Source organism: Vulpes vulpes, chromosome 5 (assembly GCF_048418805.1).
Source record: "Vulpes vulpes isolate BD-2025 chromosome 5, VulVul3, whole genome shotgun sequence".
NCBI lineage: Eukaryota > Metazoa > Chordata > Mammalia > Carnivora > Canidae > Vulpes > Vulpes vulpes.
Window position 1 is genome coordinate 21,288,596 of NC_132784.1, and position 288,358 is coordinate 21,576,953.

The window sequence follows — 288,358 nt, forward strand, 5'->3', positions numbered from 1 at the left end:
AGAAACAGGCTATTGTACCAGGTAAGATTTCTGACTACACACATTGGTATGATAATCTACAAAGTAAGTGGCCTTAAATATAAGAAAAGATAGTTATTCTGGTCTATTGAACAAGAGGAAAAGATGATAGAATCAGAGCAGATGATGATAGGTTTCTGTGTTTAGTGGTAAGAAACTGAAGGGCGTCCTGGTTCTGTTATGTCTGAAGAAGTCAGCATGAAAGAAAAATACAAGCAAAGTATCACCAACTTTTCCCTGAGGCCCAGCAGTGATGATTGAGAGGATTTTTTTTTTAATTATTTAAAAAGTTTCCATTTGTTTACTTAAGGTTATTTTTCTTGTCATGTTGATCCTTATAGCCTGCTACTTAGTTTATTTTTGCATGTTTCCTTTCATAATTTCTTTTTTCTTCCACTTAGTCTCAGGCTTACTCCCCTATAAAAAAGACCTTAGTCTTTTGAGGACGTGTTCTTTTCCCTGAATAACCAAAGTAAGCTTTGTTTAATGGATATCAGAGAGCTGTTAGCATCTGCAGGAAAATTATAACTCTATGTCATCACTATAATTTCAGAGCTTCTTCCTTGCTTTGGATAGTATATTGTCAAAATATTAAAGAGGCTTGGGGCCCCTGGGTGGCTCTGGTTGAGCATCTGTCTTCGGCTCAGGGCGTGATCCTAGGGTTCTGGGATTGAGTCCCACATCAGGCTCCCCACTGGGAGCCTGCTTCTCCCTCTGCCTGTCTCTGCCTCTCTCTGTGTGTCTCTCAGGAATTTAAAAAAAAAAAAAAAAAAGACAACTAAAATGTTAAAGAGGTTTAAAAGCAAATGGGGATACAAAACAGTCTCCTGTGTGTAACTTTCTATCTGAAGAGCCTGAGGATGTGCTCTGGACCTAGAGAAAGGATTTGATATGCCTGGTGATAGTGTCTAGAGAAAGCTGCATAGACATTGAAGAATATTTGGTCTAAGCCTGATGATTAGAATTTGAGTCTACTGACCACCAGTGTTTCCTGCTATCAGCCCACATAGATGTTACTAAGCAATTGGGAGTTAGTATCACTGCGATTGAATCCTCTATTGCTTACCAGCTTTGTGTTCTTGGACAAATTACTTAAACTCTGAGTTCATTGCCTCATGTCTTAAAATATTGATATCTTTATTACCATATGGGAATGTAGTGAAGATTGAATGACAGAGTGGTTATGAATGCAACTGCCATACCTGACATACATACAAGCACAAACCTGGCTACAGGAGGAAGTCATTCTCATCACTCACTACCACCATCAACTGATCCATCAGCAGTTAAACCAAACACCAGCTCTACTAAATTTAAGGAAACTTGCTCTTTAGGGAATCAAGTTTTCTTCTTTTCAATGACACAATTAGCAATCAGCTTAAAATTCTGATGTGGGAAGTATGAAAATAAAATGGAGAAAGATGAGGATAACATGGAAGGTTAGGGAAAGGGAGAGAAGTTCCAGTTAGAGACAGAAAGAAGAGCAGGAAAGCAATTATAGAACAAAGATGCTGAGGCCTTAACTCAGGTTTATGGCTGTGAGCGTGAATATAGAGGCAGACCCAATATTTCCAAACTGTGTTCACGTGGCGAGCTTGTGAATGCGGATTCATCATGAAACTAATAAAGCTTCAGCTTCAGAGCTCCCTCACTCGCACAGATGAACTCCTTCCAGGGTTCTGGGAGAAAATCTGGTAATGTGATTGCATATTCATGTGTTTTCATAGAAACTGCAAAATGTTTTAATGGAATTAAGATAGTTGCCTTTCACTTCAACTTTCTTTGTCACTCTTCCCCTTGTATTGAGAGGGTTTTGGAGTGACCACAGCCTTTTGAGGCTCCTACCAAGGAAAGATGAGTTGAATACATTTAGTTTGAGCTTTGTGAGATGTATGGATGTGGGACACAAACGTTCATGTATAGTTAACTTACTGCTAGCTGTTCTGGTAGGAATGGCTTCCAGGGATAATCCCTACTGCCCATTGTGCCACCTGCCTAAAACCTATGGAAAAAAAAAAGTACAGGACCATAATTTGTATCATGATATAAACATGTCCTATTGCACCTGGCATTGAAGTAATGAATAATGAAGGAGGAACAATGTTTGAAAAGTATGGAGCCAAATGGCTTGTGGAAAAGTCTACTTTCAAATGTGTAAATTTTCAAGAGGTGAATTTAGTTCTCATTAATACCTAGAAAAAAACAGAAGTCATGTTAATATACTCACTAATGCATCATATATAATTATCAATGCATGATCATCTTTTCTTTCTTGATGGAATTTGTGTGAAATTTATCCGAATGTTTGTATTTCAGCACAAAACCTGCAGCAGTATTGAAGATGCAATACAACTCGGTGCAAAGTCATGTTTTATGCATCCCGACATAATGCATCTCATTACCAATAACAAGTTGTGAAGCTGACGTTTTTTAAAAAACTATCAGTACTATAACAAATCTCATCAGCCATGTTTCAGGCTGAATTATGTTTCTGTTACCTCTTTAAAGACAATAAATCACAAAATTGTCAATATGAAAAAATGTTCGAAGTTTACGCAAACTGTAAGAAAAAAGTATATGTCAGGTAATTAGTAAAAATATGGTGTTTATATTGATTTTGTGATGTCTATATAAGCTTTGAAAAGTTTGTAGTTTATTGTAATTTTGTTTCTCATTCAAAATAGATACTCACTTTTCTAATAAATTTTGTAGTAATGTTTTAGTTCTTTTTTCTCTTAAGGAGGCACCTCCCTGAATTGTATAAACCTCAAACCTCATAAAACTTGACACTGCCTGGACAGTGAGATAATGCAGTATAGAACAGTTTTTCCAGAAAAGGATATTAGTTCACTCCTAATGCTGCTAAGAGCTTCTAGTTAATCACTAAACTTGAATGAATCATACCACAGACAGGCTACTCTCAGAAATTGACTTCTTTTCTTTTAGTACCTAGCTACGGTCTCTTAATTATCCATAATGGATCAGCTGCATCCTAGAGCAGATGCTGGCCAAAGCCTTTGGGCATCCTTGCGCTTAATGACTTTCTCTTTCAAATTAGCAGGAGACCTCTCAAAGTCTTGTTTCCCTCCAGCAAAATGGGGCAGCCAGGACACAGGATCTAGAGATACCAAAAGAAAAGTTTGTGATGCTCTTTGTTATTGCACTAAGTAAAGAATTTCTTAATTTCTTCTTTTTTTTAATTTTGTTTTTAAATAAAGGATAAACCTAGGACATCCTCTTTTTGTCTTACAAATCAAACTGGGCTTGAATTGCTTCTGAGATAAAACCAGGTGCTGTTTGTTGCAGTGATTAGAAATGAAATATTAATATTGTGGATATTAAATTTGACTTTTATCTTTATCAAGGCTGAAACCATTGGTCTTTTTAATAAGATCTATGCCCTCGTTTCTCAACTATCAAAACAAGAATGTTGAACCAACTTCCTGAACTAGAAACTATGGGAATGAAAAGACAGCAGAGCAAACATGAAGCTGCAGCATTTTGCTAATCTGTAAATTAAACGATCCTTACATGGTCTGTCTTCCTTCTGCCTAGATCAGACACCTGCTTGTTTGCGTTTTCCAATCAGGCAGTGTTTCATTCCTTCTCTTCTTCTCCAAAATGTTTATTTTCAGATTTGTAGAACGGGCTTTATATAATGGCTATATTTTTATTCCTTTTGTAGCTCTTGGAATAAAATGTATCTCTATATTTCATCTACATTTAAGTTAAGTGATTTCCTGTCTTCTTGGTCAATGTTGTGTCTTAAAAGTTATTGAGTTTTGTGAAAAAAGATACTGAGAACCTCTTTCCAAAATTGTCTCAGACTGAGTGACCTACTTAAAGTCTTAAGACCTATAAATTTTAGCAGATCCTTTCCTACTCCTTTTACCTCCCATTTCTTTGTTCTCTCTTCCTCTCCTTGGCCCCTTCCCTTTGATTTCATTATCATTCAAGGAAGGCTGGAGAGAGTGAGAAGTTATTTGCTGGTTCTCATTGCTCTCTCCTGGGTCCTGTGGAGGACTCGGTGCACCTTGACAAGATGACTACTGATGACCTCAGGCAAGAGAACAGTTTCTTCCTGAAGACCCTTGGATCTGAGACTGGATTGCAACCATTGGTGAAATCAGAGAACATCACATAAGGAAAGGACACTTCATGAGCCACGGACAGAAGTAAGTGTGCATTTAGGGAAGTGTTTCTCAGAATTATGAAATGAAGTTTTATCTTTCTGCTTCTAGGAGAGCTGCCACCCCAGTCCTGCTCACCATGTCATTTTGAGAAAATATTTACTCAGGGTACTAAAAAAAACTTTAAAAACTTTGGATAAGATCATATGTCTCACCAGCCCCCTGAACTCAAGGTCCAACCTGCGTTTTTATTTATGTTTAATTCACATCCCTTACTTAATCCCCAGTGTTCTTAATAATTTGTCTCTTAACATCTTCCTGTCCTTATTCCAACCACAAGGTAAACATCTTCAGAGATCCATGTGGCAACAAAAATGTTGTGTATATCTTGACTCTTTGATTACAGTATAGTCATTGACTTTTAGTACCTCTTATGTGACTATCTGACATCAAAGCTTAATTTGTCCGGGTATGTACCCATTACTATTTACAGCTTCCATTTCCCCTAGATAGAGAGGATCACTAGCTATTTTAGCTATTAATCGTTTTTGTACTACACTTTTTATAGATAAACTTAATCACAGAAAAAAAAAATTAAAGCATGCACAAAAATTAAGAAAAGAGCAAGAGAAAACATGACAATCATTAATGTCCATATATTTTTGAGATTCTAGTTAGTCAAGGCAAAAAGAGTTGATGAATTAACATTATCCGATAAGAGGAAATGTACCAACTCCTCAGATGACATCTTTATAAATGTTGACTTCTTAATGCAATTGATATTACAACATACCAATAATACAGCATCTCCCATGTTCAAGACTCTCATATACATTCGATATCTATAAAATGGCAATAGCAATAGTATTAGAAATCACCATTTTTATAAATCGGACTATTTAAATATTGCCAGTTTCATACAGCATAATCCCATGTCTAATTAGCTTGTTAAGATGAGTAATATAGTGAAAAATTGTTCCCATCCCTATCTCTATCCAAATCCATTGCCCCTTTTAATGGTAATTGCATCTTCATCCAGAATATCTTTAAATCAATATAAGCAAAAAACAAAAGCCAACATATTCTTTATTTTTCCTTTTTTTTTTTTGCAAAAAAAGTTGACTGTACTTGCTGTTATATGCTTTGCTTTTTTCAAAAAAAAACTTAACACCACAATTTATGTATCAGTTTCTTGTCTTCCTCACCTCTCCTTTGTAAAAAAAATAATAATAAATATTCCATTGTAAGAATATTATATGGATTATTTTATCATCCCCAGTTAATGGATTTTTCAGGTTGGTGTTATTTTTAAGATGATTATTGATATCAGGGAAATCCTTTGCCATTGTAAACAGTGTTGTAGTAGGTAACACTGACATTACATCCTCCTATGTGTGCAGATGTGGGATTAAGATACATTCTCAGAAATGGAGTTGCTGGGTCCAATGGTAAGAGTATTTGCACCTTGGATAATTACCATTACATTGCTTCTGCAGGGGCAGTTTATGTTCCCACCAAGCAATGAATGAAAAAGCCATTTCCACGAAGCTTAGCCAACATGTTATGTCTTAAAGTGGTTGGAATTTTTGCATATATGACAGGAGGAAAATAGTATTTTAGCCTTGGGGTTTAATTTGTATTTCTATTTCTATGAATAAAACTCAGTGGTTTTTTTTTGTTTGTTTGTTTTTTCATTTAAGGAACTCTCCCTGTGGTGCACCTCCCACCCCAGTCTAAAAAGAGGCTATTCATCTCCTTTCTCCCTTTACTGTTATGTTATGGGTCTTATTCATATAATTTTTTAGAAGCTCTTTATATATTAAGAAAATTGGCACTATACTTCTAATGTGAACTATAAATACTCTTCCAGTCAATTATTTATATTTTGACTTTGCTTATAGTTTTGTTTTTTACTGAGTAGAAGTTTTTATTTTTACAGAGGTGAGTGTATCTGTTTATCTTTTCTTTAATAACTTCTAGATTTTGAGTCATAGAAAGGTTCCAAGTTTGTAAAGAAATTTGCTCAAGAAGACTTGAAGACTCGAAGACTTTTTAGATAATTATTTGATTCGTGTGGAATTTATCATTTTATAAGATGAAAGTTTTGAACCAACATTATTTTTTAGATGGCTATCTAGCTCTTCCAACATCATTTATTGAAAAAGTCCATCTTGTCCCCTGTCATTTCAGATGCACTTTTATGTAGGTCTATCTCTGGATATTTTTTTTTGTTCCATATTTATTTTGTTTCCTTTTCTATTCTTGCAGTATATCATATTGGTTTCATTATGCAAAATTTATTATCTGTTTTAACATATAATAGATTTAGTCTCTTTTCAGTGTTGTTCTTTTTCAGAATTTTCCATGTTATTTTTCCACATAAGCTTTATTATTTTTTAAGATTTTATTTATTTATTCATAAGAGACACGGCGGGGGGGCAGAGACACAGGCAGAGGGAGGAGTAGGCTCCATGTAGGGAGCCCAACGTGGGACTCAATCCCAGGTCCCCAGGATCACGCTCTGGTCTGAAGGCAGTGCTAAACCACTGAGCCACCCGGGCTGCCCCCACATAAGCTTTAGAATAACTTTTTTTTTTTTTTTAGTTTTTAAAAGTGTCCTTTGATATTTTTGTGATTACACTACATTTTGAAGTTAATTTAGGGAGAGAACCAACATCTTGTTATTTTTCATCTAGAAGGTATACCTTTTGCTTTGTTTTGTTTTCTTGGTTGCAATTAGAAATGGGATTTTTTTTCCTCCTATTACATTTTGTAACATGTTTCCGTTATATATGAAATCTATTGATTTGTGAATACTAATTTTCTACTCTACTACCTTATTGAATTCTGTTGCTTCTAGTAGTTTTCAAGTTAATTTTATTTTCCAAGTATACAATCATATCATCTGCAAATAGTGACAGTTTTATGTCCTCTTTCCCACTTTATATAAGCAACATATGAATATATTATTCATTGTATAAAAAACCAAGCAACACAAATATTTTGAATCACAAACAAGAATCCTTCTTAACTTCTCCAACCAACCATTTTTCTCAAATGCAACTCACTGTTTTCACAGGTCTGTATGTAAAACTATGCAGTTTCGTTTTTCTATTTTCATATTTATAATGTAACTTTATGTACTATTGTTTTACATAGTTGTCTTTAAGAATAATTTTTTAAAACAATCACAGATGTAAAAGCTTGCAGGTACAGAACAAAGACTTGCTTTCCTCAATCATTTGAGAAATTATTGACCTGATACTCTATAATCCTGAATATTTAGTGCAAATTTCCTATATACAAGGATGTTATCCAAGAGAATCATCAAAATCAGATAATCAACATTAAAACCATCTAGTCTGAGACTCCATTCACATTTTATCAGTTGTCTCAGTAACGTTCTTTATGGCAGAGGAATCCAGCTCAGCCTCACTTGTTACATTTAGTTATAATGTCTTTAGTCTCCTACAGTTTTTCCTCAACTTTCATGATTTTGACTCATGAAGATTACTGGCCAGTTATTTTGTAGAATGTCCTTCAATATGGGTTAGCTTGATTTTTTTCTCCTGATTAAATTCACATTACACCCAGGAACACACTAGCAGGAGTATCACAGAAGTAAATCTGTGTCCTTCTCATTGTGTCTTATCTGGTCTTAAATGACTCTCGTTGGTCTCATTACTGATTATATTCACTTTGACATTTAATTAAGGTGCTGCCTGCCAGGCTTTTCCACTGTGATGTCACTCTTTTATACTTTTGTAATTAGGTAAGCATGTTGTGAAGAGTTACTTTGAAACCAAGTTAAGTATCCCACTTTTCATCAAATTTTTTACTTTTTTTCTTATGTATTACTTATATCCATATGAACATGGATGCTTTTCTATTTTATTCAGTGGGTTATAAGACATTACTATCATTTCTTTTGATGGTCAAATTGTCCCTGACCTGGCCAGTGAGAGCTTCATCAGGGTGACTTCTGTGGTTTTTTGGCCATGTCTCCTGATATTATTTAAGCACTTTCTTCCTAATACAGTGAGATATTTCAGACTCCTGTTTCTGCCTCAGCCCTAGAATCAGCCATTTCTTCAAGGAACTCCAGTTCCTTTTAGTGGAGAATGGTTTTTAGAAGTCAGAATCTAGGCATTTGGTTTGCTTATTGTGACTAGACTGTTTCTGTTCCCAAATCATTTTAATGAGCAGAGCTAGAGAATATATGTTTATGTACGTGCATATATATACGCATGTACATTTATATACCTATGTATTTTTCTATACTTATTCTATATCCATCTGTATTTTGAAAACCACAGGTTTACATCGATACTTCCAAATCCAATACCAAACCACAGGATGCATTTTAGTGCTCTCCCTTTCATAGTGATAGACCCCTTCTTTACCAGTGATTAAAGTGTCTTACATTATCCTTAACAGGTTTATTTATTTTATCAGTTTTCCTGAGTGTGTGCGGCCAATCTCCTATCTGTACTACCACATCACTTCCCAAATTCACATGGGCATCCTTGTCACCTTGTTCAGACTCTGGCCTTCCACTCTGGGACACTGCAGCTTCTCCTTTCTATTCTATGGTGTTCTATCTTGTTCTAATCCATATTATGACTGGAGAAATTAAGTCGTTCAAGAAGGAGTAGGGGAATAGGAAGTAGAGCTAAATATCTTTTAAAAATTGTTTTATTGTAAACCCAAACATCAATTTTGAAATCGAAACATTTCTTTATTTTAATTTGCTTTATATAATATTATTTAATGCATGTATTGGAAATCTTTCAGTGTGACTATGCATAGAACTACCTCATCCGTTTTAAGTTGCCTTGATTAATTCTGTAATATGGTTATACTATAGTTTGTCAATAGAATTCTAGGATAATGAACTATACATTTGGTTTCTTGAATTTTTAAATTTATAAACAATGGATATCTTGTAAATATTGCTTCTTTGTATATATTTCCATGTGAAAATACGAAGTGCAATTTCTAAACTGAAGGATATTAATATTTTATTTTAGTCAACATTTTTGCTAAATTTCTTGAACTGCTTATGTTTTTCTTACTGATTCAAAAGAAATTCTGTATCTTAAGATTATTAAGACTGTTTCATATGCTGCAACTCTTTGTATTTTGGTCTGCCATTTGTTTTTTCATTATTTTATGGTGCTATAATATATTATATATGTCATTATATATATGGTTTTTGTATATATAATATATATAAAGAGGATTAATCTATCCATCTGGTTCTGTAGCGCTTGTTTTTTAAATTTTCTTTGGAAATTTTTTCTAGTTTTTTTTTTTTCAGATAGCTTTTCTTTTCTCCTATTTTTAACTGGGATATAACTTACATAAAACAAAATGCATAGATCTCAAGTGTACAGTATAATAAGTTTTTCTTATTGTCAACCTACCCCAATCATATTGAATATTTCCATTACCCCAGAAAATTTCCTCATGCCCCTTTGCAGCCAATCCTCTTCCTCCAGAGGCAACACCACTATCTGATTTCTATCACCATAGACTAATTTTGCCTGTTTTTGAATTTCATATTAATGAACTTATACAGTATGTACTCTTTTATATCTGGCTTCCTTCACTCAACATAATGCTGTAGAAATTTATTAATATGTTGTATGTATCAGTAGTTAATTTTTTTAAATTTCTGAGCTATAGTCTTTTATATGTTTATATAACAATTTATTAATTCTCTTGTCGATGCACACTTGAATTGTTTCCATTTAAGAACTATCATGAATTACACTGCTATGAACATTGATGTACAGGTTTTGTTTTGTAAGTTTGAAATATTTTCATTTCTTTTGGACATTTCATTTCTACTTCTGAGTGGAATTAATGGATTATAGGTTGTGTGTAGGTTTAACTTTATATAAGACACCAACCCACAGTTTTCCAAAATGGTTGTACCTTTTTACATTCCCACAGCAAATTATAGGAGTTATGGTTATTCCACATTCTTGTCTACATTTTTAGTTATTGCCACTCCATTGTGTGTGAAGTGATGTCATTGTGACTTAATTGTTAAATTAATGACATTGAACACTAACTGTTGTTGGTCATCCATATATCTTCTTTTGTGAAGTGTTCATGTTCAAGAGTTTTACCCACTTTAAGATTTTTATTATTTATTTTATTTTTAATACAATTTAATGTATTATTTATTTGTCATTAATTTTATTATTAATTTTTATTTCTTTGTGTATTCCGATACAAATCCTTTGCCAAATATATGTATTTTTTCCATCCTAGGTTATGGTTTATTTCTTCATTTTTTTAATGGGGACTCTTGAGCAAAAAAGTTTACATTTTGGTGAAATACCATTTTCTATCTTTTAAAATGGTTGGTGCTTTTTGTTTCCTGTCAAAAATTTTTTTTCCTGCCCCAAGTTCATGGAAACATTTTTTTTTTCTGTTTTCTTCTAAAACATTTGGAATTTAGCTTATACATACAGATTTACGATTCATTTTGAACTGATTTTGTGAATGGCATGAGGTAATTATCAAAGTCCTTTTTTTAAAAATTTCAACTGAATATCTTGTTGTTCAAGTGTTATTGTGTTGAAAATACTTTCATTACCTCATTGAATTCACTTGATATCTCTTGTTGCTGTTGTTAAAGTGACATTTACATGACATAAAATTAACCATTTTAAGTATATAATTCAGGGGCATTTAGTACATTCACAATGTTGTGCAACCATAGCTTCCATCTGGTTCCAAAACCTTTTTTCATCACTCCAAAAGGACACCCATACCCATGAAGCAGTTGCTCCCTATTCCCTGAATACTTTTCTTAAAAATCAGTCGTTGACAAACTGACCAATATGTTCAGGTCTTGATTCTGTTCTGTTGAAGTATATATCTATCTGTATGCCAATACCTTGATTTCTTTTTCTTGTATTGTTATTATAGCTTTATTTTATTTTATTTTTTTATTATAGCTTTATACCAAGGCTTGCAATCATGTTGTGAAAGTTTTCCAGCTTTGTTCTGTTTCAAGATTGTCATGACTATTCTAAATCCTTTGTTTCAGTATGAATCTTATAATTAGTTGTCATTTTCCATTGAATAAAGCCTGGTCATATTTTGAGTGAGATTTCGCTGAATCTATAAATAAATTTGAGGAGCACTTACAAATATCTTAACAATATTGACCCTTCAAATTCCATGCATGTTTATATATTTATTCACTTTTTAAGGCTTCTTTAATTTTTCTCAACAGTGTTTTCTATTTTCAGTGGTTCCCTGTTATCTTTATTCCTAGTTATTTGATGTTTTTGATGCTAAGATAATGATATTTTAAAAAACAATTTAGAATTGTTTGTTGTATTTAGAAATGCAAATGATTTTTGATTTTTGTAATTTGACCTTAAATCCTGTGACCTTGCCAAATATACTAATTCAAATGGGTTTCTATAGCTCCGTAGAGTTTTCCTTTTCTTTCTTTTTTTTAAGATTATTTATTTATTTATTTATTTATTTATTTATTTATTTATTTATTCATGAGAGACACAAAGAGAGGCAGAGACACAGACAGAGGGAGAAGTAGGCACCCTGTGGGGAACCTGATGCAGGACTTGATCCCAGAACCCTGAGGTCACGACCTGAGCCAAAGCTAGACACTCAACCACTGAGCCACCCAGGTGCCTCTCTGTAGGATTTTCTATCTGTATACTCATATCATCTGCAAATAACTGTTTTTCTTCTTCCTTTTTCAATCATAATACAGTTGTTACACTTCTCTTGCTCAAATTCCTGGCAGAGACCTCCAATACAATGTAGAATAGCAGTGGTGGGAGTTACATCCTTGCCTTCATCTTGATCTAATAGGAAAAGTATTCAATATTTACCATTAAGTTTGATATTAGGAGACTTTTCATAAATACAGTTTATCAGATTGAGGAAATTCATGTGTGTTCCTGGTTTTCAGAATTTTTAATTATTATTATTATTATTATTATTATTCATTGGTGATTAATTTTTGCCAAATACATTTTTTTAGGTAATAATCCTCATTTTCTCTTTATTCTCTTCATATAGTGAATTATATTTTTTTTAAAGATTTTTTATTTATTTATTACAGGCACACACACACACACACACACACACAGATTGAGAGAGAGAGAGAGAGAGAGAGAGAGAGAGAGAGGCAGGCAGAGGGAGAAGCAGACTCCATGCAGGGAGCCTGATGTGGGACTCAATCCCGGGTCTCCAGGATCATGCCCTGGGCTGAAGGTGGCACTAAACCACTAAGCCACCAGGGCTGCCCCAATTATTGTTTTTCAAAAGTTAAAACTAAATTTTATTCCTGAGGTAAACCCTGCTTGCTATTTTCTCTTTATTATTGTTAGATTTGATTTTCAAATATTAAAGATATTTATATATGCTTAACAGGAATATTGGTTTGTAATTTTCTCATCTTATAATATCTTTGTTATATTTTGAAATTAGGTTATGCTGGCCTCAAAAAAAACAGATTGTTTTTTTGTATACAATCTGATATACAGATTGTATACAGATACTGATATACAGATTGTATACAGATTGTATACAGATTGTATACAGAGAGTTTGTATATCATTATTTTCTTCCTTAAATCTTTGATAAAGTCATTTAGGCTTAGAATTTTCTTTGTGGGATTATTTTTAATTATATACAACTTGAAAAAAAATATAAAGCTATATAATTTGTTTTATTTCTTTAGTACATTTTGTAAGTTCTGTTTTTTAAGGTATTTGTCCATTTCACCTAATTTATTCAATTTATTGGTATTATGTTGTTTATAATATCCTTTTAAAAATCTCTTTAATGTCTGTAAGCTCATCTACCCTTTGATAATTGGTAGTTTGTGTTTTATCTCATTTCATCTCAATCCAATTTTGCTCAGTGTTTATCCATTTTATTAACCTTTTCTAAGAATGAACTTCTGGTTTTATTGACCTTTTTATTGTTTGTTTTCTATTTCATTGATTTTTATTTGATCCATATGATTTTCTTTCCTCTCCTTACTTTAGGTTTGATTTCCTCTACTTTTTTCATGACTTCTTAAGGTGGAAGTTTACACAATTTATTTTATGGCAGTTTACACAATTTATTTTATGTTTATGTCATTTTCAGATATAAGGATTTAAATAACACTACAAATTTCTCTCTAAGCACTGTTTTAGTTGCCTCATATGATTTGTTTCTATCAATGTTTCTATCAATGAACTTGAAATATTTTCTAATTTCCTTTATGATTTATTGTTTGAATCATGGATTATTTAGCAATGAGTTGTTTCATTACCAAGTACTTAGGAGTTTTCTAGACATTTTATTGTTAATAATTTCCAACTTAGTTCCATTGTCACGGATGAACGTATTCTGTGTAATTTCACTTGGATTCTCTCCAGACTTGTTTTATGCCATAGCATGTGGTCTGTCTTATTGAGTATTCCATGTGTACTTTGCAGTCATTGAATGTAGTGTTCTATGCTGGATGTAGCATTCAATAAAAAATAAGATGTCAATTCTTGTGAAGGGAAAGTTTTCCATAGACAATTTACTAGTAGACTTATTCAGCTATGTGTGAATCAGACAGCATCCAATCTTAGTAGATAGGAAGGAGCTCTGAAGAGCTGCACAAGACAAGAGATTTCAGATGTACAGTTATTTAAACACCCATCAAAGCTGGATTTGAAATGCTGCCTTTTACATGTCAGTAACTATTCTTGACTGTCATATTACTTCTTGGGATCAAGTTCACAATTACCTAATATGAGAACAGACATAAGCAACTAGTTCTACCAATTACTGCCTGGAGGAAATATTTTTTGCGTAAATGTAATTCATGAACACAATTATAGTTTCTTTTTGTCTCTCTATAGCATCCTAGGCTATTTTTATACATATTCTATAAATTCTACTTTATATATATTCTAAATATAAAACAACTGCATATATTTAGGGTGATAGCTGTCAGGGACCATGTGCTCTGAAAGAAATCATGACTTGTACTAAATAAATATTCAACCTATATCAAGTAATTTAAATTGTCTTAAATTGTCTTGACTTGCTGACATTTTTTTTTCTAACTCCTGCAAATAATACTATTTGGGGTGCTAGAATCTTCCTGTAGTTTAGCTGTTAAGTTGTGACATGTTCCCATGGAAGACTGACTGTCTCATGAGAGAGGTAGAATGAGTATTGGTGTTAGTTGGTCAGGGAAGGATGTGAGGCATATAACAGTGGCTGACAAATATTTACTCTGGCTTCTTCTTCCTCCTCCTCCTCCTTCTTTTTCTCCTTCTAATTTTTCCTATTCTGCCTTGGCTAGAATTAATTTTTCCCTCTTAGAATGCTTAGAGCTTCTTTCTTAGGATGTTGATCACATACTGATTTGCACTATATTCAGAGACTTGGTCCACTCGTTCTATGAAAATGTTTCTCCTGAATGTAGTCACACACATACAACAATGGAATTCTTTATCCATTCATCCATTGACAGGCATTTGGGTTGTTTCCATATCTTGGATATTATGAGTAATGCTGCAATGTACATGGGAGTACAGATATCTCTCTGAGATATTGATTTTGTTTCCTTTGCATATGTACCTAGATGTGGGATTGTTGGATCATATGACAATTATAATTCTTATTAGAATTATACATACTTTCAGGAACCTAAAACATTGATCTTGTGGAAACAGAGAATATAATGTGATTGACAGGACTTGGGCGACAGGGCTTAATAGGGAGATGTTAGTCAAACAGTACACACTTTCAGTTAAAAGATAAAATTCTGAAGTTCTAACATACAGAATGGTGATCATAGTTAATAATCCTATATTGAATACTTGCAATTTGTTAAGAGATCTTAAGATGTCTTTCAACACCTCCTCTACACACACACACAGTAACTATGTGAAATGATGGATATGCTAATTAACTAGATTGTGGTAATCATTTCACAATGTATATGTATACTAAAATTACCATCTTGTACACCTGGAAAAATTACATTATACAATCTAAATACATACAATTTTTATTTGTCAATCATACCTCAATAAATCTGGAAGAAAAAAATTAAAGACTGCAATATTAATGCAAGTTTTATCATTAGCATCTCTAAGCCTGACAGAACCAAAATTCAGATTTAATTTGCAATTAATTGAGGGTCTTGTTTTTATAGAAGAAAAGGTTATAAGCCATATGTCATAGTAGGGATTTGTGCAGAGATTAGTATTTTTGGAAAAATGATTTTTTATTCATTCAACCACAGATAGCTGGATACATTAAACAGATTTATATCAACTCTGGGCACCATTTGAATATAGGTAGAAATGGTTTAGCTCCAGAGTTCCAAATATACTCCCTTAAATAAAACCATCTCTCATGGCAGAAAAAGTCATGTATGATCTTGGTATGAATATGAATTAGTAATGTTGGAAGACAACTTGCCAATTTCCATCAAAATGGTAAAATAAGTATACTCTGCAAACTAGCAATTCAAATCCTATTAATCAATTCTTCAAAATCAATGTACATGCCAGTTTGTATGTATAAGGCTATTCAACGAAGCATTTTTGGAATAGCAGAAAATATAAGTGTTGTAAATTCCAGTTGATAGAGGAACCGTTAAAATGCTAGTCATTTAAAATAATATGGTAGATCTAATGATATAGATGTAAAAATATCTCAAGACATATTTACAATGTTTAAAAAAGGTAAATCACAAACTACACATATTTCTTGACTTAATTGATGTGAAAGGAAACCATATATGTGTCTATGTACACTAAGCTACACCTTGTCATTACCTGGGAAGGAGAAAAGGGTCCTGGTGGAAGTTAAATAATTACCTTAGGTTTTTGCTACATACAGTTTTATATTTCTTGAATATTTTAACATGAAGTGTTGTCTTTCATGAAATTATTTTCAGTTAAAAAATTAAAACATAGAGAAAAAAGAGAGTAATGATTAATGTTGTCTTGCCCTATTAAATTAAAGTCATGCACTATAGTGGACGAGGACATGAACTTTAGAGTCAGAATAATCTGTGATCTGAATCTGATTCTGATACTTACCAGCTGTGACTTTATGTAAGTTATAACTTCTTTGGATCTTTGTTTTGTTTTTAAATGAGATAGTAGGGCAGCCCTGGTGGCTCAGTGGTTTAGCACCGCCTTCAGCCCAGGGCGTGATCCTGGAGACCTGGGATCGAATACCACATTAGGCTCCCTGCATGGAGCCTGCTTCTCCCTCTGCCTGTGTCTCTGCCTCTCTCTCTCTCTCTCTCTCTGTGTCTCTCATGAATAAATAAATAAAATCTTTAAATAAATAAATAATAAATAAATGAGATAGTGTGTTTATAGCAGAAACCACAATGTTTGGTGCATAGTAATTCTTTGATAAATAGTAGCCTCCTCCCCCCCTTTTCCTCCTTTTTATTATTATTATTAATATCATTGTATTATTGGTAGTATCATTTCAGTTAAGGTACATTCATGGATGATTTAAAGTCAGTATGTAGGTGTGTACATGCACATATGTGGTGTAGATGTCCCTAGTTTATGAATGTGATTATCGTGGCCACTTTTGTCTGACAGGTCCCTATGATAGTGAGCCAGTGAGCCAGTGAACTAAGCTGAGTGGTGTCCCAGGACACTGATGACTGCAGTATTTCCCTTATACTGGAGTAAGAGTTTCTTTGGCTCTGAGCCTTCTATGTTTTAGCACACATATATCAGGTTCCTGAGACACCAAATCTCTGAAAGAATAGTTGACTGTGAAAATTTAGAGTTTGAGTCACTGCCCGCTTTGGAGATAGACACCAATTTGGGGTTTGAGGAAGAGTTGGATTTGAAGAATATTTAGATAAAAGAAAAGGTGAATAAATTCATTTGTCCAATCTTCCTTCCTTGATAGCATAAATATCCTAGATTTTGCCTACCAAAATATCTGCCTGGTGGTGCCCAGCATTCATTTTCTTGTTTCTCTTTCTGTTCCAATTTGTTGTACAGGGGGAAGATATATGAATTAGCACTGAATCCACCTAGTTCACATAGTGATAGATAAACATTTTGTTTTATAAAATAATTCAAATATTTTATACATATGCACATGCATATACATGTGTATTTAAATACAGAATATATTTTTATAATCAAAAGAAAAGGGACCACACATGAGTTGCACAACGAAAGTTACAAGTCAATAAAATATGAGAAAATTAGTTAGAAGTTAGAAACAAAAATGACTTCAAGGAGAAGAAGATAATATATGCAAATAATACTGAAGCTAATGTTTAAGAGGAGTATTCTCTGGGGGCACATGGCTGGCTCAGTCGGTAGACATGTGACTTGATCTCAGGGTTATAAGTTTGAGACGTATGTTGGGTGTAAAGATTAATTAAAAATAAAATCTTAAAAAAAGTAGATTGTCCTCTGGCTATTAGAGATTAAAACAGAATCCTGTTTGAAGAGATCTGAATGAATCTTACAAGATACAATTCTTTTCAGGTTTCTATGTAAACATCTCAATATTGAAATATTTGAAATAAAATTAAATAAATGTTAAATGGCTCTAGATATTGCCTTAAATAATGGCCAAAACTGTAATATAGAAGTGATGACAATTTTAATAATGAGATTAAATATAATTTTTTCTGTGACAATGATAAACTTTCCTATGTAAATGAACTATGTTTGAACATGATGTGTAAAATTCATGGTTCCTTCTGAATCTAGGCATTGTTTTAAGCATTTTGTTGAAGATATCAGTTGCTCTTGCCTCAGCAGAGCAGTTTCTTAATATTAAAATTCATAGAAGCTACCTAAGAACAATAATCACTCAAGGAATTTGGTATAATTTGGCAATCCTGTCAATAAAACACAAATTATGTGAAAGGCTTGATAACAACAACATAATTAGTACGTTTTCTGAAATTAAGGCAAGAAAAATAAATTCTTTGGGATAAATATATGATAATTTATGGATTACATATATCTCTATTTTATTACTCATCCTAGCTTCACCAATCCTCCAACAGAACACTCAGGTGGATCATCTTTGACATTTTGCTAATTTTCAGTTAAATCAAAAGCATAGCTTTCCATTTTCTCTTAAAATTTTGTGTAATGATGGTGTATTTGTCAAAACAAGAGAACAAAACATATTTTATTTAACAATTTGTTAAATAATAGACATATGTGATGCAAGTCTCTGTATTCTTATCTGGAGCCCTACAAATGTCAGGGGCGAGCTGATGTATTGTGATTACATTAATGACCTCTCTACATGTGCAATAAATGAGTAACCCTAAGAGCCAGAGGTCTTAGCACTGAGGATCAGATCTGCTGGGAGTAAACAGTGAGGGAGGAGAGCCCAGACTATGGCACTGCTTATTTTTCTGTACAAGTATAGTGGTGTTTCAAACCTGACTCATGATATTTTTTCTAAATACCCTCTCCTCTATATTCACTTAGTGCTTCTTCCTATTTGTTCTTCATGGGCTAATGTTGTGGGTTGAATTTTTCTCTTGAAAAGGTATGTTGAGGTCCCAACACCTCATACTTGTGAGTCTGACCTTATTTGGCAATAAGGTGATTGCAGATATAATTCAGGTAAGAGGAAGAAGTTATTTTGAGTTAGGGTAGGCCTTAAATCCGATGACTGGTGTCCTTATAAGAAGACCATGCAAGAAGCCAAGGAATACCAAGAACCACGAGAAGCTGGAAGAGGCGAGGAAAGGTTCTTCCCAACAGGCTTCAGAGGCAGCCTGGCCGTGATGACACCTTGATTTCAGACTTCAAATTGATTTCAAATTCCTGTTGTTTTAAGATATCAGGTTTGCTATAAATAATAGTGAAAGGGAATAGAGGGGAAGGGAGAAGAAATGGGTAAGAAATATCAGAAAGAGAGACAGAACATGGAAGACTCCTAACTCTAGGAAACGAACTAGGGGTGGTGGAAGGGGAGGAGGGCGGGTGGTGGGGGTGACTGGGTGGCGGGCACTGAGGGGGGCACTTGACGGGATGAGCCACTGGGTGTTATTTTGTATGTTGGCAAATTGAACACCAATAAAAAATAAATTTATTATTAAAAAAAAAGATATCAGGTTTGCTATTGCTTTGCTACAGCTGCCTTACAAAACTGATACAAGTATCATGGTGTTTTCAAGCCTGTAGGTTGAACTCATGAGAGTCTTCCTTTGAGAAATACCCTGTCCTCTTTGTTCATTTGGACATTTCTTATTTATCCTTCATGTACCAGTCACTGCTTCCAACTTTGTTGGACTTTGTAGACAGCCCAGGGCAGGTTTGGCTTTATGCTGAAGTAGAATGTGGCCAAGTAGAGGAGGATGCTACTGCTTCTTCTAACCTTGCATCATATTATTGTTTCCTCTGCAATTGGGAAGAACCATGCACAGTCTTACGGCAGCAGCCAGTCTTCCTAATATGTTCTCAGTACCAAACTGTCTAACAAATCACACTGGCATGGCTTTGGTTGATTCTTTCCAACTCCACCTTTTGGAAAGAGTCAACCTTGGCCAGTAGCTGCTCATGCTCTAGGAAGGACAGCTATCTTAGCACTTATTCATCTGGGCAAGAGAACCGCCTTTTGCTCTGAGGACAATTCCACCAGATGCAATGGCTCAGCTTCTGTGTCTGAGCCCCTGTGCCTGAAGTCTTCAGTGCCACCTACCTGGCATTTAAGTCAGGAGCAGCATTTGCCAAAGGACTCTGGTGTTAGCAGCTGCTTGCTTGGGTAAAACTAGGTGTAATCAACCACTTATGCTCCCAGATTAAGAGTTGATTAGGCCAATTGTATCCAGATCATTTTTCCCTTATGAACAATGGCAGCTGCAGAGCACGTTTTCAAGAAACCTAGTCCAAAATATGAAAAAAAAATACTGTTTTTTTTCCCTTAGAAACAAAATAGATTGTACTTAGCTCCTGATTTTTATTTTATCTCTCCCTGGGTTTTAACAGCAAGCCTAATATAGCTGTATTAGAAAAGAAGCATTTTCATCTGGAGGGAAGGAGTTTGCCCTCTCCACAAATCAACATTCTCTTCTCTGCAAAACATGGAGCTTGAATATGCAAATGATCTTCTAGTAGGAATTATCATTAGTCATTCTTTCACAAAGAAATAATTGAAGAACATTGTAGTATGTGACAGACAGCATTAAGATTCATCAAATTTCAATTCTTGGGATCTGTCAGCTTGTCAAAAAGCAGATGTCTGATTTTGTGGCCCTGCTGGTGAAACATTGGACTCTCTCTTAGTGCACAATAGTCACCTCCTATAATTTGCTTTGAAATGAACAAGATCTGGCATGGTACAGCTTCTATCTAATAGGCAATATTACAAACAAGATTAAAAGAAATGGCTATAAAGTTGTTGTCTTTGCAAATTGAATTTGGCAAGATACTACCACAGGCAACTAATAAGCTTACTAGATATATTATCTGGACTGATCACCAAACTCAGGAATGGTATAGTTTTCTTCACAGGCCTTAGTAAATGTATGGGGGAGTTTGTCATTCAAACGTTAACAGTTACAAAGAATCTAGGATGGATTCCAGCAAGAGAAACTAGTTCAATTTTAGATACAAAGGAGGGAAAAAGAGACCATTATTCAGCATAACTTTTATTGTTAATTGGATCTTTGAGATGAAGTTGGGGAAATCTGTAAATTTGAAAAAGTTTTACTATTAATGTTGATAGGAGGTACCATTTACTGAGTGGTTAGTATACAACAGTTATTGTATTTAGTGCTTTTCATCTAATCTTCATAGTGGTAAGAGGAGGTAAGCAACACTCTCATTCTCATTTCCTAATGAGTAATATGAAGGTTTTAAGCATTAACTTGCCCAAGATCAACAGCTAGAAAAGGGCAGGGTCAGAATTCAATCTATGCCCATCTGACTTCAGAGACTACACTTTTAGCACTAGATTAAACATCTCTGAGCCAGAGAAGAGCATTCTATTGTTGAGAACTTCTATTTATGAAGCCAACTGAGTCACCTGATTGCTTTAGGCCGATCTCAGGGAAGCACAGCTGAGGAAGAGGCACAATGTTCAATGGGTCTTAGGATACAAGTAACTTCTTTCTAGTTTTTGCTCTCTCTGAACAAATAGACATTTTGTACCTATGGAAGAACTTCAACTTCTCAAATGGGAATTTTTAGGAGTGTGGTATTGTGATTTATAAGAAGAAATAAATATTTGGTCTTTGTCCCCATTTCTGACATGGAGCTCCTAAAGCCCTTGGAATTTCCTAAGTGAGAAGAGTGATAAAAATGTCTTCATATTCATAATGAGAGCATCACACTTAGAGAGAACATGGCACCTCCATGCTCCTTCCACATACCTTACCCTATCCATCTATTCCATCTGGCTGTACGTGAGTTATATCCTTTTATAATAAGTAATCTAGTAAGTAAAATGTTTCTGAATTCCGTGAGGCACTGTAGCAAATCAATCAAACCCAAAGAAGGGGTCCAATCTATAGTCAGTCAGTCAGATACAGGTGATAACCTGGACTTGTGATTAACATCTGAAGTAGAAATCAGTCTTGTGGGACTGAGCCCTGAACCTGTGGGATCTTCTGCTATCTCTAGTTAGATGGTGTCAGAATTGTGCTACAGGAAACCCAACTGGTGTCAGAGAATTGTTTGGTGTGGGAAAAAAATCCATGCATTAGATTTGGTATCAGATTGTAGTGTATTGATTAAAGTAACTTTAATTCAAAGCTTTCTGTGGTAGATCATTTTAAATGACCCTCGGCCCCAAATATTTCTAACTGTTTTCTTGCCATTTTCTGACCTCCAAACATTGTATTTTCCAATCTCCTTTGAGCTAGGTGAGGCCATATGACCTACTTTGAGCCCATGAGAAATAAGTGCAAGTCTGTTGGGAGTACATTCTGAGAAAGTTCGTGCTCTCCTGATAAAGGGAGAATAAGAGACTATTAATGCTTGAACCAAGCCTACCCTAGACTTGTACTATGAGAAAAATAAACCCAACTCCTAAAGTTACTGTGAGTTGAATTGGTTCTTTTGTTCAGTTACACTCATAACAGCTATAGCTCCCGATATTTAACCATATTAAAGTTTTTTCTTATTTAATTAGATCAGTAGTCACATATAGCAAATAACATGATATTGTATCCATTTTGAAGAAAAGGACAACACTATATATAGTGATAAAGCTCCTGGTGTAAGAGTTGGAGCTGCAAGCCAGACCCTCCAATATGTGCCTAGTGCCCCTTAAACACCCAGTGAAGAAGCTGTGAATGCCATCGGGTCTTTCCTGATTTTTGCATTAGAAGTATCGAGGGCTTCAACTCCATTGTAGACTGATTTAAAATGGAGAAGAGGAAATATTTTATTAGAAACAGTCCTCAGAAAGATGAAAGGAGTCCTTTATGGAATAGAGTGAAGTAGATTGCAAATATAATGAATATGAGAGAGATTTCTTCAGAAAGAAGCAGAGGGATGGAGGAAAATGAATACACATTTCCATCATGGTAGTTCATAAGCTGAGGATTTGCACAGAATAGGACAAGAGATTTATCTAAGTATTTTAACCTGTTTCCTTTATTGAAACCTAAGTAAAGAGTTTTGATGAATGAATCAGTTAACAGGTGGAGAGAGAAAAGAAATAAAAGTAAAAGAGAAAGAGGGATAAGAACATGAGCTATCTCTAAGCTGAAGCAACTATGTAAGCTCCTCAGCTGAACAAACCATGCAACAGCTTGCCTAACACACATATCCACCTTCTCTTCCTTCTATCTGGTAATCTATACTGAGTCTTCAGAAATGATCCTGTTTCAATCTTCCCACTGGCATTTAGAGAATGTTGAATGGTATTCTACATTAATGATTGTAGGCAGTTTTCTTGATGATGTAGATGGAGGCTTCCCTTGGTGAAGACATCAACTTCACATAACCTGATACTCTGATGGACTCTGGCCCAATGCATTGAAGGTCCTATTTAAAAAGCAAATTGTTTGAGAGGCATAAGCCATTGTCACTCAATCATATACCAATTCAGAATGCATCATAGATGTATAAGTCAAAAGATGGATAAATGAAGAGTTTGGGTGTGAATGCAGTGACACAGCTCTGGAGACTGAGTACCTGATTATCAGACTTGATTGGTGTGCCATAAAAGGAAGGGCTAAAGATATTAAGATGAGGTGAACTACCTGGGCCAAAGACAAGACAGTTAGAGAAACTTTGTCCAGCCTTATCCCAAGTGAATATGTTCAAAAATTTCATAATAGTTGTAACCCCTGAGAGTCTCATCTATACCATGGTTATAATTACCATCTATAGGTCAATGACTCAAATTTAAGTCTCTTGTCTGTACTTGTCTGCCTTTTATTTGGCAATATTCCTTGGTTTTTGATGCATAACTTCAAAAGCTCACATATCTTCACATCATCTGAGCAAGGCAGTGCTCAGATGGGTCAGGCTGACCCACGCTTCAGGTTGTTCAGGTCAGCTCCATGTGTCTTCATTCTGGGGCATAGGCTGGAAGGCCAGTAGCTACCTAAAACATACTCTTGTCTCAGAAAATCAAAAGAGCACAAGAGGACAAATCAAACATGAAAACATGTTTTAAAGTCTCCTTTTACATCTCATCCACTAATACTATACTGATCAAAGAATGTTACATGGCCAGAGCCAAGATCAATGCGGGGAAAATGCTCCTCCCACTGGTGAGGATAACTGTAAAATTACATGGCAAAGGGTGTGGGTGTAAAATTCTATTACAGGAGAATGAAGAATTGGGAATAAAAATTTAACCTGCCACAGAGCTCTAGCCCCATCTATTCAACTGCCTACCAGAGACAAATGCATTTAGATAGCACTAAGGCACTTTAAATTCAATATGAACAAATTGAACCTATAACTGATCTCCTCCTTACTCCATTCACGCACATGCAACCCATTGCTTTTCCAGTGTTTTCTGTGTTGGTGAATGGCACCACTATCCATCCACCCCACTGTGTAAGCTTAACTCCAGAAGTCATCCTTAGCATCCCTCTCTCTATCACCCCTCCCTAACTCATCAATCACCAAGTCCAATTGATTTATCTCCTAAATATCTCTTGAGTCCATCAAATTTTCTCTGTTTCTAATACTATCCTTTGCTGGAGCTACCATCATCTTTTGCCTGAGCTATTTCTGTGCATCCTAACTGGTCTCTTCACATCTACATTCTATTATATCTTTACTATATAGACAGAATGACCATTTAAAATATGTGTATCATCTTCATCTTTTGCTTAAAGGCCTTTAGTTTCTTCCCATTGTCTTTATGATAGCTACAGAAGGCCTTAACATGGCCCACCAGGACTGCATGATCCAATCTGTTCCTGACTCTGCTGTCCTTTCCTTTTTTATTTTTATTAAAGATTTTATTTATTTATTTATTTATTTATTTATTTATTTATTCATGAGAGACACAGAGTGAGAGGCAGAGACACAGGCAGAGGGAGAAGCAGGCTCCATGCAGGGAGCCCGACGTGGGACTTGATCCCGGGTCTCCAAGATCACACCCCAGGCTGCAGGCGGGCTAAACCGCTGCACCACCGGGGTTGCCCTCTGCTGTCCTTTCTATGACACTTTCATCTCTCACCCCTGTACACAGGTACTGCCACCCTTACTTCCACTCCTTAACAGCTCTTAGCTCTTTTGATTTAGATCCTTTGCTAACACTGTCTGTTCTCTTGCCTAAGGACCCTCTTCATCACATACTTTGTCTGGCTAACTTTGATTCAGCCTTCATATCTCAGCTGAAATGTCACCTACTCAGAAAAGCTTCCACTGACCATTAATATTACAATAGAGTTCTCATTATATACTCTCTAGGTACAACATACTTTCCTTTTTTGGCCATCCTCACAATTTTTATTATTGTGTGATTCCCCAGAAAGGAAACACATGTTAGAGGAAAATTAAGGGAACTGGTTATAAAGATGCTGGACTTGTGGGAAGCAACTGTTGATGAAAACCACTACCATCCCTGGGACTGGAGGAATGATGGGGACAGAATATTTTCAGAGCCCAAAAGTTGCGGATGCTTGATTAGGTGCTGGAATCTTGAGGGAGAAGACACACAGTGGGACTTAGAGCCATAGCCAGGGCTGTCCAAAAGAGACAGAGGGAGAAGAAATATCTCCTGGCTTTTCCCTTCATACAATCCTCCAATCCTGACTGTGTTTTCTGTTGGCTGGACGTCTCAAGAAGTTAGAAGGCAAAGGAAATGCAACAGATCAGGGGAAGAGCAGAAAATAACTTTGAGACTAAACAAACATAGGCCAACTACTGGCAAGCTATATATGTTTATGCAATTATTTGTATACTACTTTTCTCCCATCTAGACTGGGCTTCATGAGCAAGAACTGTGTTAATTTTACTGACCATTGATTCCTCAGTGTTTTTCATTCCTCAGTTAAGGACTAACAGCAGTCCTTATTATTTATTGAATGAATGAATGAGTGACATCCAAGAGTACCTAAGAATGGAAAAGAATGATCTGCCATATTTTGGTAGGCATTATCTTGAAAATGGGCATGCTTTCTTCTAGCTCTTCCATTACCCCAATCTTCTTCCCTTTCTAGAAGTTTCCAATGAAGTCTTACTACTCTGGTTTGGTGGTATGTTTTTGGGAGAATTGACAAAAAAAAAGAGCCTTTGATGCTAATTGTCCATGTTTACACACACACACACACACACACACACATAAACACAGGCGAATGCCTATGTACACAGTTTCTTTCCCTTCCCTCAGCCACAAGAACAGGCTCCTGAGGAAGGAGTTTTGTGGTTTGCAGAATCTATTCCTGGTCACAACAGAATCTGTGAAAAACTGGGCAGATGTCAGTCTCCTGTTTTCCAAGGAGAATATTAAATAATGGTGTCCAGTCTCTCTGAATTTGAGCAACATGTAAAATCTGATAACAGAATCAAACTGCTTACATTCATAACTATCTCACAAACTGATTGAAGTAGATTATTTGCAAACATGTTTTTGGCCCTATTTCCAGAACTTGTCATGAAAGTATTTTGAACTGTTTCGGGGGAACGTTGGTATTTTGGGTAAGCTGTCTTGGAAATTATAGCTTCTAGGAGAGGTTATTGTAACCATAGCCATGGATGGCAGATGTTAGTGGCAAAATCTGGAGGAAAGTGAGATACATTTCCAGGTGTCCTTTCTAACTAATTCTACCTGTTGTGCAAAATTGCATCTGAACCTCCCTATGTTGGCATTGGTAGTAGTAGTAGTAGTAGTGTGAGGCAGGCAAAGATCAGGCTCCCTGGGCTCATGAATGCCCCTTTTGTTCTATGTTCTTTCCATGATACCCTTCATGACCACCGTGGGAGAGAGGTGTTTCACAAACGTTCCAGTTGCTGTCTCACTTTTTTTAGCATCCTCACAGGTAGGCAGGGTTACATGATTGATTCTGGCTAACGGGCTGTGGTTGGGAATGATGTGTGTCACATCCAGGCCAAGGCTAGATAAACTGGCACAGTGCCTGATTTGGATTCATGTTGAGATACCCAGCTTGGGTCACCGAGTCACACATGGAGGAAAGTGGCTCTACAGTGTTATATGGACACACAGTAGACTTTTTGTGAGCAAGAAAGAAACCTCTATTTAATTAAACTACTGAGATTATGGGATTATTTCTTACCGCAACATAAACTAGCCTATCCTGACCAATAATGTGTAGATATAATAAAAGCAGAAAGCCTTCTAAAACCTTACTTTGTTTGTATTGTTTGGCCTCCTCCTCCATCTTTTCTCTTTCCTTCGAGAGTGTAAGGAGTACACTGGGGAGAAAAATATAAGTCTAAAAATTGAGCTAATTTGGAATTTGGTTGTGAGTCTTTATTCCAAATATGTTAATCTAGGTCTAATAATAAAAGAAGAAATTCCTGGTGAGAGTGGACAGGCCAAATTCTTTCAAAACCACTGAGCTTTCATTATAGGACATCTCCCAAGGAACATTCCTGGGTAGAACCTTTAGGCATCATGTTACCTGAGTGGGAGTGTTGGAAGAAGTCTTCTTGTACCTCAAGTGATCATCTACCCTTCCTCAAGAACACATATTTGTTAGACTAAGACCTGGGCTCTCATTAGCATTTAATGGTTAATGGGCACTTTGAGGGACACCAAAGATGCAAAGGTAAGAGACTCTATGATGCCTAAAGGTTTTCACAGGGTAATACTTTTGGGCTTGTAGCAAGACATTAGAAGAGTGGCCAGCCATGAATAAATTAGGCCAGGATTAGATTCTCAGAACCTACCAGACTGTTTCATGATCTTGTTTATTTCTTATATAGACTTATCACCATCTAAAATTATTTTTTTATTAGTTTACCTGCTTTCTCCATTAGGATGTAGTCCCACAAAAGTTAGGGAGTTGTCTGTGTTTATCACTGCATTTCCAGAGCCTAAAAGAATGCCTGGCACAGAGTAGATGCTTATTTGTTAAATGAATGAATAAGAGAGAAGTGTGCTCTGCCCAGGAACATGGACAGAGTATCTGGAAACTCAAGGCTGGATGGGGGGTAGCCCCGGTGGTGCAGCGGTTTAGTGCCGCCTGCAGCCCAGGGCGTGATCCTGGAGACCCTGGATCGAGTCCCACGTCAGGCTCTCTGCATGGAGCCTGCTTCTCCCTCTGCCTGTGTCTCTGCCTCTCTCTCTTTGTCTCTATGAGTAAATAAATAAAATTAAAAAAAAAACAAAAACAAAAAAAGAGGCTGGATGGGAATTGAGTTCTGCATGGAGTAGCATGAGAATTAGGGGAGTCTGGAGGCCTGGCTAATTGGGAAGGTGGGAACATTGTTCTCAGAGAAAACTTGTGGAAGTAGAAAAGGAAAGCCTACCCTTACAGTGCCTTAGAGTGAGTCCTAGAAGTCTGACAGTGGTTAAATGACTGAGAAATCCGTGGAATCTCTTGATTAGCCCTTTCTAGCAGGTCACTTTTCCTGATTGAGAGCACACAAAACCTGTGGATATAGTGCATAACAGGGGGAAAACTCAGTCTTCAAATGTAGCCCCAAAAAAGCATTTCCTGAGGCTTTGCAATATTTCTAAATATTTCAGAAGCTGTATGGTATTTTGGGTGTTCTGTCCACAGGACCTATAAGAATTAATAATAAGTGCGCCATTTTGATAAATGCCTGTTGCCTATATTTGTTATGAAAAGTGATGGAGAAAATAAATACAAATGAATTACATTTTTGCAAAATAAAATAACCCCTAAAGTAAATACTAAGTCTGAGCTGCCACTGCTTAGGCACCATTTAAGATCCTTACAGTGAGGCTTCCCCCTGGGGCTTTGGGTGCTTTCTTGGCCCCCCAGGTATACTGCAGCACACCCTGACTTCACACAGGTGCAGCCTGAAGCTCTCAGCTCCAGTGGGGAGGCACCCTGGTTACAGTCGGGAGGTGTTTGGACTACTCAGGCTGGTAAAACTGTACGTGTAGGGGAGCAAACCTGGGAGGCAAGCCTTTGGCCACTGAGAAACGAAAGTGGAGAAGCAATACATGCTTCTCCCTTTCTCTACCAGACAGCAGGCCACCCAGAGTCTCAGTCATTTACAAGGCTTCATAAAAGAGTCTTCATTAAGATCCAGTGTGTGGCAGCCAGCTTGGTGACCCCTGCCTGCCTCTCTCCCTTCCCTTATTCCTGCCACCTGGGAATAGTATTCTCTGATAAATATTAGCACACACATTTTGCCTCAGGCTCTGCCCCCTGGAATGCAGGATAAAACACTGTCTAAATATTTTCCCCCAGGAATTATCATAAACATCAAAAGCAAAATATGACTTGAAGTTTAAATATTTATTGTGTGCACTTTTTTTTTCACATTTATACCAAATAACATAAAGAAAGGCCAAATGCTCTCAAGAATCCTAGGGAAATTCAGTTAAAATAAAGTCCAAACTCCTGTCAGCACAAGTGTTCCCATGAAATGTGGTAAGTAGAGCATATGAAGAAAAAATTAATACTTCATTAGCAAGCTCTTTATAATTTCAAGAATTTTTCAGATTACTCTCTTTATACCTTTGTACTAATACTACTTTTAGATAAGAGAAAATAGAAAGTAAGAGGTTTAATTGACATGTTCAAAGACAAACAGTAAGAAGGTACTCAAACAGGGTGTAAATGATCTAAGTTTTCTCATTTTCAACCAAGGTTTCTCCCCCTTATAGTTTCCTGTTTGCTTCTCTGGACCTAAGTGTTAAAAAGTACAAAGAAAGATTCACATGAGTACCTGGAGGCAAAAAGCAAGCACACTGGCTGACATGGGTAGAAAAATTCTAATAATTTTTCACTTAGTAACTTTAATGTAAATAAACCTCAAATTTCAAGTATGATCCTGCTACCTGAAAGCTGACTTAAGTGTTCCATTTGAGCTGTTTCTATTCAGGATAACGTTTGCCCTATGACGTAACATTAATAGCTTGGCCTGAAATTTTTATGGGGATAACAAAAAATTCCAGGTACCTTATGCCAAATTATCGCATGCAAAATCTGAGAACCAAGAAAAAGAAAAACATTGATTTAGAATATAAAGGGAAAGAAAAACCAGTAAAGACATCTACAGTATTTCAAAATCAGGAGTCATGAGTTCAGAATTGTATTTCACCATTTAAAGTGTTGTTCAAAAGGTAGCATCTTCAGGGATATTCTTTGTGGGGATATTTGGTTGGCGTTCACACTGAAAGGAAGAGAGTGATTTAGGTTTCACAGGCTAGAAATTGGAGAATGTGCCAGAGAGTACCCTTGGGGGACATAGTATCTGAGTCCTCAGACATCCTTGGATAGAAAGGACAAGTTGGAGACATGGAGGAATTTTGTTAACTGCTTTCCTTGTAGAAAATAGAAGGGTCCCAGGGGCCATCCTTGAGGGGAGAGAGGTTCTCCTCAGCAAAGAAGGCAGGGCTTCCCCTAGCTCAGTGAACCTTTGCAAGAATTAGGAAAAAAGCACAATCCCTCCCAGGGGGCTCTGCTGCTGTTAGCCTCACGTGATGGCTCTTCTGCTGGTTGCAGCTCTCCTCTGATGGAGCCCACTATTGAAATCCCCACTGGCCTTGGGAGGACCCACCCATTGTCTTGTAAACCCTCCCAGCACGGACACACTGTGATTGGACTTCTGAATACACTTCGCTCTAAACTAGGGGAGAACAGAAGTACTACACAGACTAGAACTTAACAAGGGCAACGAGAAGGACTAAGCTGAGCTTCCAGAGAATTGGTCTGACTGAAATATCCTTTGAATGGGTCCTTGTCACTTAGGTGCTGACTTGCAGCCCTGTGCAGAGACCACTGAATATGTACCCCCCACCCTCAGAATGCACCCAAACCCCAACTTTCCTTGGGGGATTTTGGCCTAGTCATCCTCTTTCCCAATTTCAAAGTATTTGCAATCCAAGGGAGAGAGAGAGGGAGAAAGGACTTCCCTCACCTTGTTTTTGCCCTGAGACTAGCTTCTTGGAAGGATACTTGGCAGTCAGATAACTTACTCCTCTTAAGAGAAGGCGGATCACTTCCTGACTCTCAGGATGGGGTCTGGCCCACAATTCCTTTCCCAGTCTGGTTCACTGAGCCATGCAGCACACCTGTGGAGACCACCCATCCCATCCCAGGAGCAAGGTGCCAAGGGCAGCCTCCATCAGCACCAGTTTTCTCCAGTGAGAAGAGAAAGCAAGTCTGTGTTCATTTCCTCAAGCAGCCCGGTCTTGGTGCTCATTTCTTATAAATAATTGTTTAGTTGCGAATTCACATGCCTCTCTCAGGAAAGCCACATTTTTCAAGCATAGGACAATCTACTCCTGTTTTAGTCTGAGGAATTTAATGATTCAGGGATATACTTTGCTAAAACACCCAATTTACATTGCTATGCAGTTTACTTAGTATTTCAGTCTTAAATATTTATATTTGCTACACATAGGCTTCCCTGAGGGCAGTGTTTTGGTGCTCACCTTACATTTGCAGGACTGAAAAGGAAGGGTTCTTTCCAGAATAAAAAGGTAGGCCACAAAGATAAATTATGGTTTCTGGAGCAGAACACCAGGAACAGCAAAAAAACCGCATTATGACAGTTTCCAACTTTAAAACACTGTATCCTCAGTTCCTTCTGGAATAACTCACATTTATCCAATGAGAGCATTGGGGAAAGCCTTCATCAAGGGTGTCTCAGAGGAATCGCTCCCTTTCCTTCCTGTCAGACCCTCAGTCTTGCTTGATGTTTGGTGAGTATTTTTGGCATACACCCTGGTCCATATTTCATACATTTATGGACCCACATATTTACTTGTTATATTCTAGATGTGGAGAATTTTCTGTCTAATTCTGACACAAAGTGCAGAATATATGTCAACTCTGTATACCTCCCTCCTTATTTCGATTCCTCTTAGCTACAGTAAAGATCCATTTAATTGTGAGGCATAAAGAGGTTTATTCCTCTCTAACACATACGCTGCAGTGTTTGATCTAGCTCCTGTTACTGAGTGACTTTTGACAGGAAGAGGATAACTTTCAAATTAAGCATCACCTGAAAAATATCTCCCATGCTACCAAAAAAATCCATCAAGTTACTCTGATTTGTAGCAATTGGAATTAGCTACTTAACCATTTTAAATTAATCTATACCTGGGATACAATCTCTTACTTCATGACATCAGTGAAAACCCTACATGACCACGCTCCTATATTTCTAGTCCTTACTTCTTTTTTGGTTTCCAACTATTTTTTCCAAAATGTATTTGGGTGATGCATAGATGTCTCAAAAACTAATGGTCCAAAATCATGTTCACCATCTTCCCTGACAAATCGGCTTCTTCTGACTCAGTTATATATATATATATTTTTTTTTTTCTGACTTACTTATATTAAAGATAATTTAAACCACTCACTTATCTGCCAAGGGCCCTCACTCATCTGAGACTCCTCCCACTCACTACTCATGTCTACTACTTGTTATCTGCTCCTGATGCCTTTCCCTGTTCTCCATCTCCCTTGTCTCCACCATACTTCCTTAGGACTACTGCAACCCAGTGATGATTTACCACAGAGGGTAAGTGCACGGCTCAGATCCGGTCTACCACATTCTGTCTGGACTTGGTCAAATTTAAAATAAAAAATAAAAATAAATTTAAAAAATGAAGTAAAATCTTCAGTAAGCCTCAGTTTACTAATCTATAAACAAGGGATAATATTAGTATGAGGATTAAATGAGATAATGAGAAAGTGTTTATAACAGGACATGACATGTAGTAAGTATGAGCCTAAATGCTCCATTAAGCCAAAGACCTTGCCTATCTTATCAGCCCCTCCATTCTGGTGCCATCACAACAGAATGTATAATAGCCAATGAATGTTCAGTGTCATGGGATGAATAAGAGCTCATTGTTACAATCTCCTCTCTGCAAGACTTCTATAGTATGGCAAATTATTATGTTTAAAAATGTTCCTTCCCATTGCTCTGTTGTGGTGGAGGTAGGGGGAGGGAGGAGGGAGAGCAAATCTATCTTTCCCTGCTCTGGTATCAGATGTGGCTGTGTGAGTTGCTTTGGTTAATAAAATGGGAATGGGAATGTCCTGTGATGTATCCAAGCAGAGGCTGTAAGGACCTGCCTGCAGTTTTCTTTCTTTTTAGTTACCATTGTGTGTGTGTGTGTGTGTGTGTGTGTGTGTGGCGAGAACACTTAAGATTTATTCCTTTAACAAAAGTTTATAATGCAGTATTATTAGCTGTAGTCAGATCCCCAGAACTTGTTCATCTTATAACTGAAAATTTATAATCTTAACCAACATCTCTTCTATCTCCTAGCTCCTGCCAACAATTGTTCTACTCTCTGTTGCTATGAGTCCCACTTTTTTAGATTTCACATATAAGGGGGGAGGGGTCATACAGTATTTGTCTTTCTCTGGCCTTATTTTACTTGGCATCATGCCCTCCAGGTTTGTCCATGTTGCAAATCACAAGTGGTTTTCTAACTTGTCTCTCCCTTTGTTGAAAGACCTGAATGTTCCAGGTAAAAAGAAGGTACACTATTAGTGGGTCCTAGAGTGAAGCCAAGTGGAATTGAGCTGGAATCGAACTGTATTAGACAGGTAGACAGAATGAGTGACAAAGAAGTACTCCCTATTGTAAGCCCCTAAAATTATAAGATTGTTTGTAATCCTTCTGTATCCTGGCTGAGGATCATTCAGAAACACACACTCATGAATACGTTGTTCTCCATTAGCTACAGAATAAAAGCATAATGTCCTTAGCATGACATACACAGACCTTCAAATTTGGTCCAATGATCAGCTCCTCAATTTACTTCTCCTGCTGGTCTGTACTGAGACATTCTCTGTTTAATCCACACAGAAATTTTTAACATTTGAACATCACTTTGAACACCTGTTTCTACCTCTCTGAGATCCTATTTGTCCTTAGCACCTGACTCAAGGAGAAACAAATATCTTCTGACTCCAGTGAGTTTAAGGTAGGATTGACAGCCAACTATTAAATGGTTTACAGAATCACTGGAAGGACTAAGAGAACCAACTAGCAGAACTTCCAAGGAAGAAGGTCACACCACAGAACCTGCTGACAAGGGAACTGCTGCTTCTACCACAATCACAAAACTGCCTTTCTTGTGTGGAGGCAGCCACTCCAGCTGCCTGCCATGGAACTGCACCACTTCTGTTACAGCTGACACCAGCAAAACTGGGCTTGTTGCTACACTCAGTTCCATACTCAAGCCTCTCATCATCACATGTGGTTAGCAAAGTCCAAGTCATACCCATAATCACCAGCTGCAAGGTCATCTGAGAAATGTTTTTAACCTCCAGGCCTGCAATCCAGAAAGACATCCTAGAAAGAAGTTGGAATAAATGCTGATAGGATCATTCCGCTATGATGGGATTAGTGTTCTTATAAGAAGAGGAAGAGACCAGAGTTCTCTCTCTCTCTCTCTCTTTTTCTCTCTCTTTCTCCCCTCTGAGGATACAATGAGAAGGTGGCCACCTGCAAGTGAGGAGAGCTCTTACCAAGAGCTGAATCAGCTGACACCTTGATCTTGGACTTCACAACCTCCAGAACTGTGAGAAGTAAATGTCTGTTGTTTAAGTGCATCCATCCTGCCCCAACCAAGGTATTTTGTTACAGTAGTTCCAGCTGACTAAGACAGCCCTCAATAAAGAACCTTCATGCATCTTGTTTCCTGAAAATCCCTTGAGATCTGTAGAACATGGATCATTATTCCCATCTCCGAGTTGGGCAAGTCACATGGAGAAGCCAGGACCAAAACTCAGGTTTGCTAGATGCCAGTCCAGCACCCCTCCCAATATGTCTAGGAATCTAAATTTTTCTAAGTGCTCAGCCCTAAGACTTTGAAAGTCTAGGGTGACAACTGCAGATGCTGCTGTTTCGCTGCATAAGGCAGCATTATCAGCCGTGCAGGAGAGCTCCCTGAGGAAAAGCCCGCCATCCGACAGGGTGGGAGAGTCAGCTGCCGGGGAAAATAATTAATCCTCAGTCCTCTGATTCCTATTAGGATAGTGTCTCTCTCATTTGTTATCTTTAAATGAAGTGAAGTGGGTGCTATCAGAAAAGTGGTACTTTCCTCCTTGGCTTGTTGGGAAGTTGGGGGGAAGCAAAAATATTTTCTGCATTTTGATTTTTACTGGAAATTTTCACCGGAAGAGATAAGTCTTTGTGGGTCATTCATATGCTTAGAAAATTCTATTTGCTGTTATACAAATCTAACCAGAAAAGAGAATTATTGATTTTCTTAAGAAATAATGAAAAGCCATTAATGCATTTATGTCTATGTGCATTTAGGGTTTCAGAGTGAGAACGTTATTATAATGTTTTCAATGACATTTCTAGAAAACGAGTCACTCCCAGGCCAAAGAAGAACTAAATTTTAAAATTCAGGAGTCTAAAATATTAATTTCATAGCTGCTAAATCTAGAAATTATTGAATCCTACAATGTTTGAGCCAGAGGAAATATCAGAAATGATCAGTTTAGTGGAATTAAACCAAATTTAAAGCAAAGAAACTCTTTGTTCAAATAAGATTTTATGGAGAACTCCTAACCAGATAAGACAAACACTGTTCTGAATGGTCAAGTCTGATGCATGTGGCTACTTTCTCATAATGCTCCCACCCACCTTACATCTCTAAGGAAACCCAGGCTTCCAAATATCCAGTTCCTAAGGCACAGAGATTGTTCAGCTCAAGGTCTTAGAGATAGTTCCAGTACTGGAACTTGAACCTATGCTTTCTGATTTTTGTTCTTTCCCCCGAAAAACTTCTGGGACAATATATTCTTTGGTGACTTCTGCAGATCACCCTTTGTGCCATTTCCAAGCACTCACACTCACTACTCATTGCAACTTGAGGGTTATCCCTTTTTGCTAGTAGATCTGCTGGGATTCCTCTGTTCATGTGGGTCTTATCTTCTAGGCCCAGCCATTGTGATAGGGACTCAGGATGCATTGAGGATAAGATATTGTTCCTGCCCTTAGAGGGTGGGGTGGAGGGTACAGTGGGTTGTTGAAAGGGGACACCCAGAGACTGCCAGAGGGATGAAAAGATAAAGGCATGGTTGTTATTTTTTTAAATTTAATTAAATTTAATGTATTTATTCATGAGAGACAGAGAGAGAGAGAGAGAGAGAGAGAGAGAGGCAGAGACACAGGCAGAGGGAGAAGCAGGCTCCATGCAGCGATCCTGATGTGGGACTCGATACTGAGACTCCAGGATCATGTCCTGGGCCAAAGGCAGGCACTAAACCACAGCCACCCAGGGATCCCAAGGCATGGTCTTTAGAGCAAATTCTGATTAATCTTGGACAAATCCTGGGACATGCTTTTTGTGCTTGGCTCACTGTCTTTCTTCTAGGGTTTGGATATTTAAAGAAATGGAGCCAGGATAAAACACCCTTTCTCTACCCAAGCACTACTACAAATCCTTCAAGGCAATGAACAGTGGCATTTATTTGCATAAAATTAAGTTAACTGATAGAATTTTCTCAAACTAAAATTTATCTCCCAAAGTATTTCTTAACCTTTGGTGTCTACTACTTCTTGTCTGTCACTGAGAGTTAACAGATGGCAAAATTAATGAACAAATAGTAAAGGAATATTTATGCAAAACCTAGAAGCAACTGATTCTGATCAGGTTAGCAGCTTTGTTTCTTTGCAACCCATGGGATCATGGCTTTATGCTACATCCATCCGCCCAGTATAGGCTGGCCTATGTTTGGTGAGGATCATTGTTAATAATTCATGAGATAAAAAGAATATCAATTTTTAAAAAGATTTTATTTATTTATTCATGAAAGACACAGAGAAAAAGGCAGAGACATGGGCAGAGGGAGAAGCAGGCTCCATGCAGGGAGCCTGATGTGGGACTCCATCCCAGGTATCCAGGATCATGCCCTGGGGCTGAAGATGGCGTTAAACCACTGAGCCAGGACACCTGAGCGGCTCAGCGGTTTAGCGCCTGCCTTTGGCCCAGGGCATGATCCTGGGGTCCTGGAATCGAGTCCCACATCAGGCTCCCTGCATGGAGCCTGCTTCTCCCTCTGCCCGTGTCTCTGCCTCTCTCTCTCTCTCTCTCTGTGTGTCTCTCATGAATAAATAAATAAAATCTTTAAAAAAAAATAGACCACTGAGCCATCTGGGCTGCCCAAAATATCAATTTTTATCCTTATATATGCTTAGGCTATCTCTGCATCATTCATTGCCCAGAAGCTGGTAATAGTGGTAGTGTCCAAAAAGATAAAAGTGTTGGAATAAGAGGTGGGAGGGACACTTCATTGCATATACTTGTTTATATGTTGAAATTTTTACCATGTGTGTCTTTTCAGTTTTCGAAGAGATTAAAATTGAAATACATGTGCTTTAAATATATTGATGCTGGGATCTCACTTCATAGATTCTGAGTATGATCTGGGTATTGGAGTTTTTAAAAGCTCCTCAGGTAATTAGAACATGCAGCCAAGATCAAGAACCTCTGCTCTCAGCTATTATCAGAAACTCATTTACTATCAAATACTGATAATTGTAAATTATTTAAGGCAGGCTTTCCTAGCTTTTTTGAGCAAGGAAAGATTCCTTGAATGTCAAAAACTTTAACAGCCTCTCACACCACAGTTGCCATATTTTTGGTGTGTGTTGATTGCAAAAAGATCAAATTTCCAAAGTTACTAACAATTTCAATAAAATCAACATATATTTGAAAAATAGTGGTACGTACATAAATATAGGTGAGAAACAATGTCAGTGCCATTTACAGGTAATTCTACATTTTTACAGGTAATTCTACATTTCTACATTCTCTTAGATGAGACGACTCGCGTATCTATAGGTATAAAGACTCCTTGCAAAATTCCTGGTTCTTTAGAATTCCACAGTCTACAAAGTAGGAATCACTAAATTAGGAACTGCTTTTGCTGGACAAGACTGTAGGGAGACATTTTTACCTCTTGGGTAGTAAACAGCAAACAGCCGGTGTTTCCATAGTGTTTACTTGAGATCTGCTTGTATTTTGTTATTGCTTTATTTAGATTTTTGCTCTTGTTCCCATATTCTCTAGCATATAAGCTCTGCCTTGCAATCCTACTTACAAGCTCTGCCTAAATATGTACCAGTCTTTACTCTCTTGGAAGTTTGCTGGGGCCTTTTGCCTTGCTTGGAGAGACAGCAGAGCACAAATCCTCCTACGCCTCCTCCACAAGGATGATGCCCCTGCTCAACCTCACTTTTCATGAAAACCCCTCTTTATACACTTCATTAACACTGTGAGGTGACTAGCACTTTACCTATTTGAAGCCAGTCTGACTTTTCTCTTTGAAGGTCTCCTGGTTTCCTTGTATTAGATGTCAACAGAAAGGCACTGTGAGGATTTTTCAGGGCTATTGGCTGTGTTAAGGAGCCCAGGAAACCTTTGGACCTCCTCTGTAAAATGACAGTATGAATATGAGAGCTTCATCAGAAGCTCATTAAAAGTAGAAAAATTGCCAATCCTGAATGCTCCATGCTATGTTACCCCCAATTTTGCTGTTATGAATTACATTTACTCTTTTTCACTTCCAATCAACCATCAAGTTTCATTCAACCAAAATTAACATATGCTAATTTAAGAACTATTCGATATATTGGATTTTCTTGGATATATTACCACACCATGGTACTTGGCACAATTTTTACTAAGCTTTACACATTTTCTTGTCAGTTCTGAAAACTATGGATTTTTGTCCCCTCCCTTGTGTATATCTGACTACCTTAAAGTTAAAAGCCATTAAAGAAACAGAAAAACATTTCACCCCTTGAATGTGGAATATATACATAGTTCAACTTGTACTCACTTTGCAACCAAGCAAGATTCCAGCCATCAATCAACCTGTAGTAACTTTTATTTAATTGTATTTTAAAGGCATATGAGGTTACAGTAGTAGCTGAAAAAAACACCTAAGAAGCCACATCAAAGTTAACTAATAGTGCCAAAAGGTTCACCAGAATTTGCTTCTAAGTCCCTAAGTAGGATGCCTTGTTCTTTTATAGATTTTCCTCTTTGGCTGTTTCTCAGCCATCTGTGTGAAATTGTTTTATAATGAAGTTTTTCTTTCTTTCTTTCTTTCTTTCTTTCTTTCTTTCTTTCTTTCTTTCATTTATTTATTTTTGCATAATCATAAAAGTAATACATGTTTATTATGGAGCATTTTGAAGAAAAATATGCATTTAAAAAAAATCCTTAAAGTTCCCATTATAGCTTACTCTTCCGAGATAAGCATTAATATTTGGTTGCATTTCCTTTTTTCCTTTTTCTTTGTAAATGTGTATATGTGTTTACATATACATACACACAAACGTATCAACAAAATAGGACCAAAAAGTATTCATATACATTTTTGTGTTCTGCTTTTTTCTCTTAAAATCTGTTATTAGCATTTGTTTCCCCATTCCCCATGTCCTTTGTTCTCTGTTCTCACATTTATTCCCCCAATTCCCAATCTCATTTCCTACCAGCCCCCCTACTCATAATTTTCTCAGTCCTCACCTTGCTGCCCCCCCAATTGATCCTCAATGCTGCAGCCAAAGGCATTTTTCTCCAGTATGATACTAATCACTTTACTCCCCTATTTTAAAACATTTGACACGTTGCCTCTTAGCTCACATGGTAAATCCAAGTTCCCTTTAGTGTCCTACATGACCTTCACCTCTCTACTCAAGCTTCTCTTTCAGTCATAGCCAGTTGCTTTCTCCCTCTATATATTCTCTGCTATTGCAGCGTTTCTAAAAGTGTGACCCACAGGCCACCTGCTTTAGTGTTCCAGAGGAACACTAAATGTGGAGTCTAAGGTTATACACCAGGTGCCCTGAATCAGAAGTTCTCGATGTCCCTTATTTTCAATAAGGTCTCTAAGTGATTTTTGAATACCCTACAACATGGAAACTTCTTTGCTAAGACCTAAAAAAAAAAAAAATTAAAATTGATTGTTCAAAGGAATTTCTCATCCATTCCATATCTCATTTGATCCTCATTGCATTGCTCTGAGGTCGGTTTTATCACTATTCTATTCATTCCACAGAAGAGAAAGCATACAGATGAATCACAGACATTAAGAGATTTGTCCAATCTACACAACCAGTAAGATCTGGAGATAATATAACTTTCAAGAATGCTATCTCTAAAACCAAATCTTATGAGGTTTCCACTGTACATTACCAGCTTCCCACTTTGACCTGTAAAGAGAGAAACTTATTTCTATGTGCCTTTAGTAAAGGCATTCATCCTTCAAGACTGTGGTAGACATTGCAGGTGCTATCACCATAGCCCTGAACACTCAGGTGCACTGAACACTCCAGTGCACACAGTTGGGTTGGCCTTCTCCTGCGAGTACCTAATATTCTTTGGTTAACATCTTTGTCTTGACCTGAGCAAGAGACAGACTTGAAATGCTAGGGAGTCCGAGCCCCCGGGGGCCAATGGCAGATGGGAGCTAGAGATAAATACTCTAGGCTTGTCACCTCAGGTGGGGTGAGGGGAATTTGAGATGTGATCTACAGAGAGCCCCAGAGGTGTTTAAGTGGCACACCACCTCACAAAGCTTCCTTTTTTCCCCCTCCCTTCCTTCTCCTGTCTCACATTCTCATTCAGCCCTGGTACTTTCTGGGGATCACCTGCCAAGTAAACTACTTAAACTCACATCTTGTCTCAAGGTCTGCTTCAGGAACCCAACTTAAAACAGAGACCCAGCTTACATACGGCTTTTGAATTTCAAGTGACAGAAACACAAATCACACAGTGATAACAACAACAGAAACTAATGCACATAGCTGAAAAGTCCAGGTAGAGAGCTTGCTTCTGATACAGTCAGCTGCACACATGCAAAGGATGTTACCCTTTCTGTGGTTCTCTTTCTGGCTCGTCACCTTCTCCCTGCCGTCACTTCTCTCTGTTTTGTTTTTCTTCATATGGTTTTATTCTCACAAAGTAATGCTGTGCTGAATCAAGCTAGAACCATTTATCCATATTTTCATATTTTTTAATGTCTAAAATCTTTTTTTGAGAATTAGATTTTTATTTTTTGTTTATTTAGTTTTCATTTCATAATTATAAATTTAACTCTGCAATCCAGCTAGACTTGGAAGGGAGTAAGGAAAATATGGAACCCATGGAACTGTCAGAGCACAAAGATTATAGGATATTTTGAGCAGATGGGAGTGAAAGGGTGCTATAGAAGGAATGGTCTGGTAGTTAAGATAAAACACAAGTCAAATTTATTAGATTTGTCCACAGTCAGCAATGGTGATCTTCTTGCTACTCTTGCCATTGCTGGACCCAAAGCACTCTATGGCTTCCATAATATTCATGCCATCTTTCACCTTGCCAAAGACCACATGTTTGCCACCCCACCACTCAATCTTGGCAACGCAGATGAAAAACTGGGAACTCTGTGATGGGTTTGGCATTTGCTATGGACAAGATGAAAGGACCTGTGTGCTTCAGGATGAAATTCCCATCATCAAATTTCTCCCCATAGACGAAATTACCACCAGCACCATTATGGTGTATGACATCATCATCCTGGCACATAAATTCTGGAATAATCCTGGGAAAGTAGCAACCTTTGAAACCAAATCCTTTCTTCCCAGTGCTCAGAGAACAAGAGTTTTCTGGTGTCTTTGGAATTTTGTCTGCAACCAGCTGGAACGAGATACTGCTCAAGGACTCACTCTATGGAGATATCAAAGAATATGGTGGGGTCGACCATGGCTGAGAGTCACAAGCAGCTCTGGGACAATGATGTCTACAAGGCCAAGGATTAAATTTTTAAATATTATTGTGAGCTTGCTTCCATTAAAGTTAAATTATAACAAATTATTTTTAGAGTAAATAAAATATTTATACTTAAAATAATATTGTGAGTTTTAATACACATGCTTTTCAGTTTTTTCAATATTTTTTTGACTACTTTAATATTCTGGGAAAAAAACTAGCCATTAAAAAAATATAAAAGCATACATATAGGGGACACATTCTTCCTTTTACCTCAAGCTCCAATAGGGCTCAATGTGACATTGTCTTCATTTAAAATTTTGATGTTTTACTTGTTTGGAGGTTCTTCAAAAACTTAAAAATAGAACTATGATCCAGTTAATTGCACACTGGATTTTTTTCAAAAAAACACAAAAATACCATTTAAAGGGATACATGTACCCTTAGGTTTATTGCAGCATTATTACAACAGTCAAATTATGGAAGCGGCCCAAGTATCCATCGATAGATGAATGGATAAAGAAGATGTCTAAAAAAGAATGAAATCTTGCCATTTGCAACAACATGGATTAAGACAGTATAATGCTAAGTGAAATAAATCAGTCAGAGAAAGACAAATACCATATGACTTCACTCATATATGGAATTTAAGAAACAAAACAAATGAGCAAATGGAAAAAAAAGAGACAGAAAGAAACAAACCAAGAAACAGACTCTTAATTATAGAGAACCAACTGGTGGTTACTATAAGGGAGGTGGGTGGGGGAATGAGTGAAACAGGTGAAGGGGATTATGAGTACACTTACCATGACGAGCACTGAGTAATGTATAAAATTGTTGAATCATATATTGTACACCTGAAACTAATAAGACACTATATGCTATTTGGGAATTAAAATAAAAGGAATAAAATAAAATAAAATAAAATAAAATAAAATAAAATAAAATAAAATAAAATAAAATAAAATAAAATAAAATAAAATATAAAGTAAATAAAAGTAGATGCTCCCTGCTATGACTGCTTCTACAGAAACAGCTACATCTCTCTGATGGCATGATCTGTGCAATGGTTGATCCTGCTGCTAGTTTGGCCACATGGCTAGCAGCTCAGTCCTCTGCTGACTGGGACTGTTATACCCTACCTGTAAGACTCTTGTTTTTTGTCTCCTCCATACCCTTCAGGTACCCCAAACTTAGGTATATTAGGGAACTGGGGTGGCTGGGGTCTTTCCTAATCAGGATGGTAGCTGAAGCTGTTCTCACTGAGCTGGTTATTCCAGCAAAAGATTTCAACCTAGGACTCCCTCCTTTTGAGATGTGAATTCTCTACACGAGGGCCAGAATTGCTCCAATGGTCCCATTCCCTCAAGACTTCATCTTCTTCCTGCCTTTTGAACTCAATATCTAGCCCAGGGCTTCTCAGAAAACTCTGCCCTGGTTCCATTAACAGGGTTGACAACTGATACCTTGCATTAAGCTGATCTCCCCAGTGGAAGTAAGCATCTCTTATCCATGGGATGGCTTCCTACACATCCAGGGCCACCAGGCAGCCCAGTGCCCTAGGCCACTCTCCTGAGCACAGGGAGAAAACAGTCCATTACCTAGGGCTCTGCATGATAAGTCCTGCTAACCATCTTCTTTCTCAAAGGCAACTGCATTTCCTAGAATCTACCATCTTTTGAGAACTCTGTTTAGTTTTCTTGGACATATGGTGAGTGAGAATTTTTTTTTTAAATTAACTGTATTTTTATATCCTAGTAGCCAACAGTCAAATTACATTTAAGAAAATAATGCCATTTACAATAACATGGAAAAATATGAAATCCTTAGGGATTACTCTGACAAAAGCTGAGTGAAAGACCAATACCCTAAAAACTAAACATTACTGAGTCAAAGGAAAGAAGACCTAAATACATGGAGATGAGTAGTGCACTTATGGATTGGAAGACTCATTTGAGGAGTCTGTTCCCATATCTACAGATTCAACACAGTCCTTTTCAAAACTCCAACAAGTTTGTTTGCAGAAATTCAAAAGCTGATTCTAAAATTCATATTGAAATGCAAATGACCTTGAGTGGCCAAAAGACCTTTGAAAAAGAGAACGAAGTTAGAGAAGTCAAACCTCTTGACTATGAGTTATTATAGAGCTGCAGTAGTGGGGGCAGTGTGTGGTGTTGGCTTCCTGATAGGCAAATTGATCAACTGAACAAAATGGAGAGTAAAGAAATAGACCTATATACATACGATCAATTGATTGTTAATAAAAATGCAAAGACAATTCAGTGAAAAAAAGATACTCTAACAAATAGTGCTGGGACAATTAGATACCCATATGCAAAACAAACAAACAAAACAAAACAAAACATAACAAAAACCAAACTGAATTTTCATGCATCCCTCACACTATATAAAAAATTAACTTAAAATGGATCAAAGGCAAAATGTAAAATCTAAAACTACAAAATTTATAGAAGAAAACATAGGAGATAATCCCTGTGGTTTTGAGTTAAAGATTTCTTAGATATACCACTAAAAGCATGATCTGTAAAGTGAAAAATACATTAGTCTTCATAAAAATTTAAAACATCCAGTCTTTGGAAGATACTATTAAGAAAATGAAAAGTCACACTACTGTGGGAGAAAATATTTGCATTTGAAAAGCATATATCTGATAAAGGACTTGTATTTATATACATATATGAATTATTATATATAATAAATATAATATATATAAATATAATAACATGGATATCCTCAACATAATTATGCAAATTAAAAGTAATCAGATTTAAAAAAGGTAATAGTATTGATTCCAATTATATAAATTTCTAGAAATGAATACTAACCCATATATTGAAAGCAGAGCTGTGGTTAACTGGGGTTTGGGAGAGGGAAGGGATGGAGGTTAGGAGGAAGGGGCCAAAGTGGCTTTGGGGGTGATGCGTATGTTCACGTCAAAAGTTATCATACAGTGCACTTTGTGCAGTTTAGGGGCGCCTGGGTGGTTCAGTCAGTTAAGCATCTGACATGATCCCAGGATCCTGGGATGGAGCCCCGAGCCCTGGGTCAGGCTCCCCACTCAGCAGGCAGTCTGTTTGTCCCTCTCCATCTGCTCTTCCCTACCAATCGTGTTCTCTCTGCCTCTCTTTCAAATAAAGAAATAAAATCTTAAAAAAAATAAGCATGTGTAATTTGTGTCAGGTTTTCAACAAAACCATTTAAAACAAAACACACACAGCACCCATCTTAGGATATCATAAAGCCAACCCCTCTGCCTTTCCAAGGTTTTGATATATCATACATACGATTAGCATCCCAATTTGTCCAGTTAGTTTATTCCCCTTCTGTTTCCAGCAGAACTCAAAGTAAGTGTGCTATACTTGAACGTGTGGCCCAGGAAGTCTCAGAGGGGTGGCTGACTCAAAATTAGGTACACGGTTGTTTCTCACTTAAATCTTAAGAAAAGCCACAGTCTCCTCCCTTATATGCCAGCACTACCCCTCCTCCTTCTCTCAGAAGTAGCCAATCTTATAGTCAGAGTGCTTTTCACTTTTTCTTCATTTTGTTTCAAGAATCTGTTCAATTCCTTGGTTCCTCCCGAGAGAAGTCTAAAGCAGCGCCCAAGTATGATCCCCAAATATTCACTGATCCACATAGATAAGTACAAAACTCGAAGAGTATAGGAACAATTATTGCAATTTCAAAGAGTAATTGTATTTCTTTTAGGCCTACGAATTAAAAATTGGGACTTTACTTTATATGCCTTTTTATTGTTTTTTCTATTCTTTTTTAAGTTATAAATTAGTGAAGAATATATAACTTTCCATTTGCAAAATAACTGAACAAAATATAGGCATAGAAAAATACAGCTACAAAATAAAAAGAGCGTCCTTTTAAAAACCATATTGACCTCTGCACTCTGTACAGGAAAAACATTTTTATTAACACAAAAGGTCTAGAGTGCTGGGTCTGGCATCAGACTATCGGGGTTTAATTTCTTACTTGCTAACTGACCTTGGGAAATTACCTACTATGTGCCCCCTTTTTTTTCTTAAGATTTTATTTATTTATCATGAGAGGCACAGAGGGAGAGGCAGGGACATAGGCAGAGGGAGAAGCGCAGGACCTGATCCCAGGATCTGGGGATCATGACCTAAGCCAAAGGCAGACACTAAACCACTGAGCCACCCAGGTGCCCCTACTCTGTGCCTTTTTATTAAATGTTAAATAGTAATAACATAGTCATCATCATCATCAAACCTGCTTTATACTTTCTATGAGTATATGAAAATTGCTTTGAAAAAGGCTTGGCGCATAGCAGGTGCTCAATAAAGGTGTTACCTGTTAATATATTTTTTTAAACCATTAGTCACATCAAGAGGCCAATAAAATATCCAAATCCCTTACATCAAAATGTTCTAATTATTTATGAGTATTAATTAGAAAATGACCTTTTCAGAGGCAAGGAATGTTTGATATCAATCAGCAACCCTCGTATCTAGGCTGGAGGCTGACGTGTAATTGGCAGGCAATAAAGATGCCCGGAGCGCTCTTCTCCAGGACGTAGGCATGCCTTGCTCTTCTTGCCATCTGACCTCAACCTTTTTTTTTTTTAATTTTTTAAGATTTACTTATTTATTTTAGAAGGAGAGAGAGGAGGCAGGGGGAGGGGCAGAGGGAGAGAAGCAGATTTCCCACTGAGCGAGGAGCCTGATGTGGGGCTTGATCCCAGGGCCCCGAGATCATGACCTGAGCTGAAATCAAGAGTCAGACGCTTAACCAACTAAGCCACCCAGGTACCCCTCCAACTCAACTTTCAATCCTTGCCTCAGAGCTTCCCTTCAGAGACCACCTAGTGAAAAGAGCCCATCATGCCCTATTGCTCTCTAACCCATTTCCTGGTTTCTTTCCTCCCATCTCTCAGCACTATCCCAAATTATCTTTTGCCCTATTGGTTTTCTTACCGTTTTTCTTCTTCCCACTAGAATATAAGGTTCATAGACTCAGGAAATTTGTTTGTGTTTTTATTTGGTATTTCATCGCACCAGTGCCCAGAACAGCATTGGGAACACATTATTTTCTGTTCATTTTTTAAAAATTGTATTTTAGGGGATCCCTGGGTGGCGCAGCGGTTTGGCGCCTGCCTTTGACCCAGGGCGCGATCCTGGAGACCCGGGATCGAATCCCACGTCGGGCTCCCGGTGCATGGAGCCTGTTTCTCCCTCTGCCTGTGTCTCTGCCTCTCTCTCTCTCTCTCTCTGTGACTATCATAAATAAATAAAAATTTTAAAAAAAAATTGTATTTTAAGGACATATCAATTCACAACCACTTGAAAATTAGAAAAACAAAACAAAGTATAAGACGCAAAACTGGACCTTTACCACAGATAGTTTGAGGGTCACTGATCTAAACAGGCTTATTTGTCATTTCCACACATACACAAACTGAGTCCCAGGATCGTTCAGTGCCTTGCCTAAAGGCTAACAAGTGGCCGTATCATAGGACTGGCATAAAACCCAGATTCCTGGATCTGAGCCTTGTGTTCTTCACCCCCCTCCTGCTGTGGCATCCCTTGCCTTTAGCAGGATAATGCGTCCTTGAGCTTCTTAGATCCTTCAAGTGTGTGAGTTGTCAGCTTTGGCTCACAGGTGACCAACAGCATGCCCTTACTCTGCATAGGGCCCCCAGACTGCTGCAACAGATGACACCCCAGAAGTTGTGCTGAAACAGCGGGGTTCTATCCCTGACTGGCGAGCAAGGCTCGGAGTTTCATTAGTACTGGATTCGCCTTGCTAAGTAAACATGCTTATTTGGTTTTAATATATTAGGCTTTGCTATTCAGAACTATATTAAACTGTCAATCATCTCCCCCATATTTCATATTGTTTCCTCTGGGCAGGGGCATGTGTGATGTTACACATGTCTCGCCAATAAAACAGCCCTCTGGATTGAAATCTGTTCAGGACTTATAGCAAGATGTCAAATTAATTGTACCGAAATAATGAGTTAGCACCAAATGCTAATTAAATATTGATGAAAGTCATACTTTCAATTATCTTCATTATGGCCCCATGTTTTATGTAGGCATTAAATGCTTGCAGTACAGCTACGTCTGGTAATTAGCTCTGCACTATTAAAAAAAAAAAAGCCCAAGTTATTGCCCTCCATATTAAAAGCACTTAGAAACCACTTGGAAAATGGTAACTCTGAAAAGAGGCAGTACTTTTTTTTTCTGAAAACGAAATGCTATGAATCCTGTACTTCCTGTTCATAGTAATGGATGCTCTTTTTTTTTTTTTTTTTCCAACTAGGTGGGTTAAAAGTCAGAGAGTCCCTCAAAGTCCCCACTGAGCTCTGCTGAGTCATGACTTTTTCCACTCTGGTTAACCTCCAGCAGCCTCTCCTTTTAAGCACCCACCCTGCCTTTTACCTGTTTCCTGCCTGCAGGTGCAACGGCTGCCTCTGGCAAATATGACCATTGCTCCCATTTATTGAATTGTGCTTCCAGTGATTCTCGGAGCACAGTCCTTGCACTGCTAGCACTGGAATCACTGGCTTACTATTTAACATATAGACTCCCTTGTCCCCCACAGGTGACCCAACGGAGGAGGAGGAGGCCAGGGGCGTGGATGATACAGTTTGACAACTGATACCTCACAGCATTTTGCATCGTGGCTGTAAAGTAGAATAGACCTGGGGTCTTTTAATAGTGACTTCACTGATCTAAGGGCCACAGGAAATATGTGTATATGTGAACATATGCGCACACACAAGCACCTCGTACGTGATTCTAATGTGTGGTTAGGGGGGAACCAGTCGAATGGGTGTTTAAACAATATTATACTCTGCATCCTTTCTGCTGGGAAAGTTCTTCCCATTTCTATGCTTGAGGATTTCTCTTTCCATTCATTGTTAGTGAGGTGCTTTTTTTTTTTGAAATGCTAACATACTATGTGCTGGTTTGTCATCTGCCTGTTTTTAGATCCATTCCTTCTAATATAAAACACCCTCGGGTGGGGGATTCCAGTGCCGCTGGGACATCTTATCACTGAGCCGTGCAAGCAAACCTTGGGCACATTGGGAAATCCTGACTCCACCATCTATTGGCTGTGTGACTCTCCATAAGTTATTTAATTTCTCTGACCCTCAGTTCCCTCATCTGGGAAAGGGAAGTAGTAAAATCCATTTCCTCGGTTGACATGAACACCAAATGAAATGCTGTACAAGCACATGAGCCAAGTGGTTGATCTCCAGCAAAGGTGTAAACACAAGGAGGCTTCTATCTGAACCACTTAGCACATGTGAAAGGGCCTGGGAGATTCACAGCAAATACTCCATAAATGTCATTTAAAAAAATTATTGGATTCTACAGCTGTTCTTTTTTTTTTTTTAAGATTTTATTTATTTATTCATGAGAGAGAGACAGAAAGAGAGAGAGGCACAGATATAGGAAGAGGGAGAAGCAGGCTCCATGCAGGGAGCCTGATGTGGGACTCGATTCCGTGACTACAAGATCACACTCTGGGCCGAAGGCAGGTGCTAAACCGCTGAGCCATCCAGGGATCCCCTCTACAGCTGTTCTATATTCATTCACGGAGTTGGGGTAGAAACAGATAAAATAAAATAAAAAGGAGCAGTAGAGAGAGCTGGTCCTATTGATGAAGGCTTCTGCTTCTGGCATAGGCTAAAACATTCTGCCCTGGAGAGCACGGCTTTTGTCACTCCCCAGCTCACAGTCCTCCAGCAGCTTCCATGTGAAAGCCAGAGTCCAGCTGTGGTCTCAACTCCTACCAGGCTTCCCTTGTTCATTGATTTCAAGCCACACAGGTCTTTATGCTGGCCCTAGAACCAACCAAAGGCCTCCCAGGGTCTTTATGATTTTCAGTCCCTTCTGCTGGGACCCCTCTTTGCCATCATTGCATTTATGGCTGGCTTCCTCATTGCACTCAGGTCTATGTTTAACTGTCACCTTCCCAGAGAGACTTCTTTGGCAACTCTACAAAAAGCAGTCCCCAGATCTCCTCATCACCCTGCCTTATTTATCTTCCTAGTATTTGCCTAGAATACCGTCTGCTTACTTTATCATCAGTCTACCCTTCTAGGAAGTAAACCCCATAACAAGGGTTCGCTCATGTGTCTAGAAGCCTGCTTGACAGGTATGGAATGAATTAGTGACTGAAGGCAGGAGGTGAGAAGGGAAAGAGCACTTGCTCTGGTGGGCCATGCACCAGGCTTATAATCACTCTTTAGGTTAGTCCTGTTCTCACCATTGCACACATGGGCTCATAAGTGCTGCCACTTGCGAAGTCACAATGTCCCAAATCACAATTACAATCTTTCCCCTTAGCCTGTCTTGCTCCCAATGGATCTTATCTTAGTGAATGGCGGCAGCATCTTTTAAGCTGCTCAAATTAGAAAGCCAGGAGTCTAAAAACAAAACAAAACAAATAAAAAAAAAAACCCAAACCAGGAGTCTTTCTGGGGACACTCCTCTCCCTCACTGCCTATGCCAAATCCATCAGGAGACATAGTGACTTTGCCTCCTAAATATCTCTCAAGTCCATCTGCTTCTCTCCATCTTTATTAACTCTAGTCCAAGAAATCATTACTCTTTACTTCGATACTGTGGTTCTTACTACCTAGTTGACCCTCTTTTCCATGCTTGCTCTCTAACAACCCATCCTCTTCACAGAGACCTGAACAATCGTTACAACATTCAGAACTGATTATGCCCTGCTATCTTTCCCTAGTTTAAATGTTTCAATGATTTCCCATCGTTCTTAGCACCATATTGAGATCCTAAATTTGGCCTACAGTTTTGGTACCATCTTGCCCTTGCTTTCCTTCCATGGGTTTCCACTCTGCTCATCGTGTACTGGCCACTCTGGCCTTGGGCCATGTTTCTAAATAATCTTAGGGGCCTTCCTGGGTCATCCTGCATACTCTCATCACCCTCCGCCTTGTCGCCTGATTTTGTTTGTTTAATCCTTCATCCTTTAGGTTTCAGCCCAATTATATTTCAGAAATGTTTCCTGATCCCACAGGCTATGGACCAATGTCAACCTTCGCAGAACAAGTAGCTTCTTCATCAGGGAATTTGCAGTTGTAACCAAGAGATTGTGAACTCATGCCTGTCTTTCCTACTAGGTTATAAACTCCTAGAGGCATTCTATACATTTATCTTGTGGATATTTTTCCATCACTTAGTATACAGTTGCACATGGAATAGATAAATATTGTTCAATTAATGAGTATGACCTCAGTTTGAGTGGCGGACTTGATGGGGTTAGAACTTGGTTTGAACCTAAGGCTGCCCAACTCTTAACTGCACTAATGTTCTTTCAACCAAGGGGCCGGGGACTAGAGGAGGACTAGAGGTTCTGATGGCCCGGAAATTCTCATTTACTCATTCATTCTCCAGAGAGGAGAACTGGGACGCACTTACTGTGGGGGCCCTGGGGCTACCGTGTTCTTCTCTGTCCCCATCAGACTCCCAAATGGTTTAGAGTCTCACTCTTAGAGTTTCCCTTTGCTTTTTCACTTTAACTTTTAAAGCCATGACAGGATTTCACCTTTCAGGAGGCACGCTGCCTCATTTGGAGCTGTTCAGATAAGGGAAGCGAGAGCTTAATTGATGGAGAGTGACGAGGTAGGCGCTGCTGCATATCTGAAAATGGGGTGTGTGAGCAGAAATTGGATTTGTGGGGATAGTAGCAGTTGAAACAAGGCCATGCTGCTGAAGAGCTGCTAAAATTCCCTCATTTACTCATTCATTCATTCACTCATTCACTCCTTCAGGTAGTGAGAGAGCTCCTATTACTCTCCCCTCCTGCACCACACACACACACACACACACACACACACACACACACTGAATTCCTTTCAAGCTGTAACAAAATACAGTTGCCTCCCCCAAAGATGCCACACAATTTCCAGCTACTCACCTTTGAATATACCATCCTGATCTAGCATGAGATATACAACAATGACAAAAAGAGAAAAAAGCGGCTGGTACTGTCTTCATGGATCCTATAGTGTAGTGTGAGAGAGCCAATAAACAAATAAAAATGAAATACATAACAGTGAAATACATAACAGTGTTAGGTGATGATAGGCACTTTGAGGAAAATTAGTGTAATGTAAGAAGATAATAGACAGGGAAATAGGGCTAGGTTAGTTTGGATGAGTAGTCAGAGAAGGCCTCTTGGAGGAGGTGACATTTAAGCAAAGATCTTTTTTTTTTTTTAAAGATTTTATTTATTGATTCATTAGAATACACAGAGAGGAGAGAGAGAGAGGCAGAGACACAGGCAGAGGGAGAAGCAGCCTCCATGCAAGGAGCCTGATGTGGGACTCAATCCTGGGTCCCCAGGATCACGCCCTGGGCCAAAGGCAGACGCTCAACCATTGAGCCATCCAGGCATCCCTTAAGGGAGATCTAATGAAATAGGCCACATGAACACAAAAAGAAGTTTTCAAGCAGAGGAAGTAAGTGACGCAGGAAAAAGTTTGGTTCATGCTTTAGTTAGGGGAGACTAAATGTTTTAACAGATGTTGGAGGAGGTTACTGAATGTATATGAACAGTGGATAACCTTGGAACTGGACCCCAACAGTCAGAGACTCCTCACTCCCTTCCCTACCCTTGAAATGTGAATTCCGCTTGCCCCTTCTGGTCCTGGAAACTGTCCCAAGGATCCCGCCTCAAAGCAGTGATGTGGTCCTGAGACTATCTGGATGGTATACACAACGGAACCCAGTTAAGACCTCTATGTAAACTTCTAAGATTTGACAAGTGGATGAAGAGATCTACTTGTCATGTGGCCACCCAAGACAAGCCTCATAAATAAGTTCCCTTGTTAATTAAACCTGCCACCTATGAATCTGGAGTGGCCTGCCTCTCTCTGACCTACACGTGGGCTGGTTTAAGTTATATCTGGGATGCTCTTGGAGAGATTGGGAACCAAACCAATACAACCTGTGCCCATTATGGAAACTCAGTGGTTTAACACAAAAGATGCTTATTCTCCTTAAAAAAATATTATTTATTTATTTGACACAGAGAGAGAGAGCACAAGCAGGGAGAGCTGCAGGCAGAGAGAGAGAGAGAGAAGCAGACTCCCCACTGAGCAGGGAGCCTGAAACAGAGCTTGATCCCAGGACCCATGGATCATGACCTCAGCTGAAGGCAGCCACTTAACCAACTGAGCCACCCAGAAGCCCCCAAAGGATGCTTATATCTTGCTCATGGCAGAGGCCAGTGTTGATTTAGTGGATGTGCTTCCCCATATTGTTCCATGGACCCAGGACCCTTTCCCTGGTGGCTTTACCACTCTCTAGCATCCTGAGTCTTCTGTATCCCATTGGCAGATGAGGGAAACATGTTGTGGGGGGTTTTAACTGACCAGATTTGAAAATGGCACGTATCACTCATTTTGTTATTTTGTCAGCAAGAACCCAGTCACATGCCACTTCTACTGGCACAGGAGGCTGGGAAATGCAACCTAGCTGTGTGCTTGGGAAGAAGAGGGTCCATGTTTGGGAAGCAGCTAGCCCATCTCTTGCCAGCACACATAAAGAGCATAGACGAGCCAGACTGTTGCTGAGAGAAGATGAAATTTGAGAGGTGGGGATGTAGTAGGGCAGGTAAGGCCTTTAGGTCATAAAATGGACTTTGTATTATTTTCTGAGTATATTGGCATGCTACCGGAGGATTTTAAACAAGCGAGTGATATGCTTGGATTTCAATTTTCAAAAGAACTTGAAAGCTCTTCAGAGTCTACAAAGTAGGGACAAGGGAGGCTATGATGATGATTCACGGGAGACGTGATGATAGCTGGGACTAAGGCATGCCTGTGGTGAAGTGCTGAAGAGTGGTCTGATGGAACATAGTTTTGAAGGAAAAGCAAACAGGAGTTACTGTTAAATTGGATGCAGAGCCTGACAGAAAGTGGAATCAATGAAGTTTGCTAAATTTTTTGTCTGAGAAACTAGGTAAATGGTCTTGCCCTTTACTGAGACGGTGGAGACTGGAGAAGGAGGAGGGGACAGAAATGGAAACTTCTCTTCTAGACATTGTGTGTGTAACACCTATTGAATAGCCAAGTGAAGATATCAAGTGGGCAACTGCAGGTGAGAAGCTCACAGGGGGAGGATAGGAAGGATAGGGGCTGGAGGTACAAAATTTGGAGTTGGGCACCTGGGTGGCTCAGTGGTTGAGCGTTTGCCTTCAGCTCAGGTTGTGATCCTGGGGATCCTGGGTTTGAGTCCGGCGTTGGGCTCGGGGAGCCTGCTTCTCCCTCTGCCTGTGTCTCTGCCTCTCTTTCTGTGTTTCTCATGAATAAATAAATAAAATCTTTAAGAAAAAAATATTTGGGGTTATTAGCATGTCAGTGAATGAAACCGAGAGATTTCAGGAGGTCACTAAAGTCAGTAAAGAATTTTGAGGACCACGTTCAGGAGCATTTCAATATCTAAAGCTCGAATCATAGACTCTGGACTCAGGAATAAAAAAGCTCTAAGAAGTTATTAGGTCAAACCTACTCGCCCTCTGTGGGTCCTCCTCTGTTGTCCACTTTCTTCACCTGCAGAACCACTAAGTTCTTCCACCTATGAAGAACAGTGAGGCCAAGGCCTCACTGTCACAACTGCCACACGGGTGCATGAGAGCTGGCGGTCAGGAGCCAGTGTCGCTCAGTGAACACCCTGCAGCCATGGGGCACAGTGCCCACCTTCACTTCTCTGCCTTTGTCTACCTCTTGGCCCCAAGGCCACACAGCTTGAACTCAGAGGTGCAGGGGCTCATCAGCTTCTGGCTCTCACCAAAGCCCTGATGACTTTTCAATACTTTCATTAAATAACAAACACTAATGAAAACAGTCCTGTCTCTTCTTGCCTTTATATTTTGTCATAGAGACTCAAGCGTAGTTTTTTGGCTGAATGGGGAGTGATGTCCTTCTGTTCCTGGTTTTCTTTTCTTTCTTTCTTTCTTTCTTTCTTTCTTTCTTTCTTTCTTTCTTTCTTTCTTTCTTTCTTTTCTTTCTTTCTTTCTTTTTCTTTTTCTTTCTCTCTCTTTCTCTTTCTTTCTTTCTTTTCTTTCTTTCTTTCTTTCTTTATTTCTTTCTTCTTTCTTCTATCTTTATTCTTTCTTTTTAAAGATTTTATTTATTTATTCACAAGAGACATAGAGAGAGGCAGAGACATAAGCAGAAGGAGAAGCAGGTTCCTCACAGGGAGCCCGATGTTCGACTCAGTCCCAGGACCCCGGGATCACGCCCTAAGCCAAAGGCAGACACTCAACCACTGAGCCACCCAGGCATCCCTGCTTCTGGTTTTTAACTTCCCCCTCAGGTTTTCCCATCCACTCTCCACTCTTGTAACATTCAAATTCTCCTGTCTTTTCTGAATAACAAAATATATGCCAAGTATATTGATGAATGTGAACAGATCCTGGAAGAAAGATGTTGGAGGGATACCTAGTCTAGAGCTTGGCCAATCCCCAGTCAGGTTCCCCATTCCTTGACTTGATGATCTCTTCTGCTTTTAATAATCAAAGGATAGGTGAACAACAGCCCTTAAAGAATGGGCCGGGTAGCTTCTTATAACTGGCGGGGCATGTGGAACTCTCAAGAGAAACACTCTTCTCCACAGCTGAGCCAGCCATACGTGACTCACACTAGAACCAGGCTGAATGGAACAACAAAGGCGTGGGGATGGACAGACCACCCTGGGGTCATACTACGATGGTGGTCAGTTTCCAAATCTTTTTCACTTAAAACATAGCTCTGCGTGTGTCCTACATTTCAGTTAGGTGGTGAGGTTACAGAGTTGAGTATTTATAGTACCACTATTCATAAATCATCCTTTTCCTAAATAATAATTCACTGCCTAGTTTAAGAGATTTAAAAAAATGAACAAATGATTGCAAAGCATTGTACTTGGTGAGGTGCCAGGCGTGTGATAGAAATGTAGAACAAATAGGAGCTGGCAGAGATGAGTGAGAAAACACTTTCAGGACGAGGTCAGGAGCATTAGCCCGTATTCAATAGAAATAACTAGAACACACACAATATAATAGAATATAAATGGTATACAATAGAAATAAAGTCATTGAGGTGAGAGAGAACTTGACACCCGGAGGCAGGGGGGTTAATTAGCAAGAATGTTAAGAAACAGCACAACACAGTCATACACTGAGGGTCTGTTGTATAGTAAAAATTGCTACACTCTTCCTGGAGGTAATTCATATTTCAACAGTCTTCACCTGTGACCCATCAATCCTGCCATTATGAATTTATCCTAGGAAAATAATCAGAGAGGTAGAAAAATATGCACAAAAATGTTTACCTCATTATTATTATTTTAATAGCTGTTTATAGTAGAGGAATAAAGTGAAATGTTGGGTGTTTCTTTCTCTGTTTCTTTCTGCTCCAGGCTCAGACTCTGGTGTGTCTTCATCCTTTTATGGCTTCAGCTCTTATTTAATGTCTTTTTCTGTAGTAGTTCTAACTCACTGGGTCTGTGTAACAGTTTCCTTTCCTTCCCCTTCAGGCCTAGGAATAGTAGGGATTTCCCACAGAGGCTTTCCCTGGGTGCCTCAATATCCCTTGGTACTCCCTTTATTCTTGCAACAGCTCTAAAAATAGTCCTTTTTGTTAAATTTTCTTCAAAATACTTCTTTAGTGTATCTTGTGTTTCCTGCTAGAATATTGACTATCACCTAAGCTTTTAGAGAATAATTTTGAAAGGTGGACTTTTAATAATTCTATGATTATGGCCCTAAATGGATGGACCCAAAAGGTAGTCTTCTCTTATTCTCAATTGACTACCACACAAGTAAGTGAGCATACCAGGAGTCAGGAGCTTTGCTAAGTGATAGGGAAGAACAATGAACGAGAACAACAAAGAAAAGATCAGTGGTCCAAGCAAGCTGGCAGTCTAGTCAAAAGGACACTGTTTTGCTTAATCAAATAATTTATCTGTTCTTTATCATTGCATCCACATTGTACCCTGGCCAGACATCGTGTAACTAAGGCTGCATCTCAAGAGAATATCTATCAACGAGCACATGGCCTCTAGACAAGGCTATACTGCCATAGACTATGTTATATTCATGAGCACCTCATAATTAAATATAATGCTTAATGATTTGTAATTTTATGGACCTGTCCTTGCACTAAGGTGCTAATATTCAGCATGGGACCTTCTATGTTGATACTCAGACAGGATCTACATAGGAGTCAGTAGGGAAGGTTTGGGGATGAAAGAGTTAAAATTTTTCAGTTGGGGTATGCCAGGATATATTTTGAAATGTCTTCTCCTTCACTTGTTTCTTTCTTTCTTTTTTTAATTTTTATTTATTTATGATAGTCACAGAGAGAGAGAGAGAGAGAGAGAGAGAGAGAGAGGCAGAGACATAGGCAGAGGGAGAAGCAGGCTCCATGCACCGGGAGCCCGACGTGGGATTCGATCCCGGGTCTCCAGGATTGCGCCCTGGGCTGAAGGCAGGCGCTAAACCACTGTGCCACCCAGGGATCCCCACTTGTTTCTTATACACATTATTGGTGAGTGAGTTAATTGCATTTTGCCTGTTTTCTTCCCATGTCTCACTGCAGTGAACAGAAAAGTGACCATTCTTTCTTTTTTTTTTTTTTTTTTTTTAAGATTTACTTATTTATTTAAGAGAGAGAGAGAGAGATCATGCAGGGGGAGGAATAGAGGACAGGGAGAGAGAGAAAATCTCAAATAGGCTCCATGCTTAGCACGGAGCCTGGCACGGGGGCTCTATTTCACAACCCTGAGATCACGACCTGAGTCAAAATCAAGAGCAGACATCCAATCAGTTGAGCCACCTAGGTGCTCCAAGGTGACTATTCTTTTATTTGCAGCTGATGGGATTTTATTATATGGAGTTAGAAAAGACTTGAAACAACTCCTTGATTTTTGCCAGAAAGAAAGGCTATAGTTTCTTTTTTAAATTGTTTTTAATTTTGTTTTTTAAAGATTTTATTTATTTATTCATAAGAGACACACAGAGAGAGAGGCAGAGACACAGGCAGAGGGAGAAGCAGGCTCCATGCAGGGAGCCCTACATGGGACTCGATCCCTGGTCCCCAGGATCACACCCTGGGCTGAAGGCAGTGCTAAAATACTGAGCCACACGGGTTACCCTATAGTTATATTTCTTAACTAAAGTTGTTCCTTGTGGTAAATGTCCTCCACGAGTAAGAAGGCCTTATTGCAATATATTGAAATATAATAGAGCCACACTGGAACTTTAGGGTCAAAACACATGGAACTTTGGGGCCAAAGCAAATGGAACTATGGGTGTTTAGAATGGGGGAAATATATGAAAATCTGGGGGTTTTGTGTTGATAGTAAACCTGACATGACTCTGTGTACATGATTACTAAGAAAACTGGTGTGACATTAACTGAAGGAGAACATCGAAGAATAGGGAGGTAGTTCTTTTGCTGGACTCGTTACTGGTCCATCCCAACTTGACTGCTGCAGGGAAACTTTTAAAGGAGAAGCACAAATAAATTGTACTGCATTTGGGAAACAGCCTGGGAATGGCTGAGGGGGCCTGAGAGCACATAACATAGGGAACATGCATTTGGCTGCTCCTTCCTTCAGGTCGCTCCTCCGCAGAGTTTCTCCTTGCCTGCCGTGGGAGGTGTTCAGACGTTGTCCACTGTGTGGCAAGTTTTACCTTGGAATGTTTTGGTCGGCTTGTTAAAAGAAGCTAGACCTTATTTCCCCAAGAGTTGATCAGTAGACTTGGTGTATGCCAGGGGATTGTGCTGGTCTTCTGGGGAAGGGGCCTGGTGTGTTGATTTTAGGTGGACCTGCCCTAGTGGAGATGCACCTTCAGGGTGCTGGGGGTCTGGGGCTTGGTGTAAGCAGCTCCAGCCTCCAGGGTTTGGGGGGGGGGCGCTGTGTTGCTCACTGAAGAGGGTCAGTAGGGAATGTGTGAGGGACAATCAGAAAAGACAAATTAAAGAGAGCAAATAAGAGAGAAGTCTGAGCATCACAAAGGTGGTCATGTCAAAGGGTCTGCAGATTTTTAGTGTGGGAAGCAAGTACCATGACCACTGGGTGAGTGCTAAAGATAGGCAGAGAGGTGGGAATAAAAGGATGGTTTGTTGAAAAATAGTTTTATTTATTTTCCTTGGCATACATTTTGAAAATAGTTCATTTTGTAGACTCTATCAGAAAATAGTGCTGCTGAAAGGTGGGCAATTGGTGCCTTATTAAGTTTGTTGGGGGAGGGTCAGCTGTCTGGTTTCCTCTGCCTTAGAATGATTTTCAGGTTCAAACTATTGTAACCATGCTTGTGGAATAAAATGTTGAGGATCCCAAAGCTCACCATTTTATGTGCTGTAAAGAATTAAAAATAATCGTTGTAAGCTACTCTTCACCTGCCTTTGATGAACTTGTCCCAACAGGATCTTCTTTCATATCATCAGTTTAGATGACTGCACAAAATCCTATTGCATAGATGTGCCTCATTTTTCTTAACCAGTCTTCTGTCTGAAAATCTCAGTTGTTTTAGTGTTTCATATTAGTAATGGTGTTCCAGTGAATATCCTTTTTGCTCAATCTTTGCTCTCATCTTTGACTTGCTCCTAAGCAGTCCGCTAGCAGGGTCAAAGAATAAGCAAGACCATAAAGGCTTTGAAGATATTGCCGAATTGCCTTCAAGAAAGGCAGGGGATGCATAATTTTCTTTCTTGTATACTTTTGACTTGAATATCAAAATATTTTTTTAAATTTCCAATATGTTATGTGAAAAATACCTTAGTTGTATTATTTTGATTAATGATGAGAAAGACAACTGTTTTCATATATCTATTAGCCATTTTTCTTCCTAACCTTCCACCTGCCATCTCCCTTGAACTAAGTTTTTTCTCCTTCTTCCATCCATCCCCCTCCCTCCCCTCTTTCTTTCCCTCCTATAGTTTCCTGGTCCCTGTTGGCAAGATTACATCATGAGGATTCCATAATAGCCCAAGAGACCTTACCTCCAGATTTGTATTACATGAGAAAAATAAAATCTCTGTGTCCTTAAGACATCATAATTTGGGTTTTCTATTAGGTGCAGCTGATAATCTTCTCTTTCCATATTTAATTGTGAAGACCATAATTTGGTTATTGATCTAGAAGAGGTCTTTAAACTTAAAGGGTATGAATGCCTATTTAATAAGTATTATCAATCGATGATACTGTAATAGAGCTGTAATGGGACAGATAGTACCTATGCTTGTGGTGAACATAGCATGATGTATAAACTTGTCAAATCACTCTGGTGTACACCTGAAACTATGTATCGTTGTGTATCAACTATACTCCAATTAAAGAAGAAAATATTGTCAAATATTTTCCAGTTTCTAATTTATTTTTATCTTTTTTGTGTAGTCTGTTTCAATATTTAAAAATTGAATTATCAATTTTATTAGTCTTTTGTTCATGGTTTCTGCCTTGGTGTCATATTTGGGAAGACCTTTAGTACATGATCAGTTACTTACATTTTCATTTGACGCTTTGCTTCATTTTCTGCATGAAAAACTATGATGGGGGAAGCCCGGGTGGCTCAGCAGTTTAGCACTGCCTTCAGCCCAGGCCATGATCCTGGAGCCCTAGGATCGAGTCCCATGTCGGGCTCCCTGCATGGAGCCTGCTTCTTCCTCTGCCTCTGTCCCTGCCTCTCTCTCTGTCTCTCTCTCTCTCTCTCTCTCTGTGTGTGTGTGTCTCAATAAATAAATAAAATTAAAAAAAAAAAAAAGAAAAACTAGGATGGCATATACATATTTTCCCCTCCTACGCTCATGGCAAACTTTGCTCACTGAATGTCACTCTTCTTTATTAGCCATTTTATTAGTCATTAGACCTATTTAGACCTCTTCTAACAAACAATAAAGTTTCATGAAGCATAAAACTCAGTTGTTATTATTGATTTATAACAGTTCATATATATATATTTTAAGTCCATTCCTATAAGCCACCTTAAACAATTTCTTGGATAAGAGGGAGCATCAATAAATTAAGAGATATAACTACTTGTATATTAGCAATATTGGTCAGGCACCACTAAGAGCAGATGACTGCTGTTAATATTTCATAGACCAGAAAAAATTGAGAAGAAATATTTTTTTTTAATTGGGTAGCTTCCAGTTTAACAAGAAAGCCAGAGCAATTCAAATGATGATATCCCTCAAATGATAAAATCACTCTTCCATCTAAGGGAATCAAAAGCATTTATTTAGACAGATACATTTTCTTTTGGCCTCTTGCTTCTACTATATAAACTAGTGTCTGGGTATTCTAAGTGTTTGTGGAGGACTCCAAACATCTGGGGTATTCAGAACCATGCCAAGCTCATGGGAGGATGTAAAGGGGAGATGAGCATCTCTGTATCATAGTTCAGAAATAGGAAGCAGTGATTCATGAATTAGAAACAATAAGTGCAAATCTTTAGGGAGTAGAAAGTTCTTTAGCAGGATTTGAGAAACTAAACGCAAAAGGAACATGGTCAGTGGACCCTAGAAGTAAATTATCAGGAGCACCGTGTATATGAGTCCTGGAGATTTTTCTTTATCCTTAATTTTGGCTCATTCCCTTTATTCTTCCTCTTATAACCCACCAGCCTCCTATTTAACATTCAATTACTGATGTCTACTATGATTTTCCTTCTTGCTTTTCTTTAGAATCGCTAACAAAGGGCAATGCAGTTGTAGACATGAAATTTAAAGGAAATAATTTTTTAAAATATGCATTCTATAGTTATTTTCAAGGTTTAATTTATATTATTGGGTCCTGAGAAGAAATGCCTGGACAACCTCTAAAACCTCCTCTCTAGCTAGTATCTGCCAGTGCTGCTCACTGAAGATGAGTGGCTGGCTGCTCTGATGTTATCGATGGTGATACCACAGCATAAAGTAGGAAGAAATAAATGGGACTGGGCTTCATTGGTTTAACCTCTAGAAGAATCATGGAGCTAAGAAGAGAGGTTGTGGGAGGGGATCAATAGTTGACAAATGAAAAGAGTCTCGGTCAGTTGGAAAGGACATTTATTTTCCCATGACGTAGTAGAATAAATCACTAGTAGAATCTCACATCTTGGGATTGTCTTTTGCAAAATAATGCTCTCCGTTTTTCTTTACCTAAAATCTTTGAGTACTGTAGAATAAAGGTTTTTTTCTATGTTGCATAATTGGGAAAATAGAAATACACCACCTAAATTGATGCTGGAAGGAAAGCAAATCTATCATCATCATTATTGCCCTAATCAGGTATTTATGTAACATACGAAGTATGTGGAACGATGCTAGGTATCATGTAATCTGCTTAATACAGTGTGATTCCTGTTCCCATCAAGTTGTTTTCCCCCAAGAAAGTAGCTTATAGCCTAGTAGTAACATGTGGTCTCTCTGGTCTTTTTTTTATCGAGAGATTTATCTGAAATCATTATGTTTCTCTCATTTATTCTTTATGTAAGTCAAATTTATCTTTCACATTAAGAGAACTCTTGATTGCATATAATATAAATCTATTTGAGCTATGTCTTGATTTATTCTACACTTGCCATTCCCACTCTCTACCAATTCACTGGCCATATTTTGGCTAGTGATTAGTGTCTGCCGTTGTGTTGCTTTATGTTCCGGGATTCTGAGCCCTGGGGACTCACTCATTCTCTTGGACTGTCTTGTTAATCGACTCCTGGTTGGGTTTGGCAATGGGAGGTGCTGTAGGATATGAATGAGGGCAAGAAGAGAGAGAGATCTGGATGTTCACTTCTTCCCTCTGCACTTCTTTGAGTGGTGGCTGCATTTTTTTGACCACAGCTCCCACCAGCTACATAGCACTTTCTTTACTACTCCAGCATACTCTTTCTTTCCTTACTTCTTTAGCATAATAATGGTAATGGCTTCTAGCTGTTGTACATCTATTGGTGCATCACAGTATTTGTCAGCTTTTAATGTGTTGTACATCTGTTGGTGCATCACAGTATTTGTCAGCTTTTAATGTGACAAAAAGCAACTGCAAAATTTTAGCAGCTTAAAATGATAGACCTTTGCTTTTTTCCAACATGAGGGTTCTGGATTAGCAGTGGCTCAGATCCTGGGTGTCTTCTGATTCTAGATCCCTGGCTGAAAGGATATGATGTTTTCATGATACAGGCAGAAAACTCAAGGGAGAACCCAACCCAAACCCCACAATTACATTTAAAGCTTCTGCTTGGATAGGGCAAAGGTCAAGTCTACTCCCATTCAAGTGGCTAAAGCACCATAACTTAACCAAGCCTAAAGTCAAACAATAGGCTTTTCCCACAGGATTCTCCAACTGAGTGATCTCTGTTTTCTGCAGGGACTCGAATAATACAGTTATCTCTAGGGGGGAAAAAACGACATTTATTACAATGATATATAGAGTAGTCTTACTGAACCCAAAGGCAGAGATTGCAGTCTGCCCTGGAAATAAACCAGAATGAGAGACTTAAGTAGTCTCAGGACTTGCCTTTTCTATTCTCCGTTCCTTTCTGTTTGCTTCTCTCTTTCTCTTTCTGTAGGATAGCTTCATTTGTTTCTTTACCTGTATGTTGGAAAACATCATGGGCAACAGTCTTTAAGTGTAATATTCCATGATGAACTGTCTCTTGATCCTGTCCTAATTCAAATCCCTAGAGAAATCTTCAGACTGGCCCAACACGCAAGAGATGCTTATTCCCAGTGCTACTGAAACAATCCAACAGGCAAAGTCATATTGTATGAAATAGCTGCTGGAATCTAGCAATGTCACTAGGTTGATTATATGAAAATAAAATCATTAAAAGAGGGAGCTGGCAAGATTACCCACTAGGTGCCCACTATGTCTGGACATCATTTTACTTATAAATTTTCCTTTTGTGATGATTATTTTGTTAAATAGAATTTGTTAATTAAGTACAATTGGTTTACTTTTGTTTAGTGCAATATCTATTCTCTGCTTAAAAATAAATCTGAGCTTTAGATTATGAATATTATGAAAAGAACTGTTTTTTGTTTTTAAAATCTTCTATTTTCTTTATGCAAGACACCATGTCTACATTTTAAATTTTTCTCTTAAAAAAAAAAAAGAATACACCTTAAGTAGCCACCTCTCCGAAGGCACTTGAGAAGTCCAACTACTGGTCTACCTGTGTATACAGCTTTGAGCTCCATTAATAAGAATGATTTCAGTGGTTTACCAGGTAACTTTAGAGATTGATTTTGAATAAAAAATAATGAAATCTAATTATTTACACTGACTTTGGTATATCCACAATGCATAAAAGTATTGATAGCAAAAAATAATAAAAGTCTTGTGCTTTAAGGTTCTTGTCATTCATTATTGTTTACAATATATGTGATATTTACATTCACCTCAACACCACTATGAGTCAAGTATGTAACTTCATTTTGCAGATAAAAAAAAATGAAGCTCAGAGAGGTTGAGTAATTGGTTCAAGTTCACACAGCTATGTGCAAATTTGCTGGTGGCAAATTCAGGTTATAAATCCAGGTTACATCAACTCTAACCTCTGTGTTCATTTGTAAAGCATCTAGGATGGTACTGGGCCCATAGTAGGACTCAATGGACAGTAGCTCTCTTTATCTATAAAGACTCTTTTACTCCTATACTTCTGTGATTTGCATGGTCCTTTCAGAAAGTGAGTGGAGTGGGAATGGGATAATGATAGGCTCCACTTACCATGTGAGATGTCACAGGGGCTCTGATAGTGAATTGGCTTCCTAGATTCTACTGTGAGTGGGATCCTCTTAAGATTTGTAATATATTTTTTGATACAGCAAGTTCTGCAAAACTATTTTATGTTTCACAGACTAGAATCATTCTACACTCTATTTGTCATAGGATAGATGACAAAACGAGAGAAAGCAGAGGGCATCTCATTACACACATAGTCTCAAGGTATCCCATTTTTGAGTTCACACCTAGCCATACACTAATTTCTACATACTTTCTTCAGGAAATGTTCTTAGTGACTTTTTATTCCAGTCAAGTGTTATATTTATACATGAGATATACTGCTCTATTTATTAATTACCATGCTGTACATAATTACAACTACATAAAAGCTATGCACATATATACACATATATCTATATATATGGATAAAGACAAGACAGAAAATACAAGAATAAATAGATTTATCAGTGATGGAATTATGAATAGTATTTTTAATTTTTAGAGTTTGGGTATCTGAAAGTGATAAATTAAATTAAAAAAGGAAACAACAAATAAATGCATCATAATGCTTCAGCTAACCAGAATACACACCAAAGGGAGCATGATGGATAACTGAAGAAAATATTTGTAATCATTTAAAGCACTCCAAAATATATTAATATATCTCTGCCAGGAGACATGAGAAGTATAAACTATGATTTTCCTCTTGAGATAGGAAAGGCTTGGCTATAGAAAAGGGGTGGGAAAGAGATCTTGCATTGGATGCTGTGTTGGTAAATTGGGAATTATGAATCTATGTAAGTGGATTACTAGCAAAAAATAAAATAAAAAACAGATACACGTCTTTCCCATCTTAGTAGCTGAAGTGGAATTAGCATGACTCTTAAATTGTGTTTTCATTCTCTTTTAAGAATTCCCATCACTCTTTTATATAGGTCATTCTTAAAACCAATTTTTTAAGTAAATAACTTCCTATGTTATCTTTGAATGCAACTTACCATGTATATACCATTTAAAAGGCAATGGCTTTATCTGGGCATTGTGGGACTTTCAAATTAAGTACAAAATGTAATCTCTGGCTTTCCCAGACAGATTTTCTTTCTAGGACACATGAAGAAGTATAAATAATAAGAGAAGCTAAAAACGTGTGTACAGAATTATTACTGATGCCTAGCATAGACTGGAAGACACAATTTAAACAGATGGAGATCAGAGTGGGCTCAAGTTCACAGAGAAGATTTTATGCAATGTTTGTATTTGTCAGGTCAGGCTGAGGTGCAGCAACAAATCCATCCGAATAATTCAGTGACTTCAAGAGGGATATATTGATTTGTTTGTTTGTTTGTTTGTTTGTTTCTTCCTTTAAAGATTTTATTTATTTGAGAGAGAGAGAGCACAAGAAAGGGAGATGGGGAGAGAGAGACAGAGAGAGAGAGAGAGAGAGAGAGAGAGGGAGAGAAAAGGCTATTTCTTGCTGAGGGAGCCCAATGGGGGGCTTGATCTCAGGACTCTGGGATCAGGACCTGAGCTGAAGGCAGACACTCAACTGAGTGAGTCATCCAGGCACCCCTATATTGGTTTCTTTCTTACATAGCAGTCCAGGGTAAGCTTTTGTTAGCTGGGTGGCTCCCCTCCATGGTTGGAAAGGCACTAAGACTGGCAGTTGCTTTTCCTCCTTCACGGTATTGTATCTCAGGACACTCAGGTCAAGTCTCTGAGACAGGCAAAGGGAAGGGAGCACAGAGATGCTGGAGTGCACTTTTATTTGAGTCTACTCCTGCCTTCCTCTCATATTCCATTAACTGTAGCTCCCTGCAAGAGAGGCAGGGACATGCAATCTAGTTGGCCAGGCACATACTTGACCTTCTATTGCAGTAGGAGGAGAAAGGTCCATTTTGGCAGGCAGCTGACAGTCTCTAGTACAAATGTGGGGAACATCCGTGATTGGGAAAAATAAAAAGAATGAATGGCTTTACCCAGGCAGGAAGAACAATAACAACCATGCTGTTAAACCTCATCAGGCCTCCATTTCTTTATCTAAGAAACAAGACTTACTCCATGTGAGTTTTAAATTGTTTCTAGCTTTTATGTTTGTAGGTTCTGGGAGCTAGCATTCAATGGGTATTGTGTTCAGCTGGAGCAATGTGTTCATGTTGGAAATGGTGCACAATAATTCTTACGTTATATGGGTAGAGTGGGTCTTGATTAATCCTTGTGATTGCACTGGAATTTTTTTAAAAATCAAGTGACAAATATTGGTCAAGTAACCACTCCATACCAGACACTTTGAGCCAGGTGCTGTGCACGACAATTGACTCATTCTTATTGAGAATAGATTATATACTATTTAGGAAAGAGCTGAGCTAGACAAAGAAGAGGAAGGATTATAAATGAAATAGAAGAGGTTACATGCCCAGGATTCCAGACCTCACAGTTGGGGTAGGAGATGAAGACAAATATGAAATGACTCTTCTATAAGATTTTTGTGAAGAAAAATATCTCTTATAAGAGTTTGTTTCCCTAGATTTGTCTCTAACTATTGGACATATTATATTTTCATTCACTGAGTGCTTACTTCAGCAGCACATATACATTTCCATTCATTGAAAGTTTTGATTAATTAAGCTGGGGTTAACTAGTTTTACTGCAAGTAAAAATGTATGATTCCATTCTCTATTTTATAGACCAATTAATTTAAGTTTCTTTATAAGATAAAATTAGACTTTCAGGCAAATAAAGTATTCCATACAATTTACCTAGTTCTATGAAAATATTTTTTCAGGTGTTATAATCTCTGGAAAATTCTGCCAAATGTGGTGTTTTACTGCTGTTAATTCTTAGCCAGTCATACCTCTAATATATCCCAGGGCTCTCATCTTTGTATATAATTGCTCTGTCCTGACTTTCTTTTTCTTTTCTTTTTTTTTCTGACTTTATTTTTCTATAGTGGTTAGTTTTTAAAAATTTTATGTTCATAAGGAAATTATAACCCTGAAGGTTTTGGAGAGAGAGAGCTTTGCCAGTCCTGTTCATGTTCAGTTTGCCTTCTGGATCATGACTTGTTATACACTTACTGCACTTATTTTTGTTTTGTCTTGAATCTCTGTTTCAATTTACTTTTCTTATGTAACACAAAACCTGGGATTAGGAGTCAGGATATCTGCATTTCAATTGGGTTTGCCACTTACTCCTGGGCATATTATGTTCTTTATTGTGATGGTGCTTCAGTCTACTTGTCTGTTAAATGAGGGAGTTGAACCAGAAGATAGGTAGGTTGCACTCTCTTTGAAACATTACTCTTTTTTTTTTAAGATTTTGTTTATTCATGAGACACACACACACAGACACACACACACACAGAGAGAGAGAGAGAGGCAGAGACACAGGCAGAGGGAGAAGTGGGTTCCATGCCCAAAACATTACTCTTCTATATCTTAATATTAGGTTGATCACTTTTTATTTGGTTATCAATCTATTACTTTAAGTTTTGTTGTTAAAACGGTCCTTTATATTTTTTTGGAAGGTATTTTCAGAAGCTTATTTGAACCAGCATAACCTGGGATGATTATTAAGATGTAGATTCCTATAGTCAATGATACTGTAACAGCATTGCATGGTGACAGATGGTAGCTACACTTATGGTGAGCACAACATAATGTAGAGTGAAGTTGAATCACTATGTTGTACATCTGAAACTAATGTAACATTGTGTGTCAACTCTACTTAAATAAAAAAAAAATAAAGGTTTAAAAAAAAAGATGTAGATACCCTATAAAAAAGTGTATAATCCCTAGAGCACAGTCACTAAATCAGACTTTCTACGGAAATACTCCTTAGTCGTTAAATGTGTGTACAAGTCACATGGGGATCTTGTTATAAAGGAAAACTCCTAATTTGGTATGTCTGGGGCTAGGAACCGAGATTCTGTGTTTCTAATAAGTTTAGAGGTAACACTGCTGATATGCTCACACCCTCTGAATAGCAGGGCTCTGGAAGCCAGGACTGCAGCTCCAACAGCAGGACCATGTCTTGAATGAAGACAGAATTAACCAGATTGTGGAGTGTTTAAAATGTAGCAATCATGCCTGAAATGTAGCATGTAGCATCTGAGTCATATAAAATAAGGAAGAAAGGTGTTGCAGAATAAAGATTAAGACTGTAATGCAATATGTATCAGTACTCTTATGGGTGGCCATATCAGAGAACTACACTCTTTGTTGCTGTTATTCTAATCATGAGAATGCATTGAAATTCCAAGTACCAAGCAGTAAGAAGAAAATTGTTCCCTTTTTACTGATTGCTGCTTTGCTGCATGCTGTCCACGGGCTCTTCCTCTCATTTCTTTTCCACAGATCTTAGAGACTCTGTGGCTGGTGTGATCACATTGTTCTTAGTCATGGAAATATATGGTCTCTTTCCTGAGTCAGTGTGATGAGTAAAAAGATTGTTTCTGCTGAGGGTGAAAAGGTCTTCAAACTAGTTTGCTTTCTAGTAAGCAGCAAGCCTGGATAGATGCCTGACAACTTCCTGAAGATTAAATTTCTGCTGAAATTTTTTTTAACTTAAAGAATTTTTTATTGAAGTATAATTGATATACAACATTTTAGTAGTTTCAGGTGTACAATCATTAAATTTTCATTTTTAAAAGGGTCTATAACTTTTGAAGAATTTATAATTGAGTGTAAAGTTAGCTTACATGAATGTCCTTTCCCTCAACTGCAATATTCAAAGGCAAAAATGGTTTTGTAGAAATGTATGCATTTGCATGTTTAAATGGAATCTGATTGATATTGTGCCAAGTACCATTACTGACAATTATGTAGTCTTTGAGATGAAATTATGACTTAAAAATGTATGTGGCATATGTTCTACTCCAATTAAAAAATATGCCTAGAGAAACTTTCTTTCTTTTTTTTTAAATTCCACAAACCCTGCTAAAATCTAAGAATTGTGTAAACCGATCTCCATTTTTACTCTTTGCATGGATATGTTTATATCACTCAACATTTGAACATCAGAGAGTTTTTAACATATATTTCATGTTGTAATAATAATTAATATCAACCATAATGGAAGCTCACACTTGTAGTGTTCTTACCAGGTGCCATGCTATGTGCCAAATACTATATATGAATTATTCTTTTACTCTACATTAAAATCTTCATAGCCAAGGTGCTTTGTTTAATACGTACATAAGGAAAAACTTGATGCCCACTTGGTGTTACACACACACACAAATCCTTGTGAGAACGAAACCAAGAAGAGTCTTAAAAAAAAAAAAAAAACACCCTGAAGTCATGTGACAGATTTAGCAAATTCTTTTTATTTACATAGAAATGTGTACACATACTTTCTCTGTACACAGAAAATTCTAAGTATATATACATATATGGTTCCCACATATTTTACAATAATAGTATTTTAATCTTGTTTCTAGATGAAAATAAAAAGATGCCTCAAAATATGTCACACCAACCACAAAATTACAAAAGCATCCGATGAACTCAGAGCAAAAATTTCAAGCCTGTACTACCACACACTAATCCTAGTACAATTTTTACAAAAGACAAAATCAAACACTGTACAGAGATCACCAGTAAAAGGAAAGGAATGGAGATGCAAAATAGAGAAAGAGCTGTTGGCTTTTTAAACTATGTAGTAAGAACATTTTTGTTGGTTGGACTTGTCTTCTTTTAATTTAAGGTTTTACTCCCACTGATACTTTACAGATAAGGGGGCAAAAGTGAACACCTGTTGTAAAACCAGTAAGCATTCCATAAGTCTGACAAGTTCTAGGAACCTTATTACTGGCCAGCCAGACCCTCTTTCTGTACTGACTCAGAGATCATGCAGCTCTACGATGCAAGAGGACTGTCCACAGGCCCTCAGAGAAGATGGCAAGGACTCGGACTGTGAAGCCACATTAATTTGGAAGTGATTTCAAAAGCCTGGTGATGAGTCAGGTATCTTGGTTGTTAGCATTTAATAATAACCAGTCATGTTTAAATATGCTCTTTATTTCCACGGAGGATTTGATCCCTCATTCAAATAATTAAATACACGCAAAGAGGACTTAATCTGGGAGGCTAGAAATGATGAATCCATAATCCTGAAATTTTGTCAGTCCACTTCCAATTTTGTTCCCTATTCTTGCCTAGGGAACAATCACTTTCTCTCAATTCTGGAGTTGTTCTAGGCGTGTATATAAAATCACACTATCGAATAGAATGGGGTTATAGGTTATAGGGTGAATACAGATTTTATAGTATTTTTGGCAATGTCACACCAATGAATTTGGCAAAAGAATCTAAAAACATCATGATCTTCATTATTGTGGGACTGACTTAAAATACATCCAGATTAGCTTTCCCAAAGTACCAATATGACTACTCAGATGAGAATCCTAAAGATACTGATCAACACAGGGCTAAGTTAAATCACATCCCACCCTAGCTCAGACAATAATGTTTTTAGTTCCACTGTGGCACTGTAACTGCACACATGAGTTTTGAAACAAAATTTACCCCTTCATCTCTCATATCAGTAACAGCACAGATGTGGAGGTAGGGGGGAAGACAGCAATAAAAAAAAGAATCTGATGTCAGAAATGTGATTCATCTATCAAATACAATCTTTTCAGTTACTTTACTGAATCTGCTATTTTTAAGGTAACCTTCCAAAACATATTTCAAAGGCAGGCTCATTTCAAGAGCAATGTTTATCACATGCATAATTCGGTTCTTTCTCGTTACATGTTGCTACCACAGATGCTTCTTTTAGAGAAACAACAATATTTCTAGGACTTAGCCATCCTACGTGAAAGTGATGGCTTCATACACAGTTTGACTTTTTAGATTAAGGTATGACCAAAACAAACACATTTCACATTTAAAGATGTTTCTTTTTCTTTTTCTTTTTTCTTTTTTTTTTTTCTTTTTAATTTGAAAACCTAATGGGGAACTAAGGTTCACTGCCAGAAACAGAAGGGATCCTTTACCATGAAGAGCTGAGCTTGGTTCTTGGCCATTCTAATTAAATATATATTCAACCTTCATTTATATCACTGTGGACAGATTCAGCCAGAAGATAAGTATGGAGTCTCACTATGGTAATTGTAGTCAGGACAGACTTTCTGCACAAGTTTATAATCAACACTGTAAAAGGCAATGTAAATGCAAATGACCTTGAAGGGTTTGGAGCACAACCAAGACACATGGCTCTGAGTCTGCTCCTGGTAGCAGATCTTGGATGGGTCAAAATTGCACAGGGCAGTCTTCTTCGCCCGATCTGTTTTCTCGTACTCAATGCGACAATTGAAAGATTTCGATTCCTTGGTCTCCAAGGTAGACTGTGGGGAAACTTCAAATTCCACCACTTTGGAGGGGGGTACCAAACTCACTGAAACATTGCCTAGGCCTGTGGAATTATGTCGGAAATAAACACTGAAGGTTCCATTTCCATGATCAACAATTTTCCCCGTGATGAGGAGGTTAAGTTTAACAGTTTTAATGTTGGAATGGAAGTCACCCCATCCAAACATCTTCTTGAATTTTCCCGTCTTTACTATTGGCCTCCGTTTAGTTCTTGCCAATGGCTCCTGAACCTCCGTGACATTGGCCAGCCAATCCCAAAAGTTTTCCATGCTGTCCCCATAAGCCAGGTGTCCAGACTTTGGGACTGGAGACTGTTTAACAAACAGGCGCAGAGGATTGATGATCCTTGAGTGCACCACATTTCCGACCAAAGTCCCCGGGCCATCTTTGTCTTCCCAGTCCAGCCCCTCTGTGGCATGCACCACCTTCTTACTGTCACAGAATAGCTGTTCGAAAAGAAGAAAGAGAAATACACCTCAGGTTAGGCTTTGAGCACGCAAACTAAAGCCAAAGCACAGGGGAAGTGCTTGCAGTATTATTTCGATTCTTGATAAATAGCATTTCGACGACACACCTGGGCTCAACAGTGTAACAGGATGAGCATCTATTCAAGCAATGTGAAGTTGTGAGTACAAAATTCAAATTAGGAAGAAAGTATTTCATTTTAATGGGCTGATGTGGTTTTAGTCCTTGCTTCCTAATCTTTATGATATTATCTTTCCAGATTGGAGGAAGCAATATATTTTGGTATCTCCTTTGATAAAAACATTCAATTTGTGAGGTCTTCTCTTTCAGGTGAAGACAACTCTGGAATGCTGAAGGTTTCTACCAAGAAGCTAGAAACCATCTGAATATAAGATATTGATTAATCTCTTAAGTGTAATATTGGAAATATTAAGAGTATTATTATACTCAAAGGCTTAGGTCAAATAATGTCATAGCTTTTGATATAGCCCCATCTCAAACTCTGTAACAAAAAAGGAGTGTGAATAGTAATAGAAAGTTCTACAAAAGCTTCAGTTGAAAAAAGACAATTTCAAATTTTGTGGTGTTTACAGCAACAGAAACAAACTGAAAATGTCTATTTTGAATTAATAACAGACTATAGATTATCCAAAAACTTTTATTACAACTGAATTATATACCATGAAAGAATTGCTAAGAAAGAATGCAAATGTTTTATGGATTTCACAAAATGCGGTTCAGAACCCACCCACTGAAACACAGTACTACATCTGCATCTGATTTTTCTTTTTATTCTTTTTGTAGTGTCAGACTCCCCTTAATTTCTAAAAATCATTTAGTTAAGTCAACATTGATTTTGAGGAACAGAATCATAATATATGAAACTGTTGCCTGGAGTGAATATTTATGGATGAGTTATAAAGTCCGGAAAATAGAGGTTTCTAGTGGAAACACAGATAGCCTCTTATCTCTAATGGCACAAACCACTCTGGTAATGATTCTCCAGAAAACTGTCAGCATGATGAAAAGGATGAGAGAGAAGTGAAGCTGTATTTATGAACTGTTTCCCCAACCCTTTCAAACTTGGCAAAGCACCTGGTAAAACTAGTCTCAGTATTATTACAAAAATTATTGCTTTCAATCCAATTTTGAGGAAAAAAAAAAGAAGACACAGCTTGGATCATAAATATTGCACTCGACCATATGGTAGAGTTTAATAACATGAGGTTATCTTCTATATATTCATAAAAGTTTAGAAGTTTAAGTTCTAATAGAGCTTCGTGAAAAGTATTTTCACCTACACCTCATCCCCAAGATCACTTTAGAGTTGGAAACTAAGGACTTCAATGGATGTGTGGGTTTTTTCTTTCTGTGTATGTTGGGCAGGGGGTTCATAATATATATTTGCCTTTGATTAATTTCCTGAAGGCTTTTCTTCCTCATGTCTAGTATTTTTAAAAATTCTTTTCCCTTAAATTACTGAGGTTTGGCAGAAGGACAAAGTGACACGAAGCACATTCTTACTGTTTTGAGAACCTAAATCCGTGCCACCTTCTTAGGGGCTTAGGTATCCTGAGTTGATATTTCTTTCCTCTGTTGGTGTTGAAAGGTGAATATATTCCCCAAGAAAAGAAGAATTCTTACTCTAGATTCCTGGCTCAAGATATTCTGAGTATTTTTGACACTGCAACTAGCTTTCTGATTTTGAACACTCTTAATTATCATGTGCACAAATCTCATTTAAATCCATTGGTACTAGCCCATGGAGTTCAGTGCTGGTTTCCATTATGACTTGAGTTTCCTGAGAACTGACTGATGCAGCCTGGTCCAACTGACACCGCCAGCCTCTTGCCTAGCGAGATGACCAAGGACACATGGGCAGATAAGAACCCCTTACTGATCAAGGTCCAATTTCTCTTTTTTTGTGGTTGTGATTCTTGTTGTCCAGGGTCTACTATCTATTTTTCAGCCATTTCCAGTATTGCAAGAGATGTGCCTTTCGTGGTCCATGCTGACAGACACACCTTCTACTTGCTGAGAAGCTCGTCTGCAAGAACTTTACCTCCTGATCGCTACTCCCCTACTTGGTACAACTTACAAACTTCTTTCCTCACTCTTGCCTTCCTTCCTCTCTCTGATAGGGTAAATCCCTTCTGATATTTTGCCCTTCTAAATTTTTTTTAAAAAAATCTCAGTTCTTACCCTTATAGATCATGCTGCCGATCAATGCTTTTTTAGAACTAAGACCCATTTTCCATTCAGAAATACTTTTTTGCTCAGAAGTATGAGAACATTCTTTGTTCCCAGCAGCAACATGATCTTCCTTCTTCCCCCCTTAAAAATGTCTGCTTTACATTATACATTTTCCTGAATTTTTTCCACCTGGATCATTTTTCCTCATTTAGTGCCTGACCTGATTTTCTCCTTACTTTTCCATTATTGAAAACCTATAAACAGTGAACCCATCATTCAATGACAAGTAAGTTTGCAAGTTAACTGATATTGGCCTTTTACTCATCATAGACCCCATTATGAGAGATGTCAAGAAATCCTCTTATCTCTAGGACTTCTGCTGTGCTGGTTCTGAGATTACTCAATGATAATAACAAAAACAGGAATAATACTACTAAATGATCATTTACTGAGTGTTAAAAGAAAAGATTTTCTTTGTAGTCATTTCTGCCATGAATAATTTGATCCAAACATACGTGACTAACCCTAAGAAATGAGACTATTAAAACAAAACAAAACAAAACCTAAATTTATGAAGCAGATAACTTAGATGTAACTAATTGCTTTTAGAAAGGCTCTTCCACTCTTCAGAAAATATTTTCCACATGAGAATTTAAGATATAATTTGATTTCTAAAAAATATATTCTAATACAATACAGGTTCAAACTGTTCAAGGAGCTTTTGATAATAAAGTAGGCTCATATAAAAAATAAGAAAATTTAACTAATAGCACAGATCTATAATTGCCGTCTGTTCTCAGGAAAATACTAACAATATTTAGATAATAGACATTTTTAGATAAAAAGTAGATATATATATATTTTAATTTTTTTGCTTTGCTCTAGATCATGTATTTTTAACTTGCTTTGACAATATTAAACTAGTTAAGAAAAGCTGTGTATAACTTCATTTGTTTATTATTTTATTTTTTTTAAGATTTTATTTATTTATTTGAGAGAGACAGGCTATGAGTGGGGGGAGGGGCAGAGGAACAAGCCAACTCCCCGCTAAGCAAGAAGCCCTGATGCGGGGCTCAATCCCAGGACCCTGTGATCCTGACTTGAACCCAACCCAGGCACTTAACTGACTGAGCCACCCAGGTGCCCCTGTTTATTACTGTAAAATAAATACATGACCATTATCACAAATACTGATTTCCAAATCTAAACGCAAATCTCAAAAGGTTATCAGATAATGAAATATGGGCAGAAGTGTAATTATATGTATTGCTAATTGTCCTAGAAAGCTGACAATTGTGCTTCCTTTCCCAACTCACTCTCTCTTTGGTATAACTTGTTTGGCCTTCTCCCTGGAATACTTTCTTCTTCTTCTTTTTTTTTTTTTTAAGATTTTATTTATTTATTTGAGAGAGAGAGAAAGCAAGCACAAGCAGGGGGAGTGGCAGGAATAGGGAGGAGGAGAAGCAGGCTCCCTGCTTAGTAGGGAACCTAATGTGGGGCTTGATGTGGGGCATGACCTGAGCTGAAGGCAGATGCTTAACCCACTGAGGCACCCAGGTGGCCTTCCTGAATACTTTCTTATGAACGCATCACTGCTGAGAGGGTACCCTCTCCTAGACCAGGTCTACAGAGATGGTTGTGCAATCTAAGTCCCTAAGCCTCATGCTTAATCTCAAAGATCTAATCAGGGATGCCTAGGGGTTGGATGATCTATAGCCCTGCCCCACACTCATTTATATACTCCCAGTATGGAAGCAGCATGGTGGAAAAAGCCAAGGGATCCGGGGCCGGATGACCTTCTACCTCTCACTTGAGTGTTTAATGTGAAACCATTTTCTCATCTATATCTTCTTTGCTGACTGATTCCAAGGACCAAATAAAAGAATGGATGGAAATTACTGAACCCAATCTCTGGCAAAAGGCATTCAAAGACTGATGGCTCTTACATGGTCCAATGGATAGTACCATGTTTCCTATTCAAGAACTGTCTTCAAAGGGTTGTATGAACTCTCAGGCCTCCAGGAAACTGATTAATGGTTAATCAAGCAACTTGTTCAATGCCATAAGATAAATTAATGACTGAGTAGAGAACACCCTTCTCAACCCCAGAACATCAATCAATCATTTCCTCATATTTCCAGTCTCACTGGCATCTGAGTCATAGCCAGATCACAGGCACAGGTGAGCTCTCTTTGCCAACAAAATGTGTTTGTGGCTCTTTGATTCTGACCTACTAAATGAGTCAGCAAAAAGACCTGAAAGTACAAAATGTCTGGCAGGCGCCCTCGTTCCTGAACAGACAATTTCCATGATACAACATGCTGAGAGACTGTAGGTGGTTCTGAACCTGTTGGCAAACCACTCTGTCCAAGACAACGTTGTTAGATGTTATCTACAAAACACATGGCTGTATCCCCCTGGTTACTTTTGTACTTGCTGGAGCTCTCTATTGGTTTCTGCTGTCTTTTGTCCCATCGTATTACAATAATAATGCAAAAACATTTCACCGCAAGCACAAAATGGAGTTTAAAAACGGCAGAAAAAAGAGGAATTGCTGTGCTTTATCTGTTTGAACATCCCCTGATTTCCACACATTTATCAAAGTTTAAGTAATTTATGTCTTGGCAGGGTGTATCAATTTCACAAAGCACACACATTAGCAAGATACAATGATATCATATTAGCTTTTTCTGCATCTTACGGAGGAGCTCAAAAAGATTAATAAAAGCTCAAACCTTCATCAATTAAATGAAGCAGGTGGAAGGAAGGGAGTAGAGGAAGAAGACTGTATTTCATTCCAGTTCTTTGTTTTTAGAGGGAAAAAAGCTGACAGGTTCAAATCATTCATCATAACAAGCTGGAGTTGAATTTCGCTGATAATTAAATGCATTTTTTTCCCAAGAGGCAAAGAAGCTGCAATGAATTTTATAGTAGCAGATGTGAGAACTGTCACGAATTATGGAAATAATTTATAAACGAAAAAGCATCTTCCTCTGCAAATACTATATCAGAAGATCCTTTTAAAAACTACATCTGTCATATATTTTTCAATAAACATTTTATTTTAGAGTAATTTTAGTTACAGAAAAATTGTGCAATAGAGAGAGTTACTATACACCCTACTCCCCATTTCCTATACTGTTAACATCTTAGAGCACAGTTGTCACAACTAATGAGCCAATACTGACACACAATTATGAACTGAAGTCCTTACTTTACTCAGGTTTCCTTTGTTTTTCCTTAATGTTTTTTTAATCTACCAGAGGATCCCATCTAAAATCCCACACTGTGATCACCATGAATCCTTAGGCTTGTCTTGGCTGTGACAGTTTCTCAGTCTTTCCTTTTTTTTGTTTTTGTTTTTATTTTTAAGACTTATTTATTTGATCGAGAAAGAAAGCAGGAGTGGGAGATGGTGGAGGGAGGGAAAGACTCTCAGGCAGACTCCAGGCTGAGCACGTAGCCTGACACAGGGCTCGATCCCATGACCCTGAGATCAGGACCTGAACTGAAACCAAGAGTATGACGCTTAACTGAGCCACCTGGGAGTCCCAGTCTTTCCTAGTTTCTGATGACATCGAATGTTTTGAAGAGTACTGGTTGGGCATTTCATAGAACGTCCTTCAATTTGAGTTTGTCTGATTTTTGTTTCATGATTATAGTGGGGTTACAGGTCTGGGAAGGAAGACCACGGTGGTGCGTGCCATTTTCATCACTTCATCTCAAGCGCACGTTAGCAACACACTTCAAGACTGTTGATGTTACTCTTTGTATTCTGGCGCAGGGAGAGAAGATCCTCTTTTTAAAGGTTTCCTTTCGGAATTTTCACAAGGCTAGTTCATTTTTGTTATCATAAACTTAATTTAACTTACATTTAATTCGGCTGCACTTGGTTTAGGATTAACTTTTTTTTAAGTTCTCAAGCCTTTCAATTTATAGCTATTGCATTACTGAGTTATCTAAAATAACTGCTGAGTTGTTTAGGAAGTCATACATTACTCATAAAGTATTTCAGAATACTGCACACTATAAATTTGTCTGTTCTCATTATTATTTTTTTATTTAACATCAATTTTTTAAAAATTGGGTCAATTTCCATCACCGGCAGCTCATCAGAAGAGCTTATTCTATCAATATCTTACATAGAATTAGATGCTGACTGTATTAGAGTCAAATGTCCCTTTTCTCAATTTTGGAGTCAGTCCACCATACTTGATTCTACATACCCACTGAGTCAGTATCAACTTGTGGATGGGGTTTTCTTTGCACCTGTTTAGCAAGGGGGAAGGGAGAGCTAATGAAAGAAAGGCCATTCTATAGTCATAGTACTCTGGGTGCTACAGGATCATGAATGCTACTTGCTCTCCCCTGGGCTCGGGGGACAGTGAGACCTTTTCCATAATTATGGGATAAGCCTTTTCTAGATGTCCATCATTGTGACAGCTTTGCTTTTTCTCTGAAGCTGCATGCTATAGGGTTGGGGAGCGAAGAAGAGGGGGGTTTTCTTCATAGACAGTGAATAACAGAAAGGAATTGACGGGCATTTTAGCTTTGAACTTCTGGGGTTCAAATTCCATTCAATATATGCCATGTCATTATCAGTCCAGGGAGCTCTATCTTATAGCAATTTTAACAGATGGAGTTTTTTTTTTGAAGAAATGCCAATGGAGGAGATACCTCGACCAGCCTTGCTGTCCCAGCCCAGTGTTTAACAATTATATCTGACACGTTTATTGAGCACCCACTGACTCTTCACTTTCGTGACAACAGTGGAGTACGAAAGGCTTGAATTTCTTAAGTAATTGAAGCTCAGCACTTTAAGCTCACTGCCTCTATATATAGTTCCCCTGACTTAGCAAGACCAGACTGGATGGCATTAACACACTTTGTTTAAGAAAGTAGGAAGCCTGAACAGCTTGGAAATATTTCCCCCCAAATTATTTTGCTTTTGCAGGAGTAAATTTATTGCTTCACTGACTTTTGCCTATACCTGCAATCAGATGAATGTGACTGTACTCCCACATTGCACTTGCAAATGGCTGGACTGGGAGAAAAAATGGGGAGTCCCAAACAAGTGCATGCATTGTAGAAAAGAATCTGTTGGCACAGTCTCCAGGGGCTGAATTTACCCAAACAGAAAAACTTGCAAGAGCGATGGAATGAATGAAAGAAGCAGGCAAAATGAACTCAATCAGAATAGGTTAAAAACTGCAGCACAGAAGAACGAGACATGGAAATAGTAGTGCTTTGATTTGCTGGAAGGAGTTGGGATCAGAACACTGGGATGGTAATCTGGCACTGCCACTGTGGTCCCATCATCCTGGGAGTCACAACCATTTTCTCAATGGTAAAACAGGGGCGGGGCGGGGGCAAGGGGAGGAAAAGGTTAGAGTTCACTTGAGAGAGAAAAAGGAGGTCACGAGGTAGAAAGTGACTCAGAGTGAGGCAGCTCTGCGGGAGGGACACGTGTAATGAGGTGAGTTCTGTAGGCCAGAGGATTGAGGTGACACAGAATCTTTAGTCACTGACTCAACACCTATTTATTGAATGCCTTCCAGGTTTAGCATTTTTGCTCTAGGGATTGGGAGCACATTTCTCACGGGGCAGATAGAATTCTTGCCTTTGTGGGATTTGTAGGAGAGAAAGGAAAAGAAGCATTAATCACACATAAATATCTCACTTATTTGTAGTTGTCATAAAGGATTGGAAATTTATATCTGTATCTACATCTGTACCGATATCTATATCTGCACACATCAGCACAACAGGATGTAGAGAGTGCTAGTCCTAAAGAGGGGGAGCAACAGTGCAGGATGTGAATAGAACGGAGTAATTAATACCTTTATTCTAATGAGAGAAATGAAATCCAAGATTCACTAGTTGACGGTTGATAATGAGTGAATCAGTGACAAGGAAAGGAATCGATCTTGGTATTTATACTCCTTTTTTCCTGTTCCAAATTGTGTATCGATTTGTTTATAATTACTAATGAGAGTGTGATAACATTATAAGACAATAGTTATATTTCTTCTCGTGAAAGGTTAATTTTTTTTCTTTTTTCTCCCCGCAGAACTTTACCGAAGTATAATTGATAAACAAAATTGTAATAGATTTAAAGTGCCCCACGTGATAATTTGATACATGTTTACGGTGTAAAAGGATCCCTAGCATCCAGTTAATTAACACATCCATCACCTCACAGTTACCTTTTCTGGGGGGAGGCGGGTGAGAACCCTTAAGAAAGGGTTCCTGGCAAATTTCAATTATAGAACATGGTACTATCAATTACAGTCATCAGGCTGTACATTAGACCCAGAGAACTTATTCATCTTATAACTGAAAGTCCACGACTGCTTCTATTAACCATAAGTGGACTCTGACGTTGGTCAGGGCTGAATTCCTGATCAGGAGGTCTGGTGCTCGTAGGTGGCAACCCTAGCAGGCCTGGTCTTTCCCCCTTAAGACCTGTGAAGGTTTATAGTACAGTTGACCCTGGAACAACATGGGTTAGAACTCTGCGGGTCCATTTATATGCAGATATTTTTCCATAAATAGCATACAGTACTGTAAATGAATATCCTCTTCCTTATGATTTCCTTAATAATATTTTCTTTTCTCTAGCTTGCTTTATTGTAAGAATACAGTATACAACACATATAATGTACAAAATATGTGTTAATAAACTATTTATGTTATGGTAAGTCTTCCAGTCAATAGGTTATTAGTAGTTCAGTTTGAGAGGAGTTAAAAGTTATATGTGGATTTTTGACTGCATGGGGGTCAGCACCCTTAAGTCCCCGTATTAGTCAAGGGTCAACTGTATATATTGTTGGGTTCTGGGAGAGCCAGACCTTTGCCATGATTATGTTACAACCCTTTTCTATCATACTATATGATTATATGAATATATGATATATATTAATGCTGATTGATAATGAACTAAGTATGCTCTAGATAAATAACAACATTTTGAAATAATGTAGGTTTGTCTTTATGTTTCTATGTGTGTGAAAAGATGCTAATAGGCAACAAATTTGACTGATATCTATGGTTTTTCACAAGAACTAGTGAATGTTTTAAATAAAAGGTAAAATAAAACAAACTAATTTTTTTCATAACCATAACACTGAAAAGACATCTATACCTCAAGAGGATGTTTTCAGTTTTATGTGTTTAAACTGAATATAAAGTATGTACATCCTATACTGCTTTACCATGAAACAACATAATGTATGTAACACACATTGTACAGATTGAATAGATCACCTACCATTAACAAGGAAGGCCACACCCTTAACTGTTTTTTACTACTGCATTAAAAATATGTAGTCCTCTGTCCACTAAAAAAAAAAAATATACATATGACTTTCCAGTACCAGACAGAATGAACTGAATGCTCCAGACATGTGGATTTGTACCAAGCTGGAAGGGCTGGCTTCTTAATAATAGGAGTGGCATGTGCTACAAGAGATAAAGTGATACTGATCTGGACAGATCTTTTTTTTTTTTCAATTTTTAAATTTTTTTTATTTTTTAAAGATTTTATTTATTTATTCATGAGTGACACAGAAAGAGAGGCAGAGACACAGGCAGAGGGAGAAGCAGGCTCCTCTCAAGGAGCTCGATGTGGGACTCGATCCTGAGACTCCAGGATCACGCCCTGAGTCAAAGGCAGATGCTCAACCGCTGAGCCACCCAGGCATCCCAGACAGATCTTTTTTAAAGGCAGCTAGTTTGCCCCCCTTGGATATGCTGGAAGCATTCATTAATGTTTGTTGAGAATGACCATCACTGCTAAGTGCCAATTTGGAAGAATAACTGGTGTGTTTAATAGATCTGTTTGTAAGTTGCTCATGATGGAATCCATGTAGCTAGCCAGTAATTATTTTACTGGGGGTATGAGTTTAAGCCAAGAACCCCCAAAGTGACCACTGTTATGTGATCTAGAGGTGGCCTGCAGATCCCATTAGAGCTGAAGAATTACAGAGCCAATAATGAAGGAGGTCTAAAGCCTCATTTTTGTTGCCTATATATATAGCTTATATAATTGGATTGCTTAACAATTCTGTCCTGTAGCCTGTAGTTAAAACTAAAATGACAACCTACTCGGCAGAAAAAAACAAAAAAAGAAATCCCTGTCATGATCAAACTCAGCATCCCATTAAATTTTTTGCTTGTAAAGGAATCTTGGAAAGCATTTTCTGAGTAGACATTTTACAGATTATCATTGTTGCCGACAAAACAGGATGGACAACACACAATGCTATATTGATGATTAGTAGTACGGCTCACCCTAAAGTCATATTTCTGGGGCTCCATTACTGAACTGTCACAGCAGATTAGAAGAAGAATGACATAAAGGGAATGAAGGATGGTAAAATCAAACACATATCAATATATTAATTGTGCCTATTAATATTTTGTGGCATAATGTGGCATTGTTTCAAAATTCATTTTGCAAGTTGAAAAACAAATGATCGCTTAGCAGAAAAAAGCTACACAGTGGACATCCTTCCTTTCTGCTGAGAGTAGCAAATTCATTTTACCTTCCAGATATCTTTTAATAGCTACCCTTTACATTTTTCTAAATTGATACAGGAACTAACAGGAAACATAAATGTGAAGACAGAAATCTTAGCAGTGAGAGCCAAAAAGCTAGATTGCAATGCTTGGCAGTAGTTTTATTGCTAAGGTTAAATATGGCAATTCCTATTTTATCCTGATGACAGTAATCTGGAAAAGCAATGACACAACTATGCAAAAAAAAAAAAAATCACACACAGACACTCTGATACACAGAAATATCATAAGTATAAATACACGTGTGCATGCACATACCATAATTTCTGTAAACATTTAGGGGAAATGGTGTGGAAGAAAATTTGGATTTCATTTTGTATTAGCAAGCTGAATAATAGGGGCTCTTAAGCATGAACAGGCTAGAAACAAATGTTGAGGACGCCTTGTGGTAGGGGACTGCTAAGTGTTATGAGATGACCATGTTTCCAGAATGAAACGGGGTCAGATTGCAGTCTCATTTACTGCACGTTTTGCAAAGTCAAACAAGGTAAGGTTTTTTGTTTTGTTTTTGTTTTCTTTTAATAATCGAAGAGAATAAAAAATAGTCCTTTTGTAGTTAGAGACTGTAAGTGGTAAGTGGTACGGTCTGTTTTCACCCTTGTGTCCTTATAAACCCCACCCAAGATTTTAATGAGAGAGAAGAGCTTCACGTGATAGGAACAAATAAATACTTCTCATATAATGCCTGGGAGGAACAACACACATCTGTGTCTTGACCTCTAAAAGTTGGCATTTGAAAAGGGAAGTTACAACAGAGGGAAAAACAGTTGAATGAGTGGAAATGCCAGTTATTGTTATTTCTATGTCAGTTTAGGCAGAGTTTCAACATGGGGTGGGGGTTGCAGACAGAGACAGGAGATGGTGGTTAGGAGGAGGGCACATTTTCCATCAAATCCATTTGGCATTTCAATCTTCAGGTACCATTAGTCTGGCAATTAGCGTATACTGCCTGTGATGGTTAGTTTTTTAAAGGTCTTATTTATTTATTTATTTTTAAAGTAATCTCTATACCCAACGTGGGGCTCAAACTTAATGACCTCAAGAGTAAGAGTCACATACTCTACCAACTGAGATAGCCAGGTGCCCTGTGATGATTAGTTTTAAGTGTCAACTCAGCTAGGTGATGGTGCTCAGTTATTCCAACACTATTCTAGGTGTTGCTGTGAAGCTTTATTGTAGATGTGGTTAACATTCATAATCAGTTGACTCTCCCTTTTTCAGCTCAGAATGTCAGTGTTTATTGGTTAACTTCTTTCCACAGACATGGCATTTATTCATTTAAAATAAATCTTCAAGTGGTTTTAGATACATAGTATGATATTTCACTTAAATGCAAACATTCACAGTCTATTGGGGATTTTTACATGAGCCTACATAAATGTAGGCTATTTATATGACAATTTCCATATGATAAAAGTCCTATTCAATAAAAAACACAAATGCAAATATTTGTGCAAGTGAAACTCATAATACTGTTCAAATTATTTTTTGCAATAATTATTCCTAACATTTATACTGAGAATTACAGTCTTCATAAATAACTTCATTTGATTCTTACATCTATTTCATGAGGTGTGTAGGGCAAGAAATAGCCTTAGAGACTTTAAGAGGGCTTGTCCAAGGTCCAAGTATTGAAAGGCAGCAATAAATCTGGAAATCAGGTCTTTTTTATCAAGTCACTGATTTTTTTCCACACTGATATTCTAATGGATTTGACACCAAAAAGCAACTTGATTAATAGAATACAAATAATAGGATGTAATATAACATATTTACCTTACAAATAAAAAATTTCTTTTCATTACAAAATGTTTATTCTAGAAAATGAAACTAAGAAAACCAAAGAAATTTAAAGTCAGAAAACTATGAATATTTTAATGTTCATTTATATTTTCTTTCTGTTTAATATAAATAATACATCTTTTGTATATTATTTTTAGTTATTTTTAAGAAAATATATTGTATTCAGGGGCATCTGGGTGGCTCAGCAGTAAAGTGTCTGCCTTTGGCTCCAGGCATGATCCCCGGTAGAGGATCGAGTCTTGCACTGAGCTCCTTGCAGGAAGCCTGCTTCTCCCTCTGCCTGTGTCTCTGCCTCTCTCTCTCTCTGTGTCTCTCATGAATAAATAAATAAATAAAATCTTAAAAAAAAAAAAAGAAAATATATTCAGTTGCATAACAGTTTAAATGCTTTAGAAGAAAAAAAAATCTTACTAAGAATGAAATCTAAATTCAAATCCAGGTCAATTTTCTCTAGACTCCTCCCTAAATCTTTGACACTTTGCTGTTCCATCATTTGTCATCCAAGTCCATATCAGAATCATTTGGATCATTTGGGGCAAGAGCAAACACGCTGTCCTCTGAGCTGGCTCCACCCTTGAAGCCCAAGGAGGTCTTGGGGGCTCTGGTCTCTGCATCCATGACTCTGCCCTCTTGAGTCATTCTTCATCTTGTCCTTTCCCTGTACTGTACCTTTCAGTCCAAGCCGGTGACATTTCTGGTGGTATAAATTTCTTAAAACCTCATCAGTCTCCTGTGTCATTCACTGGGGTCCAAGCCATTAACAAGAGTGCCCGCCACATATCTTTTTTGGATAATTCTATCTCTATTCCTGGTTTCTACTGAGATAGTTGATTGGATCCATGAGTTTTACACTCAACTGTCTTTAGCAAAAGTTGTCCAGCCACACCTTTGGTGTTTTCTCCACAGCAGATCGGTTTGACTCTAGGTAAAGGAGATTACTTTTCTTGTTGTGGGTGGGCATTATCCAATCAGTTGAAATCTCTTAAAGACAAAGTTGTGTTTGACTGAGGAAGAAGCAATTCTGCATCAAAACTGAAGCATTAACTCTTGCATGAAAGTTTCTGGGGCCTGTCCTATGGATGTTGGACTTGCCAGCCCCCATAATCTCAAGAAGCCATCCCTTGAAATTTGGCTTTTTAGGTTTCCACTTATCTACCCATCTATCCATCCATCTATCTTTTTTTTTTTTTTTTTTATCATCTGTATATCCTATTGATTCTGTATCTCTGGAGAACTCCAATACTGCCTTTTAATTTTAATAATTATGTTCATGTGTGAGTATCTTATTTTGATGACTCATTTATGCCTTCCATTTTCTTACATTCTCCATAGGACCTAATAAGGGAGATGCTTGATTGTGATTTCATCACAGGTTCAGATTTAGGGTCAAATGTCTCCATGTTCTTCCAAGAGTAAACTGTGGAAGTTCAAATTGCTTCACTTGTCATGTTGTTTTATTATTATCATTATTATTTATTTTTCACTTGACTCTTCTTTTTGTAAACTCCTTGAAGGCAGCTACTATATCTTGTTCGCCTTCATGTCTCCAGTGCTTATCACCGTGTTTGATTCACAGTAAGTGCCCAATAAAAACTGCGTACATAAATCTGACTGGCAGTGTGTAACATCCTGAACCTTTCACAACTTTTTATTTCCTAGGCTTTACTCTTAGGCCACTTTGGAAAATGTTCTAGATCCTAAATAAAATGGAGTCAATAAAGTAGTCAAGTAGAAAAAAATAGTGGAGATGTGGAAAGAGGAGTCGCATGTTTGTAGAATGGACCCAAATAAGCAGTAATGATAATCCAATAGAGGGATAATGAAAACTAAATAGAAAAAAAATCCAAGATAATATCTGAAAGAGTTGGCAGTAATGATTGAAAAACTTAATTTACAGAGTGTTATAAAGAAAGACTAAATTCCATTACTCTCAAGGGGTATTCATTCCTGTGACTTCCTCTTCCATCTGGAATCTGAGATCAACTCGCTGGTCTTTACTGTTAGCCCCAATTTTACCTGGAGTTCAAGATCTATGGATCTAGCTTTCTAGCAGATGAGTTCACTTTAATGGAAGACAGAAGAAAGACAGGCAGGGACAAGGGGCTCTGTCCTAAGAGGAAAAGTATCCTTAAAAAGAAAAAGACCACATCCTGTTGTTTTAGGCTTTACTCAGCACCCCAGAGTTAAGTCTTCTATTGGGACGACTTCAGACTTGTACGTGACAGAATGGGAGGGAATGGCCTTGGGCATCCTAACCCAGGCCTGGGGCCAGCTCAACAGCCAGTGGGATATTTAAACAAAGAGCTTGATCTGGTGGCCTGTGCTGGCCAGCGTGCCCTCGGGCAGTGGCAGCCACCTCCCTCTTGATCCTCAAGGCTAGGAAACACTACCCTGCAAGGAGCCCTCTGCCCTTTCCCATGTGAACATTCCCTGATAGGTAGGACCTGATTGGGTAACAGGTGCATGGAGGATTAATCAGATTAAAACAGCCCACCCCACAGAGCCCATAAAAACTCCTGGATTTAAACCCCAAATTGGCAACACTCTCAGGTCCCCTCCCTCTTCGGGAGCTTTGCACTCTGAATAAACTTTGCTTCATTCAATAAACCTCGCTTTGCTACCCATCACCCTTCGTCTGGTCTACCTCTTCATTCTTCCAAGAGGTGTGACCAAAAACTGCAGGCCCTGAAGGAAAAGAGATCCTGCAACTACTTGAACCATGGAAAGCACATAACACTGGTTTCCCATTTTGTAAAACATGACCTGATTCCTCTGTGACAGTGTAAGTAGAAGTTAAATATGAAGATAGAAGGGTTTTTTTTTTTTGTTTTGTTTTTTTAGGGGCGGGGGGCTGGAGAGCTCTTCGTTACAACTCAAATGATAGCAACATTGCTTCATGTAGTCTCTGCTGGGCTGAGGTAGTGTGCCCATGGCCCCATGGGGTTTTGTGACGTCCTGGCCACTGGCACAGCTACGTATACACCTAGGGAGCTGTCTTTCAGTCATCTGATACCAGCTAAGATCTGTCATGGCTTCTTCCTCAGTGTCTGTAATCATTTGCAAATAAGATCAAGTCAAAGTCTTTTCTGTCTTTCTGGCAAACTCTTGAGTAGCCTTCCCTCCGTTCTCTGCCCCCCTTCTTCCAACACGTGGTTCAGAAGTCCTGGGAAAGGTCGAACAGGACTGTCCTGGGATTAGGAACTGGTTCAGGCCCACAGGCAGTGGCCTTGGCTCTTGCAAACATTTCCTGTCAAGCCACACCCATCAGGCATCTGGCCCAGTGCATTTTCTAAGATCTACTGTGATCTGATCATGAGACTTTAAAAAGCTCCCTGTTACCTAGAGCGGTGTTTTCACAATTACAAAGCAATAGAATCTCCCCCCCCCCCCCCCCCGCAATGTAAGCTTTCGTAGAATTTTAGTATATATAAGAGACATCAATGCCATTTATTAATGCACGATTTTATGTGAGTTCAAATGTGTAACAATTACTATAAGCTTCATGAATGAGAACAGTAAGGATCTTAAAACAAATATACAACTTGAATCAGAGGTAGTAGATGCTTGTTGCAGTTATATCAGCTTCAAAATAGTTCATAGCAACATCCCCATCATGGAGTGTCTTTGATAATCTAGTGGACTAGGTCATTCCCTACCCATTGGTGGGCCCATTATACTCCTATAACAGCACCTGAGTTGGGGTCCCTTCACTAGGCTGAATTATTTTAAGATACATTTTCTTATTCTTACAGTTTCAAAGCCCAGCATTTATTTTATGTCCAAATAAAGTGCACATGTTTAGTAAGTATACAATTATACGCTGCTGAAAAAGTATAACCCTTCCCATAAAATGCCAACATAATTTCAATATTAAATGACACGGTTAAATTTGCCCAGGAGATTTTACATATTGTAAAATCATTCCTGGGCTGTATCCAAATAACCATTTAACATTTTTAAATTATTGGGGATCAAAATCAAAAAGTGTAACTGTCTGTGGTTTTGTAGGAAACCTGGAGAGAAAAGCCATACTTGAAATAGGAACAAAATGATATGCTACAATTTCTGATGGGATCCTGGCCACTCTGTGCCTTGGAGAGTCAAGCATAATTCCAGCCTTTGGGATTCAGAAGGCAAGGATTGTTGGACTTAGTTCAGGAATATGGTCAGATTTAGGAAGGGATCTGAAAAAGGGATGTTGTGGCTTACTCTGTTTAAACAGGGAAAGGGAGACTACATGAAGAATGTCCTCCAGTGACAAGGGGAGAATTAGTGCAGCATCCACTGACTTGCTAAGGAGAGAGGATACTTTTCTAGGAGTGCTCATGTCAAAGTAAAGGACCAGGGAAAAAGATATTAGATATGTTACAGTGTTGTCAAGAGATCTGATTTTTTCAGACTAAAAGTGCTCTGGACCTGAACCACATAGATAATATTCCATTTCTCACTGTACTGCTCTTGGCTTTTGCAGACATCTTTAGCAATCAACTAAGTAAGCCAGAATATTTAATAACCAGTGGACACCTTCCCAATGTGTTACTGGGAAGGAGGAACAATCAGTGATTCACTAGGTCTTTATGTACACATAAGTATTAAGACCTAATCAACCTCTTAATTAAACTTGGTTCACGTCGGCGCTTATTGAGTAACTATAACGTAAAGACCGCTCGGTGAACATTCCCTCATTAAGAACGTGCAGTGAAATGGATGGGTAGCTAGAAGTGGTGGCAGAGGGAGGAAATGGTTAGAAAGCAAATATCCAGAGACTGAGAAACCTGAAATGTACACTTACCCTCAACAGTGCCCATCCCTTCTGTGATAACTGGATCATTTACACTTATTTCCTTTCTGATTCCCTTCTTGCAAGCATATTCATTCTCCTTTTGCGGCCTTATCTTTCCTACCTAATATGTCTCCCTCCACCAGTTATTCAACCTGGATCCTTGTGTTATGCTTGAAGCCCTCCCCCATTTTCACTATCTCACATCTAATTCATCCATAATTCTTGTATTCTGTTCCCAAATCTATTCTATTTTATTTTTAGAGAGAGTGCATGCTCGCATGTGGTGCGGGGAGGGGCAGAGGCCAGAGAGAGAGAGAGAGAGAGAGAAAGAGAATCTCACGGAGACATCCTGCTAAGCATGGAGTCTGACTTGAGGCTCGATTTCAAGACCCTGAGATTATGACCTGAGCCAAAATTAAGAGTCGACGCTTAACTGATGGAGCTACCCAAGTGCCCCCCCCAAATCTATTTTAAATCTGTCTCCCTCTCTTCACCTCTACTGTCTCCAACAAGCTGGTGTCTCTCCTGGACACCTTCAGGAGAATCCCTTGTGTCTAATCTTGACCATTTACTCACTCTCTACATGGTGACCTTTGTCCTGCGTCCAACCTTGACCTTTTACTTACTCTCTGCATGGTGACCATTACATGACCAAGAGATGTCCCTTCACTGCTCAAACTCCTCAGCATGTTCCACTGCATTAAGAATAAAATTCAGCCTCCCCAAATGGTGAGGAAGGTCCTCTGGCTATGGCTCCTTCTGCCTTCCCAAAGTGCACCCCACTTTCTCCTGGGCAGACACCTTCTGTGACCGACCTTCTGTCTATTCCTCTTGAAAACCAACAGAGAACTTGCCTCATGGTTCTTATCTTAAGGCACATTTATATGCTGCCTCATTTTTCCTTCTCTCGCTAGACTGCAAATTTACTTTGTGTCCCTATAACATCCATTCCACACACATTTTAGGAGCACCGTGCATTGCAGGCCCTGGGTTGGGCAACAAGATGCAGTAGTGAGTAGACAGTCACGGATCCCACTATCTGGAATGTGATGTCTAGTGGGGAAAATGAACAGGAAATGACATTTACAAAACAGATGCAAACTCTGGGGGACTGCAGAGAAGAAAACCAACAGAAGATGCACCAGAGAATGGGATAGGTCACTTTACAGGGAGTGGCCTTTAAGCTCACGTGGCCAGAATTATAGGGACAGTACAGAAGGAGTGCTGTGGGCAGAGGGGCAGCTCGTGAAAGGCCTCATGACCAGCTAAAACTTGGTGAATTTCAGGAATTATATGAAGGCAGTTTAGTGGCAGGAGAAAGGGGACAAGGTGGTTTTGAAGGAGCGGGCAAGGGTCAGGTCATCTGGGAACAAGTCAAGCATCTTACTTGGAAGTGTTTAATATTTGTTGGGTTTTCATGAGTTGACTAAACACCAACTGCAAAATTCTATAGGTTAAGAGATTGAGGCCCTTAAAATTAAGAAAATCTGGAACTCAGGTCTCCTCATGCCCTGTTGAGAACCTGGCCTAGTATCAGTATAGACTGTAAAATATAAATGAAGACCCAGAAGTAGTGTGGAGATGTGATGATTCAGCATCTGCAGATGACAATGCCAGCTTCTATCATGCAAAGACTGAATGCGATTGACATGCATTAATCCACAGTTTTTTTTATCAGAATGTGTGACAGCTACTGATAGTTTTCCTGAATCTATCCTCATTCTAAAAGCAAATACTACTCTTTGCCTGGATGTTCTCTCTTCCCCAAACTGCTTTTGACTCTTTTTTGCCTGTGTTTTCTCTACCAGGGAAACTTTCCCTCACTGTTAGGACCAAGTTATAACTTCCTAATATATGCACTCTTAGAACCTTAGCAGGCAGGTACCAAGTCAAAACATTTAGAGGCTCTGAAATTACAGGGTGAGGGAAAGGAGCCTGGTTGAGTCTAAACTTCCAGCCATCCCTTCCAAGGCCCCATGCCTGTGAGTAAAGCCATCCTGAACGCTTCAGAGCAGTTCAAGTGCCATGGAGTACCTCTAAGTGATCCCAGTAAATGCCACTCAAAGCAAGAGAATCAATCAACTAAGCCCTGTTCAAATCTTGGATCCGCTATATCGTGAGATATAATAATATGGCTGTTGCCTTAAGATTTCAAAATTCTGAGGATAGTTTTTAATGCAGTCAATAATTGAATCATGGAGGGTGTGTAAGAGTCTGTGAGGTTAGATTGGAGCAGGAGCCACAAGGTGCAAGTGCTAGAAAGATAATCTAAACTTTGTCCTATAGATGAGGTTGTCATGCATGGAGTGACCCCTAGCATTAGCCTGATGATTCAGTCCCTAATCAGTCTGATTTATGGATCCCACACAAAACCCAAAGGCCTTCCTAAATTCTGCCTCCAGGATTTTACAGTCCTTGTTGAGATGGTTCTTGAAAAGTCCAGACTCAACCCCAGTCTCCCATGAACAGGACCACTTGAGTCCATACTGCTGGGATGACTTCCACAAAACATCTTTGTACCACCAAGGAACCCATGCTAGCTCCTCACCAGCCAGTGCAGAGCTTTGGCCAATTTATATATTTCAGTGATATTCAAGAAATGTGTGATGTTTCTTGCTAAGTAACCATCTCTTCTGTTTTCTTTTGCTTAAGAATTCTTAGCTATCTTGGGTCTTAATCAGGTACCTTTTTGTCCTGAAGAGGATTCTTAAAGGTTAATTCTGAATGGATACATAAATAGAAGAAAATGATGAAGTATGTACTATTAAGCCAGGCCAACAGAAAGTAGGTGAAATTCAGGATTGTTGGTTTTTATTTGTTTAGTATACTCACAAGAGACATCATTTTTATACAGGGCTTATTTGATCTTCAACGTATCTCATTTCTCATCTTGATATGACCTAATTCTAAAAAGTGAGTGCTTCAGAATATTTGGAGATTTGCAATATTTATAAAGGAATCACATCAATAGCAGACAATAGCAGAGAAGAAAACAATTAGAAGAGGTCTGATTTCTTAAGTCAGTTGTCAGAATCTCAAGAAAGCTTTTTGCAAAGACGTTAGTTTCTTCCCCTCCTTATGCAGTGCATATAAGTTGTATTTCCATTTCACACATATTCTTTTTAAAAGTCGTTTCAAGCAAGGAATTAATGATTAATAACATTTAACAACCTGCTTGTCTCTTTTCCATAGTATCTCCTTTTTACTGTCTTTGCTTGATTTGCTTTCATGGTTTGCCCTGTGAAGGTACTTATGCTTCTCATGCTTTGTTTCTCAACATAGCTCAAGCACCATCTGATCTAGCCACCATGGTCAAATGAAAAGGTGGCTAAAAAAATAGAAATCACCTACTTCTTCACCAACTATGCACCTTTAGGAGAGAACTGACTGTTAAAAAAGTGTGGGTGTTTCTCTATTACTGGCTTTTGGCCAGGTTAAAAATGTAAGGTAATGGCCCAATGCCTGGGAGCACGCTGGGTCAGGTATGATAAAGATCAATTCAGATGCTCCAATGTCATCCAAATCAGAAGAACTTGAGATTACTCTCTGAGATAACTGGTGAAGATCAGGAAAAGGATATTCAAAACTCACAAGTTGTATCACTTAGCTTTATTATATACACCTCTGAAGTAACTTCTATGAATTGGTAATGAGTAGTTTCCATAGAATTTACAAATTCTTGATTGTGGCCAATTCTTGATTTCTTTCTTTCTTTTTCTTTTTTTTTTTCATCAAGTGTGTGACTATCTCTAAACAGTGAGCTATGAGGTTTTCGTACATCTGAAGGTCTGTCCAATAGAAGCCGGGTGAGATTTACTGTGGTTTTACTCTAGGTCAAAGTACAAAGTATGGAGATAAGAGGTAGGCGTAGGCTGACCATGGTTTGGTTAAAGAAAGAGATTCCTGCACTGAGGGGGGCACTTGACAGGATGAGCACTAGGTGTTATTCTGTATGTTGGCAAATCGAACACCAATAAAAAATAAATTTATTATTAAAAATAGATAAATTAAAAAATTAAAAAATTAAAAAAAAAAGAAAGAAGGAGATTCCTAGCCATGAGGACTGCCCATCAACAGAACAGCCTGCTCCTATAAGAGTGTTATGGGTTGGATTGTGTCCCCTCAAAAAGATATGTTGAAGTCCTAACCTCCAGCATTTGTGAATGGGATCTTACTGGAAACAGGGTCTTTGCAGACATAATCAAGTTAAGATGAGGTCATTACGGTGGGCCCTAATCCAACACGACTAGAGTCTTTATGAGAAGAGAGGAAAAAGCACACAGGTAAAACACCTTGTGAAGACAGAAACACACAGACACAATCTCTCAAAACAGAGGCACAATTGGAGTAATGCTGCCACCAGCTAAGGAACACCTGAAGCTACCAGAGCTGAAAGAGGCAATGAAGCATCCTTCCACAGAGGCTTCTAAGGGAGCTCGCTCTTGCCAACACCTTGATTTCAGACTTGTAGTGTTACAGAGTGCTACAAAACAAATTTCTATTGTTTTAAGCTACCCAGTTTGTAGTATTTTTTTATGGCAGCCCTAGAAAACCAATACAGACAGTTAATTTCTCTGTCCTTATCACTCCAGATATTAAAGCAGAGTATCTGAGGTTGTAAAGGGAAATTCAAAAATTAAGCATTAACTTAGACAACTTTTACATTTTTTGCAGTCTCAAATTACCTTCATTTTTAATCCACTTTTCTATGATCTGTGAATGATACTGGAGGCTTTGAGATTATAGACCTACTGTTATCATTATTATTTAAAATTGTTGCAGAAGTTCTGACCAATTCAATAAGGCATAAAAATGATAATTGGAAAAACTCCTGGCAATGAAATGACTACATTACCACTACCTGCTGAAAAAAATAAGTTGCATAAATAGAGAATCCAAGAAAATCAAATGAAAAGAATTCAAAAAGGATACTAGTCCAAGAAAGTGGCTAAATAAAAAATCAAGAGCAAAAATAGTTTCCTATATTTTAATGTTAGAAATGTTAGAATGTAATTTGTAAAAGATGCTGTTCACAGTAGCAACATAAAGTTTAACATAGGTAGAAATGGCTTTGAGAAGAAATGTCTAGGACTTCTATGGGTAAATTTATAGAACTCTGCAAAGAGAAATGAGGGAGGTCCGCACTGATTGGACACATAGCACGTGCTTGACTGAGAAGAATGGATTGTGTGAAGGTATCACTTCTGCCAAATAAATATATCCATTTTATGTAATTAGATCTAAAAATCCTAACAAGATTTTTTGGAAAGCATTAAAAAATGATTTTAAGTCCATTCTGAAGTAAATATTAAACACCTCTGATATCAAAAACTGGATTGTTGAAGTTAAAATACAAACACAGACCGATAAAACTATTTTGAATAAATACAGTACAAAAGAGATTCATATATAATCATATAAAGAGATTTTTAGATAAAATTAAGAAAAGAGGTAAAATCTCAATGGAAACACAAAGGATAAAAACATAAATTTCACCAGAAAAGTATACAAATAGCCAATGAATATTAGGATAAACAGATAAATATCCACTTAAAAATAATGACATAATATTTTCCAAAAATTAAGTTGGCATGGAGTTTTTTAAAGTGACACAATCAATGTTGAAGGTTGGGAACATGTCTGGAAAAATAATTAAGATATAATCTTTCTAGAGAGAAATTTAGGCACATTAACCAATAGCCTTAAAAACTGTGATACCCTAGAGCCCAATATTTAATTTTTAGGAACTTACTGTAAGGCAAAATGATGTCCGAAGCAATGGGACAAAATAGCCCTGAAATAAACATATATTAAATATATATACATGATTGACTTGCAATAAAAGTGCCAAAGTAATTAAATGGGAAAAGAGTAGTCTTTTCAACAGTGCTGAAATATCTGGATCTCCACATGGAAAAAATGAATCTCTTACACCCAAACAAAATAATTGGATAAATCCAATAATTATTGGATTGAATGGATCTTAGACCTAAATGTGAAAGTTAAAATTATAAGACTTCTAGGGACACCTGGGTGGCTCAGCAGCTGAGCATCTGCCTTTGGCTCAGGGCATTATCCCAGAGTCCCAGGATCCAGTTCCGCAGCAGGCTCCTTGCATGGAGCCTGCTTCTCCTCCCTCTGCCTGTGGCTCTACCTCTCTCTCCATGTCTCTCATAAATAAATAAATAAAATATTTAAAAAAGAAATTAAAAATCAAGAAAATAAGACTATAAGACTTCTAACAACAACAACAAAAAAAGGAAATAATTTTCAAGAACTTGGCACAAGCAAAGGTTTCTTAGGATATAAAAAACAAAACGTATAAAAGAAAAAAATATTAAATTGTATGTCACCAAAATTCAAGTCTGCTCTTTGAAAGATATTGTTAAGAAAGTGAAAGATAAGCCACAGACTGGGAAAACGTATTCTTAATGCATTTATCTTACAAAGGGTTTGTATTTGAATATAATAAAGAACTCATTCAACTCAATAATAAGACAAACAGTTCAATTTTTAAAAATGGGAAATGGTTGAGCAAAAGAAGATATATTTCACTACAGAGATACAAATGGCCAGTATGCTCATTACAAAATGCTCCACCTCATTTAGTATTAGGGAAATTACAATGAAATCCACAAGAGATAGCACTACATACCCACTAAAATGGCCAAAATGAAAAAAAAAAACTGACAGTATCTGATGGTAGCATTAGTATCAGATGTGGATTAACTAGAACTCTTGTCCATGGCTGGTGGGAAAGCAAAATGTAAAATGCAACTCTGGAAGGCAATCTGACAGTTTCATATAAAGTCAAAGACATACCTATACCAAGACTCAGCAATTTTACTCCTAGGTATTTATTCAAGAGAAATGAATATACAGGCATTTCTTGCCTATATCATAGGTTCAGTTCCAAATCACCACAATAAAGTAAATATGGCAATAAAGCAAGTTAAATAATTTTTTTTTGGTTTTCTAGTGCATATAAAAGTTATGTTTTAAAGAAAAGTTATGTTTGTACTCTACTGTAATCTATTAAGTGTGCAATGCAAAAGCAATATGTCCAGAAAAGGTATATACCTTAATTTAAAAATATTTGATTGGCAAAAAATGCTAACCATCATCTGAACTTCCAGCAAATTGTAATCTTTTTGCTGGTGGAGGGAGGGTAGTGCCTTTGCCTTGATGTTGACAGCTGCTGAATGATCATAGTGGCGGTTGCTGAAGGTTGGGTTGGCTGTGTCCATTTCTTAAAATAAGACAACAGTGAAATTTGCAGTATTGATTGACTATTCCTTTCATGAACAATTTCTCTGTGGCATGCAAGCTGTTTGATAGCATTTTACCCAGTAGAGCTTTTTTCAATATTGGCGTCAATGCTCTCAAACCCTGTCATTGCTTTAGCAACCAAGTTTATGTCATATTCTAAATCCTTTGTTGTCATTTTAGCAATTGTCACAGCTTCTTTAAAAGGAGTAGGTTCCATCTCAAGAAACCATTTTCTCTGCACATCCATAAGAAGCAACTCCTTACCTGTTAAAGTTTTCTCATGAGATGGCAGCAATTCAAACATCATAATAATGAAAAAGTTTGAAATTTGCAAGAATTATCAAAATGTGACACAGAGACATGAAGTGAGCAAATACTGTTGGAAAAATGGTGCTGAGAGACTTGCTTAACATAGGGTTGCCACAAACCTTCAATTTGTAAAAAATGCAATTATCTGTAAAGCGCAATAAAGTGAAGTGCAGTAAGATGTGGTATGCCTGTATATATCCAGACAAAGACTTTTACACCAATATTTATAGCAGCTTTATTCATAGAGGCAAATCAGACATTGCCGCTGATCAAGGGGTTGGTGGTGGTGCTGACTAAAGGGACTTGCGAGGTTTTCAAAGTGATGGAAGAGTTCTATACCTTGATTGTGGTGGTAGTTACACACGTGTACATATCTGTCAAAACTCTTGGAACTGGTTTTTTAAATCAATTATGTGTAAATCATACCTCTTAGAAGTTGATTAAAAAGTTAAAAGAAATGATGCACACAATTTATGTACAAGCATATTATTATAGCATTATTCATAATGGCAATAATACACAGCGTATACATTTAATGGAAGCATTAAAATATAACTTATATGAGGATCCATTAAAATCATTTAAGTAAATAACATTTAGTAACATGAAAAATGATATACTGCTAAGTGGGAAAAAGTGATACTTTTTTTGAAAAAAAGAAAAGTTTATATATACATTACAAATTATTGTCAGGACCAAAGAAGACGTTCAGATAGATGGCCAACAGACACATAAAAAGACACCTCAACATCATTAATCATCAGGGAAATGCAAATCAAAACCACCATCAGATATTACCTCACACCTGTCAGAATGGCTAGTATCAGAAAGTCAAGATAGGACAAATGCTAGCATGGATGTAGAGAAAAGGGAACTTTTATGGACCATTGGTGGGCATGTAAATTGATGGAGCCACTGTGGAAAACAGTACGGCAATTCCTCAAAAAATTAAAAATAGAAATACTATATGAGGGGATCCCTGGGTAGCTCAGTGGTTTGGCGCCTGCCTTTGGTCCAGGGTGCGATCCTGGAGTCCTGGGATCGAGTCCCGCCTCGGGCTCCCAGCATGGAGCCTGCTTCTCCCTCCTCCTGTGTCTCTGTCTCTCTCTATCATAAATAAATAAATAAAAATAAACTAAAAAAAAAAGAAATACTATATGATCCAGTAATTGCACTGCTGTGTATTTACCCAAAGAAAACAAAAATATGAATTCGAAAAGCCATAATGTGCTCCTCTATTCACTGCAGCATTATTTCCAATAGCCAAGGTATGAAGGCAACCTAAATACCCACTGATAGATGAATAGATAAAGAATATGTGGTATATATGTACAATGGAATATTACTTAGCCATTAAAAAAGAACGAAATCTTACCATGCACCACAACATCGATGGACCTAGATGGTATCATGCTAAGTGACATAAGTCACATAGAGAAAGACAAATACCAAATGACTTCACTTATATATGGGATCCAAAAACAAAACAAAAGAACAGGTAATAAAACAGAAATAGATTCATAAATACAAAGAACAAACTGGACGGGGTGGAGGGATGGGTAAAGTAGGTGAGGGGGATTAAGAGGCACAAATGTCTAGCTATAAAATAAGTCGTGAGGATGAAATGTACAGCATAGGGGATACAGTCAATATCTAATAACTTTGTATGGTGACAGATGGTAATGCCACTAGTGGTAAGCACTGAGTAATGTAGGGGATTGTCAATTCACTATATTATACACCTGTAACTAATATTCTATGTCAACTATACTTTAATTTAAAAAAATTGGCAAGAGTGGAAAAAATATATTGGGACATGTACCGTGAAACGAATTGGTCGTCTCAGGATACTGAATTTCTTGGTGTTTCTTCTTTTTTTTCAATTTCTACATGAAATTTGTATCACTTTTCTAATTTGAAAACTTAAAAATGCAGGTATTGAAGAAAAATAAAATAAAAATTATAAACTGACCAAGGAATTCTCTTAAGAGTAAGTATAAATGGATAATATTAACATTCAATAAAATATTCAACCTTATTACTAACCAAACAAGTACAAATTAAACAACAGATGCTTTTGTGACTAACAAATTAGCAAATATAAAATGTATGAAAACAAACTATGTTTTCAGAATAAAAATATCTACTGCTGGAAAGGATATTTTTCCGACTTTGTTATGGCAATATAAATTAGTACAGCACTTCTGGAAAGCAATTTATATGAGCAAAAAGCCTCAAAATTCCTCATTCCTTTGATGTAATAACTGCACTTCTGAAGTACTAGCCTTAGGAAATTTTTTCAAAATACCAACTGTGATGTATGCACAGTGACGTTCACGACTGTTATTTATGCTATGATAAACTACGCACAAGCAAAATCTCTAAAAATTAATAAAAAATTGTTACGTGATTTTGACACATTTACTTAAAAGCTTATTAACTGATATTTAAAATGATGTGGATTTTAATATCATGGGGGAATGCTTACTTCTATAACGTCAGGTTATAATAGCTACATAATTGTACGTGAGGTCTTATTTCAACTACATTGTATATTAAAAATAAATGGAAAGAAGTTAGAATAAATAACCTAAAATATTTATAGTTTACAATTAGAAACATCACAGATAATTTTCTGCCTATTTTAAATGCGTTTGTATTATTTTGAAAACAGTCAACAATAAGCAGGGATAAATATAATAACTGTTCCCAAGTAAAATTCTGGAGTTAAAATATGCTCAGACCAAGGTTAGCACATTCAGGCAATTTGCCATCAAAGATAGAATCCTTCAGTCTTCTAGTGTCTAGTGAAACGGAAAAGGGTAATAAATTTTGGGAATCAAACTACTTCAGTGCCTGGACAGAAATCCATAAGGCATTAAACAAATTTAGATTTGTATCTCTGATGCCTAGCATAATATCTAGGACAAGATGGTTAAGTGTGAGTTACAATGAACAGAAATGAAAAAAATATTGAAGATATATATGAATGTGTATGCACATAAGTACACACACACACACACACACACACACGATATAAAGCAATCTCCTAATGAATCAACAGTAGGTAAAAGGTTTCATCCGTATGTGTAGAGAAAATTGGAATGAACACAAACCCCTCCTGCAGTTGTCAATGAAGTGCAAGTTTAATCGTTTGTGGGCAAAAGGATTAAGTGTCTACTGGAAGGCAAGCACTGCCCCGGAGCCCTGGGAGGAAGGTGTTTTTCGTCATCCAATCAGCTGGCTCACCAGGGAGCTGCTGAAAATAGAGGAAGTCAAGGAACAATACCACCCGGGTTTCCAGTGCACACCCTGTGAATAGATCTTTAGGAAGAATCATCCTTAAAGGCAGAGAGGGCAAAAATTCCCCTTTTTGCTTTGTGTTTTATCTAATTTAGAAGGGCCTTCCTATCACGGCAGCATCCAGTCTCTGGGATAAGAGCTGGCCTAGAAACATGGCAATGAGAACAGACAAACTGGGTTCCAGATTTAAGTAGGTCAAGGGAGCTTAGCCCAAGGTGGGGCGAGAGTGAGGGCAGACCTTGCCATGCCCAGCTCCTGAGAGGACAGATGACAGATGATAGATGTCAGCACAAGGGGACACTTCTCTGCAGGGAGTTAGACGGAGTCAGACCTTTGGGTGAGCAAGTGTCTTACCCGATTCCAGATCCCAGCCAGCCTCCTGCTGAGATGCAGAGCACGGGCTGCAGAAATGTGTTCATGCTTATTTTCTTGTTAATAGCAACCTTTAATCCAAAATTCTACAGGAGGCCGAAGTATATTCAAATACAAACTGGGGCTTTGGTGGTGGATCTCGTCGGTGCACACTCTAGACAATAAAGCCACAAGGCTCCATGCGTGTGTGGCCAGGGCAGTTGAGGATATTACTGAATCCCATTTTCCCTATTTCCTGGATAAGCCACGTAGGCAAATGGTAATAGCCTCATTGTGCAGATGAGATGATCTCTCATCTCATCTGGGCACAGAGAGTTTAAGCAACTCATCCAAGTTCTTTAAGCAAGTGAGCCCTGGAAAACAGAACTCTGCTCCTCTTATTGCCCCTACACGGATGCACTCAACAGTCCACTTTAATCAAATGCTCAAACCATTTTTAACATGATCCATGTATGGACTTTTCTTTTAATTGACTAGGTGGTATAATACACGAGCCCTTAGTAAAAGACATATTTAGCACTATAAACATTTAAACCTTAACAATTCAACGATCTGTTCACTTGCCTCTGGTTTCTAATATTTCTATTTTGTTGAAACAGTTTATAGTATTGCTAACAATCACTGCTGGGTACCAAGCTACATAAATATTTAATGATGTCATTAATTTCTGAAAGGGAAAATGAGAACCTTGACATTAGGCTTAAATGAAGAAGGAATTTATTTCCCGATATTTTGCACTGATATTTAATTTGAGGTTCTTGGATTGAAGCCTCAGATCTATGATTGATTAGAATTGGACGCTGCTCTTTAGGTATTTCTGTTCACCTTTAAATATGGGCTTTCCCCCTCCTTGCACAGCACATAAAAACTAGAACGTTCAACACTCTCAGACCAGCACCTGCTGACCATCCGTCTGTTGGACTTCTTAGTTAATGTCCTCCCTCCTGCTCGTTTCTTGAAAGCCTGGGAGATTTCACTTTACATTTGCTAAGACTGGTTCATTAAAATACTAATTTTAAACTGTAATTATCTGTTGGTTCATATCTGCGATTGAACCGCAGTGGTGCTATCTACTAACTGCAGGAGAATTTCACATCTGTTCTCATCCCCTGGAGCCTCGAGCAAGAGTTACCTTGGCACTCAAAAAAGGAGGCAGTTTTAAAGAGATGTAGAGAACTGCGTCTTAAGAAAAGCAACAAAGGCAGGCAGGAAGAATTGTAAATATGGTAAATAGACTCAATTGTACAACTATTCATGATCATACCTTCTGGGGGAGAAAAAAAAGCAATCAAATAGGAAGCATAGCAGGTAATAGTCCTGTTGTCAAGTTGGGAAGATTTTAACTGTGCATCAGCTGATCTAACTCCTGGAGGATTTGCAATCTGCCGACCAAAGTGGGTGGGAAGTGTGGGTTATTCCTCATTTTTGGATAAAGGTCAATGATATCTTTACCCTCGAATCCATCACCCAGCCTAGGAAATGCCCACTGGCTGGCAGTACTGAGTGCAATTCTCAGACTTAAGGTATCAAATAGGTGAGAGAGCGGCAAAAAAAGGCAAACTAAGGAAAACAGAACAGGTTTAAGAAAAGGGACTAGGAATAAAAAGATGGGTAGTATAGAGGATGACTACAAGGGGAAGAAAAAACACATCCCGGGGAGTTGCTACAGTATTTTCTGAGCACCCCCTACTCACAACTCACTGGAGGAGTCAGACCAATAAGACGGAACATTTCCTGAATGTTCATTGTGTGCTTGATTAGGGTCTTTGGATTAGATGAGAATTATCTGCATGGTACAGATGAGAAAACTGAGTCTCGGAGAGATGAGAATCTGGGTTTAAGCCTTGGTTGTCCAACGTCAAACTCTATGTGTTTTCCATTACGTGCTGTGGATTTCCAGTTTTCAGAGAGAAAAAAGATAAGATACAAATTCTTCCTTAAAGCCCTCATGGCCTATAGTATATATCTTTTTTTTTTTTTAAGATTTATTTATTTATTTTAGAGACAGTGAGAGCACACATATGTACATGTGCATGGAGGGGAAGGACACAGGGAGAGAGAGAGAATCTCAAGCAGACTCCATGCTGAGCACGGAGCCCAACGAGGGGCTCAATCCCAGGACCCCCTATAGGTCATGACCTGAGCTGAAATCAAGAGCTGGATGTTCATCCGGCTAAGCTACCCAGGCCCCTCTCTAGTAGACAGGGAAAAGCAATGTCATCCATATACTACAGAGACTCACCTCACCCAGCTGAGGGCTCTCGCCTGCTTATAGCACCTGTCTTTCAGCATTTAGGGACATTGACTCGGTAACATTTAACATCCGTGTAAATGCCCCCACACAGGCATGCACAGAGCTAGCTTTGGTAGGGAGCAGGTCCTGCCGGTTGCCCATCACAGGAGAGGAGAGGTCTGTTACTCTGGTTCAGGGCAAAGCTAGTATGCAGAAATACTGAGCGAATTCTCTGCAACACAAAGGTTACTTTATGATTTTTCAGAGGCAGTTTCTTTATCTTTTAATATATTCCAGTCTCAGGTCCTGACTTGAGTAAAGTCATAAATTTGGCCTGGCATCATATCGTCTCGTGGCTCCTACCCACAGTATCTACTTCCAGAAGAATTACAGATGATTCCAAAATTTTCTTGAGTTTCCTTCCTACTCCATCCCCACCCACCCCCAAATAACCTGAATAAATTAACTCAAGGAGAGAAAACTCATGATGGAAGCACAGTAACGATGGGGCCAGAGGGACAGGCTACTCTCACAGAGAATATTCAAGGCTTCGAGTACAGTGTAAAATGCTGTTGCCTTTGTCCACATATGAGGAGTAAGTTGCCGGGTGCCAAGAACAAGAAACGTGAAAGATCTTTGCACAAACCACTGGGAGCTTTAACAATGGCCAACTAAAGGTGGGATGGAGAAGCCTCAGAGGGCAAAAGAACCTCTCTCCTGTGAGTATGGAAGGTTAAGCAAATGAAACCTAAATCAGGCTTAATGGGTGCTAAATCAAGGGATGTTCTATTGACAAACTAATTTGGAAATCATTGAAGAAAAATTATGCCTCGGCTCTTATTTATATCTGCTGGAAAGAACGGGCCATGTTTTCTCCCCTGTGTTAAATAACAAGCATTTAACCTAGGAACTAAAAGTCCATTTTTCTTTTATATCTCCAGGACCCAGGGACTAGGCTGTTAATAATTTAGCTAATTGAGTAAAACTTAATGCTTCGAATCTTGAAGCAGGGAAATAAAAATTCAAGATTTCCTGTAGATATGGGATGCATAATATTTAATGCTTCAGAGATCATTAGTAAAAGAAAATATTACAGCCATACACACCCTCTGAGAGTCTAACTAATGAATGTCTCCCAGCTGCTGTTGAAAAATCAGCAGCAGCATCGGTACCAATTTCAAGACAAAGCACAGCTGACAGATGTTTGAAGGGATAAATCAGGCTGTACAAGGATTAAAATAATAAGTCCCCAGTGCCTTTTAAAGGCAGAGGTGCCACAGCAAACTATTCCCAGCCACTTGAGTACAACCGAAAGACAGATCCTGGGAGTCATTGTCTAGCAGCCTGGTAGGTGTGTGAGCAGGATTATTACTAAAACCTAGTATAGGTTTTAACCACACCAGGTTTTAAGAAAGAACAGCTTTTACTGTTACCTCTATTGTAAGGAAGTCTCAAGGATTTTACCCGTTACAATGTTTGGGACCTGACGTGGCAAATGTGAGCAGGGCCGGTATCACAAAACACAAATGACAGCGATCCTTCATATATGTTGTAATGGTGCTTAGCATGGCGATGCAGCTGTTGTAAAAAGGGTGGCAAACAACCTCCTAACCGAGGAACATGCACTCACTGGGGATCTATTATGTGTCTATTCCTGCTTATCATTTAACAAGGTGGCTTAGGGAGACTTTTGAAATAATACAAATGGTTAGGCTTCATTCCAAACTTATTAGAACCCTTGGGAGCTATGGGCCTCTCCTACAACACCACCCTGGATATGGCTTCATTGCAAAACATACTAAATTGTGTTGCTAGCGACATTCCCCTCGCTCATGCCCCCATGAACTCACTGTGTAAAACCTGATCCGAGTCACCTTATGTCCCTTAGAGCCTTAAATGATGCGTGTGATACAGTGTACTGAATAAAAGGCTAGCATTTTCCTATGTGTCATCATGTGATGGCTAATTTTATGGTCAACTTGACTGAGCCACAAGGAGCTTAGATATATGGTCAAACATTCTGGGCATTTCTGTAAGAGTGTTTTTGGATAAGATTAGCACTTAAGTTAGTAGACTGAGTAAAGCAGATTTCTCTCCCCAATGTGAGTGGGCCTCACCCAATCCACTGAAGGGCAGGTTAAAGCAAAAAAGACTGACCCTTTCATGAGTAAGAGAGAATTCTTTCTGCCTGATACCCTTTGAACTGGAACACTGGGTTTTTTCCTGCCTTCAGACTCTCACTGGAATGTTGGCTCTTGCTGGGTCTCTGGGGTGCTGGCCTTTGGACTGGAACTACACCATTGGCTCTCCTGGGCCTCCAGCTTGCCGACTCACCCTGCAGACACCGAGGCTTGCCAGCATCCATAACCATGTGAGCCAATTCCTTATAATAAACAGTCGTGACTAAAAAATGTCTTTGGGCTATTGAAGTGTAAAACACAAGTCAATACATAAGAGGTTACATGGGAAGCAATGACTGGCAGACAAGGCAGGCTCTCTAAATCTGTGGTTCCTTGCTCCACCTTTGGTGAGAATCAGCTCTTAAAGTATGATCCACAATCTGTTACCAGTCCAAGATAAATACTTCTGTGTTTAGAAACTTTTAGAGCAATTTAACATTGTCACAACATTCAATCATATGGTGCAGCCACATGTGATGGGAAGATATTTTTCCAGTCCATACAGATGAGCTTTAAAGGGATTCTAACTTGGAAATTTATAGGTACCCAGGGGCCATAAGGTGGAATAAAACTCCATTACAGAATGGAGTGAAGATATACTGGGGCTCAAACGATATCCCTCAAAATGTGACCTGTCCAGAGTTAAAGACTGCCATCTGCAGCTACTGTGTCTTGTCTCCTGATACCAAATAAAGGGATGTCTATGCTTTTAGATTTCTATACTCTGACTTCTGCAACTCTGTCAAGTGGATCTTATTCAACAGAGTAGGACCCATCATATTTTTCAAAGAAAGCATTACTAAACAGTATCAAACTTATGTATTTCTTTTCAGATTTGTAAGTCATTTTAAATTCATATAACAAATTCACTTAACATACCTTCATCTAGTGGAGATGTAAAATGATCCTATTCCAGGAAATAATTATTGTTAATACTATTAATGAGATTTGTGTTTCTTTGTTTCTTTTGCTTTGTTTTTTGGTATGGAATTCTCATACTGGAGGAGAATATGTATATGCATGGACTCGTACACATGTATGTACACAAATATGTATGTATGTTCTTAGTTGTATTTCTGGTATCTTGACACAAAAATCATTCTTTTGAAGAGAAGTTGTTTTTTTAAAATTAAGACAAAACAATGACATTTGGGACTGCCCTTCTTTTGGCAATGTTTTGCCAGAGGAATGTCTTCGGCCTAATTCTTTTTAGTAGATTGGCCTGAGTTACTGATATTCTGGTATCGCCATTAGGGTTTGAGAAATTATCATCATCTACTTGGATTTCCCATACTAGCCTGAATTTGTTCTATACCATCACTGCCATGTTGGTCATCCCGCCTATTTTGAACATGTCCAGGGACAGGCATCTCCCAGAGGGCCTGTGTCATCTTTAAATTCTCTACTAAAATTCATGCTGGTATGAGCTGAAATTTGTCTGCCTAATTAATTGGTGTGTTCTCTCTCTCTCTCTCTCTCTCTCTCTCGAGCCTAGAGAAGAGGTTCAGTGAATCTTCCTTGAAATAGATACTCCAATAGCTGAAGATATTTGTGAATCACCCCCTTTTTAGACTAAATGCTTCCACTTGGTCAATCATAAGCCATCCTTTGATTCCCATCTCCATCCTGGTGCCTTCCCTCTGATTATGATCCTGTTTCACAGTATGCTGACTGCTCACCCGTAGTAGGCTCTCTTCTGGTACCCACCTACTTTTCTTGAGTTGTATGTGAGACAGCTATTTGTCTCCATCTTGTTTATGCCAGTTAAAGTGGTCATTTTAATCATGTACTTTAATAAAATATTATATAAGCTGGTGAAATATGAGTGAGAAAAGAAAATTTCTTATGTAAAAATTAAGTTGAATGCTTGGAGAAACTTTTTTGCAGATGGGTCTCTTAAAACATTGCTGTTAAAATAAATGAGAGCAAGAGAACTATAAAAGGGAAAAATGCAGAAATTGTAGAATGATTTGGATTGATTAAAAGATGTCTTTTAAAAACATGCTCCATTAAAAGAAAGCAGCAGCTAGAAATTTTAGATAATCCATTAAGGATGGGGTTTATTTAAATGAGAAAGTGAGAACTCCAGTCAGGGGACCCATATTTAAAGGGATGATATTGCAAATATTGTTATAACCAACGAGAACCTACACCAAGCACATGAGAATGGGAGTCAGCCACCAACCACAGGTACGGCCCTAGCGGTGTGCACTGGCTGAAGGTAAGCTCCACCCTCAAAGGAAAAGGTTTGACCTTACACCAAAAAAAAAAATCTATGAAAGAATGAACATTCACAATTTAAGTTAAAAAGTTTAGTGTACGTTTGACATTTTTATGAATCGCTCCCAAAGAGCTTCTACTACACCATGAGCCGGAGATGGGATCTGAAAAACGGTTGTCTGATCCCAAAGAGCATTTGCCTGACATCTGTGTATATTGCCTGCAAATGCTTTATGCTATCGCTGTTCTCTTACTAAATACCATAGTCTATTAATATAGTCTAGGATTGCATAAGCATTCTGGAAAGCTCATGCACATTTAAAAAGCGTTCACCATATTGATGACTCATAACTTTAGTTATTTCAGCTAAAACTTTTCCATCCATACTTGCCATCCATATATCCTTATTCCTCTGGTGGTGGTTCTTTCTATATCCAAGTACCAAACTTCAAAATGATCCCTTTTAACTTTCTTCTTTGTGGATTGGACTCATCATTCTAGTCCGCTGAGATCCTTTTGAATCCTGTCAGCCAACACATCCCCCCTCTCTCTCTGAGCCTCATGTCATCAGCTAATTTAATAAGTAAGACTTGTGTCTGCCCTTTTAAAATCTGACCTTGTCAGAAGGCTCCCTGGGCAGTCAAGCTGATTACTATAGATACTTCCTCCATTTCTTCCTCACTGGAATAATTTGTGATTACAGTCACAACTCTGGCTGTCCCAGGATGCCAGGGCTGTCTTCCGGCAGAGCCTCATGTGTGGCACTGTGCTTGTCTCGTCCGCAAGTGCATTTAGTCTAAACACCCGGCATATAGTACGTGTGTTTAAATCAGAGAATTTAACTCTTTTTTTTCTGGCACAGGATGACAAGGAGGGCCTATTTGGAAAAAAAACAAAAAACAAAAAGAAAAACAAAAACAGCTGCTACCTTCCCCAGCTGTCATACACACAAACCACTTTGCGACGATCACCAAAGCCATGAACCTAAACTCGAGAGAAGAATGAGCATAGGCTAATTAAGATGTTTTAACAAGTATCTGAACAGGCAATCGAGCCAGCGCTATTTCTTACACTATGACTTGAATATTGTAGAAGACTCTATTGATTGCTTAAATCTAAAAATAATTTCATTAATGGAGGCAGATGTAATATGATTTAATATGCAAATTAGTGCTGCACTCACTGAAAAATACTAAATCACCCCATTTAGCAATTCGACTGAAATTAACTAATAAAATTCGAGACAACTGTTTTCCTTCACAGTCTTACTGAAAACTCTTGAAAGACAATCACTGTCTTTGAGTTCTGAATATCCTACACAGCGGTCTAGAAATAGGCCCAAACTAATGTGAGGTACAGTGCTCATTACTCTTTGAATGTTGTTCTAAATTAAGGAGACAAGTTGTAGAAAAGTTAACTGCTGTGAACTGGAAAACCTCCAATTAAGTGGTTGGATTCCAACCTCTCCTTGACTTAAAGGCTGGAGGACATTTTTCAAGGCACAAGGAAATCGAGACTGAAAACAAGGGCTGGTTTAGATAACAAAAAGCCCTGACTCACTCTCTCCATGTTGACAAAATATATCCAATGCCCACAAACCTAGGCTGTGTCCACGCACCCACAAACCAATTTGAAACAAAAACAAGTGAGTATTTAAATTTAGACCAATTATGACAGCAAAAGCTGTGTTCTCTGGCATTCTACCAAACAAAAGCTGCAGAAACCAGCACTTCCAATATTCCCCTGGTCCCCATGTGTATTCTAGTAGCAGGGACTGGCAGTGGAGCTAATTGCAATCAACGATGAAGCTATTTAGACCCCACAGGACTGACTCTGGGAGCCACTGGGGGGAAGCTGGAATGTGGGCTGGTGGTTCCCATTGGGGGTTACGTGGGGCAGAAGGTGTCTCCCATACTGTCAGGCAATAGGGTTAACTGTGGGGCCCGGTGAGGAGGGGTGCTCAGGAACCGGCAGGCTCAAGCTGCATTTTCTCTCTCACTCTTCAGTCTACAAGCAGCCTTTGCAACTTCTCTTTAAAAAAAAAAAAATTGTCTTTAAATTGTGGTAAAATATACATAACATAAAATTCACCATTTTAAAGATTTTTAAGTGTACATAGTTTAGTTGCATTAAGTATGTTCATGTTGTTGGGCATGCATCTGTCACCAGTACATCCAAAACTTCTTCTCACGCCAAAGAGAAACGCTGCAATCATCAAGCAATAAATCTATTCATCCCAACGCCCCGGTAACCTACTTTCTGGCTCAAAGAATTTGCCTCTTTTAGATATTTTTTTTTTTTTTTCTAAGTGGACTCATGTTTGTCCTTTTGGCCCTGGCTTCTTTTACTTAGCATAATGTTTTCAAGATTCACCCATGTGGTAGCATACACTGGAACTTTACTCATTTTTTATGGCCGAACAACATTCAGTCGTACCTACGTACCATGTGTTGTTTACCCATTCATCTGTCAGTGGACACTTGGGTTATTTCTACCCTTGGCTACCACGAACACATTTTTCAATGAACATTGGCATACAAGTATCTGTTTGAGTTCCTGTTTTCAATTCTTTTCAATTTTCTTGTTTTCCAATATCTAGAAGTGGAATGCTGGGTCACGTGGCAATCCTATGTTTAGCTGTCTGAGGAACCGCCAAACTGTTTTCCACCGAGTATGCACCATTTCACATTCTCACTGGCGATGTGTGAGAGTTCCAATGTGCTGCTTATCTTGAGACCCAAGCAGACCTGGTTAGTTCACCCGCTGCAGGTTACTCTGAAGTTACCTGGCATCCTTACTCCACCTCGGATCCTGTAAGATACATTTTACTCTAAGTTATTATAGTTTACCAGCCCCAGATGCACCCCTCACCCCCTTGGGGGTGAGGCTTTACTGGACCTCCCTTGGACCACTCGGTGCTTCTGGCTGCTACCGCCCTGCTCCTTGGTTCCGAGCATCTTGCCGCGCTCTTCCCAGAGCCTGCTCCTCACTAAAATGAGGTGAGATGCTCCTTTTGTCTCTGATACTGCACCATGCTGTCTTATGAACTGGCGTAATTCTATGTGAAAATCTTAGCCTGAGAAAGGAGGCTAATTAACAAGCACTTCGAGAGGAGTTTCCTTTATGTTTCTTCCAGCACCTGGACTTTCCTTTCAGTCATCCATGTGCTTCCATCATACTTCAGGCCGCAGTCACCTCATGACGACATCTTCCAAATGCGTCCAAACTTGTCACTTGGCCTCTAAACTGCACCTCAGTCGGATACACATGACCTGAGCTCACGGAATTGGTGCGTTGTGTGTACGTCTGTGTGCTGCAGAATGTCATCACATGAGTTAATTCAGTTGAATCCATCTTGTTGAGTACAATCATAGCATATCTCTTACGACACCAATTCTTTTACCCAGACTCTTCAATTGTTCCTTATTCCTACTCAGTATGCTTCAAACCCCGGATTTGGTCCCCCACAGCAGTCCAACCCACCCTTTCCCACACCAGCTCCCACTCTTTCCTAGTAGCTCTTGTCTGCAGAGACTGTGCATATCCCTCTGCATCTGACTCATGAGTTGGCCTTTGGGTTCCCGTTCACCAAAGCCCTCTGCTTAATGAACCTCTACACTTGTTCAAGGGTAGAGTTTCCATGGTAGTTCCAGTTAGAAGAATGTTTATCCTTTGCTGGTCTCATGTAGTTCGTGCATTTGGTTTATGTTTTAGCTTGATCTGAAAAGCATCCAGAGAGCTTGGGGCAACACCACAAGAGGGCAGATGGCAGCCTGCCAAATGGTCTCAATCAGGTCACCTTGGGGTATTCACCAATGTCAGGTTCTAATCCTTAGTGTGGAAGGGGAGGAACCTGACTTTGAATTGTGCTTACCGGGCAGAACTGTTTCTTAGGAATGGATGCACGTTGCCTAAGCTCTTGAAACTGGTGTGTGCGTGTATGTGCGTTGCAGAAGGCTACTACGGTATAACCTACATGGATAGAAGCCCGTATGTTACATGAGTAGAAGATTCTCTCCCTGACAGACAGACTTAAACCAGAAGCCAGTTTATAATCAGAATATTAAGTGAGTATAGAATCAAAACACGGTGCTAACTCATTGAGGGGATTCATTCGTCTGTCGCAGGGTCTGACCTGTTCATCTTTGGCTGGTGAGCGAGCACTGGATTTTGGAGTTCTTTCCTCTCTGGGCTGACCACCTTCTCTTGATTCAGTTTTACTCTCAAAAGCCTAAATACAACTCGCCACAATATTACCCTCCCTGTCCTCCTCCCACCCTCCACCTTCCATCCTTGAGACATTCAGAGGCATCTGTGAATCTAGTTTTACTTTTCCCCAAATCTGCAGCAGCATACTATCTTTGGTTTATCCTCAAATCATGTTCAGCCTTGTGAATGCGGCTAAGTGTATCTTCCTAGTTGAACTCTGAGAAAGCCAAGGTCATAATCCCCTTTATGTTCTTAGCTACTACTTTACCGTACTGCCGTGCACCGATTACTATGTGCCACTGAGCCGAAAGTCCACTGCACTATAAGTACTTGGGCTCAGCCTGATTTCCATGTGTGAATGGAAAACTCTTTGAAGATTGGGCCAATGTGTCATATATCTTTCTACACCCTCCACAGCCTACCACACAGCAGGTATCCAGCCAGTACTACGGAGTAAAGGAACAACCAGAGATCATAAGAGTAAACACTCTGTGATGAATTCCTTCCAATTCTTCCTTCTCTCAGCTATGTCTACCATTACTAATTGCTTTGAGATAGTTTTAAATGTTGGTTGTTCACAAAATGCTCTGAATAAAAAAAGAAATTAAATAAATTATCTAATGCTTTCAAGCCTTACACAGTTGACTGTGGAGAAACAACGGTTGCTAATTCCAAAGGGGTTTTCTGCTGGGAGAAAACTGGATTGGGAGGCCACTCAGGATTTGCCTACATCCTACAAAGGTGGCTCTTCCTTGGAGCTGCTGCTGACCTTCACTGCTCCCCTTTTGTTTGTTTTTAAGATTTGACTTATTTATTTGAGACAGAAACTGAGAATGCAAGCAGGGTGGGGAGCGGAGGGAGAGGGATAAGCAGACTCTGTGATGCAGGGTTTGATCCCATGACCCTGAGATCATGACCTGAGCCTCTGGAATCGAGAGTGGGACACCCAAACGACTGAGGCCCCCAGGGGCCCTGACTGCTGCCCTTCTGATTGGGGTCTGACCTGCCTCAATTCAAGTAGGAAGCCTCAGAAAGTCATAGCAGAGCATGCTGAATTTTCTTGGCTCTGTGGCTGACCCATGTCTGAAGAGGAATGCTTATCCACTGGGAGTAACAGATTTCTTCTCCTTCTGCCATCTTTAGAAGCCTCCAAATGAAGAGAGACAGAATAAAAATGGAACGAACTCTGGTCACAGCTTTGCTGCCTAGTGCTGGGTGATCCGGTGTGCTTAGTGTTCATCTCCTGATTTCAGTGAGGGAAACGGAATGAATAGGAAATGAGAACATGAGAAATATAAAACCCTTTCTAAAGACTGGATTAACTCTGCTTAAAGTCAATTGTAGAAACCTTTTTTTAAAATAGCAAAATCAGGAGCAGCTGGGTGGCTCAGTGGTTGAGGGTCTACCTTTGGCTCAGGTTGTGATTCCAGGGTTCCGGGATCGAGTCCCACATTAGGCTCCCTGCAGGGAGCCTGCTTCTCCCTCTGTCTGTGTCTCTGCTTCTCTCTGTGTCTCTCATGAATAAATAAATACAATATTTTAAAAAAAAGCAAAATCAGTGCAAGCAAAATTTCCATTTGCCCAGGATCCCAAGAGAAATGGCATCATGACATGTGTTCTGTGATGAGGCTGTGGGCCTGGACAATAGGACTGGGACTGGACGGTGGGCACAAGGGATCCTCCCCAGCCTTTTGTTTTGCACAGACTCACAATGTACCCACCAGGGGAATCCAATGTGTTTCTTATCAAAGCTTTCTGTTTTCAGTGTGAATTACCAAACAATCCTCCAGATACTGATTTTTATCTCCTCACAAGATAAATTTTAGTTCCTACTGGCACATTCCTAGTCAGTACACCACTCTCAAATTATGTAAAAACAAAACAGAACAAAACAAAAAAGCTACAGTCGGCAGAACAAAATAGGCCAAAAAAAATCAGCGAGAAGAGCTTCTTTCTTTTTTTGTGTTGTTATAAAAGTATAGAAGCTTAAATACATGTCCTAACGCATTAGGTCACTCATTTGGACTATAATTACTGGTTATTTCTAGCCTCAAAATTCACACTGGAATAAATTAAATTTATTTTCTATCCCTGCTGCCCTCTCTTGCTCAGTGTGTATGTATGTATGTGATGGGATGGGGGCATATTAAATAAAAGAGCCAATAAAGGAGCAAATAAAATCTCACCATGAGAATCATTACTAGTAGGCTAGTTTTGTATTATTGGATCCCTATTTTAAAAGATTCATTCATTCATTTTTTTTCTTTCATTCAACAAATAATAAATATTAAGTGCCTGTCATGTATCCCACTCCATGCTGGATATACTCTCATCAAGCTGAAATTCATATCCTGAATTTCTTTGAATTCCTAGAAATAGAGCAACCCTTCTAATATGAATATAAGACTTCTTTATTTCCCAGCACCTCAGGAAGAAACTCGGAATCTTTTTGAAGATGATGTGCTAGAGAACGCTGGACTCTTCTAAACGCAGAGGCAGGAAGCAGGCTGTGTTTGCATCCCCACAAATTAGAAATGACACACTTTGCTGTTAATGGCCTGATTAAACAATAACAGGTGAGGTACTGAAGAACTAGGTCCACCTCTGAGATAGTGGTGTTAAGTCATTTGGATTACTTTACTTCCACCATGTGCAAAATAGCACAAGAACAAAAGTCTAGCACCTGAAAGAAATTAGACCATGTACTAGAACAACCTGACTTCACACCACATCATAACATCTAAAGGCATATGCGTATACAATACAGATAGATACAAAGGCAGATGCTGATATTTTTTTCCTTTCAAACTGTTGATGTCCATTAGCATGACCTCTATGGTTTTTTTAACCAGAGAAACACAGAAAACCAGAGGAAGAATTACATATGTGCCGTAAAGTTACCTGCAAAGTTAGTTAAAAGGCTTATTAGCACATTTTTGTCACACTTTTTAATGGAAATCCATAAAACTCTGTGGCCAAACAAATTAATTTGGGAATTAATTAGAGATGTTAGAAAAAAATGTTAAACTGATAGAAAAGAGATCAGAAAGTTATTTTCACTATATTAATATGATAATCAGCTGATTACAATTTATCCTAATCACCAAAACAGTCTTCCTTGCTGTGCCCATTTACTTTTGATACAATCATGCTTGGCTCCCCAGAGCACTGCTGAAAATATTTCATAAAGATAACTGCTTCCAGCAATATGGTGGAACATAATTGTTGGGAGGGGCCCTCCTGCTGTAGAAAGGACTCCAGTTGGGGAATGCTTCCCGGTGGTCTCAAAACCCCAAACCACAAGCTGTTCAGGAGTGGGAGGGGCAAGGAGGGACAGGGTTGCCCTGAGGTTTTATGCATAAATTAGATCGTGAGTCTTGGGCCAATACCATAGACAAATTGAGCCTGAGAATCCTGCTTTGAACTCTGACTCTCAGATGGACTACATGGTCCCAGGTTGGTGCAGGCCCTTAGTTCACAGCAGAAGCAGATACAGGTACTCTCCTTGGGAAAGCATCCTCACAGGATCCCAACAGAGGAAGAACAAACAAAAAGCTTAAAATCAAAGAGCAACAAGCACAAGAAAAGGCAAGCTCCAGGAATGAGAGTCAGAGCAAACTAAAAGGAAAGAGGTGACCCTCAAGGATTGCAGAGGCCGGATTCAGATATAGAATGCAAAAGAGTTATGTGTGAACAATTTAAAGAAATGATATAGGAATTTTTTTTTTTTTTTAAAGAAGGAATTACCAGGAATGACCTGGTAGACCTGTTAAGGAATCAAACAGAAACTCTAAAAATGGCAAGCATTTTTGGGAAGAAAAAGGCAAAAGTGCCATTTTGGATGGCTAAGAAGCTAAAGAAAGAAAGAGATAGCTGAAGAAAACATCAGCATAGAGAAAAGATGGAAATATAAAAGAAATGTTTAAAAATATGAAGTGAATGAAAAGTTCTAGTCTATGTCTAGTTAGAATCTCAAAAAAGGGAGAACAGAAAAAATGGAAAAGAAGAAATATTTGCCCAGGTAAAGCCTGAGAATTTCCCAGACCAGATGAAAGACACTAATTTACAGATAGTAATCCAAACAAATGAGTAAAACAATTCCATGAATAGACATATCATAGTGGAATCACCAAACACCAATGACAAAGAAGTGGAATTTGAAGGAAAATATAGGTTATTCATCAGTGATGGAGATAAGGCTGTTCAATCAAGTCTAGGTACACTCATCCAAAAATGCTGAAAAGAATACTACATCGTAGGTCCACCAAAGGCACTTTGTTTTTAACTAGAATCTCTGTATATTGATTAGAGTTAACTATAAGCTAATAGTTCTCTCGGCACAAAAATACTTTTCTAGTAAGTAGATTTAGAATCTGATTTTTCACTCTAAACTCAATTTCAAAAAAGCAGAGGTCATTTTATACTAAACACAAGCAACTATCCCATTCAGTTGTTTAGAGCAGGGTTTCTCAATCCTGGATACAACCAGAATTATCTGAAGAGCTTTTATGAGGTAAAATATATTGCACAATTTTGTGTGTGTGTGCACAGCTGGATGACTTGTAACAAAGCGACACACTCCTGGTGCAGGCTGGCTTACCAAATGCTTTCTGAATGGGAGGGCAAAATTCACCTGTGACACTGTTCAGGCATTCTGACAGGGCAGGCTTCCTAGTAGGGCCTGCCGGCTAGGAGCAGGCAGGAGGCTGGGAATCCCACTATAGTCAAGGAAGAATGGCTGTATTCTGATGGTTAAAGGGCTTTCCTGTTTTTTACTGATTGGCAGAGCTGCTTCCTTTATATTTCACCTGGCTCTCTGAAGTAGACAGACATGTAGGGTTACCTAAACCTCCATTTCTTTTCTCAGGTCTAGTACATGTACTAAGACCCTTCCCCAATCCCATCAATCACTTGTTCATTCGAGAATAGGGCTTCAGTCTATGGGCAGGCCATCCTGAGCACACCCAATCTCATCTGATCTTGGAAGCTAAGCAGGGTCGAGTCTGGTTAGTACTGGATGAGATGTCTTCAATATTAAAGGCAAAACTTCCTATGCCAGCTCTGAAGTAGCTTCTGTATATTGTGGTAGGGTGAGAGCTAGGAAGGCAGCTGAGCTGGCTGTTTTAAATTTAGTTCTTAACTTAAAAATCTTGGTGTTTGCCTGATGAACTACTCTTGCCTTTGTCCTAATTAACTTTGTACTTGGGAGTTTCCTTGAAAACTACCTTGAGAATTACTTTCTTCTCTTGTGTTTCTAGCTATAGGTTTTCATATCCTGCTTTCTTTCTCCAAAATTTCCTTAAATTTTCTAGTCCATAGCTAATTCCATCTTTATTTTGCTTTGCTTTATTTTCATATCATTGTTGCATTGTCTTCATATGCATATATCTGTTTCATTATTTCTGTGAGGCTATGGGGAATGGGAAATGGGTATTTAGTCCTTTCTAGGCACTGATTCATGATATCTTGAATAGCCCCTGATGATCAAGATGATTACCTGACATATCTATAGTCCCTGCTTATAGAATACAGTGAGAGAAGTGTTAGATAGTGGAAGAAATACTGGACCAAATCTCATCAGGTGATGGTTCTGTTCCCCACACCAGGATAAATTTGCTACGTACCTATTTTTAAATCACTTTACCTTTCTGGAGCTGTTTCCTCACGTTTGTTAAATTTTTTTAATTTTTAAAAAAGGCTTATTTATTTATTTGAGAGGGAGGGAGAGCATGGTAGGGGAGAGGGGTAGAAGGAGAGGGCAACAGGCTCTTAAGCAGACTCCTTGCTGAGTGCAGAGCCTGATGCAGGGCTCAATCTCATGACCTTGAGATCACTCCCTGAGCTGAAACCAAGAGTCGGATGCTTAACCAACTGTGCCACACAAGCACCCGTTTCCTCATATTTAAAACTGAAAGGTAAGTTGTTGATACTTACCAAAATTAAAAATACAGATTTAATACAGATTTAATAATACAGATTCTGTATTTAATTTAATACAGATTTTGTCCTTAGGGGATGATTTTGCAGATATAACTGCACATGTACGAAATGTCAAATAGATAAGATTATTCATTACAGCTTTAAAATAGAGGAAAGAATTCCTTGCTCTAATATTTGGAATAACTCAAGTGCTTCAAGTCAATAGGGAAATAATTAAGTAACTATGGTACATCCACACAATGGAATACAATGAAGCTCTAAAAAAAAAAAAAAGAGGGATTGATACATTGATAAGGAAAAATCGGCAGGAGATATTATTAGATGAAAGAAGACAAAGTGAAGAAGTATGTACAGAATCTTATACCCACCCTATTAGCTGGCATAGATAATCCTATGTCTATATGCCAAATGAGAATTAACTGAAGAGCTCTTACACATGGCATCTCAGGACAACCTGTACGATCTGCAAATATGAGCAGACAGCAGAAGATCAGCAGAAATGTGAGGAAACAAAATAGACCCAAAATGTCCCTAAAAATTCTAAGTATTATCCTTAGTAGTGAGGCTACTGTATCTGTGAAACAAAATTCTAAGTATTATCCTTAGTAGTGAGGCTACTGTATCTGTGAAACAAGAAAGAATTTTTAGAAATTAAAATACAACAGCTGAAATTTTAAAATCAATGGGCCACCATATTCTAATGGAGGTAAAAACCATATTTTTGATTTGGAAGCTCAAGCAAAGAAATTTTCAACAACCTAAAACAACAAACAAAAAAAGACACAAGAAATAAAATTAAAATTTTGAAGATATGAGGAATGGGTCCAACAAGCTCAATAGTTGACTAAAAGGAGTTCCAAGAGAAGACAGAAAAGAGGAGAGATAGTGAAAGATTATAATGAAATAAAAATATTCCAGACTGCAGAAGCATAAGATCCCTCATATGGAAAGTCTCACTAAGATGAGGTAGACAGAAAAAAGATCTATGCTTAAACATGCTCTGTTGAAATCTCTGGAAAGAAAATTTTAAGAATTTCTAGAGAGAGAGAGAGAGAGAGAGAGAGAGAGAGAGAAAGGAAAACTCCCCAAAAGCATTACTTAGTAAGGTGCTCCAGAAGATCAAACAAAAGAGAAATAATTTAAAAAGAGTACGTCATGAGCCACAAGGGTAGCAGCTGACATGACTTAGGCTCAAAAAAAAAAAAAAAAAAAAAAAAAAAAAAGCTAAGAGAAACTAGTGGACTTTCAGATTTGGGGCACTGTCCTATGAGTAGCTGGTGATTAGTGTCTTAATACTATATTTCTTTCTCTCTAAATCCAACAGTATTACTTGTTATGTAGTAAATATTGATAGGAGAATAATCTCATTAACGCCTCTTAAATCTGAGTTAAACGCTTTGCATTGACAGACTAAACAAATAATACATAATCATGGTCATAGAACAGCAGATGTAGGGAAGTGGGGGAGGCGGGAGATGGAGCAGCAACTCACAAGATGGTAGTTTCTGTATCAGGAAGGCAATAGCTACATCCTAAAGTCAAAGCACAACAAACAAACAAACAATAAAAAACAAAAAAAAAAAAAAAAAGAGGAAAATGTCATTTAAGCTGTAATGGTAACTCCAGAACTACAACACAGATCCATTTTTTGTTTATTCCTGGGGAAGAATGTTGGAAACAGAGTCAGAGGAAACTTGACTTTTCATTTTTGTTCCTTCTGTATGATTTCACTTCATTTTAATATTTACTTATTTACTTTAGAGAGAGAGCGAGAGAGCACACAAGCAGGGGGAGGGGCTGAGGGAGAGGGAAAGAATGGCAGGCAGACTCCCTGCTGAGTGCAGAGCCTGATGCAGGGCTTGATCACCACCCTGAGATCATGACCTGAGCCAAAATCAAGAGTTGGCTCCTTAACAGACTGAGCCAACTAGGTGCCTCTGTATAATTTGACATCCAACAATATATTAAAGACATTCTTATCGATAAAGGACAACTTAAATAAATTGAAGTTAGAATGATATAATGGAATACTGTGTGTAGCCTTTGGAAAAATTGAGCTATATCAATATATATTTTTGTATAAGATCGTCCACATGATACATTTAATATGCATAATAATTTGCAAAATAAAATAATATCCTCATTAAAGTAAAAAAACAAACAAACCAAACTGTCCCTCTGCATATGTATATATAAATGCACATAAAAATATCAGGGAGGCGAAATATAAACCAAGGGTACTGTAAACAGGAAGGAGTCTTTTAGTATTTACTTTTATAATCTAAATTGTTTTAATGTTAGGAACATGTAATATATACTATGCAATATGTGAACATCACTTTTATTTTATTTTTTTTAAAGATTTTTATTTATTTATTCACGAGAGACACACACACACACACAGAGAGAGAGAGAGAGGCAGAGACACAGGCAGAGGGAGAATCAGGCTTCACTCAGGGAGCCCGACGTGGGACTCTATCCCGCGTCTCCAGGATCATGCCCTGGGCTGAAGGTGGCGCTAAACCGCTGAGCCACCCGGGCTGCCCTGAACATCATTTTTTAAATAAATTCTAGTTCTTTTAAATTACAAAGGTAATATGTGTTGTAACAAGTCAAAAATGTAAATTTATAAATAAATGTATAGTGCTATCCTTCCTTTCTTCAGTTAAAACTTTGAATGTTTAAGTATATTATTAAAATTCAAACTTTTTTTGATTTTGATAACCAAATAATGCCAATTATTTATTAAACAAACTCTCTATTTCTCCTGGAATGGAAATGCTCTCATTATCATATAGTAACTTCCCACATTTACTTACATATGTTTCTCGATTTGATTCTATTCCACTGCTCTATTTGCTCTTTCTTGTGTAAATAGCATTTTTTTTTATTACATTAGCTTTAAAGTAAATTCCAATATCTGGTACTACGTGAACCCCCTCATTATTCTCTCTCCCTCTTACATTCTTGAGGATTCTTGCATTTATTTTTCCATATGAACTTTTAAATCATCTAGTCCCATACAAAAAAGAAACCTATTGAATTTTGGGGGGATTACATGAAACAGGCATTATCACTGTTATAAAAAAATATTTAAATTAAAAAAAAGCAGTATGTTTAAATCAACAGAGGCCATTTGAAAACATAATGCAAAGCAGGTCTGCTGCTCATTGTATGAAGAGCACCAGCAATAAGTATTAGAGAACCCCATCTTCGTACATAAAACAAAATCCTCAGTTACAGAAAGAAGTATGCCTATGGACTTCCTCAGAGGCAGACGGGAGCGAACATGAGTGTTCATGGGTGGCTGTGTTCATAGACCTGTGCTCATCACAAACCGAATGAACAAACTTCTATGAAGTGTGAGCATTTGTTCGCTTAGAATGGGTGGTGAGGGACAAGGCCACACAGTCCAGATGAGGGCTGACTGCCCCAAAGCTGTTGGTGTTCAGACGTAATTCCTAGTCATGGTCTTTCTCGCAGATAATTAATCCTATTTATGCAACTGCAAAATTGATGACCCAGGCTACTGAGGCACTGTAGCTACAAGGAGAACGAGAAGGCTGTGCCAGGAAGGGACCTGCAGTCTTAGCAGGAGATGCGATCACAGGAGCAGACACGTGGCACCCAGCACAGCGGAAAGATGACACACACTGGTGTCATGGCAAGAAAGTGTGGCTCGGATCCCTGCCCTCCCATTGTTTAGTCATGGGGTCTTGGGCTCTCTCAGCTGTACTTCCTTTATCTGTAACACATGGGCTAAATGCAATGTATGCATTTATATATATCTATATATACACAAATATATATAGTTGGACACTGCCTGACATGTAGCGGGCTCTCAATAGACACCGGTGTTAATGACTGGCAGACAGAAATCAGGCAGAGAAAGCAGTGTTGGAGTGTCTAGTGTAGAAAAGTGTTTGATTGTGACATTGCATAATGTATGCAGGGCCCTATAAATACTTTTGTTGTAAAATTAAAAGTTGCCAGAGGGGGCAAGCCTGGGCAGAGGTCTGTGAGGGGCACAGGATTTCAATCAGAAAGGACCTCATATGCTAGTATGTTAGGTCAAGGCATCATGATTGTAGGTTATAGCAGGGTTTTTTTCTTTTTCAAAATGGGTTAAGTAATAAGATTCGGGTCTTATAAAGACCCTCCTGGCAACAGTACAGAGGATGTGCTGGAGGGATTTGGAAGTAGGGCTTTTTGGCATTGTTGCAGGCAGAAGGATCATTTTATTTCAAAAGAAGCATTTAGACCTGTTCCTTTTTCTTTTCTTTCTTTCTTTTTTTAAGTTGCAATGGGAGAGATATGACATGTAGAGGAAAAAAGACCCTATAAAAAGAGTATGCCGAACAGCTAGAGAGGTGACACAGGCTCTGGGAACTAAGGAATCCTGTGTTATGCTCAGTCTTGTTCTTTTACCCTTCTTTCCTCTCCTGAAAACCTAAGGCTGACAAAGGCTTCAACTTTCCTAGGCTGAGTAACTGGATAACGCTGTACATTTGCAGGATTTAGATGCAGCCGGTAGATACAAAAGCGTGGTGCACTTTGAGCATCCCGTCTCTAGTGAATGTGCAGACCCACAAGAGCAATGGATGGAGCACGGCTATTTTTGCTTCAAAGTCCGCTGCTACCAAAAAAAAAAAAAAAAAAAAAGTCCGCTGCTTGATGTAGCAAAGAGTACACAGGCCGCTGAGACTGCCAGGCTGGAGGACCACATACACTATGGGTAAGTTCATCTCTCTCAAATGTAATCTCATTTGTTGGCATCTTTCATGAAATTTATATACTAGTGGATGCAGATGGACATCAATAAAATAAATGTGTACCAAAGCTGATGGGTGTAGTAAAGAAGAACGAAGCAGCACAAGGGGAAAGAGAGTAACAGAGAACTGCCTTCTGTGTAAGGTGGTCAACGAAGGCATCCTTCGATCAGGGCCCCCCCTGAGCACATGCATGGAGGAAGTGAAGAAGTGAGTTTTGAAGGTATTTGGGAGAAAGGGACTTCTGGGCCTAGAAAACAACAGGTGCAAAGGCCCTGGTGTGGAAGCGAGCTGGGCACAGGGGCAGGGACCTGAGGAGGCGTGTTTGATCCGAATAGAAAGCCGTGAAGGTGGGAGCAAGCAGATGGGATGTGTGGGCCTCGTGGAGGCTCAGCCACACAGCACAGAGAGGCGTCCAGCCAGCACCCTCAGAGGGGTCTGAGATATAGAAGACCCCTGGAGCAGAGGCAGAGGCATCATCTGACTTGCATGAGCATCACGAGGCTGCTGTGCTGAGGACTCCAGGCATGTGGGGAGAGAGACCATTCCGACCATGAGAGTTGTGATGAGCCGCACAACAAAGAGGAGACCAGGACGTGGAAGGGTGGTAGAGTGGTTGTATTCTGGATTTTTTAGAAGGTGGTCCTGCCAGGATTTGCTGCTGGATGGTCAAGGTGTGATCTTTGGCTCAAGGAGTTTTGGCTGGTCTTAGGAGAATAAAACAAAGTAAAAAAAAAAAAAAAACCCTAAAATTTGATAGTTGCTCAAAAACTCAAGTTCACTCCCATCTTCTTTTGAGGCTCTCTAGCCTCTCCAGCTGTTTATCTGCTGAACATTGTCAAGAGTGGCACAAGGGGGAGAGGGGAGGGATGAAGGATAGTGAGAAACCCCATGTCAATCAGATCTCTGTTTGGCTTTTCACCAGAAGTTCTCTCCTCATCAGTGGATGCCCAAATTAAAAATGACACAGAGAAAGAATAAAATAAAGGGGGGGGGGCAGAGTGCCAAATGTTGCTTCTTCAGCTATTACCTACTGTCTCCTGTGTCCTTGACTGCTTGTTTTCTGAGTGAAGAAAAATGAGGAGGTTAAACACCGCATTATTTAATATCTATCACCGGGGCAAGCAGAGACAAGAACTGCTTGAGACGAGATATTTTCTTTCTCAGAACAACACTGAGGAAATTCATTGCAGGCTTTCACATTAAAGCACAGCCAAGCCAAGCAAACAGTGTTTCTCGAGGCTCAAAGCCTTAATCCAAGTAGCTTTAATGAAGCCCTGGAAAGCAACAATTGACAGTGGTGGTGGATTTTGTTCCAGAAGGAATCAACGAGAAAAAGAAACTCATTGAACATTATAAATACTGGAAAATGGATGGAAAGGCCACGGCTAAGAACTTGGCAGAGTTCCTGGTATTCGAAAAGAAATCAAACTATTTGGCTGAAACCTGTCCCTAAAATCGAGTTTTCAGTGATTAAACTGTAAGGCCTCTCTTCTCCGAGTGAGGCTTTCATGTGAAGCCACGTGTTAGGGGCACAGCCTTGGTATTCCTTAGTACCCTAGCTGGAGCTCCTTGGAAAACACTGAACCTGGCCCTTTCATAAGGCCCTTTCGTAAGTTTTACATCAAAAGAAAAAAAAAAAAAAAAAAAAGGAAAGCTGCATTTCCTGGGCATCTGCCTTCTGTGAGGTCCTTGGCATCCAGCTCCGCTCTCACAGCGCTGCTCTAGGCTGACGATCACTACCCCCATTTTTCAGAGATGGTACTTGAGACTCGCCCCAAGCCTCGCAGCTGTCACACCACGAAGCTGCAGTGTGGCTGAGCCAACACGTGGCCCAAAGCCTCTCCTCTCTGGCCTCAGATGTCCTCCCTCCCACCGGCTAGTATTGACATTCCCGGAGCCCCTGGATTCTTTCACCACTCATTACTCCTAAACCAACATTTCATGGTTTGCTAATATTTTTATCAGGCACGACTTCAGGTACATAAGGCATTTTATCAACTTCAGGGCATCACACTTAGCACGGCCACTTTCCTTTATGGCTTCAGGTTCCAGTGCATGACAAGGCTACGGCAAGTCGTGCATTCGTGTGGGACCTAACTTCACCAAACCACTGCTGTCCCATGGGATGAGTGTGTGTGTGTGTACTTATGGCAAAGTGTATGGCTCGGTGGTGCAGAGCTCAGCAGATCATTGCTCACTGTTGGATACCTGTCCTTTCCACCCTGATTGTTTCTCCCCTTTTGTATTTATTATTTCTACCTTCAAGAAAAGCACAGCCTCACCAGAGAAAAAACCAGAAGAAAACCAGAGGAAAAAAAACAGAGAAAAAAACCACTGAGTGGTTCATAATGTATGACTGCTTCAATGCTAAAGGGATTTGATGAAATGACAAAACTCTGCTACTGATAATTGTGTGTGTGTGTTTCTTGTCCAAATTAATCCGTTGGTGGCTCAAGAAGATGAATATTATAACTTATTAATTAAACAAACAGCAATGGAGTACTTATTAGGCAGCAGGCATTATGCTACATGCTCTCTGAGAACCAGGCGCTGATCACAATAGGATTACACAGAGTTGAGAATCAGTCTGTGAATGGAAGAAGCTACACCAAGGACAGGTTGCCATGCCTGTTCTCCCTACTCCTAAGCCCTCCCTGCTGGTGTTCCACATTGTAGAGGCTTCACTATTTTTTGTGCTAACAAGTGGTAACAGTGAAAGAGGAACTAAGACACAGTGTGGTTAAAATACAATTGCTATTTGCTTTGCAAATGTAGGCTGAAAGATAAACATGGATTATGTCTATTCCATAACAAAAGAGTTGAGAGGACAGTTAATTATTGAATATTTTATCCGACTGATTTAAACCTCTGCAAGTTTTTAAATGTGCAGGTATTTGAGGCAAGGCATTACAAATATTTACTAAGTGGCTGCTTTTTAAATTTTTCATCTGATGCTGTGTTAAACAGATTCTGCATCCCCAAATAGATGAGACTAACTCAGGTATCTACCCATCCTCTGTACTTAGATTTTACTGTATTTTGCTAGTGTTCCCATCCAAGGTAGATATGAGGTCTGTGGGAGAGGATGGAGAAAGGAGATAAACCCAAAAAGCTAGGATTTCTCAACTGAGGGTCCGAGTCAGTAAATGCATGTTGAATTGAAGGCAAATATAATTATTAATAGATGTTAAATTGTGACTCTTTGTTTAGGTAAATTTCATGAAAGCAAGCTTTTTTTTTTATAGATAATTTTCATTCAAGATTGAGGCAAAAGGATATTCTAGGCTTATGTTACATAATATTTGGCATTGTAGAGACACTGCTTTCCGTTCTTAAATTTATCCCACATTTGTCCCACCAAGCGATGTATATAGTCGCTCTTTGTATTTCAAAATAGTCTTTTGACAATGATTTGTATTTTCTAGCTTCAATGATCAGTGGCTTTCTCTGACAGTCTCTGTGCTTTTTTTTTTATTTTCTTGCATTAAAAAACCCATTTACGGTGTGTAAAGAATTTTCAAACACACAGGTATTGTTCCACTATGCCTGCTTCTGGTATTTACTGCCATTCATATTATCTACATTTACATTCTTTCATGCATGTATGAGCTTGTCTCATCTATGCCACAATTTCCTGACTATATCTTGATATTGTAACTATTTGCATATTGACTTTTTCTCTTCAGCACCATTCATAACATCTCCCAAGGTATGGCCAACTGAGAGTTTAATTAACATAATGTTGATATATTTCCCCCTAGATTATTAACCTAGATACAGAAATTGTGTTGCTGAAATGGACTATTATTGTTACTGCTATACATTCTTTAGGATTTCTGGAGATTAAAAATATTCAATCCATACTGAAGTTAAGTTGCTTTATTTGCATCAATTTGAAAAAATAAAAAAGAAACACACACACAAAATATTTCCAACACAGAATGAAAGACCAAATTTACTAGTTGTGTACAGAACACATATTTTCATGTTATTTGACCTATATGAATTTCTGCCAATTGCATTGTTTCTAATTTTTGTGTACCTGCCAAGGCTTCTGGAAGACAGAGACAGATGTTACTATATAAGGCAAACTGAGTGAAAATGTAAAATAGAGCTCTATAGTCAGACTGCCTGGGTTCTAAACCTCCCGTATTTGTTGGGTACGTGATCTTGCATGAGTTTCTTAATATCTCTGTTATGGACTGTACTGTGTTCTTCAAAAAACTCCTATGTGAAGCCCTAACCTTCGATGTGATTATATTTGGAGACAGGGTTTTTAAAGAGACAATTAAGACTAAGTGAAGTCATAAGAATGAAGCTCTACTATGAGAAGACTGCTGTCCTTACAAGAGGAAGAGATTCCAGAGCTCTCTCTACCCTCAGCCTCTGAGGAGAGACCATGTGAGGACAGAGAGAGAAGATGGCCATCTGCAAGGCAGGAAGAGAAGTCTCCACAGAAACCAATCTTTTGATCTAAGACTTCCAGCCTCTAGAGCTGTGAGAAATTAATTTCTGTGGTTTAAACCACCCTGTTTGTGGTATTTCCTTATAGTGGCGCTAACAGACTAACATAATCTATAAAAACAGAATTTTTAATTCTCTGGATACAAAAATAGTATATAACCTGATAAGAAGTATTTGGATGAAAAAGAAAGTCATACTACCTGACACATAGAAAGATCTCAATAAATATTAGCTATTATTATATATTTTTTTTATTTTTAAAAGATTTTATTTATTTATTAGAGACAAACACAGAGAGAGAGAGAGAAAGAGAGGGGAGGCAGAGACACAGGCAGAGGGAGAAGCAGGCTCCATGCAGGGAACCCGATGTGGGACTCGATCCTGGGTCTCCAGGATCACACCCTGGGCTGAAAGCAGTGCTAAACCGCTAAGCCACCAGGGCTGCCCCCTATTATTATTTTTTAATAAGCAGGTGCTTAATCAGGTCAAACAGAAGTCTTTTAACCAAAATACATTTTTCCTTAACACAAAAATAATGCTTATAAACATAAAGTATGAATAAAAAATCCTATATTAAAATACTGTTCTAACAACAATGTAGACAGAGTTATTCTCTCATAAAAAATGTTTGCTATTATCTAGACATCAAGCTATGCATAGTGAACAAAGCTAAAATTACAGATTAAAATGGAAAAAAAATCAGTAAAAAATCCGATGTGGCTTTTTAAAACATTTTAATCACTTATGTTTTCATTTTTCAGTCTAAGTGTTGGGAATCATGTAGACCCAAAGTTTTGATAAAGGGTTTAAGCCGTTTCCTGGTAGTTATTATTAAGGTATCCTATGACTCTAATTAGTTTTCTAGGGTTAAATAGATCAGAACTTTACTTATAATTATTTTTTATATTTGCTTTCATGCATATTGGCCCAAATATTATACTAAATTACCTTCTTTCCAAAGAGAGCCATAGACTCTGTCTGGGTCCAATCTTCTTCCGATGTTCAGAAATCTCCTTATGTTTTGCTAAATATTTCATAACAGAACAGGTGGTACCTATTGTTCTTAAGAAGAAAACAGGTCGTTTCCTTTTTTTAAAAAATGAGATTGATACTGAATTCTGTTTAGAGTTCTATTCTTTTATCGATGTATAGAGAGTTCTAATAATTTCAATTATTTTCTTAGACAAATTAGATTTACCTGCTTCTTAAGAAGGTGGTATTCCTTCTTTTATAAAGTGAGGCTGATTTTTTAAAATATTTTATTTATTTATTTATTTATTTATTTATTTATTTATTTGAAAGAGACAGAGAGAACATGAGCAAAGAGAAGGGCAGAGGGAGAGAGAGAAGCAGATTGCCTGCTGAGCAAGGAGCCTGGATGTGGGGCTCTATACCGGGACCCTGAGATTATGACCTGAGCTGAAGGCAGACGTTTAACTGACTGAGCCATTCAGGTACCCTGACTGATATTTTTGAACAGGTCTAATCTTTGGTTATTATTTTTTAATTAAAAGCACAGATTTTAGTATATACTTGCATACTTGGAGGCCCCTTTCAACTGGGGTTTGGGGTGGGCAGACTGCTTGGAAGCTGAGGTGACATGTGTCTTGGGTAGTTCCAACTAATTTCTTTCTACTCTACTTTTGTTAAAAGAGAGACATGTGAATAAAATTAGGGGAAATTTTTCACTTCTGGATTATTGTTTCAGGGGATATTTGCTAAATTTCATTTGAAGAAAATTCAAAAGATGCATTAGGTGTCCAAAACAAAGCCTTTGATTCACATTCATCTTCCTATCTGATCTATCTTGTTTTTCCCATCCCAGTAAATAGTGTCCTTAGTTTCTCAAGCTGGAAATCTGGTAGTGAGCCTTCAGTTCCCAACAAACTCACATTTAGTTCTTCTTCAAGTCTTGCCAGTTTTACCTTCAAACCTTATTTTGTACCTATCTGTCCCTCTCTATTTTCACCACCAGTACCTTCCTCCAAGCCAACAACTTTGTTCCCCTGGACCCCTACTTTCACATAGTAATCAGTCACTTTGCTTCCAGTTGTCCTCTTCCTCACAGCTGTGTTAGTGCTTTTTAAAAATATAAATCAAAACATCATTCTCTGGATTAACCTTCTAAAATCCTGCTGCACTTAGAACACCATCTGAAATCTTTGCTGGGACAAAAAAAATCCTCCAATACTTGATCCCTGCCTACCTCCTGACATTTGCTTCTTCCGACGTGATGCCTTGCCCACCATGTTCAAGCCACACTGGCCTTTAGGTCCTCCAACTGCCGAACTCCTTCCAACACATTGCAGTTTAAAACACTGCCGCCTATCTTTCAACATTCCCGTCATGAAGAAGTGAGTGGCTCAGTGGTTGAGTGTCTGCCTTTTGGATCAAGGCAAGATCCTGGGGTCCTGAGATCGAGTCTGCATCAGGCTCCCTCGGGGGAGCCTGTGTCTCTGCATCTCTGTCTCCCATGAATAAATAAAATCCCTCTACCTGTGTCTCTGCATCTCTCTCTGTGAGATCTCCCATGAATAAATCTCTGCATCTCATCCTGTGTCTCTCATGAATAAATAAAACCAATTTTCTTTAAAGAAGTAATGCTATGCAATGTAACAGTTTGCTCCCTCTGCCTGTGTCTCTGCATCTCTCTCTGTGTCTCTCATGAATAAATAAAATCAAAAATTTTTTTAAAGAAGTAATGCTATGCAATGTATCAGTTTGCTAAGACTAGCATAAACAAATACCATAGACTGGGTGGCTTAACCAACAGAAATTTATTTCCTTGCAGTTCTGGAGGCAGGAAGTCTAAGATCAAGGTGCTGGCAGGGTTGGTTTCCTCTGAGGCCTCTCTCCTTGGCTTGTAGACAGACATCGTCTCACTGTGTCCTCACATGGTCGTCCCTTGCTCTGTGTTGTCTGTGTACCAATTCCCCCTCATAAGGATACCATTCACAGTGTAAGGGTCCACTCATATGATCTCATTTTACCTTAATTACCTCTTTAAAAGCTTTATCTCCAAATACAGTCTCTGAATTCTGCTTAGCGTTAGTGGAGCACAGGACTTCAGTATAAGAATTTGGAGGGACATACATCAGCCCGTAACACTCCAGCGGCCAGGATGTCAAAGGTTAGGCATCATCTGTTGTTCACTCTGAGGTCCTATGCAACTGTGTAAGAAATATGACTATCCCAGGGCACCATACTGTGTGGAAGTCCCTAAGCCACTAGACAAGCCAGATGTAGATGCTTGGGTTCGTGGCCCCACCTCTGCCGAGTGTTGGAGTTGTGCTAGCACAAGAGCCAGAGGTGGGAGCGAAGTCCTGATAACTCCTGCTGGTTGCAGCCCCTAGCCATCCAAGTCACCCAGAAATTTTAGTCTTCCCAGATGAGGTCCCATATTTTGTGAAGCAAGGACAAGCTATCCTGGCTCCAGCCTACCCAAATTCCTGATCCCCAGGACCTGTGAACACAGTAAAAATTGGTTGTCTTAAAAAAAAAAAAAAAAATTGGTTGTCTTATGCCATTAAATTTGAGGCGGTTTGTTACACAATAGATAATGGTGACATCATAACCGGGGCTTCACGTATGTTCTTTTCTCTCCCTGGAATGCTCTTCCCTCTGTTCTTGGTCATCATCCTCTGTCTCACCTTAAACATCACCTCCTTAGCGAGTCTCTTCCGACAGCCAGTGTAAAGTGTTTCCCCTTTCGTTTGTCTTAGAGTTCCTATTCTCCTTCAGAGCATCCATAAACACTTAAATGGCATTTAATCATTTATTTTTATTATTCCGTTTCCGCCTCCTTCATGATGCTACTCACTTTTTAAGAGAAAGGACCACTTTCCACTTGTTTGCCTGGATCAGCTATGTTCTATGTGCTCATAATCAGAGGCTGTGGAATACTTTGTTGAATAGACAGATGACTCTCAGTTCAGCATTACTCTGTTCTTGTTGGGAAAAAAAATAATTGAAAGTAAACTGATGGGCTTTAGGAAGAGGCTTAGTTAAATTTAAGCAGTGTTCTTTGATTGAGTACCAGTTCTTGCAAGCTCTAATCTAGGAGCTGACGATGCAATGACAACCACGGAAACCCAAATGCCAAATAAATCCACCAGTGGATAGCACTGCGGCAACTCACAAATAGTCTGCTCTTTGACACAGTCTCCCGGAACTTTGGCAACTTAACATGGGAGTTAAAGTGATGAGAGTACTGGCTAAAAAATGCCCATGACAGTCTGCCCTTGGTAGGAGGGTGAGAGAGTGGCACCATTAAACCATCACAAGGAGGAGGCAGTAGCACAGTCTTGACAAGCCCTGCTTCACAATTCCTAAAACTCACTTCTTCTTGTAGTAGTACCTCTTTCTTTATTGTTTTTGCCCAAAAGTTTTGCAGTTGTTTCTAGTTATGCCTCTCAGTTCTCATGATTTATATATTGCCTCAACCTATGATCTGTGTGTATGCACCTCTGCCAAAATCTGAAAATGATGTCTGCGTAGGCTGTTGTGAGTAGGCAGGTGTGGATGGATATGTAGATAAAGAGGAAACAGAAATAAGAAAAATGTGACTAATGTGGCAAAGAAGGTTAAGGAACTAGCTGATTGTTCTCAGACATCTTGGTTTACATCCAAAGAATGTCAAATTAGAAATAAGAAATCATGGACTACATTGCTTCCCAAGTTTGCTGATCTCACACATGCTGTGTTAGAAGGGGGGCTCTGTGATTAGGGGTACAATCATCCCGGCCAATCGAAAATGTTTTTAGAACTCTGTAGAGCAATTTGGCCCATGAAAAGTCCTAGAGAAGAGGAGGAGGTTGGAAAGCTCCCTAGGTGACCTGTCATACATGTGGCTGGAGGAGAGTATGATGTATATAACTGGACCTTTTAAAAGGCATCCGCTTGCTTAGGTAAAGGAGAAAAAGTTGAAAAATTAACTCTATTAAACTGTAAGGGCAGGAACTCCTTTTAGGAGAAGGTCTCCTCTAAAGTTCTGTCGATGACAGACCTGAGGATATGGACTTTTTTCTAATGCGGGGAGATCCGCAGGTATGCTGGCCCAGCTCTTGGAGACCTACACCTCAAAGCTTCACTACACAGGCCCTGCCTTTCCCGTCTTGTCACATTGCCTTCATGAGCCTGTGCTGTGATCCCTTTGACCTGTCTTTCTGAGTCCAGGGTCTTCTAAATGTTCCTTCTGCTGGTATTCTGGTTTTAGTTTGTGCCCTCGATCTTTTATTTGAGTCCTAATAACTGGCTCTTCAAAATTCTGAATAATGTGGCCCTTCCTAGTTCCATTGCTTATTCTTTTTATTCCACTTTTAGAGGTTTGCTCACTGTCAGTCATTATACACATCATGGCATATTTGACATAAAGCCAAAACATCCATATTAAATGGAAAAAACCCAAAGCAAATCACAAATATTTGGTATCGTGCAAAACAGACTTTCAAGCAATTGACTACATTTTCTCCTTTTCAAAATGCAGCTTCTGTGTTCTTAAATCATCTCTTGTCCTGTTTAAAATGCACAAATCCTTCAAATACCTTGCATGACTTGTTTCTTTTCTTTTTTTTTTTTTAAGAATTTGAGAAAAGTGAATTTATTGAAGTAAGCTGTGTTGTATGTTCTAAAAATTGTTTCACATTCCCTGTATCAACATGGCCTATAATGAAATGAAGTTGAAATTCCCTTAAAGATGATTTTTTCTACTGAAAAATTTCTATGAGAATGTTTAGTATGAGAGGTCCAGTGATAAGTGTATTTAAAGAAATCAAGCAAACAGAAGGCCATTTTGTTAACTGAGGGTAGCTTAGAAAGAAAGAATGGAAACTTATAAAGATTTAGAGAGTATATCTGGCTTAAAACAAGGGTTGAAGGCATATTTAGATACCAAGAGGGAAACCATTTATCAAGTCTGTAGGTGACTCCAAGCTAGAAGAGATTATTAATATGTTAGATTACGGAATCAAGAATCAAAAAGATCTTGAAAGGCAAAAAAAAAAAAAAAAAAAAAAAAAGAATATGAAATTAATGGAGAGAAATGTGAAATCTTACACTTAAACTTGGAAAATATTTCTGTGGAAACTGTTATTTCATGTGAAAAAAAAAATATCTGTATGGTTAGTTGTCCTCTAGCCACACTTACACAGGGGATATAACTTCTAAGAAAACTCTCCCAACTTTTGGCTACATTATAGAAGCAGATCATATGGAGTGATTGAAGGAGGTTACTGTACCCATGGGTCTCAGATCACACCTTGGTATTCATACTTGGTTCCAAAAGGGACATTAAGTAATGAGCTGTCTCCAGAAGAGGGTGACCAGGATCTGGAAGTTTCCAGAACACAGAGTCAGGGGTAGTAGAGGGATTTGCAGTTATATATCAGGAAGCAAGAAGATTTTAGACAATCAGAATGCTGTTTGTAAATATTAAAAGAAATGTCAAAAAAAGAAGGAGACATTTTGGGTAGTTTTAATGGGTAGGTCTAGAAGAATGCACGGAAGTTACTGAGAAGCAAAACTCAGTTTGGAGATATTCGATTTAATAAAAGCTTAACTACCTATTATGTTCTGAGTGTTGGGAATACAAAGATCAATAGGACTTAATCTCTGTTCTCAGCTTTATATTTTAGAAGGGGGGCAGTGGTCTGAGCACCCAATTTCAATGTGTGTGGGGCTGTTTTCTCCCCACCAATAAGCAATGCTCTGGTACCAGCTGGGTGTCTTACAATTTAACTTGAATCTGACAGTATTGTGGAATTCTATAAAACTTCTGGGCATGAGAGACTCCATTTTGAGAAAAGCTCCATTTTTTTCTAAAATAAATGGCTAATGAACTTGTGAACTGGGCAAAAAGACCTTGGACTGGGCCAGAAGCAGTATTTTACAAACAATTGTTTATAAAATCAACAGGACAATGGACTTTTTGTCCTAAGACTGTGGGTTGTGGACTTTTTAAAGACATAATAGCTAAATTAATTAATGTACACCAGGAGTAGTTCCATTTGTTAACACCAATAGGATAGTTGATCAATGTGTAACCAAAAGCAGCTTTGCCTGTTAGTACCAGTTGATAATGTTTTTTCCTCTTTTATTCAAGTCATTAATCATTCCCCTTCCTTTTTCTTTTACATAAAACCCCTTGCTTTTACCCTGTAGGCAGGACACTTTTCTGGTAAAAAGTGCTCCCTGAATTACAATTCGAAGACCCCAAATAAATGCCTTTGTTCTTTTTCAGTTTTGCCTCCTTTATGGGTTGACACTATCTATCCAGAGATAGCATCACCTCCCACACGTTAAAGGGTCAGTCCAATAAGATGGCCCCCTCTCCCCAGTGCCAGGTGCAAGTCCAGGGCATGGTCTCTGCTTCTGACCAACTGCAGATTGGTGGTTCCAATGACGTTTTTTGAGATCAATTGATTTGCTAGAATGGCTCACAGAACTCAGAGAAACATTTTACTTACTAGATCACTGGTTTATTATAAAAGAATATAACGCAGGAATGGTCAGAATGAAGAGTTACACAGGGAAAGGTATGATGAAGAGGTATAGAGCTTCCATGCCCTCTCCAAGCGTGCCACTCTCCACAAATCTCTATATGCTCACCCAACCTGGAAGTTCTCTGAATCTCTTCCTTTTGGGTTTTTATGGAGGCTTCATTACATAGGCATGATTCACTAAATCATTGGCCACTGGTGACTGATTCAACCTCTAGTTCCTCTCTACTCTCTAGAGGTCAGGGGCATGGGACTGAAATTTCTAACCCTCTAATCACAGGGCTGGTTCCCCTGGCAACAAGCCCCCATTCTGAGCTGTTAAACAAAAGCCACCTCATTACCATAAACCCAGTTGTGGTGCAAAGGGGCTTGTTATGAGCAGTGAGACACCCATTATTCCTGTATGGCTCTGAAGTGATTTTTGGAACTGAGGACAAGAGATAAAATAAAATAACAAAAGATGCTCCCACTGCTTTTATTGTTCAAGAACCTCTAAGAGTTTGGGGTGCTGTGAGTCAAGAACCAAAAGATATGTATGAGATACATATTTTGGTTATCTGAATGACCAAATTACATACTCCTTATAACTCACAATATCACCAGGAGGCAATGAGATAAACAAAGTAACTATTCAATGTCAATAGTGGCAGAGAGGAAGAAATGTCCAAGTTAGGGAAAGCTTTATGGACACGATTGTGTTCTTAAAGTGAAGTGTGCTTGTAAAAAAGATAGAATATGGAATAGAGGGAGGGAATGCCAGTTAGAAATGTGGCAGTAAAAAGCCAGAGGGTTGGGACGCCCAGGTGGCTCAACAGTTGAGCGTCTGCCTTGGGCTCAGGGCGTGACCCTGGAGTCCCAGATTGAGTCCCACATCGGGCTCCCTGCAGGGGAGGCAGGGAGCCTCTGTCTCCGCCTCTCTCTGCCTCTGTCTCCGCCTCTCTCTGTGTGTCTCTCATGAATAAATAAATAAAATCTTTTAAAAAAATAAAATAAAAGCCAGAGGGAAATGCCAGAAGTGGTGGGAGATTTGGACATGGAAGAATGAAGAGGCCCTAGTGCTGATGGGGGTGGGTAGGGGAGGTGAAGGAGAAGTGCACCCAGGATGATTCTGGGGATTTGTATTTGGATGCTGGGATGGCTGACGGTACCATGAATAGAGGCAATATGGTGAGCAGGGGATGTTCAGGGACAAGAAGAGAAAACAGGGAATTCGATGTTGGATAAACGGAGCTTGTGGTGGCTCAGAGGCATCTTGATAAAAATGTAGAATCAAGAGATGAAAATCGGAAAAGTGGTCAAGGTCAGAGGTGTAGATCTAGGAATCCTCAGTTTATAAGTGGTAATCAGTCTTGATAGAGGGTGGTATTATCTGGAATTTGATGGAGAAGATTTTACTAAGTGAAAAGGACAAGAACAAAATCTTGAAGAAGTCAGTAGTTTGAGGTCAGGTGGAAAGGAGTTTGTGGCAGGCAAGAAGCTGTGCTTATACATAAATATGGTGCTATTCTGAAAAATCCATGGTATTAGATGCCTGAACTTGGAGATGTTGGTTTTTATTGACCTAAAAGGTCATAAATCTCCTATGTACGATGCACACCAAAAAAGCTGATGGTTGAGAATGATTTTTGTAGGAGGTTTTAGAGTTAGGATCCCATGGTGGTATCCTTGTTTCTTACTTTCCCATGCCACCAATCCCCACAGTTTACTACGAATTTCAGAGCCAATCTGTCTCTGGAATGTCTCAGCCTTCCTGGGACTTGTCTCTCAAGTTAAGAGCAATGTGTTGGAATTAGTGAGAACTGGATGCCCCTCTAGCCCTTGAAATTGCTGGTATCCTAATTAGTATCTAAAATACACAACTTTCAGGCAACTAATAAGGAGAGTGCTTCTCTGAATCATTATGTAGCGTGTCAACCTCTGAAGACATTTCCAGTCTAATTTGTAGTTAATAATCCAATGATTGACACAAGGAGCTATTCTACTATCTGGTTAAAGTGAACATCTTCATTCTCATCTGTAGACACAGTCCAGTGTAGTAGAAAGAAAACAAAGTTTGGAGTATGTTTTGGATTCCAAACCCACTTTATCACTTTCTAAAACTTATTTTCTTGGGCAGCCCGGGTGGCTCAGTGGTTTAGCACCACCTTCAGGCCAGGGCTTGATCCTGGGGTCCTGGGATCAAGTCTCACATCAGGCTCCCTGCATGGGGCCTGCTTCTCCCTCTGCCTGTGTCTTGCCTCTCTCTCTCTCTCTCTCTCATGAATAAACAAATAAAATCTTAAAAAAAAACTTATTTTCTGCCTCTCTCTCATGAATACATAAAATCTTAAAAAAATTATGTTCTTTATCTCTAAAATGGTAATAATATGGGGCTTATGGGGTTGTTCTTATAATTAAATAAAATGAAGAAAAAACATGTGGAATAGTGCATGACACTTAATGGACTCACCCCCAAATGGTAATCACTATTCCTAATTTTATTTTGGAAAACATATTTTTCTCTTCCTTCATTGTGTGCAAAAATCTTTATCTAATCTTTAGAGATATACCTATTACCTCAGTCTACAAGGATAAAAGACTTTAAAGAAAAAAAAAACACTGTGGTTATTCAAAGGATTTTCATGGCACTGATAAATGGGTCTTTTGTTCAATATAGATTTCCTCGATCACTTCAGTGCTCATTATAGAAGCACCTCTGTTCTATTCTCTTTTACAGTTTTGTTCCTACAACAAAAGAAATCAAAGTACCCAAGTTCGATGCAATGCAGTGCAATCCTAATCTAACTTCACTGAAACAAAGAGTCAGAACCGAGGGAACTGTCTGAATTTGCTCCCCTTGCTCTGCCTGGTTAGTGCTGCTTGTGGGAAATGTGTTATCACACATGCCACATGTGCTGCAGCATCAAAGGGCCAGAATCAGGTGAACTGGGAATTTTGTCTCTCATCAGCTTCTTTGGGGATGGAACACACCTATAATACCATCCTCAAAGATCTTAGCGGCCTGCAACCTACACTACCAGGACAAGGAAGCCAGAAAGTCCTCAAAGACATCTAGGCTTCAAAAATTAACAAAATCTTGGGAAACATGGTCTAAGTTTTTAAGAGGAAAAATTTCTCAAAACAATAAAGTTTACAGTGGATATAGGATGGTGAATAAGTTAGCAATTATTGCTTCCATGGGCAATGTTTTATTGCCCAAGGAGCAGAAACTACAAAGCACTGTGTAGGCATACCTCATTTTATTGCATTTTGCAGATATTGTCTTTTTTTTTTTTTTAACAAATTGAATATCTGTGGCACCTTGCACCAAACAAATCTATTGATGCCATTTTTCCGACAGCATTTGCTCATGTTGTATCTGTGTCATATTTTGGTAGTTCTTGTAATACCTCAAACTTTTTCATTATTATTGTATTTGTTATGGTGATCTGTGATCAGTGATCTTGGATGTTACCATAGTAATTGGTTATGGGGCATCATCAACCATGCCCACATAAGACAGGAAACTTAATCTAGAAATTTTATGTGTGTTTTGACTGTTCTACAAACCAGTCATTCCCCTTTCTCTCTCTTTCCTTTTGGGCCTCTCTACTCCCTGAGCCATAATAATATTGAAATTAGGCCAGTCAATAACCATACAATGGCCTTTAAGTGTTCAAGTGAAAGGAAGAGTCACAGGCTTCTCATTTTAAATCAAAAGCTAGAAATGATGAAGCTCAGTGAGGAAGGCATGGTTGAAAACCCAAGACAGGCTGAAAGTGAGACCTCTTGTGCAAAACAGTCAAACTGCAAAAGAGAAGTTCTTGAAGGAAATTAAAAGTGTTATTCCAGTTAACACAAAAATGATAATAAAGGGAAACAACCTTATTACTGAAATGGAGGTTTCCTTGGTTTGGATAGAAGATCAAACCAACCACAATATTCCCTTAAAAAAAGCTTAATCCACAGCAAGGTCCTAACTCTCCTCATTTCTATGAAGGCTAAGAGAGGTAAAGAAGCTGCAGAAGACTAGTTTGAAGCTAGCAGAGTTTGGATCATCAAGTTTAAGGAAAGAAACCATTTCCATAATATAAAAGGAGAAGGTGAAACAGAAAGTGCTGATGTAGAAGCTGCAGTACCTTATCCAGAAGATCTAGCTAAGATAATGAATGAAGGCGGCTACACTAAACAACAGATTTTCAATTTAGTCATAACAGCTTTCTTTTTTTTTAAATATTTTCTTTATTTATTCGTGGGAGACACAGAGAGAGGCAGAGACACAGGTTGAGAGAGAAGCAGGCTCCATGCGGGGACCCCAACGCGGAACTCGATCCCAGTACTTCAGGATCATACCCTCAGCCAAAGGCAGATGCTCAACCACTGAGCCACCCAGGTGTCCCAGTCATAACAGCTTTCTATTGAAAGATAGACTTTCATAGCCAAAAAGGAGAAGTCAATGCTTGGCTTGTAAGCTTCAAAGAATAGGCTGACTCTCTTATTAGGGGTGAATGCAGCTGGGTGACTTTAAGTCAATGCTCTTGACTTTGACTTTTAGTCAAAACCAATGCTTACGTACCATTCTAAAAACTCCAGGACCTTTATAAATTATGTCAAATCTACTCTGCTTGTAGTCTATAAATGGAACAACAAAGCCTGGATAACAGCACATTTGTTTACAACATGGCTTACTGAATATTGTAAGCCCATTGTTGAGAGACCTACCACTCAGGAAAAAATACTCCTTTCAAAATATTACTGCTCAGTGACAATGCACCTGGTGACTCAAGCACTCTGAAGGAGATGGACAATGAGGTTAAGATTGTTTTCATGTCTGTTAACATGACATCCATTCTGGAACCCACTGATTAGGGAGTAATTTTGACTTTCAATTCTTATTATTTAAAAAATATATTTTGCAGAGCTATGGCTGCCATAGGTAATGATTCCTCTGATGGATCTGGACAAAGTTAACTGAAAACCTTCTGAAAAGGATTCACCTTCCCTTATGCCATGAAGAACATTCATGTTTCTGGGGAAGAGGTAAAAATATCAGCATCCAAGGGTTTGGAAAACGTTCATTCCAACCCTCCTGGATGACTTTGAGGGGTTCAAGACTTCAGTGGAAGAAGTGACTGCAGATGGGGTGGAAACAGCAAGAGAACTAAAATTAGAAGTAGAGCCTAAAGATGTGACTGAGTTGCTGCGATCTCATGAGAAAAACTTTCACGGATGAGGGATTGCTTCTTATGGATATGCAAAGAAAGTGGTTTCTTGAGATGGAATCTATTCCTGGTAAAGATGCTGTGAAGGTTGTTGAAATGACAACAAAGGATTTAGAATATTACATAAACTGAGTTGATAAAACAGTGCCAGGGTTTCAGAAGATTGACTCCAATTTTAAAAGAAGTTCTATTGTGGGTGAAATGCTATCAAACAGTGTCACATGCTACAGAGAAATTGTTCATGAAAGGAAGAGTCAATCAATGTGGCAAACTTCTCTGTTGTCTTATTTTAAGAAATTGCCACAACCATTCCAACTTTCAGCAACCACCTCCCTGATCAGTGAGCAGCCATCAACATCTTGCTGAAAGTTCAGATGATGGTTGGGATTTTTTACCAATAAAGTATTGTTTAGTTAAGGTGTGTACATTTTTTTAAACATAACGCGAGTGCACAATCAACAGACCACAGGATAGTGTAAACATAACTTTTTTTTTTTTTTAAGATTTTAGAGTCATTTCTACCCCAATGTGGGGCCTGAACTCAACAAGAGTTGCAAGCTCCACTGACTGAGCCAGCCAGGTGCTCCTACACATAGATACTGGAAAACTAACAAACCATTTGACTCACTTTAATATGATACTTGCTTTACTGCAGTGGTCTGGAACCAAATCGGATTTCCCAGGTATGTCTATGTCAATGATAAAAACAAAATAGCAACAATAATAAGCATAACCACAACCACCGTCATAATAATGCGCTTCCATTTATGAAAAAAGTAATCATCGAATGCCATCTTAGGTTCCAGATTTGATTGCCATACTGGGAGGCACTGGAGAGAGGAGGAGGGCCACCACCCCTGGGTAAATGAAATTAGTAGACATAAACAAACATTCACAATATCTGCCACCAAAATTTTACACACACACACACACACACACACACACACACACATTCAGAAGAAGGAGAAATAAATATTGACTCTGATGATCAGAAAAGGCTTCATATGGTAAACAGCAATGAAATGTGGTGAGGAGCTACTGTGGAAACAGAATATGGAAAGAGCTCAGGTATGCAAGACACAAAGGAGGAGGAAGGGAGTGGCTGAGGGAGTAAAGGGCACAAAGTCCCAAATGCCTGCCACCCTCAGTGGGGTCACATTAGGGAAGGCCAGAGGTATATGGTGGGAGCAGGTTACAGAGGGACATGAAAACCAAGGTTGAAGAATTGTGATTTTCCCTCTGCAGTTTAGCTGATGAAAAGCCATCTGCTCTCAAGTAGGGAAATGACATATGATCAAAGATGCAGTGCAAGATTAACCTAGCAGTAGTGAATCTGCCTCAGGAATGAGGCAGGAACTGTACATATGCATAAAGAAACAAAAAATATTATAAATAAAATATTATATGTGTGTATATATATATATATAATGGCACTGTATGGAATAAATTAGAATGGGAAGACTGAAAAAAAAAAAACACAAGCAGGGAGAACGGATAGGAAGCAGATGGGAAGATGTAGCTCTTGACCCTAGAATTATTTGGATATGTACACTTTGAGTTGCTTTTTTTTAAAATTTTTATTTATTTATGATAGTCACAGAGAGAGAGAGAGAGAGAGAGGCAGAGACACAGGCAGAGGGAGAAGCAGGCTCCATGCACCGGGAGCCCGACGTGGGACTCGATCCCGGGTCTCTAGGATCACGCCCTGCGCCAAAGGCAGGTGCCAAACCGCTGCGCCACCCAGGGATCCCCTTTTTGTTGCTTTTGTAACAGCTGTAGCAATCTTTCCCTAACACATCCATATCTATTCACTAAAATCCTCTTTTGCTGAATGGGACAAATTTGCACACTGGTATTCTCAATCCACAGAAAGGGGCCATGCGAACTGGCCCATACTGGGCTCAAATTCATGCTCAGTTCTTCACCTTAGGGCCCTGACGGCACGAAAGACCTGACCAGCTGGAGATCACGACTGCAATCCGCAGTAGAAAAGGGAGGGACAAGTCAGGAGTAGGCTTCAGTAACTAGGTCCTGGTTAGCTTAAGGAAGAGAGCGTCTTAGAACCGCAGACGTCTTTGACAAAAATCTGTCCTCTGGAAAAGAGTTAAGAGCATGAGGTAAGATATTATTTTTCAACTTTCTGGCGACAGGTACTCTGGTGCTCTGTTTTCTCTCTTAATCAACATGCCACATAAGTATCCGATTGTTTTTGAACTTTGCTTGTTTGCTTGCACACCTTTTCAGAAGATTATCAAAGTGCGATGAGGGGTTCTAGTCATCCTGAAATGAATCAGCTAATTAAATTAATTTTATCTCGGATATATTGCTTTAGTCCAATTAAGTTACTAAGCCAATCACATCAGAATAAATCAACCATACTGTTACATAATTCTTTTTAATAAACAGAGTTATAATTATATGAAGGCAATTCTGAGGATACCATATGCTACAAAGCAGGGAACCTAATTTATTTCCTTGATTCGGAGAGACAAACTCACTCATGTGTAATAACTTTTATCATCCAAAATTTTAATTCTTATTGCATTATAAAGTTTAGAGTCTCTTGCTTGCTTTATAGATCACAGTAAGAATTAGTTCACAATGGGGCTTATGGGGGAAAGAGATGCTTTGCCACAGATCTGAAATGATGAGCATGAAGCCATGCTGTAAATTCGCTAAAGCAGTGTCAGGAACAAGTGCTGGTGCCTCCTGTCCTTTCGAACAGCCAATATAAGGAGAGATGTGAGTGGGGGTTGGGTGGGGGAAAAAATACGTCTTGAAATAGATCCTTAGAGTGAAGAGCCACGTTGGGACAATCCCCTTGCTTCCCACTTCCCCCTCCACATTTTCCTGGCAAGTAATAAGCGTCATATCAACTCCTGGTGAAAAAGACTTATTTTAAAATATAACAAAACAGAAATCCACTTAACAGATCTGAGAACAGGAATGAAAACACCTTTGTTTGACAACTTGGCCTGATTCTCCGTGAAGGCTGTTGACGGTTCAGCTTTGTTGTGGATGGGAACGAGTGAAGCTTGCACGGGGAATCGGTCCATGGTAGCATGATGTTCAGAGACGGTTACTGTCCCCAGCCAAGATAAAGTTGGCAGAGCTGCAGACACCATCGGCCCAAGGGATGGATGGCCTGCACAGCCGTGCACACATTCATTCATGCAGCTACTCAGACAGGCATGAGCACTGGAGAGCTCAGAAATAATGAAATGCTAGGTCAGGGTCCCTGAGAGCTACCTTTGCTTACCTTCTCTTTGAAGTGGTTTTTGAGAATGCTAGAAAAATGAGAAACCGTCCCCCCACTTTTTGGGTTCACAATTTTCACTATCGAAGTTCTGAAATTGTATGATCCAAATCCCAGTGGCTTCTGGAAGATATCGAATAACCTAATTTCTCAATTGAGGATGGCACCTCTTGTCATTTAACTAATTCTGCTATGTGCAGAAGTTGTACCACTCAGAATTTACTTGGAGTCCTGAAATGAAAGAACCTAGACACAAATATCTTAATTTAACAAGAAAAAATCTAGGCTAAAGCAATGAAAGTAGCAAAAATTGATGTGAAAGCAAGGTATTTAGTGTATTATGTACTTTCTGTAGTGGTTACATCTAATTCCATTCTGGATTGCTACTAGAAATGTTTGGATATCAAGTATATTTACTTCCGTTTCCTTCCAGCTCTTATATAATTACCTAGATGCAGAACAGAGAGAAGCAGAGGATCCCCAAAGCAGAAGAAAGTCCTGTATTGCACTCGATTTGAGCATTAAAGGGTAGAATGTTACCATGGTAAAATGCACTATTGCTAATTCATGGTTACACGTTCCACAGAAGCTAGCATATTGCTCTCTATTTATGAGCCTGAAAAGTCAATCCCATGCCATCATTAGCCCCTAATTCCAGCCAACTGTCAGCATTCCAAATGAAAGAGAGCAACACAAAATTTGGCTCGAATCGAACCGGTTCATTACTAAGGTATTAATCCCAGGAATAATGAGTCTTGGGCTCAGAATTCAGATTGTTTTATTTATCCTCCACAATTTCAGAGCTGGGTGTCTCACAGCCTCGCAGATGTGAGATGCCTCTGAGCTAACATTTGAATCCATCTTCAAGTACTCCTCTGGGAAGGGGGACTGGAGCCCTGAAGAAGTGAATTTTTTCTGGAACTTACATAGATTAAAATACTGAGGAATGCTAGGATAAAATGAGTGCTTTCTAATAGAGCACAGTGAAAAAAAAAAACAGTGGATGATGATAATGAAGAGATGAATTTGGACCTTATGGAAAAGTATCAATACATTTCTGACAGGGATTTTCTCGCTAATATTTTTGCTGAATATTCATTTCAAAAAAATAACAAAACTCTGGTATGGTATTATAGTAGCAGTGTACAGTGACAGATGGTAACTACGCTTGTGGTGAGCTGTACATAGCATAACCTATAGAGTTGTCAAATTACTATGTTGTATACCTGAAATTAGTGTAACATTAAATTTTTAAAAATCTCTGGTATTATTATAGAGTCATAGAAAATGAGATTAAAGGTTTCTTCCTAAGACTCCCAAAACATCATAAGTGTCTGCTTGACAACAGTGGATGCCACCATGGATGAATGTAACAGGAGTGTGTGTAAGACACCAGAAGGACACACCAACGAGCAATGCAAATCCCTCACTTGGCTGAAACGGTATCCACTCCCAGCAAGCAGGCACCCCCAACCATGGTTGGGCCTAGAGCGAGTCAGTTTTATTCTATGAACCCAACCATGGTTGGGCCTAGAGCAAGTCGGTTTTATTCTATGAACTCAAAGGAACTCAAATAGTGACTTAATTTAAATCTCAATTCAAGTACTGCAGTATCCACAAAGTGGTTTTGAAGCTCAGGTTCCAGAGGTATCCAGAAGGTATACAGACTAACTTGGGACAGAAGGGACTACATATCAATAGAGAACAGAGATATGGCAGTAATTAAAAGTGACAAATATTGTTTGACCTTGACTATGGCAGACATTAACAGCAATAATACTTTTATCATGCATTCTCACTTCTAAATCAATGTGTTTTGGTCCATGAGATCATTTCTTATTTGCAAGACTATTTCTCTGGTAAGTGGTAATTCACATTTCAAAGAACTGGACAAAAGAAAGCGCTTTCAAACAGATTTCAAGAGAGTTATCATAATGTCAAAGTAGTTCTTTTGGTTGCTTGTGACTAAGGCAGTTAGTCTGCACCCAGTGCAGAGAGAACTGGATTTACACGTACCATGAGGTATCTCTTTGAGGTCATGGTCATCCGGGTAGGATCCACTTCTAGTTGAAAAAGACAAACTAATGTTCATCGACTGATGAACAAATAAGCAAATTGTGGTACATCTACATAATGGAATATTATTCAGTCATCCAAAGGGATGAAGTGCTGATACTTGCTCTAACATGGATGAACCTTGAAAACACTATGCTAAGTGAAAAAAGCCAGTCATAAATGACCAGATGTTATGTGATTCCATTTGTTGAAAATGGCCAGAATGGGCACTCCCTAAGGAAGTAACTTGGGTCGTCTAGGGCTAAAGGGAGTGGGGGATAGATAGTGATGGCTAATGGGTGTAGGATATCTTTTGGGGTAATGAAAATGTTCTACAACTAGATAATGATGGTTGCACAACTCTGTGAAAATACTAAAGACCACAAAACCATACATTTTTGAAGGTGAAGGTTATGGTCTGTGAATTATAACTTAATGAAACTATTATAAAAATGACTACAGCTAGGGGTGCCTGGGTGGCTCAGTTGGTTGGGCAATTGGCTCTTGATTTCCAGCTTAGGCCATGATCTCACAGTTGTGGGATCAAGCCCCACAGCAGGCCGCAAGCTCAGCGGGGCGTCTGCTGGAGTTTCTCCCTCTGCCTCTGCCCCTCCCCCTGCTGGTGCTCTATAAACAAACAAACAAACAAACAAACAAACAAATAAATCTTTCTAAAGAAATGACTGAAGTTCTCCTGTTGTTTTGATTTATTTTTTAAATAATACCTTTAACTATCTTACTCTTTATGACCATTACTAATAGAGGAGTGGCTTGGCCATTAAAAAAAAAACAACAACAACAACAAAAAAAAAAACTATGTTTTCAGTAGGCATGATGTTTTGGATTTGCTATGACTATCATAATACACTGTTTTAAGAATTTTGTCTCTGTATATAAAACATATGACAGCATTTTCCCCCCCTAACTAGTATAGACAAATAACCTGTGAATTGATGACTGGCTTAATAATGGACATGTTTTCTGTCAAAAGAAAAAAAAAATGAAAAAAATTAAAAGAAAAAAGAAAGGCTGTCTCAGAGGGAGGGAGGAGAGTAATCTATTGTTATCTTTGGCACTGGTCCTAATATTTCACATTGATCTTTAGAGGTCTGTAGAAACAGGTAGCTCTACCGGTGTCCACGACCACCTCTCAGACTAAGCTTCGCTCCGATTAGCTCAATGTTTTGGCATTGGGTATGTGCCCATCTGATCCTCCCTGCAGTTACTGAGGCCTTCAGTATGCTCCTCCCTACCATCATCTTCCCTAAACCTCCCTCCTTCTGGTGTCCAGACCTCCTTCATCTTTGTAAGCCTCCCATCTGTTATGGACCAGTTTGACCATGCTTCCTAGTTACTCTCTCTTGGGCACAATTCTGGTCCTTTCAGTCTGGCATTTCCCACTGTGTGAAGGGAAGAGTTCTTCCTGGCTCTAGCCCTACCCACCGTGTGAGGACCAACAAGCCAGGCTCATTCTTCCCAGGCTGGGTGGGAATCTCTGAACGCAGACTGCTGCTTCCAGAGACTTCCTGCCATCTCCATGTCCCTATACACTGGACAATTAAGTGGTCAGCTGTTCCTCAAGAGTCCAGGACTGTCAGCCATGCAACCTCTAGGGTGCAAATGCAGAAATGTGCATCCCGCTGTCACTTTTCCATGTGTGGTTGGCAAAGCTATGGAAACAGCTGATCAATGCTATGATGCCTCTCCTTTCCCCAGTTTTCACTTACTGTCTTCCTCTATCCTGACTTAGACTTGATTTTACCTCCACACTGCTAGCTCTTATTCCTCTCTTATACCTCCTTTCTCCTTTTATTGTTTCTAGGTGATGTTAACAGCCTCCCTCTGACATGATTTTTGGGGTTAGGTGATTTGGTTTGGAATCTGGTGCCATGGATTTCTTTGTGGCTTTGATATTTACCAGGGCAAGTTACCTCATGAATTCATTCATCCGGTGTTGCAGGGATGCTGGTGAGTGCCTGCTACCATGCTAGGTTCTAGTGACACTGCAGTGTGTCAGGAGGAAGAGGAATGATGAACAATTACTTTTGTTTAACCTCACCAGCCTGTTTCCTCCTCTGTGACACAGGAACAAGATGGTTCTATCAATCTCAGAGGACTACTGTGAAGACTGCCAGAAAGTTCTTACTTAGCTTACTGTCTCAGAGTGAGCGCTCATTAAAAGTTAGCTCAGTGTCATCATTTATACTGTTTACAGGTCTGTACTGCATGAGTATCCAGTTGCCCAAGGGGGCCGCTCCCAGCACTACCTTCTCATCATGGTCCAATCGCTAGACAAGAATAATAGAACAAACAACAAAAAGGTGGGCAGATGTTATGGTGCCAGCTAGGGAGATTTATTACTAAAACGGATAGAGATAAGCTGGAAATGGAAAATGCCTGCATTTGAGATGTACACACACACATGCATGCACACACACACGATAATATACTGTGGAAAATGTATTTATTAGGAGAGGAAGAAGAAATTGCCATATCTAATAATGGAAATGAAACTTCTACTTACTATTCGCTTAGCTTTTAGAAATCAAAGATGGCATGTTATTGCAACCCTAAGAATAAGGGGAGTCAATATCCAAAACAGAGTACCTGGAAAATGGCAGGTTTTTTTTTTTTTTTCAAGAAAAGTATGCATCTTGGTCAGCACGTTTAAGGACTCCTCTGTGATTGTGCAATAAAATGGAATAAAAGAAACGGTTTTGGGCAGCCCCAGTGGCCCACTGGTTTAGTGCCACCTTCGGCCCAGGGTTTGATCCTGGAGCTCCGGGATCGAGTCCCACATCGGGCTCCCTGCATGGAGCCTGCTTCTCCCTCTGCCTGTGTCTCTGCCTCTCTCTGTCTCTCATGAATAAATAAAAAAAATTGTTTTAAAAGTAAAGTTTTGCATTCTTGCTTCTATTTCTTTTACCAAAAGGCTGAAATATATGTCTTAGTTTACTCAGCCCTGAATTTTCAGATTTGATTTAGTAAAGTTATTATTAATGACAATACCTTACATGTTCCTTTCTTTTTATCAAATTACTTTCATATACTTTGTCTTATCAATATGTTTTTGAATTTTGTAATGATGGATCCTGAACATATATTCAAAGAATAAATGTTTTCTATTAAGAAAACAGAAAATTTAAGACAAATTCAAGAATTAGACGTTTCCCTACACCTTACCTTTCATCTGCCTCTTTACCTCAAGTGAATTCTTAGCTTAACAAGTAAAACAGCAAAAATATTCAAAGTTTTGAGGACAGTTGTTTAAACTACAAAGGGAAAAAAGTGACAATTTTAGGTCACAAATAGTTAAGAGTACAGTTTATAATGTTAGGATGAAATAATAAATTTCACCGACATGAACTATTTCTCTTATGAAAACACCACATTTAAGTTTTGTTCTTCATAAGGATGAAACATTCCTCTCCCAACGTAATTTAAGACCAGTGTAATTTAAGACCTAGTATTTTAAATCAAACCAATAGCAGGGATCGTGTCGCTTCTATAAAGGACTTATTTTGTTTTTCATTTCAAAAGATGTGGCTCAGAGGTTGAGCGGTTGAGCATCTGCCTTCGGCTCAGGTCGTGTCCCAGGATCCTGAGTCCTACATCAGGCTCCCTGCAGGGAGCCTGCTTCTCCCTCTGCCTAGGTCTCTGCTCTCTTTGTGTCTCTCATGAATAAATAAATAAAATCTTTTAAAAAATATGCTTACACACCAGGTTGAAGCCAAAAACCTAGGGGACAGGTGTCCATTCCCTTTGAATCTCAGGGATGATAGGAGAATAGTAGGCATTTCATTGGTTAGGAGGAATGGTTAGGAGGCATTTCAGTTCAAACATTTTTTTCCTTTTGGTCTTAAACAGAAAACATACAAGTGATACGCACACAATGACATTCAGGGTGATGTGAGGTTCCTACAGGATGAAAATAATAATGCAATCTTTTGTTGCATCCAAAATGCAGGTCTTATTTTATTCTTCTCTATGGTGATGACTAAAATGATGTTTCTTTTTATAGTTCACCATTTACTATGTTCAAAAGAAACATTTTGTGAATGTGATGAAAGTCATCCATGTATTCTGTTTTTAGTATCTCCCATGGAATAAAAACTTAAAAAACCCCAAACTTGGAGTGCATGCAATGATTTGATTCTGAACACTAATATACAGTCCAAATTCATCCAATGACATTAGCAAATGAAGAATTAAATAATTTGATTTGGGCATGAAAATAAAAGAAGCTGGTGAAATAAGAAAAAAATCGATTTAGAACATATTCTAGATATCACCAACATCAGCGATCTAGCCCAGGGGCAGAGCTGTAATTGGGTAGCAGCAGAGTGGAGACGCATCCACCTGTCCATTCATTCATTCACCAAACATTTATTGAGGACTGCTACAAGGACAGGAACTATGTTTACGGTCTGGTGACACAAAGGTGAGTAAGAACCAGTCTTTACCCATGAAGGTCTTTCAGACAAGTGAATGAATAGAGAGTGTCCCAAAAATCTATCGGGCAATCTTATGACTTCACAAATTAAATAAAAAGGAAAAAGATGTATGCATGGCCCCAGCAACTTCAAGACAACCAAAATTAAAAATCTAAATGTTACAAGCTATAGAAAAATCAGAAGTGTTGAGGCCTTCATTCCAAGTTACAGACAATCGTGCTTTCTACTGCCATTGGCTATTTTATGGCTTTTCACAGGGTGTGGTATAGGACAGATCTTTTGGCTGAAGGACCTGGCAAGATTGACTCAATGAGAACATTCTGTGACAAAATGCACCCCCTGAGCATGAGCGTACAGTTTTAGGTTCTTTAACAGCATACAGAAGAAACTAACCAAGAGTTAGTGGACTGTACTGAGTTAAATTACACAAAGAATTGATTTTATTCAATATTTTCTAACAAATGCTTTGTTACTTTAAAAAGTATAAAATAAACCCCCATGGGAAACACTTGGCCTAGGGTTTAGAACTGCAATAAGTTTGGGAATATATTTACTTGGCGAATGGTGTGTGACATAACCTTAAAGTAATGACATAAAGCTCTTTAGTTCCCGGAAATACGCTTCAAAATCCGCGGCCCTAAGCCTCTTGCTAGATAAGGCAAGAGGACCTCATTAAATACTTCTTTCTGCTAACACTTAAAACCCTTCTATTGGCCACTTGCAGATTATTTTCCTCATTTTACCCTTTAGTTCAGAGATAACTCCTTGAACGTAAGTGAAAAAGTATAATTAAAATGACCATACATTTTGGTTTTTACAATGGTAGGCCTATCAATTTAGTGGACTCCTTCAATGCTGCATTTCAGTATTATTCCTAGCTTTTAAAAAATTTATTTTTAATAAGCAGCAAATTTACGTCTCTTGGTCCAATATTTTTTTTAGAAGAAGCAAGCCTGTTCCCATTATAATCTTCTTCATCTTATGGAAAAATATTCCAAGAAAAATGTAAGTCTATTTATATCTTTCAAGGACATAGTCTCCTGTTTTATTAAACTTCTCTTTCAAAAGCATTGTAATAACACTACCATCATGGGAAGCACAAGAGGCTTCCTGCTGAACCAGACAATGTTAAAGGGTGCAATGCCAGAATGAGCCTAAGCATCCTTCATTTAACATCTATATTTTGCTATTTCAATGTTGTTGTAACTCAACTTATTAATGCCTAAAATGGGCAAAATAGGCATCACTGCATCTTCTATTCCCTCTTCCTGGGAACAGATTCTCTTTCTTCAGGTATTCCCATGTCTGGCTTCTTTATTTCTCTCTGCCCTCAGCTCTAATGCTAAGTCAGGGAGGTCTTTTCTTACTATCCTCTATAAAATTTTGTCGCCTGCTCAATCCTACATGTGGCCCCACTACCACCCTGCCAAACCACCCCTGTTTTTTTTTTTTTCTTGCATAGCATCTTTTACTGTCTGACCATCTCCTAATAGCTTATTTACTTTCTTTCTTCTGTCTCTCTCACTAGAACATCTGCTCATGAGAGCAGGTGTCTGTTGTCAAATAAACCAGGATATCTTGGGACATAGAAGGTAGTCGGAAAGAAGTATTTGTGCAAGAAATCAATGAGTAGTACAGATCACATATTAGAGAATGTAGCATGCTCTCTCTGAGACCCAGCTACTCACAGAAACCCGGATGAGAAAGATAGTATTTAGAGAAGATAATTTTAGGAACAGGCTATGTATATACCACTCTTACTCGTCTAACATATTCTCAAAGTGAATTAGAATTTGGAAACTTCCGACAATATACATTGACTACATTACAATATGATCTCAAATAACTGTATGCATTGAATTGCCTTTTATTGTTATGACTTCAATCTTTTAGCCATTTTTTATGAGAAACAACTGTATAAATTTTGTTTTCATAATGGCTGTGAAATTATTATGAACAATTCTTTTATTTTACCCCCTCAAAATACCCTAAATAATAAATTCTTTCAGAATCTGAAACAAGGGAAAGTTTTGCTTCTCTAAGAATCTGATATGTTCCCTCCTCAAAGGAGACATATAATTTAATCACATTTCCTTGTTTTTCTTGGCCACCAGATAAAATAGTGGCAGCTTTCATGATGAATTTTAACAACTCTATTAACTTTTATGGTTAAAGTATTTGTTTATCCCCTCACAACTCTGTTTAGATTTTTCTTAAATTGATTTTACTATATTCTTCTTTCTAGGGTAACTTCAATTCTTATTTGAAAGGTTGTGAGGAATATTGAATTTAAATTGTAGTGCTAAATATTAAATTTAATACTCAGCACTAAATACTTGATACTGAATTGAGTGACAGACATCATTGAGATTATGGGGAGATAACTTTAGGAATATCTGAGATACCTAAATTACTTTGAGTTTGGTCTCAAAGATACATTAATGAAATGGGGGCCTGAAGGGATTAAAAAATAAATTTTGAGAATAGAGCAATAAAGAATGATTTAATTCTAGCTAACAACATGGCTTTAAAAGCTTCCTGTATCTAACAGTGTGAAAAGGAAATGTAAAGCTACAAAAGCCCACATATGATTTCTTTTCCACCCAAATCTTATTTGTTAGAGATAGAATTCTGACAAGCCCCTCATTTTCTCTCAGCATCAGCCTCCTTATTCATAGATCTGAAGAAAAACACTGTCCCCGAGGAGTTGTGGTGGGGCTGAATGAAATAACACAAGTCAGGCACCTAGTGGAATTCCTCATCCTGAATTAATGGCAGAGCTTTCAGAAGGCCCCTAATCTGATGAAATTAGGACTGACCTGCGGCCCATTTAAAAGAGATGTATACATTACACTTTAAAGATTTTTTAAGTAAACTTTTTATTTTATAAGTTTTTAATTTACAGGAAATTAGGAATATAGTAGAGCATTCCCATTTACCCTGTACCTAATTTCCCCTATTATTAACATCTTCCAATCGGTATGATATATTCATTGTAAGTAATTAACAAATATTAGTACATTATTATTAACTAAAGCCCATACTTTGTTCAGATTTCCTTAGTCTTTCCCTAATGTCCTTTGCCTACTCTAAGATTTCATCCAGGATATGTGGTATTTTTTAGTCATCATGTCTTAGGCTCCTCTTCACTGTGAGTTCTCAGGCTTTGTTTTTGATGGCCTTAGTTTTGAGGAGCACTGGGCAGGTATTTTGTGGAATGTCCCTCTATTCAGATTTGTCGGGTGTTTTTCTCAGGATTAGACTTTTTAGGAGGAAGACGATACAGCTAAAGTGCCATATTCATCCCATGGTATCAAGAAAATATACTATCAACGTGACATCCATGTTGGTTTTATCTGGCTGAGGTAGTGTTTGTCAGCTTTCTCCACAAATTAGTTTTGCCCCTTTCCATACAGTACTTCTTAGAAGGAAGTCACTATGCACAGACCAACCTCAGGAGTGGAGCTACACTTCATCCCCCCTTGAGGGTAGAGTATCTATATAAATCATTTGGAACCCTTCTGCATGGGAGATTTGTTTATTCAGTAATTTGTGTCAATAAAGACTCACTTATTTTAAACCTTGGGTTATAATCCAATATTAATTTACCTTGCTATTCACATTATCCAGCTTTGACCACTGGAGGCTCTTTCCTTTGGCTCTTGTGTCCTTTTGACATATGTCATTGTTGAGGATTTTTTTTTTTTTTTTTGGGCACTTTGTTATTCTCGGGCACTACGAGATGTTCCAGATGTGAACTGCATATTTCCTGCCGTAGTTCTAGAACTTGTTTTTCTATGGAGCCCTGGTTCCTTTTACTGAAAAATGCTATGAGAAACTAAGATGTGGTTGATATGTGTACTCATTGCTACTGAGGTGTTGTTGCTGCTGGGTCCTCTCAGCTGGCAGAGCAAGGAAATACATGTGTGTGTACTAACTTGTGTATAAACACACATCTATAAATATTTCTAAGAGCAACCATCTATATTTATACTAAACATGAGCTCATACTGATGACTCCAATTCTAATCCATTACCACATGGATCATTCTAGCCTCCTCCTCTTTCTTATTTGTAGATTCCAGCTCCAAAGTAAGAAATCTAGCTCCTACATGCGCCATACACTTAGGTAAGTGATTCCGGTGTACATGTATAGTGATGTAAGGACAACTGACTTGGACCTCCAGGGGAAACAATTTTATCAACTAGGGTACAGTGCCTTTAGCTTTACAGACCCCATTTCATCTGTCGTTACTTAGGTCAGTAACTCCCCCTAATCCCTATCCTCTTCAGTGAGGCCATTTCATTCATTTGTAATGCAATTAGATTGTTTTATGATATTCTGCATTCCATCCCAGAATCCCTGACCTCCTAATTTTTTTTTTTTTTTAATGCATGAAGATCCACTATTTGTGCCGCAAATTGTATGTACTTTAACAAATGCCTGGTGTCAAATATCTACCATTATGGTATCATATAGAATAGCTTCAGTGCCCTAAAATGTCTATGCTTTGCCATCTGTAGCTCCTCTACCCCCAACCCCTTGCCAATCACTAATCTGTTTACAGTCTCTATAGTTTTGCCTTTTCCAGACTGTCACGCAGCCATAAAGTGTGTGGCCATTTAGCTGGGCTTCTTTCACTTAGCAATATGCATTTAAGATTCATCCATATTTTTTCTAGCTTGACCACACATGTTTTCTATTACTGAATAATATCCTATTATACATATGTACCATTATCTGTTTATCTGCTCACCTATTTAAGGACATCTTGTGTGCTTCCAGTTTTTGGTGATTATGAATAAAGATGCCCTAAACATTTGCATGCAGGGGTTTGTGTATAAAAAGTTTTTTAATTCTATTGTGTAAATATGTAGAAGCTCAGTTGCTGAATCCTATGATAAAACTATGTGTAGCTTTGCAAGGAACTGCCAAAACGTTTTCCCAAAGTGTCTATACCATTTTGCATTCTCATTAGCAAAGACTGAATTCCTGTTGCTCCGCATCCTTGCCAGCCATTGGTATTGGAAGTTATTTGTAGTTTAGGTATTTTAACAGGTATGTAGTGGTATCTCGTAATTGTTTTAATGCGCAATTTCATATGACAAATGATATTGAGCATCTTTCCACTTGCTTATTTGCCATTTGTATATCTTCTATGATGAGATTAAGATTTTCTGCCCATTTTTAAATCATTTTTATTATTGTGTTTTAAGAATTCCTTGTATATTCTGGATAAAAGACCCTAATCAGATATGCACTCAGCATATATTTTTTCAGTCTGTGGTTTTTCTTTTCATTCTTTTATTAGTGCTTTCACCAAGAAGCTGTCAATTTTTAATAAAGACCAAATTATCAATTTTTCCTTTCCTGGATTGTGCTTTTGGTTTTCTATTTAAAAATTCATCAACAGACCCAAGGTCACCCAGATTTTCTCCTATGTTTTCTTCTAGAAGTTTTATTGTTTTGCATTTTATATTTAGGTTTATAATTTTGAGTTAGTTTTTGTGAAAGATGTAAACTCTGTGTCAAGTTACATATTTTGCATATGCATATCCAATTGTTCCAGCACCATTTGTTAAAAAAACTGTCCTCTCTCTGTTGAATTGCATTTGCTCCTTTTTTAAAGATTAGCTCACTATATTTGTGCAGGTCTATCTCCGGGCCCTCTATTCTGTTCTATTGATCTATGTGTCTATTCTTTTATCAATTCTACACGGTCTTGATTATTATGGCCTAATATTAGAGTCCTAATTAGTCCTAAAATTAGGGTAGTTCTAAAATGAGGGTAGTGTGAGTCTTCCAACTTTGTTCTTCTTCTTCAGTGCTATATTGGTTATCTGGGTCTTTGTCTTTCCACATAAACTTTAGGACTAGTTTGTCAATATCTATGGCTTGCTAGATTTTTTCAATGGTATTGCATTACTCTGTAGATCAAGTTGGTAAGAAATGATTTCTTTTTTTTTTTAAGAAATCATTTCTTAACAATACTGAGACTTCCAAACAATGAACACAGCATATCTCTCCATTTATTTAGCTCTTCTTTGTTTTTTCTCATCCATGTCTTACAGTTTTTTACAGATAGATCCTGACATTCTTTGATTTTTTACTTAAGTACATCCTTAACTTTCATGGTGTTGTAATGAAATTATTTTTTAAATTTCAAAGTCCAATTGAAAAAAAAAAAAGTCCAATTGTTCTGTGCTGGTATATAGGACAGTAATTGACTTTTATATACTAATTGTATATCCTGAAACTTTGCTAAACTCACTTATTAGTTCTAGGATTTTTTGCTGTTTTTGATTTTGAGGGGTTTTCTAGTTATAGAATCATATTACCTATTTTAGTCATCCTTTTATAATATGAACACTACTTATTTTCCTTGTGCTAATGTACTAGCAAGGACTTCTTATATAAAATTTTTTAAAATTTTGATCAAAATGTAAAAATATGCCAATCTTTCACTGTAAGGTCTGGAACTCTTCTCTGAGAATTGGCCCATGATGGGAGTTACATGTCATATTTCTTATTAAAAAAAACACACTTTCTCTAAGACTTATAGTACTGATTCCTTTAAGTACTTCCAAAATGAACATACTTGCAAAGTAATCTGGATGTAGAATCTGCCCAGAGTTTTAGAAAAATGTTGCCTTTTATTCCAGTTACCTTGCCCATGCCTAATTTTTTACCAATTAGGAAAAATAAGTAGCCCTTATTTACTCTTTCAATGATACTTAACTAAAGTTTTATAAATGAAATTACTTTTCTCTTCAGAGACAATTTTTATCAATTCACAATAATAATTAAGTTACAGAATCACAATAACAATTAAGGGTGGAATGAATAAGCTGGGTGCAAAAGAAAACTGACTTGACAAAAGAAACTCTGCTATACTAAGAAAGAGCTCAGAAAGGTATCTAATGGATTCAAACTCTCACTGTTCCACAGGATTTGTTAGCATGACAGAGAGAGTTAAAGCCACTAGTTTGGCTGGCAAACCAGGTAAGTGAGTTATAAGGTAATTTATAAGGTAAGTGAGTTATAAGGTAATAGCCTTAATTTTGGATAGATGAATAATGAACAATGCATGTGTTTACATACAAATATGTATTTGTTTACATACAAATACATACAAATTTGTAATACAAATTACATACAAATTTGTATGTTACATACAAATATGACATATTTGTATGTAACATACATACATACATACATGTATGCATACACATGTGTATGTATATCTATCTATCGATTGATCTATCTAATCTATCATCTATCCACCTATCTAATCTTCCATTGGTTCTGCTTGCCTAGCTGAACCCTGACTAATGCACACACCAATGAACTTTCTCCCAGAGTCTTATTTCTGAGTGAAAAGAGTGGTAGTCCAGGGAATACCACTGTTTTGATGTAGTTTTCAACAAGCTGTGTGATAAGAGAAGGGAAAGGCATAGGCTGAATCAGAGATGACTCTCAGACTCATGTTTTAAAGTAAATTTCTATCTCCTATATTCCATAGACTAGATCTTAAAAAAAGAGGCCAAAACCCTTTTAAGATAGAGAACTCCAGACAAATGCAAAATCATAGTTGAATAAGATTGCATTTCTTTTGAAAAAAACTGGCAACAATTTTTAATATTATTACCTGGGTTCTTGCAATAATAACATTAAATACTATTGCCAAGGAGCTATTCAGGCACCTAAGATTCCTGTGCTTAAAATCTGCTCTCACCCAAAGTAACTGATCCCTATCCTTGTGAAATTACTATAGAATCATAGAATTTTAGGTCTGAGCATAACTTTAAAGTTCATATAATATTTTCAGGGAAAAACACTGAGGTTGAGTGATACCATGACTTGCTTAGAGTCACACAGCTAGTCAACAAGAAGTATTTAATTTTCAAGTTCAAATTCCTGCCCCCAATCCAGAGTTCCTTACACAATACCATTTCTATGCTTGACTCATGTCTCTACCTGATTGAGCCCTGTGAACTCCTTCATAAGCATTCTGGCTCAAACATGCCCTGCCTCACTATGAAACATCCCAAGTTTGTTAAATCACACACTTGTCTTTCCAAATTCCAGTTCTCAAAGTTGAAAGACTCATAATCAGATGCAGCCTTGTAGTTCTGTTTCTCTGACTGGTTTACCAAGTCTGGAAAATTCTTATGTACTCAAATTTTGTTTACACCAATTGTACCTCACCAAGAACATCAGCAAAAATTCACGGAAAAGTTGTTCTGAAACATTCCATTGTCTGTTGCCGATTCTGAGGGGATAAGAGCTAGTCCAGTTCTTACATCACAATATATTCATGTCATGAAAGTGTTTCCTCTGGATAGTTTATAAGATACAGAACTCACCATCTCAGATCCTGAGACATTTCATGGCTACTACCTGAAGTTACAAAGCAATTTGCCACCACATAGGCTGTAAGAGAAACAAACTGTCATTCGAAACTCCTTGTAATTCCTTTTGAATCTCATCAGGCTCTGGTGCATGGTTTATAAGGACATTTTTCTTTCTTCTTTTCTTTTTAACTAAGGTGTCCTGTACATAATGGTTCATAACTATCTTTGATAATGGGTATTTTCATTTTTAAACAATTTTTTAAAAGATTTTATTTATTTATTTGAGAGAAAGGGGGGGCTCACAAATGAGAGGCCGGGCAGAGGGAGAAGGAGAAGCCGGCTCCCCATTGAGCAGGGATCCCAACGCAGGGCTCTATCCCAGGACCCCAAGATCATGACCTGAGCTGAAGTCGGATCCTTAACTGACTGAGCCACCCAGAGGCCCTGATAATGGGTATTTTTATTAAAGTGGAAAACTTCATGGAATGTTTTAGTATTCTGTAGCAATTAGAACAATATGTGGCTTAAATAGGCAGGTACTCAAGAAACAAGAAGTCCCGAGACAAATAGGCAAGGGCTGATCCAGATGCTCCACAAAGCCTTAGGAGACCAGGCTTTGTCATCATTCCTCTCTGCTGTTCAAGATGTAGCTCTCTGCCCACGCTTGCTGCCTCATGTTCACAGGATGGCTGCTGCACCCCCTAGTTACAATTCTGTAATCCAAGGGAAAAGGAGGCAAAGTGCCAAAGGGCAAAAGGCATTCCAACCAAATTTATCCTTATTTTAATCAAAAAAGCAAAAGTTTTCCTGGAAGTAGCACTCAGGAATTTTTGCTTGTATGCCATTGACCATAGCTATGTCTTCTAAGAATTGTAAGAATTCTACAATTCTACTTGTGCCAGAATTTTACAAAGAACACATTGTAGATGGTGATTATGATACTATATTTTAATAGTGTTGGCCACAGACTCTTATGCCACTATTCTTCTATTAAGTGTTTAAATTAACAATCATTCTGAAAAAAGGCTTCAAAATCAAAACCCATTCTGAACTTTTTCTTTTTTCCAAATCAATAAGTTAAAACTCACCTGCAATTTGTTCATTGTCAAAGACAGGTGAGAAAAATTAACAAATCCAACCCTACATTGGATAGATACCGTATGTCTAAGAGACAGAACAGTAAAATAAATGGACCACCAGCTAGCTCCTCAACTACTAGTGAATGATAATAAACCCATCTGCAAGCCACTCTCCTTTTTGTTCTGTTGCATATTTGGAGTCTGTCCACATCCTCAATATCTGCTTAAGTATCAAGATGACTCAGCCTGACCCTTCAAAAAAGAAAGGACTAGGTGTTAGGAACGTACTTACCAATGGTGAAACCTAGAATGGTATAATGAATATAGGGAGTCACACATCTCATCCCCTGCAGAGGGTCCCTCTTTGGAGGACAAATTCTATCAGGATCCTAAGTTATTAATGTCCCTAGAGCAGGAGAAGCAGCTCCCCTTAGGCTAGTGTTTCTCTAATTGTCTCTAAAACATGCATTAGAAACCCTTTAAGCGCTGCTTAAAATTCAGGCTCCTGGGCCCCACCTTATACACCTGATATCTATCTCCTCGAGCAGCAGCCAAGTACCTGCAGTTCCCAGGTGGTTGCAAATTAAAAGTTGAGAACCATTCTCTTAGATTAATATGCCAGACTCAGGGACTGGGTGGACAGGCTGGCAGGGTTCTCCATCAGACCAGACATGGGCCTTCCTTCTGAAGTTAGTGCTAGAAGAACAATAATTCACTTTTTTTTTTTTTTTTTTTTTTACAGGAACCAGACTCAGAATAAAAGCCTGAGCTCCCTTTGCTAAGCAAATACCCTGGGCTAGGGCAGCCACAGACTAAACCAGGCTGTGGCACGTACAAGGCTCCAACCAATTAACACTGCCGCCAAGTAAACATCCATCCTAAGGAGATTTTCAGAGTGCTGGAGCTAGCTCTACCTGAAGCTCAGAGACCTATAATGGGCCAAAGCCTCTGTCCTCACGCCTGACCTACTGCCACTACTTGCCCCAACCTTCCCCTCCATTTGAGCCTTCCAGCTCATTCCAGTCTTCCCTGCCTATACTCTGCATATCCTCAGTCATTTCACCAGTCTCTAAACCATTCCCTGGCCACCTCTGGCTAACCCCCATGCCACACATTTTTCACCTATGGCTGTCCATTGTTCTAGCAATGGGACAACCTTCACAGCCAGTTTCTTGGCCAGGTCCTCAACAGTCAGGGGCCACAGCACACTCCCAGGCACATTTATACATTGGAGCCTTCCAATGGCATGTGGCTGTATTTCTTCATAGTTTTGTAATTTCTGTGATTTACTAATACATCTGCTGTGCCTCCTGTTGGCTCTCAGCAAGAAGCCGAAGCGTGTTCTGTGGCACAGAAATGAGTGCTATTCTGAGAGAGCATGCTGGAAATCTGAAGGGGGTTTCCTGTGCCATTTGAAGCTGAGAAAGGAGGATCCTGGCTTGGGCTTTAGTACCCAAGTACATCTTCCTCCACCCCCAAAGTTCACTAAAATAAAGTTGGGAAAGTGGTTTTCTGGCCGCTTGCAGATACAAGAACATTTAACTTTCAAAGATTCTGATTGAAGTACATACCTAAAGCAAAATACGTTTCGTCGTGTACATTCAAATATATGGATTATCTGAAGATAAAAAAGAAGGTTGGCAGGTTCACCTTAAGAGAAACCTAGCAGCTCTGAGATTTAGAAAATTAAAAGCCGGGCATCTGAAGCTAACCATTTAAGATGCTTGTAGGTGTTCAAGAGGGTGACATGGGAGTATAGTGCTAACATATAAAACATCATCCCATTTCAGCGCATAGGGTTACAAAGGTTGAAATCCTGTATTAGACTTGTTAAAATCCAGAGTACCACACAGGTAGGCACAATTGGAATTTAGAGAGTTTTTTTTTTTTTAACTAAGAGAATTATGGTATATACAGAATTGGGAAATAGCCAAAACCACATGAATCCCCAAAGAAAGATCTTAGCAGAAGGTTCTGTTAGAGTGCTTATTAAGTAGATTCAAAGCTGGGTATATGGGAGGCAAGAGAAGGCAACACACGTAAAGAGAAAAAGCATGACTTTTGCTTCTTTTATAGCACACCCTATAACCTCTCTCTGACATATCTGGAGATGAGATCCTTGAACCACACTGTATTATGACATCAACAAGGTCAACTCGAGATAACAGAAATCCACAAGCTATGACATGTATTACATCACTAAAGGAACCAGATTTCACACCAACACTGGCACATCTCTCCCAATGATTCACACTTTACCCAGAAACCTCTAGCACCCCAGAATTCTTAATAAAAACTTTAAATCTCTCATTAATAACACTGAAAAATGACAGCTTTTGCTCACTGCAGGCACTCAGAAAATACTGTTCTTTTACTGCAAGCACGTCATTTAATAATAACTTGGATACATTTGATATGGTTCTACATCTCCCCAATATAAACCCAAAGACAAAGCAAAACCAAATATTATAAAAGGAATTTGCTTAAGGATTTGGTCACGTGCCTTTGCTGTGTCACTTTTGATGTGTTACATAAATGTTGTACAACATATAAAAAGGGTTTCTTATACCATAATATTTTTTGTTGTTTAGAGCCCAGAAGAAAAGCTGTTCCTGAATGAAAATGCTAGAATCTTCCGACAGCCTATATGGGAATGCTGTGGATAAACAGAGGATCCCTTTATCACACGTAGCTTGTGAGCTGTGTCCTGCTTAAACCATAACTGTCTACAAATAATACTCTTCAACTGAAAGTAGATATGCTCCCTTATCTGCTAGAAATACTCTTGTTCAGTATAATAAGAAGAGGCACCATTCCCTACAGAGTCATGCTTGGCTCCTCAGGTCAGGCCATGCCTACTTACATGTGCCATTATGTTACACTACATTTACTTAAACATAAGATGAGAGAATTGGGACATCTCATTGTTACAAGAAGGTCACAGTGTGCACTTACAGGTAAAGTGATGATTGTTAAAACCGTATGTGGTCCTAGAAATTTTAAAAAATCTGAATCACGAAATAATCACCTTAACACTAAACAAAATCTGATACATGGTGATTCCAATTTGAAAAGAGGGTAAATGAAGCTATAGTAAGAAAATGGCCTTAGTATATAAATGTCAGAAAATTAAACCTATTATCTCATGAAATAACAGATAAATGAAATAAGGAGATTTATGTAGAAAAGCACTCAAATATCAGAATTAAAAATCAGATCATAAATCTTGATCATAAATGTAAAATTGTTGAATGTCTCAATCCTTATTTTCATGACACTTTCTATCTAACGATCGACTCTAAACTTTAGAAATAAAATTTTTCCTGTATTATATATTTCTCTAATTATATAAATGACAATATATTAAAAAGAACAACAGCAAAGCATATTTTACTAAAAACATGAGTCAATGATAATGATAGGAAGAGATTATATAGCATTGTAAAGTGCATATTTGCGAATGAACATCAAATTTTAATTGTGCCTATCCATATTTACTTCTAAAAGAGTAAACAATGGAACTAATCAGTTCCTTGGCTATTGAGAATATCCTTTCTTTGTTCTGATAGAAGATAACAGACAGCAAATAAATCCATTTTTGTATGGTGCTGTAACATAGATGTAAAAGTTTTATCCCAAAGGATCCTTACGATAATATCATTAAGAAAAGTAAAGGGCCTCTTCCTATATAAATCCACACAAGGGGTTCAGGTATACTTTGAAGGTCAGTGACTCTGGCATCTAAGGGTTTAGATTTAATTTGCCACTCAAATTTCTTCCTTGTGATATGTCACAGATGGTTTTCCATTGGCTTTGTGGCACAGCTTATCAGGGGTGTTACTGAGTGGTTTCTCTCAAGAGTTCACTCACTCAGTCACTTGAGCATTTGCCGGATGCTTACTGGGGGGTTGGCTGTGGTGTTAGAAACTCACATCCACATTCTCTGTGTTTGTGGACAGCACTTGAGTCATGTGGAATATACAAAGATGAGCATCCATAAATACCAAACCATAACACAAATGCTTCAATGGAGGTGTGCACGGAGGGTAGGAGCCCAGAGAGAAGTACATACCATGGCTCTGAAGGAAATGTCTGCAAAAGCTGGGAAAACCCCTGCTGTGAGACCCAAGTGGGTCTCCTTCCTGTGACGGTGTAATCAGGAGAGCCAAAGCTCCTTCCCTAGGGGCTGTCTTATATTCCACTCACCCGGGACCAGGGCTCCAACAGCATCATAAATTCATAAAGCCAAAGAACATCTAAGAGACCATCTGGTCTAGGGGTTCCCAAATCTGGCTGGGCCCCAGAAACACCTGGTGCCTTGGCCCCAACCCAGAGACACTGATGTAACATGCCTGAAGGCTCTGAACAAGCTCTCTTACTGTGGCTGCTGCAGCGGCATACGTGCACCAGCACTTGGGAATCACTGAATCTGACCACCTAAATTTTCAGAAGGAAAATTTTTCAGGAAATTCATACCTACAGAAGTGAAAAGACTCCATCAAATTTCAGGAACATGAGAACAGCAATGGAGAAACATCTGGGAAAGAAACTTTTAGCACAAATACTTTCGAAAAGTATTTTCATGGCACATGACATAAGCTATATAGAATAGGACCACAGGGTCAAGAACTACATAGTGGGAGAGAAAAACTTCGAGAAAATTGGGTTTAGTAAAGGTACTGAGCTATAAATTAGCTGTGCTCTTCCCGGTAGAAAAAATTAATAGAAACACTGACTTGAAAACTCTCATACTTTTGTCCTTAGGAACATGTTTTATGGAAAATCTTGGCTTAGTATGATGCCTACAGTAGACACTTAAACTTGTGAATGAAGCAATGAATGAAAACATGAATATACGTGTTACCAAAAAAAATGTTTTTCTTTGGTTATTTCCTACATTAACCTTTGATGGAAGCTAAGAGTGTATCAGTAAATAATGGCTTGTTCAGGCATTTGTGGGGAGTGACATTAGCACAATATAAGCAGGTCTGTAACTTCCAAGGTAGAGACAAAGCATTCTCCTGCTAATGAAAACATATCATTTTTGATGTAGTCGGAAAAGTTCAGTAAGAAAGTGTTGTCTGTGTGCATATGTGTGTTTATATAACGGCAGAAGGAAGAATGTACTGGGCCACCCAGGGTGTCCACAACACACTCATTGCAGAAGCTACAGGAGCCTAGGAAGAGGCTCTTCCAACATAGATACAATGGCATAGTGCTGTAGTCCGCTGTGGTTCTGAGATTTTATCCCCATATAAAGTCATTATTTATATATAGCTATAATTTCACAAAAATATACTGTATTTTAAATTTTAACACCAGCAGGGATTCTGTTTACTTGTTTATTACCATGTTTATCTCTGGGGGAGAAGACACAACTTCTATAGTATATCTTCATAGATATATTTTTTAAAAAAAGAGAGAATTGCCTTAAAGGAGAAATTTAATTAAAAATGCGTTCCAATGTAGAAGAAACTGATTCATACCACTTATAAAAATAGAGTAACTCAGAGTTTACATTTCAATAAATTTGAAAATTCCCAATTTTTCAATAAAAAGGAAATGCATTCTAACTCCTAAGAGCTGAATTTAATAGTGTTAAGCTACTTTTTAAAATCTCAAAATACAGTGGATCAAATTTCCCATTCAAAAGTGTTACTCTCCAGGTTTGGTTGATTTTTTCTTATAAGATTTTTATTTATTTATTCATGAGAGACAGAGAGAGACAGAGACATAGGCTCCTGTGGGGAGCCCCATACAGGACTCAATCCCGGACCCTAGGATCACGACCTGAGCCGAAGGCAGATGCTGAGCCACCACTGAGCCACCCAGGTGCCCTACTCTCCAGTTTTAATATGCATATTATAATGTGGGTTTGTGATAGACTCTTTGAAGAATGTAATCCCACTATATTTTAATCATAACAAATACATGCATCCAGTGTGGTTTAGTTCATATTTGTATTAACCAACTATTATTTGTGATCATTTTCAGTTTTATTTTGTTGTCTTCTATCTTCTACGAAGTATTTTTTTCTTTTTACTGCGTTTTAAAATATGGAAATTCAAAGGCTTTACTAAAATTCTCTGAGCCAGCCCTAACAACTGATTAAGAGCTGTACCTGAGGCAAAATAAAATGTGTGAACTTCTGCTAAAGAGGGAAATCATATCCAGGAGAGCAATATCAGGGGGGTCACTCTTCCATTTGCCTTAAAAAGGACAATTTGCTAAATAGAGATGTGTACCCTGGGCAGAATGCCTAATAGAGCTGACACTCAAAAATATTGTTTGAACTGAACTGAACTGAAGGAGACTGAGCTGAGGGAAACTGAGATGGAGGGAAAAAAGTGTTAAGAAACTAGGTCTTTGTAAAATGCTGACCTCTTCCCAAAAGTGCAAAGACAAAGTATTTCATCGGAAGAGGCCAAAGTGGTCACTTGGTTCAGCTTCTCACAGCCAGGAATCTTCTACAGTGGTGAGCCTCAGTCTGGTATGTTTTGCTCCCCAGGGCACATGTGTCAATGTCTGGAGACACTTTTGGTTGTCACAATTGAGAGTCTGATACTGGCATCTAGTGGGTAGAGGACAGGGATGCTGCTGAACATCCTACAATGCACAGGACAACCCCTTTCTCCCTACCCCTAACCCCTCACACAAGTAATTACTTGGGCCAAAATGTCAGTAGTGCTGAGTTTGGGAAACTCTGCCCAACTGCATGACCCAAGAGATTGCCTCTGATTACCCCTTTTTTCAAATCACTTTATTGAGGGATGATTGAGACACAAAAAGTTATACACGTTTATAATGGATGTACTTGAAGATAAGTATATACTCATGAAACCATCACCTCAATCTGTGCCATTAACAGTCGTCACATCCCAGTGAAGGCACACTCATGACCTCACAAGCATGCCTTTACACCTGCTGGGAAGCTCCCGCCCCTAAAAGTCCTCCCTTATTTTGAAATTCATAGAGTGATAATATTTGTCAAAAGCACTACACACAAAGAAGTACACGTATACAAAATCACATTTGAAGGTCAAAAGCCATCTCCAGATGTTACTACTAAAATTATTATTCTCATCTGTTTAATATGACAGAAAAAATAAATTTACACACTGAATTTTTGTTGGTAGCATTTTTAATTCTGCTATTATTTGGTAGCTTTTAGGACTTTAAGTCCATTTCTTAATTTATTAACATTAGACAGCTTCTCTTCACTTCTTACTATGAAAGATAAAGAAACTGTCATGCTTGCCTATCTTCACCTGTGTATTCCTTTTACTCTCCAATTTTAATTATATTCTATTACTTTAGTTCATTAACATTCATTGTGGTTACGTTCTGTTCTTAAACTACATTCAAATCATTCATGCTTTGTGTATCAATCCGTTCTAAACACAGTAAGCTAATAAACAGCATTTCTAAAACTGAGAGGGTTGAAATGGAATTCCCCATAGAGCCACAGTGTAACTAGACGGCAGAGAAGGAAACAGAACTTCCTACTTTTCCCAAGTCAGAGGCTAATGGATCTTCACGTCTTCTGAGTCATCCTCAGACACCTCTGTATCCCATATCATCTCTCTGTTCTCTATTTCTTGCTTGGCTGAGGTATGTCTTTAAAGATCGTTCCATATGGAATGAATGGTACCTCCCCTGAGATCCTTGCATGCCCCATTTTTTTTGTTTTCTCTGATTTTCTCTCCTTCTTCCCTCTCCTTCCTTCATATTCAATAATTTGGCTGTTGATTCAATATCGCTTTCCCCTTAGAACTAACTATGTAGGCATTATTCCATTGCTTCTAATTTCCAGTGTGGTTAATGAGATGTGTGTGTGTGTGTGTGTGTGTGTGTGTGTGCACGTGTGTCAGTAATCTCTTGTTTCTATGAAAACTCTTCAGATTTTCTTATTTTTCCCTTTGGGTTCAGAAATTTCACTAATTTTTTTTAAATCAGCACCTTCAACATTTATTTTCTAGGTTCCCTCCTCTCATAGTCTCTGTTTCTGGGGCACCTCACTGGATTTTCTGAATTTGTCCTCTACGTCTCTTTACTATTCACTCCCATTTCCTATTTTGGTTTTTTGGTTCTGTCTTGGCAGACTTCCTCTTAGAGTTCACCAGCATGAATGTTAGCCCTGTTCTTTTTAATCTTCTCCTCAACTTTCTAATTTTGTCATTTATATATTTCATTTCCAAAGCAGCCTGTTCTTATTTTTCAGGATGCAATATCCTCTTGAGTTTTTGAGAATACTAATTAGGAATCCTTAAAATTGAAACCCATCCCTTATATTAATTGTTTCCTCCAGGGTAGCTCCTCCTCCTCCTCCTCCTCCTCCTCCTTGCCAATGATTTCTCTTAAATGTCTGGTGATCTTTGGTTGTCTATGTCTATGAGTGAAAAATCACACTAATTAAGGTGAAGAGCTGGAGGTGTTTGTGTCTCTTTCTCTAATAGAGTTCTTCCTTTAGTGGGAGTTCTAATCACAAGTTCTCTAATGGGAACATAGAGTGTTGATTCTCTAGTACATGTAAAACTGCTGATCAAAGTATCCCACCTTTTTCAAGTCAACCAGACTCTCTCAACCAGAACATGACATCTTAAATGAAGCAAAACAAGAACTGAAGAAAAAAAAGTTGGCATGTATTCATCATCTTGCCTAATTGATACTTTCCTGACACCCAGACCCTTGATTCTGCTCTATACATGCCTGGTTCTCCAACATTTCCGGTGAGTCACTCCATTCTCATGAATTTCTTCTCTGCTTAAGTTTGTCAGAGTCAGCTTCTGTTGCTTGCATAGCAAGAAACTAAGGTGTTGCAGATGGGAAGGAACACTCATCTTTGTTACGCTAATGCTAAGTACTAGGCATTTTACATTTTTGTACATAATCATCACAACCCTATGAAATAGCTATAATTGACATTATCTTATGAAGAAACTGAAATTGAGTAGATCTATTGGCTTGTCCAAGATGCCAAAGAAAGCACTGGAACCCAAGTCAATCTGATATCAAAACCCATGCTTTTCCTCTACTCTGAAGTATTCATGGAGTATTAAGGATACAAACCTGGCTGCAGTTATTAGTATATGATGAATATTGGACGAGAGATTTAAGGCTGGAAAACCAGGCAAAAAAAAATTTAGACACGGTATGTTAAGAAAAAGGGAATCACAATCTTATTCTTAAAAGTTGAGTGACATAGTAAATCAAAAGAGGATTTAAAACAGATGATTCTATGGCATGTGGAATGAATTTACAAGGCTTGTTTTGGAATAAAGTAGACCAGCTAGGAGGCTGCTGTAGCGATGAAATGGCAGCAGGTGGAGAGGAAGAGACAGTTTACAGAAGGATTTGGAAGGAAATTTCATAGGATTTTGTGACTGAATGGATATTGTAAGGGCTGAAGAAAAATGAGCCAAAAAAGACTAAAAGATTTCCAGTTGCAATGGGGAAAGCTGAGTGAATGTATTTACCTTGCCTCCCTCCCAAATTTCCAATGACATGAACTAGGAATGCAAAAACAAGAATGAATGCATAGTGGTGCTAGAAAGAGGAAAGGATGCCAAAAGCCTGCAAGATTTGAGAACCTCTAGAGGGAGGAAAGAAGAGTGAATCAGAATGATGCAAAAGCCAGATGTGCGGAGCAGCCTGTAACCAAACAAAGGCAAAGGAGAACAGCGCCACTGAGTACCCTCTTCCCACCACCAAGCTCAGCCCAGGAGGAGCTGGGAGTGCACCAAGGCACTCCAGGGCAGCACCCTGGAGGCTGCAACGTCCTCCAGTGAGCAGAAAGAGGGCTGAGGCTCTGGATGCTCGCTCTTAATGTGAGGCTTCATTCACCTTGGACAGCTTACAGAACGAACTGCACAATCTGCCACAGAAGGCTTCTAGTTACAGCCATTGATCTAGAAAGGAGGAAGGCAGGCCCCCTGTTTGGGGGGCTGCTACTACTACTACTACTACTGCTTCAAAACATACAAACTTGGGGGGGGGGACATGGGGTAAATTCACAGGTGTGGAATAAATTTTTTAAAATTAAAGTAAGGGTGTATATAATTTTATGCTAAATAAATATGAAGGTGCACAAAAATGCATACTTTTCTTTTAAAATTAGTAAAAGGGAGGGCAGCCCCAGTGGCTTAGAAGTTTAGCGCCGCCCTCAGCCTGGGGTATGTTCCTGGAGTCCTGGAATCAGGTCCCATGTCAGGCTCCCTGCATGGAGGCTGCTTCTCCCTCTGCCTGTGTCTCTGCCTCTCTCTCTCTCTCTCTATCTCTGTGTTTCTCATGAATAAATAAATAAAATCTTTAAAAAGAAAAAAAAAAAGGCAGATCGTTTACCTTGGCTTAAACAGCTTAATATTGGGAAAATATTAGGAAAATTAGGTTTCATAAATAAATATAAAAAGGTTAGCATTTTAGAAATATATGATCATTTTGAAGGATGCTAAAACCATATATAAAATTGACTTCTGCAATCAGCAAATTTATTTTAATGTGGAATATAAAAGTATATTTCTAACTTGATAGATTATCAGAAGCTAAAAGTAAACATCATATTTAGTAAAGTTTCCATTAAAGTTGGAAATATGAAAACCCCAACTTCCCCAATGTTTGTCAACACTATTCTGAAGGTTTTACTCAGCACACTAGAATCAATTTTAATTCAAGAGGCATTAATGTTTAATAGAAAGGGCCTAATATAAGATTATTTAGAGATAATATAATTATCTATATATAAAATCCAGGAGAATCAAATTAAAAATAATCTAGTACAGAAATAGAACTCATATGAACATAAATATGCTAAAATAAATATCTTTCCTTATATGCCAGCAAAAAAATAAATAAATAAATCTAAAATGTCAGGCATAGAAACAGTATCTACAACAACTCCCATGATGTAAAAAAATCCAGGAATAATAAAATAAACAATTGTGCAAGAGCAATATAAAAAAAGTATAGAAGTTTAAAGCAATAGAAAAAAAATGATATAAGAATAAGAAATACAAATGATTAAATATGAAAACACACTTTACCTTCCTAATAAACAATGAGGTGTCTTCCTTAAATAGAGTGGCAAAGTCAAAAAAAGGAAAAACACTGTCCACAAAGGGGCATAGATATGCGAAAACACTATGTATGGTACTACATTTTGGCATAGTCCATTAGGGGAAAATGTATATTTATCAAAAATCTTACTGTAGGGGATCCCTGGATGGTGCAGCGGTTTGGCGCCTGCCTTTGGCCCAGGGCGCAATCCTGGAGATCCGGGATCGAATCCCACATCAGGCTCCCAGCGCATGGAGCCTGCTTCTCCCTCTGCCTGTGTCTCTGCCTCTCTCTCTTTCTCTCTGTATGACTATCATAAATAAATAAAATAAAATTAAAAAATTAAAAAAAAAATCTTACTGTACATTCCCAGCATTGAACCAGTATCTACAATTCTAGGAATTCATTTTAAATATTCACAAATATATTTTATAAATCCAAAAGAGTCGAAATATTCATAAGGAATGGATCAAACACATTATGGTACGTCAATGCTATGAAACACTATGAATCCTCAAAAACATAAGTTGTTTTATATCGCATAAAAATGGCCACAATATACTATTGCATTAAAAATGTTATAGAACATTATGCTGTGTTAGTATAATTATGATAAAAGCATGCATATCCATAATTTCTGCAAAAATACACATTAAATTATTCATAATGATTATCTCTTACTGTGAGATGACAGAAAGCAGACGGGGCGAGAATGGCTATCATAAAAATTCCTGAATATTAAAAAAAATATTAAACAGAAATCTTAGGTTGGTTTCCCCAGAAGCAGACCCTGAGACAAGTGTTGGAATGCAAGTGATTCCTAAAGAAGCGGTTCCAGGGAAGTCGGGTAAGGGAGTGGGGCTGCAGGTCAGAGAGTGGAAGACAGCCATGCAGGTGTGTGACAAGCAAAATCCACTTGAGGTAGTTTCAGCCCACTGCCTCCAAGGGAACTCTGGAACATTCCGCCAGATCTCGGAGTGAGAGAACATGGCTTTCCATACCCTGGTACCTGTGAGTCATCTGATAAGAGCTGGCTGAAGGGGGAGAAAAGGGAACAGGAGGACATTCTGATCATGAGTACTTTCTGACAAGATGCATCCAACACCAACACCAGGGGGTACTTCCCAAAGGAGATTTATAGTTGTCCAGTGTTAGAATAGAAACCAAAAAGTGGAGGGGTTGGGGGGGGGGTGTTGTCCATAGACATGTTAAAAAGAGATCCAAAGAGGTCTGGGTGGAAGAGCCAACAAAATGCACTATGATATAGCATCTTTACAAATGTAAGAAAGGGATGAGAGAAGAAGAGGAAGCTTGCTACTGCTAAAGCACAACTATGCTCACAATTCTGCACAAGCATAAGCACCTACTAGGTAGCCCGGCCCCATCCCCCAGGCTTCTCACATTCCTACCGCCCCTTAGGCAACCAGGATTAAGTGGCCCTTAACAGAAATCAAGACCTTTCACTCTCTTCCTGTTCACCTTTTCAGTCTTGAAGAAGTGCAGGTTGAGATCTTGAGAAGTTAGAGGAACTCTCAAACCTCTCTTGATCCCAACTGGAACCACATTTACTGGGCCAACAAAAACCCTAAAGTGACATAAAAGCCAAAGCACTTGGCAAACTAAACTCTGTGAGACTAAATTGTAAATGCAACTCTTGATTAAGGGACATAATCCAGTAATGCGTTTGTTGTATTTACCTTCTTTGACTCTATCACAAAGTTGTTTAAAACATTTCTAAAATGAGTGAGTTGAGGTTTCTATCTCAGCATGGACACTGAACAGAATGAGATGTTGCCCAGAAATGTTCCTCAAGCCTATGGCTCTGGATGTCAAAGACAGATCTCACAACCTCCTGCTATAAATGGAGGCTGCCCTGAGCTAACAGCTGGGCTGGGTAGACAATGCAAGTTTTATCTTTTCTGGTCTACAGTCCATCTCTGAAAACTTCAAAGCTTTTGCTTCTTCATCTGTAAAGTGGATGCAATAACTGTTGCTCTGCTTACCTTTCAGAGCTGATGTGAAGATAAAATATGGGATCACATATGTGAAAGAATCTAATAAACCACATAGTGCTTTATATCAAGTCACCTGTCTGAACACAAGGACACCATACATTAAAAAGGGGGAGGTGGAGACTTCAAGATCTGAACCCATGAATATTGGAAAGCACTTATTCAGGAAAGATGTGCATGGCTTTGAACACGTTGAGTGTGAGTTGGTAGTAAAATATCCAAGTCAAAATGAACAGTAAACTATGGAGATATGGTCTTAGAGCCTGAACGGTAGGGTAGGAAGTGACGTACAAATTTGGGAGTCATTGACACGGGATTCGCAGATGAATTCATGATTATGGAAAACACACCTTTGAAAACTTCACCTCCTTTTTTATCTCCATAGCAATATTCCTTATACAGACCCCAATTGTTGTCTGTTTGGATTACCAAAATGCAAAACTTTGTTAATAAAAATTATTGTTATCATTACTACAAAATGTTAACTAGTTCTTTAGGGCCTCTATTCTCTTATTGTATACATTATCCATTCAAAATATCGTGCAGATTGTCATAGTCCATCAACCATTTTCACTGGCTGAGTCTGCACACAAATAAGAGCTAGAAACCTGGACTGGAAATTACATGGACTTCGTATAACCACATAAATTAAACATGTGGTCTCTCCCTGCGAGTAACTTCTTAAGTTATTGTTTTGAATGAGTAAATATACATGCTAGGTAACTTAAGGTAAGACTGATAAAATTTTAAAATTGTTAGTATTATATCACGATGCTTGAAAATCACAATCTTACATAATCTTGCATGAAGAGATTTAAACAAGTGCTTCTGTGATCCTAGAATTACTTTATTTGGCCCCGAACAGCAATAGCACAAAGTCAGGGTTCATTTTTCAAGACATTTACATTGTTTAAAGTGTAATTGGACTGAACCCCAGGACGAGTCAGTCTATTTCAGATGGCTTGTTTCCTAATGTTAAAACCACTGACATTTTCTCCATCTTTGATAGGGTCTCACATGTGAGCTCTTTGTTTTCTTTTAAAAATTCCATACCATTTACATCTGAACTCCTGAAACCTCTGGAGTTAAAAGTATTTCTGATTTAAAGAGGCTGGATTCTACTGAAGAGCACAGAAGTCCCATGATCATTTTCTGGTTGAAGTACAGTATTACTCTGTTATGTTGTTTATCTTAATAATTAGAATTTAACTGAGAGTCAATTTACTTTTTATTTAAATTAAAGCAATGACTAGATGTTGGTAGTTTTCAATTCAAAAATAGTATGGAGGAGAAAAAGCCTGACTATACCATTTTAATTTAAATTTTATTGATTTTGTTGATTATATGGGTTAAATAAATGCTCATCAATTCCCTTTGCCCACTTTCACTAATTTTCTCTTCCCATAAGCAGGGATAACATTTAATTAATCTTGCAATGTTTTATTTTATTTTTTTTCTTGCAATGTTTTAAATCTACTTCTAAATATACATATCATTTGTGATGTGGTTACACAGCATGAACTCCATGTAAAATTTATATTTAAAACAATTATGTCTGTATGTAACACATACTTTCTACAATAATGGAAGATGTAATTCATGAAAAGAAAAATCCTGAGACACTGTTACCATGTACCAAAAAAGAGGAAAGTAATGCTAAAAATCACTTTCCATCCACTTTATCATTAATGACTTCATTTACAGACGAGAGGTTGAGGTTGCTAAGTGACTTGCCCAAGACACATACGCACACATGTGTGCACACACATTCACACACTCAGACTCTCAGTTCAGTCCTGTTTTGTTTACTCCTATGTCCTCAACATCTGCTATGGTCTCAGTGCATAGTCTGGGTCAAAACAGTCAATATTTGTTGAATGTGCCATTTATTTAGAAATGAAACACCAAATGTATTGTTCATTCCAATATACAAGTGGGAACATTTAAAATGTCCTTCTCAATCTTACAGTTTTTTGGGGGAGACAAGAAAGCCACAAACTGTGTGAAAGAAACTTGAAAATACTAAGGATATGCAACTCTTAAGACAACACTATTATTGTAGTTTAAGTATACAAAACTTCCCTTGTCCCTTACCATACATCCATAAATCTTGGAGGGACAAAATTTATAAGAACGGTAAGTTTAAAGACACTATTTTAATTTCTTGAATGATCTGACTAGGAAAAAGGAAAACATATTCTGTAGCTTTGGGGTTTCAATAGTGAAATTTTAATTTTTAATAGTGGTTCTACAAAGAAATGGCATTCCTTATTATATATTGATCTTGCAGCACAATGAACCAGTTTTTGAAGGTTTTTATCTAGATTTTCATAAATTAAAAATAACATAAAATGGAAGTTCTCAATCATATCTTAGAATTCCTTCTATAATATGAAAATCTATGCTGTAAGTTGCTTTAGATTCTTTTATAACTGAACAACATTTTGAAATAAAAAATGGAGTTGTCATTAACACCGCTGGTCATTTCAAAAGTAGTAAAAAATTCAAGTAGATTGTTAGCAAATGAAGATTCATAAAGATAATTATTAGGGCATCTGAATTTGGCACAACTAAAACCGCTTATGATGAAATAACATTTCAAAGTATCACAATGGTGCAATACATAGGTTAATTGGGAAAGGATTATTTTAAAATAATTTAAACATTATAACCTCTGTGCCAGAATAATAGAGAAATTAGTTTGTTAAACCATCATCTTGCACACTATACGAATAACAAGAGAATAACCTCACATGGATGAGTGCTCAAAATCATTTGGGCCAATTTTTTAAAGCAGCTTTAAAATAATTGACTCCCAAATCAAGATATTAAATGCCAACTTCTTACCAGCAATAATGCTTATGGCTAAGATAGAAATGAGATTCTTTACAGAATCGCTGACACAGCCCTAACTGTAGGCACTTGAGTGTGCAGCTATAATTCTTTTTTCAAATCTTACCCAGCAATGCTTCAGGTAAAGGAGTCTGCAGAATATGTAAACAGTAAGAGACAGTCTTAGAGCTTTTACAAAAGCACAAACCTGTGACACATTTATATTCACCTTTGATTGCTACTACTAAATGTCTAAATCATCCAAAGTATATTAATTAGCTCTTTAATAGGTAAAAGGTGGGCAACGTATTATAAAATCAACATTTCTTAATTCACTCGATTTGCAAGAGCTACACATTTTAAGCTGACAATGTAAAATCTCTAAAAGGTTTTTCAAAAAGCCTTCTGCCTTTTTTAGCATTTTGATCATTAATCAAAAACAATAAAAAAAAATTTAAAAAACACCACAAAGATTAAGAAAGCTTTTCTTTTCCATTTGGAAATCTATTAAGCTATAAAATAAGTTCCCAAAAGGAGTCAGTTTCCTAGGTGGATGGCATTTAAAACAGAACCAAATAACATAAATCTCAGAATAGGCCAAGGGAACGCAACTTACACGGGGAGGTGAGTGTCTAGAACGGAGGACTTGGCTGTTTAATCCTAATTCTCATTTTTAAGAATGCCTAAGATAATGATGCTTTTAATGAGGAATTAATTTTAAAGCCCGACCAACTCTAAGTTGTAACCAATATATGGTGGTACTTTTACTCCTGTGCATTGTCATCTAGCCAACAGACTATCGATCCTACACTAGAAAACACTGTTTTGATGTTTATGGATCAGAACTGCATGAGGGAAATTGTGACTTCTGAATGGAAGAGAGTCATGAGTTACCACCTTTTGTAATTACAGAGCTGAGAATAAATACATGATATGAATATCTCACTAAACAAATATTAAAATTATTAATTTGTTAAAGATAAACAAAATACCCTTAATAAGAAGTTCATGTGGGATGATACTATGCAATGAGGATGACCTTAAAATTGTAACACCTTGTATCACAGGTATTCTGATTTTATATAATTCTAAAAACTCGCTAACTTACGTCACTTCTAATTTATATTTTACTTTATAAAATCATTATATCACAGAAAAACAAGTTGAAATGCATAACAAACTTATTTTAAAAATCATCACTGAATTTTATCTTAAACTCAAGCTAATAATCCATTTAAATTCAAATTTAATCTTTTTACAATCTGCATTTTACTTAAAGGCAAAAATCACACTTATTATGAGTTCCAAATTATCATATAAATCTTGAAGAAGTTGTCATCTGGCAAAGTCTTTACTTTGTATCATGTCAGGAAATAACACTCATTATATTATAATATTAATTTCAAATGCTAATTTTCTCATCATTAGATGGCAGAAAAGAAATAATGTGCTATTAATACTGTAATAAAGGATGTGTTGCTGAATAAGGATTTTGGAGAAAATAATACTTTCAGGATTGATATTTAAATTTTGCAATGGCCCTAGTAATCCTATCAATTAGGTAAAGCAACCTATCAGTTAAAACACTGGACACAGGCAAGGAGAACTGGGCGAGGGCAGGTAACATACACACGTAGTTCATAGACTTCCTGCAATATTTATCAATTCGGATGACTGTTTTCTTAAAAATTTCAAGTATTACAGAAACAACTAAAACATTCTCATTATTGCACCAAGATCATGTGGCTAGTGACTTATTTGGACTCCACGCTTTGCGATTGTTTTTGATGAAACAGACGGTTTTCTTAAAGTTAAATTTCAAAATCCCCAAATGAATCCACTACTCATTTAAAATACTTGGCATTTTTTAAAAAGTATATTCTTCGGGTTGCCAGAGTAGATGAAGAAATAAAATCCAATTCCAACAATAACCCAAAACTTGCCCCTGCCCCCCCCCCCCCCCCCCCGCCCCTTCCTGGCCCCATGGCAGATCTACTAAATACGTATGTCTCTAGTTCCTGGAAAAGTAAAAGACTAGTTTTCAAATCTAGAAAACATTTTATCCACTTGCTGTTGGGACTTAGGAAGTAAGTTCGATATCAGCTGAAAAAAGGTAGAATAAAACAGTGAACCTTCCAAAGGGCCAAATTATGACCTGCCCTCTTTGATACCTGCCAGGGTACATGGTGGGATCGGGGAATGTTTCCATTTAGGTCTACCCTCCTCAGCCACTTTGTTTTCCTTCCACATCCTAACCCCCTTGTGTTATATGACTGGAAACCGCTCTAAGAATGTGGAGAATGTAAACAGCCTTTTATTGTCCAAAAGGATGGCAGTATAAGGAATGTGAGCTTATCACACAGCTGCAGCTCCCACCTCACTTACCATGATAAAGTGCTCCAGGAAAAAAACATTACAACCCAAGCACAATCCAAAAACGGATTAGAATTTGACATAAGCTTCCTTAAAAATGAATCAATCAATCCATGCTGTAATATTAGAATCTAGCTCTTAAGGAGGCTATATAATCCCTTCAAGATGTATTTCCTATTTCCTATTGACTATGGTGGTGTGAAAAAAAAAAAGAAGTAACATTTCCAATACGGTAGCTGATAGGAGAACTTTTTCCCAACATATGCCCAAATATATTTCCTCATCTTTAAGAGTCTAACTCAGTGGAACAGATACACAGTTCATGATCACTGAATGCAAAATTAAATTCACCGTGAGATTCATGAAGATATCCTGAAGATCTTACCTAACTAAGTACCTGATTTCTCCAGGCTTCTGGAGTTTTACTCACACACACCCCACAGATGCTGCTGGTTAGCCCATCTTTTATCGGAATCCAGCTTAAACATTTTAAAAAGCAAGTGACCCTAAAGTCTAAGGTGGCATATACGTTGCATGCACATTACCTTAGCCGTAACATTTATTTTAACATGCAGTATTACATGTAGGCAGTATGTGAAGGCTCACTGAAGGACATCTGGGAACATCACTGCATTTTCCTCCTGATGCCACTGAAGAATTTCTTACTCAATGCTGTGCAAGTGAGGCTAATCTCTGTTGTAAGCAGGATGGACGGGCCTCTCCCTGGGATCTGTCCCCTCACTAACACCTTTTAGATTGCCTTTCACCCTCAATACGCGCACAGTACCTCTGCATCTACTGCACCAGACGTCTCGCAGGGAAACTTTTTTGTAAGTTACTTCGTCTTTCCCTCTAAAAGCAAACAACAGAATAGAAGAGAAAAGAAGGAAAGAAAGGGGGAAAGGGAGAGATAATCCTTCTCTAAGGGGCTTGGCTTCTTTAACCTTGTTTGAACAGCCCAGAGCTATAACTTAAGCAAAATCTTAAGCGTAATAAGGACCAAAGGAGCCCGTGGAGCCCGGAGAAAGCCCCGGTGACCGCGCCTTAGCTCGGGGAGCGCCTGGAGAGCAGGAGAAACGCATCGCACGGGCGCAGCAGTGCCGGCTCCTCGCATTCTCCTTTCCAAGTTGTCTTCTGGAAGGTCTCAGTCGGGATCTCCCTGAAATGGGACTCACGGGCGATGCACGGGGCACGGAGGTGCGCTCGGAAGAGGCGAGCGCGGCGCGGCGCGGGATGGCGGGACCCACGGAGGTCCCGGGCAGGGGCCGCCCGCCCGCCGCCCCCCGCCGCCCTCCTCGGGCCCCTCGGGCCGCCCCGCGGGGCAGGTGCCCGAGGCGGCTCCGGCGAGCAGCTGCGCGAGCAAGTCCCCTGCGGCGGCCCCCGGGCGCCAAGCGTCTCCCCGGGGGTCCCCGCGCCGGGCGGCGAGCGCAGAGCGCACAGCGATGCACCTGCCCCGCAGCCTCCCCGCTCCGGGCCGCCCGAGGTGTCCCGGCGGGGAGCCGCGGGGTGACCCCGAGAACAGGGACGCGCGACGGCCTCCGAGTGCCCGCGGGCCTCCCGGCAGAATCCCGGCTGGGACCTACCCACGCCGAGCCCCTCGGAGCCGAGCCCTGCAGAGCCCCCAGCGCGGGCCGGCGCGCGCCTCCTCCCGCCACTTGGCGCCCTGCTGTGCCGCAGCCCGCGAGTCGCTGCCCTCGCACTCCGCGCCCCGCCGAGGACTCACCAGCTGCAGCAGCCCGGGGACCACGACGAGGGGCAGCGGCCGCAGGCGCATGGTGCCGGTGCCGGGGCCGGGGCCGGGGCCGGGCCGGGCCGCGCCGGGCCGGGGCCGGTGGCGGCGTCTCACGAGCTGCGCGCCCTCGCCTGCCGCTCGCGCATCTCCACTCGAGGGCAGCGCTGGGCACGCGGGGCACCGCGCCGCTCTGGTCCCCGAGTCCGCGCGCAGCGCCGCGCCGGCCGGTGGGCGGGGAGGGGCGGGGAGGGGCGGGAGGGGGAGGGCGCTCGGGCCCCTGCGCCCCTCCTCGGAGCGGCCCGCGGGGAGCGTGCGGGGCGCCCGCGGCTGGAGGCGGCGGCTCGGGCGCCGGGGGCGGGTTCCCGCGCGGGGCCGAGCGCCCCGGAGCCCGGGAGCCGCCGGGCCCCGCTCGCCCGCTGGCCCGCTCGGGTCTCCCCGGGAGGTCCGCGGGCGCGGCGCGGGGCGGGGAGCTCCCCCTCCGCGGCGGCCTGGAAGGGGCCCGGGAGAGCGCCCCACCCGCGGCAGCCGGGGGCGCGGAGGGTCGCGAGCGGCGGGAAGGGCTTGTGCGAGCGGGAGCCGTGGGAGCCCACCTGCACCTGGGGGCGGGGGGGCTGGGGGAGCGAGCGAGGTGTGCGGGCTGCGCTTGCTGGGGGGTGAGGGCGGCGAGGTCACCGAGGGGCACAGGACCCCGGAGAGGATGGAGGACCCCCCGCCGCAGAGCCTCCCCCTCGGGAAATCCTCCTCTGGCGAGGAGTCGCCTTGGAGCCCTGGCTGCAGCCTCTGAGCCTCGCCCGATGCTCACAACTTGCGTTGGGTTGGAGCAGGGGGTGCTTGACCTGCAGCCACCCCGGGCTGGGCGCGCGAGGGGAAGAGTCAGAGGGCAGCGGGCCTCAGCCTTCCACCGCTTACGGTGGGTGGGGACTTAACCACCGTTCATGGGCCCTTGTATGTTATTTTTAACAGGTGGGAAAATTTGAGGTCCAGGGATGAGCCCCTAGGCAGCTGCTTCAACGAGAAATGAGCACAATGAGGTTATTTCCTACATCCAGAAACATCCAGAAAGCTCTCATTTACGGAAGAAAAACACGTTGAGGCAGGGGAGAAGAATCGCGATGGATTTCCAGTCTTCTGCAACAAAAAGTGAAACTAGGGCTGAAATTTTAGGGGAGATTCCTAGGGGAATGTTAGGACGGCCATTCTCCTCCTCTTACTACCCACCTCCACCCTAAAATCGAAATGAAAGGGGAGTCCCTAAGCCTTTAAATGGGCCAGGACCACCTGTGAAGCAGAGCCAAGGATAGGAGAATGGACTGGGGCATGGCAAGGTCCAGCCTTTTCACGGGGTATGCCAAGATGGTACAGAGGGGGGGAGAGTTTATTCCCAAGTATTCTGGGATCCGGGTGTGACTTTGAAAGCATCTTGTCCCTGAGGCTGCAGGTGGGGCATCTCTCTAGGACAGCTCCATTCTGTGTAGGGAGAGGGGGAAGGTAAGTGAGGGCCCAAGCCTGACTGGGAGTTCCGGGACCCTGTAGCAAAGGATGCCCCAGCCCTGCCCGACTTCTGCTTGTCCTCAGACTGTTAACTATTCCTTGCAGCAGACTCTTAGACATAATCACTATTTGCATATCTAAATCTATAATTCACCTCCCCTCAGGTCCATAAAAATTCTCTCTTTACCAAGGCTTAGAGACCACTTCTAGAAGGTTATTCTATCTTAGAAGCATAAATAAGATCATTTCAAAAATTGGAAGACATCTCTATGGGTCGATCTACTTGTCTAACTTTAGGTCCCTGGGATAAGGCTGCAAATTATTTACAGACAATCTTTGGGAAACAAGAAGGACTAAATGGGGAAGGGTTTGGCAGACATAGAGGAACATCTTTTTGGAGAGGTGCTGCTGGGAGAGGAAGAGGAAGGCAGAGGACTTTGCAATATTTTCTTTTTTTTCATATTTTATTTATTTATTCATGAGACACACACACACACACACAGAGAGAGAGAGAGAGAGAGAGGGGTAGAATCATAGGCAGAGGGAGAAGCAGGCTCCCTGTGGGTCCTCTATCCCAGGACCCCCAGGATCACGACCTGAGCCAAGGGCAGATGCTCAAGCACTGAGACACCCAGGCATCCCAGGACTTTGCAAGATTTAGACTCATTTAGACTTGGTGTCTGAGCCTCGGCTGACTCATCTATAAAACCAGAAGGTGGGCTCCCCTCCTGATTAAGTAGTTTCTAATTCTGTTACCACTGTTTAAATGCTGAGTGCATGACTTAACACACTATTGAAATAAATAATTAAGTGATTTAATTACTGGCATACTTAACTCTTTAAAGTTGTTCATATGTCTTAGGTCATTACTTTTGGGACAAAGACATAAAATTTTAAAGGGACCCAAACTTGGACGTGTCCGAGTAGTACAAAGTATTCTTGCAAAAGAACGTGCTGTAAGGTTTTGAATTCCAAGCTAAGACACATGACCAAACTTTTGTGTTCCATTGATAAGGCTGTGTAAGAGAGAAGTACCAACAGTCTTATTGATTAAGGCCTGGTATTACTGTGTGTGTGTGTGTATATATATTTTTTTTTAAATAAGGTTACTACCAAGAGTTTACTGTTTTCTCCAATTTCTTGCAGTACATACTGTGGGAAAGTAGGAGGAAGGAGGGAAGGAAGGAAGGAAGGAAGGAAGGAAGGAAGGAAGGAAGGAAGGAAGGAGATGAAGATAATATGTTGCTTTGTCCTTCAGAATCAGCAAACATGCAATAAACAAAACACAGTAGACATTACAGGAAAGTCTAAGTTCAATTCGAGGGAAGAAAGACCATTGTAATCCAGTATGAAGGCTTCATGGCAGCGATGACATGGGAGGGGGCTCAGTTTCCAAGAATGGCCAGGATGAGTCTATGTGGGAGAAAATGGGAAGAGCCTTTCCACATGGGAGGAAAAACAGGGGGAAAGGCAAAGTGGAGGGACTTCATAGGACATAACTGAAGGATGGATGGACAATAAGTGGAAGACACGTGTTGAGAAAAAATGAGAGGAAAGTTAGATTATGGGCTAGAAAGTAGAGATCTGAGAATGCCAGGCTAAATAATTTAGCTTGATCTGCAGGAAATAAGGAGTCTTACAACTTTTTGGAGGAGGAAAGTCACACACCAAGTGGTGTATATATATATATATATATATACACACACACACACATGCAGGGTGGTCTTGAGGAGGAGGCCGCATGATGAGATGGTCATGGGAGTTGGAAGGACAAGAATGGAGAGACGTGGGTACAGGAGCTGTTATAAAGGAACAGCGAACTGAACTTAGGGTTGGAGTATTTTTAAACTTTCCTGGCATACTGGAAGATTTTTTTTTCCACTTTAAACATCACCACTTTCTCTTATAGGCAATTTAACAGCTAGAGAATCAGATCATTGCCTTTTCATTTTGCAAGGGTGGTTTTCACAGTGTGAGGGGAGTGAAAATAGTCTTTTCATATAGACAAGTGGCAGAAAGTGGAACCTAACAAATTTTACTGCCATAGGACTCCATTGTAGTCTTTATAAAAAGCAACTTACAGGGATGTCAATGCTTTGAGAGCAAATCTGTCAACTTGTGGCTCATCTGGACCGTTAGTTTTGTTCTTTTGCTTCTCCTCTGGACTTAACTTTTCTCACTCTCCTGTTCATTAGCATCATCACCAGCATGTGCATAAAAACATTCTATGCAGTACACAGCATTTCAGAGCCAGAGTATACAGTAGACATTAACCAACTTTCTCACTTTATGTTTAAGGAAACAGAAACTCAAAGTGTCATGTGCCTTGCTGCAGGTCATCGGAGACATGTGGGCAAATCTGAAACTTGATTCAAGGCCTTCAGCTTCCCGCTGCAGCACACTTTCCAATTCATCACTCTGCCTCAGGTAGTTTTCAACTGGCCGGCAGTTAGAAAAGTTTTGATGTAGTGAATGAATGAACCTTTAGCTAATAAGAGTTGTAGGAATGATCTATGGATGATAAAAGCCCCAGAGTCTACCTTATTATTAGGAAAAGATGTTAGACTGGACTGAGCCTGAAGCTTTGATCTGGTAATAATTTTAGAAGGGTGAGACATGAGGAGAATTGCATGGCATGGGGCTAATCTGCAGCTCTCGGGGATGTGGGAATCAGGACTCAGGAACATGGCACTACTTACCCCAAGGAAAGAGGGAATTCTCAGGGAGCCTTTGGAACTCTTAGACCTCTGTCATAAGCTGGCGGGCTTTTAGTAGCAATTCTTAACAACTAAAATCCTTTTTAGTTGCCACTCTTGTTGAGTAATTGAATATCACTGAGTCACTATTTAATAAAATATCATGCCGTATTACATTGACTTTAAACCCTGACTGTGCATGGAGTGACTGGGGAATTTAACATCTCTAAAAGTGGGCTTGAGCACCATCATTTTCATCCAGGAGTTTTCACTATACAGTCACGGTTGAGAACTACTGCTCTACCAGAAACCTTTCTTTTTTTCCTTCCCCCCCTCCTCCCTTCTGTCCTTCTTCCCCTCCTTCCTATTTTCCCCTACAGAATTGTAGCCACCCCGCTTTTGGAATGCACTGAAGTTTATTTGTTTATTTTTTAAGATTTTATTTATTTATTTGAGAGAGAGACAGAGACAGAGATAGCGAGAGAGCACAAGCTGGGAGGAGAGGGAGAAACAGGCTCCCTGCCAAGCAGAGTCCAATTTGGGGCTTGATCCCAGGACCCTTGGATCATGACCTGAGCCCCAAGGCAGATTGCTTAACTGACTGAGCCAGCCAGGCACCCCTGAAATGCACTGAGATTTTAATGGAGTATCACTTGAACCTATTTGCCTTCTTAGTTATGTTTTATAGGACAGATCAGGAGAAAGCTAGAGATTCTCTTTGTAGATATTGGGGCAACGACTGGGGGATTTATAAAGTTTTATTACATAAACATATCAGTGGCTCCTGGTTCTGACACAAGTCAAAAGATTCCTCTGTAGCAAAGCGGTTTTTCTCCACTGTTGGTGAACAGTACATCCATCTCGTCCTTGGATGTCAGAAGGTGCTACCAGGGGTGTGTTGCTATTTGATGCCACTGTCAGCCACCGAGAGGAGAGGCTAGAAGGGAGAGAGGTAGCCTGGGGTTCCCAGCAGGTCCTGTGATGAGAGGGCTACTGGGTAAAGAGAACATCTCTCAAGACGGACCAGGCAGGAGAGAGCTTCTCCCTGAGGGCTAATACTATGTCTCTACAAACCAGACTGATTTGTTTTATAAACCTTTCATTTTTTCCATGTAAGTTTCCATGCATTGTCCATATATGTGTGATTATTTGCCTGAATAACCGCTTTTCCTACTTATACATCAAATATGATGGGTGTCACAACTAGGAAATCATTTGACCTGCTTTGGATGTTGCTTCCTAGATGGAGTGAAGGCAGAAGAACAGAGCATAGAATGTTAGAACTATGACATCTTGCTTAACCCCTAAGTTTATAGTTGAAGGAACTGAGGCTCAGAGAGGGAAAGTGATATTCCTAAGGTCACACAGCCAGGCCAAGGCCAGAGAACATCAGACTCCAGATCGGTTGCTCTTTTGACTTCAGTTGTTCTGAGCTTATTCCGGGGTGAGACGTAGTGCCTACTGCCAACCGCAAGGCAGTTAAGAAAGGCACAGCAGAGGAAAAACACACTGACACAACACTAGCTTGGGTAATCAAATGGAAATTTTCCAATTTGAATCAAATGCTTAGGTTTCAGAAATCTGGGATGCAAAAAATTTGAATAGGACTCCCCCCCACCCCCTAATATTAACAAGGTACTGTTGGTTACTAGCGCCCAAACAGGGGCTCAAATCAAACAGTGACAACAGGATCATATAACGGCTCCCATGAATAGGAAGTTCAAAGGCTGAAGGTAGTTTCAGGCAATTTGAGGTTAGATTAAGAGATTTTTGAGCAGAGTATTGGGTTGGCCATCCTGAGTGTGTAAGTGCCTTAAAGTGGGGCTGGGGGCTACAGTTGCAGGAAGCTTGTGGTTAAAACTCATCCTCCCAGGAGCTCATTTTTGTGATAGCCTGACACCTCCAACCACCTCCAATTTTCTGCAGAAGGAGGTCGACGTTGTTTCTTTAGTTCTCTCACTGATTCTTTTTCAGATGTCTTTTTTTCTTAACATTGTCTTTTCTTGCTCACAAGTGCTGCCAGTTTTCTTAGATAGATATTTGAATGACTCGCATCTAACTGCTCACACTCCCGGTTTTCTGTATCTGCCTCAGCATCCATCACCTTGTTTATTAACACAGACCCACACCTGCTGTATCAGTTGAACTGGGGGAGCAAATGTGGAAGAAGGTGCCAAATCACAGGAGCAGCTGGCTTCACCACTTCCTACAGTAATAAATATTACTACTGAATTCTACATACCTCGACGGAACAAGAGTTCCTCCTTATGCACAATGGAAGCCGTCACTTACCAAGATATAACAGCAGCTACACGTACTGGTAGGTTTAACCATGCCAAGGCACCGTCCACCAGCTTCCAACAATTATGACTCATTTTTTGTTTACAGACAGGTTCTTACTTACCCAGACATGTTGCATTCGGAAATACATGTCGCTTGTGAACTGTGCTCTTTATCCGGATTCTACTACAAGGTGTTGCATTTTGAATCTTTTTGTGAAATGCAGCTGCTGTGTCCACTGTGTGGTCCCTCTGGACCTCAGCATTACTCTTCAAGTGCTGCTTTCCTGTTTTATTTCAAACTGTTATCAAATGAATGGTAGTTTCCTTGCCTTCAAACGGAGATCGTCTTAGGAAACAAGTGGGCTACCATTATTTTATTAAAAAGTACAGATTTACATTAAAAGGCTACTGGGATTTGGTGCGAAAATCCCAATTTCGAAGCATTTGGAGGCATCTATTTTGCCCCTCCACTGATCTAAAATGAACTTGTCTAATGTTTCCCTGGCAGTGTAACAATCGCACCAAGATCCCTTCTCTTCATTTATTGAAACATCTTGAGTGCTATCTACTGGCCACATGTGGCATTGCCTCCTACAGCCTGAGCTTCTGGTTAACTGTCCTGATCCTTTTAAGTACAACTTTGTCTAGGGACCAAGTACATACCATATGCTTTAGCACATACTGACACATACTGAGGACCTGTATTCTTGAATGATATCACTTCTAGGGCTCACTTATTGTCTTCTAGATCAGAGCACCCCTCAATTAGGAGTCATACAGTTGTAATATAAGTGAAATGTAACAGGTGGGCCCCGGCCTGCTTGTCCCTCCTATAAATGGATGATTATCAATAGCTTAAATCTGACTCTCACTTTTCTGAGTAATGTGAATGCATGAAAATAAGCCATTCATTTAAAATGAGGTATACAGAGTCAATCCATATTCCCATGTCTTCATGTGTTTAAAAAGAAGAACAGAGAAGTTAATACAAAAATCCTTTCCAGGTAACTTGCACTATTACTAGTAAAAAGCACATGCTGATACTAATAGTACTGATCAGAACGCTGGAAAGCTCACAGATAGCCAATATTCTGTGTGAGTTAAAATTTATCTGATTTATAGTAACCAAACCATAGTTTCTGTCCGAGGTCTTTCCTTTTTAAGAATCTTAGCATTTGTCTGGAGAAGTACGTCATGCTTTAATCAGGATTGCAGAAAAGAGTGTACCATGAAGAAGTGAAAAACAGTGAACCAGTGAAAGTCAATACCACGTGATTTGGGAGACACAGCCAAAGAGCCATGGGATCTTACATGCTGTGGCAAAATGAAGGATTGTCCCATTTAGGACAAATAGCTATAAAGGAAGAACCAAGGACGGGAGATCGCTACTGATTATCAAGAAATAATAAAGAGAAAGCCCTAATGGGTTGACATTAACTTAGGCAAAGGTCCAGATTATGAAGCTGTAGTTAGCAGGAAGTCCATGCAGACATAGAGATTTAACAATTTACAGGGCAATAAAATGAACTGTCTTAATTTTTAAGTTATTAAAATACAACTTGTGTGGACTTTAACTCAATTATTTTCAATTGTTGATTCAGTCATTTGGAGTTGTTTATGTCAGTTGATACCTCTGTATTCTACTTCAAGTTTTAAGTTAGAAATTGAATATTCTGGATTCTGGGACTTTATGATATATCTAGTATATTCAGTTATCTGTATGTTATGAGGTAATACATATCATCAATATGTATTACCTCATTTGATTGATAGCAAAAAAAGGGAACATATGTTAAAAATACATAACTATAATTTAAAACCATTCTGTTTCAGCAATTGAATATTTAAAAAATTATATTTATAGGCACAAGCAGGAATTTCACTAATACTTATTTTTATTCGTTCCTAAATTGGACTTTCTATTTTTTTTAACCCCAGGTGCTGTACATATATTATCACATATAATTATTACAACCCTGTAAGGCGGGTAGTACCTAAAATTTGCAACGATGAGGCTGAGGAATAGAGGAATTAAGTATTTTGCCCAAGGTCACTTAACTCTTATATGACAGAAGATAGGATTTAGCCCCAGACACTCCGGAGCTTTCTCTTCTAACCATCATACAACATTATCTACTGTTTTTTACATCTTTTGGTAAAGCTCCAGATCTATCTAAATTCTTCATTTTTTTCATTGTGACCAACAGAAATGGAGAAAGGTAGAATATAGACTGATACTACTGAAAAAGTTATAGGTACGTGTGTGCATGTGTGTGTGTGTCAATATCTGCCACAATGTCTAACATTGAGTGGGAATCACCCCAAAACCTGTTAAATTTGAATCATGTAAATGTTGTCAACCGGAAAGGGGAAGTTCTACTTTTTTCATTTCAGTAATAACCCCTGAACCCCCTACATCCTCATCCACATTTGACAACTGTCAGATTTTTAAATTTTAAACAATTTTAATGGTGCGTAGTAAATTCTCATTGTGTTCTTAATTTGCATCTCTCTAAAAACTAATGATGATGAGGATGCTTTCATATGTTTCTTTGTTATCCATCTATCTTCTTTGGAAGAGTTAGGAACCACAATTCCCAGTGTCCTTTCCCCTATGTTGTGTGTTAGAGCTGGCCAAAGAGATCTGTCTGCATGAGACCTAGAAGGCCACAGCCATTCCTCTCTCAAGGTCTTCAGCTTTTAACAGAGGGACCCAGATTGGACCCAAGAGTCCTAGCCTGGTCTCTCTCTCCTCTGTCATATCCAGCTCTTCTTTCCAAAGGCTGTGCCTGCTGGCCAGCCCCTGCCGCAGGCCCCTGTCTGGGTGCTCACACAGACATCTTCCCCTAGATCACCCTATGGATTCCCCTTCATGATCCTGCTTGGCTTCTCAGAATTTCCTGACTGAATATTTTCTCTCTTTTTTTCTTTTTTAAGATTTTATTTTTAAGTAATCTCTACACCTGATGCGGGGCTCGAATTTACAACCTTGAGCTAAGAGTCACATGCCCTACAGACTGAGAGAGCCAAGCAGCCCATCTTTGACTGAACCTTGACTGACATCGCCTTTCAGTTTTATCCTTTTCAAATTTACCCAGCTGAAAATCGGCCGCAATAGTCACAACTGGTCAATAAGCACTGAGGCCCTCAGTTTCCCTAATGTTGATTGCCTGATTACTTATTGCAAAAAAGTCTTTCTCAGGGAATACTATGCTCCTCTTTTAGCATTTAATGGAATAAATATTACTACTGAATATTTCCTGGCTTTTCCCTCCTCTGCCTGCTAAAGAGGATTCTGCTTGGGCCTGATGATTATTTCCTCCTCTTTCCTCCCTGAAGAAAGTCCTACCTTGCCAGACTCCTTGGACCTCGGTGGCAATTCAGGAGTAAATGGTGAGAAAAGCAGAACTATAGAAGACATGAGGCAGGGCGGTTGGAGGAATTTTTCAGGAGTGGTGAAGAGAGAGCTGGAAGTAGTTTTAGTATATAAATGCAGTGGAAGGAAAAAGGGGAATTCTAAAATGTATTACATGGACTGGACAGCTTCTTCGTGGTATTCAAAATTTTAAGTTAATATTAAGAAAATAAGTTATTAAATAACATAAATAAGTTATTATATAAATAACTTGAGTTATTTTGAAATTAGTTTCAGTCCTATGGATTGGGTTCTTTAAACTATGACCCCTCTGTGGGACTGGGCCATGTGGCTGCAGCTTTGTAAGGGCCAAATGCATATATAAATAGTCTTCAAAAATACCACATGGTCTCTAAATTGGCAGTCAAAACAATTCACTCAAATATTTCAAATTTCTCAAGACCTCAATATTTTTCTGAATCCAAAATTAATCTTTTAAGTATTATCTAAAGTGCAAAAATGTATTTCAACATCTATAAGTATTTCCCAAAGTTTATTTCACTAAACCACCTCCAAGGAATGTTAGAAGATAGGAAGAAAAAATTCTGAGTTCAACCAAGTTTAGGGAAGACTAGATATAATAAAGTTAAAATGATTTATTCAAGGACTATTTAAAGCCTCCCTTTTTTTTTTCTTGGAAGTTTTTGAGTGCCTCTTTTGTGACTGCTGTAATCAAAATATATTTTGGGAGACACAAAGAGAATCACATAATAGCCACGTCTTCCTGCACACGAGAGAGATTTAGAGAGATTTAGTGGGTCACGTGAAAAGTCAAATGTGTCTCGATTTGTATCTCTGCATTAATCATGGGGAAGGAAAAAGTGAGAGCAAAGGTTGTGAGTTAGATTTATGTATTTGACATGGTAAGAGACCAGTTTTTGTAATATCCAGTTGTATCCCTTAATTATAGTTAGCATATTTCTGCTCTGGGAAAGTTAAAATCGGTGTGGAATAGAAGTGGATGGATTTTCTTGTTTTGTTTTGCATACAGTAAAACTCCTTTGTTGTATATGGGTTCATGGATTTTGGCAAATGCATAGTTTCAGTTTCCTCACAAGTTTCTTAGTATTTTAGTTACAGGTTAGTTAGTACTTCTTTGTACTTAACCCATAATCCCAAACCCTGGCAGTCACTAATTTATTTTCCACCCTAATGGCTTTCCCTTTTTTTCTGGACATCAAAAAATATGTAGCCTTTGGGGTCTGGCTTCTTTCCCTTAGCAAAATGCCTATATGTTTCATCTATGCTGTTGAGTAAATAAATAGATACTTTCTGTGTTGTGTTGGACAGATGTTTTGGAATTTGTTTCTTCTGTGGAAGGATATTTAGGTTCTTTCTCATTTTTGGCAGTTATGAATAAAGCTGTATGAACATTTGTTTTTCAATTTAGCTCAGTATAAATATCTAGCAGTGGGATTAGTGGGTCATATGTTAAGTGTATGTTTAAGTTTAAAGAAAACCCAACAAAGTATTTTCATGTCTGTACCATTTTTAATTCTCAGGAACAGTGTATGACAGTTGCAGTTGCTCTACATCCACATTTGATACTGTCAGATTTTAAAATTTTAAACAATTTTAATGGTATGTAGTGAATTCCTATTGTGTTCTTAATTTGCATTTCCCTAAAAACTAATAATGATGAGGATGCTTCCGTATGTTTATTTGCAATCCATCTATCTTCTTTGGTAAAGTGGCTGTTCAAATGTTTTGCTCGTTTTCTATCTGGTGTCTTTGATTTTATTTTTATTTTTCTATTATTGAGTTTGGGGAATGTTTATGTATCCTCAATACAAGGCTTTTGCCAGATATATGATTTACAAATATCTTTTCCTATCCTTTGGGTTGTCTTTTTATCTTGTTAACGGTGCCTTTTACAGAGCAAAAACGGTGCCTTTTAAAATTTTGAGAGTACGAGTAATCAATATTTTCTTTTGTGTGTTGCGCTTTTGAAGTTGTATCTAAAAACTCATAGACATACCCAATTTAATACAGATTTCTCCTAGAAGAACATTTTATAATTTTACAAGTTAGCTTTAGGTCTACAATTATTTTAAGTTTTTTGCTTGTTTTAAATATAGCAGTGGGTATGAATCAAAGTTTGTTTCTTGCATAGATGTTCAATCATTCTATCACCATTTGCTGAAAGCCTTTCTCCATTGACTTGCTTTTGAACATTTGTCAAGAATCAGTTAACTGTATCTGTGCCGTCTATTGCTGGCTCTCAATTCTGTTTGCTTGATCAAGGTGTCTACCCATTTGACAATACATTGCCATGATGACTATAGCTTTAGAGTAAATCTTATAATCCAGTAATGTGAGACCTCTGACTCTCTGTTCTTTTTCATAATTTCAGAATGGGCTCTTCTAGTTCCTTTGTCTTTCCCTGTAAACTTTAGAATCAGCACGTCAATATCTGCAAAAAAAAAAAAAAAAAAAAAAAAAGCTTTCTGAGGCTGCAATTTGAATCAAAGATCAAGCTAGAGAGAAGAAATGAGGAATGGAGTTTTGGTCAGCATTTCTTTCTTTCTTTTATGGTTTTATTGAGGCACTGTATAAGTTTCAGGTGTCCAGCATAATGATTTGACTTACTTATGTCATGAAATGATTACCATAATCAGTTTAGTTAATATCCATCATCTCATATAGATAAAAAAAAGAAAAGAAAAAGAAAAAAATCTGTCTTTGTAATGGGAACTCTAAGGATTTACTCTCTTAACAACTTTCGTATTACCATACAGCAGTATTATATTCATCGTGCTGTACTTCACATCTCCAGTACTAATTTATCCTATAATGGAAGTTTATAAATTTTGATTATCTTCATCCAATTCTCCCTCATTCCACCTCTAGGCAATCACAAATCTGATCTTTCTATGATTGTTGTTTAGATTCCACATATGAGTGAGATCATAAAGTATGTCTTTCTCTGACTTCTTTCACATAGCGTAATGTCTTTAGGATCCATCCATGTCATCGCAAATGGCAGTATTTCTGCCTTTTGTGGCTGAATAATATTCCATTATGTATGTGTGTGTGTGTGTGTGTGTGTGTGCACGTGTATGTGTGTGTAAACATTCATATAGACATACACCACAGTTTCTTTAATTAATCCCCCATTAATCCATCCATGGACACTTAGACTGTTTTCAAGTCTCAGCTTTTGTAAAAAATGCTATTTTGAACTTGGGGGTGCTGATATCTCTTAAACATCGTGTTTTCATTTCTGTCGGATATATTCCCAGAAGTGAAATTGCTGGATCTTACAGTGGTTCTATTTGTAATTTTTTGAGGAACCTCCTTACTGTTTTTGATAGTGGCTGGATGTTTGGTATTTTCTTTTTGACTATTAAACAAGTTCGCCCATCTCTGAGCCTCTGTTTGCTTGTCTATAAAGTGGCAGAATGGGGAAGATGATGACTCAAGTAAAACATGGGCTACATTGTCAGCAAATTCTCCTTGTTCTGATATTCAATGGCCTAATATAATCTTTACCATGGTTTGCATTTGTTTACTGTTTAGCTGTCAACAAAGCATATCTTTCTTTTAATTTTCTTATTAATTGCCTCCTAGATCTCTATAAACCCCATGAAATAGTCTAGGCAGGAAAGAAAATGAGGCTCACATATCAAATAATTTTCCTAAATCTTCAAGAACAAAATTTTTTCCAAATCTGGAGATTGGAAACCGGCTGTTAGCAATCTGGTATCTTCTTTTGGCTTTTTGTGAGCTGGACAATTCTTTCTTTCTTGACCTACTGAATGACTACAGTTCCTCCCTTTGAGGGGAGATTAAAAATCATCAATGTCCTTAAACCACTGTTTAAGGACCTAGAGGAAAGCTTAGGAAAATATAAGGAACATTTTTGTCAGTGGAGAGTATCTTTAAGCCTAGTGATCATCATTTCTTGACTGAGGCAACAAACAAACAAAACCTAAATTTTAGAGGCCCCTTCTTATTAGAAAGTGAACTCAAACACCATAGCCTGAGATTGAAAGTCGTCTACTTTTCAGCAGCAACTTATTTTTCTCAGCCTTATATTTTATACCTTTTCTTTTTTTTTTTTAAGATTTTTTAAAAAATTTATTCATTCATGAGAAACACGGAGAGACAGAGAGGCAGAGACACAGGCAGAAGGAGAAGCAGGCTCCATGCGGGGAGTCTGACATGGGCCTTGATCCTGGGGATCAAGGATCCTTGATCAAGGATCCAGGATCACACCCTGGGCTGAAGGCGGTGCTAAACCGCTGAGCCACCCAGGCTGCCCTATTTTATACCTTTTCAACCTTGATTCTCATCTTCAGCCAAAGCAAATCACTACTGCTCTGAGTGCTCTGACATACAATGCTATTCCCATGCTCATTAATTTTCACTTACCTCCTCAAAAATACTACTCCCCCTTTTATTTCAAATCCATTTCAGTGTTTAAATGAAGTGAAACATCCCTAGTTTATCCATCTGGTAGTCATGTCTTGATTTCTGAGTTCCTTCCATAGGTATTTGTGAGCACTACTCATTATATGTTTCTCAAACGTTGTGGCATCTGTTAGTATCATTTTTTTCTGAGAATGCCTTATCAGAAGCACCACCTGGCAAACTCCTTGGAGGCAGAGACTGGATTTATGTTCTTTTCTCTATATCTAGAATGTGAAAGTATGCAGTGTACTTGGCTGATATCTCTAAGTTATTAATTTATTAGAATGAACTAACTTTCAATATTTGATATACTACAATTAAATATTAAGACTTCTGGGGTGATTGGGTGGCTCAGTTGGTTGGGTGGCTGCTTTCTGCTCAGGTCATGATCTCAGGATCCTGGGATCAGTCCTGGAATCAGGCTCCTTCCCTGATAGGGAACCTGCTTCTCCCTCCCCCAGCTTGTGCTCAATCTCTCTCTCTCTCTCTCTCTCTCTCAATTAATAAATAAAATTCTTAAAAAATAAATATATTAAGACTTCTAATATGACTTCAAATTTAAGTGTTTAGTCTGGGAAGTGTTTCGATTTGGATTGGGTTGCTTATGTAGTTCATCTCCCTGGTTCTAAATTGTCTCTTTCATTTTTTCCTCATTCTTCTTCATCTCCCCCCACCTCTTTGGCATCTGGGTGAGCTCACATGGTACTGGAGGGGTCCCTTGGGTTGGATCCTCTATGGAGGGGCTAAATTTTCTGAGACTTTAGTTATTTCATTCTTCTGATCAAACATTTATTCTCAGCTATACCTTGTCCACTTAGGTATCTTCTTTTCTAAGTGATGTGTGTAGATAAGAAAGAGAAAGGGGATTTTGATCTGATGATACACTGACAGAATTAGGGTTAAGAATTTTTTTGAGAAGGGTATAGCCTTTGAAATCAGATAGTTCTATATTCACATCCAAACTCTCCTAGTTACATCTTTGTGACCTTGGGTAAATTGTGAAGTTTAACTAAAAGAATATATAGCATTTCCAGAACATGAAGAGCACATTCCACATTAGTTTCCTTTTTTTAAATAAGATTTTATTTATTTATTCATGAGAGACACACAGAAAGAGAGGCAGAGACATGGGCAGAGGGAGAAGATTGAGTAGGACTAGATCCCAAGACTCTGAGATCATGGCCTGAGCAAAAGGCAGATATTCAACCACTGAGCCACCCAGGTGCCCCCACATTAGTTTCCTTGTCCCTGTTTTTTCTATAGTCCTCCCCTGAGAATATAGTGATGGCTATTATTTATTTAATGTTTTAAATATGTATGTCAGAAACAGTGCTAAGGGATTTATGCACATTTTCACATAATTCTTAAAATAGTCTAACTTTCTGGTATTGCTATACCATTTTTCATAAGAACAAGCAAAGACTTCATTTAAAGAACATTTTGTAGGTCATAAGATAGGGAAGTAGTCAATTTGGCATTTGAACCTCAATCTGATTACTTTTAAGACCTGGGCTTTTAGTTATTATACCATATCTTACTGGTTATGAGCACTGTGTCTCATTAGAAGTGTCATGTTTGGAGTCAAGTACAGGGAAACATTCAATATTGAGCAAATTTTGGGGGGAAGTCCTTTAAGTTGCACAGATTTTTCATCTGTCCTTCAGACCATATCACAAGGAGCATTGTCCTGTAACATTTGTTTATCATTTATAAAAGACATTTTAGTTGGGCAAGGTATGTTTATATGTTCATAGCACTCTGCTGAACTTTTTTAAAACTGATTTCCTATAGCTAATTCATCAAGAAGCTCTGTGAAGTCTTTAATGGTAATACTATTGCTGGTGTTATTTCCACTGACACTTCAACTATGGTTCAGCTTGACTCCTAAGAAGTCCACCTCTTCTAGTCACAATGGAGTGGGAGGTTGTAGGAAAGGACCTGGCTATTTGCAATAAGAGCTACTGCCTGTATGCCTACAGGCCTGCTTTTCAGGTTTCTGTTCCTTTGGGTGACCACTACGGCTGTGTTTCCCATAGCTCCTTGCAGCTGCTGACCTACCAGCCATCTCTGAAGAATCGGCCTCTAGGATCTGGCCCTTCTTGGTGGGCAGGAAAATAATTTTCCTTCTTGTGACCAACGTGCCCTGGAGATTTTCAGGCAAGGGCAGTGAGGGTTCCTAATGGCATGGTTCTCTCTTTCTACTCTTCCTTCTCCTCCTCCTTTACTTCTTTTAAATTTTGGTTTTATCATTCTCAAAGGTACACATAATTTTAAAAGTTTACTTGTTACATAAGACTTATTATTAAAAAAAATGGTAGTCATATGTGTACCTGCTGCCTTGCTACTTATCCACATCCCCACAATCAACCACTTCAGTCTACTACATCTGATTCACTTGGTACATATTTCTACTTATTTCAATTTTTTATTTTATTATTTTCTCCAATTCTATCTTTTCTCATCCCATTTTTCCTAAATAAAACTACTATATTGCCATTTTGTAATTTTTCCATGGTAGACATTTTATATTAACCTCTCACTATGGAAGATAAAGCTATGTAACTTTTTTAAAAAAGATTTTTAATTTATTTATGAGAGACACAGAGAGGCAGAGACATAGGTAGAGGGAGAGGCAGGCTTCTCACAGGAAGCCTGACTGACGTGAGACTCAGTCTCCAGACCCTGGGATCATGCCCTGAGCTGAAGGCAGATGCTGAACTACTGAGCCACCCAGGTGTCCCTCTTTTGTTTTCTTATCCTTTTAAACCCCTTTAATATAGTTATATCAAGCATTGGTTACATATTCCATTTTTACACTGTTATGACTATTGTAAATGATTTTCATGGAAAGCTACCTGGAGGACCATGATTACTTTTTCTTTCCTATACATTTTATTTATCCTAGAATTAATAATTCCCTCATATTTTTGCTTAATTTCTAGGTACTTATTGGCAGTTCAACCATAAGCTTTTCCCCAATTGTTCAAATCTTCTGTCCATACAAAGGCAATTAGTAGTAATTCCATCTTATTTCCTTGGGGTGTCTCTCCAGGAGTCTTCTGACCTGCTCCTCTCTGCTCTGGTTCTTTCCTTGGATCTCTCTTTCTATCAGACTGAGAATTTCTTCTTTCTTGTGTTGGTCCTTCTGTTCCCTACATACCATGCCTTTCTTCCTCTTGGTTTACTCTCTTTTACCAAATAGAGCCTGTTTTCCAGTAGCTTCCTAGAAAATATGCCCGAGAGGTAAAATATTGGTGATGTTAAATACATGGAACTGTTTTGTTTTCTTTTTAATCATCAAAATGCATTAGTGTGATTGTGTTTATGTAAGCGTAGAAGCTGAAGTTGCAAGTCACTTCCCTTCAGCATTTTTTAAGACCCTGGTCTACTATCTAGCTATTTGTGTTATGGTTAAGATTTCTCAAGTCATTTTGAGTTCTAATTTTTTATTTGTGACTTTTATTTTGGATTGCATTCCCTGGATGCTTTAAATTGTTGTGTTTGTTTCCAGCATTTCATAATAACATGTCTATCTTTTTTTTTTTTTTAAGTTTCATTTATTTATTTTAGGAGGATGGAGGGTCAGAGGGAGAGGGATAGAATATCAAGCAGACTCCCTGCTGAGAGTGGAGCCCGACCTGGGGCTCTGTCTCACGACCCTGATATCATGACCTGAGCCAAAATCAAGAGTGGGATGTTTAACTGACTGAGTCAAGCAGGCACTCCAAGATGATGTGTCTTTAGTATGAGTTTGCATTTGCTGACTCCACTAAGCTCAGCCCCAGATTCATCCCCACCCAGCCCAAATCTTATTAGGTAAGTAATTTTCATATGTGATGTCTTTTATAATTACTATGGTTACCCCTTCAATTCCGGAAATGTATTTCCCACTTGGCCACATTTCTTTCTTTAAATTATTTTTTATTTTTTTTTTGGACAGGTAGAAGAACCTTTTCTACTGCTGCCCTTTCATTTCTGGTCAATATCTCATTTTTCAAATAGTTATACCTTTTGTAATTCTAGCACCTTACTATATTCATTTTAGGAATAGGTAACCATTTTTTTTAGATGCAGCACAATTTTTAATCTTAAAATTTATTAGTATTTTCTTAATTATAAAATTGATGTATACTCATTGTAAAACATGAAGCTCAGTGAGGTTAAGTAATTTGCCCAAATTCATCCATGCAACTAGTGTCAAATCCAAAATACTTACTATATCCGTGCTATTAACTAGTCTACTATACTATTTTATTAACTTAAGCTGATTTTGTAATAAAAGAACCATGTAAATGATAATTACACATTTCTATTTCACAAATCCACCCAAATTATTCTCTTTTGGTCTTATAGATATTCAAATCCCAAGTTTATTGTAGTTATCAGCCAGCAATTTCTCAGAAGTAAACTTATTTATGAATTAATTCACCATTCAACAGATATTACATAAGCACCTACTGTGTTCCAGATTGTGTTAGATGATGGGCAATCATTAGTGAGCAAATGAGAATTATAGGATGAGAATGTTACCTTTCCCCAACCCTCAACCCCCATTTTATTTGTTTGGTTTAGGATGAGAAATTCTTGATTTCTCATTTTGGATTTTGCACATCAGTTTATCTTTACTTTTTCTACTCAGGAGAGAGATTTTTAAATGCCAAGAGCTAAGGTCTTTTGGTTCCTTTAGCTGTGACACAGAGAGACAATAAGTTTTACAGTCTCCCCAGTCGGCCAAACTCACACTAGGCCATCTACCAGCAGGCATCATCACCAGCAAGGGCTGACTTAGGAAATCAAACAGATATCTTAAATCAACAAGTTTTTGGCTGATTCCCAGCTATAACAGGACTTGTTCCAAATCATCCTTTCACTGGTAGTCACCAGTGAAAAGTCAATGAACAACTCTGGGGTAAGTAATGGGGGAAAAGACATATGTTGAAAGGACAATGAACAATTCTAAAAAATCCAAAATCTGTTATCAACAAAAACCAACCCCTTGCAATGTTATCAGCTATTTTCATTCTCACATTTATGTACCATCTTGATATTGGAATTACTGTTTCCCCTAAAAAACTAAAATAACAAGGTACTTCTGAGTTCAGCAAATTTTGGCCTGAGGACAAAAGGAAGTAGGCTTAGTTTGTGTTATTAACTTTTTAGTTTTGCTAGTGTACGACAGGGGCTCCTCCAGTGGTAAGCATGCTGTCTTTTCCATTACCATTGTGAAGAAGTAACACAGAAATGGCTAACCGACTTTTTTTTTTTTTTCCTGCTGAGCAACTGTGTCAGTGTTATATTCCTCTCACACATCAACATTTGGGGAACTTGGCTTGAAGCAGTAATTTGTAACTGGTTGCTCCTCAGAAACATCCGTGGTGGATTTGAAAACTTCAGGTGCCTGGGCTCCACTCTGGATATTCTGAAAAGCTTCACATGTGAATGACTCTGTTAGGCCATCAGGATTGGGAGGCCCTGGGCAGCAGCATGAGCCTGCAAGGGCGTTTCATGCCTGAATGAAGGTGCAAAAGTTAAACGCGCTGTTGTGGAGGTGCTATTAAATAAAACAATTTGGCCAGAGGGGGTTATGTTAAAATATTTATGAAGAGGTAGGACTGGTGGATATTTTGGGTAAATTTCGAGAGCCTTGAGTGCCAGGCTCGTTTTTCTAGCTAAATTCAAAGAATATCAGAAATTACCCTTTGAAACTATTTTAATCAACAACCTCCTTTGCAAACTCTAGAAGCCACTAAAAATATAGAAGAAATCTCCCCCTAGGGGTTCCTGGCCCTCCTTTCACTATAAAACAATTGCTGAAAGTCTGCAAGCAGAGATGTAGAGATGTTGCTTGTTTTGCATGGCCTGGGGCCACGAAATCTTCCAGCCCAGCTGGGGAGCCCCAGTCAGAACAGATCGCCTTTAAATGCACAAGCAAAGCCAGGTCAAATGTTCCAGAACAGACTGAGAAACGTGAAGCCAAATATGATGAATTGTGGTGAGTAGTTGGCTGTGAGAGAATTTGGCTCCGTGTGCTTCAACACACATCGCTCAGGGAGTGGTTTGCTTGTTGATTGTTGGGTGCATTTGGAAGCACAACTCTTTCCCCTCCTACAAATATGGCCCATAGTTCTTCCATGGACTATGCGTTACTCCCCAGCAGCAACAAGGGGCCCATGAGCATAAGCATTTGGTATTGTCTGGATTGGTCACAATTAGGTGCAACCCAATTTCTGTGATATTAGCTGGAAATAACTCAATTATCCCTTTACCTCCTATAATTCACTTTTTCAATTTCCTTTATATTTCTCTGCTGTGATTCGGTGTTCTGAGCTTTCTCTTACACAGCGCAAGCTTCCAAAATCTTTCATTCTATATCATTTCTTTTTCATGTTTATTTTTAAATCGTAACTTTATTGGTGTATGTAGCACCTGGAGTGGCTCTTCCTGTGAGTGCAGAATGATTCTTATGCAGATTATTCTGATTTTCTATTATATCTAGCATTTGGTTGGGTTGCTGTGTAAAACTAAATATAGGAACATGCTATGTTTAAATTACAAGATACTTCAGCCCCTGTGACGTATTTCAGACTGTGTCCTCGAGAAGGATATTTTATTTTATTGAAAGAAATTATTTTAATTTAAGAATAAGTTGATGTGGGATACATGAATTCATAAACCTGGCGTCTACCTTTCTTAACAGCTGGAAGACTCTGGCAAGCCTTCATTTGGATCATTAGAAGTAGTTAAATATACAGTGAGCCAGATCTTGGCTGTGCTTTTTTGCCCCTATGCTAATAAATGGATATTTTGGACAGCTGCTCTTTTGATAGTAGGCTTAAAAAATTACACAACATTTTAAATGCAGAAACAGGATAATTTAAAATAAAAGAAGAAAAAACTTGAGAACACAGAAGCACATGTCAAGACTAGGAAAGGAAGGGAATAAACCTAAAAAACAGTATTTAGATTTAGTTATTTTTAAAACGAGTATGATACTGTTCACATATATATATATATATTTTAATATTTGTGGTCGTTCTCAGCAGTGATTTTTAAACTGTAGGAAAGACTACATATATTTCTACATTTTTTCACATTCTCTACAGTGAGATTATATTACATTTTATTTTATTTTTATTATTTTTAAGTTTTACTTATTTAAATAATCTCTATATCCAACATGGGGTTCAAACTCATGACCCTGAGATCAAGATGATATTTTATAATCAGAAAAATGCAATATTTGGTAGGTCATTAGATGTGTAAAACTTCTGCTGGATTTGGCAATCTACATAAGCACCATCCCTTACCCATGATGTTGGGGGCAGGAGGGAGGGGTCTCACTGGGCTAATACTTATCGTGGTTAGACAACCTCTAGCAAGTCATTTAAACTTCCTGAACGAGAGATTAATTACCTCTAGTCACCTAGAGCTCCACTGTCCAATATAGTAGACACTAGTCATATCCAGCCAATGAACACTTGAAATGTGGCTGGGCTGAAGTGAGATGTGTTATAAATGTAAAATGCATGCCTGGTTTCAAAGACTTAGTACAAATAATTTTTTTTATTGATAATTGTTTTTATATTGCTTACATGTTGAAATCGTATTTGATATATTGGATTAAGTAATACATTACAAATTTATTTTATGTTCTTTTTAATCTTTCAAATATGACTACTAGAAAACTTTTTTTGTAAATTGTGTTGTATTTCCATCGGGCAACATTAATTTAGAAGATGTAGGTGTTTAACTTAATGACCTTTAAAATCCTTCTAGGTCAACCTTTCTATGAATTGAGAACAAGTGAATGATGTGTCAATACATTAGAGAGGATCAAGATGGAACATATCACCTTGGGGTTAGTGCAAAAGCAACCCATGAATTAAATTTTGGGGAATAGAAATAACTATTGTATAGGTGCTTGAAACTACCTGAGGAACGTGTTTGAAAAAAATTAAGCAAAATGATGGGAAAACAGGTACAAGGAAAAAAAAAAAAACAAATAGTGATACCTATATCTAATACAGTAGATGCTCTTACCTGACTTCTGTTTAACTGACAAGTTTCTCTTTATCTTTAAAACATATTATATTGACTGAGGCCCCTAAGTGCACAACTTATATATCTCATGGCTAATTAGGTGGCCAGTAGTTTATGCACCTATCAACTGAATCATATACTTACCAGGGGTCACTTGTGTTGGTTCTCAAGCCTGTTTATGCCCGCTGGAGTTATTGTAATTATATAACTTGTTATTATAATTATATACCTAAGTAATTGATAAAAGATAAGTGTGAAAGACGAACAAGGGGTAGTGAAAGGGGAGGCAGGCGGGGAGATGGGGGGACTGGATGACACAGTTGACGGGATGAGCACTGGGTGTTATACTATATGTTGGAAAATCAAACTCCAATAAAAACGTATACAAAAAAAAAAAAAGAAACTTGTTTCTACGAAAAAATCAGTTTAATGCTTTGGAACCAATAGAGCCCAGTTGTTAAAACATGGTGTCAAGTTATATCTAAAAGTTTCTTGGGGAACTGTAAAAATCTACAAAGATTCTGTACTCACTTTGCTTCACAATGTTACTGAGATCTACGAAAAGACTGTAAATTATAGATGATGCATTTTATGAGGTAGTTTATACAAGAAAGAATGAGGAATTCTAACCACTCTTTGTAAAAAGATAATGCATCTATTTACTTTTATACATATTGAGACACGTGTTTACTGCATGTATGGAGCATTTTAGCTAATTCCCCCGCCACAACCACTTCTCAAATGTGACAATACAGCTCCTGGCCCTCGATGTCTTCTTTTTTTAAATTTTTTTTTTTTAAAATTTATTTATGATAGTCATACAGAGAGAGAGAGAGAGAGAGAGGCAGAGACACAGGCAGAGGGAGAAGCAGGCTCCATGCACCGGGAGCCCGACGTGGGATTCGATCCCGGGTCTCCAGGATCGCGCCCTGGGCCAAAGGCAGGCGCCAAACCGCTGCGCCACCCAGGGATCCCCCCTCGATGTCTTCTAACTTGAATTGTTCTCCCTCCCCTAGACTCTATTTTTATAAATGATTACTCCACACCCTCTCCTCTTATTCTCCCAGGCCTAAATCTGTGGCATTTTCCACAGTCCTGTCAGAAGACAAACTAAACTTCTAATTCTGGAAGCTGGAATCCATTCTCTGCAGGATCCAGCCTCAGGCTAACCCTGCAGCCTTTTTCCCTCTTAGGATCTCTGTGTTCCAGAGGGACGGAACTAGTGGTCATTGGTGGAGAAGTCCTGCAATTTCCTGTCCTTACTCATCTAACCATGCTTCTTTTGGCTGGAATATATATATATTTTAAAGATTTTATTTATTTATTCATGAGAGACACACAGAGAGAGGGCAGGGGGGCGGCTGGGTGGCTCAGTGGTTGAGCGTCTGCCTTTGGCCCAGGGCATGATCCTGGGGTCCCAGGATCCAGTCCCACATCGGGCTCCCTGCATGAAGCCTGCTTCTCCCTCTGCCTATGTCTCTGCCCCTCTCTCTCTCTCTCATTTTAAAAAAAAGATTTTATTTATTTATTCTTGAAAGACACACACACACACACACACACACACACACAGAGACAGAGACAGAGACACAGGCAGAGGGAGAAGCAGGCTTCTCACTGGGAGCCTGATACGAGATTTGATCCCAGGACCCCAAGATCATGCCCTGAGTCGAAGGCAGACGCTCAACCACTGAATCACCCAGGTGCCCCTGGCTAGAATATTCTCATCCTTTCTTTAATAATCAGGGTTCTATCACGTAACCACTGTGTAATTTTGAAAGCATTTCTTACCACATCTTATGGGAAAGCATGAGGTAAAGTGTGTAATTTGCCCAACACAGTACCCAATAGATAGTGCTGTTCACCAGTGTTATCTCCTTTTCCTTTATTTTATTTTTTTAATAATAAATTTATTTTTTATTGGTGTTCAATTTGCCAACATACAGAATAACACCAAGTGCCCCCGTCAGTGCCCATCACCCGTTCACCCCCATTCTTTTCCTTTAGATGAAGGTTTCTAATTGGAAGGAATTATCCCCATAAGTCCCTTAGCTGTACTTTTTTCATGGCCTCTAGATTATATGTTAATTTTATTTGTTGACATGCAATTTGTAACTCAGTATGAGTGACAGATGATTAGTTTCTTATCCTGACATTTATTCCCCCTTCCCTTTTTTTTTATGGTTTATTTATTTATGAGAGAGACAGCATGGGGGAGGGGCACAGGGAGAGAATTTCAAGCAGGTACCTCACAGAGCATGGGGCCGCACTCACACCTTGATCCCATGACCCATGCGATCATGACCTGAGCAGAAACCAAGAATCATCAGATGCTCAATCAACTGAGTCACCCCAGCACGCCTCACTCTTAGCTTCTGAGTAATAGAACCCTGCATTAGTGAAAGCCCCCTTTTGCAGTAAGTGGTCATTTGACTAAGTTCTGTCCAAAGATGCATACACAGAAATGTATGAGACATCTGGGGACCTATACAAAAGCTGGGAGGCAAGCCATTCTATTCTGCTTCATTCATGCTTTCTGGAATGCAGATAATAGCTGAGATACACTGGCCATCTTGGGCAGGGGAAATGATCTTGAAATGTATTAAGTAATATTAAAGAAACATTCCAGATTTGTCATGTCTGACTGATGAGAAGCTCATTTCTTCCTTAGGACAACTGAATTTTGGAAACCTCTGGCAGATTTATGGAGGTGATTTTTAGGGGGAGGGTAAATGCTAAAATCCATATTCTTAAAGTATCCAGGATAAACCATGGATTACCCAGGGCTGACACTCATGGAATCGCGGTAAAGGCTCCAGAGTCTTCTTTATGCAGGTGCCAAACAGTGGTTGCATCTGAGATTTCTTCCACTCAGGAAGCACCTGCAGCTCCTCAAGCCCAAATGGCCCAGTGTTGGCCTGGGTTCCATGCCCAGTTGCTTTTGGTGTTGCCTTTGGCCTCCATTGCCTATTTAACAGCCATCTAATACATAATTGTATTCTGATTACCTGGAGCAGTATTTATACACCATTGGAAAAAGCCTTTAATTAACTCAGTCCCCAAACCTGGCCACTTCCATGGAAACACCTGTCAGCTGAGTTCATCTACTTCCTTCAGATTTCTACTTAGTAAGGGATACTTTTCATTAATATGGTGCTTTTCAATTTACAAATTGAAAATATACCCAGGTCCACAGAGATGTTAATGGCAAGGCCAGGGCAAAATTTATGCTTTTTGATAATAGTAGCTAATATATGTTAAACAAAGAAAACAGAATAAATATGTTCTAGTCTTAGAACCTAGACCTATATTACAATGGGGGTCACTGAGGCTTAGAGAGTTTGAATAATCTGTCCACAGTTGATGGTGTGAATCTGGGTTCAAGCCCTTATTGGTGGCTGCAGAGCCCATGGTTGTTAACTGGATACTGCTGCCTCAGTCTATCTCCTGATACCTCTAGTTCCCATCACAGCTCCATAAAGGAAGCAGAGAAGGACCTAGGATTGCAATTTGGCAAGTGAAAAATTGAGGGTCAGAAAAGATGGCCATCAGCGAAGAGCTTTAAATTATCCCTAAGTCTCCCTGCAATGAGCCTCCCGGGCTTTCGTTATTTTTAGGAAGAAGGATGAGATTCAGACCTCACATGTGGTAAGGGGATGAGTCTCTGTATCCTATGCTGGCTGGCCAGGCAAGTTCTGATGGCTGGGGGCCCTGTGTCCTACCAGCAGCTAACTATCTTTAATCAGTCCTGGTAACAAAGTAATCAGCAGGAAGTACTTAGGCTTACGGTTTCTTTTCCCTAACTGATCCATAAAGAATATTCAAATTCATAAATGTGCTTTTGACTGTCTTCCAAATAATTCCAGCGAACTAGCCAGTGTGTAAGAAGTATATTTGTTTTCCTTTTATTTGCAACTTGCAATATTATAGTTTTCACTCTGAAGGCCCATTGCATGGTGCACAGGAAATCTGGGGATGTTATATTTGTCACTTGGGTTGGCCTTGGCTTGCACACCGAGCTCACGTTCTGTATCCGGGACGCACAACTCAGGCAGTCTTGATCCTGCCCTGCAGAACTGAAGGCACATCCCGGCTGGAACAGCAGCTCTATGCTACCATCTACTGGAACTTCAGAGAATGTGCTTTCCCTGCATCTCAGAAAAAAAATGTAGACCGGAATTAACAGAGAGCTAGAAAAACAGAAAGGAAAAGAAACATAACAGATATTTGTATGCAGGGAGAGAAAGCCTGAAAAGATGATTTCAGAACCAAAATGACTGTAAATAAAAGTAATGAAGTTATACTATACCTTCATTTTCTTTTCAACATTTGCTATATTCGCTGTTAAAAGTTTTGGCCTGAAATCAAATACCTGCTGTAGTACTGAATCAGACTGCTGCTGCTGAGCAGTATCTCCTGCAGATGTGCAATTTTCTTCTCGGCTAAAACCAATTTAGAAATAAGAAAGGCAATAGGGAAAAATTCTCCCAAGACTCAGCAGACAAAGATCACAGTAAAAAGGAAATTCCAGAGATAAAATGGTGTTTGTAATCCCTAAGAATGGCTCAGAAAACATTGTACTTGCTATGAGCCTTGATTTTCCCAGAGCTGTCATCTCCTGGACCTGCAGACACTTCAGAACAAGGGACTTAACTCTTCTGAGTCCAGGCCACCGTGTACGTCAAGCTTTGTGTCTTAAGGCTTAAACTGCAGATAATTGAAAACTAAAATTACCATAATTTTAATTTTTTAGTATTTCTTTTTAAAGTAGAATCAAGTCACAAAAAAAGTTTCACAATGAGAAAATAGAGGTATGTACCAGAGCCATGAACCGGAAGTCTCAATATTGTAAGGATAGCTATTTTGTCCCCCAATGAGATATGATTGCAATCAAGATCTTAATAAGGAGATTCTAAAACTCAGGTGAAAGAATTTAGTGCCAAGAGATGGCTGGGTGGCTCAGTGGTTAAGCATCTGCCTTCTGCTGAGGGAGTGATCCCGGGGTCCTGGGATCGAGTCCCAGCAGGCTCTCTTTGGGGAGCCTGCCCCTCCCTATGCCTGTGTCTCTGCCTCTCTCTGTGTGTCTCTCATGAATCAATAAGTAAAATCTTAAAAAAAAATAAAGTGCCAAAAATAACCAAACTTCTCTTTAAATCTCTTTAAAAAAAGTTGGGGAACAATCCTTCTAGATAGCATGACTGGTTACAAAATTATAATATTAAGATAATATTCATTGGTCATAAGGTAAGCAGATGGAAATAAAGGGAGGGGGGCAGATTACAGAGCCCAGGAACACCTACAGAAACTGGGTAAATGACAGAGAAGACATTTCAGATCAATGAGGAAGAATGTTTTCAATAAATGATGCCGTGATGATTGGTTTACTGGCCAAAATAAAAAATAAGTAAAATAATCTGCTTTATTCATACCAAACAGCAAAGTAACTATGGAGCAATTGTGAATAGCAAACTCCTAACATTTTATTTAAAAATATGCAGAACGCCTTTACAACTTGAGAGTAAGCAGTGATATTTTAAACAGAACCTAATACTTGCACAACTTAAAGGAGAAGATTGTTCGTTTTGATCACGTTAATATTAAAATCTCCCCACAAGATAAAAGACCATAAACACAATGATAACACCAGAATCAGAGAGATTTGCTGTGTATAGACAAAGGGCTCATCTCTAGAACAGGAAGGGTCCCGGAATCAAGAAGAAAAAAGAAAGTACAAAATAATGGATGAAGAATATCAATAGGTATGTCCAGAACGGAAAATCCAATTGGCCAATAAATATTTGAATAGATGCTCAGCCTTACAAACATTAAAAAATGCAAATTAAAACAATTACAATAGGGGATCCCTGGGTGGCTCAGAGGTTTGGCACCTTCCTTTGGCCCAGAGCATGATCCTGGGGTCCCGGGATCGAGTCCCACGTCGGGCTCCCTGCATGGAGCCTGCTTCTCCCTCTGCCTGTGTCTCTGCCTCTCTTTCTCTCTGTGTGTCTATCATAAATAAATAAATAAATAAATAAATAAATAAATAAATAAATAAGTATTTGGACGCAATATTTGACTATGGGAAAAGATATTGCTATTCTATATGTTGTAGTTTTTGTGACTTATAATAATAGTGTAAAGTCACATAAATTTGCTTTAAAATTAATTGTAAGTGCTATTTCTTCTGCTTCGGTTTGGGTTAAACACGGGCTCCTCAAGTCAGCTTTCCATAACTGCCAGCATAGAAAGGGCCTCTTGTAATTTGTCAGATGCTCACTGCTTTTATAGTGTTCAACACAGCTGGCTGTTATTAAATATTTATTTGTGAAATATTTTGTCAATTCCTCCCCTTCCTCTCAGGCATATTTGTTCTCCATGCCTGGCAGAGAATAGAAATTGAATAATTATTTGCTTAATGAATTAACGGCCTTTTGGTATAGATCCTGGGGTCAGTATTACTCAGCTGCAATCGTTCATGAGTTTTTCATCCATAGCTCCTGACAATTCAAGTGTCAGTGCCAAGTCCCCATCCGCCAGTTCAGTCACGTTCAGTGTACTCTAAAATGCTAGGATGGGAAGTTGACTTTTCCAAGTTCTAAGAACTCCAGTGATAAGAGTTGAAATATCAGGGGCTTTCAGATAACCAAGTCCAATAAGCCAAAGCGCCCCATTCCCCAAGTAATTTGTTTTTCAAGTTGTTGAGCAGATGCTCTCTCCCACACTCAGTAGAATAGTATCTCAGGCTCAGTGTGGGGTTGCTGTCAGTTTCCAGCAGGAACTACTTGAATTTCCACTTGGGTGGGATGTCGTCCTCCCCTGGGTCCATCATTTGTCATGAAGAATCTTTACCATTTGAGGAAAAGGTGTCACTTGATGCAACACCAGAGACCTTCTGGACATACACAGTGTACCAAGAAGACAGGATTTCAGGTGGTAAAACAAGTGCAATTAGCTCTCCTTATCAGAGTCGGGGCGATAAGCTGTGAAAAGCTGTATCCTTCTTCTGAAAGGCTCGTGTGTATTCGTCAGGGGAGCAGGGCCCTCCGTGGGGAACGTGCCCAGGTGTCTGTTTTAGGGTTGCTGATGAGGCTGAGTAGGTGTCACTTCTCCTTCAGCTTCTGAGGCACCACCACTGGAGAGCCTGAAGTGCATTGATTATTGCAGAGCAATGATTACCTCTAATAGCGTGATGTGGATATTGGAAACCTTGTGCCCAGTGAGTCCCAGAAACCCTGAGACTTTGTTGCAAACCCGTTCTGATATTTGTGTGGTTTTCCATTTGATTTTTAGGTGCTTATTGAAGTGAGCTGTTTGCATTGTTTTCTGACTCTGGCAGGAAAAATGAAATGGGATTACTTCCTAAATAAACTCTGCTACGGAAACAATCACCACATTTTGACCTTGCAATTTTCTACAGGTAATGCAGTTGATCCTGTTGATGGTGGTGCTATTCTCCGAGTTTTCAGAGCTTAAAGGACACCAGATAGCTTGATCACTTTAAAGATCAAAGTCAAGAGGAGGTTAGGTTGTGATTTTATGAATTTGCACTGAAGGCATTGCCTAAGAGAATAGGAAAAACAAAAATGATGCAGGCGGTGTAGAATAGTGTTTCATAGTGCTTTTGTGTGTTCACTCACCTTAGCTTTGTTTTGTTGTTGTTGTTTTTTTTTTTAGGAAGATAATCCCATTTGCCCGGTTAATGATATAATGTCTAGTATGTCTTAGTTCACTAGATGGTTGCTTCTCCAATGCAGTTTAGATGACTGGGGTTTGGTCTCACATTGCTGCCTTCTCTTCCAACAGCTTAGCAAAAATTGGCAGGTCCTTCATCAAGACCTCCTCTTTTAACTTTTTATCCTGAGTACCTCCAATCCTGTGATGGTTAATTTTTTAATTTAAATTTAAAGTTTGAAGTTCCAGTTAGTTAACCTACAGTGTAGCATTAGTTCCAGATGTACAATATAGTGATTGATCATTTCCATACAACAGCCAGGGCTCATCACAGGTGCCCTCCTTAATCCCCATCACCTATGTCACTCTTCTCCCACCCTCTTCCTCTCGGGAACCATCAGTTTGTTCTCTCTAGTTAAGAGTTTATTTCTTGGTTTGCCTCTCCTCTCTCTCTTTCTCTCTCTCTCTTCTCTCCCATTGTCTGTTTCATTTCCTAAATTCCACATATGAGTGAAATCATATGGTACTTGTCTTTCTCTAACTGACTGATTTCACTTAGCATAATACCCTCTAGTTCCATCCATGTTCTTGCAAATGGCATCATTTATAACATCATAACATTATATTAATATAGTGTTAGCTGAGCACATGCCATCTGTAACCAAATATATGTGTATTTTAACATCTCTTGCAGCCAGCTGTGCTATGTGGCCAAATGCTGGCCAATGGAACAGAAACAAAAGTGTGGGAAAAGGCTGGGCCAACCATTTAAAAGTAAAGTGCTCACCTAACTCTTGTGCATTTTCCCTCTTCTCATCAGTAGAAAAGCAAGTGTGGTGGTAGGAGCTGGAGCAGCCCCTGTACCAATATACAAAAGGAATATGTGGAGAAAGGTGTATGTGCTTGTACATGAAAGGGCTACATGAAGTAACAGAAGATGAAGGACCTGCATTCTTGATGATTATGGGGTGGCCCCATCAGCCATGAACCACTCACTTGGACTTTTTTATATAATGGAAAAATAAAGTAACTTCGAAGAATCATGATTTTAAGTCTCTCTGCTATTATGGTATATATACAAACTAACACATGTGCAGGATATTTTATCAGAGTATCTTATCTTACTAGAAATAGATACTAGGATCTAGGAAGGTAGACTTGTATAAAGGTTAATGGTACAGGAAAGACTTATCTTCAAGGTTAGCTCCATTGCTTGCTTGATCTATACACTTGAGCAAGGTACTGAATCTCTGCACCTCAATTTACTCATCTGTGACATGGAGATAAAGGAAGTGCCTAGTTCACATGGATCAAATGAAAGAATATGAGAAAGCTGTTCCACAAATTGTAACCACTAATTGATACTCGCTATTATTACTATTTTTCAACTCCTTTTGCAATGTCTATCAAATACGCCTTGATATATTATTTGGTCTCTTAAATATAGTAGCACCCTCTATACATAACCGATTTCCATTTTGAATGAAAATATTAGCATTTCAATATTCATATCAATCACTTGTGAGTTCGAATAGTGTGAGACAATTAAGCTTTAGAACCTCCTGCAAATGGGGCACCTGGGTGGCTCAGTCTGTTAAGCATCTCTCTTTGGCTCAAGTCATGATCCCAGAGTCCTGGGATTGAGCCCCACACTGAGTCTCACATCGGGGTACATGCTGAGCAAAGAGCCCGCTTCTCCCTCTCACTCTGCCTGCCACTCCCCCGCTTGTGCTCTTTCTCTCTCTCTGTCATATATATAAGTAAATAAAATCTTTAGATTAAAAAAATAGATAAAAAATGGAATCTCTTCCGGAGATGAGGATCAGGCCACAGATTAGGTGATATTCTGAAGGTGAACCAATAATATTGTGATTAACAATGCTAGCAAAAAGATGATGAGATGCAATAAAAGTAGCAATAATTAGTAAAGTTGAGTGAGGATTTTTACACACTAGACTGTGTACTGTCTTTTTAAATGTGTTGTCTCCTGCAATCTGCACTATAATTGCACAACATGGGCATTATTATACTTATTTTAAGGGTGAGAGAAACAGAGGTCAAGTTAGTTATATTCCCTGCTCCATAACATATAGCCATTAAGGATTAGATGAGGAATTCAAATTCAGTTATTATTATTATTATTATTTTCATTCCAAAGCCTATTTATTTTCCATTATTTTACCCTGAACTCCTTGAACTCTTGTCTAAGGAAGCGTTCAGCCTGCATCCATGATTTCCTTTAATATATTAGGGTAAATATACCAGCTTCCCACTTTCCTGTTCATTAGAGATCTAAAGATTGATTCTAGGCTCATTATTTTCTCTTATTTATTAAATATGCCCAGTTTTGTTTTGTGTTTTTACAAGGATGAAAGTACTTTAAGTTGGGACTTCAGTTAAGATGAAAGGAGTCTTATCTTTCTTTAAATCTAGCAGATGACAAGTTGACTGTTTCTTAGGATATTGTAGTATATATTTAATAAGGCAGGTGGTATCCTAGTAAGCAAACAGAAATATAAGAAAGGGGCAAGCTACTTCTAAATTCTGGGCCTCAGTTTCCCCACCTGAAAAAGTAAATTTATTTGGGCTAGATCATCAACAGCTATTTAATTATAAATATCATTTGAATAGAACTTCTCTCTTTCCTCCCTCTCAACTTTCCACCTTCCCTCCTTAGTTCTTTCCCTAAATTAGTCATATTAAAATACTTTGCTTAGCTTTAATCACCATGAATGGGCCATCTGCTTCTATATTTCATCAAAAAGCAGAATTTGATCAAGGCTGCTATAAAAGAATATTTGCATTATTTATATTATAAGCAAATGAATCTGACATTTATACCACTGTGGCCTAAATTCTTCCTAAATCTTGTCTTATATATAAAATGCATATGATGTGTAGAGTCTTAGAAAGCTCTTAAGAAGGTTTTTACACTTGAACAAATCTCTTTGATCTTCTCAAGACTTGAAAGCTGCAAGTGTGGAATACATGAATATTTCTGAAGTTCTCAAAATTACAGGTAATTCAAATTTAGTCTCAGGATTTTAGTATGATCAATGAGTGAAGTGTATATCAAGTGGATGTCATTTAACTGTTAATGCAATATACTGCATCCTCCTAAATCAATCCTGTGAATATTTCATTATTATACAGGATTAGAAAAAGACTCTCCATGTAGAGTCAGTTTTAAAAAATTTGAAACATGTAAATCTATGTTTAGATAACTCAGTGTCATTTGAAAAAGTATTGTTTTTTTAATGCAATCATTTTAATATATCTACATGATTTCACATAGTAAGTCTATTTGGTTTATTTAATACCCCTCACTTAAAGAATAAGAATTTACCAAGAACCACTCTGAGCAGAAGCTTTTGCAAGATCCTACCTATATTTCTCAATTGGACTCCGAAGTAAGTGGAAAGGGAAGGGACGGACAAAAAGAATTTGTGGACCCTGTCCTCCAAGTACTTATAAGAGGTGGAGAGAAAAATCACATGACAAGCAAAATGGCAGAGAAACATTACAAAGAAACATATAAATAAGTGCAAAATAGGCACACACATTTTAAAGATATAAATGTATTCACACGTGATTTGAATTTTCAAAAGATGAAGCAAGGAAGAAGGAGAGGAAGCGAGAGGGAGAGGGGAAGAGAGGAAGTAAAGAGGAAAGAAGTGGAGGAGGAAGGCAGGCAGGTGGAAGGAGACAGAGACCTTCCACACAAAGTCATACTGTAGTCTCCAGTTGATGATGCTCCCCAGAGAATCATTCCAGAATGAGGCCCTCTCCCAAATAAATGTTCCAGAAGACTGAACTTGGACAGTGGACTTTGATGTCCTTTGATTCACTTTCTTTTTTCTTCCTCTCTCTTCTCCCATTTCTTCATCCTCAGAGTAGACTTTCTACTTATGCTGACACTTATATGAAATTTTTTACAAGATGTTATTTATTTTTATTTATTCATGAGAGAGAGAGAGAGAGAGAGAGAGAGAGAGAGAGAGGCAGAGACACAGGCAGAGGGAGAAGCAGGCTCCATGCAGAGAGCCTGACATGGGAATCTATCTTGGGTCTCCAGGATCACGCCCCGGGCCGAAGGTGGCGCTAAACTGCTGAGCCACCCAGGCTGCCCCTGAAACCTATTAATTTCAAATATCCTTTGTCTTTATAAAACCAAGGGCCAGAAGCATTCTTGATGTGCTAAAAAAATGTTTGGAAACAAGTTAGGTATCCAATGGATCCTTAAATATGTGGTAAAGAAATTAATATATTGATGATTTAGTTTGGGGGTTAATCTGCTGCAGGAATCTATGTGACGGCAGGGACAGAATTGTGACTGTACTTCTACAGACTGTTGTTTTTGTTCTTCAGGTTACTGAGAGAAAAAGTGCAAGAACATTGCCGTATGTGTGTGGTGTGGTGTGTGTGTGTGTGTGTGTGTGTGTGTGTGTACATGCATGAGGGATCCTAATGTGAGCAAGTCCACAATACTGGTCAAAGGGGAGAGGGGACAGGGCAATCCTGAATTGGCAGCAGAATAAGAGTTGAGCTCATTTTTGAAAGCCTAATCATATTACTATTATATATTTTTTCTTCTTTGCAGCTACTATTGTAGATCTTTCTTGGTTTCCAATTTTTCTTTTTTGTGGCCTTTAGCCACTCCAGTATCCGCATTTTTCACATGCTTGCAAGTTAGCACTAGGAAGTAAAGGCTGGTCGGAAGAGCATTTGAACAGTAATTTTCTAGATTAAACATACTTCTGAAAAAAGCAAGAGAGAACTAGTATTTTTAAGTTTTTTTTTTTTTTTTCATATTTGCTATTTCTCCCAGTTAACCAAGCATAAAGTTTTATCTCCCAGACAGTGGAAATCTCAACACTGTTAGATCCTGTCCTAGCAAACATTTCCACTGACCTTCTTCCCAGCATCTGTGTCTTAACAGAATCTGAGCCCCAGGGGCTGGGAATTAGAAGAAATAGTAGTCGATTTTGCTCAGGGTTGTTTTTTTTTTTTTTTTTTTTTAAATCTCAACTAAAGTTCAGTTGCACAGTAGATGGTCATTCTGATCTCTTGCAGATGCTGAGTTGAAAACATGAGAAAGTGCAAAGGTCCCCAGTTGGTGTGTAAGTCATGGATAGGGGTGGGCGGGGTGATCAGAGATTTCAGTTTTCCTCTTTGTGTTGCCTGCCCTTTTGAGGGGCACAAAAACCATGATTGAGTTCATGTTAGTACAACAGCTTGCCTAGTCATTCTATAGAATTATTTCCAGTGTGTATGAAATCAGGCTGTCTCTGAAAACACTCATTTTTAAAACTTAAATGTTTAAAAAAAACCATTTTTTTTTAATTTAAAGTTTATTTATGGTCTATTTCTGCCCTTTTATTTTTTTTGGTTAATTCTACAACCAATGAAAAGAAAGGACATGCAGTTAAATAAATGTTTAAATAATGCTTATGGTGATCAATTCTAAGCATCCAAAAATTTAAATGACTGTCGTGATAGATTGATTCCCCCTGCCACTTTATGATGTTTAGTTTTCTGTATGCATACCTGAATTATTCCAATAAATATCAATGCACTCATATTTATAAGTGTTATGGATAGGCTGCTTTAGAGAAGGTTAGAAACATATTTTGGAGGTTATCTTTTGACATTTATGTTTCAGTGAAATTTATGATTGTTTACTACTGAGGTATAATTTACATATAATCCAACACACACATTTTAAATGTACAGGTTAATAAGTTTTGATAAAGGTGTAGTAATCAGTGTGGTCGAAATATGGAATGTTTTGATCACTACAAAACATTCCTTTGCTCCTTCTCAATCAACTCCCTTAACATCTCAGCTCCTAAGCAAACATGGACCTGCCTCTGTCATTACAGACTCGATTTGTCTTCTGTAGAATTTCAGGTAAATGTAACAGTATAACAGTATATTCTCTTCTGAGCCTCATTTCTTCCTCTCTACATCATGATTGTGACATTTATTTATGTTGCAGGTATTTGTAGTTGGGCCTTTCTTATGGCTGGGGAGTACCCCTTTGTATATACACATGCCATAATTTGTTTATCCAACTGCTAATAGTCACTTCGGTCGTATCCAATTTGGAGATATTATTATAAAGCTGCTATACACATTTGTGTGTTGGGACACCTGGGTGGCTCAGTGGTTGAGGATCTGCCTCTGGCTCAGGGCATGATCCCAGATTCTCGTGATCAAGTCCCGCATCAGGCTCCTTGCATGGAGCCTGCTTCTCCCCCCTCTTCCTATGTCTCTGCCTCTTTTTCTGTGTCTCCCATGAATAAATAAAAAAATCTTTAAAAAAAACATCTGTGTGCAAAACTGTGGATGTATAGTTTCATTTCTCTTGGGTAGATAAATAGAAGTAGAATGGCTGGATCATATGGGAGATGTATGTACAAGTTTTAAAGAAACTGCCAGGCTGGTTTTCATAGAAGTTGGACCATTTCACACTCCCATCAGCAAAGCTTACAAGTTCCGGTTGTTTCACATCTTTGCCAACATCTGGTATTGCCAATCTTTTTAATTTTAGCTATACGTATAGGTACAAACCAAGAGTTAAGTTAAATTTTGCATTTTCTAGATGAGTAAAGAGGATGAGCAGTACTGGCTACTCAAACTTCATACTTTGTGAAGTGTCAGTTGGAATCTTTTTGTGCTTTTAATTAAGTTGTCTGCTAATAGAGTTGGAATACATTATAGATGCAAGTTCTTTGTCATAGATATCTGCTATGAACATTTTCTCACAGTCTATGATTTGCCTTTTCTTTGTTTAATGGTGTCTTTTGAAGAGCAAATGTTTCTAATTTTTATCAAATGCAATATGTAATTTTTCTAATATGCTTTGTGCTTATTTTGTGCCTAAGAAATCCTTGCCTGCCTCAAGATTACAATATTTCCAACTAGAAATTTTATAGTATGCACTGTTACATGTAAGTCTATAATCTATTTGAATTAATTTTGTGAGTATACTGAGGTGGAGACTGGGGTTAATTTTTTCAAGTTGTTCCCACTTCCTACATCATTTATGGAAAAGACATTCCTTTTTTTACTGGTAGTTTGTGAAATATTAATGTGTGTAACATTTCTGCATTCTCAATTCTGTTCTGTGTGTTCATTCTTATGACAATACAACAGTCTCTTGGTTACTCCAGCCCTAGAATAGGACTTGAAATTAAGAGTATAAGTCCTTCAACTCTGTACTTTCTTAAAGAAATATTTTATTTATTCATTTGAGAGAGAGATAGAACATGAACAGAGGGGAGGAAGTAGAGAGAGAGGGAGAAGTAGACTCCCTACTGAGCAGGGAGCCTGATGCAGGGTTTGATCCTAGGACCCTGAGATCATGACTGGAGCCGAAGTCAGATGCTCAACTGACTGAGCCATCCAGGTACCCCGTACTTCTTTTTAAAAAGTTGTTTTGTCTATTCTAGGTCCTTTGCATTTTCAATTAAATTTTGGAGTTTGCTTGTCAATTTGTGCAAAAACATCTGATTTGATTTGGGTTGGAACTGCATTGATATTTTAGCAATATAGACTCATCCAATCAAAGAAATGGTACATCGCTCCATTTATTTAGGTCTTTAAAACTTTTTAACAATGGTTTGTAGTTTCAGTAGTTCTCACGTATTAGTTAAATTTATCCTTAAGTATTTCATATTTTTGAATACCATTATAAGTTGAATTATGATTTAATTCTAATTTTCAAGGTTTCGTATATTGCAATATATACAAAGGCAATTAATCTTTGTTTTTGACCTTTTTTCTTGCAATCTTATTAAATTCACTTATTAGTTCTAGTTGCTTTTGTAGATTTTGTAGGGTGCCTCTTCATACCCTATCATGTTGTCTGACAATAAAGATAGTTATACTTCTTCCATTCAAATATGAACTTTTTAGAAAGTCTCATGAAATACCAAGAAAAACTGCAATGAAATTGACACAGGATCTTTAGAAGGACTGGGCATCTTCCAGGGCACCTTTCATTGGTTCATCCTTTCTTAATTGCAGGGAGACTTCTTTATGAAGATTGCCATCTTAACACCCTCTAGCACAGACCTGCCTCCAAGACATCTTTCCCCTTCGTAGTCAGGAAGCAGAGATTCTCTCTGTGTGATTTCTCCCTCTCAAGGCCATGTTCAGGCTGAAGGACGAATTTCTTCCTTCATGAAGGTGAGGAAATAATGAATGACCTTTCCCTATGGTGAGATGTTCATAGCAGATTCTCATAGCTGAACTTGATGCAGCAGGTCCAGAGTCTTCATTAACCCCAGTAGTGATAGTTTTCAAATAATTCATAGGCACCACAGATAGCAGAGTTAGTTCACTTTCAGTGTACCATGAGAAACTCTGCAATGGAATTTTCCTCAAAATCCTTTCTCTTGTACGTAGGAGAATTCAAACTTATTTATTCACTTGCTGGCAGGCAGGATACATGTATATAGATGAGAGTGACATATTATCAGGTTTTTTTTTTTTTTCTTTTAGTGAAAAATGGAGATAGGGAACAGAAGAGTGTTCTGGAAGTACAACAAAGCAGACAGAACAAATGCATACTGTTAATTCCCACTAGAGCTTTGTTCTCCCAACAAGGAGGCCTTTTGAGAACTATCATAACTCAATTCTTTCAAAGATGGCAAAAAACAAGCTCACATTACATCTTTTTCTTTTCTTTTTTTTTTTTTTTTTTTTTTTTTTTGCTATTTGCATTAGCGCATGGGTATCTAATGATACATTTGCAAATAGGCACCATCAGTTTAAATTTGGGAAAAGTAAGAGATACTTAGTACTAACTAAAGTATTAGTATATTTATGAATTGTCTCAATAAGGAAAGTTTTCTATAGTTGTAAAAATCTCAATAAAGAGGCTGTGAAGCAATGACTCAGACCAGCTTTGATAAATGAGTTTGCAGAATATTTTTATTCTAAAGTGGCTCCTAATTGGTCAAGAGTTTATTCATCTGACTTATTTGAAATTAAAGCCAGGTGTACTCAGGGTTTGAATGATCCTTAATGTTTCTCCCCATTGGAACAAGGCCTGAAGACATCTACAGATGGACTGGGTTCTGTATAGCAGCAAGCACAAAATAGTATGCAAGGGTGTTTTTTTTTTTTTTTTTTTTTTTTTACAGAATACTAGGCAAGTCTTTGTTTTCATGACACAGCTTCTGCATGCAGGGCTACTACCTCTTTGGTTTATTGTCTATCCAAAGTTTTTGCTCAAGGACGGTTGATTTATATGAACTCCCTGTGAATAATAATGATCTCATAATAAATACTATTTATTGAACATTTCCTAAGTCTTAAGTACTTGCAATGAGTTGATTTGTTTAATCCTTACAGGAATCCTCTGAAGTATATACTTTATCATTGCATCTTCTCGAAACAGGAAACAGACACTTTGGATAAATGACTTACCTATAGACACCCAGCAAGTGGTGGATCCAGGATTTTTTTTAAAGATTTTGTTTATTTATTCATGAGAGACACAGAGAGAGAGAGAGAGAAAGAGAGAGAGAGAGAGAGAGAAAGGCAGAGACACAGGCAGAGGGAGAAGCAGGCTCCATGCAGAGAGCCTGACATGGGACTCAATCCCGGGTCTCCAGGATCACGCCCTGGGCTGAAGGCAGCGCTAAACTGCTGAGCCACATGGGCTGCCCTGGATCCAGCATTTGAACCCAGTGTTCCCACACCAGAGCTTGTGGCCTAACTGCTATACATATTATATGTGCTAAACAAATTTGTCCTGCAGTTCCCGATTCATCTGGAACCAGGATGATCATTATTTCCAAAGTTGTGCAGTAAATAAGTGGAATTATAATATTTATATACATAAACATGTATCTCCATAGAACTAGACATGAAATGATCCTTTCCGGGTAGCCCTTTGGCTCTGTCACTTCCTATGGCCATTGAGACAATACCTTTGCATGGACTGGTATCTGTGTCATCACTTTTTTTTTTTTTTTTTTTGGTAGTTGTTATTCCTCCCATGTTGAGGTGGTTCATTTCTGTACAGATTTGGGATTCAGGTAGAGTCCTCCATAAACTTGAATATAGGTAAGATAAGTGAAGAAAGACTATTTTCCTCTCTCTAATATATAAAACATTTAAAATTGGGGACTTCTGAAGTTTGGGCATGAATTGCAAGGTCTCCGTGTAAGGTTTCTTAATGGATGAGCCAGCATTTCTCCGTTATTTTCACATCTTTCCACTACAACCTATTTCTTACAGAGGGTGAGGGACCAATCATCCCAGCTGGGTAAAATTTCTGAAAACAGTGTTTTGTTTTGCTTTTTTTTTTTTAAAGACCATAAATCACATAGAGAGGGTAGTCAAAAGATAGTATATTTAAAAACTACTTGGCTCTCTAGTGGTAAAACTTGATAGTGTTTTTGGATGGTGATATTCACAAAAAATCATTGTGAAAATCTCTTGGAGTCAATCTTGATAAGAGACTGGATTCCCTTGAAATGGACACTACATGTCCAATGAACTCACCAGCATTGTGCTAAACAATAGGCTTTTTAAAAAACATGGTAGGACTTAAGGAGTCACAGCTAGAAGGAAATGGAGAAATAGACCATAAAAGTTATTCAAAAATATGGACACCAGGATGGCTCAGTGGGTAAGTGTCCAATTCTTGGTTTTGGCTCAGGTCCTGATCTCAGGGTAATGAGACAGCTTCATGCTCAATGGGGAGTCTGCTTGACATTCTCTCCCTCTGCCCCTCTGCCCACACATGCTCATGTGCTCTCTCTCTCTCTCTTAAATAAATAAATAAATAAATAAATAAATAAATAAATAAATAAATAAATCTTTACAAAGGGACACCTGGGTGGTTTAGTGGTTGAGTGTCTGCCTTCGGCTCAGGTTGTGATCCTGGGGTCCTGGGCTCAAGTCCTATATTGGGCTCCCCACATGGAGCCTGCTTCTCCTTCTGCCTATGTCTCTGCCTCTCTCTCTGTGTCTCTCATGAATAAATAAATAAAATATTTTTTAAAAATCTTTAAAAAATTACTCAAAAATATTACATGCGGTTGGTCTCTTGGGTGCAGGGTAGAGCCAGTTTATTCTATTTGCCTATAAGCCATCTCCTCATCCTTTGTAAGTACCTCTTCTGTATTGGTCAGGGTTCTCCAGAGAAACAGAACATAAGATGTCATATATAAAGAGATTTAATATACAGAATTAGCTCTTTACTGATATTCAATTATGGAAGCCTGCCAATCCCGAGCTGCAGGTTGGGCTGGGATGCTGGAGGCCTAGGAAAGCCAATGTTTCAGTTTGAGTGTGAAGGCAGTCTGCTGTAGAACCAGGAAGAGCCAATGATGCAGATGAAATCTGAAGGCCAACTGTTGGAGAATTCTCTCTTGATCCAAGGAGATTGGTCTTTTTCTACTCAAGCCTTCAGCTGGTACAATGAGGCCCATAGACATCATGGCAGGCAACTGGCTTTCCTCAAAGTCCCCTGATTTAAACATTAATGTCATCCCCAAATGCCCTCACAGGAACATCCAGAATAATGTTTGAACAAACATATAGGCACCCTGTGGCCCAGCCAGGTTGACACATAAAGTTAACCATCACATCTAAGGCGGAGGAAAGCAGTTCTCATTTGACAGGACCTAGAACACCAGCCAAATACACAGCAGCCATAAAATGGTGGGTTCATACATTTTTCCAAAAGGAAAGTTTTCAGCCAGCACTACTGGCTGCCTTCTATCTGGGCTAATGTGGTGTGTACCCTGCCTCCTCTTGCCCTGTGCAGGATGATAAATCAGATTATGATTGGCTGCTCTGCTCTGGGAACTGCCTGTGATGCCCTTTCCTGACACTAATCCTCTCTTTCACCTTGTTGTTCTATTTGTCTCTGAGGCCCTAAAGCAGGAGCTTACATTCAAACTCCCCTGATCAAGGCAGGGACTAGAACGGCAAGATAGACTGCGGTTAGTGCAGAGAGATTTACAGATGACTTACCAAATAGCTCCCCAGGACCCAAATTCCTTATTATGGGGAAATAAGCTGAAGGAGGGTTCGGTCTAGCTTCCTGGGACCCTGCCCTTATCAGCACTTCCTCTCTTGCCCTCACTCAGCCAGCATTAAAGTCGGTTGGCTGGAAGATGCTTACACATTCTACGTGCAATCGAAAATACAGTTTTTCTCTTAAGTTCCTGTTTCCAATTCTATACACTCATGTCTGTTGTTCCATCCTGCTTCCTAGCATATCTTGTGTTGGCAGTTGGTTTTCTGGGTCCCCCACTGTGCACCCCAACAGGTCATGCGGTTCCCAGGATCCAAATATCCCCCATTCTCTGACTTCGTTAACATATATCTGTTCTCTGTGTCATCCCTGCAGAGTCCTGTCCCCACCTGGGCCACTAGCAAATTGGCTCAAAATGAGGTGTTAATAGGCTATATCAGCTCTGCTGCCCATCTCACATAATACTCACACATAAGGGCTGTCTTCAACTTGGTTTTGCCTGTTTGTATCTCTATTTTTTTGATGTTGGAAAGTGTATTACTTTTGCTTTGGGATAAAATCTCTACTGGTTTCCCTTTCATTCGATGTAATTTAGCACATATTTTTTGAGTACTGGAAGCATATCAGCCATCACCATCCTGAGGGCTCCAAAGAGCTCTGTGGCTCTGTGGCTCTGAAGATGAGGCCACACAACCCTACCATTAAGAAGCTTTCTACTGAAAGGGAACTGCAAATGTGTATATACAGATCTATAACCCAAGGGAAGGTGTCTGTGCCATATTAGAGTTACAAATTGCTCTGAGAGCCCTGAGGAAGGAGTAATTAATTCCAGCTGGGATGAAAGCTACAGTTTTACATGTTCCACTGACTTATACTTCACAGATGAAAAAAATATCTGCTAGATGAAGATAGGCCTATTGCAGAACAGCTCCCTCTTTTACACACGTAATATGCAATTGTACTGCATATCGTTGGTGAAAGGAACTTATTTAGAAGACAGTGTTCAGAGATGCCGGGTGGCTAAGCGGTTGAGCATCTGCCTTTGGCCCAGGTCGTGATCCTGAGTCATGGGATTGAGTCTCACGTCAGGCTCCCTGCATGGAGCCTGCTTCTCCCTCTGCCTGTGTCTCTGCAACCCCCCTCTCTCTGTGTATGTCTCTCACTAATAAATAAATAAAATCCTTAAAAAAAAAAAAAAAAAGAAGACAGTGTTCAGGCCTCAGTGACTGAAATGGGCTCCACAATGTCCTGGGTAAGTGGGACTAGGTTATTCAAGTCAAGCCTCCTGCTTAAGCAACATGAATAAATTAGTGAGTGGTTAAAGGCACTACCACCAATGAAAACAAAACCCATTTCTTTACAGACATTGATAAGCTAAAAAGATAGTGGTTTGCTGCCAGAGCAGTTTCGAGAAGACAACCTGAATCAGTTACGTAAGCAGAATATCCAAGCATCAAAGCCACTTGTCTTAGGGGCATTTGTCCATGTTGTATTTTTACCTTATTTACAGCCTTTTGGGGCAGGAGGGAGAAAAACCAAAGCCTGAGGACTGAGGGGTACTATCAGCATAAGTACAAGGACTAAACCTATTATTAGGAATGTCAGATAGAGTACAGGACGTCTAGTTAAATTTTAAATTTGGCTAAACAATGAAAAATTTTTTAGTTTATGCTCCATATAACATCTGAGGAATACTTAAAAAAATGATTCTTTGGCAATCTGAAATTCAAATTTAACTGGTTATACTTTACTTATAAATGCTAAATCTGGACCATGTAGCCATTACCTGACTTCATACCTTGAACTTCAAAGAAAGCCTTCCTGATTTCAGTAGAACAGAAGAAAAACAAATGAAGGGGCACCTGGGTGGCTCAGTGAATTAAGCATACACCTTTGGCTCAGGTCGTGATCTCAGGGTTCTAGGATCGAGCCTCACTTGGGGTTCCCTCCTCAGTGGAGAGTCTGCTTCTCCCTCTCCCTCTGCCCTTTGTTCCTTGCTCATGCTCTCTCACTTCCTCAAATAAATAAATAAAAACTTTAAAAAATAAAAACAAATGAAAAGCACATCTAAGATTTTGTGATCGTAAGATACACATTGCTGGAATTGGTCAAGGAATTTCTACCCTTGAACTTAGATTTAAAAAGCTACTTGTAATAGTGGTCTCAGGCCTATGGCGGAAGCAAGCACAATATCTTGCTGGCAGAGGACAAAGTAAATCCTGGTCCCAGGAAATTCCCACAATAGCAATAATTAGCAAACTATCAAAGATAACTAGAAGCATGAGGAAACAAGGCAACATGAAAAAGAATCAGTAGAAACAAGAGTGATGTCACCAAGATGGTGAAGCAGTAGACCCCAGCCTCCATCCCCTCCCAACAAAAAGCAATAATGTATGAGCTCTGCAATTGCTCAGGAGCCCACTTAAGAAACTTCAGCAGGGGGACGCCTGGATGGCTCAGTGGTTGAGTATCTGCCTTTGGCTCGGGGTGTGATCATTGTGTCCTGGGATCGAGTCCCACATCAGGCTCCCTGCACGGAGCCTGCTTCTCCCTCTACCTGTGTCTCCCCTTCTCTCTCTCTCTCTCTCTCTCTCTCTCTCTCTCTCTATATATATATATATATATATATATATATAATAAAATCTTAAAAAAAAGAGAAACTTTATCAGGACAGTTGAACAAAAAAAACAAGAATAACTGCACATAAAGGGAGGGAAGTGCAGTTCTATGGTGCTTGCATCATCCCATCAACCAGGCTAACACTGCTTGGTGCCAAGAGAAAACTCTCTAAGCAGGAGTTCTTGACTGGAAGGGGAGAGCAGGGTAAGTGACCAACATCCCCAGCCTTTCAGGGCACCTCCTCATTAGTACCCATGTCAGTTTTATCCCACCCAGAAAACAGTAAAGCTGAAACATATAGAGACAGCTAGGAATGGGAAGAAGGGGCTGCCACTATCACCCACACAGTAGGAGTGACTACGGTTCCCAGTGAGCTGCTCTGGAAAGGACCCTAGCAGCTTCCATCCATTGAAGAAACTGATGGGCAGCACATCTACCATGAGCTTCCTGCAGATTTCATCGGTTTCCACCCCACTGGCATTTGCATTCACAGATGCCAGCCACCTGAGTCTCTCCTCACCTCCCTTCCCTCAGTTGGAGCTCTGGGATCTATACAGGCAGTCAGCCAGGCCTCTTCAGCTGAGTGAGCGCAAGTGGCCAGTGTAGACACCATGGTGGGCCCACACCACTGTGTGTGCAGTTGAGTCTAGCCCCTCCAGCTGTGCACCTGTATGCTGCTGACCTGGCTGCCTTCATTGGCCTCTATTGCCGATGCCTGTGATGAGATCCTGAAGTCATGGAAGTACTTGCTGACAGCCAAGGTCTCACAACTGCCTGTGGGCCCAGATTTGGCTTTGTTTCCAGTCACTGGCCTGTGCTATCGGACTAATGGGCAGCTTGTCCCTCCATTTGTGTATCTGTACATACTGGCCTGATTTCCTTCACCTCTTCCACTGCTGAGTATACACCTGTGAGGAGACCCTGCAGCCACAGAAGTGCATGCCTATAGCCAGAGCCTCTGCAGTGGTCAACATACTTGCATTTGGCCCAGGTCCCTCCTGCTGTCCCTGGCCCCCACCACTATGTGTGTCTGTGGCCAGTCTCTGCCACTATACAAGCATCTTTAATTAGTCCCCACAGCTGGTATGGGTATAGCACCCACTCTAGCCAATACCACTGTCTACCTTGGTCTCTAACAACTGGATATGGAGATGCTGCTGAGGACCCTAATAGCTCTTGTAGGCACTTTGTGCTCCACTACCATCCCAAAGTACTACCAAGGACCATGCATTCATTGATGCTGTTGGACCCCAGCAGCCTGAGCTGATGAGATACCATGTCCCCCACCCCAGACGCAGAGCTACCACACATTCTTGCACCTAGTGCTCCACACCAATAGACTTTGGGTCATAGCATGTTCCAGCATGCCCCCACTTACAGGTGAAGCCCTTTCTTTACTGAAGTGAGTTCATAAAGTCAGGAAAACATAGCTGCTTCTTCAAATATGTAGACACACAAGCTATAGGGATCATCACAAGTCAGGGAAACATCATACCACCAAAGGAACACAGTAAACTCCATTAACTGACCCCAGAGAAATGGAGATTCAGGCATTGCCCAAAAAAGAATTCACTATAGTTGTTTAAAGATCCTCAGAGAGCTGTAAGGGAACATGGATAAATTTAATAAAACAAGGAAAACAAAACAAAACAATACAAAGTCTGTTTGTTGAGAAGATCAACAAACAGAAACGTAAAAGAGACCTAAGAAATTTTGGAACTGAATAAGGTGAATGAGTTGTAAACTTAATAGAGTTCTAATAACAGATTGGATCAAACAGATGAAAGAATCAATCAGCTCGAAGACAGATTATTTGAAATTATCCATCCATAGGAGCAAAAACTAAAAAGAATGAAAAGGGAAGAAAGTTTGTGGGATTTGTGGATACAATTAAGAAAAACAATCTCTATATCACTGAAGCCCTAGAAAGAAAAGAGAGATATTATTTATTTATTTTAAGATTTTATTTATTTATTCGTGAGAGACAGAGAGAGAGAGAGAGAGAGAGAGAGGGCAGAGAAGCAAGCTCTATGCAGGGAGCCGGATGTGGGACTCAGCTTGATGTGGGACTCAATCCTGGGATTTAGGGATTACGCTCTGGGCTGAAGGCAGGTGCTAAACTGCTGAGCCACCCAGGAATCCTGAGAGATCTTATTTAAAGAAACAATGTCCAAGAACTTGGGGAGAAACTTGGACATCCAAGTTTAGGAAGCTAATAGGTCACCCCATAATTTCAATCCAAGATGAACTTCTCTAAGATGCATTATTATAAAACTGACTAAAATTAAAAAAAAAAAGACTCTGTAAAACAGTATGAAGTTTCCTCAAAAATTTAGAAATAGAACTACCCTATAACCTAGCAATTGCACTAGTAGGTATTTATCCAAAGGATACAAACATATAATTTGAATGGGTACATGCACCCCAATGTTTATAGCAGCAATGTCCACAATAGCCAAAATATGAAAATAGCCCAGATGAATGGATAAAGTACACACACACACACACACACACACACACACACTAGAATATTGCTCAGCCATCAAGAAGAATGAAATCTTGCCATTTGCAATGATGTGGATGGAAGAGGAGTCATGCTAAACCAAATAAGTCAGTCAGAGACGGACAAATACCACATGATTTCACTCAAACATGGAATTTAAGAAACAAAATGGATGAACTTAAGGGATGGGAAGGAAAAATAAAAAGATGAATACAGAGAGGGAGGTAAACCATAAGAGACTCTTAGCCATAGGAAAAAAAACTGAGGGTTGCTAGAGGAAAAGAGGGTAGGGGAGGGGATAACTGGGTGATAGGCATTAAGGAGGGCACTTGATGTAATGAGCACTGGGTATTATATGCAACTGATGAATCACTAAATTCTACCCTGAAACTAATGATACAGTATATGTGGCCTAAATTGGATTTAAACTAAAAAAAAAAAATAAAAATAAAAAATTAGAGAATTTCTAAAGCAGCAAGATAAAAGGAATTATCTCATACAAAGTGTGTCCTATAAGGATATCAGTGGATTTATCTACAGAAAGTTTACAGGCCAGGAGTGTATGGGATGATAAACTCAAATGTTGAGAAAAAATGAAAAAAAAAATACCCAAAACCTCCAAGAATACTTTATCCAGAAAATTTGTCCTTCAGACATGCAAGTGAGAGACTTACTTCACTTAGTATTGACCTACAAACAATGCTAAAAGGAGTTCTTCAAACTGAAGCGAAAGGATGCTAACTAGTAACTTGAACACATATGGAAATATGCAACATCTCGGTAAAGGCAAGTATATATCAGATTCTGAATACTCTAATACTGTGATATGGTGGTGTACTCACAACCGACTCTAGTATAAAGGTTAAAGGGCAAAAATATGAAAAATAGCCATAGCTAAAATAATTTGTTAATGGATACACAATATAAAATATATAAATTATGATATCAAAAGCATACAGTATGTGGGGGAGTAAAAGGGTAGAGTTATTGTATGTTATGTAGGTTATGTAAGGTAAGTTATCAGCGTAAAATAGACACTTATATATATATATGATGTTTCAAGTAAGCCTCAGGATAACCACAGAATAAAAACCTATAGTGGATACAGATAAGAAATAGAAAAATCAATCCTAGAATTTGTATGAGAATGCAAAACACCCTGAATAACTAAAGCAATCTTAAGAATAGGGAAAACTGGATATTTACATTCAAAAGAATGAGATTGGACCCCCATATTACACTACTCAACAAAATTAACTTGAAATGGATTAAGGACTTAAACACAGACCTGAAACTGTAAAACAGAGGCAGTAAGTCCCTTGACATTTGTCTTGACAATGATTTTTTTGGATATGACACCAAAAGCATAAGCAATAAAAGAAAAAATCAAAAAGTGGCACTACATCAAACTAAAAAGCTTCAGTAAAGCCAAAAAAAAAAAAAACAATCAATAAAATCAGAGTAACTCATGGACTGGGAGAAGATATTTGCCAACCAAATATTTGATAAAAGGTTCATATCCAAAATACATACGGAAATCATACAACTTAATAGCAAAAAACTCAATTTGATTTAAAGATGGTCAGAGGAGTTGTGTAAGTATATCTCCAAAGAAGAAATACAAATGGCAACAAGTACATAAAAAGGCTGACAACACAAATCATCAGGGAAATACAAATTAAAACCACAGTGACACATCTCCTCACACCTGTTAGAAAAATTATTATCAAAAGTATGAGATAACAAATGCTAGTGAGGATGTGGAGAAAAGGGAACCCCAGAATACTGATGGTGGGAATGTATACCCAAAATGAAAAACATTGTGGGGTTTCCTCAAAAAATTAAAAATAGAGCTACCATGTAATCCAGTAATCTCACTTTTCTAGGTATATCCAAAGGAAATTAAGTCACCATTTTGAAGAGATATCTGCACTTCCACATGCATTGCTACATTAATTACAGTCGTGAAGACAGAAAACAACCTAATACAAATGATGGATAAATGAATAACGACAATGTGATACACACACACACACACACACACACACACACACACTCAATGAAATACTATTCAGCCATAAAAAAGAAGGAAATATTGCTATTTGTGACAACATAGATGAAACTTGAGGAAATTATGCTAAGTGAAATAAGTCAGATAAAGACAAATACTGTATGATCTCACTTATATGTGGAGTTTAAATATCAAACTCTTAGAAACAGAGTAGAATGATGGTTGCCAGAGTCTGAGGAGTGGGAGAAATGGGGAGATGTTCATCAAAGGGTACAGATATTCAGTTATGAGATCATTAAGTTCCTGGCATCTAATTTACACCATTGTGACTATAGTTATAATATCATATCATACGCTTGAAAGTTGTTAAAATAGAGCTTAAATGTTCTCACCATAACAACAGCAAAACAAAATGGTAATTATGTGGAGTGAAAGAAGTGCTAACTAACCTTATTGTGGTAAACATTTTACAATATAAACATGTATCAGATGATCATATTGTACATGTTAAATTTACACAATATTTTATGTCGTGAGAAAACTGAGAAAAAAAAAAAGAACCACCAGAAATAACAGGCTTTAGAAAAAGCTTGATGCATAATTCAAATGTTGGAATTTTCATACACAGATTTTGAACTCAGCTCACCATAATTAAAGAAAAGTTGACAAGCTTTAACATATTTTCAAGGTGAGTTGGCAAAACTGAAAAAGAACCAAGAAGAACTTCTATAAATGAAAAATATAATAACCAAAATTAAAAGCTGTTGTACAGTAGACTGAACATAGGAAACAAGATAATTTAAAAAATGAGATCAGGTTAGACATTATCAAACCCCACATGTATACTCATTTTTTTCTGATCAATGTAACCCTTGAAAAATGGGGCAAGTTGAAAATATAGTCATTCCTGACCCCCAAAAGATGAACTTAAATCCGAACTTAATAAAATTGTCTCACAGTTGAGTAATTTCAACAATAGAGAGAAAAAAAGCTCAAAACTTGTATAAAGTTGGAGGTAAAATTATCATTGTTTTGGAGTGGTGTGATCTTTGACCCCAAAAAAGCAGAAAACTTTACTGAAACCTACTATAAATAATACGAGACCTCTAGTACAGTGATTAGTTGTAAGTGAACTCTCCCAAAATCAAGAACTTTCTGACAGATCCAAAATAACCAGTAGAAAACAAAATATAATATGTTTATTAATGTAATTAATGTGCCATTTGTGAGAACTATATGTGAGAATTACCTAGCACCATACATTTGAGATTTTTGGATGGAAATAATAAGTATTGTGAATATTAATTTTCTACAAATAACTCTCTATATCCTTACATAATCTTTTTTTTTTTTAATTTTTATTTATTTATGATAGGCACACAGTGAGAGAGAGAGGCAGAGACACAGGCAGAGGGAGAATCAGGCTCCATGCACCGGGAGCCCGACGTGGGATTCGATCCCGGGTCTCCAGGATCGCGCCCCGGGCCAAAGGCAGGCGCCAAATCGCTGCGCCACCCAGGGATCCCTCCTTACATAATCTTAATCAAAATTCTAATTTTAATTCAGGAAAAGAAGCCTATGTGTATGTAAATGCAGGTTTAACACACATATATGCATGTGTACGTTTGTGTGTGTATATATATACACACACATATATATGGAACACTATTGCAGGAATTTATAGAAGTTAGTGTATGATAAAAGAAGCCTTTCAAATTGGTGGCAAAAGATACAGTTTGTCATCAAATGGATTTGGCACGACTGACAAGACATTTTAAAAGGAATGTTTTCTGCTTCTCCCCATTGCTTCATAAATGAATTCAAGATCACTTAAAATTTTTAAAAAGTTGCTTGTGTTGGTTATTTTTATCATATATCATAAAAAACTTTTATAACCTTGAGGTGTCAGAGAACTTTCTGACACAAATATCAGAGCAAGGAGAATATTTATAGATGTTACCATATAATAATTTAAAAAGTCAGAAATAAATTAAAATATGAAAAACAGTGTTTGCCACACACATCACAGACCAAAAGTCATTATCAGTAATCTGTAGACACCTTTTCTAATCAACAAATAAAGATATACAGGTCAACAAGAATTTTTTTAACAGTAGAATTACTTTGATAAGCAGAAAATGATATTTAAATTCATTAGTAATCAAATTAAAACATGCTACAGATTCACGAAATAGAAAAGGTTGGGTTGGTGGCAGTGTTGGGATATGATCACTCTCATTCATCTGGTGACCTAAGAGTCACTTAGGTGGTATTTATCAAATTATTAAATGTAAACACATTTTGCTCCAGAGATCTTACTTCTAGGAATCTGGATTCTATAGGAATACCTGAGGCATATGCAAAATATGCACACTTACTCATAGACAGATTATTTATAATATGAAAAACTAAAAACTAATCTATAATCATTAAGATTGTTTAAATAGGGCAGCCCGGTGGTGCAGTGGTTTAGCGCTGCTTTTGGCCCAGGGCCTGATCCTGGAGACCCCGGCCGGAGTCCCATGTCAGGCTCTCTGCCTGGAACCTGCATTTCCCTCTGCCTGTGTCTCTGCCTCTCTCTCTCTCTCTGCGTCTCTCCTGAAAAAATAAATAAAATCTTAAAAAAAAAAGTTTGTTTAAATAAGTGAAGACAAACTTTCAAAGTCTCTTTTTTTTCAAATACTTTATTTACTTTAGAGAGAGAGAGAGAGAGAGAGGGAGAGAGAGAGGGAGAGAGAATAGGAGCTGGGGGGAGGGGCAGAGGGAGAGCAAAACTCTCAAGTAGACTCTCTGCTGAGTGTGGAGACTAATAAGAGGCCTTGATCTCACAATCCTGAGATTATGACCTGAACTGGAACCAAGAGTCAGACGCTCAACTGACTGAGCTACCCAGGCACCCCATCTGCTATATGTTTGTTTATTTCTTTATGTTACTTTTTAAATTTATTTTTAAGATTTTATTTATTTATTCATGATATTGATATATATATATCTCTCTCTCTATAGAGAGAAAGAGAGAGAGAGAGAGAGAGAGAGAGGTAGAGACACAAGCAGAGGGAGGAGCAGGCTCCTGCAGGGAGCCCAACATGGGACTCGACCCGGGGTCTCCAGGATCATGCCCTGGACTGAAGACGGCGCTAAACCGCTGAGCCACCTGGGCTGCCCTATATGTTTAATATAAAAGGCAAGTTATCAAACATCATCAATATTAAATAATACTTAAAAAATTTTAATACTGTGTGCATGAATATCCATGTGTGTAAAGATGTATGGAGGCTATATGTAAAGTGTTGTTAATATTTAGTTAAATGAGATTTTATGTATTTTTTTCTTGTTTTGTACTATATTATTGATTTGATCCTCCTCCTTGCTTCTCCCACAGTGAGCATGTCTTACTTTTATATTTGGTAGAAAAAACATTTTAATTTAATAATAAAGGAGAATATTAGAACCACATTTTTAGGAGTTAGGCCATAGTTGTCTGGAAAATTCATATACCATAATTCTTGTTCACTGACAATGCGTAAATTAATAGAGCACTACTGTGTCTTGTACAAATAGAACCAGTTGCTGAAATGAACAATAATGTGGTTATAAGGAATATTTATGAGTAAATATCAGATTAATATCTCCCAAAATATTTTTTGCCTTTTAGAAAAATCGCTTCATTTAAGGACTTCCGAGAACCCCTTGCATATTCTTCTGCCCTGGAATATGTAACCTTCTGGTTCATATCGAGGTTTATTGTGTTTGTGTCTTTGTATCCTATTGAAATATCACTTCTTCACTTAATAGATGAATAAATAATACAATGTGTAATAAATTTCCTAACTGTGTTCTATGTTGAAACATTTGCCTTGAAGCTGAAATGTATTGTTCAGGGAAATCAGAGGAGGATTCCATCCAGAACAAAGCAGCTTCCTTAGTTTTTGTTTTTCAAAATAGAGTTTTTAAAGTTTTAAAGCCCATAGCTAGAGAATAGTCTAAAATCAATGTTTTTGGTTTTCAATAGCCACTTTTCAGTGGGAGCTGGGTTTATATACTCAACACACACAGGGAATGGAACTTAGATATTTTCTGAACATCATAGTATAAGCAGAGCAACATTAGGTATACATTTTTTTTTCTTACTGCTTAAAGAAGATTCAAGCCATTTCTGGGCTTGAGGAGGAAAGGAAAACTAACTGGACTCCAATGTCCTGGCTCCTTTCTTTCTTTTTTCTAAGTTAAAAATACCCATCATGAGATTTCCTCCTGTTCCTTGAAAGGGTTATAGGCAAACCTAGGACCAGGTTATAGGTTCCTGATTTTCTCAACCTTTGAGGGACTGGTCAGAAACTGCAGTGTCAAGACCCCCAGATATTTTGCCTTTGGCTGTGAACAACAACAATTTATCCAGTGTGCTTTAAAAATATGGTTATTCTCAATGAGTGACATGGCCCAAGAAAGATTGAGAAACACTGTCCCACAGGAAAATAAATGTGAACCAGGATAACTAGATGGTTTACTTCCTTAAAGATTGACTGGTCTATCAATCCAGTGCCATAGTAATACTGAATCATGTTAGGGACTTATTAAAAAATTATAGACTCTTGGTTCCATACAGTAATGAAAGGAGGGAGATGGGCTGAGAATTCTTCTGCTTTGAAAACTTCTCAGGCGACTAGATGCTCTATCAAACTCAGTACTCTTGACTTTGGCTACCTAGAAATGAATTTTCACCTGATTCTACCCAAAGATGAGATCACTCCCATTTTTTTTTTTTTTTAATTTGAGAGGAGCCATAGGGATATTCAGAAGGGCATTTTTCAGAGCAATCAAGTGAGCATTTTACTGGAAAAAGTAATTAAAGAAAGAGCTTCTGCTTTGTTATAGTCTTCTTCAGGAGGAGATTAAGAGCTATATTCTTTAGAACAAAACCCAACCAAACCCTGGCTTGGGTGTCTCAGCCAGGAAAGCTGCAGACTCACCAGTGGCCACGCAGATATTCACAACTGCATGTGGAGTATCACAGGATGCGTAATCACCACTCTGCTTCCACTACATATGTTCATTCCTCTACAAACGTGTGATTCTCAAGACCATAAAAATCTCTGAAATTTGGTTTACTGCCGCTCTGCGAGTGAATTCATTTATGGCATGGGAAAGTAGGCATCCATGGATTTCTAACAGCAAAATTAAATAGTTCTTTACTTTTTCAGACTTAGCAGGATATGGGGATCAGTATTGGAGGGTATAGTTTACTGTTTCCTGTGAGTGTATATTCTTTAAAATAATGAAAATGTGATTTAAAATCCATAAAACACAAAATTTGGCTCTTCCTCTATTTTGTCTTACTAATATACTCAGGTCTCACCTCAAAACTGTTCTGGGATGTGTCATCTCTGACTCCTTCAGTCCACAGTGTTCTCCTTATTTCACATTGGGGAGGATCTCTGTGCAGGTTGTACACTGCATATCTCCAGGGGAGCTAATGGCATCAATATTTTGGATATGATACTTGTACATTTGTGTAATACATACCAGATAGAAGTAAGTTGTTCTATGTAAGACACACAACTTTCTAATATGCACAAAAGCATGATACGGTCTAGTGGTGCTGCTGCCTTATTCAGGCCTTTTATGTTACAGTGTGGTTAACGGGATGGTACAGCACATTGTTTATTTTAAATCAGTACCTTTACACATTTCTCTTTCCAACGAAAGGATGAGTTTCTTGTATGCGAAGCTTATATTTCACATCTATTCTCACTTCTAGCCCAAATAAAAGGTGAGGCTATAGTTTGTTCTCAATAAAAGATTGTTAAATGAGTGACAGGCACACAGAATAGCAATGGTAGAAAAGACATCTGTAATTCTCAGGAATCTGGCTGTGGACCTTGTAATTGAGATCAAGCAAAATGAGAAATTTTTAGGACAGCATTTTTTTTTTGCTTTACTATAATTTGATTTATATTTACAAAACATTATAGATTTAATTCTTTGACTTTCATATTTTTCCCTGAGAATGTAATAATACGAATATTATTTTTTACATTTTGGCCATTTGGTAGGCTGATACATTAGTTAGCGGTTGCTTTTAGCCCTATATAGCAGAAATCTCATTGCAATAGCTTAATAAAATAAGGATCCATTTTTCTCATGTCATAAGGACTAGGGCGTAGGTAGGTCATGGCTGGCCAGCTGTCAAAGGAATGAGGCTCTTATGCTCCGTCATCTTTACCATGTGGCTATTGTTCCCATTGTTGCAGTATGACAGTTGCAGCACCGGGTATCATGCTGCAACCCATACAGGAAAATGGGAAAGGAAAGAACAAACTGACTTGGGTATTTTTGAAAGAATATTCCCAGAGTCCCCTTTCAAAACCTTTCACTTAAATTTCTTTGGCCAGGACTCTGTCGGATGGCCAGCCTTCTTCTGAGAGGTGAGGGAAGGTGAGGATTTTTAATTAAGTATATAGATGTTTTGTTGGAAGAAAAGGAAAAGGTGTTTTCTACTACACCTGATACTACAGTTTTAAAGAATATTTTTATGGTGCCATTTGGGCTTATCTTTCCAATCACATTTAAATGTTGGTTGGGCTAGATACCTGTCCACAGGGAATTCAAATGACTGGGAGGTAACAATGAGGGGACAAGAGAAAATAGCCAAGTCATGGATTGAGTTTGAGGACACTAATGTAGGTAGTAGGGTCCCTTGGCAGGCCAGTTCAGAGAACTCCAGGAAATATCGCATGTCTGTCTGAATTATACCTTTAACTGCTTACTTCATTGATGGGAAGATATAAATCTGATGTCAATTTCCCACGTCCTGCATACTTTGCACCTTTAGCCAAGGAAGCCATAGGATTTGAAGCTGATGCACAACTGACCAGTGGAAATCAAGACAGAGATTAGTTTAAGATTTAAGATAAGATTAGTTCCACCACTTATAAGACATGTAGAATCTCCTTCTACTATATACAACTTTCAATCATTTTATTTTTAGATAGACAAATATCATTTGTCTTGCTATTTCATTTTATTGGTACCTTCTGTTATGGAAAATGTCCAACACAAAAGCAAAGGGATACCACAAGAAACCCCATGTGCCCATCACTCAGTATCAACAATTCTTAACATGTGGCCAGTGTTGTTTCATGTACAGGGATACCCATTCTTTTTTGCAGGATTATTTTGAAGCAAATTTATGAAATCTTATAATATTTCATAAATATTTTAGTATGTATCTCTAACATTTAAGAATCCTAAGCTGGGCTATATTTAGATTTCCTCATTGTCTACATTTTGTCTAGGGTTTTTTTTTTTTTTTTTGTCTAGGTTTTTAAATGAGGATTCAAATAAGAAATGTTGTAATTCATTGCTATGTTTCTTAAATCTCTTAATCTATAGGGTCCCTCCCTCTTTGCTTTTCCTAGCAGTTTGTTTACCAAAAAGTCCAGGCTCAACAGCATTTCCCATATTCTGCATTTTACTGTCTGCATCTCCATGGTATCATTGTAACATGCTTCTCTGGGGCTTGTTTATCCTATGAACTGTCTGTTAGAACTGAAGTCATGACCAGATTTAGGTTAAAAAGTAATGATTTTTGTTTTTAAGGAATTGAAATCATTCTTTAAGAATAAATTTACCTGTTATTTTTCCCTGTGAAATGTTCCTTGCAGATAACACCAGCTTAACTCAGTGTTAAAGAAAAATATTTTGAAGCAAAGGATAATCATCTCAAATCTCAAGCAGTTTGACATTTGAAGTCCACACAGCTTAACTTTGCTGCTGGGTTTAATTTTCTTCTGTGTCATACTCAACAGATATTTTCTGAATAAAACAAATATTATTATGATCAAATGTTCTTTTTCCCATGCCTCAATTTAGGACCTCTTGACTTACTATGGCTGCTAATATCAGGTAATTCTAATTTTGCTTGTATAATTATATTATTTAGCTATACATTTTTTTCTTTTTTTTTTATATACATTTTTTTCTATTAACCAAGTTAGCTCATATTTAGGTATAATTAATTCAGACTGAATTGAAAGAAGGTTACTATCAGCAATGTAAAAAAAAAAAAAAATCCTGTATTAGACATGTTGGCCTGTCATTCAATTTTATTTAATCCAACTATAAAAATGTGACTTGGGATCCCTGGGTGGCGCAGCGGTTTGGCGCCTGCCTTTGGCCCAGGGCGCGGTTCTGGAGACCCAGGATCGAATCCCACCTCAGGCTCCCGGTACATGGAGCCTGCTTCTCCCTCTGCCTGTATCTCTGCCTCTCTCTCTCTCTCTGTGTGACTATCATAAATAAATAAAAATTAAAAAAAAATTAAAAAAAAATAAATAAAAATGTGACTTTACTAATAATAAATAAGGCCTCATCTCACTTGCTTTAATCAGAATCACTTGTAAGTATCAAACTATATGCAAAGTTACCTTGAAATTGGGTCACTCTCTTAAACCTTCCTTCTTGACTAGTCAGAACTTTTCTGTGCTGAGCTATCTCCCCCCCCACATATACACACATAGTGAAATGGGCAATGTGATCATGATATAGTATTAAATAAATTACCATAAATGATCAATTTACAAGTTTTCAATTCATCCAACTTACATATATTTAGTTGTCTTAAAATGACACATATTTGTAATTTTTGTTTTAAAGATTTTATTTGGGATCCCTGGGTGGCTCAGTGGTTTGGCGCCTGCCTTCTGCCCAGGGCGGGATCCTGGAGTCCCCGGCTGGAGTCCCTCATTGGGCATGGAGCCTGCTTCTCTCTCTGCCTGTCTCTCTCTCTCTCTCAAATAAATAAATAAAATCTTTTTTTAAAGATTTTATTTATTAATTCATGAGACAGAGAGAAAGCAAGCATGAAAAGGGGGAGGGGCAAAGGGAGGGGGAGAATCAGACTCCCCCAGCCGAGCAGGGAGCCCAACATGGGACTTGATTCCAGGACCCCAAGATCATGACGTCAGCTGAAGGCAGAGGCTTAACCAACTGAGCCACCTAGGCATCCCTGTAATTTTTTACTCTAGTTATAATTTAAGCCACTTTATGGTAGTTGTCTGAACACATTTTTAAAACCATGGAATCTACTTTATTTTGTTTTAGGTAAATATTTTGTAAGAGATCTCTAAATAAATAAATACAAGAGACCAGGTCTATTTGAAGTAGAAGCCAGGGGCCCCTTGTACAGCACTTCTTGTCCCTCTGTAACTGCCCTAAGCATCTTGCAGATTTCCTAAAGTTCACTGAAGCATCATTTGAAAATAAGCCTTAGGGTGACTCAGGCTCCATTTTCCTCCATTATTTATGGAGGGCTTCTGTGTTGAATATGGGAACAAATAAACAGTGCAATTGAGGCGATGGGGTCTACCAATGAGACAATGAAGTGTTTAGGGCTTTTTGTCTTGTGTTCCTCTCTGATCTGATCTTCCTAAATGTTTTTTTTTTTCACAGGAATAAGTTAACCTCATGGGGATAACTGGTTTCTAACCTCAGTTCCAGAGTTAATTACAAAATGTAAATGTGACCTTGTAAATCTTCTGAAATATTTTATGTAAATTTTAAAATTAGTTGTAATTCAGAAACTCTTGTTTAACAAAATGTTTTGAATGCTATTTAATGAATCCATCTTGTAACACTCTAGAGAAAACCCCTATAACCTGGTTGTCACTGTGCATTGTGAATTCAAATACCCATCAGTCGTCTTTTGGTCAGCAGGCCCAAATTAAATTAAGCAATCTTTCTAATTAAGGCAGAAATGCAGAGCACTTCATGTAATCAATGAATTGTAACTGAAAAAAGATAATTATATTTGGAGTTCATCATCTAAAATTGAACTGGTAAACTTGGATTCCTCATAATTTGAATTTAACATATTTTAGTCTCAACATATTTCCAGAGCTTCTCACCTCCCTCCTGATTTTATATTTATTTTTCTCTCAGATTCTCTTTTCTAATTTATCCAAAATGTCAATTTCTAATAAACTTTACCTTTAGTTAAGAGTGTTTTACATAGGATTCCTTTTAGCATCCTAAGACCAAATTTAAGTTCTTGTTAGACTGTGTCAACTAGCCCTACATATAGATCTTAGCTTTCCTTATGATGATCCTACCTTTCCATCTCAGCTGATATTCTTAGGAGTCTAGAGGAGATATCCAAGCGGCTAAACAGGTGATGGGGATTAAGGAGGGCATTTGCTGTGATGAGCACAGGGTGACATATGGAAATGTTAAATGACTATATTATATGTCTGGAACTAATATAACATTGCATGTTAACTAACTGGAATTAAAATAAAAAATAATTAAAATTAAAATGATTTATTGAAACAAAAACAAATAAAATCCCTAACAGTTGGTATAGCATGAGCATGATGAGTCAGAACAGGCACTAATCATAAAGTTAGATCATTTTTGGAGGCTGGAAGATGCTGGGATGGCCCAGGCAGCTGTACAGTGGTTGATGACACTAGACATAGAAAGAGTATTTCAATGTTTTAACAACTGGTGTAGTGAAAGCATCTGTTAGTTTCTTTAGGGATTGTTTCTGTTGAAAAGAGCCATCCCCTACTAGGATTGCACACACTCAATGGAGTTTAAATGTATGGCCTTTTTTTTGCCAGAGTGGGAGTTCTAGTTCTGGAGATCCTATGGGATAGGCTGAAGTTGGTATTTTCCTGAATTGCAGCTTTATTTCTCCTTCTGCCCAAACCTCTTCCTTTTCCTTTCTTCCTTAAATATAATCCCAAGGCCCTTCCCAGTGAATAACTTACCTGTTAAAACACCTTCTTGGATAGTCCAGTTCAAGATGGCAACATGGGAGCATCCTCCACAGAGCACACCAAATTATACCTATTATGGAACAATTTCTCCTGAAAAATAATTGAGGGCTGACTGAACAGCTACTGAGAAACCATAGAGAGAACAGCAAGAGAAATGGATGGAGACACAGTAACAAAGTGAATCCCCCACCCCTACTGGAAAGGGCAGTGGGGAGGGATAGTACTGAAGGATCAGGAACAGATTCCCATTCTTGGGCAAATTAAATATAGAATAGCTAACATATAAAAGAGACAACACCAGAACTCTGCCAAGTGGCAGAGGAGCTACAGGAAATCTGTCCAGGTCAGAGGTACTGGGATCAGCAGGGTTTATGTTCCCACCTCACTTTACCTAGATTGGAGCAGGGTCTTGATGACATAATGGGTGGATCCAGTTGTTTCAGTGAACTAAAGATTTTAGTGAGTCCACACCAGCCCTAGTTACATGCAGACACAGAAAAAAACACCATGATGTAAAAGGACTGAGGAACTACAGGAACCTCTCTCTCTCTCCACCTCAAAAGCCCAGAACCAAACATAACTGAAAAATACAATAATTGTTATAAAAAATACAGTATAAGGAATTATCAATAAATTAGAGGATACAGCAGGATGTACCAGCAATATGGAAGACAGGGTAATGAAAAGCACATAAACTGAACAGCAAAGAAGAAAAGAATTTTTAAAAAAGGAATTTTTAAAAATTTTAAGAGATCTCTTGGATAATCAAGAAAATAAACATTAGCATTATAGGGGTCCCAGAAAAAGAGAGAAAGAGAAAAGGGTGTAGAAAAATTATTTGAAGAAATAATAACTGAAAGCTTCCCTAACTAGGGAGGGAAATTGACATCTAATTCTAAGAAGCATGGAGAGTTCCAAACAAGATGAACCCAAGGAAATCCAAACACACATAATAAGATGTCAAAGATTAAAGATAAAGAGAGAATTTTAAAAGCAGCAAGAGAGAAACAAAAACTTACTTACAAGGAAAAATATAGAAATATATCAGATGATGTTTCTGCAGAAAATTTGCAAACCAGAAGAGAATGACATGATGTACTCAGGGTGCTAAAAGGAAAAAAAAAAACAAAAAAAAACCCTCAACCAAGAATATTCTACTCAGCAAGGTTATCATTTAGATTTGAAGGGGAGACGGAGTTTCCCAGACAAACAAAAGATAAAAGTTTATTACTGCTAAGCAAGCCTTACCAGAAATGTTAAAGGGATTTCTTTAAGTGAAAAAGAAGGGACCACAATTAGACATAAGAAAAATATGAATAAAAACATATAAAATATGACAAAATAAACCTAAATTGTGGAGAGAAGGGAGTAAAATGAGAAGAGAAAGGGAAAAAGAAAAAAAAAAGAAGATATTTCTTTTTTTTTAAAGAATGTATTTGAACTTAAATGACAATTCAATTGATATGGACTATTTGTTTAAGATGTTACATATGAACCTCCTGGTAACCACAAACCCAAAACCTAGACATAAAAAAAATTTGAAGAGAAAAAAAGCCAAACAAAACACAATAAAATCTCATTGTTCACAAAGAAAGAGATCAAGAAAAGGAGAAAGGAACAGATAAGAATTACAAAAACAATCAGAAAACAAATTTTTAAAATAGCAATAAGTACATACGTGTCAATAATTAAGTTAAATATGAATAGCCTAACTGCTCCAATCAAAAGACATAGAGTGATAGAATAATTAAAAAAGAAAGACTCAACTATATGCTGCCCCCAAGAGACTCACCTCAGACTTAAAGATGCATACAGACCAAAAGGAAGGGATGGAAAAATATTCACCATGCAAAGAGAGGTGAAAAAAAACTGGGGTCAATGAAGCAATCAAAGGAGTAACCAAAAAAAAGAAAAAAAATACAGGGAGACAGATGAAAATAAAAACACAAAGGTTCAAAATTTCTGGGATGCAGCAAAAGCAGTTCTAAGAGCCGACCTCAAAAAGCAAGAAAAAACTCAAATAAACAATCTAACCTTGTTCCTAAAGGAACTAGGAAAAGAACAAAGCCTGAGGTGAGTAGAAGAAAGGAAATAATAAAAGAGCAGAAATAAATGATATAGAGACTCGAATCAAAAGAAAAAAGAAAGGATGTCTGGGTGGCTCAGAGGTTGAGCATCTGCCTTTGCCTCTGGGTGTGAACCCCGGCCCCAGGATTGAGTCCCACATCGGGCTCCTTGTAGGGACCCTGCTTCTTCCTCTGCCCATGTCTCTGCCTCTCTCTCTCTCTCTCTCTCTCTCTCTCTCTGTCTCTCATGAATGAATAAATAGGATCCTTTAATTAAAAAAAAAAAAAAAAGAAAGAAAAATCAAGGAAATCAAGAGCTGGCTCTTTGTTTCTTTTTTGTTGTTGTTGTTTTGTTTGTTTTTTGTTTGTTTGTTTGTTTTTGTTGTTGTTTTTTGCTTGTTTGATTTTTGGGGAGAGAGCTGGCTCTTTGAAAAGATAAATGAAATTGATAGATCCTTAGCCAGAGTCATCAAGAAAAAAAAGAAAGAACCCAGATAAATAGAATCAGAAACAAAGGAGGAGAATTAAAAATGGACACCACAGAAATATAAAGGATTATGAGAATATTATGAAAAATTATATGCCACCAAATTGGACAACCTAGAAGAAATTAATAAATTTCTAGAAACATACAATCTCCCAAAACTGAACTAGGAAGAAATAGAAAATCTAAACAGATTGACTGTAAGTAACAAAATAGAATTGATCAATTAAAGCACTACCAAAAACTACAAGTCCAGGACAAGGTGGATTCACAAGTGGATTTCACCAGACATTTAAAGAAGAGATAATACCAATTTTCCTCAAACAATTCCAAAAAATACAAGCAGAAGGAACACTTCCAAATACATACTACAAGGCCAGCATTACCCTGATAATAAAACCAAACAAAGACACCACAAAAACAAAACACAAAACTACAGGCCAACATCACTGATGAACATAGATGCAGAAATCCTCCACAAATTATTAGCAAATGACATACAATAGAATATTAAAAAGATCATTCACCATGATTAGGTGGAATTTATTCTTGGAAAGCAAGGATGGTTCAGTATTCACAAATCAATCAATGTCATACACCCACATCAATAAAACAAAGGATAAAAAAATTGCTATCTCAATAGAAACAGAAAAAGCATCTGATAGGATTTAACATCCATTCATGATAAAAACTGTCAACAAAATGGGGTTAAAGGGACCACACCTCAACATGATAAAGGCCATATATGAAAAACCCATAGCTAATATCATCCTCAAATGTGAATAACAGAGAGCTTTCCCTCTAAGTCAGGAATGAGACAAGGATACCCACTTTCACCACTTTCATTTAACATAATACCAGAAGCCCCAGCCACAACAATTAGGCAGGACAAAGAAATAAGAGGTATCCATATTGGTAACAAAGAAGTTAAACTGTCACTATTTGTAGGCAACATGATACTATAAATAGAACATCCTGAAGACTGCCAGAAAGCTATTAGAAGTAATAGATGAGGCACACCTGGGTGGCTCAGTGGTTGAGCATCTGCCTTTGGCTCAGAGCGTGATCCCGGAGTACTGGAGTCCCACACTGGGCTCCCCACAGGGAGCCTGCTCCTCCTTCCACCTCTCTCTCTCTCTCTCTCTCTCTCTCTCTCTCTGTGTCTCATGAATAAATAAAATCTTAAAAAAAATAGAAGTAATAGAAGAATTCAGTAAAGTGTCAGGATACAAAATTAATACCAAGAATTCAGTAGCATTTCTATACACTGACAATAAATTTGCTGAAAGATAAACTAGAAAAAACGCCATTTACAATTTCACCAAAAAGAATGAACTTAGAGGTGAAAGATTACACTCTGAAAGCTATAAAACATTGGTGTAAGAAATTGAAGATGACACAAGAAAATGAAAAGGTATTCCATGTTCATGGATTGGAAGAATCAATGTTGTCAAAATGCCCATACTACCCAAAGCAATCTACAGATAAATGCAATCTCTATCAAAATACCGACAATATTTTTTCACAAAACTAGAACAAATAATACTAAAATTTATATGGAACCACAGAAGATCCCAAATAGCTTAAGAAAGCTTCTTGAGAAAGAAGAACAAAGCTGGTGGTATCACAATGCCAGATTTCAAGATATACTACAAAGCAATAGTAATAAAAATTAATACCTAGAAACCAGTAGCATTTCTATACACTATGATATACTACAGAGCTATTGTAACCAAAACAATATGGTATTTGGACAAAAATAGACACGGAGATCAATGGAACAGAATAAAGACCCCAGAAACAAACTGACATTCCTATGGCCAATTAATCTATGACAAGGGAGACAAGAATATATAATGGGGAAAAGAAAATCTTAAATAGTAATAGTCCTGGAAAAAGTTACATAAAAGAATGAAACTGGACCACTTTTTCACACTATACACAAAAATAAACTCAAAATGGATAAAAGACATAACTGTGAGACCTGAAACCATAAAAATCCTGGAATAGAGTGTAGGTAATAATTTCTTTGACATCAGCCATAACAACATTTTTCTATATATGTCTCTTGAGGCAAAGGAAAAAAAATAAACGATTGGGACTACATCAAAATAAAAAGGTTTTGCACAGCAAGGAAAACCATGGATAAAACTGAAAGACAAACTAGGGAATGTGAGAAAATATTTGCAAATGATAAATCCATAAGGGGTTAATATCCAAAATACATGAAAAACTTACACATCTGAACACCAAAAGCCAAACCACTAAATTAAAAAATAGACATCCCTGGGTGGCGCAGCGGTTTGGCGCCTGTCTTTGGCCCAGGGCGCGATCCTGGAGACCCAGGATCGAATCCCACGTCGGGCTCCCGGTGCATGGAGCCTGCTTCTCCCTCTGCCTGTGTCTCTGCCTCTCTCTCTCTCTCTGTGTGACTATCATAAATAAATAAAATTAAAAAAAAAAATAAAAAAAAATAAAAAATAGACAAAGGACTTGAATAGATATTTCTCCAAAGAAGACATCCAGATGGCCAACAGACATCTGAAAAGATGCTCAACATCACTAATCATCAGAAAAAAGCAAACCAAAATCACAATGAGAATGAATCCTCTTTACAATTAAGTGGCTCATCATGTTGCTGCCTATTGACAATTAAGTGGTCTTTCTGCTGACCTCCCTCTTGAGGCTTATAGCCGAAGTCTATTTAAGAGAAAAAATCCCCAGTGGCATGGTTAGATGTGAGTATCCATGGCCATAGAGCACTATCTGGGGGTAATCTACCCCCTTATTCTTAAGGATCCTCCCAATTGACCTTTTGGAGAACCAGCAATTCTTCCATCTTTGTCTACTCATACTAAGTTCTGTATATTTTGTGATTTGGGGTAAATATACATATTCTGGGAGACATCTTCATTGGCATTAAACTTTTTTTCTAAGGTGAAAAAGTAGAGTACAATTTGGCCAAGTTTTAAGAAGAAAAAGTGATATTATCTAGGGAATCTTCTCTGGAGATTATGGCCTGTGTGGGATGTCATCAAGGATGATTCTGGGCAATGAGGTAAAAGCAGAGAATCACTGACTTCTGGGAGTCATGGGAAGGAGTGTACGAGGGGAAGAGAGCTGGAAACAGAAATCACTAGTTATAAGTGTGCTGAGGGCCATATGAATCCAAAGAAGAAGCAATATGGGATGCAAGGCTTGAAGGGTGGATGTCATGAGGGCCAATTTCATGGACATGTGACCCATGCTGTTACACAGGCTCCTAACTCAACAGGGTCTCATGCTGAGAAGGGCTCCATGATCAGAGGAGCCTGATGCCTCAGTTAATGCTCTTCTCACCTTGAAATTCTTAATACTTTTTAATTTTTATTTTATTTATTTATTTATTTTTAAGATATTATTTATTTATTCATGAGAGACACACACACACACAGAAGCAGAGACACAGGCAGAGGGAGAAGCAGGCTCCATGCAGGAAGCCTGATGTGGGACTCGATCCCAGGACCCAAGATCCAGGGACTCCAGGATCACGCCCTGGGCCGAAGGTGGCACTAAACCACTGAGCCACCCAGGAATTCCCTCTTAATACTTTTTTAAAACAAGAGGTCCTGTGTTCTAGTTTGTACCTGGTCCTACAAAATACATGGGATCTTGGGTGCAGCATCAGCTCTGCTTTGTGGGAATGTATGGGACTGCCCCTATGGACCACGGCTGCCAGTCACCCCCACAGACACTCACACATTGATAGTTACAGCAATTAGATGCTTGCCCTAAGACCTAGAACATCTCCTGCCAAGAGGCTAGGTGTTATAATTTAGCCCATAATTTTTTATTGGAAAATTGAGATGGCAAATTGCAGAAAGCCTAGTTTTACTTCATTTTAAGGTGCTAAAGAAAACAAGAAAAGCTTTAATCCTTGCTGTGAACACATGGCACAGAATCTCTACTTCTTTTCTTTAAGAAGAAATTATCACCTTCTTTTGGGATAAGGCCAAATACATTGCTTTTCATAACTAAAGGCATAATGTGCTATGCTTATGCTATTTCTACTCCTCTTTCTCAGGGGGTTAAAAATACCTCACTGACATCTTTTGGTTGCCGTAGGTTATGGGGACACAGGGCTACCAAAGACACTCTTATTTTTCTGGATGACACCTGCCCACCTTGGTTGCTTGGATAGAGCTGCCCCCGCAGTGTGCATTGTAATATAGTCCTCGTGTCTAACACATCAGGTTTACAAAATGTTTTCACGCCATCTAATAAATGCTTCTTGAATTGAATGAACTTTCAGCAGAAACTCATCTAAGTTCTGCTCAAATTATAGCCAAGGTCTATAAAGCAGCAAAATTTTCAGACTCTTGAATCATTTATGATTTGCTATCAACCTATGAAATAGTGTTTTGATGATTTAAAGCCCATCTGTCTCCTTTTCCTCAGGGCCTTTGAACTTTTAACAAATGCCTGGAGTTTCTGTTCAATGATTTTAAACGTCAGTATTGAAAGGCCACTGTGTAGCGTAGGCCTCAATATAGAGGGAGAGACTCTACTTCCCGTTGGGTCAAGTGCCCAGACATCTTCATCTGGATTTTTTTTTCCCGGTTGGAGTGATTAGAGAAAATGATCTCTTTTCATTTGCTAAGGTGCTGTCTTCTTGGAGGGTGCCTGATTATCTGATAATCAAGGTAAGATGGGAAAGGCTGCACTCATTCTTTAAGGAACGTGAATGACATTCATCATTACAGAAATTTAGGTGCTTCACCACTTCTGATTTGGCGCGGCCTGATTTGAGTCGATTTTTGCTCACATAAAATGTTTAAATGTCTCAGTTTGTCTTTTAATAGTTCTGATGTTAGAAGAAGAAACCAAAAGGGAGACCCAGGGACCCTCAGGATTGGCAAGCAACCAGGCAAAGGCGCCAGCTAAGCCCCGTGAGCTTGCTGCTTTCTTGCAGGGATGGGTCAGTCCCTCTCAGACCCGACCTCCACAGCTCTTGCATTATGAGCTGTCAGACTTTATTTGAACATTTCTTTTTTTCCAGACTGGGTCTGGAAATGGGCTGGGGTTGGACTGGGTCAAACTTAGAAATGGACTGGGTCCACCAGGTCTGATGTAAGTTGGACTGTTTCCATCCAGCGTGAAGCCTCAGGTGAAGGGAATGCTGATTTAAGGCTGAACAAACAGATTAGTGTTACCAAGGATAATCTTGAATTACAGAGGTCAGAGTGGAACAGTTTCAACCTAGATAAGCTTATCTATTTATGAGGTGTCCTAGAGAAAAGGAGTCTCAGCCAGCGCTCACCATTCAGGGTGGAGGGAAAGTTATTTTTCCTCCTCTGTAGTTTCTGGTGATCGGGATGGGATCACTCACTACAGAGCCTGCAGACAGGGATCCTGGGAAAACTGGAAGAAGCTGGCAAAGGGTGAGAATTTTTACCAAAGTCAGCTTTCCCATATCCCTATATGTGGTGCCTGATGGAGAGGAAGGCAAAATTTCATATCGTCTCTCCAACACCTTCCAAACCCAAAACCTCAGCTTTTTGACTAAAATCAAGCATCATTAAGAAATTTAGAGAAAAACGTCAGAAAAAGAAATCAATTTACTCATAGCTCGATCATCTAGCTATCTAAACATTGTAGGCCTTTAGATGGTTTTGTTTCTAGTCCTTTTATTCCTCAGTATAGCTTTTCCTTTGTATTGCATACTTGCGATTATGCTCTCGCTATGATTTTGTATCCTGTTTTCTTTTCATTTTTCAAAATGAAAGCAAAAACATTTCCATATTACAAATTATTTATAAACACATTTTTATAGACTAACTAAGACCCATTAGGTTGGTGTACCAAGGTTATTATCCATATTTTCATTGCTTAGGCACTAAAGTTATTCTAAAGTGTTGCAATTATAAATAATTATGCAACAATATACTTTTTTATATACAGCTTTTTTTGTTCATCTCCATACTTATCAAGTAACTAGCTAAGGATAGATTTCTCAAAATAAGAGTCATTGTGACAAAGAAAATTGGTAGTTTACATTTTTTACACTCATTGTTACATTGCCATATTGCTGATATTTCCAACTATAAAATATGAAACTGCATCCTTCATATCACACTTTCAATTTTGGATATGCTTTTTTAAAATTTTTGCTAATTTGCTAGGTGAAAAATCAATAAACAAACAAACAAAAAAATACACCAAATCCCACCAAAAATCGCATTATTTTAAAATTCACGATACATGCAACTTTTCACCACATTGTACAATTCAATCTTTTTGGTTTTGAAAACCTCCATCTATCTCTCTGAAGTAAAAAGAATGTGAAAGGAAGCACTGAAGAATGGGTGAATGAACTGTGAGCAGTCCTTTGTACCTTGTAGGTGGGTAAGAAGTAACTTCCTTCTTGCTGTTTCCAGAAAATATCCCAGTACATGGTGGTTGTAGCAGCTAGCCTACAGCATGGGTGTCATCAATTCCTTCCTTCCCTGTATGTGCTGACCCATCTCCCATCACCAGATGAAGTCTGTTCCTCAGTCATCTTAAATATGGCTGGTCTGTGACTGCTTTGATAGCAGAAGTGATGCCAAACCAGTTCTAGGCCTCGCCTCTAAGAGAAATGATAGCTCTGCGTGGCTCTCTTGGAATGCACACGGTAGTAGAAGTCAGATGCCACGTGAAAACTGTGATTACCCCCAACTACCCTGCATCCTGTGGAGAAGCCCGCATCTGATGGGTAGGAGAAGCTACATGGAGAGTTGCTGACGTGCTGCCAGCTCTTCCAGGCCAAGTACTCGATATGTAAATGTGGGGGCTTTGAATTACTCCAGTCACAGCTACCATCTGAATATCTCCGGATGACAGGTACCATATCCTTCCATAGATATCTATCAACACTCATAACCATGAGAGATAAGAGCAAAGTTATTGTCATTGTATGTCCCTGAGGTTTTGGGACCATTTGCTTGTTTTCATAGCTAAGCAGAACAGAAATCAAGGCAAAAAATCAAATATTTAAAATGTCTTTACTCCTAATAATTTCATGTACTTTCTGGAATTGACCATAAAAAATCATCATTGCTCCTCCTTCAACCCATCAACTTGCTCTTAGCACTTTGATTGCAACAGAGGGTTTATATGTCTGTAGGTTAAAAAGATTCCTGTCTTGGTGATATTTATATTTTAAAAAGAAATCAAAACCTTAAAATAAATTTAGTTCTAATGATGTGATGATAGTCATATACCAGTGAAGGAGTAGGTGAAAGAATTGAGGGTGCATTAGAGTCCATGCCTTTAAAGAAATGCTTTACTCCCACTCCATGCAATTTTGGTGAGACTGTCAATTTTAGTATATACCACAGGAATGTATATAGTGTAGGCTTGGTCAATCATTGAAATTTGTCTCCCAGAAAAAAGCGATTGGTCCAGGTGGTAGGCATATCACTAATGCGTATCAATGAGAATTCTTTACTTAAATTCATCCATGAGAACATGAAGAAAAAAAGAAAAGAAATTTATTAGAGCTACTAAATTAAGGTCAGGAAAACCTGAATTATCTAACTGCCATCAATCTTAGCTGCATGGAAGCAATATGTCTCTTTTAGGACAGAAATTGGAATTGGCACTGATACATACAGATAAAACTTATGCATGTAGATAAAGAGTCATAATGACCTAATCTGTGTCCCTGGATCCAGCCATACATGAAGGTATCACCCCCTGACTTCCAAACTTCCATGAGCTAATATATCTTTTCCTGCATCCTGCTTTAAGTTAGTTTGAGCAATTTCTGTCATTCGCAACAAATAAAGTTGATGCCTATACACTGATGCACCTAATTACATCAAAGAGACTCACATTTTTAAAAAATTGATAAAACATATATGATGGGTGATTTTTCATACTACTTTATATTTGGGTAGCAACATTAATCAGGTAAGTTCCAGTTTAAGCCAATATACTGCCATAACTTCTGTAATTGCACACATTTTTCTGCCACCCCAGAAAACATAATAGAGTAAAAGATTGTGCAAAAACTTGCATCTGCAATGGGAATCAATTAGCATCTGCAATAATTTAGAAAGAAAGAAAGTTATTCACAAATTAGTGTATTATATTAACAAGTTCTCTAGGACGCACAGGTTAATTGATCTTTCTACATCAGTGTGTTGTCACCTAGAGGTTGAGGAACTCCGCCCATGTCGGAGGGCAGCCTGAGGCCTGGGGCTAGTAGCCATTTGTGTCTTGGGCTCAGGGTACTTTCCAACTTCAAATTGATAGGGCTTTGATCTAGAGCTGTAGAGACAAGCTTTCTAATGCTGGGAATTAATCCAGTTTGCCCTCAGAAGGCTCTCCATTCTTCTGTGTCTGTGGGAGTGTGTGTGTGTGTGTGTGTGTGTGTGTGTGTGTGTGTGTTGTATGGATAATTGAATTTTCAAACTTAGTTTTAATTTTTATCCACATTATACATGAACATGTCTTTTTTCTGTAGAACATTTTGGCAATCTCCCAAAATATCTCCCATATTTCCCACTCTTTAAACACAAAAAACTTTTTATCTGTCTGTCAAAAGAATAGCTCTGGGGCTAAATGAGCAATCTCTTAATTTTTCTGTTGTAGGCATTACCTATTCACTTCTCACTACTAAAGAAGAGAAAGTAGCACATTTTGTCACACCTCTTACACAGCCACACACAAACGTTCACACACACGTGTATGCACACGCACCTCTGTCTTCTATTACCTTCAATAAATTCCCAATGTAGTTATAATTACTCTAATATGCAGGATTTACATCATTATGATTATGTAAATATGATTCCTGACTGAGCGCTGTAGTTGATTATGATGACTTTTCCCATCTTGATCAACTTTTATTTCTCCGGGGTGATTATCTTCTTCTGTTATTTTGTATTTGTTTAGCTTTTCATTTGCCTAGATCAATTTGCTCCCAAATTCTCTCCCAGATGTGTAATAGCGATTCAGTATATTCAGTCACCATCAACATTCTGTCATTTTCATTTTCTGAAGAGCTGTTTCCTGAGCCTTTTTACCTGCTCCAGTCTTGTCTGTTTCCTCTCCTCCCTTGGGTAGTGCTGTGGTCCTGGAATCTTCTCTCTCCTTACTGGATTCGCTGTTGCTCTACCCCATGTTCCTGTTTCCTGGATTTCTCCAGAGGACCTAAAAAAGAAAGCTTGACAGGTACATTTTGAGACTTTGCACATCCCATAACTTCTTCTTCTTCCTTTTTTTTTTTTAAGATTTTATTTATTTATTTATTTATTTATTTATTTATTTATTCATTCATTCATTCATTCATTCATTCATTCATGAGAGAGAGGCAGAGACACAGGCAGAAGGAGAAGCAGGCTCCCTCTGGGGAGCCCCATGTGGGACTCCATCCCAGGACCCTGGGATCACTCCCTGAGCTGAAGGCAGATGCTCAACCACTGAGCCACCCGGGTGCCCCCCAGAACTCTTTTTTTATACCATCCTTACACTGAACTGACAGTTTTGCTTAATATTAGAAATTATTTTCTCTCAGAATTTCAAAGACATCACTCCTCCAGTGCATTGTTTGTTCACAAACTCCCCCTAGCAGCTGCCAGGTGTCATCTGAAACTGGCCCCTGGACACCAGGGACAGGAAGAGACCCAAGAAAGAGACCGGCCACTCCAGATTGGTGGTGGCAGTTTTAATAAGCAGAGGGAACTTGCTCAGGAGGCTTGCCTTGGATGGCTTTAGGATGGTAGATCTCTGCACCTGCCCCGGCCAAATCAGAAAAGATTACATGGAGCCCTTCACTGGGCTCAGTCACCGATACTGTGCAGAGGGTCAGCACCACAGCATTACCTGAAGGCTGTGTCCTTGGGGCAGCTTCTGGGAGCCTGGAAGGCCGGTTGATCACAGATCACAAGCACAAGGTGGGTGGCTGAGGGAGTGAGGAGACTTCCGCTCCCGAGGTTCAGCTCACTGGTCGACCTGTGGTCCTGTCTTTTTGATGACCTCTTCCAGCAGTGTTGCTCAATTCTTTGTAGAGGATATGTATTTCTTGAAGCTTTGAGCATCTTTTCTTTACCCCCAGGTTCTGAAATGTTATAATTATGAACTACTGTGTGTGCCTGTTTTTATTTCTCGTGCTGCTTGCAGCATTTGTGTACATGAGGATGGTCTCTTCCTTTTGGTAAGTCATTTTACCTCCACTTTACCTTCCACATCCTTCAGTTCCTGGAAATTAGCTTAATTAGTTTTTAGATGCAATTGATGCACTCTGTTTTCATTTGTTGCCCTTTCTGAAATCTCTATGATTCAAATATTAGGTCTTGAGTGCTGGTAATGTGTTTTCCTTTTTACTTTCTCCTTCCTTCCTTCCTTCCTTCCTTCCTTCCTTCCTTCCTTCCTTCCTTCTTTCCTTCCTTCCTTCCTTCTTTCTTTCTTTCCTTCCATCCTTCCTTCCTTCTTTTCCTTTTCTCTTTCTCTATTCTTTTCTTTCCTTCTTTCCACAGTTCCCCAAAAGTATCTCCTAAGTATTTTTCTCAGTTTTAAATTTTTTCATCTGAAGATTTTTTTTAGAATTTATTTATTTATTTGAGAAAGAGAGAGAGTGAGTGAGCAGGGAGGAAAGGTAAAGGGAGAGGGAGAAGCAGACTGCCCACTGAGCAGGGAGCCTGACATGGGGCTTGATCCCAAGACTCCAGGATCATGACCTGAGAAGAAGGCAGGTGCTTAATTGGCTGAGCCATCCAGGTGCCCGTTATTTTTTAGTTTCTAAAAACTACAATCTAGTCTCTGAATAATTTATTTTTATGGTATCCTCTTATGATTGCAATATCTTCTTATCTCTGAGGACAATAAAAATAATTATTTGTATGTGAATTTTTCTTCTGTTTCATACTTTTGTTTTTTCCAAGTTTCCTCTCTCTCTTTGGTTTAGACTCTGTCTTTAATAGTTGAGTTCTCCTGAAATGTTAGGCCACTGAATCATTATACTTAAGAGAGGGTCACAGAAAGCTGCAAGTTTTGTGTCCATGTGTTGGGTATTTTGACCATAGTCTTTGCTATATATTGATTTAATTAGCATCTTTCATTGGAGAATCTTCAAATCAGAATATCTAGACTTTTTTCTTGGGGTCTGGCCAGATTTCTCAAAGAAAATTCTTCAATAGCCTATGTGGAAAGCAAATGCTGACTGACGCTTCCCATTAGAGTGTTTCAAATTTCATTTTAATAACATTAATTAAATCTCTGGCTTCAATACAGCATTTTTGACCTTTATTTATTTCTCCTACTCCAGATAACAAACTTCTGGTATTCTGCTGAAATTACAAAGATCAACATCTTAAAATATATGTATTTTGTTAAGGTGAAGGTAGTAGAAGAAATGCTTCATTGTGATCTGAATGCTAAAGATGATTTACATAGTCAGGGTGAAGATGAATTTACTTTTAGCCTAGACCTGGGTTAGAAAAACTCTAAGATGCAATTTTAACTGTCCTATAGGTAAGTAGAAAGACTGGCAAGAAAAGAACATTAGAGGGAGGCATGGCAATGGCAGAAAGACCATAGAAACAGTTAAAATCCTTGCATTTTGGGTAGACTGTCAATATGCACTTAGGATAGAGTAGAATAGCTAAAAACACGACTCATTGTGGCGAAGTCTGGAAATGCACTGTTTCCAAATGCCAGGTTAAAGGTGTCACTGAATATTTTTCAGGAAGAAATCTCATGGTAAAATATATACTTTAGGGAGAGTCATCTGGTGGCGATAGGCAGAATAGATGGAACTATGGGGAAAGGCAGGTAAACCAAGATGAAGGCCATCTCCTCAGCCATAGTTAAAATGACAAGAGCCCCGGGTAGGGTGACAGCCTTGGTAAAGGGAAACTGTGAATGGGAGAGTTATAAAAAAGGGAGAATTGACAAGATTTGGTGAATGATTTGCTATGGGGAGACACAACCCCTTCTGCCTCCCTGCACAGGGAAGCATCATTCTAGAGAAATGCCACCCTTGAGTTATTGTGTGCTGGAAGCTGGGTAAATTCTAGCTAGAGGTTAGTTTGTCCTCCATTGGTCTGAGGCAGATTACCACAAATTAAATTTCATGCTAACCTGCTCTAAGCCAGGGACACATCATTAAGCTTCAGGGTTATCTAGTTGATCACAGTAAAAAATCTATTTACACTGTTCCCTTGACAACAGTTGTGAAAATATTTTAATCGCAGTATAAAATTATTTTGCGATATTTCACCAAAGCAATTATGCACTCTCTGGAATGCAATACTGAAAGAGGCACATGGGATGAAACCATTACTTCTGGGTTAGCAAATGCTCCAATTTCTAGGAATGGCCTTGATGGTGCTGCTAAAAACCAGGTCTTTAAGCCAGGTTTGCACAAGCTAAGTGAGGTGGAGAATTGAATTACTTTGGTAGAAAATTAATACTGTCCTCCCTTTCTTGCCTCCTATGTCTATCGTGAGACTTCTGCTTGAGATAAAGTTTACACCCTTCTGCGGGGCCAGAAATACTGGAGCCAATATGAGTTCAAATTGCGACACAGGGAGACAGAAGAATCAAAGCCTGTATGTGTGTGTGTGTGTGCGTGTGTGTGTGTGTGTGTGTGTGTTTACCAGGAGAAAACTAAGAACACAATAGGTGAGCAATAGCTTTGACATTTAATCAGAGATTTCAAAGTTTACCAGATATTTGTACTGATGTCCAGAATTCAGTGTTAAGACTTTGCCTGCAACCTATCTAAAAGAATGGAACGGGAAAATGTGTGATGCTCTTGTAAAACTATACCCCATGAAGATAAGGACAATGATTACCAACTGGAGGGGCAAGAAATCAAAACCAGCTAATTCAAAAGGAAAAGAGAAAATACACGGTATCTGATGAGGAAGACATCTTGACAAGATTTAGCTTTTGTATCTGTGTGCTCTCCCTGTGGCATGTCATAGATAGGGGTGGCCCTCCAGGGAGTTAGGCAAGCACATGTGAATAAATACTAAACAAGTGAACAAATGTGGTAGCATCAGAAGTCATTTAGCCTCTAAACAACTGCAAGTAGTTATTAGAGGCAATATACCCAGATGTATTAGTCTGCTAGGGCTGCCATAACAAAATTCACAGGCTACGTGGCCTAAGCAATAGCAGTGTCTTTTCTCATAGTTCTCAAGGCTGCAAGTCCAAGATCAAGGTGTTGTCAGCTTTGGTTTTCTCAGGCCTCTCCTTGGCTTATAGATAGCTGCCTTCGTGTTATGTCCCCCATAGGACTTTTTTTCTGTGCATATTATCCTTGGTGTCTCTTTCTTTTCTTCCTTTAAGGACACCAGTCAGATTGGATTAGGGCCCCATCCTTATGACCAAATTTATCTTACTTGCTTCTTAAAAGTCTCTATCTCCAAATGTAGTCACACTGTAAGATACTGGGAGTTAATGATTCACCATATTTTGGAGAGACACAATTCAGTCTGTAATATCAGAAATCTTAATTTTATTTCCTAAATCATCTTTTTTCCTAGGCTTCACCATCTTAGTACATGAAATTCTATCTTTCCAGTTGCTCAGGCAAAATCATAAGGTCAACTCTGACCTTTTTCTCACATCTCACATCCAATAAGAAAATCTTGTTAAATTTATCATCAAAATACATGCAAAAATGACATTTTCTTACCATTTCCGTTGTTCTAGTCTGATTCATCTCATTGGATGACAGTCTCCTGGGGCAGTGGCCTCCTAAATGGTCTTTTTGCTTCTCCTCTTGCTGCTTTCAGTCTAACCTCCAAGTGTCTTATAATGCAAAGCAGGGACTGACAATATACTACCTCTCTATGGATCTCATCCTGGCACTTATCAGCACTTAAAATGTGTGTGTATGTGTACCTAAATATATGCATATATTATAGTGCATCTCTCTCCACTAAAATGTTAACTTTTAAGAGCAGAGACTTTGGGGGCGCCTGGGTGGCTCAGCGGTTGACTGTCTGCCTTTGGCTCAGGGCTTGATCCCCTGGTGCTGGGATCGAGTCCCACATCAGGTTTGCTATGAGGAGCAAACCTGCTTCTCCCTCTACCTCTTTCTCTGTGTTACTCATGAGTAAATAAATAAAACCTTAAAAAAAAGAACAGAGACTTTATTGTTCTGTTCCCTCACATATTTCCAATGTCTGTAATGGTGTCTGGCACACTAGAAGAAATCGTGTTAATAAATACCACTTGAATGAATAAATGGACCTATGTTTCTATCTACATGCTCTGTTAGCTGCTCTTTGCCTTACCTCTTCTCCTTCTATCTCAGCTGGAGCCTCCTGGAATAAAAGGATCATTAGGAAGCACATCAAGTACCTACTGTGTGCCAGAGGCTATGAAAAATAAATACAAGATTCTGGTCTAGTGGGGGAGAAAGACATAAAGAAATGAGAGTGAAGATTTGACAAGAATGCATAAATGTCAAAGAAGTGGAAGAAAGATTAAATACTTAGTCTTCGGGCAAAGGCTATTATGATTCTGGGTCAAGGAAGATTTCTCAAAAAATAGAATCTCGACCGAAGAAGAAAGTCAGATAGGTGAAGGATATTAAAAGTAATAAAAAATGTCATGCTTTTATGTCCTTTCCTAGGCTAGTAGAACAATGGTTGTTAGTCACCGATATTTAGAGAGAATTCCCGGGTTCAAGACTGATTTCCCATGTTGGAAAAGAACAAACAGCACCCAGTCTGTATTGTTTGTAAAAAAATCTTTGGAAAAATATAGTTCAGCTGTCAGTAGTCACACTGTTCTCTATGAAGAGCATTAGATTTTTATACTCTTTTTGATTGATTTCAAAGTAAACCCCAGGAAAGGAATCTTCCCTCCCAGTCTATTTTAAGAAAAAAACAATTCTGTAGAAGTGGAAATACACTTTTATTGCAGTTAATTCAAGCTTAAATTTTTTTAAGTTTACAGAATACATTTACATATATCTACTATAGAGAAATCAATGAACCTTTTGTTTTGTCAGAAGAGAAAAAAGTCAATACAACTTGTTTCAATAGGCAGATATTCTTTTTGTTTTTTTTTTAAAGATTTTATTTATTTATTCATGAGAGATAGAGACAGAGAGAGAGAGGCAGAGACACAGGCAGAGGGAGAAGCAGGCTCCCTGCAGGGAGCCTGATGTGGGACTCGATTCCGGGTCTCCAGGAACACGCCCTGGGCCGAAGGCGGCACTAAGCCACTGAGCTACCCGAGCTGCCCTCTTTTTTTTTTTTTTTAAAGATACAAATTTACAAATACCTGAATTGGTACAACTATACAGAATTAAAAGTTTGAAATCAGTCACAATTAATTACAAATGCATATTTGCATGTATCTGTGAATATATATAATGGTTTTCTTTCTTTTCATTTTTTAACAGATTTTATTTATTTATTTGAGAGAGAGAGAGAGAGCACAAGCAGGAGCAGGAGCAGAGGGAGAGGGAGAAGCAGACTCTCTGTTGAGCAGGAAGTCCAATGTGGGGCTCGATCACAGGACCCTGATATCATGACCTGAGCTGAAGGCAGATGCTTAACTGACTGAACCACCCAGGGTCCCCATAATGTTTTTTTTCTATAAAATTTGAAGACATTAAGGTATTTATTTATATAGTAAAGTCTAGTAAAACTTTTTTTGTAAACTAAAGAAATTAAATTATACTGCAGGCATATTTCACAGGTATTTTGGCTTTTGCCACTTTGCTTTTCTGCTGGTTGACACCATGTCTGGCATAAGGTAGATTCTCAATAAATATTAGTGCAGTTGAAATTGAGTAGCAGTAGACATGCTTCTCCAAATCACATATGAAAGAGGCATTTTAATATTTGTCTAAGTTACATGGCACACATTATTGAGAAGGTAGTATTATTGTGTCTGATTTATAGATAAGAAAACAAGCATAATGAATGAGATAGCAGAATTTATATAGACCATCAACAAATCAGCAACAATAATAATATCAAAATTGGGGAGCTTTTTGTTTCTTACAGAATATCCAGGAACCTTAGCCCCATTAATGCTGTAGCATAATCAACTTAACCCCATTTTATAGACTAGGAGACGAGATCCAAGACAATAGTCATAGACTGAAGACAAACTGATAATTAATAGAATGAGGTGGGTTGTGTGGAAGTAATCTTGTTCTTCTGCTCTGAATTTTACTCTTCTTTCATGTGACATCTTTTGACAAATAACCTTTCTCCTATCATTCCATCCTCTCTTTCCTACTTCCTGGCAAAGAATATTATACATTTTTCAGGGTATGGGCCATAGCTAACCAGAGACATACTTACTTTCTTATTGTTAGGCATAAACTAAGCAAAAGCAATATTGCTGCTCTCCTACTTTCATCAAGTTAGGAGTCATAGAAAAGTGTAGGTCATCAGAGATTTTCTCCAAGGGTGCCAAGATCATTCAATGAAGAAAAGACCATTCATTTTCAACCAATGGTGTTTGAAAAATTGGATACCTACATGCAAAAGAATGAAATTGGACTCTTATCTTACATCATATACAAAAATTAACTACAAATGTGTCAAAGACCTAACTGTAAGAACTAAATTATAGAACTCTTAGAAGAAACCATAGGGGGAAGCTTCATGATTTTGGATTTGGCAATGATTTCTTGGATACAACACCAAAGCATAAGTAACAAAAGAGAAAGAGAAATTGTACTTAATCAAAATTAAAAACTTTGGTGCATTAATGGACACTATCAACAGAAGGAAAAGACTTGGGAGAAAACATTTACAAATTGTATATCTGATAAGGGATTTATATTCAGGATAGTTAAAGAATTCCCACCACTCAACAACAACAACAAAAAAGCCCAAATAACCATATTTTAAAATGGGCAAAGTACTTGAATAGACATTTATCCAAAGAAGATATACAGATGGCTCAAAAGCATACAATATGAGGCACAACATCACTAGGGAAATGCAAATCAAAACCCCAGTGAGATAACAGTTCACACCCATCAGGACAGCTATTTATAAAAACACAGAAAATAACACGTGTTGACAAGATGTGGAGAAAGTAGAACTTTTGTGCATTGCTGATGGGGATGTAAAATGTGCAGAAATTGTAGAAAACAGCATGGCAGTTCCTCAAAAAATTAAGCATAGGATTACCATCTGATCCAGAAATTCCACTTAAGTGAATTGGAAAGCAATGATGAATAGAATGCAGAAGCTTGAATACTTATTTACACCAATGTTCATAGCAGCATTATTCATAACAGCCAAAAGGTATAAACCACCCAAGTGTCTACTGACTAATGAATGGACAACTAAATGCGGCTATACGGGGCTCACATATGATGAAAAGTTCCTCAGTCTTAAAAAAGAACGAAATTCTAACACATGCAACAACATGGATGAACCTTGAAGACATTATACCAAATGAAGTAACCCAACCACAAAACGACTAGTAGTGCATGGTTCCATTTATACGAGACACCTGGAGTAGTCAAAGTCACAGAGAGAGAAAATGGAATGAGGGTTGTTAGGGCTGGGGGAGATGGGTGAGTGGAGTGTTACTGTTTAATGAGTTCAGAGTTTCAAATTGGAAAGGTGAAAAGATCTGGGGATGGAGGGTGGTGATGGCTGCCCAGCAACATGAATGTACTTAATGCCAATGAACTGAATGCTTAAAAATGGTTAAAATGGTAAATCTTACATTTGTTATATTTTGTTACAAGAAAAAGTATACGCTGTTATAATAGAGGATCTATTTCTATGCTTAGAACTTTTATATTTTTGAGGCCAAAGGGTAAATCTTTCAATGCAGAAAGAGTCACTTTTATAGTCAAACACAAGAATATATATCCCAAATAGAGATGGAGCATATTATACAGATCATGTTCAATGTCACCTAGCTATTAGTTTCAAGCCTATTTCCACTATTCAATGGCCCCCAGGGGGAATTAAAATAGCCTTTCCTCTTCTGCGCATGCTCTAGAGGAGGAAACAGCCATAGCTGAGTGTGTGCATGGGGGAGAGATGCTGACAATTTCCTCCTTTCTTAACTGGTTCATTCTTATTTATCTTCTCTTTATTTATTCCTGAATCTCAGCTCCAAGAGTCAAAATGCAAGGTGTCCCCTTGCCTCCCTTTTCTCAGATTGGGCCTTTGACTAATGCAGGAGTCATTACACCCCCAGGGCATCCTTGGCAACGAGGAGCCTGCAAAGGATCCTTAATAGGGGTAAAATCAATAGTAGCAAGTAGGCTGCAGCCAATCCTGTGGCTGTAATTTTTTTTTTTATCGGGCAAAACTGAGTGAAACACAATGCTTGTTCCATAGTCATTTTGTGACAGGAAAAAGAATCCGTTTCTTTTGATTTTATAAACATGACATAACGTAATACATTCAGCTGTCTCTCTTGTAATCTGATTTCCACATCTCTCCACGTTCTTTCTAAACCACGTACTAGATTGTGAAATCTTTTCCCTTTTGGTAAATGGAATTCAAATTCTTTAGCATAATCTCTAGAACCTTCCCGACTGGGGCTTTTCTTGTCCAGCCTCATCTCTCATGGTTGCCACCATGGTGTCCAGGCTTCAGCAATGATAAATGCAAATAGCTCTTTAAAGATGACTCACTTAGGTAGTTCCCACTTTACCTTTGTAAATTCTACACTATTCCCTTTGTGTAGAATCCTTGACTTTCTCTAACATGTTACCTCCTCTGTGAAGCCCTCCTGCCCACATCAAGAAGAGTCAAATGCATCTTCCCCCATGATTTCTCAGTATCTTGTATATCTTAATTGTAGCACTGATGATTGACTGGCACATTTCAGTGGGGGTTTCTTTTTGAATGAATATGTGAACAAAAGAACAAATTTCCCATAGCTTCATTCCTTCCGCCTTCCTACCTTGTTAGAAGTGCAAACTCTTCTCTCCGTAGTGTTCCAGCTGTTCTCTCTTTGAATCTCAGGTCGAATTTGTAGATTTTCAGGATGATTTGAAAGTTATCTAGGTAAGTTGGTGGGGACAGGTGACTTGGGGACCCTACTCCTCCGCCATCTTGCCAACACACCCATAGCTTCATTCTTGAACAACAGCAAGACCAACACTGGGGTTCATGGACATTTCCTAGCCAAACAGTAAGAATGAGAATAAAAGATGCTGATCAAAAATTTAATACCCACAGCACAAATTCTAAAGAGATGGCACTAGTCAGTTTACCACAGATATTCATGGAGTGTCTGCTCTTTACTGGTTTGACCAGGCACCCCTTCTATACCAGCTGTTCTTCATACATCTATACCAAGTGGAGAATTGAGAGAATCTAGACTCTGATTTAAGAATGTAGTAGGATTCTAGGGCACTGGGTGGCTCAGTCAGTTAAGTGTCTGCCTTTGGGCCAGGACAGGATCCCAGGGTTCTGGGATCAAGTCCTGTGTGGGGGTCCCTGCTCAGTGGAGAGCCTGGTTCTCCCTCTCCTTCTGTGCTGTACCCCCCGCCCCTGCTTGCGCTTGATCTCTCAAAGAAATAATATATATATATATATATATATATATATATATATATATTTTTTTTTTTTTTTTAAGAACATATGGGGATTCTTAAGATTGTAGTAGAAATTCAGGTGATCATCTTACTAAAATAATTATCTGGTTTCTGAAATAGAAGCTCTGAACAAAAGAGATTTCCCTTCTTAGTTATATGGTTTCAGTATCGAATTGGCTACTCGTGCTCCTAAGGTGATTGCTCAATTATACTTACCTACTCAGTAGGCTCACCTTGACCCTCACTAGCCTGAAACAAATTTCATTATCTTCTCAGACTCTCTGGTATCATTTCAGTGATTCTGGGAATATTAGCAGCAGGCACTGCCTGGTTTTGTTTTGGTCAAGTCGGATTTTTTTTCAGGGCAAAGACAGACTTTCAGATAATTTGCAGATTTCTGCAATTTAGCTGAGTGTGTGCATGGGGGAGAGATGCTGACAACAGGGCTTTGTTGTCACAATCGACACAATCGATTGTGACACACAATCGACACAATTGTGGCTATCTTTAATCACTTATCTCATCTTAAAAATGAGAACCCTGAGTCCAAGGTGAGTCAAGTGACTTGCTAAGGGTCTTAAAGCCAGGTGGTGGCAGGCATGCTTTAGAGTTCTGGTTTTCTGTCTGTGAGGCCAGTGTTATGTTCACTACCCTGTGCTGCTTTCCACAAATGAGTTACTGCTTTATGTATTCAATCCAGGGCGGTGCAAGTATATGCTGCCGTGTGCACATAGAGGGCTTTCAAATTATATTTATAAAATTGAAGTTAGTTTAAGCATAGGCTTTGAATTTATTCACCATTTAGGAAAATAGATGAATGTGATATTCTCAACCCACTGAACCATAATCTTTCTACAAAATACTAATGAAATACACAGTGTGATCCAGCTTTTCATTTCTCTTCTCCCCCTGAGCACCCTCCTTCCATCTGCAGCACTCCATCTGAAGGCAGTGGCATGCACATAGCCCCTTCTAGATAACCTTCATGACATAATGCATGAGACAAAGGTGCCTTTGCCATCAAACATCAACCAGAGGATTTAAGAATAAGAATCTATTTCTTAGAAGAACTGAAACCAAATGAAAAAATACTCTAAATTTTTGTGAGAAAATAAATCCAAAAATAGATATAATTTTAGTTGACACACAAAGTGTAAAGCCCACAGTGTCTCAATACAAAGGAAAAGATTGTAGCTGAGCTTCTGAAAGAATTTTACAGACCAAGGCTCATTGGATTTTGGAACAGTTTGAGTTTAATGAGATGGGAAGGGAGAACAATGGTGGACAGAGAGGATGGGGTAGCAGGGAGCTCCCTGCTGGATCTCAAAGCCAGTATTGCTCTCTGTGTGCTGAGTAATCTAAGCTGTTTGGAAGACTGTGCCACTGGTAACAGAAAGAGCAGTTAGCCTGTGAGTCAGGAGACCTGTGGTTGAGGAGACCACTTTTCCTTTGGCTGTGGATACTCATGCGGAAAATACTAGGGCAGGATAAAACAACCTTATAATTTTTTCTAAACATTTTTTTTAAGATTTTATTTATTTATTTATGAGAGACACACACACACACAGAGGCAGAGACATAGGCAGAGGGAGAAGCAGGATCCTGTGGAGAGCCGATATGGGACTCGATCCCGATACTCCAGGATCACACCCTGAGCCAGAGGCAGATGCTCAATCACTGAGCCACCTGGGTGCCCCCAACCTTATAACTTTTGCATTCTGGGCTTGTAGAGATTTCGGCTCTTTGGAGTTTACGCTACAAAGAAACACAATAAAAGAAAATATGTTAAAAGTATTGTTTAGGTTCATTCCTTATCTCAGACTGTTCTCTTGGCTTGATGAACAGGGATGACTGAGAATCACAGAGGAGGAGTTTGAAGTAGTCCCTCTATTTTTCCCTATCATGGATGATCTCCTGTAGTCTTTCCTCAAATATGCTGCTGAGGTTAGCCAACTGGCACGCTGAGGGCTAGTAAGTCAAGCTGTCTTGATTGGGATGCTAGTACACAACAACTATGGACTTTGGACAAGTCCTTTTGGATCTTTAGAGGCAACTAAATTCACAATTCAAAAGACTTCTGCTTTCATAAGTGACTAATGGTCACCTACCAGTAACCAACACAGAATGTTAGTAAGAGTTACCAACATCTCTTAATTTAAAACTGCATTGCTAGTACTTACTGACACCCAGAATTCAAGACTCTACTCAAAGCCCTGTTGCAAAGTTTCTGGGCACAGATGCATGTGTCAAGGTGGAATGGTCTTTGTAGGTATTAGTAGGGTGGTATCAATATTGTCTTGCCTTAGTGATGGCTTTCAATGGCTACTTTTGCTTTGTAATTATTAATTGCCATTATATTACCACCATTTAGTTCATGAATAATCTTTCAGCATATAGCACATATTTATATTTTTCTAAGTGAAGCTTTAAGATATATCTGCACTACTCTTCCACCTGTATGAAAATTCCTAAAGCAGACATATTGACATTGCTCCTATACTTCTATTATGACAGTTCACTGGCTGTGGTCTGGCTTGAATCATACCATCAAGGTAAGCTTATAAAATTAATCAGTTGGTTATAAATTCATAGAATGTTATTATTCATATAATATCAGTGTATATACTACTGTACTTGTTTTAAGCCAGGGATAGGTACTTATTATTACTTTTTTTTTTTTTTTTTTTTTTTTTTTTTTTTTTTTTTACTTTTTTCTGTAAATAGCTTGGTAGCAAATGTTACCAAGACTTGGTAGCAAATGTTGTAAACTTTAGAGAGTCTATCAGCACTACTCAACTTTGATGCAGCAAAAAAGCCACCATGGACACTATGTAGACAAATGGGCATGGCTATGATAAGAAACAAAAGAAAACAAACAAACAAAAAACCCACCCCAAACCAGAAAACAACTTTATTTACAAAAGCAGTTGGTGAGCCAATGTGGCTTATAGATCAGAGTTTTGTGATCCCTGTTTCAAAAAGCAAATGGTAAGTAGTTTGTACTGGGTCCTCTCAAATTCTTTTTCATGCTGTTCTTTTGCCACTAGAATGTGAGACTGAGTTCAGTACTGGATCAGTTGAGTTTTGCCCAATTTAAATCTGCTGTGCTCAAGGATATTTGAGAAGTATGAGTGTTCGAAAGGAAAGTTAGAGCTATTAATATCCTAAAAAGAGCCAACTTCATTCTTTAACCTTAGTGCTGGAGGCTGGCATTTGTAAAAACAAAAAAACCACTTCTTGATGTATTTTTGTGGGGGAGCTGTGAGTAGAGGAAATGGGAAGGCAGCAGACTAGTTAAAATAACACTCAAAGCTGAAATATCTGCTTATCAGAATACAGCAGAGCACTGAAAAAATGGTAGAATTTTTTAAAGAAACTGCTTATTAAATAAAAATGAAGCTACATCAATTCTGTGGGCAAGAGATTAGATTTAAAACTAATGTGCATCTTTAAGAATAAGACAGAAATATTTATTTTATTAATATAATATGATTTTCAATGGAGAACATTTGCAGTTTGTAACCCATACTTAAGCCTTAAGTATATAAAATTGTAGGTTTTCTATACACATGAAAATATAAATCACATGATATTACTAGTCACTTAGTGCTGCTTTAAATAGACATAAATGCAAGCTGCTATATACTACATAATATTAGGCTGTAATATTAAACAATGCATAGTATCTGATTTTTGTCAGCATCAGATTGTTTTAACCTTGAACATTTGTTTGTATTTGATATAATAAATTAGAAAAGGACTTTTATTTTATTTTATTTATTTATTTTTTATTTATGATAGTCACAGAGAGAGAGAGACAGAGAGAGAGAGGCAGAGACACAGGCAGAGGGAGAAGCAGGCTCCATGTACCCGGAGCCCGACGTGGGATTCGATCCCGGGTCTCCAGGATCGCGCCCTGGGCCAAAGGCAGGCGCCAAACCGCTGCGCCACCCAGGGATCCCTAGAAAAGGACTTTTAAAAAGTTCCCATGACAGGTTAAAATGAAAAGAACAGGGTGCCTGGGTGGTTCAGTCAGTTAAGCATCTGCCTTCAGCTCAGATCATGATCCCAGGGTCCTGGGATTGAGCCCCATGTCAGGTCAGGTTCTCTGCTCAACAGGGAGTCTGCTTCTCTCTCTCTTTCCGCCCCCTGCCCATCCCCACTGCTCATGCTCTCTTTTTCTCAAATAAATAAATAAAATCTTTAAAAAATAAAAAATAAAATTTAGAGAAAGTTAAGAGTCATATTTCTGTCCAAAATGTGGAAAAGAAAGTTAGAATCATGCATTTAAAAGTGCATCAGAAAAATTAGAAACAAATGTTTAACAGAATAAATTTATTAAAACTATGATGTATTTACAAGCACCTTCCAGGATTCCTTATCACCTTTAGCAATGAGGTAGAAATCTAATAAGGGTAAAGTGTAGCTTTTGTGATTTGTCATAATTATTGTCTTTGAAACAGTATTATGGTTTCACTGGGTTAGTAAATTACCTTTACAAACTTTATACATTATTTATATCCCACTGGGATTTCCAGATTGCCAATCACTGGAGAGAGAGTATCAGCCTGGTACATGATCAGTAACAGCTTGGGCTGTCTCCAGCTCCAGAGACTGGAGATAAATGACCTGCCCTGGGAGCAGCCCTAACAGACACCTGCTTCAGCCAGTGAATGTGATGACATACACAAAACACCCACAAAATTCTAACCAGTTTAATCGATTCTTACAGACAGATTCTTTCTTATTTTTAATGCAATAAATACATGCCAGTTGCCCAATCTTTGCTTATGCCAGCTATTGCAGAGGACTGGATTTGTTTGAAGTGAAAACTAGTGAATTGATGGTGACCCTAAGAAAAGAGTTCGATGTTTACACAACTCAACAATATGCCTGAGGTTTTTTTTTATCCTTGATTCTTTGTTTCTTTGAACACCACTTGATCTTGTATTAGTAAATATTTAAGAGGTTCAAGAGCATAGAAACAGTCCAAAAACAAAGAGAATGCTTAAAAACATGTGTTTATGCATTTCTCATAAACAATCAGAAAATAAAGTGCTAAATGATATGAAGTCAGAATTTAATAATTTAGTCTTTTATCTTTACTTACTCTTTCCTGTTCGAGTCTGCACGTGCAGAAAGCAGTGGATTCTTCAATCTCACGTTATAATTACTTTTATGACTAGTGAGTGATGTTCCTCTGCCCTGAGTTTCCATAGCATTGATCTGCAGCAGATACCCTTAGCCCTCTGTTTGGCCATTGTTCAATATCGTCCAGTTTTGTTTCATGCATATTAGCTTTATTTCTGTAGTTTAACGGTGAGCTTCTTAAAGCCAAGGATCACATCTAAGACATTTTAGCATCCCTCGGAGCTTTGAGCATTGCACCAGCCCCACAGTAAACATTAAGAGCCTATTTGTTGATTGACAGAAATCTAAAACATAGTCCGTATTCTAGTGCAGACTGCTTCTGTGCTGCTGGACAAAGATAGATCATCAATTTAGCAAAGTATCAAACAGAAATCAGGTTGAGTGACACGACTGGGTTGAATCCAAAATTTTAGATTTGAAAATTTTAACTTCCTCTGCTACTACTCATCATGATTCCTCAGGATACATTTAGACTGAAAAGAGTACCTCTTTCCATTTTTCCCCCCTTATTTCTTATTCAGAATTAAGTCTAAGCTTAATGGTCAAGGAAAGGACATCCTTTCTCAAACTTTCACTGATAAAAAATCTCTCCCTTTCTCACTAACAATGGCTAAAAAGAATTGAAGAATTTTGGCCTGTGATGTGTCATAGGCAATTTGGGTTAAAAGAAAGAGAGCTTTATTTTTCACTTTAGCTTATCATTTGCTTATTTTCTTATTGCTGCATATCTGATAATTTGGCATATCCAGTTTCCTTTACTCTGCTAAGAGAGTCCCCCCTTGCTATTTGGGATATGTTATTTCCACATCCTCAAGACTAATTTTTCCTTCCTTTTTACTCCAGGGTCAGGCTCATGACTCCAGTCTGGCCATCCTGAGTCCTAGTGATTGATGAGGGCACAAGGGCAGGGCTCTGCTCAGTAAGAGTCTGGCTTAAGGTGTCTGCTTGGACCTTTGGCAAAGAGGTGATTCCCTTCTGGCTGGGTTGCTGAGGCAGTAGGCTCTATGCATTGATTGGCTTGTCACTATCGTTGTCGACACAGGGAGAGAGGTTTTCTGAAAAACAAGTTAATACCCAAGAAAGAAGAACTGAGAGATAGCAAGAAACAGATTTTTATAGGACTTTGTCTGAAAGCTTTTTCATTAAAAGTGATAAACTCCCTCTTTCCAACAGGGCCTGTTTGATTTGGGTTATTTGCCACTGAGAGTTCTGTGCGATTCATTGATGTGGAAAGAAAATCTTGGTGTTCTTATAAAAATAGCCTTGTGTATGTGTATGTGTATGTGTATGTGTATATGTTCTTTCCTGTAATGTTAAACAGATTTATTCTGCTCAGTTCCACAGTCTACTTGGAAGTTCATGTTATGTCATTTGGCATAGTTTTAATCGAGACTCTGTATTAGGTTTAATATTTCTAGCACCAAGATGACTGCCACACTGTGAAGCACTTGTTTGGTATTCAGTTTTATTTTCAAAATATCATGAATATACTTCTTACACGATAAAAGAATATGAAATCAGTATGTTGCTTTCTCACTAAAAGATGAGATATTTTTATATGAACATAATTTATAAGTGTTGCCCTGTCACCTAAATCTGCTCCCCCTTCAGTAGAATGCTTGTGAAAATTCTTATTACTTTGAATGGCTGGTTACATGCACTTTAAATGGATTAGCATTTCTTACTTTCTCAGTGCTACAAGAGTGTATGAAAAATGTAAATTAGAAGCAGAGTCTGTGTTCAAGACAGGAGTGATTATATACTGAGTGTTATATACTTTTGATTTTCTGTGTTTTCAATGGACCATGTACTTTCCATCAGAGCTATGAAGTTAAAATAGATGACACTAAGACTGGCAGAAGAAGTTTCTAGAAGATTATGTAGAATGGTGACTATGTAGCAGGGAACTTAGGGAAGAGCATTATGGAGAGTAACCAGATGTGAAACGGAAATTTATGCAATTCTAAAGAGAGACAAATGTAATGAGGTGATGATATAGCAGTGCTCTCTGATATAAATACAATGTGAGCCACATATGTCACTTAACATTTCCTAGTAGTCATGGGAAAACCAGTAAAATAAACAAATGAAATTAATTTTAATAATATATTTAACCTAATACATCCAAGATGTTATTCTTTCAACAGGAAGTCAATATAAAAATTATTGAGATATTTCCCATTCTTCACTTTAATATTTGGTCGGATTTTTCAGTTTCAGCAAATCACTACCCATTGTGTTAAGTGCTCAATAGTCATGCAGGGCTGGTAGGTGATGGAAGAATACAAAATTCATCCTGGCTGGTGTCTGAAATTTCTTGAGAAAGAAGAACAAGAGGGCACATCTTTATAGCTACTATCTCTTCTACTCTAATCTTTTTTCCCAATTTTATTGAGAAATAATTGACATATATTACCATATAAGTTTTTTTTTCACCATATAAGTTTAAGACAAACACCATGACGATTTGATTTACATTTGCTGAGGAATGATGACCATGGTAAGTTCAGCCGACATCAATTAAAATGAAAGAATGAAAAAAAAATATTTTTCCTTGTGGTGAGAACTCTCAGGATTCTCTCTTTTAAAAACTTTTCTGTGTATCATGCAGCAGTGCCAGCTATCCTAGCTCTAGTCTTAATCTGAGCTCTAGCCCAGTCCTTACCTCCATCCAGCCTCACAAAGTAGAAATAGTCATGCCTTTTGATGAATTATTATGCACCAATTAAAGCATTATCTGGAGACAGCTGGCACTCAAATGGAGTAAATTAAGGTGAATTTAATAAAGGACTATTTACAAAGTCCTGTTAGCAGTAGAGAAACCACAGGAGACAGTGTGGTACTGCAGGAATTTAAAATTAGTAAACCTTTAGCATCTTAAGCCTTAAGGTTCAAGGAGGGAGTGGCTTCCGGAATATAGAGCAGGAGGGTCCTGTGAACAGGGTCCCACGATATGGAGCTTGGGTCAGAGAGTACTGCCTGTGGTTACCATGCAGGAGGCAGCAGGGAAAGGGAATCTCAGACTTTCCCCTCTCTGCTCCCTCCAACCTCCTGATGATTATTCCTGTTGGCCAAATGGAAAGCTGGAGGGCAAAGCAGCCCACCTGGTCAATTACTGACGCACAGAGAAGGTGGGGAAAAGTGCTCTAAAGGGTAAATGAAACATATCCAGTACAATTGTCCCACTTGAGGAAATTAAGAAAAAGTAAAGCAAGACAGGAGATAGAGTACAGAATTAATGTGAGAAGAGGGAAAAACACCAAGTATGTGTTTTCTTAATCCCTCTGGCATTTGGGTATCTTATATTTTTGTTCTTAAATTGTGTGTCAAAGTCAATGTTTTGGAAACTGAGGTCCATGGGTAGATTTCAGGGAGCTCAGGAACCCTATGAAATTATGGGAAATATTGCATGTAAATGTCCCTCCCCCCACTCTGGGCAGAATCCATAGATCTATAGCTTCCAATAAATCCTTGGTTATGGTTACTTAAGAAACCCCTGTGACAGAGGGCAGCATGTAAAGCTTTCCAAATTGCTGATTACCCAGGGGTAGGATGGTCAGCAATTTTCTTAGGTCAAGTCCCCGAAGTAGATCCTGATTCATTAAGGCAGTAAGTCCAGAAGAATGTGATGGAGAAGCAGGAGAAGCGAGAAAGGGAAGTCCCAGAAGTTACGCAGGGTGCAGCTTCAGGCACAGTCCTGAGATGGGTAGCTTCAGCCTCACCTGCCTGGGACTCTGGCATCTTGTTACAGTTGCCATTCATCATTGTCTAAAGGCTTCCCTGGGAAATATGAATTCCTGGGCAATTTCTGCTCTATGTAAGAAAGCACAAGGCAGCATCAGGAGCCTGGGGCAGTACATTGAAGAGCCGGAGGTGATGGCAGTAGGAAGAAAAAGGTCACCCAAACTGGTAAGGGACACATGGAATAGGTACAGGTATCCAACAGTGACCATTAAAGTTAGTGCCAATGATGGCAGGTGGGTAGAGGTGAGTGGCAAGACAGTAGTTTATCAAGACGGGAAGAACCTATCTTCTCACTGCTAAGGCAAAATGCACAGATTGTGGATTGGGAAGTGGACCGTTGGGCTGGGGGAACACCTGTACCCACCAGCAGCCACTGAGCTACAGGCCTCTGTCCTTTGGCCTCATAGTGAGGTCCTGAAGGCTTTTCTGATGCAGCCTCTTGTGTTGAGCATCTCACGGTTCTCTAGGTTATCAAAGTGCAAGACATACAGTGAGTTAGAGTCTCTTAACCAGCACAAAGTCTGGTCCCAGCCTCAGTCCATTAACACCAAAACCACCCTAATCAACACAGAAAATCAGGCCTATCCTAAACTCTTACCACTTCCCTGCCCCTAGTCTCCTCCTTTCTCTTAAAATAATGACAATAATAATAATAAATAATTGATGATGATGATGACGGAGATGTACACAATAAGTATAAGAATAAAAGACTTCTCCTTGTATAGGCTGTGAGCTAAGCATTTTATGTGGAGTGCCTACTTATATGTCAAACTACTCTGTAGTTCAGATAAGATTATTGTCTTCATTTTACAGCACAGAAAATGGAAATTGAGAGTTGAAGTAACATTCTTAAGGTCACAGCGTTGGCAATGTGAATCCAGCCTTGCTTGTCCAAAGCTCATATACTCTGCACTCTAGTTTTATTTTTCGTAAGGTTGCATTTCTATTTTGCATAATTCTTATTCCATCTGATCGCATGTGTGAAGATCCTCTCTTGCCTTGGTCCGTTGAGTTGTCTATTTCTTCTTCTGGTGTTGGAACAGCTCTTCTCATTTAGGGACTTCTCCCTACCATGTAGCGCAGGTGAAATGGTCTCTACAAACCCCCTCCCCCTTTGCGAAGGTTGGTCAGAACATGTGAACTAAGCTAGTTAACCACAACCCTTTTCTGGGATATTTGTTGGAATCATTTAAGAAGCTTGTTCTTCTTCAAAAGCTGAGGGTAATAAGACTCATATCATCAGGTGCTGTGGAGGGGTCATTGCTGACATCTTGGAAAGAGATCAAATGTAAGAATAAAAGCAAAATTGAAGAGTCCAGGGCATCGCCAAAGTCCTGATGATATTGTTTCAGTACCTGTATTTATCCACCTGTGGCAGAAACTAGGTGCATCTAGTTTTGTTGTCAATAAATTAGGTCCCTCTCATGATACACAATATTCTTTTTTGTTTTTTTGGCTTATGTTAGTTTGCTGATTTGAAATTAAAGTAACATTATCATATTCAAATGTCATTTCTCTGTCTTTTCACTGCCATTACATTGTGAATTTCATGAGGACAGGGGTCATGTCTTATTTATTTTAATATTTCAAATGCTTAATGTGGACTCTAGCTTACAAATTTGCTTATGTAGTTTGCAGCAAATTAAATAGTTTGAAGTCAATACAAAATCCCAAGATTTTGTGGGCAAAACCACCAGGGAAACCAGTGATAAATCACAGGAGGCATTATAGCCTCAACAGGCAGATTTCTTTGATATGAAGACTCAAATGTCTTCTGAGCATCTGGGGCAAGCTAAATGTACACAATTTTCTACATATGGATCTGTGGTTTGGTTTCCTGATAGGCAAGACCTTCTTTATTGTCTCTGAGTGGTTTGATGAACACCTCAGTTTCCTTATAATATGAACAAGTAATGCCAACCCCTCCCTCAGGTGGCCAGGGGACTACAGGTGAACTGAGATGGATAGAGTTGCTGTTTTCTCTGATGACTTGGATTTATGGGACTGGCTGGGTTTTTCTGGAAGAATGATCAATGGCAGCCATATGGTAGAGAATATTATCCCACTTTGTCTCTTCAGTGAGATGAAAAGCTGGGTAGGTCTAACATTCCTGGTTTTTATGTGGGTATCTATTGTCAGCATCTCTATTCCTCAGCAAACCCAGCCTTCCAGCAATTACAGCTGAGCCGCATGTGTGCGCCTCTTCCATCTGCATCTGGGGGCCCTTTCCCTCCAAATTCTCACTCAGTCGTGTAAGTCAGAGGCACTTAGTTCCTCTCGAGTGCCATTTCCATGTCATCTAGAAATAAGTGTACTGCTCAAACTCCAGGCAGCATATGGCAAAATGAGAGTCTGGTCCAGGCTTGGGGAAGGGAGGACTAAGCCAGAGTGGGAGGTACAGAGCGGGAGGTAAAAATAGTTTGACAGAGAGTTTTTTCTGGCCTTTCTATTCATATTATTCTCATTCTAAGACATGGGATTATATTCTTGGTAATGTAACTATGCTGTAGCTATGGAGTGTTGTTCATTTGTATCTGTCTGTATATTTATAGCTAGCTCCACACTTCAGGAGACTAAATGACCATTTATGCTAAAATGCAAAGGTAGAGTCAGTGCATCCCAATTTTATAGAAACTGTTCTGGATTAAGGTCACTATTTCCATACAGACTTGTTAATTATGACTCAATATCCTAACTAACCTTCAATCACTTTCTTAGATCTGGGACAACAGACAGCTTGTTGATAGATTGAATGTGTCATGTTCACACTTGAGATTATACCTTAAGAGGAACTTGCAAAGGGAGGTAAATCCAGAGCAGGATTAATCTGGGCTTTTTCAGATGGAGTCTGGTGAAACAAATACAATAAAACAAAATAACAAGGACAGTAATATGAAGTTTTGGAAAAATGTGTGTTTTCAGGCAACTGAGAGGCAAATGTAGAAGAAGAAGAAGAATGCTATTTGTTCTCATCTGTGCCATGGGCAGAGTTAGTGACTAGGTAAGAGCATCATGAAAGCAGATTTCAGGTAGACATAGGAAAAAGGCAGCGGGCTCTTAAATTGGTTTGCTTCTGGTTGTGGCGAATTTTCCTGTCCCTGGAGGGGATCATCCAGAGCTGGATGACCATTTGGTAGAGGTGTGTTATGGCAGTGATGGCTCAGCACTTAGCCAGTATCCTTTCTCTTCTTTCTTACTGACAGGATCTGGGATTATTGTTTGAGATGAAAAATTACATTTCCCTGCTTCCCTTGCAGATAAGTGTGATCAATAAGGAGCAATCATCAGATGGAACTTTTGACAAAGTCTTTTTGTCCTTCCTGTCTCTCTTCTGGCTTCCTGCCTGAAATGCAGATGTGTTGGCGGTAGTTCCAGCTGTACTTAGAATGATGGTATGACCTTGAGGATGAAGGAGGCACACTTAGTGTGGTGGAACAAAAGGACAGAGACAACCTCAGTTCCTAAGGGCCTTATCAGCTTGGACCGCCTACCTCCTCTTGTTTGTATCCTAAAAAACAAAACAAACAGAACAAAAAAACACAAAACTTCCATCTTTTATAGCCTTTCGCATTTCCAGTCTCTCTCGTGAATAGCCAAATGCAATTCCTATCAGAAGCATATATAGTCAACCACCCAACTTTGTGGTCTTTTTTCAATTTTTAAGCATCTATGGATATACGAATTCATTACTTCACTTTCACCTTTAATCATCATAAACTATTACATAGCATAATTAAATGTTGAAAAGTATAAAGCTAGAATAATATTGAAATAATATACTGATGTATTTTTTTCTGTATTGTCCCCAGGACCTAAATGACATCGATTCAGAGGCAATTATTTATTTATTTGCTTCACAGAAGCCTAGAACAAAGGGCTTATTGTTCAACTCTAGTTTTAAATTGGCATTTTATAGGTCCCAGTGAGACAGTGTCTTCAGAGACAGGCTCTATTGAGAGGGAAGGGGGTTTTCTAAATTCCAAAAGCGTCCCTCTTATAATAAGAACCAAGCCTGGCTGACTCAGATAATAGAGTTTTTATAGAAGTCATAGAATATAAGAGGAGAAGGAAAAGTATATGATGAAACAGAAGTGTTCTTTTCTCCACTAATAAAAGGAAGGTCATCAGCTTCCTGTGCTTGGAGAAGGATCTGTAAAGATGGGAGGGAGGAGAGTGAGTCCTGTGCGGTCAGTTTCCCTAAAATTAGAGATAAAGCAGCCAGCCAGGTAAGTTAGCACACTCTGAGGACATCAGGGCTGCTGTTCCCCAAGGTCTCTTTTCTGGCAAGCTGCTGAGGCCAACAAGCACAGGAAGAGAGAGCAAAATTGACAGAAAGAAGGGTTTAGAGAGGGTTGTGGGTCTCAGTTCCCACAGTGTTCTGTGTTCCCTAAGTGTTCTGTGTGCTTATCCAAATGTCCCATGTGCTCTAGGGTGAGTAGATACGTTGATGCCGAGAGGCCTAGAGTAGTGTAAGGGACCCATAATTTGCACCAGCGAGGTGCCAGTGTGGGTGCATTATTTGTGCCTTGCGTTCTGGTTTCACTTTGATGAGAAGGAAATACCTTGACAGTCAAGAGACAATCTTGAAATTTGAACTGAATTATCTGCCCAGAGTTTATTTCTAAACTGGAAGGAATCAAGGTACCTTTAATTGTCAAATCTAAGTATGTCTAGTGTCTCAGGTGGGGTTTGATCAAGCCTGATGAAATGGTGGGATAAGTCTATGCAAGGCTGTTCCTTTCATGCCAGGGATTGGGCCCGAAGTGATTATGTATAAGCTGGGCTGCAGTGGAGAGGGCATCTGGATGAAGTTGGGAAGAGCAAGAACAAATTATTGTCTTCAAGGGCCAGCTAGAATCCACAAGAACAAAGTGGAACCCACATCTGAAGTTCACCATCTCTAACCATCATGTGGGCGACTGCGGGAGAAGCTGGTGCCTTTAGCATGGAAGTGCACCATATTGAGCCTAGGGCTTGGAGAAGTCAGGGGATACATGGAAGGAGGGGGAGAAGCTGCCAAGGGTTGGCTCATTCCCCTCCCCAGCACCCCAGCCCTCAACAAGGTGAGCTGTAGACCAGTGATGGCACCTGTAAGCTATTGCCACAGCAGCTGACCACCCAACTATAAAAATGAGACCAAGACAGCACTCTGTTAAACTTACTATAGAACTAGATGTTGCTCCCAGTTCTTTTCCCTGCCCCTGGAAGGGGAGAGGATACATAGCTCTTTATTTATAATTAAAAAATTTTTTTTAAAACATACCTAGCTTTTTTGATGAAGGTTCTCATTATAGAGCTGTAAGGCCCCACTTTCTTGTTTCATGAGATGATACTCTGTTTTTTTTAAAAGAATTCCCATAGGGGGATCCCTGGGTGGCTCAGTGGTTCAGCGCCTGCCTTTGGCCCAAGGCATGATCCTGGAGTCCCGGGATCGAGTCCCACATTGGGCTCCCTGCATGGAGCCTGCTTCTCCCTCTGACTGTGTCTCTGCCCCCCCTTCTGTGTGTGTGTGTGTGTGTGTGTGTGTGTGTCTATCATGAATAAATAAATAAAATCTTAAAAAAAAAAAAAGAATTCCCATAGAGGCTCTTCATACCAACAGACCCATCTAGTTTATCATTATATCAACCATTTGCTTCCTTAAACAGATTGGGAAAACTTTGGAATTTCACATCTTTTTAAGAACAGGAAAAACATCAATAGCGAGTAAGATGAGTTTCCAGCTTGTCTATAGCCTTCTATGATTAAAAAGCTCTTTCTTGCTTTTGTGGATGTTACATTGCAATTTATAACAATAAATCTGACTGAGCCCCAAACCTTAGAATCTGACACTACCTCCAGGAAGAGTGTTAGAATTGAGTTGAATTGTAGGACACTGCTGGTGTCCAAGTATCACTTGATGGTGTGAGAAAAATCACCCACACATTGGAAGTTGTGATTAGAATTGTAGTGGATTCTCGGCAAGACTCTTCTTAAATATTCCTCAGGCTCTATCATGCCAGATAAAGACAAAGAGTCCCAGAAGTCTCGGTTGTTTCATCATTCATACAATATTCTGTAATAACTGTTTGGCCTCAGCTAAAATGTAACTTTTTAATATTTGTGCAAGTGTGAAAGATATAAGTAAAGTCCTAAGAGATGAGGTGTGTGTGCCTGGCGTGTTCATGATTATATGTATGTGTGTTGAACGAGGGTGGGACTAGAGCAGATATGGGTTGGTCTTTCAATAGAGACTGGCATTAGCTATGTCCTATCCTTCCAATTGGAGGTGTTTCTGCCCAGCGTGAGCAGAGGCTTTGGTGTCCAGGCTGGGCATCCAGCCCTCTCGCAACATGATATGGCTTCCTGATGGTCTGCCCTCCCCTCCATCTGTCAGGATGGTCCAGGTTCACCCCCCAGTCACTTGGCCCTTTCTCTGTCAACATAGGTGTTAAAGCATCAGTGGATTTACAAGAAAGAGCTCACAGGACCCTACTCATGGCATCCTTTTTTAATTCTTTACAGCAAGTGCTGTCCGGGAGTTCTTTGCCTATTTTTATTTTTCCTTTGCTGTCATGGGTTCAGACTCTGGTTCATTAACTCAGACAACTTTGTCTGGGTTTCCTCCTCCCCCTTCCTCAGTTTTTTTTTGTTTGTTTGTTTTGTTTTGTTTTTGTTTTTTTTTTTTTTTTTGGCCACTTGGCAAATTGCTACTTGCTCACTGAGAATTATTTCTCCAAGTTGTACCTTTCCAACTCTGGTCTCCAAGCTCCTAAAAAGGCTAATGAGCACTGGTGCTTGGATTGTAACACTAGACATTTGCCACAGAGCTAATGCAAAATGCATGGCATGTGTCCAATATCAGAAAGCAAAGGGTTGCAGTGTGAGGGGAAAAAGGAAATGCTTTCTTTATTCTGTGTGACATGGTTATCTGGAGATTTGCTTTTAAAGACACAGTTAAGCCATAGGAAAAACCAGCTGTCATCAGGATGAACTTGGAGCAGAACTGAATCGCAAGCGTGTGGTAGTATCTTGGAAATTATGCGGAGATTCATCTATGATCAAGGAGAAATTTTAAAATTAAGTTTACATATATTAGATATAGCTTAATTGTTTGGCAGAGAACTTGTACTGCTACCCAATTTATAGGTTTTATCTTCTTTGAAAGCAAATATTTGACATCCCAGGGAGGAAGATGGTGATGAGCATGTGGGCTGCCCCATGCCTTTTATTTGGTAACATTTCAATGTGGACCTGTGCCAGAATATTTCCTCATGCCCCCAATCCTCTCACCCTTCTCCACCCTGTGCTCTGATTATACCAGGCTCATCTGTACAGGCCACATCAACGGACCCCTGCTACCGGTCTGACTTTCATCTGAGTTTTACCAATGGAGAAACCCCAAGAAAAGATTGGAGAGGGGAGAGAAAAGGCATAGTATTTCTTTCTCTAGTCCTTGCCTCAAAGTCATCTCAAACTGGCTGTAACCTTGACTTCCCACAGTGGCTCACTTTGCAATTCTTTCTCCCTCTTACTTCCAGAAACTGGCCTCCCCTAGTTTCTACAGATCAAATGATAAGGACTCAGCTGCTCTTAAGGCACTGGTTAAAACACCATTCTTTGTTCCCCTACACCTTCATTATGTGAACATTCCCTTTGTAAATACATCCTCTGCAGTTATCCTATTTTGAGTGTTCCATCTGTTTCCTGTTGGGACCTTGACTGACTCAAAAAGATAAGTCCTAAAAATAGAAGTTTCATTCACTAGAAATTTTGATTAGCGTCATCTTAGGGAGTATAAAGTCTATATATAATAAACCATTGCGTTAAAAGGCAGGATAGCAGAGCGGTTAAGAATACAGACTTAAAAGCTAGCCTGCTTGGTGTCACCTGCGTGGGGTTGTCGTGAAGACTCAGTTAGGTAATGTATGTAAGTGTGTGGCATTTAGTGGGCTCCATATAAGTACAAGTTACTATTACTACTACTACTACTATAATTACTAGGTTTTAAAAGATGAAATGTTCCATAAGGTTAGGAAGACCTGCCTGGGAGTTGATGCATATAAATGTAACAAGAAAAAGCATCACACAGTTAACAATAGGACACATTGGTTCAGTTTCCTATGTGCCAGAATTGTGTTAAGTATTTAGGTATTTAGTCTTCATATATGCATCCTTCTGCCCTCAAGGAGCCTAGTTGAATTTGATAAGGTGGAGAACAACATACAAAATAAAAAGACAGGAAAGGAGTTCAGGATTTGATGAGAAGAGGAGAAGTAGAATCACAAGGATCCTACCCATCTATCATCTATATTACCTATCTATTGATCTATCAACCTATCATCTGTCTATCTCTGGATTTATTACAGGGCTTTGACCTTGAAGAGTCATAGAGACTAATGCCCCACAATTGGAGGTGAGGAGATTGAAGCCCAAGAACATAACACAAAATTCTACTCTAAGGGCGCCTGGATGGCTCTGTCAGTTAAACATATGCCTTTGGCTCAGGTCATGAACCCAGGGTCCAGGGATAGAGCCCTGCATTGGGCTCCCTTTTCAGTGAGGGGTCTGCTTCTCCCCCTCCCTCTGCTCCTGCTCTTTCTCTCAAATAAATGCAATCTTAAAAAAAATTCTACTCTAATGGAGGTGCCTATATACCTAGTTTGTTTATTTTATTTTATTATTTTATTTTATTATTTTATTTTATTTTCCTAGTTTGTTTAAAGTCATAACAAGCATGAACAGTTCCAGTTTATAGAAATAATAAGTTTAAGTTAGAATAATGTACAGTATATAAACATATGTGAGTATCAAAGCATGATAAGAATAGTATAGGGTTATTATCTTTAAAACAGGAGCTTATTCTTATTGATAGTTTAAAAAGAAAGATGCGTACTAAGAGTTAAGGAAAAAATGGATCAGTTGGAAAAAAAAAAAGAAAAAGCAAAAAGCAAAAACCAAAACAGAACAAAAAAATGGATCGGCTGCAAAAATTATAAGCAGAGTTTTGGGCGGGTGTATGAGAAAGGTATAAAGTCGTCTGTCCCCTTTCCAATATATGATTCCACATACGGGGTTGGGGGGAGCTTATTACCCCTTTCCTACCCAGGCCCTGTGAGGCTGGTTTCCTACCCAGGCCCTGTGAGGCTGGATGCAGGCCACAGCCCTGAAAGAGGATCAACTCAATGCATTTCCCCTTCACTCCATTATGAAGGGAGAGATTGATCCTTGACATTCTCCCAAATAAAGAGCATCGCCTCCACTGTACTCCACTCCTTGAACCTTGCTGGATTTGATAAATGGGTCTTGTCTTAAAAAAGGAGGGCTGAAAAAAAAAAAAAAAAAAAAAAAAAGGAGGGCTGAATCCTCAGCCTGTTTAGCCACTGATTTGCCCACATAAATTTGAGGGATTCACTTAATCTCAAGGTGTGCAACCCACATTCAACCTACTTCATTGGATTGTAATCTGGAAACTCTGTCCAGGTTGCTCTACCTCTAAATATGGAGACTCTCCTGAGGCTCCCACCTGCTCTCTGGTCTTGATTTCATCACAGCTGACTTATTGCTCACCCTGCTTGTTTCACATTGAGTCTGCCTTTTCGGGGCCACTCATCTCAAGCTTGGACACCAAGGTCTCCATTTCATTCCTTTCCTAGGTGATCAATAGATAAATCCTCATCACTGTAAGACTTTGTTGGCAAACATTTATGATCGTAGCTAGTACTTAGTGATTTTTTTTTTTTCTGTGTGCTTGGGTGCTCTTTTACTTTTCACAGAAGCCCTATGAGGGTAGATATCATTATTCTCTTTATTTTACCTACAAGAAAACAGTCTTAAGGCAACATTGCAAGGCTTAGGTTATAGTGCTTGGCCTTTATTTTCCAATTTCCTGAGTAAGAAGTTAATATGGAAGCACCACTAGGATTCTAACTTCATCTTTTATTGTGAAGGGTAAGGGTTATTAACATTGAGCCTGGGATCCCTGGGTGGCGCAGCGGTTTAGTGCCTGCCTTTGGCCCAGGGCACGATCCTGGAGACCCGGGATCGAGTCCCACGTCGGGCTCCCGGTGCATGGGGCCTGCTTCTCCCTCTGCCTGTGTCTCTGCCTCTCTCTGTGTGTGTGTGACTATCATAAATAAATAAAAATCAAAAAAAAAAAAAAAACATTGAGCCTGCCCTTTTTGGTCTTATGCTAATGAAGACCATGCCTTTTCTCCATAATGGCATCTTCTTTCAGCCTAAAGAATAATAATAAATGCATAAAAATGGTGTACCTCTTTTCCTTAAATGAAGAGCTGTAGTTCAAGAATCTCCAGCCTCAGCCTTGGTCCCCAGAGAACCCTGGTTTATCTGTCCAACAGTAAGCATAGTGCTTCTGGCTATATCTGTTTCCAAATGGTTGGTTTGAAACTAGCCATATTATAAGCATCTGTTACTTGCTATTAGCAGAAATGTTCCAAGGACTAGAATACCGCACTTAAGGAATGTCTAGGTAAAAAAGTACAAATATTATAGAGGAGAAGGCTGCCTCTCAGGCTATGTGCATTAAGAGCACGTACCTATCATATTTGAAAGAAGTGAAAGGTAGCTTGAGAAAAAACTGGATCCTGACACACCGTCTGAACCTGGTTTGCAAATTCTCTCAGTAGTAACTCTCTGGCAAGGGCAAGAAAATACTTTGAATGTTTCAGATATTAGTGACAGAAGCCAGGACAAATATCAGCAGAAGAAAATCAAAGGCTTTATGATAGGAAAAGTTAACCTACTGACAATATGAAACAAAAAGGCTGACAGATCAACTCAAACTGCTGGTGGTCATTCTGGAGGAGAGAAAAAAGATGTGACAAGGAATAGTGAAATGGAAAGAAGAGAAGCAGGTCAGAAGCGCTGAGATGTTCTACATGGCTTGACCTGTAAGCATCCACAGCACTTCATTAAGTGGCAAAAGCAAGAAATGGGATATGCATTATCCTGGGGGACCACCCACTGTTGATTGCCTTGCTGAATACTAATCACACCCCATAAAGTTGGTGTGATTATTTGGCGCGTTTTACAAATGAGGGAAATGAGACCACGCCTTGAGTAAGATCGCTAAGTAGGAAACCATAGGCCTAGGATGCTCATTCAGGCAGCCTGGCCCCAGGAATTCATGCTTTTCATGATGTTTGCTACATTTTAAAGCAGGTATAGATACATCGACTATTTCTGAAACTTTATATGTGAAAGTAGTAATAGGTTTTGCCTCTAGATAGAGAAGGCCTAGGGGCAAGTGGTGTATGTAGGAGGGATACTTTTCTCTGTGTAGTCTTCTGCACTGTTGATTTATTTTTCTGATTTTCATCATGTGTACATATAACTTCTTCAGTAGCAATGTGAAAATAATGAAAAAGAAAGAACAAAAAGGAAAAAAGCTAGAGAGGAAAATCCTGCCTTACATATGCCGACTTTGTTTTTTTACACCTTCCCTTTGCCCGTACCTCCACATTTCATCAGCTCAGTAGACCACAGAGCCTTCCACAAATAGCTTTGAGCCCCAAGGCCAGTCTGACTATTGGTTAATGCAAATAAGCATAGCAAATGTTTCTGCTCTGCCTCAGTAACCACAATCTCATTTGAAACAGAGTTATGTGTTATGGCATTGCTAGGCAGACCCCTTCAAGCAAGGCAGGATCTGCATGCAGTTATAGAATGTTCAAATTGGTTTCTCTTTAAATAGAGGTGGGTTTGGGTTTGTTGATCAAATCAATTAGAGTGGTTTTCCCCAGTTCACTCTTTGAATGGGAAATTGCCTTTCCAGAGTATTGGAGAATAACAAGGACTCCAGACAAAAGGACTGAAGAGTTTAGAGATGCACATCTGGAAATCAACCTGGGGTCTATTTGTGCAAACAAAATATCTAGTTATTATTCTCTTTCTCTCTAATTTTCAACCACTTTATTAAAATATAATTTTCTCACTATAAAATGCACATATTGTAAGAAACACAGTTGGATGACTTTTGACAAATGAATATGCCCGTGTTACAGGCACCTTATTTGAGATACAGTATTTCCATCATCCCAAAATGTCCCCAATACTCTCCTTTATAGGCAATTCCCATACTCTCAATCCTTTATTCTGAGGTGATTGAATTACTATTTTCATAGCTTAGTGTTGCTTCTTCTACATCTTCATAAAAATTAAGTCATATAGTATAGTCATATAAGTACATAGTTCTCTTGTTTCCATCTTTATTTACTCTATGTAATGCTTTTGGGATACATCCTTGCTATTCTGTGAATTAATAGGTTATTCCTTTTTATTTGTTATCAGTTTTGTTTTGCCATTCACCAATTGATGGTCACCTGGGGTATTCCAGGTGTTGGGCTATTGTGAATAAAGCTGCTACAAATACAAATATACCTATATAATTTTTTGTGTGAACATCTTTTTGTTTCTTTAAGAAAATGGTTAGTCATTATTAGAATAATTAATTAGGAGGACATTAGACTGAGGTGGCTCCATCGCTGTAGTGGCAACCCAAAACCTTAGCCTATAAATATCTCAAGGCTACGAAATTGAAAACTAAGGACAACTGATCACCAATAGCCAACTAGGCTTTGAACTATAGCCAATCAGTAATTGCCTTATTTTGCGTTTGCCTGTTCTCTATAAAATTTCTCCAGGAGCTCCTTTGGTAGAGCACTCCTAACCACTTCTGCTTTGGCACTGCCCAATTTCAGTTGATTTTTGCTTAAATAAACCCTTAAAAAGTTTAATATGCCTCAGTTTATCTTTTAACTGTTTTCCAAAGGGATTGTATCATGTCCCGTGCTTACCAGAAGATTATTCCATGTCTGCTCTAGTGCTTGGTGTTGTCAGTCTTTCCATTTTTGGCTATTTTAGTGTGACTGAAGCCTTTTCTCACTTGCATTTGAATTTGCATATCTCCAATGGCTAATGATTTTGAGCATCTTTTAATATGCGTATTGGCCCCTGGAATATTTTTTTTTGTGCAGTATCTGTTCAAATTTTTTGCTCATTTTTTAAATGAGTTATTCATTCTTCATTATTGAGTTCTAGGAGGTTTTAAAAAAATATTTTTAGGGGATGCTTAGATGGTTCAGTGGTTGAGCATCTGCCTTTGGCTCAGGTCATGATCCCAGGGTCCTGGGATAGAGTCCCTCATCAGGATCTCCCACAGGGAGCCTGCTTCTCCCTCTGCCTAAGTCTCTGCCTCTCTCTCTCATGAATAAATAAATAAAATCTTTAATATATATATATATATATATATATATATATATTTGGATACAAGTTCTTTGCCATACATATGTATTAGAATGTTTTCTCCCAATCTGTGTTTTGCCTTTTGAAGAGCAAAAAGTTTTACATTTTGATAAAGTTTATTTTATCAATGTGGTTAGTTTTTGTCTAAGAAATCTTTGCAATTTCTTAACAAAGATAATTTTGTAATGATTTTCTTCTATATATGTTATATTTTTAGTCTCCACCGTTAGGTCTTTGATCCATTTGAAATTAATTTTGGTATATAGGATGAGGTAGGGGTGGGGCTCTTATTTTTTTCCATATGAATATGTACTTATTTTAACACTATTTGTTGAAAATACATTTTTTTCCTCAATATCTTGGAAGTTTTGTTGAAATCAATTAACCATGTGTATGTGGCTCTAATTGTGGAGCCAATTCTAGCACACTGATCTATTTTTCTATCCATATCCAAATGGGTATGGGCAAATTGTCTTAATTATTGTGGCTTTAGAGTAAGTCCTGGAATCAGCTCGGGAACACAAGCCCCCGTGGCCATGCTGTGTGGTTTGTGTGTACCCACTGGCTTTAGCAGTGCAGCTGGAGAGTGTAAGGGCAGGCACGCTCACTGGCTTTAGAAAGACAGTAATGAAATGTCTTGATTAGGAGGCCACTCAGTGGGATCCCTGGGTGGCGCAGCGGTTTGGCGCCTGCCTTTGGCCCAGGGCACAATGCTGGAGACCCGGGATCAAATCCCATGTTGGGCTCCCGGTGCATGGAGCCTGCTTCTCCCTCTGCCTCTGTCTCTGCCTCTCTCTCTCTGTATGACTATCATAAATAAATAATAAAAAAAAATTTAAAAAAAAAAGGAGTACACTCAGTCTCCAGAAATGATACAGGAGAGTACCCTGTTTACACACGCCTGCAGGCCCCAGATTGAGGGCAGGAGAATGTCATGACCACTGGCACTCCTCTGCCCTCGCCAGGGAGCTGAGGATCACCGCAATATCCAATATCCATGCTTTCTAGCTTCAGCAAGGCAGTGGGACAGTACCACGGCTCCTCGCCTCTGCTTGTCCCAGTGAGGCAGCAGGAGGGCACTGCAGCATGTGTGCCCAATTCTGCTAGCAGGGTAGGTGGCTAGTATGGAGATGGCATCTGCCAGTGGCTCTGTCTTTGGAGGGAACCCCAACTGTTTCTGTCTCTCTAGAAGTTGCCTCTGGATCAGAAAATGTATTTCCTTCACATACAGTCTAGGCACTTTTCAAATTGGTGCTTTTGCACTGGATCCTGGGGCAAGTGAGACTGAATGTGAGCTCTTTAAAGGGAGAATCTCAGTTTCCTATAGTATTTTAGGTCCCTTGGATGACAGCCCCATTGGTTTTGTAAGCGAGGCATTTTTGGGAGCTCATCTCACGTGTCCTCTCCCAAGAACTGAGGTGCCTGATGTGGGGAACTCATCCCTTGCTTCTCTGGGAGAAGTACTGGGCTGGTGAGATCCCTCCCTATTGTGTATCATAGGGCTGGGGGGCGGTGAGGTCTTTTGCTAAGATTGTGTCTCTGCCTCTCCTACCCCTCTCAATATGGTTCTTTTATTCTTTATAGCAGAGAACTTGTTCATCTAGTCTTCAGATCTTTTTCAGAGGGAAGTGATACATACACAACTGCAGATTTTGTGTGTCCATGGGAGGGAGTGAGTCCAGGATCTTCCTCTGCTGCTATCTTGGGTTCTTCTCCCATTTAATTTCTTTTCCTTTATTTTGGTTTTATGTCATTTGAGTATGGTATTCCCGGGTGTGGTTTTCTTTGTATTTATTATATTTAATATTTACTAGCCATCCTGGATGTCTGAATTAATGTTTATGATCAGTTTTGGAAAATTTTCAGCCATTATCTTGGCTAATGTTTTTTCTCTGTCATTTTTTCTCTTCTTTCTCTCTAGGATGATAATATATGTTTGACTGCTTAATATTGTTACACTCTAATCATTATTTTAAATCTTTTTATCTGTGGTTTAGTTTGAATGATTTCTAATGTTCTGTCTTCAAGTGTATTGATTTTTTTTTTCTCGATTGTGTCTAGTATGTCCTTAAATACATCTAGTCAATATTTTATTTAAAATATTTACATCTTAGTTGCAAGATTTCTATTTTAGTTTTCTTTTATAGTCTTTAAATCTTTCTTGAAATGTCACATTTCTTTGCTCATTATATTTATAATATCCTGTAGATTCCCATACAAATTTATCAGTGATATTTGTAGGTCTTATTTTGTAATTCCAGCATTTGAGCTGTCTATTTTTATTGACTGACTTTTCTCTTGATTATTAATCAGGATCACATTTTCTTGATCAAATCTTCTTTACATATCTTGTAACTTTTGATTGAAATATAGATGCTTATATACAAAGAAAAGTAAAGACTGAAGTGGATTGTGATATTATAAGACTGGAAGTTCCCTAGAAACTTTGAAACTGTGAGATAATAGGAGTACAAAAAAAAATGAGACCTTCCATATCCTAACTGCAGGTAGAATGTCCATGTAATTAAAAAAAATCACAGTTTTAAGGCTAATCTGACCCCAGTGTAATGGTCCCTAAAGTTTCTTTTGAGGGACAGAATTTATCTCTGCACAGTCACCTACAGCAGTGTCTAGTGAAGAAGGAACTTTCCTGAAGAAGATGTTTACATGAAAAGGCTTAGTGGGTAGTTATCTGTAGAAGAACTATGTGCTATTGTTATTATACTCCTGGCGAGAGATGGGCCAGAGAGTCTTGGTTTGGAAAATGTTGCTATGAATTTATTGTATTCCCTGGATGATATGACAATATGATGTATTCCCTGAATAAGCCTTATTAACCCTTGAGAGAAAGGACTAGATTGCCTTCTGACAGCACAGACACAGCAACTCTTCGTAGTGGTTTGCTTCTTGTTCTTGACTATGTATGTCTTAGAGTGAATAACCAGAATGACCTAGAGGCATCTCTTGTTTGATGCAGGAGAAGGTTCAATTGTGGTTCTTTGGAGGGAAGTTCAGGAAAAAAATGGGCTACTGCAGTAGCGAATAACATTACTTATGGAAAGGCAAAGTAAGGTGTTCAAGATTGGTCACAAAGTCAATGCACAAAATGAACTATTTTAAAGTGAGGGATTACATGGAAACTTAATAACATGGGAACATGAGAAGTAGGCCATGAGGAGACCTTGGGCAAAGAAGTTCCTTCATCCCTGTATGTCTACACTGGCCTTCAACTTAAAAGTATTTAATTGTGACTTCTGAGACAGCTTACTCATTCTTGGGCCACAGAATGTGTCTATCATTATTTTCTGAGGAGGTGGCAAAATTAAAGGGTTGATATCTTCTGTTGAGTTACTTCTCTGCCCTGTATCTGACAGTAAAGGCCTCTTCTTTGCCTGGGGTTGGGGTGATTGGGACAAGAGCTGGGAGAGTAGCAGAAAGTGACTGCCCTTTGATGCCATTTGTTAACTTTTCCATTATTCCCTCTGATGTGAATTCACGAAGATTGTAAATAAATTCAAGCAGACTTCCAATTAAGTTATCTAGTGGTACATCTAATTTGTAAAGAGATAGAAAGGATGGAAAACTATGTGCCATGAGTGGTGCGCTTTTGTAGTATTTTATGTAGTGTACCTTCTGTAGCTACCCACGTGCCTTATGTAGTTCTTTAGCCCACGTGCAAAAGGCTCCACTGCGCTGACTTACAGGATATCCCCCAGGGCTGTTTCACAGCCTAGAGGAGTGTGCTGCTTCTTCTCTTCTTTAAAAAAAATTTTTTTACTTATTTATTTGACAGGGAGCACAAGAGAGCAACAGCAGGGGGAGTGACAGGAAGAGGAAGATGGTCCCCCACTGAGGGGGTAGCCTGACACCAGGCTCGATCCCAGGACCCTGGGATCATGACTCTAGCCAAAGGCAAACAGTTAACCAACTGAGCCACCCAGACACCCCTAGAGGAGTGGGCTTCTTATAATCACCTTTGTACCATTTTTTGGTCTCTGATTTTCAGACCATGACTTACATAAACAAGTCTCTTTTATTAACTTGACATTAAATGGCACTATGATCAATGGTTTCTTTCCAATGTGTGGCTTTCTCCTCCTGTTAGGAGGCATGAGTCTGAGAAGGAAGCTCAGTCCTTCCATATATGCCATGTGTATCCCTAAGGCATACAGTCTTTTTTGGTACCACTTTATTCTTTCTCTTAGGTCCAGACTTACTGATTCCTGTCAATTGAATTGTATTTGCCAAATTTTAGGTGACTCCTAGAGTATCTATGTGTGTTATATGACCTGGTATAAGAGACACACTGTGAGCTGCTTTTCTATCACCAGTGAGGAAAATATTGAGCTTATTCTTTTATGTTTTCTGGTTTAGTGACCAAGGTTGAGGTTTATAGGAAATTTACTCAAGATTTAGAGAGTAATTTTTGGTCTTGGTATAACAGTTCTTGTTTTTTTTTTGCAAGTTTATTCATGAACCACCTTTAATTGGAACTTATCATACCTGTTTGTCTCATACCTTTGGCATTGTGCTCAGATCTCTGAGACCAACCTGCCCAGGATTCTCCTTGTAGATGAATATAGGCCTTATTGAAAGTAACAATAACATAATCTAAATGAAAATAATACAAATGCATGCTATGAATGTATTCATAATAATATGAATCATAATGAAAGTAATCTAAAAGCTTTGTTTATCTGCATATCTGAGTAAGTGGATACTTAATCCACTCTGAACTAGAAAACACAATATTTATGTAGAGATTTTACCTAAGTTGTGCTTAGAACAGGGGACAAGAGCAAGAAGGGTTCGAGTTTATGAATGAAGATAAATATACCCGAGATGAAAGCCAACCACATAGCCAGAGGTGGGGCTGAAAGAATATTGCAGTTTTTGCTATTGCTTGTTGCAATGCAACAGAAATGACATAAAGAAAAAAAAAATGACATAAAGAAAAAAAAAACAGTATAATGACTTGTTGAGAAGATAGATACTTTATAATTATCCCAGAAAGACAATCATATTCCATTTTCTTTCAACTCTTTATATCAGAAAAATTACCACTTTAGGTAGAAATCTTTCAATGATCTACAAATCCTTACATTGCCCAACCAACATCTATTGTAGAAGTTTAACATAATGTATGTAAGAGATTAAATCAAGACTACGACGCCACACTACCTAGGTTCAAATCCTGGCTGTGTCACGTATCAGCTGGACGAAATCACAGCTTTGTGATTTCTGTTTCACCTCCTCGTCTCTACAATGGGATTGTAAAGGGTTGTTATGAAAATGTACCTAATTGATATAGGTTAATTACTTATAACTGCCCATGGCATGTGTTGGGAGATTTGCCAGTGTTTATTTTCATTCCACATTTTTTTTCCAGGTGGAATGAACTCAATATTTCATTCCTGATTTCAGTGTAATAGCAACTTAAAGTAAACACTCTCTTCTATTAAAAGGTCACACCTTGATGAGTCTAAGAGAATGGCTCCGTAATTCTTAGAGAGTGTGTGCCTTCCCTTGGTAGCAATTCTGTTAAACTGAACATATGTCATCTGTTTGACAGACAGGAGCAGAGAGAGCCTTCTCTGGAGCATAACACAAAGGTTTTGTTAGCAGTCAAACAAGAGGCTTTGGAATCA

At 38.6% G+C, this 288,358-nt stretch overlaps 1 protein-coding gene and 1 pseudogene across 1 annotated transcript; both read right to left on the reverse strand.

Moving 5' to 3' along the window:
* Positions 1-40,990: 40,990 nt before the first annotated feature.
* On the reverse strand, positions 40,991-41,481 carry LOC112909580 (peptidyl-prolyl cis-trans isomerase A pseudogene; annotated as a pseudogene).
* A 28,031-nt stretch (positions 41,482-69,512) lies between these two features.
* NXPH2 (neurexophilin 2) lies at positions 69,513-179,071 on the reverse strand. The gene is made up of 2 exons (XM_072757647.1): positions 178,567-179,071; positions 69,513-72,029 (listed from the first exon to the last, which is right to left on the reverse strand). Exons 1-2 carry the CDS (start codon positions 178,615-178,617, stop codon positions 71,286-71,288), a joined length of 795 nt encoding a protein of 264 aa, XP_072613748.1. The 5' UTR covers positions 178,618-179,071; the 3' UTR covers positions 69,513-71,285.
* Between the last annotated feature and the right edge of the window lie 109,287 nt (positions 179,072-288,358).

What these genes read in the sequence shown, in the direction of transcription:
- NXPH2 (XM_072757647.1), bottom strand. Translation starts at nt 178,617, where the DNA reads ATGCGCCTGCGGCCGCTGCCCCTCGTCGTGGTCCCCGGGCTGCTGCAG. An exon ending in TCCCCGGGCTGCTGCAGCTG is followed by an intron (nt 72,030 to 178,566) that starts GTGAGTCCTCGG and finishes CTTTTCGAACAG; the next exon opens with CTATTCTGTGACAGTAAGAA.